Source organism: Arvicola amphibius, chromosome 14 (assembly GCF_903992535.2).
Source record: "Arvicola amphibius chromosome 14, mArvAmp1.2, whole genome shotgun sequence".
Lineage (NCBI taxonomy): Eukaryota > Metazoa > Chordata > Mammalia > Rodentia > Cricetidae > Arvicola > Arvicola amphibius.
Window position 1 is genome coordinate 9,774,100 of NC_052060.1, and position 255,343 is coordinate 10,029,442.

Sequence of the window (255,343 nt, forward strand, 5' to 3'; positions counted from 1 at the left end):
GATATGTGGCAATGTAACTGTCCATTTGATCAATATTTGCTGAACACTCTTCATACCCCAGGCAGTATGCCAGACTTTGGGCTAGGTACTGGCAATAGAAATAACAAACTATTTCCTGATTTCTCCCCTAGGGAAAGAATTAGAGATGTGACTTTCTTTGGCCCAGACCCGATGAGCACTGTGTGTGTGAAAAGCAGGCCTCTACGTGGATAGTAGGGTCAGGCTGGGACGGAACACCTCTGGAGGCCAGGAGTCTTCCTCGATTGCTTGCCACTGTATTCTTTAAGATAGAGAGAGCATCTTGCTGACTCTGAAGCTTGCTGATTCTGCTAGACTGACTGACTTGTAAACCCTGAGAAATTCCTGCCTCTGTTTCTCAAGGACTGGGATTACAGGTGGGCATCACGGCTCCGTTTTGTCCTGGACTTCTGGGCGTCAAACTGAGGTCCTCATATTTGCATAGTAACCACCAACTTGTGCTTATTTTCTATTCTCAACTTAGCACCATTTATGTCTGATAAATTATCTGTTTTGTGTTGGTTTATAAATATTTCCCTAGAAATGTAGTTGTGATTGGGGTGATGTAGAAACTTGATTTTCAGCCCTCAAAGTAACAGTGTATCAGTGTATCCAGACTGTTGGATTTAAGAAGCACATTTCAAATCGCTCAAGAGAGAAGCAGCAAGCAGCTGAAGGCAGAGATGGCCCATTGCTACATTTTCACATGGTCACTGTGGGGAAGCCGCTTTGCAACATGAGGACTCTGCACTATTGCCAGGGAGGGGGTCAGGAGGCAGCAGCGTCTGCAGGGGAGTCCCATCCCTGACCCTCTAAGATGCAATGCTTAGAAACCATCTACATCAAAGTGCATTTCCTTTCTAGGTCCGGGTGCGTGCCCCACTGGCCCAGCATAGGCAGGGCTGCAGGCTTACTTCTGTTCTCCCTGGTGAAAAGATTCCTCTCCATTACTGAAAGTGAATCTAGGAAGCAGAGCTGATGTAACCAACAGTCCTGAGCCCTTGCCTTCACTACATGGACCTGAGATGGAATCCTCTAAGGAGCGCTTGCCATTGGGAAATTGTTTTTCGTAGTAACAGCTCACAGTTGTTAAGCCAGTCAGATGCAGCCCTCTTCAGTGCCTTGAGGGTAACCCCGGTTATTCTAACTGAAACCATGTCCCTGTAGAAGAGTGGGAGAATGAATGGTACCTGGTGGGAGAAGAAAAATTCACCTTGAAACACATCCAAATTTGCCTACATGGTGACGAATATTGTTTCTCGTTAGAAAAATGTCAATTTCTGCCTTGCTGTGGCCCGTGGTTTCCAGGGGATGGAAGCTTTTAGGAGTCCCTTAGAAACTTCCCAGATCTGTCCCCTCCATTCAGGGTCAGTTCCGCACCCAGGAAGAATTCAGAGAATCTTGTTGCTACAAAGAATCTCAAAGCAGCGCCTGTGTGAGCCAGTGTCAACGCTTCGGAACTGCTTCCTGGACGCCATCTTTTTGTAATTCTTTTACACGCATTAACCCCTTCCGCGGCCAACCAAGTCCATGAAGCAGGTGTCGCCATTGTCTCTATTTTACAGGGGAGGAAACTGAGGACACGGATTGTCTAGGAACTGACAGGTAACCAGTGACAATCGGGCCGCACACCCGGGTGGTGAGACTCCGGAGCTCCGGCTTGTAGGCACTCCCTGCAGACTGAGCCCTGGCCTGGTGAGCTTGGTTTACATTCTCTCAGCAGATGGTTTACTATAAGAGCACTTAGGTCTGTTTACGTGTTTGGCACCCCTCTATTGGATGATTATGTATTGCCACTGGAAGTTGTTAGTTGTTATTTCTGAAGCTGACAAGTTTAGTTTTAACAATGATTTGTCTTCCTCGGCTCGCTTTCCCCCAGCTGTAGTTGTTTGGATAGTACCCTCTTCAGAACAAAAGCCAAGCAGAGATATGTTTCTAAGAGTAGATGGCAGAAGGCTCCTCATTCAAAAACTTGTTTTTTTTTTTAAATTAAAAATAGTTATATTTATTTGTGTGTCTATGTGTGTGTGTGTGTGTGTGTGTGTGTGTGTGTCTATGTACATCTTTGCATAGCTACTGGCTGAGCCCGGATAAGAACCCCAGATCCCCTGAAACTGGGGTTACAAGTGGCTATGAGTTGTCTGACATGGGTACTGGCTTAAAAACTTGGGTCCTCTTCAAGAGCTGTAAGTGCTCTTATCGGCTGATCCATCGCTCCAGCCTGCAGAACTCGTATTTAGCGAGTAAGATTTGTTATAGCGCAAAGGCAATGCACAGCTTCTGCCACTGGGAGTCCACACAGATGCGTAAGCACCAGACCCTTCTAAATACCAAAAAAGGCATCTTTCCTTTTCCTCTTCTGTTATTTTTTAACTCAGTACACAATTTCCTTTATTTCTCCAAGGATTGATAAAGCGGTGGCCCTTTCACAATCATTATCACTAGGGGGAGATCAGACAAGAGAAGCTGGCAAGAGGACATTAAGACTTTAGTGGACATGGTGGCACGTACCTACAATGCCAGCACTAGAGAGGGAGGAGGTAGAATAAGAAGTTCAAGACCAGCCTCTCTGTACAGCAGGTTTGGAGCCAAACTACATTACATAAGACCTTGTCTTAGATGTGCACACACACACACACACACACACACACACACACACACACAATCTCTTATTAACTAGTGTTGCTTCACAACCCTTCCTCTAGTGATTCTTTGGCTTTTTTTTACCCCCCCCCCCCTTTTTTTCGCTTCTGCTTGGTTTAGAAGTGGGAAGAGAAACTCATTTCATTGTTATTATTTTCCTACCGTGCTCCTTTTCTGTGAGGCTGGGGATCGCACCTGGGGTTTCCTGCTTGCTAGGCTCTTGTCAACAGAGCTCACCATCGGTCTTTGCGTACAGAAGACACGAATGCTTTCTTGTCATCTTTAGCCTTTAGTGATCAGGAGAGGAGCACTATGCATCAGCCGGTAGGTGGAGAATTTTCCTGGGCATATTATTTTGGTTTTCCTTGTGAGATCACAGAGAAGCTAGAAGATATTGGGTTAAGTTTCAGACAGCTGTGCCCCGTTAAAATTTTTGTCGTGAGTTTTAGAATGTATTATTTTACTGTAGTGTCTAGTTAGGAAACTCTTGATTCTTAATTATTGGTCTTTAAAATACATTTCATACATTTATTTTTATTTTATTTTTGTGTGAGTGGAGGTCGGGACAACTTGTGGGAGTTGGTTCTCTCCTTCTACCATGTAGGTTCCTGGAATAGAATTCAAGTGGTCAGGCTTGGCACTAGGGTCTTTTCTCCACCCCTCACCCCCAGACTCAGTGACCTTATATCCAGCATTTCTTTCATTTCTATTACTTTGTTTTGAAAGTCATAAGTAGGCCAGGATTCACTATGTAGCCAAGGATAACCTGGGACTCCTCCCATTTCTTCAGCCTGAACCTCCCAAGATCTGTGAATACAGGCTTGTGGCTTCCAGGCCTAAACCCACAGTTCTTGAATATGCAGTTTCGTAAGTGAACACTAGGTGCTCCGAGAGGGATTCGAGCTAATGGCATATTAACAGCTAGGACTCACCCTTTTCTCCAGACCAGGATGCTGGAAGGTGGCAAAGGGAGCTGTCTGTGTCCAAAGGACCTCTACACGACTCCTTGTTTATTGAGGTGATCCCCTATACTCTCCAAAGTGAGAGACTTCTCTTCTGACACAGAGCTGAGGACCAGCTAAATCAAAGGCCAAGGGGCCTGAGAGAAGGAGGGGTGTGGAGTGGGGGGAGTGGAGCGTGAGGGGTGGGGGTGACCTACTCCTCCAAAGAAGTAAACAGGCCTCTCTCCCTCTTGAGTTAAAGTGTCCAGATCACTGCGGCGGGTTTACAAGTCATTTTAGAGAATTATACCCTGGCACAAATTTAGCAGCTTTGTTTTTCAGTAAAAAGAAATCCAACAGCATAGTTTATTATGACAATATGGTCCAAATGAGACTTCCCTTCATGGGTTCTTGAGTAATTATAAATCTCATGTTAGGAAATGCGACAATTAGACACACAAGCTCATAGTGGTGTTTCTTGACAAAGAGCTAGCAAATCATGACGTGTTAAAAGTTGAAAATGTCAGATGGTAGTGGTGTCACGCGCCTTTAATCCCAGCACTCAGGACACAGAGGTAAGTGGATCTCTGTGAGTTCAAGGCCAGCCTGGTCTACAAGGTGAGTTCCAGGCCAGCCAAGGGTACATAACGAGATTGCCCCCACCCCATCTCCCTCCAAAAAAGGGAAAAATATTTTCTTTACTTTTGTGCTTGCACTGTGTGTGTGTGTGTGTGTGCGTGTTCATACACACCCAGTGCAAACACATGCATGCATGTGGCTATAACAACCAGAACAGATTGCCAGTTTTCTAGGTCCTGGTGTTACAGGCATCTATGAGCTACCCAACACGGGTACTAGGAACTAAATTCTGATCTTCTACAAGAGCAGCAATGGCTCTTAAACATGAAGCCATCTGGCTAGCCCCTTTTTTTAATTTTTTTAAGACAGGGTCTCACATAGCCTAAGCTACATAACTGAGGATGGCCTTAAGTTTCTGATCCTCCTGCCTCTGCTCTGACTTCTGTGATTACAGGTGTGTGGAGTCACAGCGGGCTTGTGTAGTGTGAGGGCACAAAGACAGGGCTGGCAAGCATTCTGCCAAGTGGGCTGCCCTATCTACAAAAAATGTTTCTCAGGGTGGGGAGGGCGGGGGGGGGAAGTGTCTCACTAATATAAAAAGCCAAATACCTCAAAGTTCAGCTCTAAGGTGGGATTTTTATGACGTGATGGCCAGGCCAGTAATACATCTGTGATAAAGAAATGTAAGAGCATATTTTCTCAATTATGTGGTTTGTGTGTGTGTGTGTGTGTGTGTGTGTGTGTGTGTGTGTGTTGGGGGAGAAACGCCTACGCACTTGCCAGAGCTTTATGTACTCCAGAGAGCTGGTAAAGACAGAAGTAAACTCAGGGGAACACAACCACTGGCTTTCTCTCAAGACCCTGGCTTTCTCAAAGGGCGTGGGCTTTATCACTCACAGCCACACAGCAACAGTAACCAACGTTTTATTTGTTTCCTTTAAAAAGGCAGGAGGAATCTTAGAGGGCAGAGCTCTTTACCCGACAGCAGAAAGACGCCATCCTTTGCTGTTTGATTAGCCAGGGTCGTTCGTTGCCTGGCATCCAGGAGACAGGTTTGTGCCCGTGGTTCTCCCCCTTCTGAACGCTGCGGCTGTTTAATACAGTTTCTCACGTTGTGGTGACCCCCAACTGTAGCATTACTTTTGTTGCTACTTCCTAACTGTAGTTTGCCACTGTAGTGAATTGTAATGTAAATATCTGTGTTTTTCCATGGTCTTAGGAGACCCCTGGAAGGGGTGGCGATCCACAGGTTGAGAACCACCTGTTTATGCGGTGTTTTTGTTAATCTGTGTTCCATGGTCCACTGATTTCTTGACACCTCTCGTAACGGTCATTTGTACTGCCAAATATTGACTGCAAACTTGAAAAAAAAAATAGGGAACCTTCCTATAACAATCACAAAATGTTACAGCAAAAGAGAACTGAAAGGTGACTTTCTACGGACCACCATTTTGTAGAAGAAACAGAAGCTCGGGGTCACACCCTGATGCTTCGTGGAGCAGGGGCGCAGCAAGCCGAGTGCTCTTGCCTCCCTCAGCCCCATGCTCAGCATCAGTAGAATAAGGACTGCCTCTCACTGACCGGAGAATGAGCTTGTGAGGAGCTGGGGAGCCAGAAATGAAAGTCACCCAGCACTTGACACCATACCAAAGAGCTCCGAGTCCAGAAGAGAAAGTAGATGTGAACACCGCCCTTCGAGTTGCTGTTCGTCTCTATCCAGCGCGGTAAAATGACTTCTGAAAAAACACGGATCGCCCTGTATCAGCACTGGCTTAAAACCCATCAGCGGCTCCATGAAGCCTATAAATCCAAACGTCCTCACCAGCTTCTTGTCTGTGCTGATGCCCAAGACCTAGCCATGGGTGGCTTTTTCTTGGCAGAGCACACTGTGTCATTCCCACCAGGCCTTCACTCACACTGTCCTCTGCCTATTATGGCCTCTTTGGTCACCCTCTAGAAAGGTCGTGTCCTTTGTAACAGACTGTCTCGTATCTCCTTGTTCCCTCTTGAAAGCTGAATGGATGTTCTCTCCCTTATTCTATTCTTCACTGTATTCTGCCCATGCTTCTTGAGCCAGCAATGGTGGAGTTTTTGTTACATTGACTGCTTCCAAATACATAAGTATATCTGTTATTTATTTAGACCTCCATCTTTCTCTATCAACTGAATGTAAGTAAGACTTTTTTGTTCACCACTAGACTCTGACTTACAGAATCTCTGTTGAATGATTTACGCCTGGAAGGCATTCGAAGGTTGCAAGAATATTCTGGATGAAGCAGCGGTCTGTGCTTGGAGTGCAGAAGTCATCCCAGAAGCATAATCATAGACATCAAGGAAATGAACAGTAGTAGAAGGTTGAGGGTAGGGACTGATTGCAACAAAGGAGTGTCACAAAGGTTTCGGCTGAGAAGTGGTGGCACGCTTGGGAAGTATTGAGGTACCCAAGAGGATGTGTTTCGGTAAATTTTACCATTGCTATTGTTAAACTGGAAGTGGTTATATATACCAGTCAGGTTCTGTATGCGAAAAGGCATGTTTTGTTTTTTATTTTATTATTTTATATTTATTTAATTATTTGGTTTTTCGAGACAGGGTTTCTCTGTAGCTTTAGAGCCGATCCTGGAACTAGCTCTGGTAGACCAGGCTGGCCTCGAACTCACAGAGATCTGCCTGCCTCTGCCTCCCGAGTGCTGGGATTAAAGGCGTGGTGCCACCACCATCCGAAGAGCCTGTTTTAAGAAAGAGAGTTGGGAGAGAGAAGGCGGGAGAGAGAGAGGGAGAGAGAGAGAGAGAGAGAGAGAGAGAGAGAGAGAGATTTTGAAGATCAGTATATCATCTCTGAATGCTAGGGTGTATTAGGAAATGGGCACGTCTGACTGGCAGCTGACTCCAGACATTGCTGTAGTAAGGACCAGAGAACCAAGAATGGTCCAGGAGAGAAAGGATAAAGGCCTGAACAGGACAGTGGGGATGGAGAAGGAGGAACAGTGGTGGTGGGACAGCGAGTGGCGACTGGCTGAAGATGACACACGGCGGGAAACGAGGGCCCAAGGGTGACTCCAAGAGTTGATCTTGAGTGTTTACATAAATAGTGTTGTCTTGATATGGCACGCATGAAGAAAATTCCATGTGGAGCTGTGGAAGCCACAGAAAGGGTTTGTCCAGAGAGGAGAGCTGGGTACTGGTGGTGAGGGCTGGCTGAGCTAACGTCCTGGGAGAGCTGTAATATACGCCCGTGATGGTACTCACTGAGGCCTGGAGGAAGTCCAGCACAGGGCAGCCCTGGAGTTAGCCAGTGAACCAGAAACAATGGCTCCTTTTCTCTCCTCGTCCATGCAGTACACAGCCCGAGGTTGAATTGAAACTATGATTTATGCTCAATAGCTTCATCTAATTAGGACTGGCAAAACCGAGATGGCCGGACTGGCTCTTTCAAAAGAATTTGATAAAGAATTGAGCATGTAAAAAAAAAAAAAAGAACCGAGAGTCTCACATTAATCTTAATCCTCATTTGTGTGAGTTGAGATGAGGATAAAGAAAGACGTGGTTGATGAAAGAAAAGGAAGAACAGGAAGTCGTCATTCTTTCAAAACAGATGATCTGTCAAGCATCCTTCTGCTCTGCACGTAGCCCGGGGGCTAGTTACAGGAACAATGTCAACTTACCAGGGCCAAGCCCCCAAATCCAGCTATCATGTAATGAGGCGCATAGATCCTCAATTTCCTTAAAACCATCCCGCTGAGAGAAGTGTGGGTGCTCAAAATGTGACCCGTGAGAGTTGCTTAAATTGAGAATAAACATTAAGAAATTTTAGAGCTTAAACCAAGATATTGTGTCAGACAAACACTAAGGACTTATGTCACTGAGCTGGGTGTGGACTAGTTTGAGCATTGTGAAATCCGCATGTGAGCCATGTGTGGTACGACCTGTGCGCAGGCGCTGTTCAGGAGGACGCTTACGGAGTTTGAAAAGATCAAAAATACATACACATTGTCAACTCAAGCCCCATAGCTAGTTGAAGCAATACTGCTTTAGTTCACACTTGTAACTCAAGAGTTCTTACTGCTAATCTGGGATGAGGAAGTGGACAGGGAGCCTGACGACACACCCAAAGCTGTACACACAAAGCGAAGAGAAACTGGACGTCGTTACAGAAAGATGTACACGCAAGATGGAGTGGCCCCACGGTACCCTGGACGGGCTACGTTGGATTTCGGCTGGTTTGTTTTTGCCATTGTTTTATTCTTTGCAATTGCTCGCTGACATCTCACAGATTGTACGCGCTAAATAAAATCTGTGAACACTGAGTGAGTTGTCCTGACTACAAGTAGAGACTGTGTCTAGGATGGGAAAGATGGGAAGTTTTCGCTGGCTAGGAGATTTAAAGGATGTCTAATCAAAGATGGGTGGGGTTGCTGTACCTAGTGACTAGAGAAATAGAGAAAAATAAGCATCCAGCTAACAATATTGGTGTTCACCAGGAATTCCAGCCCTGGGAAGCCCAATGCAGTGTCAGCATAAAGTTCTAGGCCAGTCCAAGCTAACATAGCAAGGTCCTTGTCACGAACAAGCAGACAAAGGAGCCCGAGAGGGACTTGGAGGAATCTCTGCTTTTCTCCACTCAGATAGATGGCAAGGCCATCCGAAGGTCCAACCAGAAATCTGGGGTCACATTTGACTCCTTTCTCTTTTTTTGCCCCTGTTATTCTGCCACTCTGTAGGCCCCAAGTCTCCTCATTCTGACCTTTCCTTTGCTCACATTGTCTCCCTTTCATAGGACTTTTGCAATAGCTTCCTAAATAGTCACCCCACCCCGGGCTCTTCCCCATTTCTCTGTCTTTCAAAATTGAAAAGTTAGTAGTCTTACTTTTTTGTTTGAGCCATAAAATGACTCTCAGTTTCACTTCCAAACTGAAGCAATACCTTAGCCGCGTATGCGGCGTGGCCGCTCCTGACAGCTCCTTACGCAGCTCCTGTATGGCCCAGGGTTTGCTTCCAGGCTAGTTTATTCCTTGCTGGGTGACTCTTGAATTCGGCAACGCTATAGGACTTCTGAAATCACCCCAGGGCTGGGCCGGGCGATCCCATGCCTCTGTGCCTTGGTTTCTGCTATTCTGTGTGCCCACAATGTCCTCCTCATGCCCACAATGTCCCTCCCCACTCTCACACCTGGCTGGCCTGGCCATCTGCATGAAATTTTTATTGCTGCTATTATGGATTGCCACAATCTCAGTGACTCAAAAGTAATTCTTATTCTTTGGTGATTAGAAACATGAAATGAGACTGACCAGGCTGAAGTCCCAATGTCAGCATGATTGCTTGCCTTTCAGGACTTGGAGAAAACCTACTGTTTGCCATTTTCTCCTTCAAGTGAGAGTTTGCCAACACCCCTCTTTAATGGTTGTATAATAACTCTACCCTGCTTCCACTTCTTGTCTCTTCCTCTCATGTTCCTTCTTTTTCTTCTTCTTCTTCTTCTTCTTCTTCTTCTTCTTCTTCTTCTTCTTCTTCTTCTTCTTCTTCTTCAAAGGTAGAAGAGTATGAGAGAAAGGGAAAGAGAGAAAGGCACACTCACACATACACACACACACACACACACACAGAGAGAGAGAGAGAGAGAGAGAGAGAGAGAGAGAGAGAGAGAGAGAGAGAGAGAGGAAGTGGGCAAGGCCCACCATTTTTTTTATTTATTATGCATGCAGTATTCTGTCTGTGTGTATGCTTGCTGGCCAGAAGAGGGCACCAGACCTCATTACAGATGGTTGTGAGACACCATTTGGTTGCTGGGAATTGAACTCAGGACCTTTGGAAGAGCAGGCAATGCTCTTAACCACTGAGCCATCTCTCCAGCCCCCTTCTTCTTCTTCTTCTTCTTCTTCTTCTTCTTCTTCTTCTTCTTCTTCTTCTTCTTCTTCTTCTTCTTCTTCTTCTTCTTCTTCTTCTTCTTCTTCTTCTTCTTCTTTTCCTCCTCCCCTCCTCTTCCTCCTCCACCTTTTTCTTCCTAGAAGGCCCCATCAGGCCCACATAAGTAATCTAAGCTTCACATCACATCTCCCTTGAATTTGCCATGTGTGAAATGTCCCCGCTTCCAGGTAACCTCACATTTACAGATTTAGAGAGGGGACATGTTTGGGAAGCCACTACCCAAGCATCCAACCCTGTGGAATGCTCTTTGGAGCCTCCTCTCGGAACTGTCACACACACATGTGCATACCACCATGGTCGACTTGCCAAGCGTGTGTGCTTTCAAAGCAGATCTTGTTTCTCTATTGTGCTTTGGCTTCCTAAGGGACAACATACTTGTTGCCACCCCCCACCGCATGCCTGGTTCACTACAGGGCATACACTATGTATGAGCTAATTTTATTTATCAAAAGCCAAAGTGCTGGGCACCATGATGATTCATTTTTATGTTACTTGGGCATGAAGATTTAATTAATGACTAAAGCTGTAATATGCCTTTATGTGGTAGTGCAGGCCTTTAATGAAGCATGCAGTGGTGGAGGCAGGTGCATTTCCGTGAGTTTAAGGCCATCCTGGTGTATATAGGGAGTTCTAGGCCAATCAAGGCTATACAGTAAGATAGCCTTCTCAAACAAAGAAACAAAATGTTTAAGAACTGCAGACAAGAATGTTTTTTTCTCTTACATAGCTTTTGTGATTTTTCTCAAGGCAGAATTAATCATTTCCTCATTTGAGTTGCAAAGGTATCACGTATGTTTCTACTTTTCATGCTTTATGCTGTGTTTTACTCTTACATCATATGTGTTCTTAGATTGATTATGCCAGTGCCGGGCATATGGCATGTGTGTAACATCATTTATTAAACAACACTGAGAGAGTATAAACAGAGCGTGGAGGGCAATGGAAGCCAAAGATGAAAAGGGCACCTTTGATGACCGGCAAGGAAGTGGAGAAACTGAGGGGACCCTGCACAGTGTTTAGAAGACTCTAGGACACAGTGTGACGCTGGCTGGAACTAGTCATTACCCTCTGGTCAGCTAGTGAACGGATCTAAACACACCGAGCTCTGGGCCTGGGCAATCAACAAGAAAGGACAGTGGAGCTGACCATTAAGCAATCGGAGGAAGCATATCCCTGTGAGGGTCCCCTCTGAGCCCTGGGTCTACTCCTGTTTTTAAAAAACAGTATTTGGCCGGGCGGCGGTGGCGCACGCCTTTAATCCCAGCACTCGGGAGGCAGAGGCAGGCAGATCTCTGTGAGTTCGAGACTAGCCTGGTCTACAAGAGCTAGTTCCAGGACAGGCTCCAAAGCTACAGAGAAACCCTGTCTCGAAAAAAAAAAAAAAAAAACTTAAAAAACAGTATTTAAGAAAAGGAAAACCCGAGCTCTCCTGGGATCATGCTGCTTGAGTGCCTGGCGACGATGACCCCAGCCAGATCTGTGTTGGGGTGGGAGTCTTGGTTCTCTTGGGTGGTACCAACAGAGGGGTTTCAGGTACTGGGTGGTAGGAATTACTCTTGGGGAACACAGTGTCCAACATGGCATGCTCCCCTTTTATTAAGAAGAGACTTCTTGTGGAGCACAATCTGACTGTCCCGGCTTTTTAGCATTAAAAAGTTTAATTTAAAAAGCATTAAAAGTGCCAAAATCTGGTTTCAGAACTAAGAGCAGTTTCTCTTCCATGGGACTTTTTAGGATGATAGTATTTGTTTGGGTAAGGCGGTCCTCCTCTGCTCGCCTTGAGCTTGGGTCTCCTGTCTTCCATCTACACTGCATTCAGCCACATATTTAACCTGTGATCTGCCTGGCCAAGCTGTGCAGCCAGCTGCCTGCCATGCCCCTCACAAAGTCTTACCTAGATAAACTCCTGTGTCTGCCACTCTCTTGGATTTTCGTCCCAAGAATTTTACCGATCATCTGTTTCTATCACTTTGCACACGTAGCTTCCTAGATCGGGTGACAGACATCAGATACGTGAGATGTTCCCAACAGGAGTAAGGATGGTTCTTAGGGAATAAAACAATTAATTAAAGATTGTATAAAGTTCATATATGCATGCAGTCATTTAGGCTGCCACCATATTACGTCTGTGGAAAGCTGATCTTTACGGTACAGTCTGCCTCAGAGGTCCAAGAACTAGGAACACTACCACCCGAGGGTGGGGTAAGATACGGGTTCCAGCTCCAGAGGAGAATATTTATCCTTCCCCCGCCTATGTATTTTACTGGAGTCTTTACTGGTTCTAATGACGCCCACCAAAATTGGTGGGTGTGAGCTGAGAGCACCAATAGTACTGCTATCGTGTCCCCAAAACACAGACACACCCGAAATCAGTGTGTTACCAGCTTTCTGGGCAATTCTTAGCCTAGCGCCATTGAAGTACAAAACCAAACACCACAAAATATTATTAAAATTTCATGGATTAGAGAAAAATAAATCTAAGAAGCCTCCTTGGAGGAGCAATAAAGAAAAGAAGACAGACACTGTGGAAGTGAAGAGGTTGCAACCCAAGCAAGAAGATGAGCACGGGAGGGAAGGGGGCGGCCATGTTGGACCACATGAGTGAGAAGCAGCTTGGGGAGAGATCCCAACCCAGCAAGTGACCATGAGCACCTAGGTGCTGTCAGCTGCTCCTTAGTTTAGCCTCCGTGTCTGTGGTGCAGAAAGAATGCAGTGTTTCCTCCTCCTTTCTTTCTTTTTCTTTTTTTTTTTTTTTTTTTTTTGGTTTTGGCAGTCTTAATCCAGGCTGGCTTCTGATCTTTGGTAATCCCCTTGCCTCAGGCTCCCAACTGTTGGGTAGCACGAAATCACCGTAGCTGCATTTTCTGTCCAGGCAGCTGCCCACTTTTCTCTCCTGCTTCAGCAGCTTTTCTGCTGATTACCCACCTGCAGCTAACTCCTCCTCCACATGTTGCAACACAAGACAAGACAAACACTGCCCAGATTGTGTTTGTGGAAGCTTCTTTCATGGCATCCTTTCAACGGGTTGGGCAATTTAAACGATGCCGTCGTCATCATGACTAACTCATTACCACGCTTGAGGGAAACCTGAACATCCTTAACCTACTTATGAAAAGGGAGGCAAGGAAATTATAGAAGTGGGAATAATCAGAGGGCAACATGCCATCTTTGAATGACAGACGCTAGAAGTTCCTTAGCTCAGGCTAGGACAGCGTAACAGACAGCTCCCAGGAAACCCAGCAATCTCTTGTGTCTGCTCATTCCTCGAGTCTGTGACATCTTTGACGATTGAATCCTTGTGTGTCAGCTCAGATAGCTCACCCGTGGCGTGGGTTCATCCTTCACACTCGACTCCTACTCTCCTGCCCTCCCATCCTGATGCCGAAGTCGGGATGATGCTGAGTTGGACAACTGAGGGAGGAAGACGAGCGACCCACAGTGTCCACTAAGAAACCATAGCCAAGTCTTGGCAACTTATCCATGGCAGATCGTGCTTACTTTAAGCTTTCTGTTGACTTTATCACCCACTCTTGTGTGCTTAACTCTGTGACGGATATGTTATCTTCAGCTCTGTGTACTCATAATGCCAAGACTAGAAGCCGAACAAAGAAATTCTCAAGAAAATCTACTTTTAGGTGCCATGTCAACTAGAAAAAAAAAAGGGTTGTTTTAGTGAATCTGACATCACTTTTAAAATGAGCAACATTTATATCTTACTAAAGTAGTTGGACATGTAGACACGATTTCTTTCTTCCTTTCTGGCCATACTTGACACTCTAGAGCGACAGGGAGGAAGATGAGATATTTTTATAGCACTGTTCTTAGGAAAGGTCCAAATCACACGTGAATGTTTGACTTTAGGAGTCAGGGAATTGTCTCCACCCAGAAAGATCCGATGACTGTAGGGTGTAGAGACAGGACAGTTGGTGAATCATTAGACAGTCCTTCCAATCCAGGTCATTTGCACATTATCACATCATTTTAAAGTCTTATAGATAATTACAACATTATACATACCCTTCCAATTCAATCATATTCTTTCAATACAGTGCGGATTTGTGAGATGCCCTGGAAACCGGGACACGTGGGTTTTAATCCTTGCTAACACATTGGTTCGTTTTGTAACTTTTAGTCTGTTCATTTTGCCAAGATGTTCTGAATATCAGAAAGGAAACAAGGTAGTTGTAGAATTTTTGCAATATAAGTTCAAGCCTCACCTCTAGTATGTTGGCGTGTAGACCTTGAATAAGCTATTTAACTTCGTAAGTCCCTGTGTCTTCATCTGTTGAAAGGAAAGGGATCTCTCTTTTAGAAAATTTGAAAGAACATGTAGAGATTATGCATTCGAAATATCTAGCACTTAGGAGTCGTTATGTAAATGTCTGCTCTGTAGGAAAGTCAGAAAACGTGAGGCAAGCTCGCTGGCTAATCATGCTTCTTAACCTCATGGTAGCACTAGAGAATGAGAATACAGGCCGGCCATGTAGTGACTGCATTCCTTTGGTCTCTGTAGCATCCAGGCACTACCGAAGTCAGCATAGGCAGGGGTAGGGCAGAGAGGGAAGTGAGGGGGAGGGAGGCTATGGAGAAGTCCATCCTCTGGGCAAAGAATCTCCTGGCCCTCCTTCAGTAATGGCTGCCTGCTGGAGTGTACAAACCAAGCCAGGCTACCAAGTGCTTCCCAGCCAGTCTCTGCGTGTGTTGCTCCTTAGCTCTGGGTAACTGCCCCTGCAAGTATTTTACCAAAGCAAGAAAGGCAGCTGCATGACCAGCTGTTTAGTCCACAGGACTGACAAGCCACAGTGTCATCAAAGAAAGGGAGAATCATAAGAAGCAAAAGGCGGTGGCTCCACCTTTCAATCAGGGAGTCGGGTGGCTATGAGGTGGCAGACTGACTCTTGTTCATAGCCAAGTTTCCCTTTATGGCCTCTTCCTCCCTTTGCCTGCCCATTGCTGGGATCCAGTAGATGGGCAGGGAGAAGCTACTCAAATCATTCTGTATTGGGTATGCACTAGGTTCTTATAGAAAGTCTTCTGCAAGAGTAGCAATGATAAGAAGGGAGAATGTAGACTTCTATGTAGGCACATTTTTTTGGGGGGGGGGCTACCAGCTCACGAAAAAAATGACATGGAGACTTATTATTAATTATGAAAGCTCGACCTCAGCTTAGACTTGTTTCTAACTAGCTCTTAAAACTTAAATTAACCCATATTTTTTAAATCTGTGTTCTCTACATGCTGGTAATCTCATCTCCATTGTGCCCATCCCGATTATTCAGCATCTGGATGGCGTCTCTGTCTCTCTCTGCCCAGAAGCCCCACTCTACCTCCTGCCTAGCTATTGGCCATTTAGCTTTTTATTAAACCCATCACAGAGACACATCTTCACACAACGTAATAAAATATTCCACAACACTTCTATAGCGGCCATGTTCTATAGCAGCAATGCTTCCATAGCAGTTCACGGTATACAGCATGTAGAAGCTAGCTGTGAAGGAGCTCAGGAAGGGAACCATGAGGCTAAGGAAGTCTTTGGAGGTCAGAGTAGGCCTTGAACTAGGACTCCACAGGTGAGGAAACAATGGGCAGGGAGAAGAAGGAGGAAAAACATTCTGGGCAAAGAAAGTACATATAGAGAGGTCAGGAAAAGGTCAGTCCACAGCCTGACTGGGGAGTGCCTGGTGATTTGACGGCACCAGAACACAGTTTGTGCAAGGCAGCAACAGGAAAGGCGTGAATGCGAGAGGCCCAGGGATTTCTGTCCATCCACACAGCTGAGGCATGAAACAGTTGGAGGGGTAGGTTTAAAGTTTGTAGTCATAAAAAATACACTGTGCTTTGGAAAGTCTTGTGGGATTAGTGTTATCAATAGATTGACCAAATGTGAGAATCAGAACCAGGGAGACTATGAGGTTCAGTGAGGTTGTTGGTGCTCTTACGTGGTGATGTCACAAACAGGCCAGGAAGGCTAAGGATAGAGAATCTGCCTGTTGCACTTGACAGCTGGAAGTCTGGTGACACTTAAAAGTAATTTCATTGAAACAGTGTCAACAGAATGGAGATAGCCAACGGTTCCAGACCAGCAACACCAGCAAACGTCAGTGAATCTGGTCAGTTTCAGGGACTTCCTGACATTACTTTGAGTTTACCTTCCTGCTTACTGAGCTTCCCTGCAGAATGGAATGCTTCGGTCTCGGAGGAAACTGTCACATAAGTCTGCCCCTTGATAGCTGGGTGCCCTCTGATCAGTGTCCATCCATGTCTACCTTTAAACATTGAGATCGTGTGATGTCACCCTCATAGAACTCCATTCATTCTGCTTTGGACTTTTTTTTTTTGGCATTTATTATGACATCCCATTTTGTTTTGTTGGGTTGATTTTGATGCACTGCCCATCCTCTTAACTAGAAGCTTCTGGGGAGTAGGAGCTGCCTCATCCATCTCTATTTCAAAATTACTTTTACCGGGTAGATGCTTGCTACGTGTAGGAAAGTGAAGTTGTCAGGGGTAAACTCTAGCAAGGGGTAAGTGCCCCCTCTTGAGAGTGTTGGGTTGAGTGTAGTTCAAGGCCGAGGAGAGAGGCTGGGAAGTTCTTAGCTGGCTGACTAGCATAGGCATGAGGGCTAGGGCAGACTTTACACAGGAAGTGATGGCTGAACTGGGACATGCCTTTGATGAAGTAGGAAGTGAAGCCTTTTGCTGGGAAGGAAACGAGGAACAGAAAGAAGGAAAGAACAGTATGGCAAAGCTAGTCTGCACCATGGAGTGGGCAGAAGAGTGTACTGGGGGAGAGGGTGGCTCTTCTCACTAGTTTGAGATGAGAAAGGCCCACCACTTCATTCTGCTGATGGGGGCAGTGAAAGCAGAGGGTAGGGTAGACACTGTCTTCAGGGTTTGTCCCTTCAGTAAGGTAGCCAGTTTTTAAATACTGATCCCAAACCAAAGAGAAAGTATTTAACGTTCACATATCAACTAACAGCAGAATATTTTGTAGATGTTAACATTGCTGCATATGGCATTTATGTAGCTACAAGGAGAAATAGAATCTATGGGTTATACCTAAGGAAGCAGGATGATGTGAGATGCTGTGAATATGTTTTATTACCATTGATTAATGAATAAAGCTGTTTCAGCCAATGGCTTAGCAGAGTGAAGCCAGGCAGGAAATCGGAACAGAGAGGGGGGGGGGGACAGAGTCAGGGAGGAGCCTTGTAGCTGCCAAAGGAGAAGGACACACGAGAACCTTAGGAAACTTACTGGTAGGCCACAGCCTCTTGGTGATACACAGATTGATAGAAATGGGTTAATTTAAGATGTAAGAGCTAGCTAGGAATATGCTGGAGGCATTGGCCAAGCAGTGTTGGAATTAATATAGTTTCGGTGTGATTATTCAGGTCTGGGCAGCCAGGAATGAATATGTAGTCTCCGTTTACAACAGGATAAAGACTAGAAAGTGTCTGGATTAGCACTCCATAGAAACACACATACAAGTAGGGTGTAGAGGTGACTCAGTGATCAAATACTTGCTGTACAGGCAGGAGGATCTGAGTACCGATCTCCAGTACTCGTGTGAAAAGCCAGGTAGAGTGACTGTGTACACCTGCCTTGCAGTGCTGGTAGGGGGAGCCTTGGGACTTCTGACCAGCTAGTCCACCTGAATCAGTGAGCTCCAGATCCAGTGAGAGGCTGCATCTCAAAAAATACAATGGAGAGAGATTGAGGAACACACTAGACATCATTCTAATCAATGCATGTCTGTGTGCACACGCATTCCCATTTGCACACACACACACACACACACACACACACACACACACACACACACACACACAGGATGGGATGCCTATGAAGATTAACTGGATAAACACCCCCGAACTATCAGTGGTAACATTATTATTATAGGACATTTTAAAATTGACATTTTTATGTCTATAATTAAAGTTATTGCAAGAAATAGAATTGATTCTTTATAGGATTTATTTCCTACTAGTCAGAAAATATAAAAGAGACTATTTCAAAATTCAAAGTTGTAGGATAGCATAGAACAAATCACTGAAGTTGTCTGGGCTTTCCTGTGGCAGACACAGTGGGGAAGATGGCCAAGGCTTGCTTCAGAATTGGAGATTGATGAACAGAGATTTGGCTGCCACACTTTAGAGGAGCGCAGAGGTAGGTCTGTGGTTCTCACAATGACCTTGGAAGACAGCAAACATATTTAGGGCTCAATTGGATCCTCTAAGGAGGGGTACTCTTAGTTAGGGTGAGTCGCCATGGTTATGGTGTCTCTTCATAGCAATAGAACACAGACTAAGACAGGTAGGTGGCTTTGGCTCTCTGAGGCAGAGACCTGTGGCCCTGTAGATGGGCAGGGCTCAAGCCTGTGTCATATAGACGCAGTATAATCCTCGGCCACTTCTCTATAAAGTGAGAACAACAACACACTTGAAAGCTGGTTGGGGCATTACACATGAGAACCAAAGAACTTAGTGTGGCACTCAACAAGTAGTAGATATGGCATCAACTAGCTGTCCATGTCATCAATATTGTTGGTGCTAAGATCTATGAATATTCACCATGCGGGGGACCAATTTGGACTGTGGGTACTTTGAATCCAGGGAGGGGGCCTGAGGCCTGCCTCTCTTGTTTCTGGGATGCTGCTGTGGTCCCCTTTGGGAGGGGTATGGGGATGTGTGAGGGGGAACTCCATGCTGGTTCTTCTTTTGCTCCTGTTCATGCTACTTCCCCACATCTGAGCAGGTGCATGCTGCCCCAGAACACCCTTTCGCCTTCCTGCTCTTCTGTGTTTCTTTTCTTCAACTTTTCTGACTTCCCTTTTCTCCTCAAAACCCAGACAGGATGGAGGACTAAGGAACAGTACTATCTTCTTCATGTTTGCCTTGGCATTAAGAAACTGGAAAGTTGGTTTCTTAATACCAATACTTGGATTTTGCCTAAGTACATCCACATCCACCTTACTATTTCTATTTCTTATCTTCCTTTAATGATCCTGTTTTCCATGAGACCTGAATTCCATCCCTAGGACTCACATGGACTCGTGTGTGTGTGGTGTGTGTGTGTGTGTGTGTGTGTTTCAAGGCAGGGTTCTCTGTGTAACAGCTCTGGCTGTCCTGGAACTTACTCTGTAAACCAGGCTGACCTTGGACTCAGAAGTGCTGGGATTAAAGGTGTGCATCACCACTGCCTGGCAACCCACATGGGCTCTTGAAGGTTGTTCCCCAACATACACACACACACACACACACACACACACCTGCTACTAAATAAATCAATAAACGTCTATTCTTTCAGGTGTGGTGGTGGTGGTGCATGCATTTAACCCCAACATTTTGGAGGCAGAGGCAGGCAGATGGCTGTGAGTTCAAGGCTAGCTTGGTCTACAGATTGAGTTCCAAAACAGCCAGGGGTACATAGAGAAGCCCTGTCTTGAAAAACAAAAAACAAAACAAAACAACAACAACAAAAAGTATGCCTATTATCCCAACCATTGTTTTCAGTAAATCTCACAAAAGGACAGCGACAGCCATCAGAACAGACACAAGGTTGGAGTCACTTCTGGTATCTCTGTTTTGCAGAGGTGTGGTTCACCCTCAGAGCTCTTCTGTGCTCTGGTTGCTCCTTCCTAAACACAGACATAGATCTTAAGGTGGGAAACATTCTCTGTCTGGCCACCATTTGCTTTTTGATGTGTGCTTCAACTTCCAGCACCTGTCACGAGAGGGAAAGATACACACGGGTCTAAAGGAAACACGATCGTGCTAGGGACCTCAGCAAGCTGAGAGGAGTCACACCTCAATGTCGCCAACAGAGCAAAATGATTAAAAGCAAAAGCAAGCTGATATTCAATTTCCGAGTGCAAACAGACCTCACCTGCCAAAATCCAATTGCATATTCCACCCCACATTCACCCAAAATACTGGTGCACCCATGGTCTATCTGAAATCCCATTTGCATGTCCACAAGCCCATTATCTTCAGTGGCAGATACCCATCTGGGCCCTGCAATTACCATCCCTGTCTCTTTGCATACATTAGCAGACATACACGCCACTGATTTGTACTTTCCTATAAAATTACTCTTTCCCTTTTTAATTAGGGTGTTTTCAGAGGTACCCCTATGGTTAGGGTTGTGTTCGCTTCCATTATAAATACCTGTTGCCAGCCAATAATTATCTCCTGATGAATTACTTACTCAGAGGGAGATTTTTAATGCTCACTTTTATAAAAAGGGATTCCCCTTCATCACTCCTGGTACCTCCACTACCACACTTCACTCACCATGCTGGAATTCTGTTTGTTTCAGAGGATGCAGATGCGAATCTGCATCTGGATGGCACAATGACGTTCCCCATTCGAGGCAGAAACTATCTGAGAGCCTGGACCTCACTATTCAAGAATTTCTTGGCTACCCATGAAGGTAAAATGGAAGAATATGGGCAGAGACAATAGAACCATTTCTGTGAACAAATGCCATAACCGTTTCATAAAGATTTGGAGTTGCGTAACCATTTTGGTGACTGAAGCCCCGAGACTCCTCCAATAATATTGTGGTTTGGTAATTACATAGTTGTGGGTTTACGATGCTCTTCAACTGGGGAGCCGTCTTGGCACATTCAGGTCAGCCATGTCTGTACATTTGTATTTTATATTTATGAAATGTGTGCACCTTCTTAGGAAGTGCGGTGCAGTATTTCTCAGTATAAAATAGGGAAGAGGAGTTTGAAAGCTGAGTGGCGCTCCTTTGCCAACATGTTCATCTTCCTCACCTCTTGAACAGCACAGGGTCCCTAGTTACAAAGTTAAAGGTCCAATTTGTTTGTCATATAGCTCATGGCTGTGAGGGAAAAGTTCCCTTAAAGTAGTGGTTCTCAACCTGTGGGTGGTGAACCCTTGAGGGGAGGTTCACAGGGGTCGCCCAAAACCAAAACCACCAGAAAACATGGATATTTACATTATGATTCACAACAGCCAGCAAAATTATGAAGTAGCAACGAAAATAATTGTATGGTTGGGGTCACCACAACGTGAAGAGTTGTATTCAAAAGTTCCCAGTGGTAGGAGGGTTGAGAACCACCGTCTTAAAGACAACTTCAAACTTCCTTTCTTTAGTATTGACAGAGAAACTCATGTTTGTAAAAGGGAAAAATACATCAAGATACCAAATTACATTATATTATTTATATGCTTCATTAAAGCAGGGCAGTTGGGTCTTTATTAAGAGCGGGGTCTGATTGATTGATTGGTGTGATTGACAGCTAGTTTGAATCTCGAGGTTAATTCTCACCTCCTGAACTACACAGAGTCTTCAGAGGGTGGAGTGTTTTTGTTTTGTTTTGCTTCATTTTTTTTAAAAAAATTATTTTTATTTTATGTGCATTGGTGTTTTTGCCTTCATGTTTGTCTGTGTGAGGGTGCCAGATCCCCTGGAATTGGAGTTACAGACAGGTGTAAGCTGCCATGTGGGGGCTGGGGATTGAACCTGGGTCCTCTGGAAGAGAAGCCTATTCTCTTAACTACTGAACCATCTCTCCCAGAGTCCTCATGTTTGTTTTTAAGACAAGGTTTTGCCTCATAATTTATGCCACAATTCCTTGCTCCTCCTTGCTTCAGCCTACTGAATGCTGGGATCACAGGCCCGGGGAATGACCGTCTTTGCTGAGAACTCCGCTGAGGGGGGAAAATCCGTTTCTGGGGAGCTACAAACCTGAAGAGATAAGTAAGAGATGGCCCCCGTCTTCAAACTGTTTTTAATTAGGTATGCCAGCCACCTTGATCACATCATTCAGGATGAGACCTTGAAATTAATCTCCACGCTGTCTCTGCTGGCAGGACCCCCCAGTCTATCTCTCTTGCAGTGGTGGTGTTGGCCTATGATCTCCAGGGAGCAGGAGGGGGCTGCAGCTAGTTATTGTTTGTATTGTCGCAGAGTCAAGGCCACGCTCTGCCGAGTGCAAGCTCTCGAAATGGCTTTAAAACAGGACAGCTCACGTACTTGGTTAGCTTTCTCAGTTGTGGTGGGTCAGCTTGCCCTGTACCCACACAGAGGGGTCAAGAAGTTGGTGCCCTGTGCCTGCAGGCCCCTGCACTGAGGAGCACCTTGAAAATACTTGCACTGTTGTGCCCCATGCAATGAGACTGAACAAGTGGTCAGAGACCAAGGGATTTTTGTCCTAGCTCTGTCGTTAATTACTTATTTAACCTTGGGCAAGTTACGTTATCTTCCTTTTTATTTTTCCCATCTCTGACATGGAGATGATAGTGACTGGCCTGTCTATTTCCCACGGCTGCTTTGAGGACTGAGAGAGATAATGAACCTTAAAGTGTTGGGGAAAGTATAAAGCACCTTCCAAATAGAAGGCATTATTAAAAGACATCTCACTTGTAATTCCTGCTTCCGCTAACATTTGCCCCGCCTCTTTAGATGCCTGTGTTAGGTGGTGGGATATGCAGTATAGGTCAGCTCAGGTTTGATCCCCGCTGAGACTCAAGTCCTTCAGTAGCTCCAACATCTGGCTGATTCTGCCTGGAATTCTCTGAGACACAGTCTCACGCCTGCTCTCAATTCAGGTGCCATTTAAACACATAGGGGCACACGCACATACCCACATGCTCATACACAAACACACACATACACACACATACTCCTTCACAAACATGCACCTGGGCTCAATGGCTTCTGGGGGAAAGAAAACGCCCGTGTTTAGCTGGCTGCGGTGGCACAATTGCAATCGCAGCACTGGGAAGGCAGAGGAAGGTAGGAGGACCAGGAGTTCAAAGTTCCCATCCTTGGTGACATAGCATGTTTATGACTATCTTGCTTCAGAAGAAAAACCCAAACCAAACCCAAACAAAACAAACAAAGTCAAAGCACAACAACCTCCCTATCATCCACTATTGAGCATTTCTGTATATACGTGCCCTAGAGCCTAGGACAAAATAGACACACAAGACAATCTCTGTCCTTGAGTGCTTTATGGCCTGTTGGTTCTGAGAGGACAGACCGGAGAACCAATAAGCACACCCTTCTGTTCTTTGGGACGAAATTTTATGTGTGGGTTTTAAATAATAAGCGCATATCCGTCTATTTTAAGTTCTGAGTAAAACCAAAGCCATTGGCAGCCCTTGTTCATATTTCTGAACCGAGGGACTATGAATTTTGATGGGGCCCAGGAGGGAGTGTGTTTTCAGATGAAAGCTTGTGGGATTCCATTTCTCTCTGTGCCAGTGATGCCCTGGATCATCATAGACTTGCAGTTGCTCTGATTGGCAACAGGACTCCCCCAAAGTGTCCCTGCCAATCTCTTCTATAAGAAGGATTTGCTTTAACTAGGAGCTGTGTCCTCAGGAGAAGAGCGATGCCCAGTCTAGCTACACCGCTCAGCATATTTGGGGCTGAGCTTTGCAGGCAGGTATGAGCCTTTCGCATCTTCAGGCTGTGGCTCAGGCTTTGGGATGCTATCGCAAGCCATCCTGGTTTCGGATAGGCAGGCAGCAGCACAACAGACGCATAGAAGGACATTTAGATTTCACCCAGAGAAGGGGCCAATGGCAAGAACTCAAGGCGGTGCTGGGAATCAGTCAGGCTGCCCCCAGCTCTCCCAAAGACAGACAACTGTTGCAACTCCTGAGCATAGCGTCCCTCTTCCGGCTACACTGATTTCTTGCCTACCTATCTCCTCTATCAAACCGCCTTTCTCTTCCTTTTGCTAGCCTTTATCTGGGGACGGCTCTTCCTGCCCCAAGGTGTTGAGGTCATGGCTGACTCTTGCTCTCTCATTCACGCCTGGTCACTAATCCCAGAGACCAAGCCCATCCTTCCGCATTCCCACAGCTCCTGCTTAGATTCTTGTCTCCCCGGTCCAGGGACAAACTGATTTCCCCTGCTTATCTGCTCTTACAGATGCTGTGCTGCGCCTGGGACAGGTGTAAGCCTCTAAATGTGAGAAGGCCCTGTTCACCTGATGGGTTATTTCTTGATCTGATTGATCACTCGATCCTCCGATTCTTAATTTATTTATTATTGACTTCTTGAAGCTTTCCCTGACTACTTCCAGGCTCTTGACAGGATTATATATATATATATTTTTTACTTGTCCCTTTTCAGTTCTTCTTTCATGTATACTATTTGAGCATTATTTATTTAGTGCTTACTAGGGGCTGGAGAGATGGCTCAGTGGTTATTTAGTGCTTACTAGAACGTATGCCATAAGTTTAACAGTCAACAATTCAACAGAAGTCATGTAATACTATTTATTTGTTTGTTTGTTTTATGAGACAGGGTTTCTTTGGGTAGCCCTGGCTGACTTTCCCCTCTTTTTAATGCATGCATGTGTGTGTGTGCGCGCGCGTGTGCACACGCACAGATGGGAATGCATGTATCTGCAGGCATGCATGAATATGTGTATAGAGGCCAGAAGGTAGTCTTGGGTATTATTATCATGAATGCCACCCCCTCTTTTGAGACAGGGTCTCTCATTGGCCTAGAACTCATCAATTGTGCTATATTGGCTCCCGGGACCTTCCTGCCTCTGCCTTCCTCATGCTGGGATTAGAAGCATGTGCCATCATGCTTGGTTTTTTTATTTTAAGATTTATTTTTAGTATATACACAATGGGGATTATGCACATATGTTTGGGTACCCAAGAGGCCAGAAGTATTAGTATTCCCTTGATACTGGAACTATATGGGATTGTGAGTCACTTGACATGGGTGCTGGGAACCAAACTCTGGTCCTCTGGAAAAGTAGACAGGGCTCTTAACCACGAAGCCATTTTCCACAACCCTTCTTCCTTTGAGGTAGGGGACATCAAACTCAGGTCCCTGTGCTTGTGAGGCAATCATTTAACATGCTGAACTGTTTCTCCAGCCCTGGGGGTTACTTTCTGTAAAGCTGTTACCATGAGGAACACATCTATTTTAATATTTGTCATAGCGACAGTCATTTCTGGAGCTGCCATTCAGGATGAGTATCTTGACTTTCTTTTGTGCATACTTTGGCTGTGGCCTGTGATCTCTGCAGGTCAATTTAACATTTATATGCAGCAACTCACTATTTACTCTCTTCGCTAGTAAAGTGGACGTTCAGACTGGTCAAACAGTGAGCCAACAAATGAAAGTTTATGTTGTTATTTCTCTTTAAACACACCGCACAATCAGAAGTTGTATAGTAGATTTTATAACTATGCTGTTTAAATTCAATTTAATTTATGTGTGTGGATGATTTGCCTGCCTGTATCTCTGTGCAGCATGTGGATATCTGGTGCCTGTGGACACAGGAGGAGGAACTGGATCCTCTGGAACAGGAGTTACTCACAATAGTGAGCCACTATATGGGTGTTGGGAATTGAACCTAGGTCCTTTGCAAGAGCAGCAACTGCTCTTAACCCTCTCTCTAGCCCTCAATTACGCTATTTTTAAAAGGAATTTCTAGGATCCCAATGTGACTGCAGTAAGTAGTAAATGCTTGCTTATCTCTCCTAAAGTAATATGCATGTGTATATGAATGCATGTATGTGGTGTAAGGTATATGTGCGTATAGTGTATTATAGGTGTGTGGTATATGGTGTGTGTGTGTGATATATGGTGTATGTGTGTATGGTGTATTATAGATGTGTGGTATATGGCGAGTGTGATATATATGTATGTGTGTATGGTGTATTTGCACTGTGTGTGCAGGCCAGAGGATGTCAGGTATATGGCTCTATATACCTGACTCTTCATCTTGTTTCTTTGAGAAGGGGTTTTCTTACTGAACCTGGAACTAGGCAGCAGGCCACAGAGAACCTCCTAACCCCTTCCCTATAGCTGTTTCAGGCACTTGCATAGTCAAACCTGGCTTTTAATGTGAGTGTTGGAATTTGAGCTCAGGTCCCACTGAGCCATTTCCCCAGCCACTATAGGTTTTCTTGTTTGTTTTGTTTTTTTTTTTTGCTTTCTTTTGTATTTTGAGACAGGGTTTTTCTGTATAATAGCCCTAGCTGTCCTAGAACTTGCTTTGTAAACTAGGCTGGTCTCAAACTCATAGAGATCCGCCTGCCTCTGCCTTCCGAGTGCTGGGATTAAAGGCATGTGCAACCATGCTCGGCTATATAGTACTTAAAATGCAGTTTCAACGTTCACACCGACTTGCAAATGTTGGGTGGTATTCTGCATTTTATAGTTCATTAACTACTGTGTGGTAGATACTGGTGATGATGACAGACATGGTCCCTGACTTTCCAGTGTAGCTAAGAAGACAGAAATACAAAGAGACCTGTGTGGTTCATGCAGTTTGGTGTAGTTGTTAATCTCATATGTTCTATAAACACATTTATACCCAGGTCGGATCACACCCTCTGCTCTCACTTTGAAAATAACCGCTTTTAGGGTAATAGCTTTTCCTTTCTTTTTAAAACTATGTACACAAACATCCATAAGAAATGAATAGCGTTGTTTTGAAAAATTTTACATATAAGTGGTATTTTTAGAGTCTCCCCCTGCAATTTGTGTTTTCATCATCATTTTGGTTTTAAGGTTGACGTATTTGAAGATGGTGTTTTCAATTGTTGTATTGCACTTCACTTATAATTATGTATTATTCATCTAGTCCCCAAGGGTGGGGCATTTAGGTTGCTCTCAACTCTCAGCTATTAATAGGTTACAGAGAGTATACCTCAAAACGTACTTACTATTTTCTACATCTTTAACTCGCCCTTTGAACTCCTGCTGCCATGATACCTGTCCATGGAAGCCTCCCCTAAATTCTCCTTGACCCCCCTCCCCCAGAGTGGATGATTCCAGTGTCCCAAGCACTTTGCTACAAGAAGTTCACTAAACGAACTAAAGACGGATAGATGGATAGATGGATGGGCGGACAGACTGATGGAGGAACGAACCAGACTGAGCATCTCCAGGAATGTCCTCTAAAGTGAACTTTGGCGCCTTTGCCCCCTGCCCTCCTTTGACAGCCCAGTCTCTGCTCCTCCTCATTCCTGTAACCAGACAAGGAGTGTGTAGGTGTGTGGAGCATGAAGTCTGCCTCTCCCTACAAGTTCAGGATCCCGGCAAACATCAGCATTTGATGTTGGGCGCTTCAGCCACCCCCTTCCCCGAACTCAGCCGGGCGGGCGGGGAGGACCGGGTGCCGAGTGCTGCTCGCGCAGATCCCTCCGCGAGCAGCCGGCCGGCGCTTCTTTCTGCGGGAAACCCCTGGGCGCGCGGCCGCGGCGGCGGCGGCGGCGGCGGCGACGGGGGCGGAGCCTCGCGGTGGGAGGAGGCCGAGGCGGAAGGACACGCGAGCCTCCCAGCCGCGCCGCGCAGCCAGAAACTTTCAGCCAAACTTCGGGCGGCGGCCTGGCTGCGCGGAGTGCAGGGGCGGCGCAGCGGGAGCTCGGGGACTTGGCGAGCCGCGGAGACAGGGTAGCGCACGCGAGAGCGGGACTCCTGGTCGGGACCCGCTCCCCATGCGGATCTGCGCGGGCGGCGGCCACGAAGATGCCCTCTCTGCGTCCCGTCGCGTTGCGGGCGCTGCTGTGGCTCTGGCTGTGCGGCGCGGGCCCCGCGCGCGGTGAGTACCGGGCTCCCGGGACACCATCCTTCTGCCTCCGCGCTCCACGGGCTGCGCCTTCTAAGCTGCCTCGTCCGGGCCTCGAATCTCGGCGTCGCGTAGCGTCTCCGGTTCCGCGTTTGCGGGGTCCCGGGCGATCAGCGAGCGGGCCGAGGTGCGAGTGTGGCCGGGAGGGCGGCAGGGGCTTTCGGCGCTCCCGGCTTTTGACACCCGGATCGGTCCGTCTGTCCCGAGGAGGAGTTGGGCGTGGGGCTCCGGTCTTGTAGAGGTGGAGGCAGCAGTGGGGGAACTGGTGTGGCAGCGTGCTGAGCCACATGATTGAAAATCTCAACTGCTGTTATTCTTTCCGAGGCGCGGAGCTCTTGCTGCGGTTCCAGTGTGCGTCCAGCCCCAGGAATGTGGTGTGACAATCCCCAACTCCTCCAACCTGGCAGCAGCTTGTTGCTCTTTTGGCACCGTTGGGGGTAGGGCAGGGGCAGGCGAGGAAAAGTGGAGACGTTGATCCAAAGTGCTTGCTTAGAAAGACTGGTTGTAGTTGGATATCCCATGCAGCCTCTCTAACACGGTGGGAGCCAGGAAAGGAAATCGAATCATACTTTACCCACCCCACCCACATCTTTAGATTTTACATTTCTTTGGAGTGTTGTATGGAAAGAACTTGGGCTTTGGAGCCCAGCTCTGTAATCCTGGATTCAAATGTGCTGAATTAACTCACCAATAAAATGGGGATGAAATTACCCAGCTAATAGGATTAATTAAAAGAATGTATATTAAACCTGTAGCACTTAAAAGATGTTCAGAAAGCCCTTTCGGGGCAGCGTGTTAGTCTTTCTGAATGAAGTCTGCACTTCCAGTACGTTTGCTGAACTGGAAGGGCCCGCTTTGCTCAAGAAGAGTTAACTTTTACCGAAAAAAAAAAAAAAAACCCAAAAAACAAAAAACCCTAGTACATCTTTTCAGAGAAAGGGCGAGTTTCAGAAAAATACGGTCTTTGTTCATTGTAACAGGCAGCTGACATGCCAATCGCAGATGTTTTGAGCAGGACTTGATTATTTATCACCTGCAAACAGTGCTGGGTTATTAGCACCAACCAGATACTTTTTGGGAAGTTCAAATGTCTTATATTGCTGGCTCCAGAGGTTTTCAGAAGCCGACCAGGAGGCTGTGTGAGGATGAACAGTTTCTGAGACTTTTGCTGGCTCCATCTCAGTGGTGGCATTTTTGCTTTGCCCTTTTCTTTGAATGACGCCGTTTGCCCTGAGTGTGGATTTAGGGCACAGAGGTGCCTAACTAGTGTGATTTTTCGCAGGATTATAATCCTCGGTGCACTATGACTTGTTTTACTTAGTAAATAACTTGAGTGTTTGTGATCTCTGTCTCTTCCCTTATGAAACAATATTAAAAGCATAACTTTTTTTTTCTATATAGTATTGCAGGGACTAAGAAATAGGACTGTAAAGTGGTCTGCAAATTTAAGTGCCAGGATCAATGGCAAGAATGGGATAATGCTGGGATGTGGGCTTTCCTACCTTGTTGAACCCAGGCACACTGAACTGATGTCCCCTACTTCTGCTCCTGTGAGCCTCTGCTATGACTGATTATCACTTAGTGGGGTCAAGTTGAGTGTTAGTCCAGTTGGCTCAAATGATAGGATTTAGGTATTTGGGATTTTAGGTGTTCTTTAGATGCTAAACTATTGTCATAGAAGAGATTAAAGAGCCCATTGTTGGTACAGATCTTAAATCTTCCCAGAGTCCAGCAGTGAGTCTTCCTGATCTATTATGGTCTGTTTTGCCAAAGTACCAATTATAACTCTCGCTCCTTAACTTTTGAGTGTTCCCATGTTTGGCTTGTGGCCAGTTGTTAATTTAATCATCACTGGTTCCTGCGGCAAGGAACTGTCAACCCATCTGTCTGATTGTCTGAACAGCTAGCTATCCTGGACCACCCCTTTGGTTTTCCTTCTGCTCTTCAGTGGGAGTGACTACTGGTTCTACTGTCACCTGGACATGTTCTCAGTTGACTCCCTACCACGAGAGAGCAAGGTTTTTCCTAAAGGGCGGAGGTGAAATTTACCCTGTAACTGTTTCCTGTCTTTTTCTCGTTGGGGGAGGGGAGATGGATTGGTTGCAGGATCTCTTGTTTAATGATGTTCAAAAAAATATTTACCAGTATTTTGCTGGCATCCTTTTTCCACCTTCTCTGTGGATTTGTTCTTTCTCAGAGAAGTAGCCTGGGCTCACCTGGGTTGTCATTGGTCTCAGGACTTTTAAAGAATGTCTAAACGCAGTGGGATATGCTTGGATGCTTGAGAGCAGCCTTACAATACATTTTAAAAATATCATACCCACAGAGATTTTATTTTGCCCACAGAATTTGCATTGATCTGGTTCCCACTCTCTGCCATTCCTGGTGACCCTCCTCCCTGCCCCTTCCATTGTGGTGGAACAGAGCCCCTTGTCCTGGCTGTAACAGACCCACTGGAGTGGTTTATACACTCAGCACCCTGGGATTCTGACACAGTAGGCCTGAGAATCTGTTTAAAAAAAAAAAAAAAACAAAAAAGAAAAAGAAAAAAAGAAAAAAGTTTACAGTTGATTCTGGCATAGTGACCCGGTGAGGCAATCACTGATTAATTCCACTTTATCTGCCTTCAGGATGTATATGGGATCTTGCCTTTTAGATTTTAATAATTTCCACATTGAACGTAGCTTTAGCCAGCCATTCCAGAGATTAACCCTTCTGACTCTTGAGGAATTTAGAAATTGCTAACGTGAAAACTGTAGACTATAATTCGTTCTTTCTTGGGCACAACTACCCGCCTCTTAAAAAGACTTCACGTGTTTGGATGCTGTCACACCCTGTCCCCCTTTCTGCCACAGATTCTTCTTAACATATCATACACCATATCATTTTTGAATCCTTTATAGATTTTTCCAGAAAATAATACCCCCTCTAAGGCACAGTTTGGATGAGAATGTATTATGTTGTATTTGCAATCCATATATAATTGTTTCCTTTCTTGTTAGCTCTTTCTGGATGTCTCAAATTAATCTGTCCCCTCTCCTGAATTTTCTGGATTCTCTTGCTCCTGTCTTCTCTTTTTTTTCCCAAACTACTTGAAACCAAAAGGTGCCCCGTCTCTCACTTTCTGGCTGCACCAGTCCACTGTACGTGTCTGTTTTAGTCAGGCCACTAAACCGGGAGCCAGGAGATCAGAAGGTTCCTCCAGGCCTGTTATTAATTGATTTGGTGCCCTTGCAGGGGAGCCCGTGTTTTGGTCATCCTCTTTCTCATGGACTTTGTCACTGATCACAGGGCTGGTTACAGAGCTGTGACTATGGTTCCTTCAGGGCTTCAGGTCTAGGGCCTTGTTCATCCTCCATTCTGCTTCCATCTCTTGCTCCATGAACTTTTACACACAGAAACACACCCCGAGCACTTACTTTAATTGTGTGCTCGAGGGGTAGAATTGTACCTTTGCATTTTGTATGTGTTCTAATGTCCACACCCCTGTCCTCTATGCCCCCATGTCCGCCTGTCATGATGCTTTGGCATCTCATTGGCAGCCAGTAAAGACTTGCTCATTTGAGCAAATAACTTTCAGTCTCTTTTTATTGTCAACCACTGCAATCCCCCTGGATGACTTTTAAGTGGCATTTGCAAGAGTCTTTGGTTACCTTACATCTGGGGAAAAACATCAAAGTTTTCACTTTCCCAGATGTTTTATTTAGCTTTCCATTCTCTCTCTTGTCTCTCTCTGTCTCTCTGTCTCTCTCTCTCTCTCTCTTTCTCTCTCTCTCTGTGTGTGTGTGTGTGTATGTGTGTAGCGTGAGTGAGTTTTTTTTCTTTTCTGATCATTTCTGCTTTTGAAAAGGTCATTTTGAGTTTGAAATCTCACTTGGCGGCTGTGACATCTACTCTTGTCTCAACCTCTCCTGGTCCCTGTATTGTGACCACCAACCAGCACTTGGTTTGGCTTTGTTCAGATTTACCTTCCAATAGAAGTCCTCCATTTTGGGGGATAGCTTGGGCTCGTTTTGGGGATAGTATATTTTTCTTTGGAGTTAGATTTGTTTTAATATTTTTGAGGCTTTCCATCCTAAACTTGATATTGCAATTCTGTACCATCCTGATAACATTATACTTTTAGTGGTACACACACATACATACACACACACACACACACACACACACACTTATGGAATGTCACTACCAAATCAAATCAAACCAGATAATAACAACAACAAAATAACCCACCCTCCAAGGATAAGACATAATGAATGAGGATTTTAGACAAGCACTGTGATTGGTCTCTGACACATCCTGCTCCTTGAGGGAGGAGGTACTCTGCCACACATAACCCTGTTCTGTCCTAGGAGACATTCACAGCATGTGCCCAGCCTGCAGAGGCACCTGAGCAGAATCTGGTCTTGGTTGAGCACTTGTGACTTGCTCGGCTTCTCTGGGGCTTTTGTGGGAGAGCAGCTGGTGAGTCCGAGTCGTCACGCCTTCTCCCTTGAAGACTGAGCATCACTTGAAAGACTTATACTACCTCCTGCCTTTTGACACAGGGCTGGCTTTGAAGTCTTGGTCATCCTGTGTCGGCCTCGGGAGTGCTGGGTTACAGTGTGCACCCTTATCCTATACCTGGCTTTGTGCTAACTCCTGTTTTTACTTAAGGGGTGGGTCAAGTTTTCCTCTTTGTTATATGTGCTGATGGGGACTTTAAAGCTCTCCACGCTCTGTTTATCCCCTGCTGGATCAGATCTCTTGTGACACCCTGGCAAAGGTGCAATACCCTTGTGTCTACTGTCAAGAGGCAGGGCGGTCATTCTCTGACCTCTCATTCCTATCCAACAGGTTGCTGCCCTTTTTTGATCTCCACTCAGTATTATCATCTCTGTAATTTATCCCTCTCAGTCCAGAGCTTTGTGTGGCTATGTGCCTTTCACTGAAGTGACACCTGCTTGTCCATAAAAGGACTGGGATCTGTGAAGAACATTAAATGGTCTGTGCAGGACAGCCATTCAGGTGAACTGCCTTAGCCCTATGTGTTCTATCCACTTCCCACATAGGCCCTTGGCAGAGGAAAGAGTTTGTCTAGCATTTTCTCTGGCTCCTCTTGTGAAACCAGCAACCATGGTTGTCTTTGGTAGTCTGACTCTGTGGGTCTAGGGTTATGTCTGGGAATGTGTATATCCAAGTAATTGCCAAGTTTGGGGCCAGGAGACGGCTCAGGGGGCAGAGCGTCCGCTGTACGTGTGAGAGGACCTGAGTTTGCACCCCCAGCCCTCACGTAGTAAGCAGTTGTGGCGATGTATATTTGCAGTTCAGAGCTGGGGGCAGAGACAGGAACATCCCGGGGTTTGGCCGGCCCATCGGTCCACCTGAAACAGTGAACTCTAGGTTTAGTGAGAGCTCCTTTCTCAAAGAGTAAGGTAGGTGGGGCTGCAGAGATGGATCGGAGATGAGGGTGCTTGCTGCTCTTCCAAAGGACGCAAGTTCGGTTCCCAGCATCTGTCATGACTGTCTGTCACTTCAGCTCCAGGGGGACCTGACACCCTTTGCCATGGGCACTGACACACACATGACATGTAGTCATACAAACATATAAACATTCCCATATCCTCCTCAATGATAGCTTCAAAGGGAGGGTACCCCTGTGCTATCACCATAAGGCTAATAAAGTTGCCCGGTTTCTTTTTTTAAAGTCAACCCGTCAAGTATCGTATGTCTTCAGACTGATGTATGTGTAATGTATGTCTTTGGTGGCAATTTCCCTCCCCCCCCCACATCAGTGATCCTTGGGTACCAGAATGCACAGAGGTTTCTCAGTCAGTACTCTCTTTAGCCCAGCGTGTGATTGATGCTTCCTTGGAGGCTCTCTGTTTTGTTAACCTGTGAACGCGTAGCTGGTGGCAGCAATTCCCCTTGAGTGTATCAGCACAGAGCGAGACAAAGACACTCATTTCAGGCCACCCTGATTTTTCTTTTTTGAGAGAGGGTCTTATTCTGTAGCTCAGATTGGCCTGGAACTCACTGTGTATTCCAGGCTGGCCTTGAACTTACAGTTCCTTGGGCTTAGTTTCCCAAGTGTGGGAGTTAGAGGAACAAGCCACCATCCTCTTGGAAGTACTGATCTGGGGCAGGTTGGGATATGCTAAACATGAGCGAGGAAGGAAACAATGGAAGAAGCAAAGGTCCTCAGACAGAGCGCTCTGCAGGAGGGGCCCAGGATTGTTCCCGTGGCACTTCATGTCACCACCTTCCATGGAAAGAAGAAAGTGACTTTAGCAGTAGAAGGTTGCCTTGGGCTCCAATAGGTCAGGCTGCACAGTGTTCCCTGGCAGTGGCAGGAGGTTTGCTCTGTCTCCCTCCTACTTTTTTGAAGGGATTGTTACCTATGTGGTGCCTAACATTGTGGCCTTCAGAGGAAGAGTGGAGAAACACAGGGGTTTTGAGAGCTACAGTGGGCAAGCAGTGAGGGTGTCCATTTTTATTATTGCGTTTGGCCACTGAATTCAAAGAACTCAGATTTACTGCTCAGTTGCCAACAGCCTGTAGGAAGAACTGACTTAGAGACCAGAAACTACCTTAGGAAGACCTCTGGGGAATTGGAAGAGGGACCCAGGCCCTCAACATCTGGCTGGAAGACTAAAGGCATCAATTCAACCATTGTAATTGGCCTGCGGTTCAAGGGGGCCAGGGACATTTGTATAAAGCCCTGATGACTGTGGGTGCTGAGATCGGTGCTATGTTAGGATTCGGGTGTGTTGTCAGGCTTAATTTGTGTTTCCCTTGGCGTCCTGGAGCAAGCAGTGCAGGAAAGTTAGTGGGAATGGCCTCCAAAGTGGAAGTTAGGATCGCGCCCCCAGGACTGATACTATCATGGGGATGAGATAAATGGGTACATGATGGTAGTGTGAAAGCCACCTAGCCATTCATCTGCCCTCTCTGAAAGCAGTTTTCTGCAGTCTGGGTGACTAAGAGCAGTGGGGTCCAGGGAAGTACACTTCAGGACCAGATACTTAACTAGAGAACAGCAGCCCCAGCTCCCTGCACCCCTTGGGGTGGGGTGGGGGAGGCTTCTCTGCTATTCTGCACCGTCTGCTGTTTTCCTTTCTCTGTTGTAACATGGGGGAAAAACCTTGGGGAGAAGACAAAGACCCCCTTGTCTGGTGGGGGGTGTGACTGAAATTGGCGCACGTTGTGGTGGCTGCTAGTGGGTTTGCGGTGAGAAAGCAGTATGTCCTCAGCCTTGCATGGCAGGCTCGCTACAGGACTCGTTAGGGCGGAAACTGTCTTCCTTGGAAGATCCAGTTCTCAGTGGCAGTGACTGAAAGAGTTTCCCATCACAGGCACGGGGAGTGTGTGGTGTGGACACACCCTGAGTCGCCGCTGCAGGTGGCATTGATTAATTACGCTGACATAGCCCTCACCCTGTTTTCCTTGTCTTGGCAAAACCCTGTTCTTCCAGCTCCGCAAACACTTATGTGGTATCAGAGGAGGTTGAACAAGGTCTTGGTAGTTACAGGTGGTCGGTTGTTTCACTGGCCTCTGGCACTGTAGACCTGGACTAGGTGGATGTGTTTGGATTTTCAGCCAGGCACGAAGGACCTGGGCCCATCTTCCAGGGGACTGAAGCCCAGTTCCCTGGAGGCCTGCTTAGGGAGGTTTCTGGTCTCAAAGTCAGTTCCTTCTACAGGTTGTTGGCAACGAGTAGTAACTCTGGGTTCTTTGACTATATCGGACAAACATCATGCCAGGATGGACTCATTGCCACACAAAGACAGGTTGGGTATGTGGTGTTGCAGAACCTGTTTCTGGGGTAAGAGTAACTCTCCCACTCATAGGCATGTTTATTCATATGAAGAAAGTATGTGTGTTTTGTGAGGCAAGGAAAACATGATGAGAGTATTTTGATTGGAGTCAGATATTGTCTCCTTAATGATATGTCTTCATTTAACAAATAGCACCCCCTTTAAATACAGTTTTGCTTGCCAGATAAGGTGTTGGACACACAGCTGTGGTTGTCTTCTAAAGTGTAAGGCCTTTTTCGGAGGCAGGTGTATTTTTAAATTGTGTGGTTTGCTTCCTTTTCATTTTGTGTTCTCCTCCCCCTCCCTTCTCTCTGTGAGAAGATTCTGGGTAGCATTTAGGTCACAAACATTTCCAGCCGTCTTTCTAGCAGGAGAACCCTTGTCTGTCAGTAGACTTGGTGTCCTGGTATTGAATGTTCTCTACTGTTGATGGTGTTGATGGGTCAACTTCTCTGAGGTGACCGTGCTTCAGGGAGCCTTGGATTTTTCTCTGCTTTCAGATACATTTGTTTGGAAAATACCAAGTCTCATTGAGGTTTCAAGATATGCTTTCTTGCTTATTAATTTTTATATGTTTTTCTTTGCAGTGAACATGGCTGTTCTTTTGCTAGCTCTTTCAGTGGGACACATGAAAGAGATTTACTTTCTTGTAACAGTTAAAACATTTCCAAATCTTTATGAAGATTTGAAGGAAAAAGACCATATCCTGTGCTCAGTCCAAGTTTTGGTCATGAAGTTACTATTTAAAGCAAGTGCCAGTTGAATATACTGGTGCTAATAAATCCTAGCGCTCTAGAGGCTGAGGCAGAAGCGTTGCCATGTGAACAGTGTATCACATAGGAAGACCCTGTCTAACTCCCTGTCCTCCCCCAATAAAGCAAGTAACCATTTAAAGTCCTTCCTTGTGACACACTTCCTAACTATTAAGGAAAATGGTTGTAACTAAAAACAAACATTGTAACAGTTTCATTCAGGTAGGTTTACATAGCAACAGAATTATTCCTTATGTTTACACATAATTAACTCATATTTATACTATGTTGATTTTCCCTGGCACCTTTACAAGATTTTGTGTGTGTATGTGATTTTAAAAGTAGTTACATTGAGAACTCTTTAGGTATGTTTGAGCAATCAGGAAAATACCGTCATCACATACTGTTATTTTGTGGGCATGCATACCATACATGTATTTTGTTACCCTTGGATTTCAGAAGCTACAATACATTTGAAAGTTACTAGACTTTATATTTTAAAAGTTATATACATTCACTATAAAAGCAGTTTCCTGTTCAAAGTGTTTTCACAAATTTGATTCTAATGGTTAAATAATAGGTTCATGTGTTTTGACCTTTTTCCTTTGCCTGCAAATTTGGCTGGATCCACCCTCTCCCATCTCACCTCATGTACAGGTAAAGATCATCTGCACGCAGGAGGCAGCTTTGCTCTGGGATTCCAGTGATTCTATATCTAAGAGAGTGGTATCTAAAATGTAAGGGGAAGTATCATTAAAAATTAGGGACACATGAGAAAATGAACATCATTAGTAATGCTACCATTCTAAGCCCAACTGTGGTTAACATTTGATGACTCACAGACACTTTTCTCATTTTTCAGTGTCTATTATAAAACTTTTAATTGCAGTTTTAACATGCATATAGTTTTATCATCGCCTGTACCGATAAAATTAATGTGAACATTTCTCCATGTTTATAAGTGTCCTTTAAGAAAATGGTTTCAAAGGCTACATACTGTACTGTCATAAGGGGCTACTATTCTTCATTCTTGTGAAAATCCATCGTTAGTTTCCAGGTACAGGTATCATAATTATCAAGAGTGTGTAATGAACATTCTTGTAGGGGCTGGGGATGACTCAGGGATTGAGAGCACTGGATGCTTTCCCAGAATTCGTGGGTCCGATTCCCAGCACCCACATCAAGTGGCTCTCAACCAACTATAGCTCTAGCTCCAAGGGGTTCAATACCTTCCTCTGACCCCTGTGGGCCCTGCACATACACACTGTATGTATATGGAGGTACAACACCCATACACATAAAATAAAAGCAAATCATAAAAAAACAGTTATTTTTTTACTGAAATCTAGAAGATTTTAAGACATGCTGCTGTTTGACCCAGTTATACTTTTCTTAGCTGAATATGAGGCTGCCAGTGTTCCCAGCCATTGCCAACACTAGGTTTTGCTTAAATAATTTTTTATTACCTGGTAATGGTGAATGCTCCCTTATTTCTTGTTGTGAATAGTGGAATTTCAAACAGTATCTTAGTGAACACGTGTAGTGTCTTTTTTTCCTTTCTATGTATTTGTTTATGAATGTTTTCCATATATCTGATCGGAAAAGCTCTTTAAGTATTAAGGGTGTTGGCCCTTCAGCTGCTTTAAAAATGTTAACAGTGTAACTAGCAATTCCCAGCACGTAAGGGCTGGGGCTGCAGTGTGGAACACATCCTTAGCTTGCTGGAGGCTCTGGCTTCCATGTTAGCACCAAAGCTGGTAAACCAAACCCAAACCTAACACGATCCAACTAAGTAGCAAAAACAAGAAAACAAGAAAAGTATACAGTATCACATTTGGAATAAGTAACTATCCTTTGATAAATTAGTTGTTTTTCATCTTCAGAATTCTAAAGGTCTTGGTCAAGCTTCTTACTGTGTAGCCCTGGCTGGCCTGGAATTCAGAGATCCTCTTGCCTCTGCTGGGATTAAAGGTGTGTGCGTGGCCTTAGCCAAGTTTTGAAATATGTATTTTCTATAGCTACTTTTTTAATTTTTGGTTTTTCGAGACAGGGTTTCTCTGTATAACAGTTCTGGCTGTTCTGGAACTTGCTCTGTAGACCAGAGTGGCCTCAACTCAGATCCGCCTGCCCTCTGCCTGATGGGACTGAAGGCCTCTGCCACCACACCTGGCTACTATAGCTACTTTAAAGTTCCATTTTTTGGTGATGTTGTTTAATTCTGATTATTGAGACAGTCTCATGCAGCCAGGCTGGCCTCAAACTCACTAGGTAGCTGAGGCTATCTTTGACCTCTCCATCCTCCTGCTACCATTTTCTTAGAGGTGGGGTTATAAGCATGCACTACCTGGTTGGTGTTTTAAATTCGGATCTGAGTTTATATAACAACATGTTGTTAATTATATGCAGCAAGGAAACATACATTTACTGTAATGTGTGATTAAACAAAAAACGATCTTGGAGGCAAATGGTATGTTCCCCGACTACTGTCCTGTCTTTCCAACTGTCCAACAATTTGAAGCATATAACACTCTGAAAGGCCTGGAGCTAGCATCATGTCTGCCACTCACTGCTAATTCTGATACTTTGACCTCACTGGTAAGCCTGGACAGTGGTCAGGGCAGTCAGTTCAGCCAGACAACAGGATGACTAAGATTCCCTCCCCTCCACCCTCACCAAATTGATTAGTTGTGCGACGGAATTGACTGAAGCAGCCTGTTGTTTTGGCTCCCCGTGGACACCACCTGTTTCTTCCATTCCTCCTTCCAGCCTCCCGCTGCCCTGGTGCAGAGCTATGTGCACAGCGGGTAAGCGGTCAGTGTTGTTGCTGAAGAATGTTGCAATAAAGAGGAGTAGATTGCTTTTTGCAAGCTTGTGTGTTCTCGAGACACCCCACTGCTTTTGACATGGAGTGCTGCAGTTGAACAGCTCTGTGCTGAAGCCTGGCAGGTCTCAAGTGCTTGCTTCAGAGTAATTCCAGGCCGTATGAATGCTTAAGTGTCACTGGAATTTAATTACCATATTTAGCATGAGGAGACCTGGGGAATGAGGACATTTCTGACCAACCGAAGAAGGAAACTGAAGGACTGCAACATTTTTCTTTCTTTTCTTTTCCTTTTTTCTTTTTTAATGAGATGGTTAGGAGAAGGCCGGCCAGGCTGGGACTCTTAATTTGTGACAACTGGTCTTTGTTTTTGTGCCCCTTCCACATAATTGATTTATGGATGGGCAAAGAGATTTCATAGTGAAATTCTTTCTCACCCTGAAGTTCAGTTCTGTCTTTGGGAGGAAGTAGAGAATTATCACGCCTGATTCCTCCCTGAAAGGCTCAGCCAGCAGGTGAGGCCGTGGACTGAACAGAATGGTGAATATGTGTTCCCACCTTTCTCCTTTAAGATGTGCTAGTTTTCAGCTTTGTCCTGGCCTGGATTTATTTTGGCCTAGCCCTTGTCTCCACCCTGTGTTTGGAACCGTCAGCCTTCCCGCTGTGGCTTCACATTACCCTGCCTCATGTTTTTCTCGTTTAAAGCATGAGGTAGTGATGGGATGACCAGCAAATATAATTGACATAAACATTATTTCTATAAAGGAAAACAACCTCTAATATCAATACAGACCCGTGTAGGTCAAAGGAGGTCTCATGGCAGTTGCTCCTTTAATCCCCACAAAACTTTGCTGGAGCTGAGACTCCCGGGGGTCAGGTGGCTTGCCCCATCCTGCTGAGTGCTCGTCGATGATAGAGAGCAGGGCAGGCACTGAAACACATGTCTTGATTGCTTTATTAATGTTAGTTTCCTTTCTGAAAAAAAGTTCAAGCTTTTCCTGTGTAAGCATCGCCCCTCATTGCGCTCAAATGGCTGTCCTCTGGGTGGACAGTATTTACTTGCATCGTGGGGTAAGGTGTTTGGAGCTCGGGATGCTGTTGAGAGCCAGAGTCAGCGAGGCATCAGGCTGCATCCAAAGCCCCATCAGGGCGGCCTTTGTGGCCACTGTTCTCTATGCACTTCATAGCTTCCAGAGAAGATAGAAGGATGGACGGGGAAACTGAGGCTCAGGGTGCTGCAGTTAGTAACTGACTTAGTTTAGATTCAGAAATAGGTCCGATCCCAATATTCTTCCACGTTCAAAGACATTGCACACACGTTTTATGATACATTCGTTACTAGACATTAACTCACAAAATACCTTTTTTTGAAGAGCCAACCGGGAACCTGTTGTGTCTTCTGTAAGAATCACATGGGTGTTGCAGCTGTGGCTCTGGCCTCTTCTAGGCTGCCTCCACCGCCAGGACAAGCAAATAGGATTCAGGGAGATTGGCAGGGGTTTCCATTAGGCCCACGTGGGCCTCAGCCCTGAGCTCTCTGGAGGGCCGGTCTTAGAAGTGCCCAGACTCTGGCTCTCCTTGAGACATTTCCTGTGTGTGTAGAGCCTTTGATAGGAAGTTGTCAGCTTTGTGGGGAGAAGGTGGGGATACTGATGCGTGGGGCTCTCACCTGCTAGCTCCTGTCTTTGCACAGGTTTCTTAAGTTTTTTGTGCCTTAGTCTTATGTCTGCAGCGAGGAGAGTAGCAGTGTGGGGGTTCTTGGGAGCGTTTAATAAGCCTGTGTTAGACTCACAGGTCAGCGTCTGCAACAAAGTGAGTGTGATAAGGGCCTGGCAGTGCTGTTGCTGTAGGTCACAGCGTGGTCTGCCCGCTCACTGCTGTGGAATGGAATGCGCCATCCATCTTCCGCAGTCAAGTGTGAAGGAGTGACTGTGGCCCTGGGTGGAGAACCAGGGCCTTCTTCAGCTTAGCAGGATGGGGGCTCTCCCCTGGCTACCTCTGACTTGGGGACTGTGGAAAACACTGCATTCAAATCTGTTCCCTTCATGCTGTGTAATTCCAAATTGGGGGACGTTTTGTGTACGGCTTGGTAGGTAGTAAATTATTTTGCTGTTACTTTTTAACCAGGCATTGTGGTTGTATGTACTGTGATTTTTTTTTTCCCCAAGGCATAGATCTGGGAATGGCTTTATGTTCAAAACTCTTTTTTACTTTTTTAAGTTTAACGTTTTATGGGTCTTTTTTTTTTGTGTGTGTATGTGTGTGTACATGCATGTGGGTGCCCTCAGAGGTCAGAAGAGGATGTCAGATCCTCTTGGACTTACACATGGTAATAAGCTACCTGAAGTGCATGCTGGGAACCGAACCTGCTCCTTCTGAAAGAGCAGTAAGTGCTCTTAAGCACTGAGCCATCTCTCCAGCTCCAAGCTTCGTGCTTACTCTAGACTTCCTTTGATAGGACAGATGTTCCTGTGAGGAACATCACTAAGGCCAGGATGCTCAATCCATTATCTCTGTTAGCCATTACAGAATAATACAAATATCCCACATCTCTCATTGCAACCCCAGAGGCCCTTAGAGACTTCGATATTTCAGGCTGGGGGCCACCTACCCACTCCACTCCTAGTTTAAAGATGGAGAAACTACAAAAGTCTATAGAGGTAGAGTGGCTGCCCAAGGGATGGGAGGCAGGCCAGGGTCAGCCCCAGAGCTCCTGCTCCTGATCACTGCTCCTCACATGTTTGTCACTGTGTTCTGAAGGTTAATTTCAGAGCCAGCAGCAGTGAAGGAATACGATGGGTATGGGGAGGGCAGAGGTGTAGCCATTTTGAAGCTGCCTCTGAAGCAGAGAATATACATCCCCAGGACCGCTGCTTGTCGCTTTGGACTTTGTCATGGTGAGGATAACCCAGTGGGCCCTGGTATCACTGGTGGTTCGGAGTTGGGTCAGCCAGGACTGGGGAGCTGCTGCCTCAGAGGTACTTAACGTTTGTTTCCCATGACAGCTTGTTTGTCTCAAGTCTTGGCAGCCTTGGACAAATGGTTGTCAGGTTTTTTGTTTTGTTTTGTTTTAAGACAAAATTCCAAATTCTACTTGGCAGATTTTGTAAGCCACCTTCTAGCTACCACTCCCTTCTGCTCCCTCTATAATTATTTTTAAGAGTTTTGTTTTTCCATTGTGGGAGTACTGTAAAGGTTTCCTTTTGTAGTCTGAGGTATTTATAATTATTGGTAAGCACACAGCTGACAGAAAATGCTGTGTGTTCTCGTTAACTCAGATATCTTAAAACACTTAAAATTGGTTTCCTATAATTTGGATCTTTCTGAAAAAACAGTTGAAGCTACTTATTAAGAAGGACTGTACTGAGGGAAGGGACATTTGGATCTATCATAGGTACATACGAACATAAGGGAGGGCATTTGGATGGAGATAGGCACATGCGAATCCACTCTGGAGAAACTGCAGAGCCTGTGTGGAAGCTGCTCCAACTCTTGTCTCCTTGTAATAAAGTAAACCCGACAGACAGAAACCTCCGTCCTCATGGAGCTTGTGTGACTTGCAGTAGCCTCCATGTACTGAGGGTTTATGAGGTGACAGATGCTTGGGAAGACCATACTCATTTCTTTCAGTCCTGAGAGTAAACATTATGATTTCCTGTCACAGAAAGGCCAGGGAATGGCCGTGCATGTGGCCCTCCTCGCCTGGGGGTCAGAGCAGCAACTGAGCCCGCTGGCCTGACTCCAGAGCTGACTCCTACCTCCAGGGCAGTCAGGTGGGATCCTGTATTCCCACTAACGACATAGAGTTGAGTTGCATAATTTGTGTACTGAGTTGACGCTTTATCCTTATTTGCAGTATCCTAACTCTGAATGAATATCTGTATAATATTATGGAAATTATGAAAACTACCCACTTTGATTTGGAAGAATTCCAGTTCCGTCTAAAACTTTTTCTAAGATGTATTTATTTAGATAAACAAAAATGAAAAAAATTGTTTAGTTGTCTTTTCCATGTTGTTTCTGGACCCCTTCCAAAGAAATCTTCAGTAGATTGAGATCAGGATTGAATATGTATTGCTTTTTTTTGGTAATGACAAGTTGAGAAACATTAAAAATGGTAACCTCGAGTTCTGTTTGTGCTCAGAATGTTTTCTGGCAGGCTCTTTGGTTCTAAATAGCTTTCTCCGGACTGTGCAGTTGTATCCTTCAAAAAGAGACGTGAGACACAGGGTAAAAGATTGGAATGCTTCAGTCTCTCAACGATGGACACAGCCTGCTATTAAAACAACCCAATTCTAACCCGCCTGACTAGATACTAAACTACCCAGTTCTAACCCGCCTGACTAGATACTAAACTACCCAGTTCTAACCCACCTAACCAGATACTAAACTACCCAGTTCTAACCCGCCTAACAAGTACTGAACTTCCCAGTTCTAACCCGCCTAACCAGATACTGAACTACCCAGTTCTAACCCACCTAACCAGATACTAAACTACCCAGTTCTAACCCGCCTAACCAGATACTGAACTACCCAGTTCTAACCCGCCTAACCAGATACTGAACTACCCAGTTCTAACCTACTAAACCAGGTACTGAACTACCCAGTTCTAACCCACCTAACCAGATACTAAATTACCCATTTTTAACCTACTAAACCAGATACTGAACTACCCAGTTCTAACCCACCTAACCAGATACTAAACTACCCAGTTCTAACCCGCCTAACCAGATACTAAACTACCCAGTTCTAACCCGCCTAACCAGATACTGAACTACCCAGTTCTAACCTACTAAACCAGGTACTGAACTACCCAGTTCTAACCCACCTAACCAGATACTAAATTACCCATTTTTAACCTACTAAACCAGATACTGAACTACCCAGTTCTAACCCACCTAACCAGATACTAAACTACCCAGTTCTAACCCGCCTAACCAGATACTAAACTACCCAGTTCTAACCTACTAAATCAGATACTGAACTACCCAGCTCCAACCCGCCTAAGAACTTTCCCCTTCTGGCCATCTCCTCTGACCCTGGAAACTGGTGTATGAGAAGGAATCCAGAGTGTGTATCTTCTCTGTTCTGCTGTCCCGGGCGCGCAAACATGGGAATCTTCTCAAACACACCTGATTTTCTTGCAAGGGTTGTTTACCACTGGTTGAACAGTAAGGGGGAGAATGGTTGAGAGTCACTTAATGAAAGGTAGGTGGGAGTCAACGCTGATTATGTCTAAGCACCCATCAGCGCGACTGCAGATACCCTTTCTGGGGCACACGGGTCGTCTTTGTAGCTAGACAGACTTGACTTTGGTTTTTATCAGCTGAGAACATCAGACAAGCCCTTAAAATCTTCAGACCTCAGTTCTCTCATCTATGTAATGGGAATAATAGTAATAACTAACCTGCAGCATGCTTTTAAAGACTAAAACAACATTTAATTATGCCTGCCTGGCTCTGGGCACAAAGGAGGCACTCATCTGTGGGGGTCCCTGAACTTTCCAAGGCAGTATGCTCATGGTAATTCCACAGTGGGAACTTTCTCCCCTGGACCCCAATGAAGCTCTGCTTCATCACCAAGGCAAGACTATGGATTGCCAGACATGCAGGCTGGAAGCCTCGCTGTTTGGTCCTCTCGCTTGTAGGTTAGTTCAGAGCTTACCGCTCATTTCCAGTTGCTTTCTTTGTAGCTTGCAGCCTCTTGCACCTCTCTCCTCAAAAGAGTTAATTCATAGAGATATACTGCTCAGGAAAAGCCAAGCTGAAGAACTCGTTCAGTGCGAAGCTACCTTGGTGGGATTGCTTCTTTTTTTTTTTTTTTTTTTTTTTTTTGGTTTTTCAAGACAGGGTTTCTCTGCAACTTTTTTAGAGCCTATCCTGGAGCTAGCTCTTGTAGACCAGGCTGGCCTCGAACTCACAGAGATCCGCCTGCCTCTGCCTCCCGAGTGCTGGGATTAAAGGCGTGCGCCACCGCCGCCTGGCCGATTGCTTCTGTTTTTAATCCCCAGGTCCGTGGAGATCAGGTTTGAGCTGCTAGGAAGCTGTTGGTATGTGAAGACACCTCCACTGAAGTTTGCTCCAGAGAAGACTGGGTGGCTTGGTGCCTGCTCCTGTGTCTGATTCCAGTGTGGCTGAGACAGTAGGGGACAGTGGGGAGGCCGCTTTCAGAAGTGGCTGATGTTTCATCGCCCAGTGCTGTCCACTCTCTGTGCCCTGTGACTGGGGAAGGGGCTTTCCTGATTGGAACTGTGCTGCCGTTCATCATTCTGCCCTTAGCTGAGTGAGGACTTTTTTATGCTGTGTAGAACTTCAGACTGGGAATTTTATTCTTATGAAATAATTACATTAGTGTTTCCCAGTTTATACTCAATTCCTATCTTATTTGAGCCTCAAATCAACTCTGCCAAGGAAAGAAGGCTAATTATGCCAGTTTTATAGATGAGAATAGTGAATCTCAAGTATCTTCAGGGAATTCTTCGAAGTCACATGGTTAGTATCTGACAGAGCCAGGCCTGGAGCCGGGGTTCTTACATGTATGGTAGCTCATTTCCTTATGCTGCATGCTTCCTCCATAGAACCCCTCAATCTGGATTCTGTTTCCCATGCTATGGAAGGCTTTCCTTGTGTTTGATCGACTCTGTTGATTAGAATGCAATGATTCTTCCCCCAGAAAGTGCCTAGCCTTCCCCAAAGCTGTGCTGTCCAAGTGTTGCTCTGGCCACTTGTCTCTGTCCTCCTAACGGGTGTGGACACAGAGCAGAGCTGGCAGGAAGCGTCGCTGACACAGCTGGAGCCCACATTGGGTCCGCATGCCCGCTCGCTCGCTTTCATTTTGTTTGTTCTCCTCATCCTCTTTCCTTGTTTATCATCCAGCCTTTATATGTCAGACTTTGTTTCTTTCCACGTGGGCCAGAGCGACTGTTCCTTAAAGCTCCCCGAGGTTAAACTGGGCAGGGTTGCTACCACCAGCAGACCCAGCACTCAGTAGGCCGAGGCAGGATGATCTCAGCTAGTTCAAGGCCAGCCTGGACTACATAGTGAGTTCCAAGTCAGCCTGGGCTAAGGGGAGACCCTGTCTCAAAAATCCAAGCCAACGATCCCTGAGCTGGCTCAGTAGATAAAGGTGCTTGCTGCTAAGCCTGGCAGCCTGAGTTTAATTTCTGGAAGCCTCTGACCTCCACATGTGTGCTATTGCACATGCATCATGCAAGTGCGCGCGCGCACACACACACGCGCACACACTTCACCCTCCCCACATAAAAATTATCTTAGGTTTGTCAAGAATACAGCACAGGGAGCCACTCCTTAATGCGATTTTAAGCTCTAGCTGGCGGCATGTCTTTCCTTAATGATTGTAGCAGTACATCTAAATAGAATACGTGTTGCATATGTGCATGGGTGTGTCCGTATTGCACTGTCACTTGTGCAAGCGCACTTCAAGTTTCTTCTTTTCATCAAAACGAGGAAACAGAACATGTTTTGTTAGTGGTAGTTTTACATGCACACCCACAAAGAAGTGTGACCCTAAGCTCTGTGGGAGTGCTAAGTGCTGGAGTTGATGGGAGAAAATGCTCGCTGGCTGAAATGTGAGCTGCTGGATATGTAGGAGAAAGGAAAACCCACACACTCGAGTGGTGTGTCCAGGTCGGTCTTGAGGTAATGGTGGAATGACAGCTCTTGTCTACATCCATAGTGCATGCACTTTTTATTCAAGGAAACCCTCTTAAAGTGCCCCAGTTGTCACATGTGTGCGGGGCTAGTTAAAAGTGTGACACCCACAGAACAGCAAAGGACCATCGTTTGACTCTCGCCGGACATTGGGCTTGGTCAGCAGAGCTCCTCTGTGACGGCTCCGTCACCCAGATGCACCAGGATGGTGCCGCACTCCGCTCTCCAGGAAGAAGGTGACAGCTGAGTCTCTGTTGCTGTAATCTCTAGAACTCTGACAGCAGGATTGCTCCTGTGGCCAAGAAGGCCCTCCAACATTTGTATAACCTTCGTGTAGGAACCTGGGAAACCGAGATGTGGTCGTGCATAGTCCTGGTACTCAGGAAGTCAAGGCGGGAGGATTGTGAGTTCAAGGCCCACCTAGGCTAGGTAACAGGCCTCAAAGGAAGAAGTGGGGGAGGTAAATTAGTAGGTAAATTTGTTATATTCTACACAGGGGTGAAGTTGTAAATTTGAGAATTTGGATATCTGAATTAGAAATTAGTCATGCCTAATAGGAAGATAGGTGTGTGTGTGTGTGTGTGTGTGCGCGCGTGTGCGTTGCATGTGTGTGTATATGTGTGTGTGTGTGTGTGTGTGTGTGTGTGTAGGGAGGAACAATGGAACTGTTTTTTTTTTATTTTTTCAGAAAAGATGTTTATCTCTGTGCCTCTTCTCAGTTGGCAGAGAATAGCTGTCCAGAGCACTACTCAGGCCTCATGAAAGATAGATTTAGGGAAGTTGTAACGAGCTTAATAACCATCTGTGGAGTGACATAGATTGACACACCCAATTACACAAGCCCAGAGTCTGAGAACAGGCGATGTGCAATAGTCTCATCCGAATCTGCTGGTCATTATCAACAGTGATAATAGCTCAGCTATTACTTCAGGGCCACATGAAGAGACGGCTGCCCTATCAAAGGCTGAGGCAGCCCTGCTGAAAAAAGCCTTTCCCACCCCCTTCTCCCCAAATTTCTGTTTACACACTTTCTTTTGAGAGATTTTGAAAGAATTCATTTTGTTTCTTGTTTTTCATTGACTTATTTTATTTTTAAACGGCGTGCCTTCCTAACCCAGCAGGATGGGCCAGTGTATTGTAGGCCACTGAAAATGAATCTCTTTGCTGTCTTGGAGCCTTCTGTAACACCATGCTGCTCTGTCTTTGTGACGGTATTCAGCACCCTTTCTAGTTTACGGTTTGGTCACAGCCGCTACTAAGTCACCTGTGGGCACTTTCTAATGCAGTGCATTTGGGTCGCCGTGAGTAGGCGGGAGGGAGAGGTCACAGGGACAGTTTGCATGTTAAGAACATGACCTGTACCAGTTTGTCACCACTTAGAGAGGAGCATCCATGCCTTCTATGGAGACCTGGCCATGCATTTGTAGATGCATGGACCTGTGAGACCTCAGACCAGCTTGCTCTACAGGTACCGGGGTGAGTTTGGGACAGCAAAGCCTGCTCCTCCGCCTGTCCCTCTGTGTAGAACTGGATGGTTACTTTATTGGCAGAAGTGTGGAAGCTTCTTATTTTTAAAAATGTCCCATCAACTTTAGGAAGGTCTTTAGACCCTTTCTGCTGTGGAGAGACTGCAGTCTGGCTTTTTGCAAACACCGCCATCGTCTGGGAGTCCTGGCTCCGACTGGAGTCTGCCCGTGCTGCGGGGCCTCTGACTGAGATGGAAATCTGGGCTTTCATGGAAATTCTTGAGCTTCTCCATGGTTTTCTGTGAGGGGAGGTTTGATGTCCTCTGATTTGTTCACACGTTGCCAACTGTAGGTTTGGGGTTTTAACGTGCGGGTGCCTTGTTTTCCGAACATGTGTCTTTGTACACCACAGATGAGGCCTGATTGTTTGACAAATGGTCACACATACGGTGAGTCTGGGGGAGCAGTGCCATCATAGCTGGGACCAAGAGTGTCATGCAGACAGTGGCTGTGTTTAAGAACTGTAGAATTTGAGGAAGCCCCCTGAGTATTTTCTAGAAGTTCAGGTAAGGACAGTATGAGCCCAGGTCATGTGCCAGATAAAAATCTGGCTTAACAAATGTGTTTGCTGTTTTATCGAGGAGTTTCTTACTCTGTTGAATAATGGGAGAAGTGGCTTATGCCTCTTCATAAGCATCCATTTCATGCATGCATGTATTCATTCAACAAATATTCAAGTGCCGCCAGGTGCTGGGCACTGGTAGAATTGCTGTGGAGTTTTGAGGAGAATGTTAGATACCTCCTTCAGGTCTGGGGCTGCGGTGAGCATAGGCCAGATTGACTTGTCCCTCCTGATTAGTGATGTGTACAGCTCTTTTCTCCATGCGGCGAGTAAGGCCTTACTACTCGTCAGCACAGCTTCATTGATTGTGTACTCTCTGCTAGACACAGTGCTGGCTGATGCATCTACTCCTTTGAAAAACCTCAGAATTTAAAAGATGATGAACTTTGAGAAGGTTGGTAACTTGGGGCTGGAGAGATATTTGGCAGTTAAGAGCACTGGCTGCTCTTCCAGAGGACCCAAGTTCGATTCCCAGCACCCTTATAACAGCTCACAACTGACTGTAACTCCAGTTCAAAGGGATCCAACGCCCTCTTCTGGATGCTGTGGTCATTGAATGCTTTGGTACAAAGACATGCATGTACGCAAAACACCCATACACTAAATATTAAAAAAAAGAAAGAAAAGAAAAAGTGGAGAACTTATCCAAGTCCACGTGGCTAGTTATTGGCCCTGCTACTCTTGACTGCGGCATCACACTCTCTACTCTCAGCTTCAGACTGGTGGCTTGAACCTGTGTGGAGCCAGTTTGATAGGTATCCGACAACACATTCTAGGGAAAGGAAAAAGTAAAAAGCATCCCATTTAGGATCGGTGTTGTTTGGGGCATGTACACATCTATGTGGCGGTTGAGTTCCAAAGTAAAGTGTCTTTCTTCCCTTGGTGACAATAAAATGCTTGCAAGTAAGGAAGCTCCAGCTTCTTTAGCTGTGGGCTCACAGGCTATGAGGATTCGTTTGAACAGACTGGAATCTTGGCCTTAGAAAAGCTAGCTCTTCAAGAGCATGAGAATAGTGGCCACACAACACCCAGCCCCCATTCCCTTCATCAAGCTGCTCCCTTAGCAGTGCCGGGAATGCCTGGGTGTTGAGTCTTACCTGCCACGTGCCGGGAAGTATGTCGTGGAAGCTGTAGAGATGTTGACAGAGACTGAAAAGGGAACTTGAACCTCAGCCCGCTCTGAGCAGGTGAAAATCCGGCCACAGAGCCCCACTGTTGCAGATAAAGACAGAATGTCTCTCCAGGGAGTTCTGGCATGCATGTTGGAATGGACGTGATAGCATTAATGAATGGCGCAGGTTGTGCAGAGTGTTTCTCTGTTGACTCGTGTAGCTGCTAATTATTTTGGCAGAGTGGCCATAGCTGTTTTGAGTGAGAACGGTGACCTACCAGCAAGTTCACATTTCTGTACATGGTCTTCGGTTCCTTCTTTGGTCTCTGCTGAGTTCAGGGCCATTTTCCTTATAACCTGGCTTCCCTGGCATGCGTTCAGCCTCATTTTTCTTTCGCTGCATTATATATCGCTTTGGTAGCAGGTAGTTTGGGTTCCTGTTACCCTCCCCCTGATGTTGGTCAGGAGCAGGGCTGTGGTGCGTTGGCTGGATCGGGTGACAGCTGTATTGGTTCTCCACACAGCCTGCCCCACAGTCATCAGAAGCACTCACAGTCTGTCCAGAAGTGTCCTGATGAGGACCTCCGAAGTTACTTGGGTGCTTACAGACCCTTCTGGCAAGTGCTCATTAGTGTCTTACAGTCTCCAGATGCTGAGAGATGCAGTCATGGCCTCACCCGGGAGGGTGGCAGGCAGCTGTAATGGGTGCTGAAGTATAACTAGGACACTGGTTAGAGTAACGTGCTGTGGTGTGAAACAGGAACATGATACCAGAGTAATAAGAAAACTAAGAGAAAAGTAAGAATGAAGCGACAGAGCCAAGCATGGAACCAAAGTCATCACTCCTTAACATTTCTGCCCAGACTCATTTTAACTGAGCACCTGATCACAGGGAAGCCTGACTGTCTTGCAGGTGCCTCTGTCCCCCAGCTCGTGTCTGAGAAAATGAGGTGCTGGGAAGGTGAGCCCAGTGTGTCCTCTGAAGGGCATACATTTCCTACTGTGTGGGATGTGGGGGTAAAGCAAGCAAGCACCTTCAGACTTTTAAATACTATGCCCTAAGAAAAATGCTGCTTTGACCATAGGCTTTTCTTAAGTAAATATTTATAAATTATATAAATGTACAGCCAGTAGCCTGCCCACACTCCTGTGTGTGTACACTCCTAGTGAAGCTTAATCATGGGTTTTTCGATGGTTCTGAAGTTCCCTCCAGCACCCCAGCGGAGGGTCTTGCACCTCCCCCGCTTCTAGGATACACAGACCTCATTTTGCAGACCACTGATCCAGAATGTAAATGGAAGAGTTTAATGCCAAAGCTATTGGCTCTTTCATCAAATAGATTATCTTTTACTCCCGTGTTTCTAATGCCCCTCTGCAAAGCAGCTTTTGTGAATTCTTGTTCAAATTAAAAGACTGTGCTTCTGGGGTGGAGAAGATGAGATGGGATGTGTGTGAATTAAGCCGAATCTGTCATTGAGAGAATGCTGGTTTTCATTTTGAAAAAAGGAGAACTAACAACCCGCCTTCGACCGGTCTGGCTGGTATTTGATGTGATTAAGTCTTCCCTTCTCATCATTATGGTGACTAGCCTGGTTCAGAATCCAGACTTAGGGCTTGGTAAATGTTTACTTTAAAAAAAAAATCAGCCTACTTGAGAGTAAGGTTAAAGTGACAGAGTAGGGTGATGTATCATGCGTGTGTGTGTGTGTGTGGGGTCCCGCTGAAGGTGACTAGCATCCTGTAAGTGTTGTGGATTTTTTTTTTTTTTTTTTTTTTTTGTGGACCATTTTGCAGGGCCAAGCTGAGCAGGACATATAGCCAAACATGAGACAAATAGATATCTAATTGCATTTCAGAGTTTGGAACCTCAGCCCTGTGTGGATTAGCTGAGGCAGCGGGGCACCGAGCAGATGCAGCAAAAGATTGCTTTGGCTAGTAGAAGAATTTCCATTTTGTGGTAAACCAGTAATAATACTGGATACCATTTGAGATATAAAAAGCAGAACAGAGCTGGCTAGCTGCAGCCTAGCAGACAGACTAATGGACATGGGTGGTGTGTGTGTAGACATTTCTAGACGTTTCTGCAGCTGTGGATTATGCCAGTCATTTCGGGGCTTGAGCTGTTCAGCTCGTTACTCTCACTGGAAAAACGAGTTGAACCAAGTGTCCTGCCGAGGGTGAGTCAGCAGTGTCCGGTTCGCCCAGGACAGTACACGGAGTGAGGTATTCCCAGTCCTGTGGTTTTCCTCCAGCTGAGTAAAGACAGCTGTTGTTCCACATGGGCTTGGATGCACAAGCAGATGCCTGTTTGCTCTTCCTATTCTTGTAGCCTTCCCCTGCTCTGATAGTTTTCAAAACTTAGTTTTGCTCTTCCTCAGATTTGTTTTGTCATTGGATGTCTTGAATTTGGTATAGTATTTAGTGCACACATACACGCACATGCATACATATCTATTTTTTTTTAACAAAGGTACTCTAGTCTAAAACTTTATTTTAATTAATCTACCAATCCAAAGCCCTGGGTTGCTGCATGGTGTCTGCTATCCTTAAAAATGTTGTAGCGATGGGCAGGAGAGATGGTTCAGTGGCTGTGAGCATGCACTGCTCTTAACAGAGAGCACAGTTTCTAGGTCTCACACCTGACTCTCACAACCACCTGTAACTCCAGATCCAGGGGATCCGATGCCCTTTTCTTGCCTACAAACCTACACTCAAACACATATACACAGGAGTGAGAAATCTCTAAAAACATGCCAGTAAGACCGCAGGGAAGTGATCTGTTTCTAAACATCTTTTTTTATTATATAAACTCTATATTATTGATGTTTTGCCTTCATGCATATCTATGAGCCATGTGTGTGCAGTGTGGTGCCCACAGAGCCCAAAAGATCTCCTAGGACTGGAGTTACAGATGGTTGTGAGCGGCCATATGGGTGCTGGGAATTGAACCTGTGTCTGTTGGAAGTACAGCCAGTTCTCTTAACCATTGAGCCATCTCTCCAGCCCCTTTTTGTTACAGTTTTTAAAATGACTTATTTTTTTATGGGTATGGATGTTTTGCTTGCATGTATGTCTATGCACCACATGCATGCTGTGCTATGCAGGCTCAAAAAGGATGTCATACAGATGGTTGTGAGCCACCATGTGGGTGCTGGGAATCAAACGTAGGTTCTCTGGAAGAGCAGCCAGTGCTCTTAATCCCTGAGCCACCTCCCCAGTCCCTGTTTTGTACAGTTTGTAAGTCGTGCAGACATGAAGCAGAGTGGCACTCTTGGGACAATGTGCCAAACTGCAGTAATGAAATTTATACTTTTTCTTTGGAAAACAAGAGTCTGGGTGTCTGGGCCTTGTGGAGAGAAATGAGCTAAGATTTTCTGGGATCCAGCAACGTTAAGGGCAAGTGTCAGAGTAGTTTACTTCTTATTTTAGGAAGGTAGACTTGTCTCTTTTCTGTCTTTGTTGATTCTTTTAACTGGACAGAAGCTGTCCAGCTGAGGAAAAATCCTCCGTCTCCTATGGCATTTCTGGTTTACCACATTAGTCAGTTCCCGCCTCCTCTGAGTAGCAGGCCACGCTTTTCCTGTTTAGTGGTTCAGTTTTCATTAGCTCAGTTGCAGATGTGTGTTTTATTTTGGAGGTATTTATGGTTAACTGTTTGAATTACAGATTCTTTGATCCAGTGATGGTGACTGCTTATTGATAATGGACTTGTCATTTGTCAGAGTAAAAATCTCATCACAGTGGGGTGCAGTCATTCCTGGGGTCTGGTTCTAGTGCTAACTCCTGCAGCTTCTCTTCCTTCCTTAGTGCTGATTTGTTATTGAGAAGAAACGGTGTTTAGTTGCAATGCTCTTTTTCTTTAAAGGAAAAACTCTCAACAGTCAAACGGTGTTTAGTTGCAATGCTCTTTTTCTTTAAAGGAAAAACTCTCAACAGTTTCAGCCTCTCCCTGCCCCTTTTAACCACATAAAGTAACTTATTTTGTTTCCCAGAGTTGCTCTACTCTCCAGAGTGGGATTCTCTATTGAGAAGGCAGGTGGTAGTAGTGAATGCAGGTCTTCTTAGGGCATGGGTGTCAAGGGTGGGTCTGGAATATAATATTAACAGCCACTCCTGTACTGGGAATTTAGTCCCGGCTTCCACAAGCATGTGGTCTTAGGCATAGCGTGGCTCATATGTACTTGGGTGTCTATTTGATGAGACCGTTTTTAGTCACAGGTATGAATTATACAAGTTTACAGGATTATTTTTTTCCTAATGCAGGATCAGTAGATCAACAACAACAACAACAAAACCAAACTGCATTTTCTGGGTGGTGGTGGTGCACACCTCTAATCCCAGAACTTGGAAGGCAGTGACAGGTGGATCTCTGTAAGTTCAAGGCCAGCCTGCTCTACAGAGTGAGTTCCATGACAGCTTGGGCTGCACTACACCAAAAAAACCCATCTCAAAAAAAACAAAAACAAAAAACCAACCAACCAAACAAACAAAAACAAAAACCCTGCGCATTCTAGCCCTGGCTTGGATCCTTCATCTGTATGGCTGTAGGCAAGTTTCTTAGTTTTTGAAATGTAGTTTCCTCTTTTGCAAAATGGTGCTAATGACAATTTGCATGCCTCACAGGGTCATGGGGATTACTGGAAATCATTTGTATGAAAACACCTGGTTGGCCTGTAAGTGTAGTAGTTTATTTTTATGTTGTCTTTGGCCAGTTGGGATGTGTACAGTTATGGGGACAGAGCTGAGCAGTTTTCTGGTTTACTTCCTGGTCACCAAATATTTATAGACCTGGGTGGAGGGGTGGAGGCAGAAATCAGGCGAGAGTCCCTGTCCATTAGGAGCAGGGGTGTCGGTCTTAAATACATACCGTTGAGCGCTCTCTGTGGTCTTTGGTGCTTAGTCAACAGCCGCTTCATCTGTGGTTGGCGTAGGTGCCTTTGACCCACTAGCTATATGGCTTGGGATGTGGCTAGCTAATTTCTGAAACTCACGTCCTCAGAGTTCCTCCGTGAGGTCACCAGTGGCAGGTTTGGGGTTCTCTGTGCAGACATGGGCCTGTGCTGGGGCTCACTGTGCTCAGAATCACAATCGTGCCCTAACTATAAGTGCAGCAGCTTGAACGTCAGATTGCATTGCAGTGGCAGGCTAGAGCTAAGTCCTTGGTTTGTTTGATTTGTTTGTTTGTGTTTTTAATTTAAGCTATAAAACCTAGAGTATTTGAGACTTTCCGTGGAGACATATTTGGGCCTATAGCCAAGGTGATTACAATGTCCTGGTTTTAATATTTTCGATGAGGTCATCGTGTTGGGGGAAGGGTGGGTGTTTACTCTCCAGCTCTGTACCATCAACCCTGTCACTGACTCCTTTCTCCCTCTGTTTGAACCCAGGCTCACTGGCACCAATACTGGTTGTTCCTAAGGACTTGACCCCGTAATGTGGTGAGGTGGTGGTGGGAAGGCCTTTCTCACTGGGCCCAGCGTGGTCTGACTGGTAAACTCCTCTGTAAATCCCTCTTGTTCAGAGGCCTCTCACTCCAGTGTCCCCCAGAGTGGCATGAACTGTTATCGAGGAGAGAATCTTAGTGTTAAACGAAGGGGATTAAGGTACCTCCTCTACCGGGTCTCTGTGTCCTTAGAAGGCTCTAATAAACTGTCATTTTGCGGGTTTTCCTTGTGCTTTGTGGGAAATTAAGGCCTTGTTTATCATCCTCTTGGTGGGAGATAGAAAATTACTGGTCTCCATCCCATGGGCAGTCCAGCTTGGCGATCATTGCCCAGGCATTGACCGTGGGCCTGCCCTGACAGCTGGGTTCACCTAGTGGAGCAGAAATGGCCGCATGCTTCCCTCTGGAACTCTTGGGCAGAGAGGGAACGGCAGAAAGGAAGAAGTGGGAGTAAGCCGTGCATTCACTCTTCCAGATCCTTCTGGATCAGGGAATTTGTTACTTGTTCATGAGTGGCAGAGGGAGGGGGCCGCACCTTGTACAGACATTACCCTCAAATTTTAATTTAGTATTTTAGAGTTTGCATTGTCCCTTGTGGCCTTTCCGAGACCACCGGACGGAAGGTGGCACAGAGCCATCTCTTGGTCTCTCTAGACCTGAGGAGAACTTTTCCATGGGCTTCATAACCCTGGGGTTTCTGAGTTGACTTAGTTGGGGGACTGGGGTTTGGCAGCGGTGCTCCCTGGTGTGCGATTCCACAGCTCTCATCAGCTCAGCTTCATGCGGCTGCCGCTTCTTCCTCACGCTGAGTTATCTTAAATTTCCGTGCGAGGAAATAAGTGGAGAAACTGAAAAGTAAGACTAAAGACTGAAGTGTAGCCTGTGTCCTGTGTGTCCTCTTCATGGGCACCATAGTGGGGATGCCGAACACCCTGCTGGCTCCCTCTGGTCCCGGGCCCTGGGTGTGTGATGTGTACCATGTGTTCCCTTCATGGGTACCATAGTGGGGATGCCGAACACCCTGCTGGCTCTGGGTGTGATATGCATCCACCATCTCCAATCTCAAGATTCACTTTTCTCACAGCGTGTTTCTGTGCTGATTTGGAGTATCAGATATAGACCAGGGATTTAGGCTCTTTTGAGGCTCTTGGGTTTAGGTGATTCTCAGTGACGTGTGCAGGAATGCAGGGGTTGAATGCCATGCATGGGTGAGTGGGGTTTGTTTGGGGCTGTGGTATAGAGTGTCTGTGACCCGGATGATCCTCTAGAAGCCACCCTCTGCAGACTTGTACACTTGGGAACACATGGCTGCATTCTGTGCCTAGTCACCATCTGCACATAGGCACGGTGTGATGGTGGCTCTTGTGAACAGCCTCCTTTCCCACTACACATGGGTATTTTTGAAAAAAACCACGAGGATGGACGCTGGTGAGGAAATCTGAGACTCATCTCTGGATTTTCCCTGCTTGGTTTTGGGAAGTAGCCACAATGTTTTGCGATAGCATTTAACAATCACAGGTTTTTTCTTTTTTAATATAACTTTGTGTCTAAGCGGTTTTTTGGTGAACTCTACCTCTGGATGAACAAACACTAGACATTGTCTTCTCCATTTAAAACTACTCTGAGCAATTTAAGCTAAAAGAACACTTTGCTGCTGTTTGGGGGAGGGGAGCAAGAAAATTATATATACTTATACATTTTTTTCCAGTAAAGGCACTTAAAAGCTTCTGTTTAAAATTATGGGGTTTTAAAAATATTAAGTTGTGCTTACCCAAATAGTTTTTTTTTTTTAAAAAAAAAAAAAAACAACCCTATAATAGGGAGGGCTACTAAAAGTGCAGGAAGTTGGTGGCAGGCAAGCTTTGTCTTGATCAGAGGACACAGATAGAGATGGTTCAGCAGATCAGGTAGAAGATGACAGTTCCAGCTCGGACTGGCCTCTAGTGCACTTTTTGTTTAGCCTCTGGGGATGGTGCGTCTCCCTTTCTGGAGACGTTAGTTAGTACAGTTGTGAGCTTTGTGGGCCTGTGAGCCTTGTGTCTGTTTTGGTTAGTGTCATTTCTTCCCTGGTTGGTATCTACGCTGAGGAAATACCCCAGGGCTTCTGGGACCGTGCTGGGGCATACTGATCAATGGACGTGCCAGGAGCAAAGGCACTCGTCACTGTGAAAGGATAACAGGCTTCCTCACTTGAGTTTCCTGTGTTTTTGTTGTTGAGGTGTGCTTTGTTTTGTTTTTTGTTTTATTTTTTTCTTATGTGTCAGTGAGTTGTAGATTCTGCTTCTGTTCAGCTTCTTCAGTCTGTGTCCCTTCCTCGGTACACATGTCTAAAAGTGTGGGGGTTAGGTCAGAGGGGACATCACCACTCATGCAGATCTTACTTTATTTTAAAGACTTATTTTAGTTATGCATATATTCATGTGTGTGTGCACGCACGCACACACATGAGTGCAGGTGCTCACCACAGCCAGAAGAGGGCATCCTCGGGTCCCCTGTTGCCCTCTCCAGGTGGCGGTGAGCCTTTCCATGTGGGTGCTGAGAAGAGCAGTATGTACCCTTAGCCACCATGGCATATCTCGAGCCTCCACTCGTGCATATTTAAGACAGGAACTTTGAAAAGTGTTTTAGTTTTGCTGAGATTAGAAATGTCTATTCTACTTTCTCAGCTTTTGCCTTGTTAAAGGCCCAGACGTTTCTGCCGTCTTCCTCCTTTTATTTTCCTTCTTATCCCGAAAAAAGTAAAATCTGTATCAGAGTCTCATTTGGGTGTTTCTGTGCTCATGGAACATTTTACATACATAGCTGGTCCCTGAGTCTGTTCACAGGGCTTTGTCTTAGATATAATGTCAAGTGAGTACTGCACGCCTCCCATGGGCCAGGCACTTGGAGCCATTGCCTTTCAGGAGCTTTCGGAGTCGTGTTGGTGAGACCGTGACGCAGCTGCCGGAGCTCTGGTGGAAGCAGCATCCAGGCCACACAGGAGGATGGTGCTGCCTGCTGAGGAAGCTAGCTTCCTGCTTCAGAATGCAAGTAGGGATTAGCAAGCAGGAGCGGGAGAAAGGGGATCCTCTTGTATGGTGCTGGCCCAAGGGAGGAGGTTGCAGAGAAGCTGTTAATAGACTGGGTGGGTTTTCAAATCGTGTGTCTCTTATAGTGTAATCTCCAAGACACAAGGACTGGAACTTAGCTAATTGATCTCATTTGCTTCGGTTCACATTTGAAGTTTTTAATTTTTTTCTATAGTCCTGATGAGCCAAAAGTAAAGGAAGAAGGAAAAAAAAAAACCGCATCACATAGTAAACACAGAGTGGAACACAGCACTTTGATGAGTTACATCTCCCCTGCCCTCCCCCCCCCCCCCCCCCCCCAACCAAAGGGTTCAGTATTATGAGTTAGGACAAAATTTCAGTTTTTAGAATCAAGAATTACTGTAGGCTTGTTAATTCATAGGGATGATTTTTTTTTCCTCACCTGAGAGATAGGCAAGAGGATTGTCCAGGAGTTGAAGGCTAGGCTGGATTCCATTGTTAGTGCCAGGCCAGCCTGGGCTAGGCCAAAATACTGTTGTTTCTTTTTCCAAACCACAGCAGGTTTCAGTCTCCAGCTGTCCTGTGTGGACCTGGAGTCAGCATATTTTAGGTAGGAAACAGTTCCTATTGGGTAATCTCTGTGAAGAGCCCAGAGATCCTTGACACATTATTGGGAAAATAAAAGTCAGTGTCTCCCTGCTGTGTTCCTCCTTTCCTTTTAATCAAGACTGACTCCAGGAGAAAGACGGATACTCTACTTTGCTTCTGTTTGAATGTGACACTTGGGACTTCCGCACTCTGTTTGTTTGCTCCCCCACCCCCATGGCTGACTCCCCTCACTCCTGCCAAAAAAATAAAGGATAGAAAAAATGTAGCGAAAGCTTTGTTGTTTGAAATTGAAGGGCTCTGTGGAAAGCACTGCAAATCCCTGGTGTCTCCCTGTCTGCCCTCCGTTCTCCTATTTTGGGTAGTAATGCAAGCAGTCATTTTAGAAAGCATCGCCGAGCGAGCTCACTTGACGGCGCTCGGTTCAGAGGCCCTGTGCCAGAAGCAACAGAGGGACACGGCCAAGTCCCAGCCAGCAACCCAGACTTCATCTCTCAGATTCTGCTACTTGAAATTTGCATAAACGTTGAAGGGGAAAAAAGAAGCGCCCTGTGCCACTGCTCTTCACATATTTCAGGATCTGCAGCCATTCAGGGCGTTGTTAGAATGTTGTCTGAGGGAGCAGTGGGCGTACTCGCTGCAGGCGGAGCAAGCAGGGAATGAGGAGAGTCATGTGAGGCAGACAACAGACAGAGGCTTATTTGAAGAGGCTACAAAGCAAGAAGTAATGCCAATTTAAAACATCCCTTGTCAGAGCAGCGAGTGAAACACACTGAAGGCTGCTCAGATTACACCGTCTGGGGTACCAGACTTAATTACTCATGTTAGAGATTCTTAAAACAAAGGGAGGCTTTTAGGCCTGTGGTACGGAGCTGGCATGGCCTGAAAAGCTCTGGAGAGCCTAGGAAATCGCGATGAGGAATCCACCAAGGCTGGACACCTGGCATTGGCCGTGGTGAAAATCGATGACACTGGCCTTGCTGATGGCAGGGTTTGTGTACAGTGGAGGCCGATAAACTTGAAGGAACTTGGAGCCTAGTCTGGACTGAACGGCACTGAGGGTCTGTGCTCTTTCTTAGTTTTTTTGTGGAGAGATTTTGATGTTGGGTATCAAGAGGGTATACCGAAGGCATCTAATAAAAGCAGGTTTTGCTGTGTTTGTATTTTTCTTAGAGTCATTTGGCTAGGTCACCTCCTCTCTGTTCTGTCTCTTGCTTCCCTGGGCTGCTAGGACAGTGTGGCCAGAGACTGTTCATGGTTGATCTGTCTCCCCGCAGTGCTGGTTGAGGGCCGTGCTCATAGGTGCTGTGGCCTTTTGGCTCATGTGTAGTGCTAGCTGTACATTTAGTGAGTCATTTCTCTTTATTGTCTTTTTAAAAGGAGAGCAGTCGGCTCTGCGTGGCTTGTCTGTTTTATTGGAGGCTGGTGCTGGCGACTGGGAGGAATTCACCCCGTTTATTGGTATCACACTCCGTGTTAAATTGTGTCGTTTTCCTTTGAAGTTCACGGGCTTGAAGTAGCAGCTGTGACCCTGACCAGACCTTGGTGATCTAGCCCATCCTGGCCTCCACGGCCTTTCTCCTGTGACCATTGTTTAATCCCTGTCTCAAGACTAAAATGTTCGTTTCCTCTGCCTGGGCGCTCTGCTCTGCTCAGGTTGGTCTTTCTTACCATCTGAGGACTTTGTGACTGGTTTGTGCCTCATTTCTGGATTTCGTTTCTTCTAAAACATACCACTGTCTAAAGTGGCTTTATTTACATATTTTTTGTCATCCATTTTCCCCTAAAAGAAACAGTGTTTGTGAGACAGGATCTCTTGTTTGTTGACCACAGTATCCCTGACATTGGGGTAGGGCCTGCATCTGCATACCCAGTAGATGCGCTGCTCTGAGTATGAAAAGCCTGTCTCAGCTGGGCATGAGGGGCACATCCTTGATCCCAGAACTCGGGAGGCAGAGGCAGGTGGATCTCTGAGTTCAAAGCCAGTTTGGTCTGGAGAGTGAGTTCCAGGACAGACAGGGCTACAGTGAGACCCTGCCTCAAAAAAACCTGAGGGGTTGGGAGAGAAAAGAGAAAAGAAAGCCTGAGCTTTGCATTGAAAACATGTGATACTGGAAGCTGCTTCTAAATTTGTGTCACATTGCTAAGTGGCTGAGTGATAAGTCCATCTTTTTGTTTGTTTTTGCTTTTTTTTTTTTTTTTTTTTTTAAGACAGAGTTCCTCTGTGTAACAGCTCTGACTGTCCTGAAACTCACCCAGTAGACCTGGCCTCGAACTCACAGATAGTTGGGACTCATAAGACATGCACCGCCACCACCTGGCACTTTTGCTTTTTTTGTGGTGTGCATGGACAAGAAGTATAGACAACAATATGAAAGACTGACCATGCTCTGCTTCTCTGTGCAATTTATGAAGAAAAGCTGGCCTGGAGTCCAAGGCCCCATCAGCTCTTTGATTTGATCAAACACGTCACCTTCTGACACGTGAGCTGCCTTCATATTTGCATTCAAGTTGCTAAACTGAAACAGTTGCCTGGAACGTAAGACCGTTGGATCTTTAGGTGTGGTCTCTCCCAGTCTCTGCTGTAGTGGTTTCGTTTACCAACGTTTTTATTTTTTATATGGCACGTAATTACAGTATTCACCAGAAATGGTCCTAGAATAAAGTCACGAGTCTCAAAGTTTATTTTTCTTTTGTTTATCCAAACTGCTACCACCTACATTTTCTAAATTCTTTGGTGGTTGAATTAAATAATTTAGGAGCCTTCTTGAGTTGGACACTCACGACTTCGTGCATTTGTTCTGCTCTCAAGGGTGGGGTCCCTTGGACCTGGAGCCTCCCTGGGGAGCTCACTGGGGCTGCGGAGTCGGTCTGGGTGCTGATGGACTAGCCGCTGCTGATGGAACTGCAGCTTGAACACTGCACCTTAGTAAGTGCTAGAGGTTCAAGGTAGCGGAATGCCACAGACCAGCCAAGTGGCATTAATTATTAACCCGGAAAGCCCACCTCTTTTTTTGGCCAGTGAATTGGATTGGTTCTCTAAGGCAAGGCTGTAAAGATATTTGCTAGATTGATTGCCACATATTGACTTTGGGTTGTTTGCATTCTATGAAGCTGTCACTGTAATGATTTGCCAGGGCACTTAATAGGAACAAGCTGTGATTTTTTTCCTTCCTGCCATGACTGAGTCATGGGTGGCTGGGTCTTTGATGCTATCCTGGATAAATTTCTTCATGTATACAGCATATATTTATGTACGTCTTAAAACTTGGTGTATTTCTTATATATTACTACCGTGTGTGTGGTGTGATGTTTATGTGTTTGTGTGTGGTACATGCACATGAGTGTGAAGGTGAGGGACCCTGTCTGCACATGTCAGGGTCAGAGGACTCCCTCACTGTCTTGAGACTAGAAACTTCCTTTGCGGGATTAGCCTGGCCATGCAGTGAGCTCTTAGGCGCTGCCTGTTTATGCCCTCTCTCCAAGTTGAGATCATAGGCATGCACACCTTGCCTGGCTTTGTGCTTACGTGCTGGGGATAAACTCAGGTCCTCATGGCTGCGCAGCAAGTGCTGCCACCAGCTGAGCCATCTCCCTAGCCCCTTTTATGTAGTGCCACTTACTGCTGGGTTACAGGAGACGCTTGGGGCATTTAGTTTACCAAAGATTGGTTCATAAGTAGGGAATTGAGCCCTCTGAGGTTGTGCCTTGCCTGCAGTTGTACAGCCAGGTTCAGGAGGCAGGAGGCAGGACTCATGATGGCGTTTACTCCTTCGGATTCTTGCAGGATGCAGAGCTGAAATTTGCTCCATGCTTTCAGGGTAGCCCTGTCCGGAGACAGTTTCCTTTTTATTTAAAGAGGGAGAGGAAAAAGCAATTAGAAAAAAGCCTGAAAGTCCTCACTGAAAATAATAAAAGTGTCTAAAGAGAATGAAAAAATCAGTTTGAGAACTGCGGTATGGAGGAAGTAACCTGACATTAACTGTTTTAATTATAGACGTTGCATGGAGCTTATCAGTGTGGGAAGAGGGAGCTCTCGAGCCTTACAGGGAAGTGGGATCGGGGAGAAGATCCCTCTTCCTGAGTCTGCTTGCTCAGTGCACAGCCCAGTGATTGCTCCCGTCATGCCAACAGCTGTTTCAGAGAAGGGCCGGGCTGAGTGAGAGGCCTAGATCACATAGGATGTGATTCCTCATGAGGAAGCCACTCCACCTCTCTGGCCCTCATTGCTCAACTCATGGTCATCATAACAGCCGCCTAGCCATGGTTGTGGGAAGTAGCCTATCTCTGTAGCTCAGAGCACAGTCTCTGGGTCTGCTCAGCCTAAGTCAGTTTTGTGTCTGGCTCTGCCTTGCTGCTTGTGATGATGGACAGGGCGCTTACCTACTCTGTTTCCTCAGCTGCGGAACATGTGTGATGAAATGAACCACCACCTCTCAAGGTTGTTGTCATCTGTGAACAGTGCTCGAGAAATACTTCCAAGAGATTTATGAGCCTGCTGACTGTTAGAGTGGGTTTTGTCTTGCCTTTCTAGTTGTCCTTAAGAGTTTGGCATATATTTGGTGTATATATCTAATCCTAGCCAGGTGGTGGTGACTCACGCATCTAGTCCCAGCACTTGGGAGGCAGAGGCGGGTGGATCTCTGTGAGTTCAAGGCCAGCCTGGTTTACATAGGGAGTTCCAGAACAGACAGTTCCAGAACTAAACAGTGAAACCCTGTCTCGAAAAACAAAACAAACAAACAAACAAAAAACCCAAAAATAACAGAGAGAGAGAGAGAGAGAGAGAGAGAGAGAGAGAGAAAACACTCGAGAGAGAAAGAAAATTCCAGTTCTAAAAGCTAAACTTCCAGGTGCTGTAAGTGTGGAGCTGGGTAGACTTCTTCCTCTGTTGGCTGAAATCAGTGAAGGTTGTGGAGCGTGGGTTTCCATAGATTAGTTTCTCCTTTATTCTGGGTCCCGTTGGTGGCAGGTGATACTTCTGACTTCTTACTAAAGTGGCCTGCCCTATGAAAACTTCATCTGAAGCTAAGCAATCCCTTAGCATGGTTAACCACGGTCCACTCAGACCTTAAGTAGTCAACGATGGGCTCTTACACACTTTTCTGAAGTGTGTCAATCCTGAAAGGCTCACGGCCTGTTATGGTCACTGCAGCTTTACTGTCCCTGAGACGTGTGACTGCCAGACATGATGAGTCACAGAGAGGCAGGAGGCTGTGGGATGCACATCTGTGCTTCCATACCTGGAGCGAACGGCGGCAAGTCAAAGTCTAAAGGGAATGCAGGGCAGAGGTGACACGGGAATGGTTTCTGATCCCGGTTTGTCTTTTATTTCAGCTTTGCAGTGTCGAGGTGGTCAAGAGCCCTGTGTGAATGAGGGGACCTGTGTCACCTACCACAACGGCACTGGCTACTGCAGGTGAGTTCTCCCTTTCTGTGTCTGTCAGCTATCTCTCTGTTGGTCATGCTTCTGTGAATGTTGGCTCTCACTCTTCTGGTGTAGTTCTGTGGGTGGCGAGGAGGGAAGGACACGGCTGTTAGGTAAATGGCTGGTGAGACCGTCTTACTATCCTGCCTTTCCCTTCGTCACTATGGGAGAGCTTTAGTGAGTGGCCAGTTGACATCTGTTCTACTTTCTCTTTTATTTTTCAGCTCGACACAGCTTTAGAATCTTATCGCTAAGATACTAGATATAATCATGCTTTTGAGTCCCACCAGGTAGATGTCTAATTCTGCCCTCTATAAGCGCATGTAAAATAGTCATTGGAAACTTTAAGTCCCTTGTTTCAAAAGCCCCGTTCTGAAGGCGAGACTGGAGCGAGGGGTGTAGGAGCTGTGGTGGGCGAGATGCAGGTCTGTGGGCAGATCTCACGGATTGGGAGGGACTGGACTAGAGCCTTTAGGTAGCACTTGATTCAAGAGGATTTTTCTGCTTTTTCCATTTTTGTTTGAGAAAAATCATGAGATAATTTTATAAATAGTTTCTTTTATGTATTTGTTTTCTTAATTTTGAAACTTTATAGCCGTGGCTGGCCTATAACTCCCTATGTAGACTAGGCTAAGATATGCCTGCCTCTGCTTTCCACAGCCCTCAGATTAAAGGTGTGCACCACCAAACCAAGCTGCATTTATATATATATATATTTATATATATATATATATTTATATATATATATATAATTTATTTATTTTCCTCACAAGCTTTAGTAGTAAGGTGTATCCATTCTCTTTCTACCCGAGAAAATAAGATCTGGTGATATGAAATTGCTGTTCCTTTTCTCATTTCATTGTGACATTCCTACCACCATAGAGTCGATTCTGAACCCGCCATCTAAATTCTTTAATGTCATAAGATTATTTCCCTCCGAGTCAGAAACAATTTTCTTCAACAAAGTGAAAATATTTTAAGCCATGAGGACAGTAAAATTCAACAGTAGTTTGTTTGGATTGAGACTAAGATAACATTGGAAATGAAAGATTTTATGTAACTGATTACAGCTACTAACTTGGTTTTCAGTTGGAAAAACAAAACCCACGTGGTACATTCTCCTCCTCATGGAAGATAATAAGGGAGGGAGTTCAGTACCTCACAATTGGCCGCCACAGTCTTGCCTCTACGGGCCCGCTGTTCTAATGTTCGGCTCTCCAGTGGTCTTATCGGGCACATGTAACCGTGTGCTGAGCCTTTGCTCAGCAGAGCCTGAAGCCCTGGCTTTGGGCATTTTTGCATAGCTAATACCTAGCGTGGTGCCTGGTAGCCAGCGGCTGGAGAGCAGTGAGTGCTGCTGTCTGCCTTCTGCTAGGGCAGTGGCTCTAACCTTTGCAGTGCTGTGGTGTTGGGCTTCAGTACAGCTCCTCATGCTGTGCTGACCCCCCATCCATTTACTTATTTTATTTTTACATTTACAGTTACTTTTGTTGCTACTTTGTAACTGTCATTTTGCTACTGTGATGAATCACAATGTATCTGGTCTTAGGTGGAAGTGAAGGACCCGTGAAAGGTCATTGGACCCCTAGGTTGAGAACTGATATTCTAGGCTACTCTAGGGAGGCATAAACAGACATCTGTTTACCTCAGGTAAGGCACTGAAAGTAGAAGCAAGAACTGATGCCACCCCAGCCTGCTTGGTGAGCCAGTGAGTTCATTAGTGTTCCTTACTGGAGCCCAGGTGGCTCAAAGGCAGCCACCCTGGTGAAAAGCCCACATGGGCATGGTGGCAAAATCCAGAAAGCTACATTCCAGCCGGTCCTGCACAGTTCACACAACTCTCAGGCAGCTCTACGGAGACAGCTTGCCCTCCCCACAGCTGATCCCTCTTTGGTGACCCTGGAGCAGGGCCTTGTAAATTTCACTACCTTGCTTCTTACCAGCCCTGTCCTGCCTTTGCAAGGAAGTGTTTCAATTGGGAGGAAGCAGCCACACACGCTCCTTGAATTAAGAGGTCCATACATACAGAGTTCAGCACATACCGTCATTTCCATGTCTCTTATCTGTTTATCTTAACAAGATTGATTTCCCCTCTGGGAATTTTATTTGCTTTGTGTAACGTTGGCCTGGTAGAGAGGCCAGCTAGTTGGATGTAATTGGACTTAGTGACTTACGCAGAGGAATTCCACAAAGGTTATAAATGCTTGCCCGTGTTGTGTTCTCACACGAGAGAGGAGGCTTCAGGGAGAACAGACTCTGAGTACTGGAGAGGACACCAAGTAAGGGTTGCTTTAGGGAGAGGCGGTTTCGACCATGGCTAGCCTCAGGCGTGAAGCATGACCAAAGAGGTAGTGTTGTCCTCAGCTGCAGAAGAAACCCCGCGTGAAGCTGTGCACGGTGGAAGGAGAGCAGCCTGGGGCTGGGGTGGTGGACGCTTTCAGTCCCAGCGCTTGGGAGGCAGAGCGGGCTGATCTTTGCTGGTTCAGGATCAGCGTGGTGTACCAGCCAGCAACACATAGTGAGACCTTGTCTGAAAAAGCAGTCTAATTTCCGTCCCCGAAAACCTGTTGGTTGTTGATAGAGTGGACTTATGGGGTATAGTTTTGGGGGTGTCCCTCAGATAATCTTTCAGTCCTGCTGCGAAGAAAGGAGTTTGGGTAAGGAGTAAGGGAAAAAAATTGGCAGAGCCACCCTTTGGAGACCAGCAAGAACAACTCGACTGGGAAAAGCGGGCTTACTTCACCAGCTGTGTACATGCGTGTCCTAGGGAGGGGGTGGTGGGCGTGAGTGAGCCCCGGAGAGAGAACAGTAGCACAGGGGCTGCACACGCTGCTCCACATGCTGTACTGACCTGCCTGGACTCCTAAGCATCGCTAAGTCAACCTGGTGTGTGCTCACACACTTCTCCGCAGCCCGTTACCGCCCCTCCACCCGGGACACACGGCAGTGAGTGAGTGTTCCAACACTTAAAGGGTTATGAAAATTACGCCAGGCATGCGGGGCATGTGATTGTCTTTTACTCCTGAGGTTGCTTAGTGGATTAAGAAAACAAAGTTGAAGCCAAGTTTCTTTTGTGGGGGGTAGGGTGGGAATTGGGAGAAAAATGTTTTAACATGGAAGGTATCCCAGAACCTGTTAAGGTGGCATTATGCTGCTGATTTCAGCTAAAACCTAATGATTGTTTATAGAAATCATAGAAACCCTTGATAAGAGCACATTGACAGATGAGGATAAGTGCTTTCAAAGATGGGTTTTGTGCATAGCTCACTGTTCTTTTTCCTTCTTCTCACTGTTAGGAGCCCAAGGACCCTGTCAGATTGTGGTGCCAGGCGAGGGGAACCTGTGCAATCTTGCATAAAACTCAATTACTGCTGCTAAATAGTTGCTGTCAGCCCTTAATAAAGTCCTCTCCCTCCGAACGTTAAGACATTTTATTCTCCCCCTGTCCTACTGGGAGGTGTAAATATATAATTAAGTTTGGATGTAATTAATCACTTTCGAGTTGTTTGTTCCAGGCTTTCAAGTATAAACCACCTCAAATCCCATTTTGATTAAAAATTATGGGCAACTCATGTTCCCTAGGATGCTGGGTGTCAGCGAGGTTCTGAATTACCCAGTCCACAAATATTTACTATAAGGACATATTTATTGGAACTAAAGTCCTCAGCTGTTGATTGGAATGTCTGGGTTGCCAGGGGCTAAGCTCTGTCTGCTGCTTCTTGTCTTGACTGTGGGTTCAGTTTTGCTCTCCTACACTTTGCTTTTAAAGGACTGATGGATACCATGGATGATGCATTTGGAGTGCTGCTCCCAGAGTTTTGTGGGAGCGAGTACGTTGTTGCTGATCAGGCTTGGTCTCAGGCTCTATGAGGTAGTCTGCTGGGATATGCCCACATTTCCAAGATGCGACCCTTTAGAGGACCACTGGGAAGTGTGAGGGACTGACCAAGCCTGGGATGTTTTTATAAAGTCCCTCTTTTTTTTTGGCAAGGCTTGAATTCTGAGGAGGAACTGCCCGTCCAGTCTTTGAAGTCAGCCGACTCTCTCTTGGGTCCTGTGTTCTCATCTTCTGATGTGGGAGGTCCTTCTGTATATGTGTTGTTTTTATGGGCTAATGAATAAAGCTGTTTTGGCCAATGACTTAACAGAGTGAAGCCAGGTGGGCAATTTGAGTGCATATATATATATATGTGTGTGTATATATATATATATGTGTGTGTATATATATATATGTATATATATATATACACACACACACACACGGAGAGAGAGAGAGAGAGAGAGAGAGAGAGAGAGAGAGAGAGAGAGAGAGAAGGTGGAGTCAAAGAGAGATCGTGAGCTGCCAAAGGAGACAAATGTCAGAAACTTACCGGTAGGCCACACCCTTGTGGTGATACATAGGTTAATAGAAATGGATTAATTTAAGATGTAAGGAATACGCCTAAGCTATTGACCAACTAATATAGTTTTGTGTGATTATTCAGGTCTGGGCGGCCAGGAAGCAATGTGCAGTACTTGTTTTCCGTCTTCTTCTGCACAATCAGAAGCCATTGAAGGACTGCACAGCTGTGCACAATCAGAAGCCATTGAAGGACTGCACAGCTGTGTTCATACTTTGAGTTCCTCCTCCCAGGAGTCCGTCTTTTCCAGAGTTTTGCCTTTCAGATTCCACTGACCTCCACAGGTCCTGATGCCCTCGCCTCGTTCTACACTAGAAGGACATCCACCACCTGCTTGCTTTTTTGTTTTTTTTTTTGTAGCACTACCTGAGCTGGAGAGCAGCTAGCAGAGTTAAATGTGGGTGTCCGCTGTTTGCTTCCTTCCCCTCTCCAGTCCTACTTCCCTTGTAGTTTCTGCTGGTGCCTTTTCTCTTTCATCCTGAGTTTATAATTGTTACAAACAGATAGTTCCTCTGATTCCATTATTGCCGTTTTTTCTTAAGAATGCAAATTGGAATCGTAAAGCGTTCTTCATTATCCCCTACCTTGGAGGAGGTGCCTAGCGCAGTGTGGAAAAAGAAGGGAATGCTAGTTATAAAGAGGTTCCTGTGCTTTCTCCTGGGAACCTCCAGTTTGTATTTAAAAACTACGTTTTAAAGTGCATTGTGATGGATGCAAAATGTTATAAAATACAAGCTTGTGTCACATTTTATCCAAACCTTGTCTGCTAGCTTTAATAAACATTAGCACATAAGTATTTTCTTTGCCAGGATTAGAGTGATGTTGGTGGTCCAGGCATCTGAAATCCATCCAAGAAAACTGGGCCGGTTGCCTTCATTGTCCTCTTAACAAATTTAGGTATCACAGCGGAGATCAGAGGCACTGGACTCCCTCAGAACTCAGCACACGATGGAGGCTGGGTCCCCAGTGCTTGCGCCTGTGCCGTGGTGGTTTCCAAAGGGTGTGTTCTGAAGTCATAGCTGACTCAGCATCAGCCCCTTTCATAGCCTTTGTTAGTGATTCACTGCTCTGAAGGGGACTGAAGATCAGAGCCCGGGAACAGGACTGTCCCCTGGCGAATCGCTTGCTCTCTTGCCAAGCGGGCCCTGCCAGCCTGGTTCCTTCGCGTTGGTTGCCCTAGTCAGCAGAGCATCGTGTATGTATACATTCTCTGGAAGGTGATCGCAGAGCCAGCTGTACTTCTAAAGTCTTTCCATTTTCCCTACAATCTCTTTAGCATCTTTTAAACATTAAATGAAGTGTGGTATCCTTGGCTTATTAAAATCCTTTCACAGGGGAGTATTTTTTTTTCCTTTCTCTTTGTCTTAGTGTGGTATTTAAGAATAATTAACTCAAGAGTTACTTATTGTGGGCTGGAGAGATGGCTCAGTGGTTAGGAGCACCGCTTCTCTTGCAGAGCAGCCAGGTTTGGTTCCCAGCACCCACATGGTGGCTCACAACCACCCTTCTCTGGCCTCTGAGGCCACCGGGCATGCAGGTGGTGCACAGACATACATAGAGGCAAAACACCCATACAGGTAGAGAGTAACATTGTAGTCTGCCTGTGGGTACCCTTGGTGGTACCACACAACACCCCAAGTCTTCTGTAGTAGTTGTAATTAATTGAAACTGTTACATTGCTTTATACTTCTTTGGAGTGTCCTCCAGCTGTTACCAGTTCACGGGGCTGGATGGCTTAAAGCGATCATTGTGGGCCCTGCAAGGCGCTTGTGAGTCGGGGGAATAACTGATTGCAGTGGGCTCTGTTCAGGGCTCAGCATGAGCAGCAGAGCTGGGGTGAGACGAGGGAGGCACGGCCTCAGGCACTAGAGCACTGCCTGGAAACCCAGTCATCGAGATCAGTGAGACCCTGGTGCGTGTTTCAGAGTATTACAATTAATGCGAAATGGTGAGAACTCTCAAAATTCTACGTAAAGAGATTAGCAATACTGATTACTACATCTGCCCCAGGCCCCAGTGTGGCTCAGCTTGGCACTTGTGAGTACATTAAGTCTTGGAAGAGTCCTCCCTAGTAACATGCTGTGAACATAGATTTCTATGCCAGATAGACTCAAGTTTGAGCCTCCTTCCTGCCAGCGATCAGATCTTTGGCAGTGTACCGACTGCGGTGATAGCAGACTCTTGTTCTAGACCAGGTTCTGACCTCACTGAAATACATGATGTGGAGTCCTTGCTTAATTAGTCAGTATGGACACTCAGAGAGTTTGAATAATTTCCCCAGGATCTTAAAACTTTTTTGAAATACTGACACTAGATGAACACTTGGAAAATGTGCTGTTGTTTTGTGTCTCAGCTTACCTATCAATAAAATGGGAGCAAATTTTACCTATCAATAAAATGGGAGCATATTAAAGTGAAAGATCAAGCAAGACCTCCCAAAAAGGAAGTGCAAAACATTGGAAGATATAGGACTACTGGAATATGATTAAAAATCTCTACTTCTGTTAATTAAAGTTTATTTATTTACTTATTATTGTGTGTGGGCACGTGTGCGCCATGGCATGCATGTTGAGGTCAGAGGTCAGCTGGAGTAAGTTCTCCCCGATCATGTGGATTCCAGGACTTAAACTCAGGTGGTCAGGCTCATCCACAAGCAACTTTATCTTCTGTGCCTTCTTGCCGGCCTCTTAGTTTCTGTTTTGAGAGTAGAAAAAGTGGTATTAGGTAGGCCTGGGCATCTCACCCGTATGCCACTGGCTTCTAGCTACCTGAGGTTACATAGGTCAGCCTTGGCCAAAGCCCTTCTGCCATTATGTAGATGAAGAGATGGGAGCTGGAAAATAGTGTTTGTGGATGTACTTTTCAATAGAGAAAATTAGATTAAAAACCTGAAACCTCTCCACTTCCTGATCTTCTGCAGCTGTGGCATTGAGATGGGTCAAATCCAGTGGCCGCTGAGATGTTGCCACCAGCACAAAGTCTCTGTGTTTGTGTAGTGACTTACCCACGTCCATGTGTCTAACAGTGCCATTGCGGACAGTCTTCCTCACACTGTCCTTTTAGACACCTTTAACGTGTGTGTGTGTGTGTGTGTGTGTGTGTGTGTGTAGTCTTGACCACCGGTTTCTCATCAGTGCACGGTAGCAGGCTCCCCGTGCTCTCTCCAAGTCCTCTTTATGCCTTAAGCTGGAGCCATAAGCGTCTCGTTGTTTGGTGAAGTAGAAGGCCATTCGTAGGCTCAGCCTGAATCCTTCTGCTTGCCTTGGATAGCTGCCAATAAATTAAATCAATTAATTTTGGCTCACAAAGCTGGCATTAATAGATTGGAGTTTAGCTCAGCTTCTTTGAACACAGTCTCCAGGTTAACCCTAATCCTGTGAGAAGCTGCTTATTGTTCAGTCATAGCTTGTCAGCACCACCAGTTCATGTAGGAATTCTTTATCCCCCACTTACCTTCCCCTGGAAGCAGAACGAGAAATATTTCTCTTTCTAGAGAAGCTTAATTAAAATTCTTCATTTTAGTTTTACCGATATCTGCCCTTAATCAAAATTCAGTGAAAATAGAATTATGTAGTGATTTCCAAGCTTTGATAAAATAGCATAAATATGTGGGCATGATAGAACCTTCTCCTTAGTGCTCAGGAGTTAGAATTCCCAGGAATGAAGCTGGAGTCTCCATCCCCCTTGTCGCATGCATGTCCATGTATGAGTGTGTGTGTGCGTGTGCACATGTATTAGGAGACTGTGTTTTTTCCATATTTGTGTAATTCGAGTTCTGTTTCACATCCATCTCAATGCAAGGGAAATTAAAATTTCTCTTAGATTTCCCTACATTTTCTAGATCTTATTTATTCACTGTTAGTGACCTTCCTGAAGACGCAGTCATCTGGGTCTAAGTTCCTCGGATGGGAAATCAGGCTTCCCTTTCTGTTCAGTACTTCTGTTTAATATGTTCCTCTCAGAAACAGTCCCCACGGTCTTTACGAAGGTCGTTAGGAAGGGGGAGAGGAGGCAAGGACAGTGGTGATGGTGGCGTTGCTCAGTGAAAACAGAATTACAACCTTCCATCCCATTTCCCCTACTGTATGAAGAGAAAGTTCATGAGAACATAGTCTGGCTTGGTATCTAAGCGGTGCACGAAGCCCTTAATTTCCATCTCCTGTTCCACAGAGGTGGTTGCTCTGCCTGACTCTCCAAACTTCTCGACATCTCTGTCTCCCCAGTAGGATGGCAAGGATTCAGGGGACTGCCACCAGCCATGCCCTAGGTGTAGACGTTGTGGATGAGGAAGCCAGAGGCAGCTTAGGCCTTCACTGTTGGGTATTTTGAATAGACCAGAAAGCCCCAAATTTGTCTCCATCTTGGTTGCTTTTTTTTTTTTTTTTCTGTCTGAATTGTAGTTCATGTAGCATTTTGCAAAACCAGTGTGTGGATCAGTCAGGTTTCTCGTGACAGCTAAGTGTTTGGACAAACACTCCATTAGCACGTGTTATCTTGAATGTGTGGGGATGGAATGCCTAGCTTGAGAGGCTTGAGGAAGGGTCCAGGCATGGGAAGAAAGGACAGCTGACACCTTTCTTCCCTTAGACTCTCTGGCTATGTGTTGACTCATCGTGTGGCCAGACAGAGTAGCCAGGTAGGCTTGTGGCCACATTATGCAAGAAACTCAAGAGTCCAAGAATCTCACAAGCCAAGAAAAAGAATGGGTTTGGATGAGGGAGTGGTACGAAAACAGAGACAGTGGCCGTGGGCGGTTTCCACAGCTGCGCAGTACAGACTTTCAGCTGAGGAGAATTCAGGTGTCTCACGGTGGTTTCTCTTCTGTCCAGCATCCCACTGGCCAGCTTCAACTCACTTTAGGGATCCGAGTAAGTGAGTATCTGTTAGCCGAGCTTTTGGTTACCCCAAATTAGCTCATGTTCTTTACTGCTTGTTTCCTCTAATTATACAGTACATATCCAAACCCTCAATTATCCAGAATAAACCAAGATGCCTGCTCCGTGTGGAAAAACATTTGATGGCGGTTATGATTTTCTTGCCTAGACCTTGGCAATGCCTTAGTCATTTACTCTCCTTGCCCTTTAAGATTTTGAAACTCGGGTGCTTGTGTAAGTCAGGCTTCTCTCCTTGAGGAATTTCTTCACTGGGCAGCTTGCCCTTTTGAAACCTTAGTCATTCTGAGCAGTACCCAAGGAGCCTCCTTGACTTTATTTTCTGCCATAGTACTATTTGTATATAATACTTGCGGTGTCTGACTCTCAGTCTCGTATTGCTGAAACTCATGTCTGTGAAGGCCTGGGTCACTCTTTAGGAACAGACAGCACTCGGTTACTAATGAGAAGGTGACTCATTTCCTCCCAGGCAAAGGCTGGCACTGCTGTCAGAGCTCATGCATGTCTCCACGGCACAGCTCAGTGGTGGGGTCTGCATACCCCATCTCAACTGCTGTTGCTTTGTTTATGAGACAGGGTCTCTCTACATAGCCCTGGCTGTCCCGGCACGCACAGAGAGCCACCTGCTTCTGCCTCCCTGGGATTAAAGGTGTGCGCCACCACACCTGCCTCCTCCTCAACTTTATAGGAATTAGTGGCAGTGTCATGAACGAGGGGAGTGAGCAGGAGCGGCCTTTAGACTGGGTCACAAGGGTGCCTGAAAAGGAGTTCTGGAGAAAGGCCCTACATAGATTTACGTAGTGGTCGATTCCCCGTGAGGTTCAATGCAGTGTTCTCTACCCCTCTCATACACATCAGTCATTTCAGCGCCCTGCATAATTTACCTGTAAGGCCTGAAGTGTCTGCTGTCATCTGTGCTGAAGAGAGCAGGCTGCTGTGCTGGCCTGGCTTGGGGAAGATGCTGACGCCTAGAAAGGGACAGAGGTCCTTTGGGCTCTGGATTTCTTCTTAGTGCCCTTAGTGTTTGAATACATTGTTTGTTAGTTCTCTTTTGCTTGATTTTGGCCTCCTATGCCCTCCTGTGAGGGCTTAGCTCCAAGTGAGACCTGAGCAAGAATTCATTTATACAAGCATGCTGGACCCATTGCCAAGATAGTTGGGCACCTGGAGGGGACTTGGAGTACTGTAGTAGCCTGGTTATAGTGGAGCAGCAGCCAAGACATACCCCACCCCACCCCTACCCCCAACACTGACACAGCAAGCAGCATCCCTGGGTATAAATGCTGAAGGAGTTAAGATGTCCGTACTGAGGTCATCGCTCTTGGGAGGAGGTTGACGGGACCTTAGGATGCACCTGGCTCCCCATGCACCGTGTTTTATATGTGAAGAGCCGAGGCAGACTGCAGTCGAGTGAGTTACTCTGTGTTGCACCACTGACTAGAATATACACAGGGTTGGGCTATTTCTCTTGACCCCATTCGGCAAACTGGATGTCCAGCCTGTTCTTTTTCTTCAGGGTAACAACCCTTTAAGACCCGATGTGGGCAGACATGTATTACCATGAGAAACAAGCAAAAACGAGAGGTTTTGTGGAGCAGTTTGAGAGAGTAAGAATGTTAAGTCTAGTACGGTTTAACGTTTTAAAGTTTGGTGAGTCCAAGCAACGTGGAGATCATTGGTAGCTGTCCTGTAGCTCCACGGTGTGGACATGACTGAGGAGACCGTGGACTTTCAGAATAAGATCTGTTTATTGCTGGTATTGTTGGGGTGTTTGCCCCGTGTATGCCCCACATGCGTGCTCGGGACTCCTAGAAGGCCAGAAGAGGGCATCAGGTCTCCCGGAGCCAGAGTTACAGATGGTAGTGAGCTGCCCCGTGGGTTCTGGGAACTGAATTCTGGTCCTCTGCAAGAGCAGCCAGTGCTTGTCACCTTTGAGCCCTCTGTCCAGAACCAAGCATCTATTTTAACATCCAGGAAGACTGAGGATCAGGAATGAAGAGATTTGTTCAGGATTCCATGTGTACTACCTGCAGAGCCAGGGCTGCTCTAGACGAATGGGCTGTGGGCAGCAGCTTTGCCAGAAAGATCTGTGGCTGTCTTGAAGCCTTAGGCAGGACATTTTAAAAACTATGTACTAATAACGCTTTGATATTCATTCAGATAGAGGACAAACTCCTAATTGTTGGACACACAGCATTGTACATTTATACTCATATTCATCTGTATGGCAGACTTGGATTGTGTGTGCATACATACATGCATGTCCTTGTGCATGTGCTCATGTCCTTAATGCCTCTCCTAGAAGAACCACCATGACCGCTAGCGGACAGTGTTTTCAGTGGAGCACTGAAGAGAATATGGGCAGCTCTGTAGTAGCCCTGCCCTGGCTCAGGCTAGTCAGTGAAGCAGCGAGATGTTGTGGGACCCGAGCTGTAGCATGTTGCTGTTTCTGCCGTACGTTGGCCTTGTCTGTGTTTGTATTTGCGCTCTTGTCTTGAAGCACAGATTCAGCCTGGGCCACTTCAGATTTTGGGGTCTGCTATGCTTGTTACCACCACCCCTGAAAATGTTTCCCCATGTGCTTTTACCTTTGCTTTGGGTAAAATGGAGTGCTTTTAGCATGTCTGTTTGATGGTTAGTTTCTGTAGTATGAAAGACCACAAGCCACTGTAAAATCTCAGATAGTTTTTACTCACAAGTATTGATCCCCCCGCCCCCAATTAGGCCACGGTCCTATTTTAAGAGGCGTAGTGGCAGAGAGATGCCACATTAGGGTTATAACACCATAATTATTTTTTTATTTTCTTCAGTTTTTACATTTTTGGTGTTGGCATCTAATCTGGAGTCTTGCTCTTGTCAAGTGCTCTACCCCAAAGCTATACTCCCAGCCTCCATCCTTGGTTTTATCTTGCAGAGGGTGTGGCAGCCCACAGCGGTGCTCCTCAGACACTGGAGGCTGTCCTTCTGAAATTAAACTACTTCAAAACTGGCCTGGTTTCTACAGCCCTGTTCTATTTTTCTCCTTCTCCCCCTTTTGCTCTGGCCTTGGGAATTAAACCCAGGGCTTCGCATACGGGAACTAAGTGCTCTACCAACTGAGTTTATCTCTATCAAAAATGGCCTTATTTGTAGAAAACAAGAGTTAACCCGAACTGTAAGCAAGTGTTTTGCCTTTATGATATCAGTGCTGTCCTGCCCTCAGAGCAAGTGCCCGCAGACTCCCTTAGAGTGCTAGATAGCACATGCTTTAGGCCCAGAGTCAAGCTGTGTCACTTTGTATAGCCCTTTAAAACGGCACCAATGTAGAGCCTGCACGGGATGATACAAACAGATAGTGGTTTCCCCCGAGGACAAGTGTGTGCCAACCCACTTTAGGGCATAAGAGCCACTCTTAAGTTCCTGTTTTCCCAAGAGAACTGGCAGATGCCAGAAGAGCCGTTTTTCTGATGTTTGGTTGTTTTAATGTGCAGATGAAGTTCTTGAAGCAGATGAGTTGAGATTACAACAGAAAGCATACTTGGTCCCTCTGGGCAGCTTTTGGTCGGTGCCAGTTTTCTAACTAGATGGTTTGCTCTGGGTTATGGCCAGGGTCAAAACAGAGACACTCCTAAAATAACAAGGGACACAATTCAAAGAAGTGAAGATCACACTTTTTTCTTTGACAAATAATTGTCCTCCTTACCATTAGAGTAACGAGTGTCAGCTGATGGAAACACCACGGAAGGTATCCTTTGTGTGGACAGGTTTGGGGATGGCTGCTGCGACAGTGATGATTTCAGTAATCAAAATTGCTCTTAAAAGTGTCTTGAGATGCTTACAGGTATGCCTGGCCCAACCCCAGAAGCAGAGCTGGTGCTGGCTGGTGCCTGCTTCTGATGCCCCGTGAGCTTCTCGTACAGGCACTGCCAGCATCAGCTGTGTGTGAAAGTCGGGTTTGTGTGCAGCACCCCTCTCCCTATGACTGCTGGGTAACTTCATATTTTTGAGGAAAATGTGATCTAAAGAAATCTACTCCATATGGGGTTGTGTGGCTTTGAATAGGCTTGGGTGTGTTAAGGTTAAGGGGTTGATACTCTATGTATCAAGAATTTTAATTAGTTTAAAAATCCTTTATGTAAATAGCTCAACCCAGTGGCTCCCAAACTTTCAGTGTTATTGAAATCTAGAGTCTTTAAGTTGTTAAGATTCTGTGGACCCTTGCGTTTTACCCTTTGGCATCTGTTAAGAATGTGAGCGCTAAACAGTTGAATGAGTTCCATATGCTGGTCACTGTGTTTGGCACATGGAGTACAGCAGAGAATAAGTCTTGTCTATTAGGGAAGGTAAATAATTATAGTAAAGGTTAATGCAATACGTCAGATTTATGGGAGCATAAAGTGGGGATGTCCCTTCCCACCCTTCCCTTCCCTTTTCTTTCCCCCTTCTTCCTTCTTCCCCTTCCTGTAGCATTTCCTCCTCCCTTCTTCTCTTCCTCCTTTTCTTCTTTTGGGGAGTAGGGACAGGGGCTGATTCCCTGAGCTGCCCAAGTGCAGTCATGGGCCGCACAGGCCACCCTGCCGGGCAGGAAATAACATTTAAGCTGGGGCTTGAAGCAGTGTTAGGGCATGGCTGTAACCAGAGTGTAGAGATAATGGGGCTGCGATGGTGTGTGCACAGGCCTGGCATGAGCAGTGGTGGACTGTAGCATGCTGTTTGAACTGGAAGAAGGCGAGTCCAGAGAAAGTACCGAGCATGAAGAGAAGCTGTCTTGAGGCAGTTGTTTGAAGACCATGCATCAGGAGTTCAGGAATATTCCCAGAGGTTGGGAATGATGCACCACGGTTGAGGCTGACTCCATCAGCAATCGCGCAGAAGTCACCCAGATAGACTGGTGTGACTCACGACAGCAACTTGGATACCCTCAAATGTGGACCAGATATGACTCAGTGGAGCAGAGTGTGCTTTGGCGGGGCGTCAGGGTCCCAGACCCTTGCATGCTTCGCAGCACAGAACTTCGAACTTAGCCCTCTTCTCTCGCTGGTCTTGTCTCTCACAGTGAAGGGCTCCTTCTGTAACTCTGTGAACAGAGTGTGCCGTGTTTTAATCACACACGGATATTTTCTCAGGGTCCAGGATGTATGGTAAAGGACTGATAGGTGCAGGAAGATAAAAGGAAAGCCACCTTCTGTTATAGCAGCGACACAAGCCTCAGCGCAGTTTGAATGTCCCCCGTCCCATCTTTCAGAAGGCTGTTGAAGAGCATGAACGCCCAGCTCGGCCTCAGCGCTCTGATAAATGAGCTTGGACTGTCAGCTGGAAGATAAGGGCACTCGCAGAGTTCCTCTGTAAATAAAGCATGGCTTCCCATTGCCTCGCTCCCTAGTCAGTCTGAAGGCAAAGAGTAGCAGCGCTGTGAATGAGCTCCTCTGAGGCCCTGCCTCTTCAGCCTCTTCAGTTTGGATTTATTAGAATCAGCCTGTTTATTGCTTTATTCAGATGAGGGGGTGGAAAAACCTGAACACATGTGAACCAGCGAGGTGGGGCTCCAGGAGACAGTCCCCAGCCTCCCAGCTCCCCTTCCAGGTTTTTTCCTGTGGGAAACTTTTTAATTTGGAAGCATTCAGCTAATGTGGGAATCAAGATTAACATTTTCTGAAATACTTGTACAAGAAAGGCAGAAATGTGCTGTCCAGGAAGCAGATTTACATAGCAGAAAAATGCCTGCCCTGCAGTGTTTGGTCGTCTTTGTGTATTAGATTCTCTCTCTCTCTCTCTCTCTCTCTCTCTCTCTCTCTCTCTCTCTCTCTCTCTCTCCCTCTCCCTCCCTCCCTCCCTCCCTCCCTCCCTCTCTCTCTCTCTCTCTCTCTCTCTCTCTCTCTCTCTCTCTCTCTCTGTGTGTGTGTGTGTGTGTGTGTGTGTATGTGTAGAGTTGATTATATACTCATCTTTGTTTCCTTTACCTCAAACTAAGAAGGCCCTGGAAAGCATGTTTTTCGCCCACACCAGTACCGCTCCCTTCCTCCTGAGTAAGGTGTATTGTTTCCCTTTCTTTTTTCTTCATTTCCCGTTCTCTTCTGGGGAGTAGCAGCAGGGGATGAGTGGGGGTGGGGATGGCGGGAAGACATGAACATGATAGGTGACTTCCATTTTCTCCTTTTTTTACCAGGAAGTTAACTGTAAGTCTGTGCTTTCAAACAAGTCAGCTCTGAGCACAATCTGGTTATTTACCTCTGCAGAGTCCCCAAATTAAGAGGTTGATGGTCTAGGGAGACATGGGGCCCAAGTTCTTGGAATGAGGGACACACCGCCGTTAGCCAGTGGCCCAGGCTCTTGAGTGCAGCTGAGATATTTAGACTCTATGCTTTGAGTCTGTATGCTTTGGGGCACCTACATGTTTTCAGCCTGGCTTTGGGAATTGAACGTTAAATAGAACTTTCACTGGTTACTGCCAATATCGGCTGTTAGCAATTATTTTTTATCTGTTTTAACAGGGGGAACGGGAACCGGGTAGGGGAGGGTGGTGGTGGCAGGGAACCTGGCTGGGGGAAGAGGCTTGGGGCGGGTGGTGGTGGTGGTGGTGGCAGGAAACCTGGCTGGCATCGTGGCCACAGGAAAGAACAGACTGACTTGGAGCCCTTCAAACTGTAGATCTTTGTTACTGACCAATGCTTAATTTAGTTTGTGGGTTCTCTTAGCCCCCCCCACCCCTTTTACCTTAACGACAGCCCCCCCCCCCCCAGCTCAGCAGAGGCAGGCTGCCACTGCAGAGTGGATGGCTGAGGGGCCCAGAGCAAGAAGAAAGTGGGTTGAAAGCTGAGTTCTGTTTAAAGAATTTGCTGCTGGAAACTCGCCCAGAGGGAGTCAAGAGGCGCTTTAATGGGGAACAGCTGCACTGCCATGGGCTCACAGGAGAACCCCCCCCACACACACACACACATTCTGTACAGTTCTTGAAAACTCATGATTTTGAAATTGCTGTTGTGTGTAGTACACCCCTCTTTCTTGTGTATGCTGGGATTTTGCTTTGTTGTTGCTTTTAATGACTAAATCCTCACCAAAAAATTAAAACCCCTCAAAACAAAACCAAAATGAGCTTCAGTAAAGCCTGGGTAGAATTTGGGCTCACCCTGCTGCTAGAACATTTTGTGGGGAAAATGGGGTGAGCGGACACTGGTGTTTAGTTGAAAAAGAGGTTTATTTCCTCCTCAGACTTCAGTCTTTTTGGTGCTGACAAAGCTGCACATTGCTTTTGGCTTTTTGCTGGACGGGTGGCTATTCACTTGGGAGACGTGGAAGGGGACATTTTTCTACCCTGTATTACTAGGGAGACAACCCGAGCTGCAGAGCCATTCATGTCCCTGCTCCATGTGAGAGGCAGGGTTCGGCTGGCTGTTTCAGGCAGGGCAGCTGTAAAGGTGACCTTTAACCTTTTGGATGGAGTCTTTTCCACTGCTTTTCTACACCCCACCCCCCCATTCACCATGGAGTAGACTCTTTGGTGTCATTAACAGCAGACTTTTAAGGAACAGGTGACAGATGTAGCGTGTGGACCAGGGAGCAAGCATCTGTAGTGTCTGTGGATTTACCTGGTGTGCACAATCTCATGAGGACAGAGTCATCCCTGTACCTGTGACTGTCCGGTTCCCGAGTCTCTTACACAGGCAGAGGGAGGATACGAAGGGACAGGGAATGAGTGGGATCAAGATGTATAATGTGAAAGACACAAAGAACAAATAAAAAGAAAGTTAAAAATCTTTCCATCTATGTTGTAGCATGCGTCAGGACTCCATTCCTTTACATGGTCAAATAGTATTTTATTGCATGGATATAATATATTTTATTTCTCTGCCCATCAGATGATGGGTATTTGGGCTGTTTCTACTTCTAGCTCTCCTTAATCATGCTGGTATGAACAGATGGACATATTTTTATCTGAATCATGCTGGTATGAGCATATGCTTTCTGCTACAACGCATGCGTGTGAGTGTAGCGTGTGTATGTTTGTTTGCATATATGTGTGGGTATGTGTGTGGTATGTATGTGGGTATGTGGGATGTGTGTATATGTGGCATGCGTTGTGAGTATTTGTGTGTGTGTGTGAGATATGTGTTGTGTGTGGTAAGTATATGTGAAGCGAAGTATGTGGTGTGTGTATGTGGCAAAATTTTAAAGGGAGATTTTTTTCTTACAACGGAAAAATGATTGAAGCAGCAAGCCAGTAATTTTACTTAACAAATACACAGCGTTCACCTTTTGCCGCACGGTGTTCGCAGTGCTGTGATGTTGTAGAGGTTCTGTGAGGGCAGGCAGACCCTGTACTGCATCTGTCTTAGAACAGAGAGGGCTCCTGCTGTGTCTGGGAGTCCATGGAGCCCGGGTGACAAAGCAGAGCTGCAGTTCAGGTGGGCTGGTTCTGGAGCAGAGGCTTTGGGGAGGGAGCAGCGACAGAGGAACACGTTCTTACGTCCTCCTGTTGCTACATGCTGTATTTAAGCAGAGACTGGCTATGGCGTCTCAGGACTATGTTAGAAGTGCTTAAGCCATTTGGTAGATATTACCTTATGGCGCTTTAAGGCTCTGTTATTCAAAGATGCGCAGAGGTGGGGAAACAACCAGCAACAAGATGTCTGGCCTGAGGCTTTAAAGATGATCAGAGCTCCTATCAAGAAGGAAACTGTGAACATGAATGATAAGCATTGCAGGAATTCAGTTAACAAGACTTGTCAGAACACAGCAATTATCTGTAACTTAAAGCTATGTATGTGGTGTGTGTATGTGGCAAATAGACGTGACTTCAGATTATGAATAGGATCCTTAGAAGATTGGAAGTGTTAAAGTTTTATGGGAAAATGATCTTTTCCCCGGTGTTTCGTTTTAAGCCGTTGGCAAGACATATCAAGGTAGGTAAAGGACTTAGAAAACTGATCCGGTAGCGTAGAGTGGTGTCCTTTGGAGTCTGTTATGTTTAGGTCATTGTAACAATGACAAACACTAAATATAGACAACAGAGAAGGGCAGGGCACCCAGACTTGAATTGAAAGTGGCCACGATGGGTGAGAAAAAAGGTAGACTAGCTTCACCAGTCTTTGTGAGAGACAGGGTCACATGCCAGGGTGCAGGAAAGTGGCCAACAGAGCCTCCAGTGAGAATGGGGGTTTCCTTATGGCGAAGGGTAAAATCTCAGCTGAGCCACACAACGTCCACACTCTCAGAAGGCAGTGGTGGTGGCATTAGGATGAGGTCTTCCCCCATAGTAGGTCTAGTTTCATAGAAAGAAGAGCGTGGTTCTGCCCACGGGCTTCAGCAGCTTAGCTCTGCCGTGTGTCATCCCCAAGTGCTGATGAGGGAACCCTGAACCTTTCACAGGACTAAAGACCCCCACATTCCTGTAGCCCCCCTCCCTCTCTGCTCCCTGCTTCCTTTGACAGCAACACAGGGTCCCATCCCCTTCCTTGAAGGCTGCTTCCCGCCTTAGGGCCTTTGTGCTCTGTGTCCCTCTCCCGTATACCCCTCCCCTCGGTCATCTGCTCCAGGTTTTCCTATTGAAAGTTGAAATGTCTCTCTTTTCCCAGCCTATGCCTCCTCTTCGTTTGTATTTTATGTGTATGAATGTTTGTCTGCATGTATGTGTGTGCATCATGTGCATGCCTGGGGTCCATGGAGGTCAGAAAAGGGTGTCGTGTCCTTGGACCAGGAGATGCGGTGGTTATGAGCCACCATGTGGGTACTTGGACAGAACCGGGTCCTCTACAAGGGCAGCCTGTGCGCTTCTTGACTGCTGAGCCATCTCCCCAGCCCCTCCATTCCTTCCTGATTTATGTTTTCTTCTGCCTGATGTATCTTTTACTTGTTTTGTTTTTGTTGCCTGCTGGGGTTTCCATCCTTGAACTCAGGTTTTCCTACACGGTTGTTCCTCTGTCAGTTGGGGGTGGACTCCAGGAACCCCATGGAGCCTTTATGTAAAGGACACACAGGATTTTTATGCAACCTGTGCATATCCTCCCATATGAAACCACCTGCTCATGACCTTTAATGCTTAATATAGTGTTAGTGCTGTAAATAGCTGTCATGCTGTCTATCTAGGGAATGGCATAGCAGCTGAACATGGCCAGTACGGACTCCATCCTGCCCCGACCCAGACATTTTTGACCCCTGCTTGGTTGAGCCCTTGGATGCTGAACCTGTGTGTATCCATGACTACTGGAAAAATGCTTGGCACATAGTCAGCACTTGCTATTTGTGTTTACTCTCACAGTTAATGAATGAGTTTAATATTTTTGTGTGTGGAAACTAGTAGAATATTCTTCATCATCATTAATGTCATGATTAATAAGCATATTGGATACTGTTAATAGACTTCATGTCTTCTCTATTGAAAACTTGGCAAACTTCTGCAAAGTTCCAGTGACTAAATGTCTTTGTGGGCCATGTGGTCTTACTGCAGATATTCCACTCTTGTTGTGGCAGCCATAGCCGTCTGCAAATGAGCAGGCATGGCGGGGCTCCAACGTGGTTATTTATGGCTGCGGAAATTTAAATTTATATGTCCTTCAAGTGCCACAAAATATTATTTTTTAAGGTTTTCAAGCATCTGGAAATGTAAAAACCATTCATGGTTTGTAGGCCATACAGAAATGGACCGCATCAGACCCCCGAGCCACTCCTTGCTCCTCTCCACTTCTGCTGGCTTCTTAAATATGATCTACTTAGTTGAAACTTATTTTCCGTACTTGGTAGGGAACAGCCATTTGGATTAAACCCTAAGCAGAATTCAGAAGAGCGTCTTTGAGGTCCCAAAACTTTCGTGTTGGTCCATTTATTTTTCCTGGGAGCCGTGTTTTCATTGTATGTTTGTGATGCTGACATTTCAATGAGTTTGCACTTTCTTAGCCGATGCCACATGGCCGCACCAGGGTGGTGTAACAGTTGAGGCACAGAGCTGGGCAGAGCCCACCCGGGTTTAGAGGCGTGCCATTATTCACAGGGTGCCTGGTTCCCACCCGGGAGGATCTCCCAGGCCTGATGCCCAGAGGCCTGTCGGTGTGAGTGGGAGGTGGGCGCAGTTTCTCAGCATCTTCCACAACACAGTTCTTGAATAAAATAAGCTGCAAATGCTTTTAATAATCCCTCTCAGGGTTAATTTTAGCCATGCCACATTGGTGTTCTCTGAAACCCAGCGAAGCTCCGCATTCTATTGTCAAATCAAGCTGTGATTTGGATAATGCATCATATTTTCCTCAGCAAGCATGGAGAGAAAAATGGTTTTCATTTGCTGAGCATTTTAATAGTCACAATATTCTCTTCTCCCACATAGTTGAGTTTGCCTGGTTCTCACACGGCCCCACAGTGTGAGTAGCCTTCTTAACTATTGAAGGTGTCAGTGGGGAGAAGCAATTGGCTCATAGTTACAGCACCTGGGCTCTTATAATGACCGGATTTATCTTTCATTGTATGTCTGTGTGTATCTGTGGGGGGGTGTGCATGTGAGTGCAGGGAGGCCCGGGGGCATCAAGTCCTCTAGAGGTGTGGTTACAGGTAATTGTGACCTGCCTGATATGGGTGCTGGGACCCAAACTTGGGGCTTTGCAAGAGCAGTGTACCCTTACCCACTGAGTCATCTCTCTAGCCCCACTGGGATCTTGAGGAGACCCCTACCCTGCTGAGGCACACTTACTGTCTCCAGCCAGTCATGGGCTTCACTGTGAACTCTGTTTCTGCTCCCTTCCTGTCTGGAGAGGAACGGACCTACTGATGAAGAAGCCCTGTCTGCTCCCACTCTGCCAGACTTTCCATGGTGACCTGAAGCACCGAAGCCATGCCAGGCTTTTGGGAAGGGGTAGGAGGCTGTGGCTGATTACATCACCACACTGTGCCTGTTTACCAGCTGCTTTCTTCCCAGTCATTATAGCTATTGCGCAGTTCTTCTGAGCCTGTTGTCTTAGTTCCCTTACATTTTGCCTTCCTCATTTTCTCAAAAACCTTGAACCCTAAGACCTCACCTGGTCAACCAGTAGCTATGCATGGCAAAAGCAGGAAGGAATTCAGCATGGTTTCAGTTCTTCAGGTCACCAGAGAAGACATGGCAGGAGCTGTGTGTGAGGGTGAAGGGTTAGTTGGTTTAAAGGTGTTATCTTTTAGGTAATAGTGGGGCAGGTTTCTAGATCACTCCCTTATCTTCCATAAAGTAAAATGAGCAGATGGGTAGAGTCAGGTTTCTGGAGCTGCAGCTAGGCAGCAAACTTGTTAGAGGCACAGTTCTTTGTGTTCGCTTTACATGGTTGTTGGTGGTCCCAGTTATCAGCTTTTCCATCGTGAAAGTAGGAGTCCCTGTCTGATGCTGTTCAGAGAACATTGTTATCAATGATATGCATAGTTTGGGGTGGCTGTGTGTCTTATGAATTAAGAGGTAGAATATAAAATGATTTCTCATGCTCTTAACATGGAAAATATGGGGAAAAAAAGTTATTTGAGGCCTGATCTCATTATGTAACCTTGTATGACCTTGAACCACTGACCTGCTTTCTTCTCCCAAGTCCTGGGATTGCAAGTGTGTACTCCCATGCCCAGCTAGAGTGTTATTCTTGAATTATTTCCCTGCTACACACAGTTGTTTATGTGGTACTTCAGAGAGTCTGTGTACTCTTAATCATACTCCATGTCTTTTCATTTGTTTATATACCAACATTTAAAAAGTCTTTTTGCACTATTCCTGAACCTTCTTTTCCTTCTTCGTCTCAGTCTCAGTTGTTCAGAGACAGAATGACTTCCCGTTTCTCAGCATTCAGGTGAGCAGGGGCACATGATGGTGTATGTGTGCTAACCTGGCTAGTCTAGAGGGTTGAGTCTACTTGTCAGGAGACTGTCTTAGTCTTGACAGCTGCCTCATCAGAATGAGAAAGTTAATGACACAGGAGACAGGTATGCAAATGCTCTACAGAGAGACCATCGCAGCCTGTGCCCGTGTGGACCTCTGAGGAAGGGCCATGCTAACTGGCTGTAGCAGACCCTGCTGGATCATGCACACACTATTCTGTTACCTGCCAGGACTCAAAAAGGCCTGGGAATGTAATAAGTTCTCTGAGCCCCACTTCTCCTGAAGTCAGGGATTTGCAGGCTGTACGTACCCCCAGATGTCTCTGTTCCTGAAGTCAGGGTTTGCAGGCTGTATGTACCCCCAGATGTCTCTGTTCCTGAAGTCAGGGTTTGCAGGCTGTATGTACCCCCAGATATCTCTGTTCCTGAAGTCAGGGTTTGCAGTCTGTATGTACCCCTAGATGTCTCTGTTCCTGAAGTTAGGGTTTGCAGGCTGTATGTACCCCCAGATGTCTCTGTTCACACCCGAATATTTTCTTGCATGCACAACAACTTCTGATCTGTGGACTCACAAGAAGTCAGGTGTTTTTCATAGATTTTTTTTTTTTTTAAATACAGATGTCCAGAGGGGTTCTTGGGAGAATATTGTCAACATCGAGACCCCTGTGAGAAGAACCGCTGTCAAAATGGTGGCACTTGTGTGACCCAGGCCATGTTGGGGAAAGCCACCTGCCTATGTGCTCCAGGGTTCACAGGAGAGGACTGCCAGTACTCGACCTCTCACCCCTGCTTTGTGTCACCACCCTGTCAGAATGGAGGTACCTGCCACATGCTCAGTCAGGACACCTACGAGTGCACCTGCCAAGTCGGCTTTACAGGTAATGGATTCAGCTTGAGCCTGTTCTTTCCCGTTCTCAGCAGCAACCCTCCTGTGCACATGTGGATCCCAGTGTGTGTTAGTTACCATTCACTGCTGGGGTAAGACACCGCAATCAAAGCCACTTACAGAAGAGTTTATTTGGGCCTATGGCTCCAGAGGGAGGATCCATAGTCGCTAGGAGGGCAAGGCAGGTAGCCAGACCAGGAAGTTGTCTGATTGTGGAAGCGAGGTGAGGTTGCCCGCCGTGACAGCCCGCCCTCCTCTGTGTACTTCCTCCAGCAGGGGCTCCTCTCCTTCCCAGCGCCTTCTCAGCACCGCCAGCTGAGGACCAAGTACTCAGATATTGAGCCTGTGAGGGACATGTCTGATTCAGACCACCACATCAGGCTCCCGAGCTCCAGCGTACACTTTAGCATTAGGATATAGGGTGGGATATGGGAAAGGCTCAGGGACATTTAAAACTCTGTTAATAGGTAAGGGTTAGCCGTTGCAAGCAAATAAAAGATACAAAATGTGATTAAGAAAACATAAAATGTATGTGAGGTACTTTATAAAGTATAGAAGGAAAATAATTCAAGAATAGCATTTTGCCATATTGAGGCATTGGGAATCTTTTTATATTCCACTTCTTAATTTGTAAGACGTGCAGTTAACATATCCTCTACCTTTTGAGAATTATTAAGGGGCAGAAGAGGAGAAAGAATGGGGTCAGATGCCTATAAGTATGGTTGTTTGCTTCCTAAAACCTCCCCTGATGCTCAGGGACTGGCTTTCTAGTCTCTCGAATTCCTCTTTCTCCCCTCAGCTTGGTGAAAAAAGAAGAATTGTCTGTCATTTTGGCTCCTGGCACAATGCTAAAGCACTAAAGCAACAGTTCTATAAATCTGTAGGCCAAAATTTAAAATTATTACTCAGAAAATTAGTCTGGATCTGTTGTGTTTAAAGACAAAAGTAGTGTTGACTTGTTTCTGTCACCTAAGAGCTCAATTTAATAACCACATAGTATGAAAATATGTTTTATTCAATCAGAAGACATGGTTGAGGGCCTGCTGTGGGCACCCAGCCTTGTGCTGTGGTGGTCGGCATGGTTGAAGGAGACAGCACACTTGGGGGGGCGGGCATTAAGGATGGTTTGACAGAGGTAGCAGCCACTGGGCGGTGTTGTCAGTAGAAGGGAGAGTCCACCAGGTAAATGAAGAGGCAGCTGGCATTCCCAGGCGAGGAGCAGCTTCAGCAAAGACTGGGAGGTAGGGCCCAGACCCTGTGCCACAGGATTACCGGAGTCCTGCAGGGCTGGCTTTATGTAGCCAGCACCCAATCCCCTCGTGTGCCTTACCCTCAGAGCCTTGAGTCTCCCCTAAGGGTCTCGGGGAGCATCTGGAGAACATTGTGAGTCTGAAGAGCTTGAGGTGACACCGATGTGCTCTGTAAGGTCTAAAGTCCAGGGGTCTCCCTGTAAGCCCCTGTGTTATTTGCCGTGTGGGAGAGGGCAGCTGAGTGTGATGGGCACTGAGCTCTGTTTTCCTTCCTTCAGGAAAGCAGTGCCAGTGGACAGACGCCTGTCTGTCTCATCCCTGTGCAAACGGGAGCACCTGTACCTCCGCAGCCAACCAGTTCTCCTGCATATGCCCAGCAGGCATCACAGGGCAGAAGTGTGAAACTGATATCAATGAATGTGACATTCCAGGACGCTGCCAACACGGAGGCACCTGCCTCAACGTTCCTGGTTCCTACCGATGCCAGTGTCCCCAGGGCTTCACAGGCCAGCACTGTGACAGCCCCTATGTGCCCTGTGCACCCTCACCTTGTGTTAACGGAGGCACCTGCCGTCAGACTGGTGACTTCACTTTTGAATGCAACTGTCTTCCAGGTAAGGAGCTCCCTAGGCCTTTGAGAATTGGGGGCAAACCCATCTCAGGATGGAGGTGGAGGGTGTGCCTGGCCTAGATCCTCCTTTAGGAAGTATCCTAAAACAGGGAAAAGGGGAAGTGAGAGCGTTGTGTGGGGTGGGTTGCTGGTAAGGGAGGGGTTTTATGGGCTTACTGGGGTCCATAAATAGAGCAGGGCGTAATTTAGCATGTCAGAGTTTATGATGATGAGTGCTTAGGAAATTGTTTATTGTTCCTTTTGGAGGAACAGCTCTGGGAAAGGGCCAGGCAGATCTGGAATAGGGAACACTGTGACAAACACATGTGGGGAAGTGTGTGTGTGTGTGTGTGTGTGTGTGTGTGTGTAAGTGTGTGTGTGTGTGAGAGAGAGAGAGAGAGAGACAGAGAGAGACAGAGAGACAGAGACAGAGTGTGTGCATGTTTAGTAAGCCAAAGTAACACCAAGACTTGAGGATCAGCTCTCCTTTATGTTCTGTTCCCAACTGAGTATTTACCTTTCCTGTGTCCCTTCCTTGACATAGGGGGTGGCCCTACCCATTTTGACATAGGGGGTGACCCCTCCCACCTTGACATAGGGGCTAACCCTTCCTACCATGACATGGGGGTGGCTCTTCCCATCTTGGTGTTGGGGTGGCCCTTCCCACCTTGACATAGGGGGTGACCCTTCCCATCTTGACGTGGGGATGGCCCTTCCCATTTTGATGTAGGATTGACTCGTGAGGATGACTCTCCTGCTGTCAAGCTGGAGACTTGTGAGAGAAACTCTTCTGTTAGCCAGTGAAGTTTTCTGATGAGCTCTGATCGGAGGTGTGGGAGAGACTAATCCAGATGCAGCCCTTTGCCTTACTCTTGGCTGTCCAGGGCCTAAGCTCACACAGCCCAAGGTTGAAGCACAGAGGAGTCGTGTCTGGGAGCCTAGCGCCTGGTGTTCCTTAGGGGGAGAAAGGAGCAAGGCTGGCCAGTTCACTTCACTCAGTGTACAAGTGATGAGGGGGCTGAAAACCAAGAATTTTGATTGGGAACAGAGCACAGGCAGCTGGAGCAGATGAATTACTAAGCAACAAAGATCCTGTTTTTATACAAATTCCCTCAGCACAAAAACAAAAGAAGGAAAACTGCGTGTGGGGTGTGTGTGTGTGTATAATGTGCTAACTAAGCAGGATTGCCTCAGAAAGAAGCTGCTCAGCCACTCTTGGAGTGGGAGCTTAGATTCTGGTATGGAGAATACAGCTCGCATATAATGGGCTTGTGTACTTCATCTTTAGGAGGTTAATGGTCATAGGTCAGTCCTTGATATAAAAGCAAATGGTAACTTATTTATTTAAACCGTATTTTTTGATTTATGTATTTTACATTATGTTTAAAAGTGTTTTGACTACATATATGTCTGTGTACCACATGTGTGCCTAGTTCCCAAGGAGGTCATAAGAGGCATTGTATCCCCTGGAACTGGAGTTAACAGGTAGTTAGTTATGAGCCACATGTGGGTTCTGAGAACCGAACCAGGTCCTCTCCGAGATCGGGAAGTGCTCTTAACTATTGAACTATCTCTTTAGAGCAGTGGTCTCAACCTAATGCTGTGGTCCCTAATGCTGTGACCCTTTAATACAGTTCCTCATGTCATGGTGACCCCCAAGCATAAAATTATGTTTGTTGCTACTTTATAACTGTAATTTTGCTACTGTTATGAATTGTAAATATCTGATGTGTAGGATATCTGATCTGTGGCCCAAGGTCATGACCCATAGGCTGAGAACCACTGCTCTAGACCCTTTGATTTGGTTGATTTTATTTGGTAAAACTTGATTGACTAACTGCTGTGTTCTAGATATCATTCCATGTCCTTGATACAGCAGCATGAGACACTGTCAGAACCCTAAATCAAACTAGCTACTTAACCAAGACACAAGGAAGTACGGATTGCTTTAGTTTCTCTTTCAATAAAGAATAGATAACACTATCATTCTAGATACTAAATGTTTATTAAGACTTGCTATCACCGTCATTATCTTGCAGAAGGAATAACTAAGATATCTTTCTTTGCTCTTGCATTTGCTTACATGTTAAGAGCTAAAAACAGAAATAGAAATATAAACAGCTTCCTTTGCGAATATTTTAATATTGCAAACATTCTAATAGTCTAATGTTGTAATCGCCGAAGTGACTCATAATTGGAATTAGTGTGATTTATGACTAGGGGCTATATGCCATTTTTAGTTTCAAGAAAATTGCTTCTAATAGTTGCCTAGAACAGGAGACTGACTTGGCAGCACAATATTGACAGGAAGTCAGAGAAGTCAATAAAGGAAGTCTTTAGCTGGGAGAGAGTGATTATCCACCCCATTGTTCTGCATTGTTATCCGCTAGGCTCCTAAGAACCTCGGGGGATTCTGAGTGTCCAGGAAAACCTCGTCAAATGAGAATAGCAGCTCCTCCTTGCGAACGGAAATAACCAGGGATTCCGCAGCCCGTGGGCTGCCAGGGCTGGAGTGGTGGAGTAAGGAGGTTTGCCTGGGTTTTGTGCTGTGCTTATCATGCATGTGTGGGCTTGTGTGCTCATGCATGTGTGCATGCGTGTGTGCTGTGTGTGTACATGCCCACACCTCTAACACTGCAGATAGGCTTTTTTTCCGAGTTTTCTCGGATGAAGTTAACTGAAGCCTGGCACAGTAAGTCATTTACTAAGCCTTGCGCAGCTAATACGTAGGTAGACGCAGGGCCCTGGAACTCACCAGGCAGATCATTTCCAAAGCCAGAGCCCTGTGTACTTGAGGGCTGTCACACTGTGGCCGCCACACTGCCATGCTCATCGGCTTCTTGGGGTGCTTTGGAGTGTGTGACGTCTCATTAAATGCTCTGAGCAGTGGGATTAAAATGAAAAGTTTGAGGAAAAGAAGACTCTCCCATCATAACCAAGCGGTGTTGTTGCGCAGTAGCCCAGCTCAGAGAGGAGAGCGCTGTTCACTAGACTAGCGCTTGCCTCTCAGATTGCGTGATCTGAGCTAGGTGACCAGCTTGGACGTGTGCATAGAGGATGGTGCATAGCCCGTGAGTAAGTAGCTCTTTCCAGAGTGCCAAAGACTTTCTCTCCCATCCCAGGCGAGGTCTGGAAAGTGTTCTCTCAAGCTTCACTGGGAGACAGTCTACCGAGACTTGATTTTTCTAAGTTCTTTCTTAATGTAGCTCCCTTCTCACCCCTGTCCCTTGCCCCTGCTCTGTCACAGTGGGGAGACCAAGTCAGCGGGACACAAAGCTGTTCGCCAAGCTCTTCCGACCTCCCCTGAATGACCATTTCCTGCCACACTGCCGTCTTTGCACTAATAATCGGACCCTGACCACTCGATTTCAAATTGTAACCATTCCCTGCAGCCCCTTACTTACTGGTCCTGGCCTACATTTTTGTTTTCTTTTCCTGTGACACTTGGCTCCCTACCGTATAATTTGTGCTCTATCATTTACTTCAGTGTTCCTGTTGTTTATCGTCTGTCGTTTCCAAGCTCGACTGCGGCTCCTCTGCTCTGTGACCGCTAGGGTCCTCGCTTTGCTTCACTGAGCACTGTCCCACACGGGGCCCACATGGGACAGGCCCGCAAACACTTTTTGACTGACCGAGTGTAATGTCATGTCGTATGGCGGCTGTAGCTGATCTCATTTCCTGTCTGGAATCCTGCATCTCAGGTTTGGCTGCTTTTATCCATGGACTCCAATTCTGGATAAAAATAATTTTGGAGTGTTTTCAGCTCTGTCAGTTGGAGGTAGCGCATAAATTAGTGATTACGTTTGTATGGTTAAGGTGTCTTTTTGTTTTGTTTTGTTTTGTTTTGATTCTTTACCCACGCAGAGCACTGTAGTTACAGTGTTGACTGCAGTGTGGCAGGACCCAGGAGGAAGGAATTCATACCACAAAAGTGATTCAGCGTGTGCAGCCTAGAGAGAAGTGTTCCTCTGCAGAGGGAGGAAAAGAAAGAGTATCAACAGGAAACTCTGAGAATGGGCCCAGAAGCCATAGTCCAGCTTCTAGGATCAGCAGCTGTCAATAACCCAGACACTTGGTGAGCTTCTGTCTCTTAGCCTTCTCAGCAGAAGCCCTGAGCGGAGCACCCAGCTGCAGTCCTTCCAACATGACAAATACGGCGTGAAGCACATGGCTCCCAGGACGTTTGGGCCCAAGCCAACCAACGTGGAAAATGAGTTAGGCAGTTTGGTGTGTGTAGCTATTTTTACAAACGACACAAGCAGTCAGAACAGTGTGGGCTCCTTCTCTGTGCATGCGGCAGTCCTGAGTTCACAGTTGGAATGAAAAGTCCTCAACAGACCAGCCTTTTTCCTTCTCTCTTGCATATCTCTATACCGCATCTCTTTCCGGCTCAGAAAACTCCATCTGGTCTGTCCACTGCTGTCAATAAAAACTCCTCCTTGTAAAGATACAAGGCCCCGCACACGGTGCAGGCTAATTATATGTTGTGTCCCTGACATTAAGTGGCGGTTGAACGCATGGTGTGGCTTCTCTGCTCTGTGTGTGCAGAGCTTAAGTACAACCAGCTGTCATTCTCTCTAGCATTTTCACACTCAGGATCACGTGCTGTTCTCTTGCATCTTGTTCTGATCATACCTGGCAGCTTTGCTCTTGTGAGACTTCAAAGATGGCGTCTCTTTTGCTCTTGTCCAGCTCCAGGTCCCCCACTTTCAATCCTTCCTGAAGACTCTCAGTCTGACCTGAATGCCGTCTCACTTACTCCTCCCCCGGCCCCACTGCTCTCCACCCCCATACAAAGGGCTTGAAGATGGGAAGACACCAGCTCTCCTGAGAGAGGCTGCTCTCTGTGTGGGAGGACGACTTCAAAGACTTTCCGCCTGCTCCTCACTGCAAGTGTTACTCAGCAGAGTGGCCCACGGTTTCATAAAGGCGCAGTCTTAAACTGGCCCTTCTAAGTTTAATTTTATCCTTTTGGCCTTTTAAGGATGTGAGTTGGCTTCTAGCAGTGGACTCTGTAGTGCAGCTGGCCGTGGGAGCCCTTCTGCTACTGTGGCACCCATCCACCCACTCCTCCATCTGATCAGTCTGTTACTCCTTCCCCCTGAAACATTTTTAAGAAATGATGGTTGAACTTACTGCCCCTCCCCCACTTTTGGATAGACAGTTTCTTCCAAGAATCTGTTAGCCCTTTCCAGAAGGAGTCCTAGATCTTTCATTATTTTAACGAAAGTATATGTCTCCGCATCTCTGTTTAAAAAGCAATAACCACGTCCTAGTTGTGGCAGGAATAACTGTGGCTTGAGTTTGCCCAGATCTGGGCACTTTCATCAGTTGGAGGGAAGCTCTGGAGTCTCATAAAACATCCTGACTAAAACCGGTAGCGCTCTGGGTTCTTTCCTGGCTGCTGCTTACTGCCACGCAATCCTGGACTAGTGAGCCCAGCCCAGTGGCCCTCAGCTTCCGCATTTGTAACATAAGAGGCTTAAAGGAGATGATCTCTAGTGGATGCTCTAATCTCCTTGGTGCAAAAATAGTATGAGCTCATATGTTTAAGAGCCTTCCCCTAGACTAACAGGTTTATTGAGATATAATACACGTCATGCAATTTCCTCCTGTAAAGGTGCAGTTCTGTGGGGCTCTTCCTTAGTAGACTTACAGATATGTGTCACCATCTCCACGATTAATTGTCTGTTTTCCTGCTCCAGAACCACATACCGGCTATTATATGCCACCCATGCTTCCTGGCTCCCTCCAGCACTTGGTGACTGCTGGTGGACTTTGTGGCTCTGTCCACCTACTGTGGACATGTCATATAGATAGACACCTTCCCTATGTGGGCAGCCGTAACTAGCCGCACTCACTCACCGTGACTCCATGTCCTACCACACGGTAGGAGGCACTGACTCTCCGTTCCTTTCCTTGCTGTCTAACTCTCGCTCCCTCAGTCTTGCCACATTGTATTTTTCAGGTGATTGGCATTTGACCCTCTGTTCTGTTGTGAATACTCTTGAATATGTTTTCTGTTCTGTCTGTGTTTTCGCTCTCCGTGGGTCTCTCTACCTGGGATGGAAGCTGCTGACCTTTTAGGGGTGGCTAAGGCTTTACCTTGCCTATGCCCCTCTTTCCACGCCCCTGCCGGCACTTGCCACCGTCTGATGACTGCAGTGCAGTGGATGTGAAGTTAGGCGTTTCCTTGTTTTGATTTGCACTTCCCCGATGGCTTACTGTGACAAGAAGTGGTCCTTGTACTTATTGTTTAAGCGTGTATTCGGGGAATGTCCACTGGAGCCGTCCTCATTTTGTGATCAGGTTATTTGTATTTTTTGTTAAGCTGTATAAGTTCTAAACAGTATGTCCTGGATACAGGTCCTGCTGTATGTACGACTTGCAGATACTTTCTCCCATTCTGTGGGCTCTTCTTTCTTTGTTGCTCAGATAATGAGGAAATCTATTATTCTTTTGCTGCCTATGCTTTTGACCATATTTAAGCAAGCTTTGCCTGGCTCAACTTAGAAAGACCCATTCCTATTTTCCCCAGTATTTTTTATAATAATTTTAGCACATTCATCTACTCTTAGATGTTGTCAGTTAATTTTTATGTGTATGTGGCCCAAGTGAATCCTTGCTCTTGTGAGCATGTGGTTGGTTTAGTTGAGTGTTCTTAAGTCCAGCTCATTTCAGCTGGAGCGTGGTCCTGCGAGTCCCTTTGGCCGGAGCGAAGGCAGAGGTGCTGTGCTGGGTCTCCTAGGTCACTGCTGCCAGACTGGGAGCTGGGTGTGGGCGCCTGACCTCAGAGCCTCTGCTTTAACAAACTGAACTCAAGATCTTCCACCCATCTCCTTCTCCTCTGCTTACCCGTTGATGATGAAGAAGTATCTTGAAAAATAATCAGCTATGAAAACATTGTCTTTCCTGCCTCCCCTGGTTTCATTGAAATGTTGCTGTTTCTTAATTTGCACCTGGTTGGTAAACTCAGTTAGTTGTAACACTAACTAAAGCAATGTCAAGGTCCCAGTGTCCGTTCCTTTCAGCAGAGCTCCTAGGGCATTGCCACTTGCCTGCTACCTTATTCATCAGCTTTAGTCTCAGTCATGAGAGACTCAGTCAGGGAGGTGATGATATCCTCAGGAGGGTCTCTGTTGCTGCGATGAGGCATCACCAGAAGCAAACTGGGGAGGAAGGGGTTTATTTGGCTTACACTCGCATCATAGTTCATCATCAAAGGAAGTCGGGGCAGGAACTTGAAGACAGGAACTGGAGCAGAGGCCACGGAGAAACGCTGGACGCTGGCTTGCTCTGTCTGTTTTTTGATACACCCCAGGATCACCTGTATAAGTGCGGCAGTCCCAACAGTGGCCTAGGCCCTCCTACATCAAATCATTATCCAAAAAAATGCCCCACAGGCTTGCTTACATGCCAAATTATGGAAACATTTTCTCATTTAAGAGTTCTGTTCCTAAATAGCTCCAGCTTGTAGCATATTGACAAAAAAAAAAAAAAAATCATCCAACTAGAACCATGACCTTCTAAAGCATCACCAGGCCACACAAGTTCTGCTAGTGGTGAACCAGCCCTGGCCTGCCATTCAAATCCTAACTTGAGCCTTTCTAGCAAATGACTTTCTGAAGAGCCCAAGTCAGGAACACAGACCTCAGCTCCCATCCAGCAGTGGCTGCATGGTAGAGCTGTAGTCAGGAGCCCCATTTTGTCATAGTTAGGGGTGCACTTAAGCAATTCGCGTACTAGTTCATTTGTAAGACTTTCATGTGATGGTCGTAATAGGAGTAATTTGGTAACTTTTTTTAAAAAAAAATATATGCTTTTTAATAAGGTGTATGTTTCCACAGTCTTTCCCACACTTGTTTTTAAGTATTCTTTCTTTCTTGCCTACTTGGTCTAAACCCATTTACACGACTGCCATGGTCCAGCACAGCAAAACGGTGTAGTGTTCATTGTAACTCGTGGTAAGGAAAGAACAGAGCAAGATGTGATTGAAGTCTGTGCCCCATAGACAGGGGTTCTGCCGCTCCCTCCACGATCCCCCCAGTGTCTGGTGTGAAGCACAGTGAGTGTTTTGAGCGAGGAGAGCTGTAAGAAATGTTTTGAGGAATCCAAATGTCCGCTTACACTCTGCTCCGAGTAGATGTCACCAGACACCTTTCTTGGAGCTGACAAGGCTTCTCTTCCTTAGCCCAGAGGTTTGGTCACACAAGGGAGGAAAGAAGCTGAGTAAAGATTACAGAGATCCACCCCTCAGGCAATTAACATGAGGTTTAGTATCCTAGATTTGTTTTTCAAAACAGGGAAACATCTGGAAGACAGAAGCAATGCTAGCATGTAGCATTTGTGTGGAGAAGAACGTGAAAAGTTTGGAATGCTGGGTTACAGTGCCTTCTCTCCCAGAGCGGGGACTGTCCGTGGCGGACCTTATTCTTGATGTGACACTTACCAATCCAGAAAGGCAGGCTGGGCAGGTGGCTTCAGCCTCCTTTGCCAGTTTCCTGAGGCTGATTCAGCATTTGTAACACTGTGCCCTGAGCAGCCCCAGGTGGAGACGTTGGCCCAGCTGCTCTCCAGACCCCATTCTCCGTGTCCTCCGTGTCCTCCCGCCCATCCGGCTTTGGAGCCCTCGGAGCTGTTGTCCAAGAAAAGAAATTAGAGACTTAAATTCTTGTTACAACTCTGTTTTCTCCTATTTATTTATTAAAATATTTTATTTTTGAGTTAGGTAGAATTTAAGTCTTTATAATATTTTCACTCCTTTATAAAAATCAGCATGTAAATAACAGGTTCCTTTTCATATTTCATTTGGTTGGTTTTCCTCCTCTGCCCCCTTCTGCCTTCCTCTCCCCACTTACATGCTTTTAGCCCCACTACACCCCTTTCTGCTTTCACAGAAATATCCAGTTCCTCTCTCCCCTTCTCCTTTCTTCTTGCTCTGGGCCTCCTCCCTACCTTCCCTCCACCCTATGTCCGTGTTTGTGGTACTGGGGTTGAACCTAGGGCCCCTGTAGCCTAGATAAGCACTCTACCATCAAGCTATATGTGCAGCCCCCAAAAACTCAAATTTTAATTAATTAGTTATTGATTGATTAGTGTGTTCTTCCTAGAAACCTAACATAGGAGCTGGGGAAACTCTAGTACCTTGGTTTTTGGAACCAGCTCATGACTGTCCCAAGTATACATTTGTCTTCTCCGGTTTTACTTCACACAAGTCAGTGTGAGGCAACCGTGAAGGCATGAGGCATAATGAGTCACCTTCATCATCTAGCTGTGTTTAAGGGCAAGGAATTTGGGACCAGGTGTTTCTTGTGCAGTATGTCTCCGCAGCACAGCTGCTGGAAGTGTACTGAAGCAGAGCTATCCTTTGACGGTGTCCTGAGAGCGGAAGCCGAACACTCGTGAGAGAAGTCCCATTTTCTTCTGTTCTTCTCTTGCCAGGTTTTGAAGGGAGCACCTGCGAGCGGAATATCGATGACTGCCCGAACCACAAATGTCAGAATGGAGGGGTTTGTGTGGACGGAGTCAATACTTACAACTGCCGCTGCCCCCCTCAGTGGACAGGTAGGTGCAGGGGTGAATCCTCAGGGTAGAGAGTGGGCATTGCGTACCTGTTGCTACAGGTGCTTAGCGGCCCGAGTGTGAATGGAGCATGGCCCTCAGTGCCAGGCCTTTGGGTGTGGTGCTTACCTCTCACTCTCCTTGCCCACTCTGGAATACGCTTTCACAGGCTCCACTGGGCAACAGCTCTGAACTCAGAGCCAGGACAGGTGCTGTGCCTGATCCGAGAGCAGAGCTTAGCATCCGGCAGCGTGTGATCCGGACACAGAACATGCGCAATAGGTATTTGACATGCACACACACACACACTTGAATGCACAATAAACTGTGTATACCTTAAAAACCCAGAGTTTATGGTTTGTCCCTTCTCATTGCTGGGGCAAGGGGCAGGGACTCTCGATGACATCGTTTCTACTCTGTCTTCCTCCTAACTTGTATCCCTTTCTACACAGAGGCTTAAAGCAATTTTTTTCCTACCACTGACATCACTACATCAGTTTTGCTTAAATCTGCAGCTTTTTTGAAGTTTCTTATGCTTGCTTAGGGTTTTAACTCATTTTTGAAAGGTGAGTGATCTTCCGCAGACATTCGTCTGTAGATCCTGTTCATGCTGGCTGACATGTCATCTATGACGGAATGTAGAGACAATTAGGAACTGGTTACAAAATGAAGAAGGGAGTCTTTAAAATATTAGTTATGTTAGGTGGGCATGGTGGTGCACACTTTAGTCCCAGCACTTAGGAGGCAGAGACAGGTGGATCTATGGAGAACACATAGCGTGTTCCAGGCATCCAGAGCTACACAGTAAGACTCTGACCTGCCCCTCTCCACCAAAAAAAAAAATCACATTTTTACATATATGTGCATGTGTGTGCGCATGCGTGTGTATGTGGGGATGCATATGCCATGGCACATCTGGAGTTTGGAGGGCACCTCCAGGTTGTTTCTTTTTCTTTCTTTCCACCATGTGAGTCCTGGGGGTTGAACTCCTGTCGTTAGGTTTGTGCACCAGGCACCTTTCTGCTCTATACTATTTCAGTGGTCTGAGCTGAGCCTTTTTGAGAGAAAGTGATTGATTAAATGTGGAAGAGGAAGGAGTGAGTTCCTGCAGGTTCTTTGGGTCTCTGAATTGCTTTCCCTTATCTGACGTACGTAATTATTTAGAGTGCCCCGGCGCTATAGACTGTGAGTAAGGAAAACCTAAAGAGGATTTAAAACTTAGTGGTGTGATTGTATTCTGGAAGATCCCGTAATTCTGCTTCTAATCCCCGTCCTTTTCAGTGCTTTCCCACAGGTCTAGAGTTGGCCTTCCGGAGAGTTTCTTCAAGGCACTCTGGTCCCGGGACTTAATTTGAAACCCATTGTATCAGGTTTTCTCTTCTCTCTAGCCTTCACCATTCCTGGGCTAGATTTTTCAGAAGCCATTTTTTTCCAGCTTAAAAATGATCAGGAAGTTAATAACGTGAGAAATAGTTACTGTTAAGATTGGAATCTTGGTCTTTCTGAAGACGTGATGGTGCAAGGTTGGGGTGTATACTTGTTGGTGCATGGCCCTAATCTAATCTCCCCTGTTCTGTGGGAGCGTGATTCATGCTGCATTTGGCTCCTGATGCCAGTACTTGTGGAACAGTGTTTAACTTCATAGCTGATTCTTCCCTGAGCCCACACCAGGCTGCCTGCTCTTACCTTGGTTCCAGAAGTGTGGTATTAGGGAAACAGTGCCACGCTCCAGGGTGTCCAATCAGAGCCTTCTTGCAGTGGGCTGTCATTTTCTGGTCTCCCTTGTCCCTGGAGAAGGGGCGGCAGAGGCGATGGGGAAGTTTTTACTTCTTCTGGTCACTGTCACCGAGTGACTCTCAGTCTCGGGTTTGCCTCCGCCTTCACTCACACCGAGTCTTTGATTTCCAGCAGTAAGGCTTTGTCCATCCTTGGGATGAAATCCGAGCTTTTCCTTGGCTCTTTGAAGCTGCCACGCCTCGTGTCTATTTGGTGTCCAGTCTTCTCCACGTGTGTCCATCAGCTCTTCTCATGCTAGCGGCTCTGCTCACAGTTCTGTCTGCATGAGTCTGCTGCACATCTGTCCTCAGGCGCACTGCCCGTCCCCGGTCTCCTCTGCTCCTCTCTCTGCCTGGCTCAGGTGCTCGCCTCCCAGGAATCCTTCCCTTCCATGTCCAGGCTGAGCCCATGTTCGCCTCTGGCTGCATTTCACTGTGATGTGTTCGGCATCCCTGCTGACCCTGTTAGGTACTTGCTGTGGTGGAGAGATGGAGGCACAGGCGGCTGAACCACGATGACAGCAGTTAGCACCTAACACACTTGGGTAACCGCACCCTTACTGTCTGGCTTCTGCCAATGTTGAGAGTGCAGAGGTAGGTTTGTGTTCCAGGAGTCCTGCTTTTATGCTGTCTGAGCTCTGGGTTCCTACATAAATGACAGGAATGAGCGGTACTTTGGCTCAGGAATTAGATATGTTCATATCCTAATGTGCTAATTGCAGCATTTTGTATCTTTTTCTATTAGTGGTATAACTTTGAATATTTTTCTTTCTAGATGATGATGCATACTTAAAAGAATTAAATTATTCATCCTTAGCAAATAAAGAGTGACTGGGTTAGTGTCTTAATCTAGACTTATTGAGTTTCAAATCTGTGGCCTTTTTTTTCCTGTATCAAGTTGGCTCTGTAAGGTGCCTTCTATTTTTTATCTTTTAAGGATAAAGACTATTAAAGTCTCTTTAATGATCGAAAGTTCAATTTGTAATTTCATTATTCTAGGATTTCATGACTTGCTGTTTTTGTTTTCCCTTCTTGGGAACTTCGCTGGTGACTGCGAGGTTAGAAGTTCACGCCATGTGAATGGTTCTCATGCAGGGTGCTGGCTCTCCGCCTGTAACTAAGAACCTGTTACAGCTATGGTTCTCTCTGTAGCTCCCAACGGTAGCGTGCAAGCGTGAGCTGCCTGGCTGGTGTGTGAGAGGCAAGGAGAGGTTACACCAGACTAGTGGAAAAGAGAACGAGGTTTCCAGCCGTCCCAAGAGAATGGGTGAGGTTATATGGAAAAAGCAACTAGGCATAGATATAAATATCACGGGGAATTGGGAGTTTGCTCCATTCTGGATGAGGCAGGCCTGATGGTATGGTTTTGTTCTGTAAGTGCACATGCATGGAACACTCCCTTTTGCAGTTCTGGACTTCAAGCTGAACAGAAATAAATATCTGTAGCTCCGTTCATGGTTGATGTGCAGTAAAGAAGTCATTTTCTTTTTCTTGGGCTTTATTTGTGGTCTGTAAAATCCATCCTGTGCTATTTACTCTCTGGGGGCTTTGGGGATCAATTACAGTCTTAGATTTTGGAGCCTTTGTATTTCTTCAGCAACAACGGTCATGATGGACACTTTGGAGAAGTTGCCATGGTAGCCACTAGTCGGGTGCCAGAGAGCATCTGAAATGTGACAAGTCTGAAGTCAGGTGTGTTGTTTGCTGCAAAACGCATGGTTTTGAGGACATTAGTATGAAAAAGTTAAAATATCCCCTTTGGGTATGTTTAGAGATTACGATTACATTTTTTTCAGATGTATTAAGTTTAAGAAAATATGGTGAGCATTAATTTCACATTTCTTTCTTTTTGTTAAGTGGCTCTCGGGAATTGTAGAATCACACCCATGCCTCTGCCGTCCTTGAGTGCCAGGTGTTGCAGGAGCTGCAGAGGTGTGTGTGGAGCTGCACTACTGTAGTGCCGAGCATCTCTGACCCCCGGGCAGCCATGCAGAACAAGCATGTTGGCTTGCTCTGGCCTTGTCCTCTGGTAGTTCCTCCTCAGGGTATGGGTGGGACTGTTGTAGCTCAGCCCAGAGCGTTTTCACCCGTGGTAGTCGCTGGATTTTCAGTCTGCAAGCCTCCAGGACTAGGCAGCTGTGCTCAGGTGTGCTGAAGGTGGGAATCCTACAGAGAGTGGATGTGCAGATACTCCTTAGGAGGGAGGAAGGGGAAGCCGAGGGCTGAGGCAGGCTGAGTGCAGAACCTCCATTATGCAGCCTTTGGCCTCGCGCCATCTTATCGGAGCAGCTCTGCTCTGGCAAATATCCACGCGCGGGAAGTGCCCGAAGAGGCCCCCAAATTTATTAGGGCAGTGTAGATTAATGTTTTGTCTACATAGATTGTTATTTGAATTTTCTTCTTAAAGGTTCATTTCCTTCAGAATTAAAGTTGACTCTAAGCTCAGCTCACAAATTCCTCCGTGTGGCTGCTTGGGTTTTGGGTTCATTCCCAGGGCAGATGTGATTGATTTTCCTGCTCTCGTTATTAATCCAGAAATGTAATTTCAGCTTGGGCTTGGAATAGCGAGCGCTTTGGGACAGGAAGTAGACGCGAACAGCAACAGTTAGATTTGCATGAGGTGAAACTGACCGCATCTTCTGCTAGCTCTCCTAAATGCTGTGAGCCTGGAGAGTGGGTATGATTCCTCTCGCTCCAGCTTGAGAAAGGTTACCTGGCCTGAGTTCACGAGTGCGTGTGCCAGGTGTGGGCCGTGAGCTCCTGGGTTTGGGAGTGGAGTCTGTGTGCTGGTGTTTGGATGCTGAATGAGGTGACTTTGCTTTGTCTAGCCTCCAGTTGGTGATAAGTTAACCTGGAAGACATGCCTCCAAACACTCTCAAGAATATGTGCATGTTCCTGTGTGTGTGTGTGTGTGTGTGTGTGTGTGTGTGTGTGTGTTTAATACTGTGGAATGGAATGGGAATGAATATCTTGAGCTGGGGTGTTCTCTATGAATAGATGGGAAAACACACCTCACAGTTCCGGTCTTCTGCTGTCCATCAGTTGTTAGAACCTGATCTTCAGCCCCTCGTCTGGAAGGCTGCCTTCCTGCTCCAGTTTTGGTTTCCTGTCAGGGTTGGACAGATCGTCAGGGTGGTCACCTAGAGAATCGTCATCGTCATCCTAGAGAATCTTTTAAAGCTGCTAGGAGGCCATGTGGGTGGAAACATCTGTGAAGGCATGGGCTAGCCCAGGAAGGCTCTTTCTGCCCCATGGCTTCTATGGAATGACAGAAATAATCTCAGTAGCAGATGCCTACTGAACAACTCACACAGCCAGGACACTGTGAGAGTCTGTAAGGGCACAAAGTAAAGGTAATTCCTATCACGTAAGATTTGTCAAGAAGAAGGATAAATTCTATGTATAATCATAAGACGAGATAGAAAATATGAATGAGATTCAGGAAGAGGCAGCGAGGATTGAGAAAAGCAAAAGAGCCTGTGCTTTGACTTTGGTGGGACAGTGTGGGGCTAATGGCAGAGAGAGCAGAATAGGACCTAGAGCCTCAGGTGGCGAGTCTTTGTGTGTGTGTGTGTTCCCATGGGAATCTGTTGAGTGTGTGACACAAACTGTGTCCATGAGCAAAGGCCTGAGCTGTGACAAGTCTTCACTTTTGGGAAAATGGGGGAAGAGGTCAGTGCAGAGAAGGAGACTGAGAAGGGCAAGGGAGAGGAGATTGAAACAGAGTTTTGCCGGAAGCACCACTGAGTCACAGCCTGCCCGGGCTTCACTCCGCCTGCCTCTGCTGCAGCGTCTGTGGGAGCATCTGTAGTACCCTGCTTACTCTTCCTGGTTTATAGGCTCAGCTTACCTGGTAGGTCGCTGCACTTACTGTATGTATACAGCATCCTTAGGACCATTTTTAGTAAGTGATAGCTGTCGAATGGGTGACAACCAGAAGACTCAAGAATGACAGGATCACCTTTTTAAAATAATTTAAAAAATTATCTTGAATTATATGACATGGCTTGTGTGTGGACATTTGCACATGAGTGTAGGTGCCTACAGAAGCCAAGGGTGTAGGGTGCCCTGTTGCTGGAGCTGTGGGTGGTTGTGAGCTCCGAATGTGAGTACTGGGAATTGAACTCTGGTCCTCGGGAAGAGCAATATGTGAGCTTAACAACTGACTTCTCTCCAGCCCTGCTCTCATATCTTCCTTATATGACTGAATCATAGTCCGTGATATGTACATACCATATTTTTGTGCCCATTTTCAGTTGATAGACACTGCTGTTGTCTCTATCTCTTGACCTTTGTGAACAGAACTTTGGTAAACTTGGAAATGCACCTGTTTCTATGATATACTGGTTTTATTTTCCTTTGTGGGATTGTTGAATCACTTAGTAGTTACATTTTTTCTTTACTAGTGTTTGAGTGTTTTGTTTGCATGTTTATGTATGTGCCATGTGCCTGCAGTACCCAGGGGGGCCAGGAGAAGGCATTGGATGCCCTGAAACTGGAGTTACAGATGGTTACGAGTTACCACACGGGTGTTGGGAACTGAATCCAGGTTCTCTGGAAGAGTAGCTGGTGCTCTTAACTGCCGGTCCATCTCCCCATAGTGCTGTTCTCAAACTCTGAGTAGCTTCCATTGCTAAACATCCCCACCAACAGGGAGCAGGGTTTCCCACTTGCCCTTTCTCCATGCTCTACTTAGCATTTGCTAGTCTTTTTGGTGAGAGCAGCTCTTCCAGGAGTGAGAGAGGGTCTCCTGGCTTTGATTCACCTTTCTCTTATACTTGTCCTCTGTGGATTTTGCATGTGTAATCTGGTTTTAAAAATCCATTGCACAATATTGCTAAGAATTTTGAAATCGCAACGCGTCTTCTTAAATAGCATCCTGGGCAGTGTCTGCAGCTTTGGTGCGACTAGTTGGTTATATGATAGCCATCTCACCTGCGAGTCTTCATTTTGGTCAAGTTTTCAGTCAGTTGAGTAACTGCATGCGCACATGATGTGACTTTTTCAAGAGATGCAGCAATGCACTCTGGGAGCCACCGGGCGCTGGAGACTTTCAGTTGTCTTCACTTTTCTAGTGTCGAATTCTCGGTTCACCAATTCATGTTGGGTTTTTAGGCATCTGTGCTTTGCTTCTGGCAGTGAGTCCTTTGTGGGGGTGTGTGCAGGGTCAGAACCGTGTTCCTTCTTCCTTGACGGTCAGCACTGCTGCCCTCGCTGTCTCCTTTGTAAGTCCTCAGTCTTCCTCCCTTCCTCCCACAGAGCTCCCCTCTTCCCTCTTGTTGTTTTGTATTTTATGGGAACGTCTCAAACTTTCCCCTTGGAACCCTGATTTATAGTTCCTCGTCTCCTGTTCCGTCCTTCGCAGCTTGTGATCCTTAGTTTTATTTGCCCTCCATTCCTGTTTTCATGTGACACACAATTATCTTCATCCTTTTTGTCTCTGCTGCTGATCAGCCCCTTCCAGACTCTGGTATTCTGTATTGGGGTTTTTTTTCCCCCTCATTTCTTTTTAAAACCTAAATTTGTCAGTGTCTTGAGAGCAGAGAACCAATTCTTTCTCGGTGTACTCGTTCTTGGCAGTGGATATTTTTACAGTGTGCTCTTTATCTAATCGTATGTGGCATACATCCATACTTTATATTGCAGGACCTTTTAATAGCCCCCATGTTGGATTTTTCCATATTACTCATTCTGCACAGAGTAACCGCTTGCCTGTAAATAGAGAAAGTCTGTGCTGTTTGGATTCCCTCACCCTGAACCTCCTTGTGAGGTGAGGTCTTTTCTGTGTCAATTGGCTTAGCAGTGAGGAGCCTAAAGAATTGGGGAGAGAGCCAAAGTGTGGGCCTTCCAGCAGGGGGTTGAGGCTTGGCACCACCTCTCTCCCTGGAGAAGCCTCTGTGCCAGGGGTCAGCTTCCTGAATGCCAGCTCTAGCCCAGCTCTGCACAGAGGCTGAGCCCGGCTGTGCTTTGGTGCTGCTGCATCCGGAGTTTGCCCCAGATGCACGGCAGCCTCTCCTGTTGATGCAGTGGCCACAGTGGCCTGCGACTCCTCCGTGCTTTGCGTTGCTGTTGACCTGGAGGGGTGAGGTGGAGCTCAGACCATTCTTCTGAGGCAGAGCACGCTTTCTGAAATACAAATCGCACGCGCTGTTTCTTTGCTTAAATGCTTTCCTGGAGCCTCCTTGGTTTGGGTTGGAGTTGCAGAGCCCTGCAAGGAACCAGCGCTCCCTGCATCTCTCCACTACCCACGCACGGCTTGTAATTCAACTGCACCCATCCCTTTCATCGCCTCAAATGAACCATGGTCCCTCTTCACTCAAACCTGCACACATAATGTCCTGCCCGAAATGTGCCCCCTCCTTCTTTCCACCCACGTGTATACTCTTACCCAGCCGGCTCTGCCCCTGTGTCCCTGGATTTCACTTCGCAGTTTTGTTCTCTAACTCTCTGTTCTCCCGAGGCTGCAGGTACTCATTAAAATACTCGACACCTTGTATTATCATTGTTTGTTTGGCATAACCACTGTTTGTTTAAGGTAGAAACCAGGGCTGCTTTGTTCATGGATAATCCCAGTACAAATAGTCCAGGCCTCACACAAGTGTAGGAGCGTTCGTGTGACTGTGTCTCTGTGTGTGTTTTTCTCTGTGTGTGTGTGTGTGTGTGTGTGTGTGTGTGTGTGTGTGTGTCTTTTGTGGCAATGAATAAAGGGAGTGTTAGATTTTCTCATTTCTGGTACCATTTCCCCCCCAGATTCTTTGTTTCCTTTTCCAGTATGGACTAGGTTTGAAAACTTTTGTAAATTGAGTTCATCACTTGTAAAGATGATGTTTGACAATAAATGGGGAGAGCTTATCAAGATGTCTGGCACCTAGAAATAATTTAGTGTATACATTTTTACTGTTGGAGGTCAGTAGTAGGTTGAAGTTGAGAGACTGGACCTTCTCTCCCTGGCCTCTAGGCACATGGAAACGTTCGTAGGAGGACTGCAGGAGCTCCACTGGAGGGCGCTATTGTGGATGTGTTTAGGGATAGGGTAGGCTTCAGTCAAGAAGGAAATAGACACCACAACATAGAGCGAAGGGTTAGGACAGAGGCCAGGGCCGTGACAATAAGATGTAGTTTAGCAGATAGGGCAGGGGCCTGGGCTGAGGAGTTGCTGAGCTAATTGGCAGGTGTAGATAAGGGAATAAGGAGACTCTGGGGGAACGAACAAAGTAGAGACACCCTCTGTTGGTTTTGGAAAAGTAAGGTTCTTATTCTGTTGAGATTATGATAATTTAATAAGACAGAAAGATACAAACACTTATTTGATAATTAAATATTGAGCATTCTTGGATATTAATGACTTTAATTGTGCTAACTATGGGGATTCAGTGATAAGGTAGACAGCTGCCATCAATTCTGTATGAAGTTTATAGTCCTGAAGTAAGCAGTAGTGAGAAACACAAATAATCCAATTATATGTAAAATCTGATTGGTAGTAAATGCCTTGCAGGATTAGTGGGGAATTTTTTTTTGCTTGTTTGTTTGTTTAGGCAGACAGGGTCTCTGGGGGGAATACGACATTTTAGATACACATTATGATTAAGAGTTATGGAGAGAAACTCACAACAATCCCACTGAAATCAGGAACAAGACAAGGTTGTCTACTCTCTCTGTATCTGTTCAATATAGTTCTTGAGGCAACTAGCTAGAGCAATAAGACACCAAAAGGAGATCAAGGGGATAAAAATAGGAAAAGAAGAAGTAAAACTCTCACTATTTGATGATATGATAGTTTACATAAGCTACCCCAAAAATTCTACCAAGGAACTTCTACAACTTATAAGCACTTTCAGTAATGTGTCAGGATACAAGAGTAACTCAAAAAAATCAGTAGCCCTCCTGTACACAGATGATAAAAGAGCGGGGAAGAAATCAGAGAATCACACCCTTCACAATAGCCACAAATAGCATAAAATATCTCAGAGTAGCTCTAACCAAACAAGTGGAAGACCTGCATGACAAGAACTTTAAATCTTTGAAGAAAGAAATTGAAGAAGACATCAGAAAATGGAAAGATCTCCATGCTCCTGGGTAGGCAGAATTAACATAGTAAAAATGGCAATCTTACCAAAACAATCTACAGATTCAATGCAATGCCCAACAAAAACCCAGCAAAATTCTTCAAAGACCTTGAAAGAATGGTAGTCAACTTCATTTGGAAAAGCAAAAAACTCAGGATAGTCAAAACAATCCTGTACAATAAAGGAACTTCTGGAGGCATCACAATCCCTGACTTCAAACTCTACTACAGAGCTACAGTACTGAAAACAGCCTGGTATTGGCATAAAAACAGACAGGAGGACCAATGGAACGGAATCGAAGATCCAGATATTAATCCACACACCTACGAATACCTGATTTTTGACAAAGAAGCAAAAAGTATCAAATGGAAAAAGAAAGCATATTTAACAAATGGTGCTGGCATAACTGGATATTAACATGTAGAAGAAAGAAAATAGACCCGTGTCTATCACCATGCACAAAACTTAAGTCCAAATGGATCAAAGACCTCAACATAAAGCCAGCCACACTGAACCTGATAGAAGAGAAAGTGGGAAGTACATTGAACGCATTGGCACAGGAGACCACTTCCTAAATATAACTCCAGCAGCACAGACACTGAGAGAAACAATTAATAAATGGGACCTCCTGAAACTGAGAATCCTCTGTAAAGCAAAGGACACAGTCAGCAAAACAAAACGACAGCCTATAGAATGAAAAAAGATCTTCACTAACCTCACATCAGAGAGAGGACTGATCTCCAAAATATACAAAGAACTCAAGAAATTGGTCATCAAAAGAACAAATAATCCAATAAAAACAAAAAACCCCCAAACTGAGTACAGACCTAAACAGAAAACTCTCAACAGAGGAATCTAAAATGGCTGAAAGACACTTAAGGAAATGCTCAACATCCTTAGTCATTAGAGAAATGCAAATTAAAACAACTCTGAGATTCCATCTTACACCTGTAAGACTGGCCAAGATCAAAAACACTGATGACAACTTATGCTGGAGAGGATGTGGGGTAAAGTGAACACTCCTGCATTGCAATCCCTTTGGATGTCAGTGTGGCGATTTCTCAGAAGGTTAGGAAACAACCTTCCTCAAGACCCAGCAATACCACTTTTGGGTATATATCCAAAGAATGCTCAGTTGTGACACAAGGACATGTGCTCAACTATGTTCATAGCAGCTTTGTTTGTCATAGCCAGAATCTGGAAACAACCTAAATGGCCCTAGACCAAAGAATGGATAAGAAAAATGTAGCACATTTACACAGTGGAGTATTATACAGCAGAAAAAAATAACGACATCTTGAAATTTGCAGACAAATGGATGGATCTAGAAAACATCATATTGAGTGAGGTAACCCAGACCCAGAAATGTACTCACTCATAAAGCAAAGAAAAACCAGCTCACAGTTCACAATCCCAGAGAACGTAGGCAACAATGAGGACCCTAAGAGAGACATACATGGATCTAATATACATGGGAAATAGAAAAAGACAAGATCTCTTGAGTAAATTGGGAGCATGGGGACTATGGGAGAGGGTAGAGGGGAGGGGAGAAGAGAAAAATGTATAACTCAATAAAAATAATAAAATCAATTTAAAAAAGAAAAGAAATAGTTCTGTGAGGAGGCTGGAGTGAGGCCGTCTCTAGGTACAGGGGACCACATGTCTTGAAGAGAAGGAATGCCACCGCTTGGAGAGGCGGACAAAGGCAGAAGTGGTGAAGCTGGTGGTGTTTTGAGGTGAGAGCAGGAAACATGAAAAGTGCTGGAATTTTATCCTGCAGAGAAGTCCTAAAGGGATTAAAGAAGCAGGTGGTACAATCCAGCTTGTATGTTAAGATCATCCTGAGAGTGCTTTAGAAAATAACATTGGACAGCCTGGCGGTGGTGGTGCACACCTTTGATCCCAGCACTCGGGAGGCAAAGACAGGCAGATCTCTTTGAGTTTGAGGCCATCCTGGTCTACAAGAGCTGGTTCCAGGTCAGATACCAAAGCTACACAGAGAAACCCTGTTTCGAAAAACAAAAACAAAAAAAAGGGCATTGGCTAGCATTGGTCATGAAGCAGGAAACGAGGTTTTTTTGAGAAGTCCTGAAGAAGACAACAGTATAGATTTAGTGCAGGAGTTCCTCAAGACTTTTGTATTTACCCTGTGTGCACTCCTCTCTTCCTCCCAGGGAACTTGTGCTTTGCTTTCATTAGGGTGCACACGCTCATTGCCCTGCAGACGAGGCTCTATAGTTTAGTTCACCAGCTAACATTGGTCACAGCTTGCCCAGCAGCCTGGCTCTTCCTCTGCTCTTTAACTCGAGAACCAAACTAGAGTGTGTGTGGGATGATGAGTCTGTAGATAAAGCTTGGGGAATATTCTCTGTGGCCTGAAGATAGAATCCCCAGAACATGGGTGCTTAGTGACTGCTAGCTGGAAGGATGTGTCCAAGATGACATTGTCGTGAGTTACCCATTGTAGGGAAGGGGACAGGGTCAGGGACAGTGAAGCTAAATTTTATGCTTCTCATGTGGGGATTGTTGTTGGAATAAGAGTTGACTCTTAGTGGGGCGACTAATGAGATCAGAGTATTTCTGTAGCCTTCACCTTTCACGGGTGAGTAGGGCAGCCCCTTCACAGAGCACAGGGCTCAGCAGAGTTCTCTGTTTTCTTGGCTGGCCTCCTCTTCCCTCATCCCAGTCACTTGCTACCCTATGTCAGACTGGTGTGGTGATACCCTGAGATGTATAATGAGCTCCTTGAACCCCGGCTTGTTACAGCTGCTAGATGTTGTCTGTGTTTTGCCTAGAGCGTTAAGATGGCCCAACTCCTGCAAACCAGTGTAGGATCTTATTTATGAATGGCAGGTTGGTGGTGTTGCCTTTGTCTGCAGCACCACTGCGCTCTCTTCCTCTTCCGAGTTTCTCAGTCTTCATGTCCCTCAGTAGCCAGCTCGGATTCCTTTCCCATTTTGGAAATTGACTTCTGTAGCAATCTCTTCCAACCTTTTAGCACTTATTTCTACTTTGGATTTATGTTTCTAGTTCTTCTATAACGAGCTTTGCACAGTTGGACAGGCTAGCAAACCTCTCTGCTCCTGCTGGCCTCACCTAGAAACGGAGCATTGGGTTGTCTAATGTCAGTTTTTCCACAGACCCCAACTGTATCTGGACCGCATTCTGAAGGGAATGGTCGATCCAGTAATGGGAGGAGAGAGAGCCGGTAGGATAAAGCTAAGCTGTGCCAGGTGCCGGGACAGCTGCAGTGGTGGGTCACTGTGGGAGATGGGAGGTGCATTGGAAGGTGTCTTTTGTCACAAGCAGGGTCTGAGGGACGGTGAGTTAGTCCTATGACTTGGATGGTGTAGAGAGCATAAGCTGTGCCGAGTCCTAGGACAGGAAAAACTCAGCATGTGAAAAGCTGTCAGGAGCCATCGTTGGCTGGAGAGTGTCTGAAGGAGAGGGCTAGACGTGTGGAGTGTATCTGCCAGGCCAGAGCAGCAATTCGGAAAGTTTTCCGTAGCTTCAGCTGGTGTTAGTGTCTAAAGCCCCCACCAGCTGCAGTCTGATGAGCGTGACATCTCAGATCAAACTAATCTGGACCCCTAGTAGCCTTAGAGAAGATGGCTTACAAAGACTAGCTAGTCTCTTTTCCTTTCGCCCAAGGGGGTTGGAGAGGGCCTGGCTAGCCCATTCCGTTGGTCCTAAGGTTAAATGGTAGCAGCCTGCAGCATCTCCAAGTAAAGGTTACCAAGAGGTGATTATTGTCCTCGGAAGACTTGCCTCACTGAACCGTGCAGTGTGTTTGGGAGTTCACAGCATGGCTGGTGTTGACCCAGACGATGGCGGCACTGCCAGGACTGGTCTGCACTGACGGTTTAGTAGCCCGGAGAGACACAGCCACACACAGGTCCCCTTTCTCACTGTGCACTTTTAATTGCTATGTAGCTCATAACTTAGTGTTTCCCCTCTTCCTGCTGGGAGTCACTTGTCACTGCGTCCACTGGTGTCTGCCCCCAGCTGTCCTTTGCTTGTTATGTCAGGCTCAGAACTCATATTAAAATGTAAAGCCTCAGACCACCTCCAGCCCTCCCAAACCCCAGCAGGGGGTCTTCCTTCTCAAGTAAGCACCCTCCCTCCCACACAGGCAAGGGCTTTCTTGCTATGGGAAGTGGGGAAGCCAAATGACCAGAGAGCGCACACCGAGTGCTCCTCTGAGTGCTGAAGAATTTCTCATCCTGACTGTCTCGTGACCTCCGCCTTGCTGCTTTCGCTGTGATGTCATCTTAGGCAGCTGGGCCTTCTCGCTGCAGTAAGGGGCACCTGGCTGGGGATGTAGCTGAGTGGTAGAGCTTTTGTTTAGTGTGTGCAAGGCCCTGGGTTCAATCCCCAATACTGCCAAAATGGGATGGGGTAGGGGTGGGGTTGTCAGGTCTGGAGTTAGCCTGATGGAGGTTTTGGTGGCAGCAGCCCCGGGACTTGGGAAGCCCCTTACCCGTCCGAGCCTCATTTTCCCTTGCGGCAGGCTTCTGCCCAGGTTTCCTCATGCTCAGAGTGGGTGTAGACATGACGTGGACCATCCTAGGAGACATTCCTTTGGATCTTTCAAAGCAAGGGGTTGCAGTGACTATCCCAGCCGTTGTCTTCCGCATCTTCAGTCATAGAGCTTGGTGACAGAACCGTACGAAGAAGGGCAGAAAGCTTACCAGAAATGAGTTGGAGCCTCTCGTTCTAGAATCTGAGAGAGAAATGATCTCTTTTGCAGGAGGTCATTCCCAAGCTGGCATGCCCTTAGCTGTCTAGATCTCCTGTCTAATGGCCATATAAGATGAATAGATAGTCTCACTGAAGAAGCAGTGAATGGCCCACCCTTGAGGCACAGTTCCTCCAGGCAGAGCTTTGCTCCTCTGCATTCCCTCTAATCCAGTGGAGTGATTCATAGTTGTGATCTCCCACCCTCTCTCTCCCCTCCCTCTCTTACCCCAATCCTCTCTCCCCTCCCTCCCCCTCAGCCCTTTCTCTCTACCTCCCCCTCCTTCTCTCCCCCAATCCTTTCTTCCTCTCCTCCCTCCCCCCTCAGTCCTCTCTTTCCACCTCTCCTCCTCTCTCTTCTTCCCTCTCCCTCCCCTCCCTCCCCATAGCCCTCTCTCCCCAACTCTCCCTGTGTACTGGGAAGATGCAGCTTGTACAAGTGATTACTAAGATGGGGTCGCACCAAGCCTGGGTTGAGGGTAGAGCAAGGTGGACAATTACAGTCTCAGTTCCCCTGTGCTCACTGCCGACCCAGGGACCTCTCCGAGCCTGTCGCCCAGTTATAAACGACATGGTTTTCATGACAGCTCACAATGTCTGCTTCATTGTAGACAAACTGGCTGTTAGTATGGTTTCCCAGGAGTGTCAGATTTCTTTTCCAAGGAAATATTATTTAACCTTCTTTTTCTTTTTCTTTTTTTTTTTTTTACCCAGTCTCCCTTACAACAGTACATAAGAAATATATGTGAAATATTTTTAAACATTCAGTGTCTTATACCCAGATTTATCTCGGGGCCTCACTAAAGCAGGATGACATGGAGCATGCTTGCATTCCACAAGTCAGTGTGGTCAGGGCAGCGCAGCTGTCTGAGTTAGTGTAACAGGCTAGACTCAGCAATTACCCGGTTTACAGCGCTCCTTACCTACTTCTTGGTCATGTGTTTATTTCTCAGCCCCGCCTGAATCCTAATAACACAGCTGTCATTCTTTGAAGTAGCTTTTTTTTGCTAGCAGCGTAAGGGAGCACGTTTTGCAATGAATGCTATCATCTGTCCTGGGGTGGATGTTTGCCACTCTGAGGTTGTCCTCCTTGCTCTGCTCCTCCTTTATTCTCCCCTTTACGCTCGTCCTCTCCTTCCCTCTATTCTGTACCCTTCCATCCTTACTGCTTCTCTCCTGCCCTCGTCTGCTCTCTCCCCCCGCTACCCCCTCCCTTTCCCTTTTCCTTTTCCTTTCTTCTTTTCGGTTTTTTAAGGCAGGGTTTCTCTGTTGCCTTGGCACACTGTAGACCAGGCTGGCCTCAAACTCACAGAGATCCACCTGCCTCTGCCTCCTGAGTTCTGGGATTAAAGGCGTGCACTGCTTCTGTCTGGCTGACCCCCTTCCCTTTTCTCTCCCTCCCTTCCTCCCTCCCTTACTCATTCGGTCTTTCATTACTTTGCCTACACCTCACTCCTTCCCTCCCTTCGTTGACCCATTCCTTTTCCCCTTCACTCATTGGCTCCCTTCCTCCTTTTCTCACTTAGTTTGGAGTCATTGATACTTCAAGCGAAATTGGTAGAAACACATCCTAAATCAGGAAACCTGCTGCACAGAGCTTGCCCAGGACTGTGCTGTGGGGGCGGGGCTCGCAGCCAGCTGACTTCAGGGCTTGACTGCCCCCGTGGTGCTCTGTTTTACTCTGCACTTCTGAGTCACCCTGACCACTTTCCCTGCAGACAGCTGCCTTACCCATTCTGTCCTGTGGCATAGTGTTCTTAATTCACTAGTGTGGAAGGAGACACAGTGATGTAACGTGGGTCCAATGCCCAGCCTGTATCCCACAGTGAGGAGAGCTCACCTACTCACAGGAACTCTCTCAGAGACCCTGCAGTGATGCAAGGGGAGGACATGAAGGTCTCTCAGCAGGGACCTCAAGCATCCACGCCCATCCTGTTAGACAAGGTTGTGACCTGTGCTGGGAACACACAGAAAGCCCCCACCAGAGGTGGCTTGCACCTAGGTAGCAGGAGAGCGGTATAGAACTAAGCAAGTGTGACAGTTCTGTCAGTTCTGTAGTAGGGGGCGAAGGCCAAACCGCTGAAGGGCAGGTGCTCAGCTGGGCTGGCTCACACTCACTCAGCACATAGCTGGGCCCAGAGTGGGCCTTCTGGGGTTATACGGCCATAGATATTCTGGGGACTGTGGGCAGCGCTAGTATTTTTTAAATTTAAGCATTCTGTGCTTTACTTCTTCATAAAGAGACTCCTAATGACGATTCCCCTTTCAGTTGATCATTGAGGGGTTTATTTGTTTATTTACAAAGGGAGACTGAATGGCATTTTTGTTTGGTTTCAGGATTTGTTATGATTTAGAGAATCCAGATCATCTTATTTTGGTTTCCTTTGAAGCAAACTGGTTTTAAACGGGTTCCAACCCGATGGGTTTATTCAGGTGGCCCGGCACCACGCTGCTCTGGTGGGCCGTGGGCTCACCCTTCCTGTACTCAGGAGCTCTCCAGCAGCCCGTCCTGTGGCAGCCGGGGCTCCTAACACATCTGTAGGAGCGCACACCACCAGCTCCCTTCCGTGCCCTCTGTGGGACAGCATGCTGGGCCTTGTTCCCCGCAGGCTGAGACTCTGCCTGTCTGACTGCTCTTGGCTTTCCCTTTCACATCTCCACTCTACTGGGCCTGTTTGAAATATTTTCTGTGTATTGCTCACTCTAACTTAAAAAAAAATGACCATTTTGATATATTTTGATATTGAGATAGATATATTTGTCTCTATTCTGAGATACTTGTGGCTTCACACACGGCTGTGAGCACGAGCGAGAGATAAGCAGGAGCCTTGCGGTGTAAACACCATGTGCGATTACTGCAGTGTACGCCAGCGTATTGACAAGGACGCCATCTAGACAGAGAAAAAAGCCCTTGCGCTTTGGTGTAGGGGTTCCTTCTCATTTTCTCGTATGTCTCTCCTGCACCGTTTACACTTTACTCTCCTTCTTTCAGTTTGTTTTCTTTCTTAAAATATTTTTTAATTTATTTTGATGTATCTCAGTGTTTTGCTCGCATGTATGTCTATGTACCACATGCAAGCCCTCATAGGCCAGAAGAAGGCATCAGATCCCCTGGAATTGGAGTAAGAAACAGTTGTGACGCTTCTGTGTGGTTCTGGGACTCAAACCCTGCTCTTTTGGAAGAGCAGCCAGTGCTCTTAATTGCTAAGCCATCTTTCCAGCTCAGCTTTTTATTTCTTGGCCCAAGAATTCAGCTAAGTCAAGAGATCGACAGAGTTTGTCTTTTGTTTGGCCAACTGGCCAAATTTTCATTGTATCGTAGCTTCTAGAAGGGCCATTTTTTTTTTTTCTGATGAGTGTCATTTGGATAACTCAAGGTCACTTTAAAATATGTAAGAGGACTTGAACCATCGTAGGCGCTACTTGCATCAGATTCCGGCAGCTCATACAGGGGCTGGTGTGGCAAGAATCATTGGTGACGTAAGGGTCCTAACCCAGTATCCTCCCCCCAAGGGCAATTCTGCACGGAAGATGTGGACGAGTGCCTGCTGCAGCCCAATGCCTGCCAGAACGGAGGCACCTGCACCAACCGCAACGGAGGCTACGGCTGCGTGTGCGTGAACGGCTGGAGCGGAGACGACTGCAGCGAGAACATCGACGACTGCGCCTTCGCTTCCTGCACTCCGGGCTCCACCTGCATCGACCGCGTGGCCTCCTTTTCCTGCTTGTGTCCAGAGGGGAAGGCAGGTAAGGCCAGCAGAGTGCCAGAGCTGCAGAGCCAGCCGTGGGGGGGCTGCGAACACTCCGACTCCAGCCTTCTCCTCCGTGTGGCCCTTCCGTCCTGTTTGCTGTAGTCTGAGGGGGCCATTCTGTATGCAGTCTGCTAGTGAAAACTTAGTTGTCTTTCTTAGACAGTCAGCTCAGTAGAATTCCTCAGGACCTTGGCCTGAAAAGCACTCAGAAGTCCAGACTAGATGACTAATCCACGAACTCATGGAGTCTTTTTAAGAAGAAATACCCATTCCTTGAGAAGAGTGTGCTTCCACCGTGGTGCTCCTGAGGAGTCTGTTAAGGGAGAACTGCAGTTAGCCTGCTTCTCTAGACTGCTCCTAGGTTTAGAAGTAGCAGCGTACAGTGGTGTCAGCCCGAAAACCTGCACCCCGCCTTTCCCAGAGCCGCACCTCCAGCTTTGTGGAAGAAGCCTTGGCCAATTGCAGACTGGAAAATCCAGTTCCCACCAGAACCTTGCAGAACAGGAAGCCTAGGAGTATCCCTCCTCCCTCTTCCACTTCCACCCAGCACTTGGCAGATCCCCCGCCCTGCCCTGCCCTGCCCTGCACCTGATCCGGGAATGCTGATGTGGTTAGTGGGGTGCCGGAGACTAGACAGATGAGGTTCGGTTCTGAAGCTAGTAAGATGCCAGTGAGCCCGTGGTCATTAGGTAACATGACATTGGAGAAGGAGGATACCAGATAAGATACAGAAAGCATGGAATACTTAACACATACTTATGTGAACACTTCTTACGTTTATTAGAAATTCAAATTCGACACATACTCACGTGAACACTTTTTATGTTTATCAGAAACTCAAATGTAATTGGACATCTGCTATTTTTTGTTGGCTAATTCCGGTACTCTCCACAGGAAATCTCCAGTTTCCTGTGTTCCTCCTCTAATGCTTTGGCCTGTCCTTGGACGAGCTCTCTAGCAGGGAGCTCTAGTCTAAGCCTAGGTTGTCTGCAGCAGCTGAGGGCTGTGGCTCATCCCTAATGGAGGAGCAAATGAAGGGAACAGTGCCTCCAGATCATGATGTTAAGAATTTGGTTCTCAAACTGGGTGATGGCGGCGCACACCTTTAATCCCAACACTCAGGAGGCAGAGGCAGGTGGATCTCTCTCTGAGTTTGAGGCCAGCCTGATCTATAAGAGCTAGTTCCAAGATAGTCTTCAAAGCTACAGCAAAACACCATTGATTAAACAAAACAAAACAAAAGCTCTTCTGTAAAAGATTTGTGTTTGTCTTCTCTATGCTCTGTCCTGACACAGGTCTCCTTTGTCATCTGGATGATGCCTGCATTAGCAACCCTTGCCACAAGGGGGCGCTGTGTGACACCAACCCCCTGAACGGGCAGTATATCTGCACCTGCCCCCAGGGCTACAAGGGGGCCGACTGCACAGAAGACGTGGATGAGTGTGCCATGGGTGAGTGCCTGGCCTCTTTTCTGGGCTTGGAGTTGTATCAGTGAGAGTTTCAGTGGAACTGCACTGTACTTTAGGCGTTGTTACACCCAAACCTTGACGTTTCCTGTTCTACACACACAGTTTACAGTCAGCCTTTCCTGTATGACCATAAATCTCCTTCTGGGAATTCAATAATAGGACTGACCTAGACCTGGTACTTAACAGAGGCTCTTGGGCTGGCATGGTGACTCTGCTGTTAATCATGTACTGTGCTTTCAGAGGGTCCAATTCAATTCCCAGCACCCACATCAGGCAGCTCACAGTTGCCTGCAACCCCAACTTTGGGGGATATGACCTCATCTTCCGGATTCACACACACATGCATGTATATACCTAATAATAAATAAAATAAATATAAAGTCCTACCTCAGTGAGAGGTTTAGAACAAGGAAGAGCATAGAAGATTGGAACTCACTCTGGTAATTTCTTTTTATAAACTAATGAATGAACCTGAAAAATAGAATGCTCTTGCTTGAAGCGTTGTAACTTTCAGACTGTCCCCTAATGTCCACATCTGGTTCTTATGCGTTACAGCCAACAGTAACCCTTGCGAGCACGCAGGGAAGTGTGTGAATACAGATGGAGCCTTCCACTGTGAGTGTCTGAAAGGCTACGCAGGGCCTCGCTGTGAGATGGACATCAACGAGTGTCATTCAGACCCCTGCCAGAATGATGCCACCTGCCTGGATAAGATTGGCGGCTTCACCTGTCTGTGCATGCCAGGTGAGTGGGGCCGGCTGTGCTGACAGAGCACACAGTGGTTCCCCGTGTGCTGTGCCAGCGTGGGACTGAGCAGGGCTGGGTCAGGACTGCCTTGCGAGCCCTTTAATTGCAGAGTAAGAGACATGCTGGGGTAGTTAGAGCAAAGCAGAGCAAATCCAACGACCACCGTGTCGAGCGCCACTTCACACACTGGCAAACCTCAGAAGCCGTTTCCCGCCTGAATCATCTAAACAGCACCTTTCCTGATCCTCCAATAAATTACGTGCACCACCGCATTTCACTCATAGAAATGCGACGTTAGACTCGGTTCTGCAGGCACTTGTCACTTACCCAGAAGGGGACACTAGCTCGTGTCCTGGGGCTGGCTCTTCTGCAGGGCTCATTCTTGACTCCTCAGAGGACAGAGAGGGGATGAGATGACAGTAGAGGCCAGCCGTGCTGTCTGATAAGGGATATTCTAGCCTTGGAAGGGGGCCCTCCTAATCCTGCCCTGCACCCCAATAGCACCAGTGCAGCTGGTCTTTAGGAAGAAAGAAGCTAGAAGTAGGTCAGAGATTGTGGGGAGTTTTTGTTGGATTGCTGTCTCACTGAGCGTCCTGGGGGTAACCCTGGCATGGTCACTTGTCACTCTGGGAAGTCCCTGACAGAGCCAGTTAAAGGCTCACAGGAAAGAGACGATGACGACGGGGAGGGCGTGTGGCCAATGGCTCCTCACATTTCTGGTAGATTGGGAAGCAGAGATAGATAATGGGGCCAGAAGCAAAGCTAAGTTGTTGTCTTAAAGTCCCATTGCCAGTCTACCATGTCGCATGCTCCAAAGGTTTCATAGCCTCCTTGCACAGCACCAGCTGGGGACCAGGTGTTCAGATACACCAGTCTGGGAGGGGTATCTCACGTCGTCGATACCGTAGCATCCTTGCCCCTTCCTCACGTTAGCAAAGATGTCTAACAGTGTCTACACTTGGCTGACTGTAGGGACTCTTTTTGGTAAAAGCGTAGCAGAGCCCCTCTCTTTGTGAAGTGGTTGTGCTCCTGGGGGTTGTAGCCGCCTCAGCACGTTCCTGCTTTCTTGGCTGGAATGCCCCTTTATCTGTGCCTGAACCACGTGTGTGGTCCATTTGTGCAGGTTTCAAAGGTGTGCATTGTGAACTGGAGGTGAATGAATGCCAGAGCAACCCGTGTGTAAACAACGGGCAGTGTGTGGACAAAGTCAATCGCTTCCAGTGTCTTTGCCCCCCTGGTAAGTGCCTGCCACCTGCCCCTGTGTTCTTCCAAAGCACCAAGCCAACTGACCACAGGAAGGGGGAGAGAGGGAATGTGTGTGGGCTGTGCATGAGGAAATCATTAAAAGTGAGTACTTGGGGAGAGACTTTGTGTGTGCTGAGGTGGGGAACTCTTTTAGCCAGTCTGTCTTCCAAGTCTTTTGTGGCCTGAAGTCCAAGTCTGTTCTTGAATGACCCCTGACCTCCCTGTCTGTGTCTACATTTCCAGAGTGCTCACACCTCACAGAAGCACAGGGTCTTAGTTTTTCCTAGTGAGTCATATTCCTAAATCCCAAGACATTTTACCCCACTAAGTTCAGGCAGGCAGCATGCAGCAGATTTTTTCCAAGTCCTCTGACTCCGCTGGTGTTGAAGGCATGCCAGCTGACTGCTGTGGACAGTGGCTTTTCCACTTCCTCTTCAGAGTGAAGATCCTTTCAGTCTGGGAACAAAGTTGCTAGCTGGAGACTCCATCTTTCCATAGTGTCTCAGTTCCTCTTCTGGCGAAGATCCCTATGCTCTGAAGAGGCAACAGTAGAAGCCCCAGGGCCTCTGACCTCTGAACTTTGCCCAGATGTTCCAGTCACCTGCCAGGGAGAGTCATCTGCTTGGTGACCCATTGGCATATGCTCTGCCAATGATTTAACCCACTCTTTTTAATAAAGGAAGATGGGTGAGTCATTGATTTGTGTCGCTCCTGTGCCCCTTCAAGGTTTCACGGGCCCCGTGTGCCAGATTGACATTGACGACTGCTCTAGTACGCCGTGTCTGAACGGGGCCAAGTGCATCGATCATCCGAACGGCTATGAGTGCCAGTGTGCCACAGGTGAGCCTCAGCCGACCCCCATCGCGTGGGAGGCCCTCTGCCAGGGGCACGACTGTCTTCCACTAGCCGCTCCTTGTCACTCTGCCAGCCGCCGTGGCTCGTGCTCGAGAGAGCTATTGCTGCAGACTTCTGCTGCTCTTCCGGTACCCGCCTCCCTGTCACTGCCACGGTGGTTCTGTCCACACGTGCAGTTGGTGTCTGTGTTTGTGGGAAGCTTCTAGCTGGTTTCACTGACTCCTTGGGAAAAGGAGAATTCTAGGAGAAAGCTGCCCCTCACTGAGACTCGCTGTAGGGCCTGGCTCTTGTCTCCTAAACCAGAAGAGCCAGGCCTTTATGCAGTTCAGAGGCCTCTGCTTCTAGGATGCAGGTGTTCTTGAGAGTTGGCTGTAACTAACTACAGAGAGCGCTGTCTAGGAAGGTTCAAACCAACGCATGATTTGTGTCTGTATTCCCAGGAGATTTGGTCAAAACAGATGTATATTTCTGGGTCTTGGACCATGTTTCTCCTTGGGAGTGGATTTCGTTAAGCCAGATGGCCACAGCACACTTGCTGTACAGAAGTGTCCCTCAATGTGGAGAAGGTCTAGAAATGATTAGAAAAGGAAACTTCTTCCCCTTTGACTGAGACAGAAATCACGAGAAGGGACTGGAGAGATGCTCAGTGGTTGAGAACACAGAGGGCCTTGGTCTGGTTCGCAGCAGCTCACAAGCATCTGTAGCTCCAGTTCCAGGGGATCTGACGCCCTCTTGTGGCCGCTGTGGACATCACACACACAGTGCATATGCATATATACAAGCAGGCAAATAAATACCCCATACATAAACAGAGTCATGAGTAGAGCCACACATGAATTAGCAAACAGGTTCTTAGTGTATAGACTTTGTGCATATGATTTCCCTCAGATTTCAGAAAAGCAAACTTAGCCCCCACAGTTGCGCAGAACACCAATGCTTCTGTTGTAGGTGAGGATACTCCACTGAGCTGCGTTTTCTTCGTAGAAACCGCTGCCTTTTGTTGGAGACATTCCAGGCTTTGTCTTCTAGCCAGCTTCTGTGGAGCATGACTTCACGGAAGTGAGGTTAAGCCCTAGATCTCATGTTTAAAAGGGATGAGAGGGCTGGCGAGGTGGCTAAAACGACAAAGGCACTTGCCCTACAAGCCTGAAAACGTGAATTTGACTCCCAGGTCCCATGGAGCAAGGAGGGAACCGACTCCAAAAAGCTGTGTCTTACCTCCACATAGCATGGTGGCATGTACACACCAAAGCAACCAATTAAAAATAATAAAAATAAAATTAAAAAATAAAAGGGAGGCAAATGTCCTAGAGCCTTCCAGAAAGAAGCGGGACATGGATCTCGTTATAGCTCAATTGTGGGAATTCTTATCTCGTTGTCTTTCAATGGCCAACAGCGGGTCACTCATCTTATTTAATGGGTATTTACTTAGAAGCCGGTAGCACAGCACTTTGGGGGGAGCTGTGGGACTCCATCTCTGCCCTCCAGCGTCAGAACTGGAAGACAGGATACCTCAGTCAGCCCCTGTGTGTTGGGAGGGAAGATGCTCAGACACAAGCGTGCAGGGAGGATGTGTGGGAAGCCCAGGGCCAGTAAGGCTGGGAAGGCAGCAGGGGACCCAGGGCTCAGGCAGGGCGGGGGCATTTCAGCTTTGCAAACTCCATCGAGATTCATTGAGCTTTAGCCCAGTCGAATTCTAAATCAAACAAGCAGTTCCCTCCGCCCAAGGCCACCTGTGGGGATTGTTCCAGAGGTGGGATATGCAGGGTAACTGCCTTTGGGTGTCCACACAGCCTGTTTGCTGGCTTGGAGACCCATCAGTAAACTTCCTTCTGCAGGCTTCACTGGTGTCTTGTGTGAGGAGAATATCGACAACTGTGACCCAGATCCTTGCCACCATGGCCAGTGCCAGGATGGGATTGATTCCTATACCTGCATCTGCAACCCTGGGTACATGGGGGCCATCTGCAGTGACCAAATCGATGAGTGTTACAGCAGCCCTTGCTTGAACGATGGACGCTGTATTGACCTGGTGAACGGCTACCAGTGCAACTGCCAACCGGGTACATCAGGTAGGACAGTCCCGCCCTCCTTCCCTGCCACCCTCTGGGGTCTTTGGCATCATCAGTCTGATGTGACAGCTCTCTCCCAGCCCTGTGTCTGGTGGAGCCTTAGGCATTCAGGCAAAGGTAGGAGAAGGAAATACTTTGTCTCACACCCTGGTCGTTGCAGAGTGGAACGCCAAGCTGCCAGCTCTATTTCCAGGGCTCCTGAACCTGGAGGGGTTCTGCTTGCTAGGTGAAGGCCAGCTCTCTCTTACCGGGAGTTTTGGAGTCATTTTGTCAGGCTGCGGTTTCGCAGGTTTCCCTAGATTCCATTTTACCTGTTAGGAACTATCCTGGGCACGGCTGTAGCTAGTAGACAGAGAAATATTGTGTTCAAGATCAAAGGAAAATGTATTAGTGGAAGATTAACCAGTGTGAGCCTTTTTGAGCAGGGGACCTGCCAATACACAGGGTGATTTGTTGGGGGCTCATCCTGGACTTAAGGAAGTTGACCTATGGAGGGGGCAGAGGTAGGGGAGTGGGTAACTGCCCTGATTTTATTGTGCTCCTTCAAATCCATTTCTTCAAACTTGTCAAAGGTCCTGGTCTCCATCCAGGGCCTCACACATGCCAAGTTTGAAAACAAAGTCCTTTTTGAATTGCTCAAGCATACGAAAAACATCCCATGCCTTCACAGCTGAGAACGCGGGCCCCCTCCCCACATTTAGATAACTCCCTCGAAGGGCTGAATAGAGCTTTGTGAGACCTTCCAAAAGCAATTTGCTTCCGGGCTGGTCCCCAGACATGAGAAATTGCAGTACGAGGGAAATGTGAGAGATTTACAAGCAGCTGAATGGATGCCTTTAGAATGGAGGGGCTATTTTAGGTTTGCCGTCTTCCCCATTGTAACACACATCACTGGAAACCTGGCGAGTGCTGGGTTGGCAGGAACTTACTTTCCTCCAGGGCTACATCCTTGTGCCAGACTGTATCAGGTAGACTTTCCTTCGGGGGACAGAGGCAAGAAGTTGATATTCATAGTCTGCCCCAGGCAGCGTGCAGAAGCCCAGACCCGTTGCTGCAGCTGTTCGAAGAAACAGCAAAGAGCTGCCGGCAGCAGTGCAGAACTACTGGTCTGTAGTGGAAAGGAGCCGGCGTGTGCTTGGTGGCGTGTGGTTGGAAAGTCCACTCAGGAGACATTCATGGAGTAGGAATTTCTGATTCAGCTGTCATGCAGTCTCTGTTTGTAGTTTGAAGTTTGGGAGGGATCATCATAGCTTGCTAACCATTCCTGTGGTTTTCACTGGTAGCTTAAAAGGAGATCGACTCTTCACTTTCGGGACCTTTCTCATCTGTGCTTTTATGACGATAAACTGTTGAAGTGATTAGTTCCTCTGGGTTTCAAGTGACCCAGAATGGCTTATCGTTAAGGAAGAAGAAAACAACCAAGGAGACAGTCCACCAGTCATATTGAAGCCACTTAGAGACCACAAGAAACTATGGAATTACAGACCTCAGGCGAGGACCGCACAAGCAGGGCAGCTGCAGACCTACGGTCTCAAAGGGCAGACGTATCAGTATGGATGTTTGAGGCCCAGCTTGATCAGGTGTCATTTTCAACTCAAGTGAACCATGAGCCCAGGGGCTAGAGCTGCCTTAGCATGCTGGGTCTTCGTGGGTTGAGGACTGAAGGCTAGGAGGGTCTCCTCGTGTGCAGGATTTTGGAAGCTGGTGAGGTTAGCCTCATCAGCACAGGAGGACTGCACAGTGTTCTGGAACGAGCGCAGAGGTGGTGACTATCGATGCATATTTGATCCATGCACAGACAATACTGCTTGTGAGTGAGTTGACACGGTGACATTGGTCTGGAACTTTCACCTGCTTATATTCTTCTATGAGCTTTTATTCTTATCGCCTTTATACCACGAGGTACTCTGTGGTACCCACAGAACTTTCTTAGATACATTAGTAACTAATGTAAGGTATTACCTTGTATTAACCATTATGTAACCATGACAACAATAATGCTTGGTGTATCCCTGCTATTTAGTTACTCTTGTCTACCAAACTCATGTAAATGTAGCTAAACCCTCACTCACCCAAAGAGCAGGCCAGAAGCCAAGCATCACAAGATGCTTTTTATCTCAACACCCACAGTAACCATCAAGCTTAAGGTGATAGATACAAGTTCTAAAATTTGATTTCAAGGCTTAAATTTTATTTTAGGTGTAAAATATTATTAGCTATTTTACTAAATATGATAGGTTTATTTTCTTCACCTAATATCTGCTAAGAAATTGCTAAGACTAATTAGCCTTGATTTATGTGTTAGGGTTTGTTTAAGTTGAGGTGGAATTCTGGGAAGAATTCTGCTGTCTCAGCTCACCCACTCCCGGCTGTGATGTTTTCTCCATCAGAGGGCTGAGAGTTAGCAAGTTTCAAAGTGACAAGTTTTAACCTCTTCACCAAAGCTATTCTTAGGTGAACCACAAACGGGTTTGTTTGGCTGTGGGTATGTAGATATGAGTATATAGTTGAGCCCCACTGCCTGGATCCTGGCTAAGATGCTGACAGTTCTCTCTATATTGCCTTTGTACCGTTACCATGACAACCGACTAGAAGGGACAAATCATGGCTGAGTATGAGTAGTCCAGTCCTCTTGGCTGCTCAGTCCTGGATTCTGTTTACTGTACTTGGCAAAGCGTTGCTTTGTTCCGTTAGGACTGTCTGGATTTTCCTCAGACTTCTGACCACGTAGCACCAACCGGGGACGGAAGTTCTGGCATTCCTGTGGTAATACAGAATCATTTCTCTGGGTCTCTTTTACAGGACTTAATTGTGAAATTAATTTTGATGACTGTGCCAGCAACCCTTGTGTGCACGGAGCCTGTGTGGACGGGATCAATCGCTATAGTTGCGTCTGCTCTCCGGGATTCACAGGTAATGCTCCTTGCATTCCGAGGGGCCTCCATTAGCCCCGAGTTAGAAAAGGGACCCTAAGTGAAAGTCACTTTTTTTTTTCCAACTGAAAAATCACCTTTTCACCTCTCTCCTGTTTCTCGGAGTCTCTGGAAGGTTTGTGACCTGCTTCTGTACTTCTGAGCCAGTTTTCTGTTTCCAGAGCTCTCCTAAACACAAACACAGAATTTCCTTTAGCGTTTTCAGGCCACATGTTTCTTGCTCCTTGAGAACTCCTGGCCGACTGTACCTCTCCGTCACTGTGCTTGGGTTAATACCTCCAGAGCTACCTTTGTCTCCCTCCAGACAGTGGCCAGTGTCTTCTGTAGAGCTGATCCAAGGTAAACATGCATGGAAACACTGGCTGCTTATCTCGGTCTCTTGCTTCCTCCAGGAGCCTGTTGTTAGAGGAGACCACCCATATTTGGCTAGAGTAAGCGAGCTCGTTTGGCCCATGAAAAGAAAGTAAATTAAAGCGAAACTGCATTGTCAGTGTTCCTTAGGGGCAAACACGCATGTGTGTCCCCAGGTGACATGCGGTCCACACATTTCTCTCTTCTTTTTCTTGTTACTAACTTTGTCAATTGTTGTTGGGGCCCTCACTGACACCTAAGTATGGGGAAAGCCTCATCGTGAGGGTGCACTGTGTGTTCTGCTCTTGTGGACAGTACCACACACGAGGAGGCACAGGGAATATTATCCTTCAGGAGTTGCCATGTGATCACGTACTCCCCAGGTGAGCAGAGATTTTGGCAGAGTGTAAGGGCAGCCAGAGCCAGGCGAAGAGAATGCCTGCCACTCACTAGCTGGGTGCTTCGTTTCTCTCTGCTAGGGTGTGACCACGACACTTGGATAGGAACATTTGTGGTCCCAGTGGACCTCAGGTCTTCCTGGTCACTGAGAGGCCAGTGTGGTGAAAGTTCGAAGCCTCCCACCCACTGAGGTGTCCTGAAGGCTCTTCTCCAAGGTCAAGTGGGAGCTGAGAACAATACACAGGCCAGCTGGAACGCAGTGGAGTTCCAACTGTAACAGGAAGAGAACACTCAGTTTGTACGAATGACTTACTCTGTCTGAGCGGGGGACCAAGTTGCTTGGCCATCTCACTCAAGTCACCAGAACAGCTACGGCTCCTCTGGTATTGAAGAGAGGCCAGAGAGTGGAGAGGCAGAGTCGCGTTCACAGTGCCCTGCAGCCAGGGTTTTGCCCCAGGCATCTGACCTCAGAGCCCAGGCTCATTCCCACTACGCGGCCAAGGAGGAGCCTATTATGGTTTCCTTTGGGATTTATGGAAGGTTTTTCACCAGACTTAGTTTTTTAAATGTCAGTGAATCATATTCTCTCTTGTTTTTAACATTCAGCAAATCAACAGGGTCAAAGAGGGAGCACATAGGCTAAAAATATTCTAAAATAAACATAAGGTGTAGCATGAAATTACATAACTAAGAGATGGAATGTTTTGCTTACTGGGTGGTGCCCTCTTCTTGGGAACTCTTTTCTGGTCCAAGGGGTTGTTTTGTAAATCTGTTGCTGGAAATGTCCAAGATTCATGAGCAATAACTGTGAGGTATTTGGGGTTTTTTCCTTCTATTTTATTTTAATAATTTCCCCTACCGTTTTCATAAGAGCTTTAAAAGATCTGAAGGAAGCCTTTGTCTCTTGACTTTTTAAGGCTGTTCTCTCTTCTCCCAGGAGTTCTTGATACTCTTCTTAGATGGGAGAAATCATGGGATTCCATAAACTCCTTTTCGTTTTCCAAAGCCCCTCATGATGTTTGGATTACAGGCCTGGTAGAAGATGCCCACAATCCCAGCTGTTCTGAAAGCTGATGCAGGATAGCCACAAGTCCAAGGCCTGACTGGACCACAGGCTGAATTCAAGGCAGCTGGGCAACTTAGTAAGACCATGTTTCAAATTGAAAAAAAATACCAAAAAAACAAACAAACAAAACAAAAACCAGGACTAACAGTCCAGTGGTGGGGTGCTGGCCTAGCGTGCATGAGGCACTGGGTTCAATCCCAAGTCAAAAAAGAAGCAGAAAAGGAAAACAGTCAAGACCCAACCCAGGAACTCTTCTCCGGAAAGCAGAACACCTCCAGCCTCCCTCAAATCTACTGCTTTCCTAAATTCTCCTAAGGATCCATAAAAAGAGCTGTTCTGCCCTCAGTTTGATAGGTCAGTGAGCTCCGGAGAGCACCCTCCTCCCCAAGAAGGGACTCTTCCGTCAGCAGTGGTTAGGACAGAAGATGTTCTCAGCACACACTGACAAATGACTGGAGCCCTTCTGCTCCCCAGCCTGGATCCCAGAGTCCGTAGGGTAGCCCTGTCAGTCATTACACTCCGATTGGCGTGGTGTAAACAGGAAGAAACAGACAGGAAGGAACATATAGCACATTTTCGTATTGCTCATTGCTGAGCCCCACAGGAGCATAGCCAGCAGTAGCCATTTCTGATACCCAGTGGACCCTACATGCGGGTAGAACATTTCAGAAGTAGCTGCCGATCTACATAGTAGAGTGCATGCGTAGGGACTTGTCACACATCAAAATGACTCAAAGCTTTATTCTGGAAATTGTTTAAAGGCAACTGAGGGGCTGGGGGTGTAGCTCAGTGGTTTAGTGCTTGCAAAGCCCAGGTTTTATCCCCAGCACCACACACACACACACACACAGTGGATTTAAAATTGAGGTGGCTCCTCTGACTACTTCGAAGACTGAGGCAAGACATGCGGAGGGAAATGGCAGCTGTCCCAGACTGTGGGTCTTTACCACAGGAGCCACCAATGATGGTCCAGAGTGCACTGGAGGCCGGAAGCTTGCTAATGCCTTACTTTAAGGGATGCATCGCTTTCCTTCAGGACTTCCTGAACTAAATAAATATAGTGTTATTATTTTCTTAAGTATGTTGAAAAAAAGCAAAAAATGAAAAAAAGCATACACTTTCAAACCCGAATCAGAGCACTGTATTCTTTGAAGTTGATACTTTCCTTCACAAGGGTTGCTAGATTTCACTCACTCACAGCATAAGGGAAAGTTAATTTCATACCATTTCGAACGTTGAATCTCAATGATTGGAAATGTAACTAGACATTGTATGCTCAGTCCGTAGTGTTTTATGCACCCTAAGGCAGTGATGATGAAGGCTACAGCAGCCAGGTCTCCTAAGTTCAGTGCCCACTTGGCTTTCATGGACTGCCGGCGCCTCTATTTCTAGAGGCTCTGATGTCTGACCACATAAACCACGTGAAATGCCGTTGTTAGGTCCAAGCCATCACAGTGTGGCAGTGGGGCCTAGGAATCCCTTGCTCTTTTTATTTATTTTTTGTGGGTGCCTATTGGAGGACAGACAAGGACATTGGATCCCCTGGAGCTAGAGTAACAGGCACTTGAGACCCTTCTAACAGAGTGCTAGGAATTGAACCCTGGTCCTCAGGGCGAGCAGTAGGCATTCTTGACCACTGAGCCTTTTCTCAGGCTTAGAAATCATTTTATTTATTTATTTGTTTGTTTATTTGTTTGTTTAGTTTTTTTCAAGACAGGGTTTCTCTGTAGCTTTGGAGCCTGTCCTGGAACTAGCTTTTGTAGACCAGGCTGGCCTCAAACTCACAGAGATCTGCCTTCCTCTGCCTCCCGAGTGCGGCGCCAACAGAGCCCAGCTAGAAATAATATCTTATTGAGATTTTTGTACATCGAAGGTTGAAAAGCATTGTTGTAGACTGGGAATCACTGACGCGCTTCCTCAAGCATTGGAGGACAGTAAATGCTTACCTACAAGCTACTTACAGAGGAAGAAAGTGGGTTAACCGTACTCTAAGAACAAAACCAAAATAGCTATTGTTTTTCATCAACTTAAATTAAGCTAAGCAGTACATTCATGTTCAGTTAGTTTACCATAGACAGACTTGTGAGCAGCTGACTGAGTGAAAACGAGAGAATACATGTCAGGCAGCATCAGCGTGTACACACAGCAGCGCCAGGAGGGGGAGCCGTCTTGGGTGATGTTCACTGCTCTCCGCGGTCCATGTGAAGTTCTGAATCTCTGAGGCAGAAGCAGCCCTGCTGAGAGGGCCACAGCACTGTGGTGTTGTCAGTAACTTTGCTTCCTTAATTAGCTGCAAATGCTCCCGGCGCCTTCCTCGCATGGCACGTTGTGCTTTTCAGGGTCAATAGCAATAGTGAGCCCGCCTGGCTGAAGAGTGTGTGCATGTGTGCCTCTTCCTGCTAACCCTATCCTCGAGGGTTTACATTTGAGTAACACTGTCCCCCCGCCCCACAGGGCAGAGATGCAACATTGACATCGATGAGTGTGCCTCCAATCCCTGTCGTAAGGGTGCAACGTGCATCAATGATGTGAATGGCTTCCGTTGCATATGCCCCGAGGGACCCCATCACCTCAGCTGCTACTTACAGGTGAATGAGTGCTTGAGCAGCCCCTGCATCCATGGAAACTGCACTGGAGGCCTCAGCGGGTGAGTAGCCCCCCCCCCCCCATGTTCTAGTAGTCGAGCCCATTAGCTGTTAAACCCTGCTGAAGGAAACAGCATAAAAGCCTGAAACTGTAAACTAGGAACTTGACCTGATAGTCTCAGGGGAAGGCTTTGGTGGTCTTTTGAAGTCTTCCAAATCACTGCTTTGCCCATTGAAGCTGGCCTGTCTTCTCACACTGAGACCTTTCTTGGGAAGTAAGGAGGGCTGTCTCCTTTACGTCGCAATCAGTGAGGACCCTGTGGCAAGGTCCAGGTAGTTAGAGGATTGAGATCCAAGGAATAGTCTAGATTGACACCCCCCTGCTCTTCCCCCACACACCTTAACACAGCCTGTCCCTGTTCTGTCGTGGCATCTGCAGACTCTGAGAGAGAAGCAGCTCCGCTGACTTTAGACATAGCTGTGACAAGGCCTTCGCAGCTTTCATGCCCTCGGAGTTGGGTGGCATGTTGATTGTTTTAGGTCCAGAGTGGTGAAGATGTCATGAGATGCCATAAACTCTTGGCATAAGACATGTTTGTCATAAAACAGCATGGGTATTGCCACTTCTCAAACCTTCAAAGCTAGAGAGAGAGAGAGAGAGAGAGAGAGAGAGGACTATGTATTATAAGTTGTTTTTTGTTTTAATGACTTAACTAGGATTTCTGATCCAGTATATGGCAACCTTCAAAACAGCCCTCCCCAGCTCCCCTTCTCCAACTGATCTGATACCACATTTAAGTGCTGATGGTGTTCAGATTGGATACTGTATGCATTTCAGGTATATTCGGGTTTTTGCCTTCTCTTGCTCAGTACCATGCTTTCTGAGGCAGAGCTTTGATCCGAGCAAAGCCTGGCTGGCCAGTAAGACTGCAGCCGGTCCTCAGCAAGCCTGAGTGGCTCTGCTCCTGGCCTGTTTCTGATGTCTGGTTTGCATGTCCTGTGCTTTGTTCGTGTTAGCGTTTCCTTCGGGTTGGCCCAGTGTGTTTGACAAACACTGCTTATGTTTGCAGTTCTCTGGTGTCCGGTGAGCCAGGGAGGTAGGGTCTCCCTGCTGAATATACTAGGTAGACTCATGACTCTCTGTGTGAAAAATGATAGGAAAATGGAAATGAGGTCGCTCCTGTAATCTTTGTACTAGGGAGGCTGAAGAAGGCGGATTACCGTGAGTTCCAAGCCAGCCTGGGCAACAGAGTGAGACCCTGTGCCCAGAATATCAGACAAAAAGAATTGGCGAGACTGACTTTCACCCATCTCTTATGTGTCTCTTACGACTCAGTGGCACCTCTGTACCCCAGAGTAAAACTCTTATCCTCTTGCAGCTATAAGTGCGTCTGTGATGCAGGCTGGGTTGGCGTCAACTGCGAAGTGGACAAAAACGAGTGTCTCTCTAACCCGTGCCAGAACGGAGGAACGTGCAACAACCTGGTGAACGGCTACAGGTGTACGTGCAAGAAGGGCTTCAAAGGTGAGCTGGAGGCTCTGCTCTTTATACCCATTTTCTGTCTCTACCCTGTCGCGTGCCTCTCGGGTTCCCCATCTTTGTTTCCATCTCCTCTTGTTGCTGTCGTTTACTTACACAGTAAACACACTGAGCAATTAGAGTTTCTGAGACACTAGGGGAATAAAAGCATGAATAGATATTCTGCCTTCAGCCTACCAGAGAGGTAAACTGTTAGGACAATGAGCTTAAAATGAACAGTTCAGACTCCACTTAGGGCCCAGCAAGATGGCTCTGGGGATAAAGGTGCATGCTGCCTGACAACCTAAGTTGGCGTGTCCAATCAAAAACTACTTGGCCAAGACTTGATTCTATTATAAGTCAAATAGCTTCTTGGAAGTGGAATAAAAATATTGTACTTACTGTCATTGGGTTCTGTGGTATGTTCAGAACTTTCCCAGCAAGTTCTTATACATGAGCTACTCCGGATACTTAGCTTCCTGTGGTCTTCTGGAAAAATACGTAGCAGAGGACTATATCTCAGAAATATTTTACTATCAGTTTTCTTTGCGTTGGGCTATTTGACATTGCACTGTGTTTTACAACTACTCAAGATTGAGTATCCTTAACTCCAAATGTGGAGTGTTCCAAAATCAGGAACTTTTTGAACATCAACCTGAAATAAAAGTTCATGAAGCTATATTTCATGTACAATATCACTCTTAACATATTGTATTAAATTACCCTCAGGTTATGTGTAAAAAGTGTATTGGAAACATGTAATGACATTATTATCTATCTGTAAGAAAGCAGGCTGAGCAAGTAAGGGGAAGCAAGGCAGTAAGCAGCGCTCCTAAAAATCCCCAGACATTTCTGATGTTGTCCCAGTTAGGGTTACTATTGCTTTGGTGAAACACCATGACCAAAAAGCAAGCTGGGGAGGAAAGGGTTTATGTGGCTGACACTTCCACAGCACTGTGCATCATTGAAGGAATTCAGGACAGGAACTCAGACAGGGTTGGCTCCTGAAGGCGGGAGCTAATTCATAGGCCATGGAAGGTGCTGCCTACTGGCTTGCTTCCCCTGACTTGCTCAGCCTGCTTTCTTATAGAACCCAGACCACCAGCACAGGGATGGTACCACCCACAATGGGCTGGGCCCTTCTCCATCCAATCCTTAATTAAGAAAATGCCCTATAGGTTTACATACAACCCAATCTTTTGGAAGCATTTTCTTAATCGAGGCTCATGTGTCTCAGATAACTTTAGCTTGTATTAAGTTGACATGAAACTATCCAGCACAGATACCAAGTATTTCAGAAAAAGCATACACAGATGGTACCAAAAATTTATAAGCATCTACTTCAGACATTAATGTTCTGGCATATTGTATTGCATTTGCCAAGACACTTGCAGATTCAAAAGCACTTTCATTTTTTTAACTCTCATTGGAACTTACTTATCAGTGATCAAGTGGAAAAAGAGAATATAAAATCGAAACTTGTTCAGTGAGCTGTAGACACCGCTGAGCACAGGCCTCTGTCTCCCTTCTCCCCTTTTCTCACGGTCCTCTGGCTTCTTCATTTCTAAGGGTCTGTGTGGGCCATGTTGGAGGTGCAAACGCGGGCAATATCTGGGGACTCCCGTATTCCCACTTATCGTTACATTATTTTTTTCCCATCTTTTAGTGGGAATAAATTTTCTGCCTTGAGTTAGGAGAAAACTATTTCTTAGGCTTCAGGACATAACTGATAGTAGAGATTATACAGGTGGAAGAGTGGATGCATTTCAGAGGATTATTATTATGAGTGGGTATCCCTCATAATAATTTCTGACCAGAAACTTCGTGTTAAACGAACGGCCCATGTTTAGGTAGACCAGCAAGCTTTGCAGCCATAATGCGTTCTTGGTCCATTATGGGGGATTCACTGTTTGGAGGAGCATTAGGCCTCCAGGCATTCCCTTCACAGTTCTGACCTACCACTGGCTGAATGGATATCAGAGGCTCAGAGCTGAAATGAACGAGTGGCTGTTCTGGTGACCCAAGGAAATGTGTGTCCTTTCTGTGACACCTGATCTTCACCAGCCACTAAGAGAACCGGTGGTACTTGGGGTAATAAGAGGCTGACAGTTTCAGTGTATACACATTTCCCCCTTCTCCCCAACAGGCTACAACTGTCAGGTGAATATTAATGAATGTGCCTCAAACCCGTGTCTGAACCAGGGAACCTGCTTTGACGACATTAGTGGCTACACTTGCCACTGTGCATTACCTTACACAGGTGAGTACTGCAGGCCAGCAGGCCAGAGGGGGGTGTCTGCCCTGTACGGGGCCGTGCTAGCACCTTCGTCTCAGTGGCTCAGGTCAGAAATGCCACTCTGAGGACTCAGTGCCTGGTGGCTCTTGGTCTCACGGGCTTTGCAGAAACATGATGGTGGTGAAACAGCTTCCTTTATGTATGCCTTTTGGTGTTTGTGGGCTTTTATCTATTTGTTTCTGTGGTGCTGGGAATCGATCCCCAGAACTTTTGTCTGCTAGGCAAGGGCTCTGTAACATCCTCAGCTCTGTGATTTAGTGATAAGTTATGTATGGCTAGAACCCGACACCAGTGCTAGCCCTCCTTTTGACACTGTGACATGATATTGTGAAGAAAATTCATGGTAATGTGCTTTTCTTTCTGAATACAAAGTTTTAGGATGACTGCTAAAGCTTATTTTGTTGTAAGTTGACTTCAGAAACGACTGTGGGCCTGTGTGATGACTCAGTGGGTAAAGGCACTTACCACCAATCCTGAGGTTTGAAAGACTGAGTCTACGATTCATCTTCTAAAAACTAATGAGATTGAAGAATGTAACTTGATCCCCTTTTAATGAAACAGTTTTTATTTCCTTTAATTTTCCTCTAAGTTTGTATTCAGTATACTAAGGCAGGAAGCATTCTTTGGTGGGCAGGTGTCAGCATCCCATTGATACGATTAGAGGTTGCCTGGCCATCAGCTACTGCCCTGTGAAATCACCTCTCTGAGTCTGAGCTGAGTCCTCTGTGGAGATGAAGACCCAGTCTGACTAGATTGATGCTGGTGTCCAAATCTATACAGCCAGCCCCAGTGGTGACAGTGGAGGTAGCAGCCCTGCAAAGAGTCGGGATCACTCTGTTTCTAATCAGCACTTACGGTGAATTTCTGCACATAATCCACAGGACTCCTCCGTGAGTCATCCTGCCCCAGTTTTCTTATTATTTATAAAGAAGGTTCAGAGAGAGAAATGATCTGCCCAAGGTCACCAGGTTAGCTGCGTTGGGCCAAGATTGGAAGGACCAGGTGTCTCTCAGATTCTGGAGTCTCTTATCTGCTGCAGTAGACTGGAATCCTGAGCAGATCTGGGCTGACAGTCTCAGGACACCCCCTTTCCTGGGCTGACAGTCTCAGGACACCCTCTTTTCCTGGGCTGACAGTCTCAGGACACCCTCTTTTCCTGGGCTGACAGTCTCAGGACACCCTCTTTCCTGGGCTGACTCTACATCACAGACTCTCATGTGCTTTCCAGGCAAAAATTGTCAAACAGTGTTGGCTCCCTGTTCTCCAAACCCTTGTGAGAATGCTGGTGTTTGTAAAGAGGCGCCCAATTTTGAGAGCTTCACCTGCTTGTGTGCTCCTGGCTGGCAAGGTAAGGATGCCAGATGCATTCTGCACTTTAAACAAGGCGATTGGATTCTCAGATGACATACGGGGTGACATGGGAGGCCCTAGGCTGTGAAGCATTCAATCTTGGCGCAGGAGCTGCCAGCTGGAAGCTCCTAACCCTTCCCCATTTTCATCTCTGCAGTCTTCAGCTAGTGGAGACACCCCAGCCCAAGAGTTTGAAGTTATGAATGGCAGTTGGCAGGAATTTCTCAGGGATATAGACTCCTCTCGGGGACCTCCTGCCTGTGTCAGGTGTCTGTTGGGAAGTTGCATCTGGCCCACCCTAAGCTCATACTGCACTGAAACTCTGACCTACGTAAGCTTAGCCCCTGCCACACTGCTGTGGGGATCATGTCCCAAAGATTGACTGTTCATCACCCTTGGTTTCTAGGTCAGCGATGTACTGTGGACATCGACGAGTGTGTCTCCAAGCCATGTATGAACCATGGCCTCTGCCATAATACTCAGGGCAGCTACATGTGCGAGTGTCTCCCAGGCTTCAGCGGTATGGACTGTGAGGAGGACATCAATGATTGCCTTGCCAGTGAGTACACCTGTCCCTGAGCCCCCCAGGGAGAGAACACTCACAGGGAGAGGAGAGAGGTGTACAGTGAAGGCACGCACCTCACGCTGACATCAGTATTTAAAAATCGACATTTTGAAGTTACTGTTTTTAGGAATTAAAGTAATAGAATTTGCTGGGAGGTGGCGGCACACACCTAAAGCACACCAGCACTCTGGAGACAGAGGTGGGCAGATCCAGATCTCTGTGATCTCAAAGCCAGCCTGGTCTATATAGTGCCTTCCAGGACAGCTGGGACTAGTATATGGAGAAACCCTGTCTCTGAGCCCCCAACCCCCCAAAAAAAAGAATCTGTTTTTCTCTACAACACTTTAAACACTGACAAAGTAAGGGCCATGCTGTGGTACCTTTGGGAGAGCACAGATTTTTGAAGGGCTGTAAACATTTAAAAAAAAAAAAAACTACAAGTATTTTAATTGTACAGTTCATCTAATTTTGGCAAAATAACCCAAATCATCAGCCACGGTGAGCATACTTGTTCCACCAAAAGTCTGTAACTTCACCTTTCATTTCACTTCCTTGTCCCATACAGCCAGAGGCCGGCTTCTTGCAGTCACTGTAGATAAACTAATGTTGTTAGCCACTTTCTGTGGATGCAGCTATATCAACACGCTCTGGTCAGGCCAGGGGCCGAGGCTGGTTCAGGTTTTCACTGCTGGTTCCTTCTGTTGGCCTGATGAGTGGTCTGCACGGTCGCTATGCAGAGAATGTGCTCAGGCCTCAGTGCTGAGCATCAGAGGTTCCCAGACCCCAGAAGTTTTTGGTTTTGACCCAAGTAGAAGCATGAAATGCATTCATGTTTCTATATATATCTTAACACGCACAGCCTGAAGACAGCTCGATGTAAGCGCTGTGCGAATTCTTTCAATGCATCTGCAGGTTGACTGTGGTTTATTTTGTTTGTACTTGTGGCGTGATGTTGAAACCCTCAGAGTATTTAAAGTTTTTTTGGATTATTTCTTACCTGTGCTATTTATTGTTTACTTGTTTGATTTTTCCAGTTTTTAGGTATTATAGGTAAAGGTGTTACGACAACAGTGTAGACATGTGGTTTCATTCTCTGAAATAAACCCCTGGGTATAGAATGAACCGTGTGCTACCTGCGTGTCCTACGGATACATCATGACAGTATTTTCTAAGGGGCTTGTACCATCTCATTCCCACTAGAGCTATGCAGAAGTGCTGGTTAAACACTATGTCCGGGAACACTTGAGGCAGTCAGTGGTTCCGGCTTTAGCTCCTGTCCTGTGTGTGCCCTGGCATCTTATTGGAATGGCCCTCCTGATGATGGTGCCAACCACCTTTGCCCATGTTCTTTGTCTGTGAGCAAATCTTTGATGAATTTCCACTTAAGTCTTTTACCTGTTTCCAAAATGTTTGTTGGGATGTTTATCTTATTATTTGGTTCATCGTAGTCTAGATTTTTTTTTAATTTCTATGTATGTATGTATGTATGTATGTATGTATGTATGTATGTATGTTTTGGTTTTTCGAGACTGGGTTTCTCTGTAGCTTTGGAGCCTGTCCTAGAGCTAGTTCTTGTAGACCAGCCTTGCCTCAAACTCACAGAGATCCACCTGCCTCTGCCTCCCGAGTGCTGGGATTAAAGGTGTGCACCGCCACTGCCCTGCCATAGTCTAGATTTAAATCCACTGTCGGGTGTTTACTTTACAACTATTTCCTCCAAACACGTTGGGTTTTTGTTTTTGTTTTGTTTTGAAGGGAAAGATTTTAATATTGATGGCACAGTGTTTGATCATTTTTGTAGTTTATGGTCCACATATCCAAAGCCCCTAAGGTTTGCCCCATTTCTTCAGAGCACCATCCTTTCCGCTCGTTCTTGAAGACATTGTGTACAACTGATGTGTACCTGTCCCAAACAGTGAAGCGTGGAATCTTTTTTTTTCCTTGACAGATCTTTAACCTTTTTAAAATTAGTCATTTTGAGCTTTTTAACTTCTAAAGTATTTTAGTTTGGTTTAGATTGAGTTTTGGTAAAATATGTTTCAAGGATTCCTTCTTAGCTGGGTTTCTGAAGCTCTGTGACAGGAAACGCCTTGGGGAAGGAAGGGTTTATCTCATCCTACTGCTTACGGTCCATCACTGTAAGTCAGGGCGGGAACATGGACACAGGAGCTGATGCAGAGGCCATGGAGGCATGCTGCTTACTGCCTTATTTCCCTAGCTGACTTAGCCTGCCTTCTTATAGAACCCAGGAACCGCAGTGGGCCGGGGTCCTTCCACATTCGTCATTAATAAAGACACAGAGTTGCTCCCAGGCCAGTCTGGTGGAGGAGTTTTCTTAACTTCGGTTCCTTCTTCCCAGAGGTGCGGTTTGTGTTGAGTTGAAGCAGGGCCAACCGACCTTTCAGTTCATGCTTACGTTTTCATTCCACATCTCTGTTGGTTGCTGCGATTCCAGCTTCATGTCCTGCCGGCCAGCAGCTCGAGCAGCCTCCTGCTCTAATCTCTGTGCCGTGAGACTGCACAGTGCCCCGGCGCGATTATAACTCAGTCTGTTGCCAGTACAGTGAGTGGAAGCACTCGAAGATTAAGTATGTGATTTTAAAAATAATTTAAGAACCTCTTTGTGCCCTGAGGCTACCTAGAAGTTAAATAAGAAGAAGAAGGTGAGAGAGAAGCATAGGAAGGTGACTGGTTCATACAGTGGTCTTGGAACAGACTGAATATATATTCTGCTCCCCAACATCCATGAACATATTTTAGAAAATATTAGTTAATAGTCCTGATAATGTATGTATTAAGCTACATAGTTGATTTACATATATGTAGAGGACCAATGCAAGTTTTATGACTATTAATTTTGTAAATTAATGTGTTCAAGTAGGTTAAATTGATCTTAATTAGCAAACAGATAAAATCTCAGGCAACTATTAACTGAATTTATTTTTCATAAATAAGGAGTCATGTCAAAATAAATGTAAAGAGGCCAACTATGAAAGTTGGGATTGTGCTCCTTAAGGGTATGGCTTGGTCCTGGTCATTTGCTTCACAAGTTTACAGTGAAGCTCCTGCTGCTGGTCTAAGTTCCGCTTCTCTTGTCGTGGCTCAGACCCCTGCCAGAACGGAGGCTCCTGTCTGGACGGAGTGAACGCATTCTCCTGCCTGTGCCTTCCCGGCTTCATTGGGGATAAGTGCCAGACAGACATGAACGAGTGTCTGAGTGAGCCCTGCAAAAACGGGGGGACCTGCTCTGACTACGTCAACAGTTACACCTGCAAGTGCCCTGCGGGGTTCCATGGCGTCCACTGTGAGAACAACATTGACGAGTGCACTGAGAGGTGAGTGGGCGTGAGCGGGGTGCGCGCAGCCTCCACAGTGTCCGGGAAGGGGCAGTAAGGAGGAGGCCTCACGGCACAAGGCTAGAATTGCAGAGCCAGGACTCGCTGGCCCCACAGTCCTCTCACACTGCTCAGTGTTTGAAAGACGTGTAATCAGAAGGTCAAAGGTCAGAGGTTCAACCGCTTAGTGGGACAGAACATCGCTTATTTCTTGCTATGGCGCAGAAGGGCTGTCAACTCTGTTCTCTTTTTTTTTTTTTTTTTTTTTTTTTTTTTTTTTGGTTTTTCGAGATAGGGTTTCCCTGTAGTTTCTAGAGCCTGTCCTGGAACTAGCTCTTGTAGGCCAGGCTGGCCTCGAACTCAGAGATCCGCCTGCCTCTGCCTCCCCAGTGCTGGGATTAAAGGCGTGCGCCACCACCGCCCGGCGGGCTCTGTTCTCTTCTTCCGTGGTCTCTTTGTTCCAATTGGCAGGTGACCTAAAGATTTCTCTTTCTTTGAAGATCTGTTACCACTGTTTAAGAGGTTTTTGGAAAGTTTGTTTGATTTTTTTTTTATATTATTTTAGCAATGCTTTTCTTCTCTTTCAAAGAGAAATCCAGAGTGAAGAGCTGTTTAGGAGTCTTCATGTGAAACAGGTCGATTTAATGCTGAAATACGCTATGTAGAAAACTGCAGAAGGGCTGAGTAAAACCTGGAAAACATCGTCCTCTTGAGGATTCTAGACAGCTCTGTCATTTGAATGCTCTTAGGAGGGGTGGCAGAGAGGAAGTTAGTACTCTCTGAACCTCAGACCCTTGGTCGAGTTTAGAAAGCTGTAAAACTTACTGAGCATAGGGATCGGAGTCTCAGAGGTGTTTGCCTCGCAACGCCCCGGAAGCCATCTTTGCAGTAGCAGGTCAGAGCTGCAGATGGCTCAGCTGATGTCGTCTCCCATTTGCTCCTCAGCTCCTGTTTCAATGGTGGCACGTGCGTTGACGGAATCAACTCCTTCTCTTGCTTGTGCCCTGTGGGTTTCACTGGTCCCTTCTGCCTCCATGACATCAACGAGTGCAGCTCTAACCCGTGCCTGAATGAGGGCACGTGTGTTGACGGCCTGGGTACCTACCGCTGCACCTGTCCCTTGGGCTACACCGGCAAACACTGTCAGGTACTCCACTTCTCTCACGCTTGCCCGGCTCCCCACAGTCACTGGGGACTCTGTCTACTCTCTAGGCAGGATGAACCATTCAGAATAGAGGACCGTGGATCTCAGGTGTTTCCTGAAATCAGTCTGGGCCACCTTGATAGCTAGAAGATTCCAGACTGGTGACACCAGCAAATGATATGGGTCAGCAAGCTTATGGCTTTTTTGAAGAGGCTTACCAAGAGCTAAAGGAAAATTTAGCTGACAGTGACCGCATACCTGTCTTTTACAGTAGAAGTCCTGGGAGGAAGATGTGTTAGGGCCTCGTTGCTGTTACAGATCCCTGAGGAAAACAACTTTAAAGGGGCTTTATTTGGTGCTTTTGTTTATGAGCCTGAGGCAAGGGTAAGTGTCATGGTCACAGGAGCTGATGTTGAAGTCTTCTCCTTTTGGTGGCCATGAAGCAGAGAGGGATAAGGAGAGGAGGATGGGGAAGGATAGGAAAAGGGAGAGAGGAAGGGAAGGAAGCAGGCAGATGGGGCAGGGAGGGGAAGCCAAGAACAAGATGTAGCCCCTCCCCAAACATGTACCCACGTTTCCAACTTTAAACTTCCTCTAGTTTTCAGAATTGTTCAAAAATAATATCACCTTTGGGAACCAAACCTCAATACATGAGCCTTTAAGGATCAGCTCATATTCAAATATTTACAGGACAGAACAATCAAAATAAAATCAGTAAATATCAGGTATAACTAACAGGATAATGCTTTGCAGTGCTAGAACATAGTCATAAAAAAGCTATCGATCTTTAAAATTCAAATATATAAATACAAATTTTTATATAATCTCAGGATGGAACGAGTCCTCATAGGAAACTAACTTTCAGTTCATAGATGAGAAACAGCCCTCTCCCTGACCCCCTAAAAGATAGTATATAACCTTTCCCAAGTCACATACCAAGTGTTAATTTATTCTGCTTTATGTCTTCCAACATTTATGCAGTTTTACCTCTTCAACTCCAAGAATAGCATAACTCGAAGAGCTCACAATTAAGTGACTAATTATAGAGTGCATTTGGTTACATTGGACACAGCAGCAGCTACCTCCACATCAAGCAGCATCCTCTGGCAGGTGGCTGCTTCTTCTAATAGCGTAGGTGGTGAGAGCTGGTCCTGTCCCCTTCCCAGCCTCCACTGACCTTCTTCCAGGTAGCAATCAATGTCAGAAATGCAGCTCCCCTCTCTGTCTCATGTTTTTCAGAAGCCTGGTCTTTCAGATAAGGTTTTGGACAGTTTAGGCTTGTGAATTAGACCATTCTACCCATCTTCCCCATAGGCAAGGATGGTCAAGATGCATGTGGATTTCCTATAGGGCTAGCATAGGAAGCATGAGCCCAGGCAGCAGCTGTAACTCTTCCCAGCCTTGCAGGGTGGCCATATATGCTCACAGAGGCATTTCTAATGCTCTAAGAATAACAACTTACTGAGTCTCTGGTGTTCCTAGTTTCCTAGGGTAAGGACTTTTCAAACGATGCTGGCCAGAGTCATGAGACAAGAGAAATGACAAGGTGCATCTGGGACAACTGGCCCAGTTTAAGGCTTGGACGAGGGCTTCCCTCTCTTTTGAAAACCAGTCCTTTTCTTTGGCACTTCCTGGCACACTGTAACTTAGCGACTTCATTTCTGGTATCTGGATTTTGACACCTGTGCACCCTTGCCTCTGCTTCAGACTCTGGTGAACCTCTGCAGCCGGTCTCCATGTAAAAACAAAGGAACTTGTGTTCAGGAAAAGGCGAGGCCCCACTGCCTGTGTCCGCCTGGATGGGACGGCGCATACTGTGATGTGCTCAATGTGTCCTGTAAGGCGGCAGCCTTGCAGAAAGGTGAGCTCCGCCCCTAAGCATCGGGTGCTGACTGACATCTGTGCTGGCCAGTGGCATCTGGGGACAGAGAGAACCGAAAGGACGAGGTTCTGGAGAAAGGCTAGAGGAACGTTTAGAGATCGCAAAGAGAAAGGCAGTTGAAATGAAATTAAGACAGACTGCACTTTGAGAACTTGTTTATTTTTTAATGCAAGTCAGTTGTGGAGGATTGGGAGGAGCTAGTCAAGAGTGAAGAAACTCTAAGCTAGCAGCCACTAACTGGGGCTCACTCGCTTGATGCCCTGAACCTGTTGTGTGTCACACTCTTTTGTCACCTGGTGTCCAGGAGTACCTGTTGAACACTTGTGCCAGCACTCGGGCGTCTGTATCAACGCTGGCAACACCCATCACTGCCAGTGCCCACTGGGCTACACGGGGAGCTACTGTGAGGAGCAGCTGGACGAGTGTGCGTCCAATCCGTGCCAACATGGTGCCACCTGCACTGACTTCATAGGAGGATACAGGTGTGAGGTGAGAAGATGAGCAGAGGCCAGAGGGCTCCCAAGGGATCGGGCCTGTGTTGAAAACATAGTTACTGAGTTCAGCCGTTTGTGTCTTACAGATTATAAATTTTCAACTGCCACTGTTGTAGTTTTTGCCAGCCATGATTTCACATAGCTCTGATAAGATGTTTTTATAGAGGCCTGGAACCATCCCCCCGCCCCCACTTAGCGGACCTGCTGTCTGTGTTGGCGTCCTGCAGGCTCACCTAGTACAGTTGTCCCTGATACTTCTTGAAGAGCAATTAGGTTCACCAGTCAATTAATAATTCTCTCAAATAAAAAAGTGTGGCCTCACCTGTTGTTTCATAGCCCCATGCTCAGTGTCACCATGTGTTGTGTTTAAGTAGGTGTCTTTTTTCAGTGTCTGAGCAGGAACTTGACACCCACTAGCCTACCAAGCAACAGTACAGTGTTCTCTCTGCTGCTGTCCCAGTGTTCTCTCCCGGCAGGCCGGGCTCGGGCAGTTCCAGAGCCTGTCGGGGCTGAACTCAAACTTTGACACCGATGTGTGTGTGTGTGTGTGTGTGTGTTTTTTTTTTTTTAACATAACCCAAATGAGCAGAATTCTATCATTTAATGCTGCCTGCCTAGCATAGCCTGCAAAATGGCCCACTGTGTACCACAGATAAGATCAACTCTGGAGTTCAAGGAGCCAGCACTGTCCTGGGGAGCTCACTCACCCGAGACTGCTGTCGCTGGGCCGCTGTCACCACCTAGAGCCTTATGCTCCCCTGTGGTGCCCCCTCTTTGGCAGTTTTCTCCTCCCCTTAGTCTGGGTTCTTGTCTGAGCTGGCATGGTGGTGCCTGAGCGAAGCTCCCCACAGCTTTCTTTCCCCTCATCAATTCTGAGTTTCTCCCAATCCCTCCAATCATCCACAGCCACTCAGCCTCACCTTTTTCTGCCCCTGCCACTCTACTCCTGTCCCACAAGCATACAGTGGGTCCAGTGTCTTACCCACATGCACAGTATGCAGCCATAGACGTTTGCTCCGGGGGGTGTCATGGAAATAACCCTCAGTACAGCCTTCCTTTACAGTGGCTGGAAGAGTAGTGGGTAAGCGTGGCCCGGTACAGGGGAGCCTCAGAGAGTGACGATTACAGAGAGAGAGCACAGCTGACAGAGAGGTGGGAAGCCAAGTCACCGACACTCCAGCCTGTTTCCAGCAGTGACCCCATTCATGTCCTCTCTCGCGGCAGTGTGTTCCCGGATATCAGGGTGTCAACTGCGAGTACGAAGTGGATGAGTGCCAGAACCAGCCGTGCCAGAACGGAGGCACCTGCATCGACCTTGTGAACCATTTCAAGTGCTCGTGCCCACCAGGCACTCGGGGTATGTCGTCAGGCATCACTCTTTCCACCAAGGCCTGGCCCTCAGTTTCCAGTCCGCTCTCGGTGTTGAAGCCTTGTAAAGATGGAGACAATAGGAAAAAAAACAACAGCGGCACCGGCAGCAAAAGTAGCCCAGCTTCATCGTAGCCCTCAGCTCCCATTCTCTCTCCTCCTCTCCCTCCTGCCAGCTGTGGTTTTGTCTCAGGTCTGTTTGGTTGTTTCGTAGCTTATGTTCCAGGGAAGAGAAAGCAGAGTGGACATAGCATCACAACAAAATTAGCCTGGCTAGCAGGTTCCTTGGTGAATCGACACGGGAATGCCACATAGGCCTGGTTTTTTAGGTTTTTTTAAACTAGCCAAGTCTTGTCTCCATAAGGTGAAGGAATCAATGAGATGGAAGTGTTTGGCTGCTGTCCCAAGGAGGCCGCCGACAGAAGGCTGTGTATACCTGTAGTAAGGCCTTGACGCGCACCCCTAGACTGTGGATGGCTCGCCCATCTCTCTGCTCTGGGTATTGCCACTTCCACTTCCTACACACTGTCTCCTGGAAAGGGCATAGCTTGTTTGAAGACGCGTGTGAACAGGTGGGCAACAGCAGCCGTAAGTTCAGGCAGCCTCAAACAGAGCATACTTTCAGAGAGGCTCTTTCGTGTCAGTGGGTTTGGATAACTTTTCTTCCTAGAGATAAAATTTGGCTAAATTAGCACAGAATACCCCACGAAGGGGTAGTTACTGTAGAGTGGGGCTAGGGGAGCAAGAGTCGGCCTGCAGCTCTCACAAATGTTACATGCAAAGGAGTTGTTCCCTGGTCTAGAAATAGGCAATTCCGTGTCTGCGCTGGCGCTGGTTCCAGTTCATTACTGGCTCACCCCGTCACAGTTACTCTCCATCTATCTGTCTGTTCATCCTTCCGCCCCTCTGTTCATCTGTCTGTCCGTCCATCCATCCATCCTTTTAGAAAGGGTATTTCTGTCATATTTTTGATTATCTGAAAAGCTAGATGCATGAGGTATGAACCAAGTTGATTCTCTGTCTTCTTTGGGAGGCTCATATCCATACTCCCTCTTCCGCTTTACCTTCTCTTCCTTTAACCTCTTCCTCCCCCCCCTTTGTCTCTGTCTTTTCCACTCCCCCCATCCTTTTCTCTTTTTCCTCTACATCTCCATCTCCTTTTCTCCCCCCAGTCCCTCTCCCCTTCTCACGCTCCCCTCCCTCTGTCCTTTTCCCTTCTCCTTCCCTCTCCCTTCTTCCTCCACCCACAGTTCCTCTCCCACTAAGATCCCCTCTCCCGCCAGCCCCTCTCCCCTTCCCCATCTCTCCCTCCCCTCTTTCCCTTCCTCTGCCCTTGTCTCTCACATGTTCCCTTCATTCTCCTCTCACATCCCTCTTCTCTCTCCCTCCCTCTTACCCTTCCTCTCTCCTTCTGTCCCAGAATCCCAGGTAGCCCCAGCCTCAGACTCACTGTAGGCATGCCTAGGTAGTCAATGCCTTTAAATAATGGCATTGGTTTGGACAAGCTACAATTCTGGTAGCTAATTAAATATATCATATCTCAGATAACACAACGGTGGTTTTGTTAGGGGATTTTTGTTTGCTGTTTGGCACTCAGACTCTAGGAGTGTTCTGTTTTCCGTCTGTAGTCTCCAAGGCTGCTGCAGGAAAGGTAGGGATGTACAGGGCGGGGGGGGGGGGTCACTCAGTCTGGAGGTGACACACATCACTTTCCTTAGAGGTGTGTGTCTAAACCACTCACTAGTGTTCTTCCGTGGTCTGTAGAGGCTGGGAACTTAGGACATGATGTGGGTTTTGTACTGTACCACAGACTCTGCTGGCTAGGCACATCAAGTCCCAGGATAAAACATTTTCTAAAACAGCAAGATTTTTATCTTTTCTAAATCAGTTTTTTCTTCCTTTCTCTTTCTCGTCCCTTCCTTCTTCCTTCCTTTTTCTCTCTCTTGCCCTCTTTCCTCTCTCCCTCCCTCCCTTCTTTCTTTACTTCTTCCTCTTCCTCCTCTTCCTCTTCTTTGTTTGTTTGTTTTGAGACAGAGTCTTTCTGTGTAGCCCTGACTGTCCTGGAACTCACTCTGTAGACCACGTTGGCCTCAAACTCAGAGATTCACTTTGCTTCTGCCTCCTGAGTGCTGGGATTAAAGGCATGTGCCCCCACACCTAGCTCCTAAATACTGTTTTGTTTGTTTGTTTTGTTTTTGTTTTTGTTTTTCAGACTGAGACAGGGTTTCTCTGTAGCTTTGAAGCCTGTCTTGGAACTAGCTCTTATAGACTAGGGTAGCCTCAGACTCACAGACATCCACCTGCCTCTGCCTCCTGAGTGCTGGGACCAAAGGTGTGTGCCATCACCTCCTGGCTAAGTACTTTTTAATGGCAGCTTAGAATAATAATTTAGTATATCTTGACTTTTTCTACCCCAGCCCCTCAAATGTGTCAGCTCATGGATTTTTGCTGCTGTAGTCTTCACTGAGAACTTAACTGTTATTCTTATTGATGATCTCTCACGATACATGACTTTCCTTTGCCATATTTCCGAGACTGCCTTTTCATGGTCTGTTACAGAGTGTGGGTCTCATTCAGTGTGTCTGACTTGACTGGTGTTTGGATTCTACCTCCTGTACTTGTGTAGGTGCCTGGGACAGTGCATATTTGTTCTGACTTCCTATCTGGCCTCTCTGTCTCTGCTCCTGGAGACTCTGGAGTTCTGTCACTCCATAGTGAGTCACCAAAGTGCTTTTTCATGGCTCTGTACTCCTGAGAGCTGGATGTTGGCCCGTGTACACTCCCGGTTCCCCAGTGCAGGGGCTAACTGGACACTGTCATTCCCCACTGGTTGCATCAGGCTAAGAACCTGGCCACTCTCACTGGAAGACAGATAGCAGAGCCACACGGGAGGGAAGGCTTTGTGCTTATTTTGCTCATAGCACCACATATCAAATACCCTACGGAACCATGAACACATTCTGGCTTTGTTTGCTTCCACTCTGGTTTCCAGTTTAATCTGTGAATAGATAAGGTCATGTCTGCATGCAGACCTGGATAAATACATCCACACATGCATAGAAAAACATGCAGTAAAAGACACACTCCTCCCACTGTAGTCCTCTTCCCCAACCCTGCGTTCTCCCTCTTCCACACACAATCAGCACTTTCAGTTTTTTGTGTGTCTCTCTAGAGGCTAAAAGGTTTTCCTTCAAATTTATTTTAAGTGTGTTGGAGCCAAATACAAAGATACTTCCTCCTCTTTCAACTCTGAAGATGTATTAACGACATTGTTCTTCTCTTGACCTCTTTACTTAATTGGAATGTTTTCATATCCAAATAGGGAACTTCTTTAGTCATTCTCATAGCCTTAGACTTCCCGGTTATGATACTATGTATTGTGTTTAAGTGGTCTTCCGGTGACAGACACTGGGGTGTCTGCATACATAGAGGTGGACTCTACAGAATATGCTTTCAGAAATAGAGTTGCTGCCTGAGCTATTACAGGGTTGTCATTTGAGTAGCAGGGCTAGTTGCAGCCTCTCAGCCTGCCCCCTTCCTCTCTATGCAGTGGAACAGCTCATCCAAAAGGTTTTGTTTGCTCTCTGAGATTTGCCCCTACCCTCTTTCCCTGCTGCATTATATATTTTTTTTTTTTACTTAAACACTGCCTGGCCCATTAGTTTCAGCCTCTTATTGGCTAATTCTCATATCTTGCTTTAACCCATATTTAGTAATCTATGTAGCACCACGAGGTGCATTATATTGTTGCGTCTTAATATTTTGCAGAAATTGTCTGTCTTTGGTATATGATACAGATATTTTCCCAGCGTATTCGGATCGTCATCCTTCAGATATCTTTTTGGTGATTTTTCTTCATGAAGATTATTTCTGATCATACTGAATTTATCTATGTTTTTAATGGCTGCTTGCATTTGAGTGGTAGTTGGTATCATCCTCCATGCTCAAGGATTTATAAAGGCAGTTTTCTGTCTTCTCAGTCTGTTCTAGAACCCTGAAGTACCTTTCCCGTGTGAGTGTGAAATGACTCCTTTTCTACAGTGATTTGCCTTGGAACTTTTTCTGTTTGGTTAGTTTTTGAGACAAGGTATCTCTGTAGCTCTCCTGGTACTCAATCCGTAAACCAGGTTGGCCTTACACTCACAGAAATCCACCTGCCTCCCTCCGAGTATTGGGATTAATGGTGTACACCATCAACTCCCAGCTGAGATGGAACTTTTTATCAAATTTAAGTTCCTGTGTGCATTTGGGTGCTGTCTTGTCCATTTCATGAGAAACTTTGTTTCAAATGTGGAGGAATTTTCTTCGTGCTTTCCTGGCTAGGTTTTGTTTTCTGTATAACTTTAGAATCAGCTTGTTATTTATTGCTGATACCTTTTTGAGATCACATTACGTTTATGGATCAATAGAGTAAATAACATCTTTGTCATGAGGAATCACATCATCAGATCATACATGTTTTACGTTTATTCAGGTCTCCTCTCTGTGTCCTTCAGATAACTTGCAGGGTAGCACATCGGTTAAGAATGCTCGTGGCCATTTTGCCTTTTGAAATTGCTGGTGACAACGAGGTGTATCTTAGATTTCTTCCCCTTTTTATATCTTGCTTCTTTTAAAGTATTCGAAAATACAAGTGGCTATCACACAGAAGTATTTTCTTTTTTAACCTTTTAGAATTATTTTGTGAAGTAGTCATTGGTTTTGCTCTTTCTAAATGTGTTCACGGATACTTTAACTATATCTTTACTACACTGTTTAGCTAGGGCGATCTTCACATTCTGAACAATTAGTACACGTATCCTCTTTTAAAGAAAAAAGTCAATGTTTATAAAACATAAAACACTATTGCTCAGGATTGAATTCCAGTATCATCTGTGTGTTGACTAGAGTGTCTTCCGTTTTGCACTGTTTGCACATTTTAATTGGAGTCGATAAATGATACAAAACTCAAGTAGCTTTAGTTCCCATGCCCTTGAGATGGGCCGTTCATTCTCACTGCTCTAGATCAATGGAGAGCTTGGGAGGCTCCGGCGCGCACCTTCTTCTCATGCTGCTCCCCAGGAAGGGGCGGCTGGCGTGGGCTAAGGGTATTTTCTGTCTTGCCCAATTTAAAAGGTCCCACTGGGACTGAGGAATATAACTAGTTAACTTCTAAAGCCCCACAAGGGCAGTTTTCCTTGCTAAAGGTGGGCCGAGAGGCTTTTATGACCCTGTGTCTCTCCCGCCCCCATAGGCCTTCTTTGTGAAGAGAACATCGACGACTGTGCTGGGGGCCCCCACTGTCTCAACGGTGGCCAGTGTGTAGACCGCATCGGAGGCTACAGTTGTCGCTGTTTGCCTGGCTTTGCTGGGGAGCGGTGTGAGGGGGACATCAACGAATGCCTGTCCAATCCCTGCAGCTCGGAGGGCAGCCTGGACTGCATTCAGCTCACCAATGACTACCTGTGTGTCTGCCGCAGTGCCTTCACCGGTGAGAACCTCTCAGCCCCCCAGTCTGATGGTCAGGAGGCTCGGGTGAGCAGACCCTTCCCTGTATGCCGCCCGCAGAAAGCCAAGACCAACTTAGGTCAAGACCCCAGGCCCCGGTTTGAATTAAGTCTGTCACTATGGGCGTTGTGACCAGGCTCACCTTTACCTATGCTTTTCCTGAGAACCTTTTGTGGTGTGTGGACTATAGCATGCTACGGCAAGAATATGAAAAAGAATATGTTGACGTGGTTGGATAAATTAATGTTTTTATGTGAGGTAAAACAATACATAAAATCTGCCATCTTCACCATATTAAGCCTGCTGTGAAGGAGCATTGAGTATCCTCACACCATGGTGACTATGGTAGCATTGAGCACACTCACACTGCGGTGACTGTGGTAACACTGAGCACACTCACACTGCGGTGACTGTGGTAACACTGAGCACACTCACACTGCAGTGACTGTGGTAACACTGAGCACACTCACTGCAGTGAGCGGTAACACTGAGCACACTCACACTGCGGTACCAGATCAGCAGTGATGGGCCCTTTGTGCTGAGGTTCACTGAGTATCCTCTTGCTACCCATCAGCTTAGAACTGGCCTGCCACTCCTGTTGCTGCATGTGAGGCTGGTTCTCATCCCAGTAGGGTGGTGTTTAGTGTCTCTGAGTTAATATTATTACTGTCACTTAAAACTGCTGCTTATTTTCCGTCCTAAGGCCGTCACTGTGAAACCTTCCTGGATGTGTGTCCCCAGAAGCCTTGCCTAAACGGAGGGACTTGTGCGGTGGCTAGCAACATGCCTGATGGCTTCATCTGCCGGTGTCCCCCAGTAAGTGGCTTGCTGCTAATGTAAGGGATGCACCCTCTTCCATATGCTCTGTGCAGCTGAGACTGAGCCCACGTTTCTGAGCCCCCCAGAAGGGTGCTAGGGGGTTAGTACCATGAAGATAGTCTGGGTCTCCCCTGGGTCCAGTTGTTCAGATACTCTCCAGAATCAAGCTTCCCAGTCATGTCTTTTAGCCTTCAGAGCATTAAGGGAAAGCCACAAGTTGTATGATGTCCCCATGAAATAGGGCCTGTGCCTCTGGCTCCCAGTCTTGCGGTGCTGCAGCCCCCCCTGCACATGCTCGGAGAAGCTCTCTTCGCTCCTATTCTTTAGCAGCGACTATTGGAGAGTGAACACCTTCTCAAACTAGAAGCTTAATTTTAACCTTCCACTGTGCGGACACCTTTGTCATTGCCAAAGGCTGGAAGTCCCCTACGCAGAGAGTGCTGAGTGAGGTGACACCTAGAGAACACCTGTCCAATAATGACCTTAAAGTGAGAGCATGACACGTTCGTCCTCACCTGTTGTTTTGGCGAGGTCATTCCTAGACCATCTTAACCACGTGTCCAGTCTATATCTCCCTGCGAGTAGAGGGGAGAGTGGGGCCAGCTCTTCAGTCTTATCTGCCACCTTCATTTACCTCTTCTTACAGGGGTTCTCTGGGGCAAGATGCCAGAGCAGCTGTGGACAAGTGAAGTGTCGGAGAGGGGAGCAGTGTGTGCACACTGCCTCCGGGCCCCGCTGCTTCTGCCCTAACCCCAAGGACTGTGACTCAGGTTGTGCCAGTAGCCCCTGTCAGCACGGAGGGACCTGCCACCCTCAGCGTCAGCCTCCTTATTATTCCTGCCGCTGTTCGCCCCCATTCTGGGGCAGCCACTGCGAGCTCTACACGGTCCCCACCAGCACCCCGCCCGCTACCTGTCTGAGCCAGTACTGCGCCGACAAGGCCCGGGATGGCATCTGTGATGAGCCCTGCAACAGCCACGCCTGCCAATGGGATGGAGGTGACTGTTCGCTCACGATGGAGGACCCCTGGGCCAACTGCACCTCCTCCCTCCGCTGCTGGGAATACATCAACAACCAGTGTGATGAACTGTGCAACACCGCAGAGTGCCTCTTCGACAACTTTGAGTGCCAGAGGAATAGCAAGACCTGCAAGTAAGAGCTCCGGACCGTCAGCAGCTGAGGGGAGCTATCACTAATACACTCAACCTCCTGTCCTTGCTCCTAACCCCTCTAGTGCCGCGGCCCCAGCCGCCCCTGCTTCTCAGATGCTGCCAATCCTGTCCCATCACACGCTGCCCTGTGTTTCCTTGCTGACAGAGGGCCGGGACTGCTCACTGCATAACCATCCCCTCTCTCTGCCTCTCTCTGCCTTCTCACATGCTGCCCTTGCGACCTCCTGGGGGAAATAACCTTGGCAATGGCATTGCCACTCTCAGGCAGCCTCCAGCCTAGCCTGCCGCAGGATGGACGGACAGGTCTGTACCTCTCGCCCTTTGCCCGTGCCTTTCTGTAAGACTAGGCTTTCCGTCTGATTAGGGAGCATGACGTCTTAGGTCTCCTGGTCATCAGTGTTGCAGGCATGGTCTGTATGGTAACTTTTCTATTAGTCATTGCTCTTAACAACCAGCGATTCGCAACAGCTTTGTGAGGCGTAGGTTTTGTTGGTGATCTTTTCTGGAAGGTTAAAGATCTTGCCAGAACATACATACGTAGCTGTTTGAGACGCCTATTCTCTTGAGGAGATGGCAAATTCTACCAAGTGGTACAAATAGCACAGGGCTAGGGTGGGTGAAGAAAGGAGTGTAGGGGACCAGTTACACTTCTTTTACCTTTGGAGTTTTGATCCCTTGGCCTTACATTTTGGTGGCAGTTATGTGTATGCATGCATACATGCGTGTGTGTGTTTTGAGCAGGGTCCCATGCAGTATAGGCTGGCTTTAAATTTCCGAATCTTGAACTCCTGATTATTCTATTTGTACCTTGCCAAGTGCTGGGATTACAGGCATGCACCACCAGCCTCCACACCCAGATTTTCCTTGGCATTTGAAGGAGGGTAGATGAGTTAGCGCTCATATCCTGTGTGCACATCTCCCTGCCCCCTACTCTCTGTAACTGCCTCACTCCTGAATGAGGAAGAACAGCCCACATTGGCACACTCCTCTCTAGAGCATTGAGATAGTTCAGGGTCTGGAACAAGCTGAGACATCTTCTACTTCTAGAACCCTTTGCTGCCTTACTGAGTTCATAAAGTAGAGGGAAGTCTGAGCCAGGCTGAGTTTCGCCTCAGATGTGCATTCTTAGTGAGAGTTCTGCTCATTGTATTGGCTGAGCAGGACCCACTAAGCACGTGCAGGATGATGAGAATCATATCACTCCTCACTCAGGAGGATCCTGTGGTGTCAGCATACATGATTCATGGAACGTTTCTCTGGGTATTGGGGTCTTGAAAATGAGCCAGAAAAGAGGGACAGGAAAGCCTAGAGTTGTCCCAGATGGAAAACTAAGTGGAGCCCCAGTGTGTTCTGAGCGCCCTTCCCTGTCCTTCTCTCCCCTGACCAGGTATGACAAGTACTGTGCTGACCACTTCAAAGACAATCGCTGTGACCAAGGCTGCAACAATGAGGAATGCGGCTGGGACGGGCTGGACTGCGCGGCGGACCAGCCCGAGAACCTGGCAGAGGGCACCCTGGTCATCGTGGTGCTCCTGCCCCCTGAGCAGCTGCTGCAGGATTCTCGCAGCTTCTTGAGGGCACTGGGCACCCTGCTCCACACCAACATACGCATTAAACGAGACTCTCAGGGTGCGCTCATGGTGTACCCCTACTATGGGGACAAGCCAGCTGCCTTGAAGAAGCAGAGGTTGTCACGCAGGTCCCTTCCGGAGGAGCAGGAGCAGGAGATGATAGGGTAGGTGTGAGTTTTTGAATTTAGAAATACCGAAAGGACCGCTGCTTCCAAGAGATTCACAACGCTGAGCACTTGGATCCATAGCGCAGGTAGCCCATCGAAACGAAAAGTTTAGACGGACTCCGCCTCCGTTAAGGCAAACATCTGTGCCACTTAGATATAAAGACAAATATCTGCCTTATTGAAGGATCCTAAGGATAAGCTAGAGCAAGTAGAAGGCAGGCGTTGGACTTTTTAAATGCTGGGATTCCTAGTCCTTTTCCCAGAGTTGCCTCAGAACCTTCGCTCATGATGTGTCATTTGAATTCATTATTGCCTCGCCTTCAAGACCCTTCATTTCTGTGCTCAATGAGCGCGGTACTCCGCAGCTGTCCTGACATTCGTATCCCACTGTTTGATGACATTCTATAAGTTTTAGTCCTTCTGCCTGCTCTGAGTACAGGCACCTAGAGAATGTGGGCCCACACTGTATCTAGAGAGGCATATTTTTAGTGAAGTGCTAAGTACCACTGTGCAGGTGGGCCGGGGGAGGGGGCGATGCCATCTAGAACCCGGAAGAAGGGAGCTCTGCAGACCAGCTATTCCCCATCAGAAGAGGGGAGCTCAGCAGACCAGCTATTTCCCATCAGCCAGATTACAGGATGTGAGCCTCCAGGGTGGGAATCCATGTTCAGCATCTAAAGGATCCTAGTTTCTGAGTCCTTCCCCAGGGTTGGAAACCTTGATTCAGGAGGGAGGGAAGGGGAGGGGGTCACATGAGCCTTGTTCACTGAGCCACCAGACCTGACCCTTCATCTCTTCCCGTCACCCCCCCCCCTTTTCCTCTCCTGTCTGTCATCCCAAAGCTCCAAGGTGTTTCTGGAAATTGACAACCGCCAGTGTGTCCAAGATTCAGACCAGTGCTTCAAGAACACGGATGCAGCCGCTGCTCTCCTGGCCTCTCATGCCATCCAAGGGACCTTGTCCTACCCTCTGGTGTCTGTTGTCAGTGAGTAGCCGTGCTGTCGAAGGGAAAAGACTGGGAAAGGACCTCACTGGGGCTCACCCTTGCTGGTAAAGTGCCCGTGTCTCTACAGCGCTGTCCCTGTCTCTGAACTTTCAGGTGAGTTAGATGCTCCCAGAAACGCCCCGCTTCTCTACCTGCTTGCGGTTGCTGTCGTCATCATCCTGTTCATCATCCTGCTGGGGGTGATCATGGCGAAACGCAAGCGCAAGCATGGCTTCCTCTGGCTGCCCGAGGGCTTCACCCTTCGCCGAGACGCCAGCAATCACAAGCGCCGCGAACCCGTGGGACAGGATGCTGTGGGGCTGAAGTAAGAGGGTTTGCCAATACGTCGCCATTCACAGGGATAGGCCCGGATGAGCAGAAAGGCATTGCTTTCTGAGTCATAATTTCACACTGTGCTCTGCCTTTCACCCTGACCACAGCCCCTCGTGGCTTGTCCAAGTCTCTGAGCACAGCTGCGACTTTACTGTGCACACATGTTACGATGGTGCTCGGAGTCTTAGCTAGAGAACACTGTTTGGTGGTGGTGAGCCAGAAATGTCACAGGGAATATTGCTCATCATGGCTCTAAGACGGTTCAGTCGGCGAAAGTGCCCTCCGCCAAGCCTGCTGACCTGAGTTTGGTCCCCAGTACCCACATGGTAGGAGAACAGAGCTGACTTCCAGTTGTTCTCTGTGTAATGTGATTGCAGGGACTGAAGAGTTACCTCAGGAGTCAAGAGCATGAACTGACCTGGGTTTGGTTCCCAGCAATCCTTGTGACTCCAGCTCCAGGGGAGCTGACCCCTTTGGCTTCTGCAAACTCCTGAACTCATATGCTCAGATGCACACACAGACACATACACATAAGTTTCTGAATGAGTGATGTAACTTTTAAAAAGTACTGCTCATCCTATCCTGTCAGGCCATGTCAGAGGGAAGTCTAGGAATATGCTGGTAAAATATTCAAAGCTACTACATTTGCTCAGCCATAACTTCTCTTGTTTTTCCCGGGAATAATCATCAGAAATCTCTCAGTGCAAGTGTCAGAGGCTAACCTGATTGACTCTGGGACAAGTGAACACTGGGTTGATGATGAAGGACCCCAGCCTAAGAAAGCCAAGGTAAGCTGTCCAGGCAAAGCCCTGTTGCTGGCCATCATGTAACCACATTCCAAGTGTATCTCTTGCCGGGACAGCGGCTCTCCTAGATCCGCATGAACAGCAGGGACCTTTGGAGGGTTGACGGCACTGATTGCCCATGCATATTCTTCAAGGAGACCATTTAAAACGGTAGCGCTAGCCTGCCTCTGGCAGTGTGTTTGCTGAGTCAGGACTAGGGGTGAGTGCTCACGGTTCTCTTTATGGAGACATCTCTAGCACTTCTATAGGTAGAGAGGAATTACACAATGAAGAAAGCCAAGGCCACTGACTTCTGGGGAGGTAGCTCAGCGTGCTGGCTGAGAACAATGCTTTAAAGCAGGTCTTGTGGTCCTAGCATTCTGGAGGCTGAGGCAGGGGAATCTCAAGTTTGAGGCCAGCCTGAGCTACCTTCAAAGCTAAACAAAACAAACAAATGAAAACATTGCTCTAGTCACACTAAAAACATGTACAAGTGACAGTTTACAGCCTGAGAAGGTTATGTTTAGAGATATATGTGCATTCAACAGCCGTTAGTGAAAAGGGAGCCTGAGTTTGAAAGACAGTAAGGAGGATTTGAGGGAGCAGAGAGAAGGGAGAAATGGTGTAATTATATTATAATCTCAAAAAAAGTGGAAGAAGTAACAAATAAAGACCCATTGCTCTGGTCAGTCAGAACTGAATTTAGATTCAGAAGCCTGCTACTTTATGGTGGTTACTTAAAACCTCTTTGTATTTAATATTCCTTGTCACAAAACAGTGGCAATAATAATGACAGCTCTTTCCTTTCTGAGCTGCTGTGATGAATCAATGCAGCAGTTTCTAGAATGCCCCTTGCCTATCTCCTATACAAAGAATTCAGTAAAGCACAGATGATTCTACATTCCCATGGTCATTTCTCCTCATCCTCCCTCAGTGCCTGCTCTTGATTGAGTACTCTGTTAGTGCAAGCTGGCAGCCTTGCACAGGTTCATTCTCTCTCTTCAAGAACCTTCCAGTTGAAAGAAAAGCAAACTGTTGCATGTTTTCGCTCACATGAACAATCTATATTTAACTGATACAGAGATAGGGCAGGAAAAATATATGCAAGGGGGTTGTTTGGAGGGAGGCAAGGAAAGGGGTGTAGAGTGACAGTACCAGCAAGGTATAATGATATGTTTGTAAAAACCCAATACTTTGCAAACTAAATTTTTTTTTTTTTTGGTTTTTTGAGACAGGGTTTCTCTGTGGCTTTGGAGCCTGTCCTGGAACTCACTCTTGTAGACCAGGCTGGTCTCGAACTCAAAGAGATCCGTCTGCCTCAGCCTCCCGAGTGCTGGGATTAAAGGCGTGCGCCACCACCGCCCGGCTCAAACTAAATTTTTTTAAAGGAAGATAACTTATATTTGCTGGTGTTAAATGCCATGTAACATGGTCAGCTGAGTAAAAGGGTCAGCTCTTTAAAGCCAACAAGAATTGAAATCTAATTCCATTTGAAGAGCAAGTAAGAGTCAAACAGAAAGTTGGAGGAGACTGTCGTAGACAGAGACCCAGAAATGAGAATATGATGCTTCAGGGATTTGAAAGTATTAGGGCTAGAGCCTAGAGTTTGAGGGAATTGCTGAGATGCACCGGCTTGACTGGGAACCATAGCGGAGAGCAGTGGGAAGCCGCAATGGTAGTGATGTGCACAGTTAGAGTGGGAGGAGAGGGAACACGGAGTGCAGGCTAAAAGAGATGGTGGGAGACAGCGCTCCTCAGCCCCTGTTCACAGCTTCAGTAGGGCTCGGGCTAATGAGGGAACTGTTTTCCCTATCCAGGCTGAAGACGAGGCTTTGCTCTCAGAAGATGACCCCATTGATCGACGCCCGTGGACTCAGCAACACCTTGAAGCTGCAGACATCCGCCGGACCCCATCACTGGCGCTCACTCCTCCGCAGGCAGAGCAGGAGGTGGCTGTGTTGGACGTGAATGTCCGAGGCCCGGGTCAGTACCGGGTCTTACCTCTTTAATTCTGCGTGGTTGTTCAGTCTTCTTCCCTCTACCCATGTGCCCCTGCCAACTCCACAGACGCCAACCGAGCTTGAGGACGTGGATGTGTGAGAAATACACATGTGGGGAAATTGTGAACCCGGGGATGATGAGGCTGATAGCCCAGTGAGTCAGCCTGACCTCCCGAGTGTAAGCCTCGGAATCCATGTAAAAGTCGGACAGAATGGTCCTCTGGCCTCCACAAGCATGTCATGGCATATGTGTTTGCGTGCATGTGTGCACACACACATACACCATTTTCATACAGTGATTTACGTGCTATGGCATGTGCATATGTACACATCATGCACATGTAGCAAGATGAATAAATATGTAAGTATTTTTAAATTTTGGGCTAAAACCCAGGGCTCAGTGGTTAAGAGCACTTGTTGCTCTTACAGAGAGCCTGGATTCAGTTTCCAGCACCCGTATGGTGGATGGATCACAACCATCTGGAACTCCAGTTCCAGAGGATCCAACACCATTTTCTGGCCTGCATGGGCACTATATACACGTGGTGCAGAGATACATGTAGGCAAAACACTCAACCATATTAAATAAATAAATCCTTAATTTTTTAAATTAAAAATGTAGATTTCAAAGAAAGGAAAGGACTTGTCATTCCTTCACATACAACATACATAAGAACAAGCAAGCTAATTAAATGAGTTAGATTTTAGGGGGACAGAAACATAGTATCTGTCGTAGTCACTGTTCTGTGGCTGTGAAAAGCCACATCCTGACGGGCAGGCAGGAAGAGAGAGACAGACACAAATCAGAGACAGAGAGAAAACCCAGCGTAGAGGGCTGGAACACGCTCAGCTGTAAGATCTCTTGCTGCACAGCCTGAGGACAAGTTCTGGTCTAAAGGGCCTGGCATGGGCTTTGGAACCTCAGTGACAGACCTCCTTCAACAAGAGCACATCCCTAGTCCTTCTGAAGTAGTGCCACCTCCTGGTAACTACGCATTCAAATATAGGAGTCTCATGGGGGTCATGCTTACTCAGTCACCACAGTATCCCACAGTAGAGCCTGGAGAACTAACGCAGTTCCTGTCTCAGGCATAGGGGTGGATTTACATTGTCTATTTAAGATGTTGTCTAGTTCCTGTCTCAGGCATAGAGGTGGATTTACATTGTCTATTTAAGATGTTGTCTAGTTCCTGTCTCAGGCATAGAGGTGTATTTACATTGTGTATTTAAGATGTTGTCTAGTTTAAGACATCATCATCCCACTTAAACTCAAGTAGAAAAGCTTGTTTAGCATAAGGAGGAGCCCCAAGATCCAAAGGCGGCTGCTGTCATCCCCGTCACATGACCAGCGTTGGCATGTACAACCTGTCACAGTTACTACAAGCACAGGGAACCCACTTCCCATGGCATGATGGTATTCAGCGGAATGGCTCCAGTAATGGGCTAACTTCCTTCTCTTTGGACACGCTTGGCACTTTTCCTTCCTACAGACGGGTGTACCCCGCTGATGCTGGCGTCTCTCAGAGGAGGCAGCTCAGATCTGAGCGATGAAGACGAAGATGCTGAGGACTCTTCTGCCAACATCATCACAGACCTGGTCTACCAGGGTGCCAGCCTTCAGGCGCAGACAGACCGGACCGGTGAGATGGCCCTGCACCTCGCAGCCCGTTATTCTCGGGCTGATGCTGCCAAACGCCTCCTGGATGCCGGTGCAGATGCCAATGCCCAGGACAACATGGGCCGCTGCCCTCTTCACGCTGCGGTTGCAGCGGATGCCCAAGGTGTCTTCCAGGTAAAGAGCTCAAGAGTTGGTTTGAATGTGAGGGATGAGGTGGCTTGGGGGACAAGCCTGTCGTGGTTCCTTTCTATGGCTTTGATAGAGCACCACAACTCCTAATTGGCTTTAATGGGGCTCTGCGACCCGAGGATTAACACAACGGTGGGGGAGGACGCATGGTGGTAGGAGCAGCAGAAGAGCTGACATCTTGAACCGCAGGCAGGAGGTAGAGAGCAGCTGTGAGTGGCACAAGTCTTTTTCAAGGCCTGCCCTATTCCATACTTCCTCCCGTGAGACTGTACCTCCTAATCCTTCCCAGATGGCCACTAACCAACGTCCAAATCATCAGATGTCCCTGGGACTTACTGGGGACATCTCATTCACACCACCACAGAGCTCTTGCCTCCAATCCTGAAAACCTGAGTTCAGTCCCCAGGACCTACAGAGTAAAATAAGGGAACTGATTTGATTCCTACAAGTTGTCCTCTGACCTCCATGTGTGTACCATAGCACAGACATGCCTGCACACACACTAAGATAACTTTCATAGGCCTGTAATGTTTTAGTTTTACTAAAACATTTGTTGTCTCACTAAATTCTTTCAGAAGTTTTTGAGAAATTAGTTATGCTTGACAGAAAAGGGAGGAAAGCCAGCTGACCTACTTTAAGTAGCCAGAGAGTGACTGGGGCAGCAGCAGGGTTCTGAATCTCTTTCAGCAGTATTTGGATGTACGAAGACGCCTCACAACGCACAGGTCAGATGGGAGCAGGAAGTGGTCCAAACCTTTTGGCCAGTGTTAGCTCTCTCTATAGCTCTGCCTGTCTGTGGGCCTCAGCTGATCACCGGCATGAATTAACAGTGTGTTTCCTGATACATATGATTGTATCCCGATGAGGAAACTGGAAATGTTCTGGATGACCGACCTCAAGCGACCTCAAGCTGTACACATGATTGAAGCTGTGATACCCACCCCAGCCCTGCCCACACAACACACACATTTCCCTTTTCTTAGAGACCAGAACAGCATCCTAATGGGCCAGTATGTCCCGATTGTTTATCAATGGATCACCCATTGATTCAGCAAATATATAACGATTTGCCATTGTGGTGTCTAGGGCAAGAAGATAATACAATTCTGCTGCCCTCTAGGGACCCCAGAGCAGCCTCTCTCGGGTGCTTTTCTTTCATGGTTTTCTTCATCTAAAAGACTCTTTTTCTGCTTCTCTCCCAGATTCTGATCCGCAACCGAGTGACTGACCTCGATGCCAGAATGAACGACGGTACTACACCCCTGATCCTGGCCGCCCGCCTGGCTGTAGAAGGGATGGTGGCAGAGCTGATCAATTGCCAAGCAGATGTGAATGCAGTGGATGATCATGGTAGGGACAAGGACTGGGGTTCAGGTTCTTGTCTGCAAAGCACATCTCTAAGCAAGAGAGTTGTTACATGCCCCTGAGAGAACTTCCTCGGGTCTGAATCCATTGGAGAGTCATCCCCCACCCCACTCCATTCTCCTATCCATACAATCTTCCTTCAATATTTTAGACTCAACGAGTCGAGACAGTAGGAGTCCCTAGATTAAGATGAGAAGTTTGGGGGTTTTTTGTTTGAGGGTTTGGGGACTGCAAAGAGTGTTCATGAAAAGTTTGCCTGAGTGGGTCCTTACTATAAGCACTCCTAATATGGGAGTGGGCTCACTAGGGGGCTGTGAGATGTCCTAAGTATATGTCTACTGGTTTTGGTGCATGAAGGCTGTGCTTGTGGAGGACATGCGTATTATACATCAGGGATCCTTTACACAGGGGCTTCCAGCCTGTTCTGGAATATTCAGACAACACAAGGAAAGCAAATACAACCCCCTGGCTTCCTGCTGCTCCTCAGGGAGTTCAGACTTTCCTTTAAACAAACAAACAAAAACCCAGAGTACTTAGTGCCAGCCTACTCTTCTGTGTGCTTATAAAACACTGTTCCTGCAGGAAAATCCGCCCTCCACTGGGCAGCTGCTGTCAACAACGTGGAGGCCACTCTCCTGCTGTTGAAGAATGGGGCCAACCGAGACATGCAGGACAATAAGGTGAGCACAGAGCCCAAGGATGCTCTTAGCATTGTTGCTCTCGGAGGCCACTTGTGGTGGCTTTTTGGTGTAGCCAGGTCCAGAGATCCTGAAGGAGAAGAGGGGGCTTACTGGGCGGAGCCCCTGCCTGTTGCGTGCTCAGTCATCAAGCTGTCCTGAAAATAACCTGGCATGACTGTCCTGCCTTCTCCCTCGGCAGTCTGTCTGCTCCGGGCGCGCTCCTTCGCGCTCACCACCACTCCTCTCCTCTCCTTTCCTTGCTCTCTGTGCAGTTCTCAGTTTTTCTGCCCTTGGATACCACAGTGCATTTCTGTGTGAGCTGCCTGCCTTGGTCCCCTCCTTTATTCCTCTTTCATTTACTTCTTTTCCTTTACTTTGGTTCTTTCTTGTCCCACCCCCTCTCTCTCCTGCGTTCAGAATTCTTTGCATACTTTGGTTTCTCCTGCTCTCTCTCTTATCTGTAGCCCGGTTTCCTCTCAGCACATCGATAAGCTGGTCTCTCTCAAAGGAATCCCTGGCTCGGCAGCCTGCTCTATTTCACTGATTCCTTTGTGCGAAGATGTTGCTCCTGAGAGTACAGTGAGTCCTTTGGGAGAAATGAGATCTCTGCGGAAATCAAAGATACGCATTCTGCATAGGAAGATGTCTGGATGTCACAGCATTGAAATTTCCTAGGGGAAGCACTTAGAAAACAAATACTAAAGAGATAAAAGGATAAAGGTTAGAAACCTTCTTATGTTCTCTAGGTATTAAAATGCGTTCTTGGGTCTTTCTTCAGGAGGAAACACCTTTGTTCCTTGCTGCCCGGGAGGGAAGTTATGAAGCAGCCAAGATCCTGTTAGACCATTTTGCCAATCGGGACATCACAGACCACATGGACCGCCTTCCCCGGGATGTAGCTCGGGATCGCATGCACCATGATATTGTTCGCCTCCTGGACGAGTATAATGTGACTCCGAGCCCTCCGGGGACCGTGCTGACATCTGCTCTGTCGCCTGTCCTTTGTGGGCCAAACAGATCTTTCCTCAGTCTGAAGCATACCCCAATGGGTAAGAAGGCCAGACGGCCCAACACCAAAAGCACCATGCCCACGAGCCTGCCTAACCTCGCCAAGGAGGCCAAGGATGGCAAGGGAAACAGGAGGAAGAAGTCTCTGAGCGAGAAGGTCCAGCTGTCGGAGAGCTCGGTGACTTTATCCCCTGTCGATTCTCTCGAGTCTCCCCACACATACGTTTCCGACGCCACATCCTCTCCCATGATCACATCCCCCGGAATCTTGCAGGCCTCACCCACCCCTCTGCTGGCTGCCGCTGCCCCAGCTGCACCAGTGCATGCACAACATGCACTGTCTTTCTCTAACCTTCATGAGATGCAGCCTCTGGCTCCCGGAGCCAGCACCGTACTTCCCTCGGTCAGCCAGCTGTTGTCCCACCACCACATCGTCCCCCCAGGCAGTGGCAGTGCAGGAAGCTTGGGCAGGTTGCATCCAGTTACTGTCCCAGCAGACTGGATGAACCGTGTGGAGATGAATGAGACCCAGTACAACGAAATGTTTGGCATGGTCCTGGCTCCTGCTGAGGGAGCCCACCCTGGCATAGCTCCCCAGAGCAGACCACCAGAAGGGAAGCACATCTCCACCCAGCGGGAGCCCTTGCCCCCCATCGTGACTTTCCAGCTCATCCCTAAAGGCGGCATCGCTCAAGCAGCTGGAGCTCCCCAGACGCAGTCCGCCTGCCCTCCAGCTGTCTCAGGCCCCTTGCCCCCTATGTATCAGATCCCAGAGATGGCCCGTTTGCCCAATGTCACTTTCCCGCCTACCATGATGCCCCAGCAGGAGGGACAGGTGGCTCAGACCATTGTCCCAACCTATCATCCATTCCCAGCCTCCGTGGGGAAGTACCCCACACCCCCTTCCCAGCACAGCTATGCCTCCTCAAATGCTGCTGAGCGAACCCCCAGTCACGGAGGTCACCTCCAGGGTGAGCATCCCTACCTGACACCATCCCCAGAGTCTCCTGACCAGTGGTCAAGCTCTTCCCCACACTCTGCTTCTGACTGGTCAGATGTGACCACCAGCCCTACTCCTGGAAGTGGTGGAGGAGGTCAGCGGGGACCTGGAACACATATGTCTGAGCCACCGCACAGCAACATGCAGGTTTATGCGTGAAGAGCCTGCCTCAGGCGTGGAGACAGAAGTGCCTATCATACGTGCTGCTGAGGAACAAATGAAGGTTATCCGAAGAGAAATGAAGAAACCTCTGTAACAGCTTTTGGAGGCAGGAGAGAAGACGCTTCACTTCCCGACAAGCGAGAGGAGCATTATTTTCATCTTCGATGAATTTCTGTGTGGTTTTAGGGGGAAGACTCCCTCCTACTAATCTTTGACCAGCAGGCAGGTTCGTGGAGATGCAAGATGAACACAAACCTCAAGGCCCACTCTTCTTTTTGGAAAATGCGATGGATGCCTTTTTTTTTTTTTTTTTTTTTTTAGCCCAGACACTCTTGCAGCTTGAACATCATTTTAAGCCCTGGGGCGTCTGTATCCGGGAGAAGATTCTGCTCTAGAATTGGATTGGGACTCATCCCTGGGGTTCTGCCTAGGTCAACCTGTCTTGTCTTCTCAACCCTGGAAAAAACCTTGACTTCTCTTGGTGCTTCCCTCTCTGCACCTGTCCGCGGTTGCTCCCCATCCGTGTGTAATGAGCAAGACTTTTGTGCTTTTAATCATTCCTGCCCTGGAAAACAACGGCAGCCTGTTGTTCCCACGTGCCCAGCGCCCCAGCGGAACCTCACAGGGTTTCCTCTGGGTATGGCTCTCTGCCTTGGCCTGTGAAGTATGCTTCTATGGCAAATGCACACGCTGCAGTCTTCATGTTTCATTCCCAAAGGAAGGAGAAAGTGAAATATCCAGGGGATAGGACACCCCTTCAGAACCTGCACCTTAATTCTCTCTCCCGCATGTGGGTGTGGGCCCCATATCCACTCACCAGGGGGAAAGGGTATAAGTTGTTCTTCAGTTTGTTGGCCTAGTCAGTTTCAAAGTGTACTCTAGGAGACCTGGGTACTATGATATTCCCATTTTGTTGTAAATCAGGAAAAGTGGGAGAATGTTGGAATGACCAAGAGATAAGCTAACTCGCTCAAGAAGCAATTGCCCACCTCCAGGCCCTCCATCGACTGCCACTGTGAAGCACATTTATCCCCCAATCTTAGAGCGCATTGACCAGCAGATGAAGGTACCCGTGGCTGCTGCACTGCTCCTCATAGATGCCCTTGCCACTTAGGGCCGAACTTGCCTGAGACTCAGGGGACCCAATGACCGTCACCTTCTTTCTGACCAGTTTTCTTTCTTTCACACCACACTGTGTGGTCTGAGTTATCGGTGCACATGGTGGGTTCTCAATAAAGACACGGGATCTGTGTTCACGTTGCGGGAGTGGAGAACGGACAGTCAGCCTCCTGGGCACACATGATGAAGCAGCCTCTGCTCGTCTTTGCTGCGTGTCCTTCCTCCCCTGGAGTCCCCTTCAGCTGACGATGGCTGAGACTTGCTTGCTTGTGTTCAGGTTAAAACTGTACCTCATCCAAACCTGCTTCCCGTGCTGTGGTCTCAGCGGCTTCCCGGACTCTCAAGAGCAGAAGCATTTTTTGTCAGCTGTAAAACTGGGATGGTAGTTTTCTCCTGCTCCCCCTTAGGCAGTTCCTAGGTGGCCCTGCGGCCACACCATCACTTCCCCCAGTGCCATGATGCCCATGACACAAGGAAAATGAGTTCTGCTGGAGCATTTGTGTATATTAGTAGGTGAATCACCTGGGGGTTCTTTGTTTTAGGGTTTTTGTTGTTGTTTTAATAATAGTCTTTATTCCTGCGGTAGTTGAAATAAGTGGCTTCCCCTCCACACTCATTTGTCCGTTTGTAATCCCCTATAGTAACTTTGTATCTGTTACCATGGTAGTCTATAAACAGGTGGGGATTTTTGCTCCCATCCAAGTTCATGCAATCAACAAAAACAATTTGTTCCATCCTGGTCTGTGGCAAATTAAGTTTGGTCATTCAGTTCTGTTCTCCTCCCAGCCCACTTGGTTTTATTGCCCTAAGTGGTGACTGTCTCCCCCGAGGACCATCAGTCCCAGACTAAGAGAACCCGTGTGTAGTGTGTGGACCTCTCCCTCCTCCCCAGCCCTAGTACCACTGCCTGGGACACCTCTAATCCAGCCACTGGGTCTGTGATACACTGTTCCTTCCCCAGACACAATGGAGAACAAACTTGCTGTCTCTCCTTCCAGGATCTCTCTGAGTGAATCCTTTGTTTAGGAGGAGGGATGTGAAAGCTGCCATTACAGACAACACTGCCAGTTAAGCATCCGGTCCATGCCATGGATGTCAGCACTCTTGACCTGTGTGATGTCTAGAAGGGAGAGGGATGGGTAACCCCTTTCTCACGGGATCTGAATCAGAGGCTAAATTCATATGGGACACAACCCTTCGTCCCTGTTTTGGATTTATTTTTATTTCTGTGAATTCTTCCTTTCCTTGACTTCCACCTGCCTTTGTGGATTTTTCTTTTATTTGTCCTTTTTTTGTTTTAAGCATCGTTTTCTGACTTATGCGATGGTGGGGGGATTGAAGGAAAGGGACTGAGTTAAAGATTTCAGTGAAAGGCTTCAACACAAGTCAGTCACATCACTTGGTTAATCGTGGACACTTGTAAGCCTTTTGTAAAAAAGAACCAAAGGAATAACGTCTGTTCGCATGTGGTTCCAGAACCCAGACTTTAACCAGCGTGCTGAATGTATGAGGACTGCTGGGAAGGACACGCGTCTATGTCCTGAGGCCCCCACCCATAACTGTTTTGGTACTATGGCAACCTCCTTTGTACATTTCCCTGAAAAGTGAAATTATATCTGTTTGTATGAGAAACTCAGTAACCAGAAAATGACTGCATGTTCCTGACAACATAGGAAGGAAAGTGCACAGTTTTTACCTTCAAGATTTTTTCATTCTAAACGTAGTTTACGATGAAATTTATATGAAACATTTTTATCACAAAATAAAAAAGGTTCCATGTCAAGGCTCAGTGGAGTCACACGCTGCCCTTTTTCTACTCTGTGCCCTTGTTCTGCAATGATCACCTCAGAGAGGCATAGTTGGTGGGAGAGACTTCATTTTTCTTCTTCCCAAATTCTAAAAAGCCTGGTGTTAGAGTTTTCTGATTTCCTTATCTAGTTTGATCTTAAATAAATGCTTCTGAGGGAAAGTTTCCATCCATTCAGAAGCATCTTAACACGGAGCCACTGTCCCACCCCCACCATAGCTAGTGACCAACAGACAGCTGCGGACCATGCGCCTCTCAGCGAAGTGAAGAATGTTTGCTGGAGCAAGATTTGAGAATTGGTATAGAAAAAAACCTACTGATGGGTTTACCCGAACACCGTTGGTTTGGATGGAATTTTGTGTAAGATATAACATAGGACTATAAAATACAAGTGCATTTATTGTTAGAGTCAGTCGGTGAGACATGCACACGCATGCGCTCTTGGTGCCTATGCAGTGTGGTGTTGGTGGGCTCATAGCAGCCCTCCCGTCTAGCGTATTTCCATATTCCCTTCCAAATCATGTGTGCATGTTTATAAATAGTAATAGGTTTTTTTTTTTTCTGAAGTGACTTGATTAAAAATCTTAGGAGATACTTTGGTTAAGAGACTTTTGATAGGTGTCAAGTCTTCACTCACAGTTGCTCCCTAAGTATTATAATTGTACATAAAACACTTTGGACTCCATGTGGGTTTTATATTGGGGTATGGAGAAAATTATTGAGCCTAAGGGCGATGGCCCCACGGGCTGCCTTCTCAGAGCTAGAGTTGCCTCTCGCAGACTTGTGTGGACTGGATCTTCCGCGGAGGACACTTTCTCCATCCCACGGATCTCATCCTACCCTTGCAGCCTTGTCCCCAATTGTGTGGGGCTCCAGACGATAGGACTGGATTCTGGTCTGTGATCATGGGAGGAAAGGAAGTGAGTTGTCCCCCTCAGTCAAGCGTCCAAAGAGCCTCGCAACCCAAGAGCCTGGACTGGTTCACGTCAGATTGAAGAATGAAGTAGGCAGCCTTCTGTAACACCAGCACGCTGTCCGGGATGTGGGATGTCAGGGATCTGCAAGCGGCTTCGTGCCTGCCTCTGCCCTGGAGAGGGAGAAGGCTAGAGAGAAACAGACTACAATGTTTCTTTTGGCATAGACTAGTAAACGACTTTCAAGTGCACACACATTCAGATTAGGATAATTTAAAGTTTATTTACAAGGGAATGAAACAGACAGATGACTGTATTCCCAGCACTTGGGAAATGAAGGCAGGAGGATTCCAAGATTTAAGATCATCCTCGACTGTATAGCGAGTTCAAGGCAAGCCAGGTTTACACAAGACCCTGTCTCAGTGAGGGAGGAGGTGTGCATGCATGAGTATTAGAAGTACAACCGTCAAGCGCAGAGACCCCCTGGTAGCATTAGCAAACCTATTAACCCTCTCGAGTACAAAGGACTAGAAGTCAAGGGGAGTTACTGGAAGCTGCGCAGCACAGATGCCAAGGCACACAAGGAGCCTTACGTACCTCTCAGAGGAAACCAAGGCATTAACCGGATCTCACTCCCTTTCCCACCCCACTCTGAGAGATTGATCCAAGTTGAGAGGAGATTGGACCTGAATGTGTAAGCCCTCCCTCAGTCATGAACTCCAATCACGTTTTTGGTATAAGCCCTACTTTAGTCATGTCCTCCAATCACATCTTTGGTGTAAGCCCTCCCTCAGTTATGTCTTCCAATCACATCTTTGGCGTAAGCCCTCCCTCAGGCATGTCCTCCAATCACATCTTTGGTTTTAGCCCTCCCGCAGGTATTGTCCTCCAATCGCATTTTTGATAGCCTTCCCTGCTGGCCTGTCACTGGTTATCAGTGCAGGAAACACAAAGCAAAAGGAATCTGGAGTCGACAATCCTGACGGAACTGCCTTACCTGGTCCACTACTGTGTTTCCTTACCATAGCCACTGGTTGCCCAACCTGGAGTCAGTCCAGCAGCAGGGTGGGTAATGGTAATTCTTCAAGTCCTACAGAAAAAGATGAAGTGGCTCAGTGGGTCAAGGTGCTTGCCACCACCGCTGACAACCTGAGTTCCGTTCCAGGGACCCCCGTGGTGGAGAAGAGAACCCAATGCCCTACAAGTTGTCCCCGGACCTCTACGTGGGCCGTAAAGGAAGACATGAAGAAAATTAGAGATTCGTCTTACTTATAGATTTAAAAAAATCTAGGTCAACCATTACCTAGCTAAACCTACAATAGTTTTCTGTTTTTGCTTTCTGTCGCTGTGGGAAAACACAGTCACCAAAAGCAGCTTGAGGAGAAAAGGGTGTATTTCTGCTTCCAGTTTATGATGGGAAGTCAAGGCAGGAAGCCGGGAGGTGGAACTGAAGCAGGGGTCGTGCTGCTAACTGACATAATCTTTGTGGCTTGCCTGGTTTGGTTTTCTTACACATCCCAGGACCACCTGCCCAGGGAGGCACCACACACAGTGAACTGGGTCCTCTTACATCAGTCAATAATCAAGAAAATGACCCAGAAACTTGTCTAGGACAATCTGAGGTTTCTTCTCAGATGACTCTAGCTTGTGCCAGGTGACAAAAGTAATCATCACAAATGGGTATTATAAAATCCATGATGACCAGGAACTCCCCCTCCCGCAAGGGAACGGCTGCTAAGAAGTATATCAATAGAGGGCTAGAGAGATGGCTCAGTGGTTAAGACCACTACTCTTCCAGAGGAACTGGATTCGAATCCCAGCATCCACAGGGTGGGTGGCTCACAACTGTCTGAAACTCCAGTTCCAAGGGATCCATTGCCCTCTTCCAGCCTCCGGGGATGCCACATGCACATGGTGCATAGACACACATGTAGACAAAGCACCCATAAACATAAAATAAAGATAAATAAGTGTATCAATAGATACCACCACATCAAGAAAACTCATAATCTCTGCTGTAAAATTACATCTTCATGAAAAAATTATGAAATACAACAGAATGCCAGGGAGCTTTACAAAGTTAATGTATCCACTACAATCTAAAACATGCCATGCTCAGCGGTGGAAGTTTAAATCTGAAAGTGAGATTAAATACGGGGGTCTAGCTGTCCCCCATGTCCTGTACTCGACATGATCTTGAAATGGTACCTGTGTCCAGAAAAATAGAATAGCTATTACTTAAGACCCTTTGATTATATACACTTAGGTAGAGAAAATCATCAAACCCCACCCTAGCTACCAGAATTTGTCCCCACCGCAGAGAATGAATACAAACGAATGTGAAGATATAGCTCTATGTGGGGTGACTTACTTGTGGAGGGGCAAGAATTCGGAGCTGTCTTAATCTGAAAAGAAAACATTGAGGATCATGAGTTCGAGGCTACTCTGGGCTACATAGCAAGACCCTGTTTCAAAGGCGGGGAGGGGTGGCTGGAGAGATGACTCAGTGGTTAAGAGTACTTGCTGCCCAATCATGAGGCTCAGATCTGGATCCCAGCACCTACATGCCAGCAGATGCCTATAACTCAGGTCTGAAAGGATAAAGACAGGAGCTCGGGGCTTGCTAGCCTTCTGGGTCTACCTGAGAAAACCAGCCTGGGGGTCAGGGAGAGACCTAGCTTCAAAGAAGTAAGTGGAGAGAGAGAGAGAGGCTATCCAATGCCACACGTGCACAGGCATGCACAGACACACATGCACACACACACACACACACACACACTTAGACACACACATAGAAATAAATGCTTTTAAAAGGCTCATTATTGTTATTATTTTGCTGGCACTCTGCTCGGCTTTATCAGTAGACTGAGTTGGAGAGACTCAGGAGTAAGGCATAAGACATTTCCCTTCTTGGTTCTAGTAGTTCCACAGACGCTTCCTGCACTATTTCGAGTGGATTCCATGTGTGTGGTTGTGTGTGTGTGTGTGTGTGTGGTATGTGTGTGTGTATATGTGTTGTGTGGTTGTGTGTGGTACGTGTGTGTGGTGTGTGATTGTGTATGTGTGTTTGTTGTGTGGTTGGGTATGTAATGTGTGTGCATGGTATATGTGTGTGTGGTGTGTGTGTGTATGGCTGTGTGTGTGTGTTGTCTGCGTAGTATATGGTTTTGTGTGTATGGTTGTATGTGTGGTGTGTGGTTGTGTCTGTGTGGTTTTGTGTGTGTGTGGTGTCTGTGTGGTATATGTGTGTAGTATATGGTTCTGTGTGTGTGTGGTTGTGTGGTTGTTTCTGTGTGGTTTGTGTGTGTGTGGTGTGGTTGAGTGTGTGGTGTCTGTGTGGTATATGTGTGCATATATGTATATGTGTGTGGTATATGGTTCTGTGTGTGGTGTATGGTTGTGTGAGTGTAGTATATGTGTGTGAGTACAAGCAGAGGTCAGAACAGGATATGGTCGTCTTTCTCTTTTCCTGCCACTTTATTGCCTTGAGGTAGGGTCTCTTACTGAAGGAGAAACTCACCATGTCTGATAGGCCGGCTGGCCTGCAAGTGCTTGGATCTCCCTGTCCCCACCCCTCAATTCTGGGGTTACAGGAATGCACAGCCATGCCCGGCTTTCGACATGGGTACTGGGGATTCAAACTCAGGTCCTGCAGCCTTGCAGGCTCACCCACTGAGCCATCTCCCTACCCCCTGAAGTGTTGATATTTTTGACAATTAAAAGCAGATGTTTCCAGTTACTAAACATACTCAACCTCACTAACAATCTAAAAATGCAAAATAATTATTGAGCTATATTCTTTTTCTAGTGAAAATCTTAGGTAATATGCTATTATTATATTGTATGGAAAATGGGTCTCAGGTTCCCACGCCCTCTCACATGACAGCTACTGGCATGTGCTGCTAGTTAGGTGTTCTTAATTCTACTACGTAAAATCCAAGTGCACAGTGTGGCTCTTCATTGGTAAAGAACATGATTTTTAAAGGTGAGTCAATAACATTAATTAATAGGAACACTTTTATTTTCTTTAATTCATTTACACTAACATAAGTTTTAGAAATCTAGCCCAACGGAAAGAGTTTCAAGGGGGAAAAGGTGTGTGTTCTTATACAAACACATGTATGAATTGTTGAAAGACCTACATATTTGTTCATATTTACTACATATTTACCATATTGTAGAAAGATTTTAAAGCAAGATAAATGCACAGTTTTTGAATGGCACCCCTGTGTCTATGGCATAGGAGGGAAAGGGTCAAGTCAGTAACTCATGCATGCTGCAGAAGACTACGCACCTGCTGGGGGCATTGAAGTAAATCTAGGAAATTATTTGCAGAATGTGTTATTCACTGGAAAAAGCAAATGTTGCAATAACATGAACTACATGTACTATTTTCTACATTTAAGTCATTTTCTAAAAGGGGCTTCAGGAGAAGGGCAAGAGAAAGCAGTAGCTCATGTGAGATGGGAAGGGAAGGGAGGGTTACTAAGAGCAGAAACATACAACGAAGAAGCAGTATAGGGAGTTGGGTTTGCAGATGGCATCTGAGCTGAACTGGGTCATTTTTGTCATTATTTCTCAACACTGTACTTAAATACCTCTTATATTAGACACTGCAAATTTAAAAATAAATGATAATTACCTTATTGAGATATGATCTGCAAATAAATTGCTGTGTAATATTTAATATGTTTGTATAAACCCATGTCTATAATACATGTACATACATCTGTTTGAGATACGCGTGTATCTATGAAACTGTCACACCACTGAGACCGTGAGCCTTGCCTCCCCAAAGCCCTTTCTGCCCCCTTTATGGTCATTGTTGTGGGAAAATGCTTGAGATAATCAACTCATAAAGAAAAGGGTTTATTTTGACTTACGGCTTTGGCAGTTTGGGGTCCTGGTCACTTGGTCTGTTATCTTTTAGGCCAATGCTTGGGCAAAAGATCATAGCAAGGAGGATGCCACATGGAAGCTGTCACCTCATGGCCAGGCAGCAAAAAGAGGAAGAGGCCAGGGTCCCAATATCCCCTAGAAGGGCACGCCCTGGGTGATGCAACTTCCTCCAAGTAGGCCCCGTTTCTCAAGAGTTCCAATGTCTTGTCAGATGTGGCAGCGTATGTTTGCAGGCCCCGAGGGCGGAGGGGCTCACAGATCTGAGGCCGCACCACAGTTTGAGCCTAGTGGGGAGTGATTGGGCGATGATATAGGCTTACGTCAGCTGCTCTGTTTCTGTTGGGGTTGTTTCCATTCCTCAGAGTTCAGCAGGACTTTCAAGACCTTCCAGTTTCTGGGGTTCCCTTCACCACCTCCTCAGTCTCATTCCCTGTGACTGAGCTTATAGAGTATACTAAGCCCTGCCCTGGTCCTCTCTCCTATTCTCACCTCCTCGTAGTGTGTACCACCTGGACCTCCCTCAGCAGTCTCCAGCGTCCTGTTGGGTGGTCCTGGGGGGAACTAATGGGGCACCTCCCACCTTGAGGGCTGGCTGACCCTGCATGGCTTCCCATCAGCAGATGAAAATAGTCAAGACCCTCTCCTCTGTCAACTCCCTTTCTGTCGTGGAGTCCCCACCAGTCCTTCCCATCCCTTCTCTGCCATGCCCATCTTCTTAAAGAGGCAGGCTAGTTTTGCCAGCTCACCTATCTAATCTCTAGTTTGTCTGCCTACCTCCTGGTATCTGGCTTAAATCGCAAGCCATTTCCGGAACCAGTTTGTACTGTTACCGTGACTTTTCCTTGGGCTGATTTCAGTGTTCCTGAAACTCTGCTCAGGTGCCCTTTAGCCTGTCCTTCCTCATATCCAAGCCCACTCTGCCGACCACCACAAACCTCTTCTGTTAGCCTGACCACACATCCTAGGCTGCCCAAGGTCTCTGAATTAGTCTCTGTCTGCTTTCCCCAACCTAGTTCCATGGAGCCCTATGCTGAGCACTCGCCATCAGCCTAGCCCAGGTTATGTTCCCCAAGGATGCCCACACACCTGACCACATTTAGAACTCTCATCTTCCAGCTGGGCGGTGGTGGCACTTGCCCTTAATCGCAGCACTCGGGAGGCAGAGGCAGGCGGATCTCTGCGAGTTCAAGGCCAATCTGGTCTACAAGAGCTAGTTCAGGACAGGCTCCAAAGCTACAGAGAAACCCTGTCTCGAAAATAAAATTAAAAAAAAAGCCCCCACTGCTGGTGCAGAGCAGAGGCTACAAGTATGCGGAGAGCTCAGCCACAAGAGTCATCTGTCATGCTCTGTCAGGCCCCCACACTGCCTCCCTACAAGGCTCAGGGGCCTTCCAAAAAGAGAGGGAGAAAAGACTTAGAGCCAGAGGTGGAGGAGGAACAAAATGAACCATGGCTGTAGTCAAGACCAGACCAATGAACTTAAGCCACTCAAGGTCTGGTCCGGCATGCAGGAGGAGGGGCTGGCAAGCCCCCACACCCAAGGGTCCAAAATCCTTTTGAACTTTCGCTCCTTTCATTCAGGGGATGCGCCCGACTGCCTTCATCTCCTTGTAAGGGCTCTCTCAACCCAGCACCATGACTTCTGCCCGCAGACGACATGTCTGGACTGTCAAGCGCTCCCTAACTTCGCACTGGGTCTACTGAAAATGCTTGCTTGCCTTCAGTCCTCATGTAGTGACTCTGGGATTGTCCGTGCGTGTTGAGTCCGTCTGTCCTCTGAGCTGAGGACGTTTTTCTTAAGGACTGTTTCATCACCTCTCACCTCTAATTCATACCACAGTCGTTAGACTGTCCTTTCTTAGACTGTCCCTGGACTTTCCCCTCTTCCCTCCCGCAGGGAGTGCTTACTGTGTGCTGCGCCGCCATCGTGTGAATATCTGACAGGCAGCAAAAGCGGTAAAAGAGACTTTGTGGTTTGGGTGCAGAGCGTCTCCGAAAAGGCTGCATCTAGGCCAGCGGGTGGGAATGAAGACTCTGGGCAGCTATTCTAAGACCGGGATGCGCCTTCAGCTTCTTAGAGAGACCCAGCAGAAAATGGGGCACATTTATCATTCATGTGCACCTTTGCCTCCATTTGGGGGGGGGGGGGGTTGGTTTTTCAAGACAAGGTTTCTCTGTGTAGCTTTGGTGCCTAGAACTAGCTCTTGTAGACCAGGCTGGCCTAGAATTTACTGAGATCCGCCTGCCTCTGCCTTCCGAGTGCTGGGATTAAAGGCGCGCGCCAGCACTGCCCGGTTTTGCCTCCATTCTTAAGCGCGAGCTTAATTCCCGCCCCCGCCCCCTCCCCCCCGCCTCCGCTCAGAAAAAAACAACAACGAACTGGAGCGTTGGGTAGGAGTGTGCCTGGGGAAACTGGACCAAGTAGGCCCCAAGAGTCCTGGCTTCCCAGGGGAGCCTGCCAAGGGAGCTAAGCGCTTGAGACTCCAGTGCTTTGTCAGTTTCAGGGACATCTGAGGCGCACGCCAGGGCTGGCGTTGCTCCTCCCGAGTCCAGGAAAACCAAGCAGGGAAACAAAACAGATCATGAGGTCAGTGTGGGCCTCCTTCTCCCAACACCGCTGTCTGCTTCTGACGATGCTCTTTCTTGAGGCATTGGGCGATGACCTACTATTTGACCCTGACTGGGGCTTTGAGTCCTATGAAATCACCGTTCCCAAAGAGCTAAGAGCTAGGAAAGGGGAGCAGGGTGGGGACAGTTCTTTGTCGTACCTCTTACAGATACAGGGCAAAAAACATACCATTCACCTGCGGCCCAAGAAGTTACTGTTGCCGAGACATCTGCCTGTTATCTCCTTCACTCAGGAGGACAGTCTAATGGAGGATTACCCACACATACCAAACGAGTGCAATTACATGGGCTTCGTGGAAGGCTTTCAGGAATCTGACGCTACCCTGAGTACATGCATGGGAGGTCTGCGAGGCATCTTGAACATAGACTCCAATTACTACCAAATCGAGCCCCTCAGGGCCTCTTCCACGTTTGAACACGTTGTGTATGTCCTAAAAAAGGACGAATTTAGCAATCAGACCTGTGGTGTGATTGATGAAGAAACAGATGGGCAAACCACCCAGCAAGAGGCTAGGATAAGTAGCTTTCATAAATCCTATATGCACCAAAAGTACTTGGAATTGGTCATGGTCTTTGATTGGACTAGATTTATGTATTTAGGTGGAAATTTTACTAAAATCATAGAAGATGCTATTCTTCTAACTGCAATTATGGACACCTACTTTCAGGATGTCAGGTTGCGGATCTGTCTAAAAGGACTTGAAATTTGGTCCAGCCACGACAGGATGAAAACTTTCTTTCCCACTTTAGCTGAAATTTTAGGTCAGTTTGTACTGTACAAAAGACTGGTATTGCATCATGTCCTTCCTGCGGACTGGTCACATTTATATCTTGGAAGAAGTTTTCCAGATGCTGTCGCATGGTCCTGGGGGCGAGCATGCGAGCTATACCACGCCGGAGCCACAAGTAGCTTCGTTGGTAAGAATATCCTTGGACCTGCTACTTGGTCCGCTCATGAAGTGGGCCACTGTGTGGGAATGCAACATGACGGGAAGTATTGCCAGTGCAGAGGTAGGACGAGCTGCATCATGGGTACAGGACGCACCGGGTTTAGTAACTGCAGTTATGATCAGTATTTCATACACGCCTCCTATAAAATGTCGTCTTGTCTATCTGACATCCCAGGACGAGGTTATGTGATTAAGAGATGCGGCAACAAGATTGTTGAAGGTGCGGAGGAATGTGACTGTGGTTCCAAAGAAGACTGTCAAAAAGACCCGTGCTGTGGGCCCAACTGCAAATGGAAGCAAGGCGTCAACTGTTCCACCGGGCTTTGTTGTCACAAATGTAACTTTCTCCCATCAGGATATGTGTGTAGGCAGGAAGAAAATGAATGTGATCTTGCTGAGTACTGCAACGGGCTCTCAGGTTTATGTCCAGAGGATTCTTACAAGCAAGATGGAACTCCCTGTAAATATGGAGGAGTTTGTTTCGGTAAGAGCTGCAGATCCAGGTACATGCAGTGTCAGGGTATTTTTGGACCTGCTGCCAGGGAGGCTCCTTACCAATGTTATGATGTCGTTAATAAGATGGGCGATCAGTATGGTAACTGTGGCATTAATACTAGTCAATATAATAGGTGCACCAGGGACAATGCAGTCTGTGGCAGACTACAGTGTATAAATGTTAGGGCCATCCCCAGTTTGCCGGATCACAGTACTCTATTGACCACCTATGTGAAGGCAGACAATCTCATATGCTGGGGCACAGGCTATCATGGAGAATTAATAGCCCATGGGATACCTGACATAGGTGTGATTAATGATGGCACCGCCTGTGGCTTTAAAAAGGTGTGCATTAAGGGAAGATGTGTTGACTCTGCCACCATCATGTTCGACTGCTTGCCTGGCAAGTGCAATAGCCGAGGTGTTTGCAACAATAAAAGGAACTGCCACTGCAAGTATGGCTGGGAACCCCCGTTCTGTGAAGAGGTAGGACTCGGTGGGAGCATTGACAGTGGACCCCCTGGACCAATGACCGAGGAAATGCCCTCATCATTTCAAGCTGTGTATATTATGATGATGCGTATTATTTTATTCATCATCTCAGTGATCGTCGTGTATTTTAGGCAGCTGATTAAAAATTGGTTATATAGTCAACAGAAGAAAGAAACAGTCAAAAAACCTAAGGATGACGAGTCAGTCACAAAACTTAAGGATGCCGAGTCAGAAATGTAACGAGGCAAGCCTGTCATCTGATACATTTGGCTATCTAACAAGCTTATCAGTTATTCACACAATTCTTCATTCTCTTCCCAGAATGATTCCACACAAATTTCCTGTGAGTTTAAAATCAACAAAAAATAATAAATGATATTCTTGTGTGGAAACAAATTGGTGCATTTTTCCCCCTTAGGATTCATTTTCCCTTCAGTTTGGGATCAAGTGTTGGATTACCTGGCCTATCCAAATATAGTTCGTGTCAGGGTTCAGAGTATAATCCTGTCTTAACATTCCGGGGACATGAGCCCTTCTCTCCCCTGTGTGTCTTTCAGCTTCTTCAGGGATAGGCATCTACACCTACACATATGCACCTGCTACGTGGTACCTGTGCCCCTGCTGCATGCACCTGGGTACCTGTTGCATGCACCTGTGTCCTACTGCATGCACCTGTGCACCTGATACATGCACCTGTGTCCTGCTGCATGCACCTGTGTCCTGCTGCATGCACCTGTGCACCTGCTACATGTACCTGTGCACCTGATACATGCACCTGCACACCTGTTGCATGTGCTTGTGTCCTGCTGCATGCACCTGTGAACCCGCTGTATGATACATGGAAATAGCACATTTTATGAATGAAACAAACAAACACGTGTTACAAAGGTTAATTCCTTCAGTGAGATTTTCTGTCAAGTCTCTCCTGGTGGATACAGCTCTGTCTATTGCCATGTTTTCTGACTTGGTGTTTGAGATGAGCTCCAATGAGCCCACTATCCTGAACTGTAATGACACCTGCATTCTGTACAGCCTATAGAAGATGACAGCCCTTAACAGTGTTGGTGGCATGGCCATTAACAACATTTAATGTTTGCTGCATGTATTTTTTTTTTTGGTAGTGTTTGTCAACTTGACACAAGCTAAAATCTGTAAAGAGGGAAGAAACCTCAATTGAGACAATGCCTCCCTCAGATTGAGCTGCAGGCAAGTCTGTGGAGCATTTTCTTGATTCATAGCTGTGTGGAGGACCCAGCCCATTGTGGGTGGTACCACCCCTGTGCAGGTGGCATAAAAAGCAAACTGAGGAGGAAACCAGTAAGCAGCATTTTGCATGGCCTCTGCTTCAGCTCCTGCCTCCAGGTTCCTATGTAACTCGATGTTTCTCTCCCACCCACCAGTTCCCAAATAACCATTCTGATGCTTAATATTAATTATAAATGTTTGGCCAATGGCTTAGGTTTATTGCTAGCTAGCTCTTACATTTAAATTAACCCATTTCTATTAATCTGTGTATCGCCACATGGCCTATGGCTTACCAGTGGTGCTCTGGCATGTTGCTCCTTGGGTGGCTGCTGGCATCTTCTTCCCCCTCATCATCTGAGTCCCCAGTTTGATTGTTCCACCTAGCCCTATCCTGCCTGGCTACTGGTCAAAAAGCTTTTAGTATTAACCAATGAGAACAACATATATTCACAGAGTACAGAAAGACACCCCACATCATTCCTGCCTTGAGTTCCTGCTGGCTTCCGTTCATGATGGACTGACTGTGAAGTGTAAGATGGAATAAACCCTTTGCTTCCCAAGCTGCTTTTTTTTGGTCATGGTATTTTCTCACAGCAGTGGAAAGTCAACTAGGATAATGTGTCTGCTTTCACTGGTAGGCCTTTTTGAGTGGCCCTAGGTCTGGAGAAAGTGAAGAATGAATGCCGTTTAGCCCCAACATCCTTCAATGCTCTGCCTCTAAATCCCCCCCCCCCATGCACAGTGTTGGCATGGGGTGGGGGGGAGAAGGAAAGCTGACTTCCCACAGGAGTCATTGCCACTTCCATGTGCAGCGAGCAGCCATCCCTCCTCCATACTTGCAGCATCCCAAGTTGTCGCATCCTGCTCAAGGCTGGGTCTTCCTGCTGTTCCAGTTGAGGCAGCTCTGTAGCCTCCTGTACCACGTCCCAGTGTGCTGTGCCTTAGCCACGAAGTTCTAATCAAAGGCAAAAGCAGGGCAGACACAGCGGAGGTTCACCATCCAGTCTGTCTAGACTACTTTGGGTTTGTTTTCACTGAGAGAAAAAATGTAAATAACTTTGGTTTTGTGATGATCATAACTCTAAACATTTATTAAGCTTGGCCGGCCATGCAATGTCCTAAGATATAAGGACACTGAGTCACGTCGGAGCACTAATAGTGATGGATATCATACCGAGAGCTCGCTATGTGCTGAAAGCGGTCTGAAGACTTTCATGTGTGTTATTGTGTATACTGTTAAAAAGGACTCTGCTGTGAGTGTTTTATTTTTAGGTTTTTAAATTTTATATGTACATGAGTGTTTGCTTTAACATATTTATGTATACTGCATGCATGCTTTGGTACTGGGAAGAGGACATGGGATGCCCTGTTACTGGGGTTATGCATAGTTATGAATCAAACTACCATACAGGTGCTGGGAACTAAACTAAGGTTCTCTGCAAAAGCCACAGTCCTTAACTGCCGAGTCACTTCTTAGCCCTGGTGTTTATTGTGCAATACAAACCAAGTCACAGCAATGTTAAAGGACCTATATAGGCTTCTAGAGTAAGAAAAACAACATTACTTGAGGGAAGAACTTTGAATAATAATAAAGATTAAGTTTAAAGACAATGACCTATTGAGAAATCTTAAAGTTATTAGTACATAGGATATGAGTTTTTAACTTTTCCGTGAATATATATTATATATAAATATTATATTATTTTATTATAGTATATATAAATATCATATATTATATATAACATATATAATAGTTCCCATTTTAACCAATTTGGTGGTAATTACTATTTAGTGATAGTACATTTCATTTTGTGCTGATGTTCTAGATAACTCTTTTTTTGAGGCAGGGTGTAGAAGGAACGGCGGGGCTGTGTCCCGCCACCCGGCTAGCTTTACCCAAAATAATTATACGGAAACTGTGTTCATTTAAATACTGCCTGGCCCATAGTTTCAGCCTCTTATTGGTTAATTCTCACATCTTCCTTTAACCCATATTTAGTAATCTGCGTAGCACCACAAGGTGTGGCTTACCAGGAGAGATCTTAACCTGCGTCCATCTCGGAGAGGAGAATCATGGAGACTGCCTATGGCCACTGCCTGAAGCATCTCCCCAACTCTGCTTCCTTTTTCCCACAATTCTGTTCTGTCTATTCTGCCTACCTAATTTTCTGTCTCTTAAAGGGCCAAGGCAGTTTTCTTTATTAACAATGAAAGTAACACATAGACACTCCTCCATCAGCAGGGTCTCACTATGTTGCCCCACCCCCACTCTGCATTGGCCAGGGACTCATTTTACTCTTTATGTAGAACAGGCTGGCCTCAAACTCACAGCAATCTGTCTGCCTTGGTCTCCTCACTGTTGGGATCAAAGAGATGCCAAGCCACGCCCATCAAGATTCTCTTCATCTTCCAAAACTAATATCATAGATCCATTAGAACACACCCCATTCTTTCTTCCCCATCTCATCATAGTCTGCTTTCCGTCTGTATGGATTAGTAAACTCAATCCCTTCTAGAAGCACGTCCATGCGGTATTTTTTTCCTGTTTGTGACTGGCTTCTCTTAACACAGTGTCTTCAAAGTCGGTCTGTACTACAGTGTGTTGTTAAGGGAAAGAGCCTGAAATGTTCTACATCTAATTACAAAGGCTGGAGGATGGAGTGGGAGAAAGCTAACCAGTTCACAGCTACAAGCCCCAGCAGCAGACCACTCTACATTTTTGTCTGTATGATAAAACCATGACTCAGACCCTCCCACATGATTGACTGACAGGTGCTCCTGCATCCTGTGACAATCTTAACGAAGCCAAATCAACAAAACTGCCTTGTCCCCAAACTTCTTTTTTTAAATCCCCTCTCCATATTACAAATTCATACATCGCATACACACACGCGACGACTGCAGAGCCATGCTGTACATGTGGAAGTTAGAGGACAACTTTAGGTGTTGGTCCTAGCCTTCCACCTTGCTTGAGAGAGTGTCTCTTTTTTACTGCTGCCTGTGCCAGGCTTGCTGGCCTGCAAGTTCCCCTACGGTCTCCTGTCTTTGCCTCCTGTCTTGCCACATGCTGGGATTACAGGTGCATGCCACCATGCCCAGCTTTAAGGTGGTATCTGAGGATCTAAATTCAAGTTCTGATGCTTGCCTGGCAAATGCTTGAGCTACTGGGGCATCTCCCCAAAGAGTCCAGTTTCTGCCCATTCTGCCCATTCTGCCCATCCTTAGTAATAGTAGTCTTGCAGTTTTGATTTTCATATCTCCAAATGATTAGGTACGTTAAGCATCTTTTCATAATTTATTGACTACTTATGTGTTTTCACTGGGGAGTATCTATTAAAATCTCTTGCCCATTTTTTTTTTATTGCTCATTTGGTTCTTTTAAATTGCTGTTTTCAAGAACCAATTACTGGCTTTATTGACTTTTCTCTGTTGCTTTTCTGTTTTCTACTATTGACAAATCTCTGCCCAAATCTTTATTGTGTCCTGTCATCTGCTATTGATTTAGTTCTTCTCGTTTCTATTACCCTACGGTGTAATTTATTTAAGATTTTTTTCATTTAGTGTGTTTAGAGATAAAACTTCCTGGTTAGGACTGTTTATGGTATATTAATAATTTGGGTTTTAAAAGGTGTTATATACATGGGTGTTCTGCCTGCATATATATCTGTGAACCACATGCATACCTGGTGCCCCTGGGTTGGGTGGGCAGAAGAGGGCATCAGAGCCCCTGGAACTAGAATCATAGATGGTTGTTAGCTGCCATGTGGGTATTTGGTATTGAACCTGGATCTTCTACAAAAGTAGCTTGTACTTTTGACCACTAAGCCATCCCTCTAGTACCTGTCATAATAAATTTGACATCTGATATTTACATTTTAATTTATTTCAATGTATTTTAATTGTCCTTGTAATTCAATATTTAGAACATTAGTTGCTTAACTTCTATAGATCTGTGAATTTTCCAGTTTCCATTATTATTATTATTATTATTATTATTATTATTATATATTTTTAGTTTCATTCCATTGTGATTGGAAAAGATATGTCATGAAATTTCTTTTTTTCCCTTTTATTGAAAATGGATTCTTTCCTCACATAATGCATCCTGATTACAGTTTCCCCTCCCTCTACTCCTGCCAGTCCTTCTCCATCTCCCCTCCCTCTGGATCCAGCCCTTTCTGTCTCATCAGAAAAGAACAGGCATCTAAGAGATAATGATAAAATAGAATAAAATAAAATATAATAAGATAAAACAAAAATTATCACATCGAGGTTGGCCAAGACAAACCTACAGAAGGAAAAGAGCCCAATATGGGGCAAGAATTAGAGATCCACTCGGGAATCCCATAAAATTATACTTTCAGGAATCACATAATATTGTACGCCCAAGAATCCCATGAAGCCGGGCGGTGGTGGCGCACGCCTTTAATCCCAGCACTCGGGAGGCAGAGGCAGGCGGATCTCTGTGAGTTCGAGGCCAGCCTGGTCTACAAGAGCTAGTTCCAGGACAGGCTCTAGAAACTACAGGGAAACCCTGTCTCAAAAAACAAAAACAAAAACAAAAAAAAAAAAAAAAAAAAAGAATCCCATGAAAACACTAAACTGGAAGCCATGATATATAAGCATAAGACCTGGGGGTGCAGGCCCATGCAGGCCCTGGCCTTGCTGCTTTCTTTAGTCCCGTGAGTTCACACGAGCTCTGTTTATCTTGATTTTGAAGATTTTGCTTTCATGGTACCCTCCCTCCCCTGTCATCCTTACACTCCACCTCCTCTTCTGTGGGATTTCCTGAGCTCTTAGGGGAGATATCTGATGGAGACATCCTATTTAGGGATGAGTATTCCAAGGTCTCTCACTCTCTGCATAATGTCTGGCTGTGGTCTCTGTATTTGTTCCCATCTGCTGCAGGAGGAGGCTTCTCTGGTGATGGCTGAGCAAGGCACTGACCTATGAGTATAGCAGAGCATCACTAGGGGTCATTTTACTGTTACTTTTTTTTTTGACCAGTAGTAGTTGGTTTTGCCCTGGGATATCTAGTCTCTGGTTCTCGGTACCCAAGCAGTGTTGGGTATGGGTTTCTTCTAGTGGAGTGGACTTTAAGTCAAATCAGATATTGGTTGGTTATGCCCTCAAGGTTTGTTTTTTTTTGTTTGTTTGTTTTTGTTTTTTTTGTTTTTGTTTTTTTTTGTTTTTTTTTTTTAACCAACAATGCTCTAGTGTACCTTGCAGGAAGAACAACCTTGTAGATTAAAAGGTTTGTGGCTGGCTTGGTGTTTACATTTCTCTGTGGGTAGCACACAGAGTACCTTCATGTACCATAGAAACTAGCAGATAGGGGAGCAGGCTCTATGTAGAAGCCAACCCAACTTCCCCATGTCCAATGAGTTGTGTGGGTGTTTTCTTCAGCAGGAGGACTTGATTTCAGTTTGTGGAGAGGAACCTATAGTTTCATGAGCAGCCTGAGTTGTTTGGGATTCCCAGGGGAACACTTTGGCCAACAACTCAATTATATGTAACCCAATCTCATTACAGGAAGCTGTGTTTGCTAGCAAGTGGTAGCTAACTGGGACTCTGCCCCTCTGACTTTCTAAGCACAACACTCACAGTGCAGGCACCAAGACCAACAATTAATAAATGGGCCTCATGAAACTGAGAAGCTTCTGCACAGCAAAGGGCACTATGGCGGCCTAGATATGGGAAAAGATTTCGCCAGCTCTACATTTGAAAGAGGGCTAATATCCAAAATATAGAAAGAACTCAAAAACCTAGTTATCAAGAAAAGAATCAAATTAAAAACGGTACATATCTAAACAGAGAATTCTCAGTAGAGGAATCTCACGTGGCTGAGAAAAACTTAAATGCTCGACATCCTTAGCCATCATGGAAATACAAATGAAAGCGACTCAGGTTTCATTTTACACCTGTCAGAATGGCTAAGATCCCCAGACGCCAGAGCAAGTGCCATGTGATTTCAATCATTTGTCTTCTGTTTTGTGACAATGTATGGTTTGTGCTAAAGAAGATTCATCGTCACTTCGTTTTCTAACCTTGTTGAATGGGGTATTCGGTGTGCATTTGTTGAGGCCAGTAAGTCCGTAGTGAGGCTGAAGTCCCGTGCTTGATTTTGGTATCCTGTCTGGGTGTTATATCTGTTGTGAAAGCACGGCACTGGAGCTCGTCATCATTGCTGTAAAGCTACTCCGTTTCTCCTTCTAATTCTGTCTGTTAGGTACATATGTACTCATCATTGTCTATTTTATTTTATGAATTAACTGATTTGTTTTTCTTCTCGTTTACTGCTGTTTTACTTAAGATACAATGTGGATGATGGATAAACGACGATGAAGTCTTCAAAGGCCATGTGCTCAGGCTGTACCGAGCACAGTTCTAATTGTGTCAAGGCAGATTCCATGCAGTATATTTTTGGAGCCCCATACAGTTAATGGTGCAGGATGATGTACCAGTAAAATATGCATTATGACTTCCTAAACCTGCAGGATGATGTACCAGTAAAATATGCATTATGACTTCCTAAATGGGAACCTACTTTATTGCCTATACAGTGCAATGATTTTTTTAAAAAAAGCATTTATTTGGAAATATGATGAATAATATTTTTTCCTCCTGTACTCTTAACAAAAGTCATAAATCACAAGGGTTGGCAACCTGGAAGTTACCCAAATACTGTGTCTGAAATGCACAAAACAAAGGAACCTGTCAAGACTCAGCATGAACATCTTTACGGTTGGAACTAACACTGGCTCAGTTAATGTCTTAACCTGGTGTGAGCTCATGTTTGAACCCGGGGGCCATGTAAGGGGAGAACAGAAGCCCCATGCTTCTGTGCAGCCCTGGGCTCCTTTGGAAAACAGAACGCTAAAAGCTGAGTCAAGAAGCGTCTCTTAGATGAGAGTGCTTTCTTGCCTCTAGCAAGCAGAGCAGACCCGAGAAATTGCTGCCACCAAGAAGCCATGCTTTATTCTTTCCCAAGCTTTCTTAGGCTTTTCATGGATGCAGTTATCCATGTTGGGTGCCATTCTGTAACATGAAGGGCCTACTTGTTGGGGTTTATGTCCTGCCCAGTTTTCCAGGCTACTTCCTGCTAGTTGGGGGTGCTGATAATCTTATGGGGACCTAAAGAAAATCTAGAATTATGATCAAGTCCTGACTGGAGTATCCTGTGAGTCTTGATCATCTCAGGAAGCAGTCTTGAATCTGTTCTGGAAGTAGAACTTAGACATCCGGGCCATCTGTTCCTACCGGAGATTTTTCACGTGGTCTTCCTTGATCAAACCTGAGTTAATCTGTGATGTCACCCACTGTCATAGTGCTGGGGTCACCCGTAGCCTCACATCTAGTACTAATTTTTTTTAAAATTGGATGCCTCTGTATACAGAGAGCATGTATATGTTTAGAATAATAATGTTCTCTTTGTAAAAAATCCTTATATACTTACTTGCTAATTTATTTACTGTGTGTGTGTATGTGTGTGTTGGTATATGTGTGTGTGTATGCCTGAGTGTGTGTGCCTGAGTGTATGTGTGTGCACTGCATGCATGCAGGGACCTGTAAAAGTCAATCCCTGAAACTGGAGCTACAGATACTTGTGAGATGCCAACTGGGTGTTGGTGATTGAACCTGGGTCTTCTGAAAGATTAGTCAGTTGTTCTAACTGTTGCACCACCTCTCCAGCCCCTAGTAATGTCTTCTTGGTGGATATTCCCTTAAGCAGTATGATGTGACCTTCTTCATGCTCTCTCAATAGTTTGGAATAAAGCATGGGGATTTAGAAAAAATTAGTAAAGAATATGAAGACTCGAATGAAAATAATAAAATGGAGAAATATTGGATAGTATCGGGAGGGAATTCCAGTGTGTACTGAAAATTTGCTCAAGTTTAATTTACAACTGCTTAAAATACCCTTGACCCCCAAAAGTAGAAGAAAAAAGACTGCATTAACATGATATAAGGAAATGAACATACCAATTGAAGGTCGCGGGCTACATCCATAGTTAAACATTTTGTTGCTAGAACAAAACAAGTCACCGTCACATCCTAGACCAAAACATTCTGTAGGCAAACCACTCCCTGGGTGGAATCCAACGTTATCTCCTTAAGGGAACTGGAACTTAGTTGGATCCTTGTTTGAGGTAGGAACAGGTCTACTTCTCTACTCTTGGAGGGCAAGGTCTGGCAATTACACACCTGTTAACAATTACCTTGAGAGAGCAGGACTCTATGCTCAACAACTAGGTGAGACCTTTGAGGCAGAAGCACAATAGCCTTGAAGGAACTAGAGGTGAGTTCCAACTCTCTGACCTTTGGTCAAGGTGGAAATAGGCTCACATTTTCGGGCCTCCACTTGCCTGCCCTGTGTTCTGTGTCCCTTGAATGGCATGTTCCCTTGGAAAGCGACCACAGATGTCTACACTACCACTGGGCAGCTGTAGTACTAGCCAGTTAATAACAGTGGCTCCCTGGATTTCAGAATCTGTTAGAGAATGCTGAAGAGTGACCGGGTGATGAAGAGCAGGTGCTGATCGTCCAGCACCCACATCAGGTGGCTCACAGCTGCCTATCACTGCAGCTCCTGGTGGGGGGCTGGCCTCTGTGGGCACCTACACTCATGTGCACACTACACACACACACACACACACATAAGCATGCATGTACGCACACATGCACGCATGGACACACACACCACATTAATAAGCACACAACACACACACATAGGTACGCATGCACACGCGCACACACACAATAATAAGCGCACACACACACTAATAAAAAAGAACTGTAGGAGAGTATATAAAACTAAGGATGGCGGGCGGTGGTGGCGCACGCCTTTAATCCCAGCACTCGGGAGGCAGAGGCAGACGGATCTCTGTGAGTTCGAGGCCAGCCTGGTCTACAAGAGCTAGTTCCAGGACAGGCTCCAAAGCCACAGAGAAACTCTGTCTCGAAAAACCAAAAAAAAAAAAAAAAAAAAAAAAAAAGAAAGAAAGAAAGAAAGAAAGAAAGAAAGAAAGTTGGATTAAAACTAAGGATGGTATAGAATATACTTGTATTTTAGTTACTAAGATTAGCAGTGGGAGTAGGGAGTCTAGTGGGTAAAGGATAAGGATTAAGTATTAGACAACTTTTTTTTTTTTTTTTTTGGTTTTTCGAGACAGGGTTTCTCTGTAGCTTTGGAGCCTGTCCTGGAACTAGCTCTTGTAGACCAGGCTGGTCTCGAACTCACAGAGATCCGCCTGCCTCTGCCTCCCGAGTGCTGGGATTAAAGGCGTGCGCCACCACCGCCCGGCTGTATTAGACAACTTTTAAGAAAAGAAAAAAATAAATAAAAATCAAGGTAGGTGAAGTAGCTGAAGGGGGAAAGGTGGGATGCTGTTAGGGATGCAGATTTTAGAGACTGTCAAAGCGATGAGAGGTTGTGATTAACAAGTAAAAGGAGAAGGGGATAAGGGTAAGAGAAAGAGGAAAAGACATGTGGAAGGGGGAATAAGAGAGGGAGGCGTGGCTAAAGAGAGTACTAAAGAACGCCTTATGTGGCACTGGGGAGAGAAATAGAAAAACCCAGCTGAGCAACATACAAACAAAAGCAGAACCATCTTGAGACACGTATGCAAGAGAAGAAGGTAAAACGTGGAAAATAAGAGAAGGAAAGATTATACATATGGACTAAATCGATGGCACAGGTGGGCTGAGTTGAGAGGTGACGTTCTCTGGTTGTTCTTGCTCTAATAGCCTCCATGTGGTGGCATGCAGCAGGCGAGAGAGTAGGAGCCATGGGTCTCTGCAGCCTCGCTCCTCTTCTTGGGAATCTCCTGGCTCTTGGAGTCAGAGAGCTGTTTACTCAGCATCCTCTGGCACCAAGCTGCTCCCTGGTCCCTCGGTGTTCTTTCTGTAACTGGTTTTGAAATTGGCCACCGGGAAATGTTGGCAGAGTGTGGGGGAACAAACTGGAAAAGACTCTCACAAGGGTAGAGCCCTGCAGGTAATTCCAGTGAGAACTCATGCTGTGAGGAATAAGGAAGTGGTTTCTACTGGAGAAAATGGCTCCCTTGTAATACCACTGCAGAGACTGTGTCCTGACACCTCGGTCGGAGCCTGGACTACAGTGAGGGACTCAAGTTTCTGCTGGCAGAAGCTGCAAAACAACGTTATGCAATGCGCCGTGTGGACGGTTTTGGCCGAATTTAGCATGGAGTTGAGAGCAAAGGGAAGCATAGCGGAAAGCTCTGGAAAAATCGCAGCCTAGCCAAGGAAAACAGAAAGAAAGAAATAAAAGCATGCACTAGAAAACAAAGCAAGGTGGCAGAGTGCCTGCCTGCTAAGGAGATTGGCGTGGACAAAGGGAACTGGTTGCTTTGTACCAGGACAGCAGGGAGGCGATCTGAGGGCATCTCAGAATCTTTGAGGTTGCCGCTCCCATGCCAAGCCCAGAATTCTGATAGGCTGGACTTGTTTCAAAGAAGGCACTAAAACTCACTACTCTGAGCTGCCTTGGCTCTCCTCTCTGTCTTCGGCAGGAAAGGGCTTTGTGGCCTTTCTCACCAGTGCTCATGTGGGCTGCAGGACAGCTCACGCGAGAGCAGATAGTGCTGTCCGGAATGCAAGAGTTAACGGGGGTTCATGGTGGCGTCCTCTGAGGCTTCAACCCAAAGACTGAGAGGGCAGGCAGAAGTGTTCTTCTGGGTCCAGATCCCTGCAGAGATCTCTTAGTGCTGAAGGAAGCTGTAAACATGGACCTTCATTGGATGGCCTGAGAAGGGAGAATGGCCAGCAGCATGCACGTGGGAAACCCACCGATGTTAGGATACAGCCAAAGAGAGAAACAGTGTAACCATTAAGGCGGTAGGCTGGCACTGCCTAAGGCATAGATAGGGTCCCCTCCATTCCCATGTACACAGAACACGGGGCTTCCGGCTTAAATTTTTAAACTTAAATTACGTTACTATATTTCTTACTATATATTTTTTTTTTTTTTTTTTTTTTTTTTTTTTTTTTTTTTTGGTTTTTCGAGACAGGGTTTCTCTGTAGCTTTGAAGCCTATCCTGGAACTAGCTCTTGTAGACCACTTACTATATATTTTATATTATATATTTTACTACGTAAAATCTATACAGCCATCTAGTTCGTTTTTTAAGCTGGTAATGGAAACGTTTTCAGCTCGGGAATTACATCTTATTCCTTTATTCATAATCTTTGCCTGTGTTTGTATGTTAGTCAGCTTTCTCTTACACTGAAATGCCTGACACAACCTAGAGACGCGGATAACTTTGCTTCTATTTCTGTAAGTCCCAGTCTGGATAAAGAAGCAAAGTCACTTTGGGTCTTCTGTGAGGATTCACGACAGCACCACTAGGGTATAGAGCAGCACAGGTAGTGAGTGAGAACCTCTCCCCTCCGAATCCTAGTCAGAATAACCATCTCGCAAAGATCTTCCAGTTCGGCTGGCCCTTCTCCGTGTTCTAACTGTATTTGAGGAGACCAGCTGGCCACAGTTAAAAGCAAGGTTGGACCGCATCTAAACCAACTCACCCAGTTTGGCGAGCCTAGTCGCTGCTGGTGTGTTACCAATAGGTGGCGCTCTAAGCCCAAATTCGCCTTAATTCTGCAGCTGCTCGCCTAACCAAATAGGCTTTTAGAAAGTAGGCAGGGTTGGTGATGCCAGATAGAAGGCAGCAGCCAGCCCTCCTCCCACTACTTTGAGTAACTCCAAATAAACTCCCTTACTCATAGAGTTGGACCTTTCGCAGTCATTTCTTTTTAGGCTTCAGTACTATTCCGAGAAGTCAGAAAATGGACGCGGTGGTAAACCACTCATCCCGAGCCGCAAACTCAGCGGCACGACGCAGCTTCCCATGGCCTGAGCACCCTGCCCCAGGTCCCACTCTCAGGGGTTCCACCCTTCACTGTGGCACTACCCTAGGGACCAAACACACAGACTTCGGGGGCGACACTGGATTTAAACCAAAGAATTTGTGTTCTCATGTGGTTAGCATGCTGTTTGCATTTATTTATTTGTGTGCAGTCTTTTAGCTTACATTTACAAGAAAACTGGAAATCTGTGTTTCTGTAGGGTTAATTTTCTGCAGCTTGATTTTGGTCCTTTGAATGGGGGCATTTCTTCCTCTTTTTTTGCGTGTCTTATGGTCTTTTTAAATTGAAAGTTGAGCACTAAAATAAACATCTACATGCGCTGGCTTTGGGAACTTGACTAACTAGCTCTCTAAAGTCTCATAGTCCCTTCAACACGTTTCTGGGAACAAGCGGTCCTTGTGAGAAGGGCATTTGATATCTTCATTTCCCTCAGCCTCGACCCTGCTGCTTCCGTTGTGATTAAGTGTCGGGTAGATTTCACGATGACACTGGATAGCTCTCTTCTGGGAAACACAGAGCACTGAAGTCGCTACCGGGAACTTTCCAGAAAACAGCAGCTCACAGGGTTGTCCTCAGAGAGTCACACCTCAGCGGGTGCTAATGTAAACATAGGCCCAGGACCACGTGGGAGGAGTGTAACCCACTGAGGGGGTGAGGCGGTGGGGCTGGGATTTATGCTCAAGAATGAATGGTTTTCAAAAGGAAGTTAATATCTCTCACTTATTTCTGTGTTTTAAAGATCCTGAGTTTTAAACCAGGCGGTGGTTTTGCACGCCTTTAATCCCAGCACTCGGAAGGCAGAGGCAGACGAATCTCCGTGAGTTCGAGGCCTGCCTGGTCTACAAGAGCTAGTTCCAGGACAACTAGGGCTGTTACACAGAAAAACCCTGTCTCGAAACACACACACACACACACGCAGATCCTGAGTTTTTATTACAATATAGAAATCTCCCATAATTTGAGATAGATTCAAGATATTAGTAATAATTTCTTAAAGGTTTTGGTATGATGGTTGATGAGAATGTAAGAGGAAAAAAGTTAAAATTACCTTGAGTTTCAGATTAGGACTCAGGAGGATAAGAGACATTTTATTTATTTATTTATTTATTTATTTATTTATTTATTTATTTATTTATTTATTTTGCCAGAGAAGCAACTAGTTTAAGGAGCTCAAACACTGCTGGTTCACCCTGGGTCATGGCCTGAACATTGGTGTAGGATTAGGTTCCAGGTCAGAAATTGTGTCAGAATCGAGGATGGGTCTCCAGTGAGCATTCAGGAATATGGACAAAGGACACACCCAGAGCATAGTCCATTCCAAAGGCAGTGTGGTCTTCCTTATGGATCTCAGTGGTGCTAACATCTACTGGTTCAGATCAATCAGTTTCCCTATAACATCTATTGATTCAGATTGATCAGCTTTATTAAGCCTGACTTTATTATAAAAAAAAGCTTTTTAAAAAAGCTTTATTTGTGTTTGTGTGTGCGCACGCACACGTGTATGCATGTGTGTGTCCCATTACAGAAGAGTGCCATTGGAGTCTCTGGAAACTGCTACAGGCAGTTGTGAGCTGCCGCGGGTGGGTGCCGGGAACTGAACTCAGGTCCTCTGGAAGAGCAACAAGTTCTCTTAAGTACTGAACCATCTCCACAGCCCAACTTCTCTTACAGGGTCTCCGTGAGAAGCAGCCAGTTACACAATGCCTGCTATAAAATTCTTTAGCGTCTCATAAATTGGGGCGGGGGTCGGGTCACAACATAAACACTTTGCCAGGTAGCGATGGTACTCAACACCCTGAGTCAGGCTGTTATAATTTTTCAAACAGCGTGAGAGAAGAACACCACGCAACAGGGTTCACATGGAGGGGCTTTTTTGGTGTGGGGGGGATAGGAAAAGGAGAGAGGGGGAGGGGAGACTGATTTCTGGTGACAGGTGCGGCAGAAGAGAAGAGAGGGAAAAAGAGAGAGATGGAGGCAGAGATGGAGAGAGGTGGAGAGATGGAGGGGGGAGGGAGGGAGAGAGAGATGGAAAGTGGGTAGGGCCCTTTTAAAAGGGAACATAGTGAATGTGCACGGGAGATGCTCTTAGTGGCTGCAGCTGAGGGTGTATCCTGTCAGGACCCCAAGGGCAGGCCAGTACAGATGCCTGAATACTAACACAGAGTCCTAATCATCTTCTTCCAGGCCCTGAAAAGACGTTTGACCCTAAGATTAAGCCTGGGCCCAGAGATCTTACCACTGCTTTAACAGAATTTGAACAAGAAACTTGTGTAGGTATCTGGGAGTTAGTCTGAGCACTTCTCAACCACCACCAAGAATGAGGGAAAGCGGTGAGCAGGAGGTTACGGCTGTGTGAAAGCCTGCACCCGAGGCTGTAGGAAGGGAGGCAGAGCACAGAAAACCTGCCTAATTTAAGTATGCACATGCTTTAGTTATTAGGGTTCCTGAGTGTGTTTTATGTAGTCCTGCTGACCTGGTGCTTGCTATGTAATCCAGGTTGGCTTAGAATTTATGGCAATCCTCCTGCCCATAAAATTCTGACAGAGAAATGATATATGGAGAGATAAACAGGAGGGGTTTTTTTTTGTCTTAGCAATCAGATTACATGTTTCCGCTAATTAATCCACTAATAATCTTGTTGAATGAATCATCACACCTGATAAAGAAATAAATATCCTCAAAAACTGCATTTTAACGATTTTACGTTTCTGCTCTGTGTTGTGCCGGCTTGTACTTGGTGTGCAGCAATGTCGAGTGGGCAGTGTCTGTACCTGAAGCAGATAGCTCCCTGTACAGGAAATTAATACCCAGAGTTTTCCTCTTCCCAAATTAAATAACCCAAAGCCATATCATCCAGTCAGTAAGTGTGTTAATGAATTGAAGACTCCTCTCATAGGAAAACATGTAGTCAACAAATATTTCCAAAAAAATGTTCAATGCTGTTTGTTTACTGCCAGGAAAAGTGACATTTAAAACTGCTTCAGTGTCCTATCTCATCCTGGTCACAATAGCTGTCGTCAGGACCATCCGGGGCGACAAAGGCCAGCGAGGATGAGGGGAGGGGGAAGAGCCTTCCTCGCCGCCAGAAATCCATGCCTTTGCAACCACTATGCACGCCCATGTGGGAGTTCTTAAAAACCTAAGATGCTAACTACCACGTGAAGCCCACTATAGTCTCCTGAGACTACTCCCGAAGGGCCCTAACCCAGTGTTCTACAGAGACACCTACACGTGTATCAGCGCTTGCTGTGCACCTGCTGACGGTAGCCAAGACGTGGAAGCAGCCCGGGGCGAACATGGAGTGAAGCATGGGTCAAGGAAGCGAGACATTCACCTGCAAAGAAAAACGAAACTATAACATTCACAGTAAATAGATAGAATTGGGGAAAAAAAATAAGCAAAAAGGAGCCAAACTGAAAAAGATACATTGCTGCTGGAAGGGACCAACCCTCAGCAGCTCAGGAATTGAGGGGGAGTCACTGAGCTGGCGAACTACCCACTCCTTAAACTTTTCTATCCAAAGGAGTAAAACTTAACCCTCTGGGGCTAACAGGAGGGTCAAACTTAATTCTCTAGGGCCTGCAATTAAAGGACACACACACACACCTCCAACATGTCAGGAACTCACCTAGGGCGCTGGTGAATGACAAGCCTTCAGCAGGTCAGAGACAGTGAAGAGGAGATGCAGAGCAGATGAACTACTGGACAGACAGACAGACAGACAGACAGACAGACAGACAGACAGACGAGGACTTTTCCAAGGGCCAAAGCTTAGTTCTCCATTTTATTATTCTTCCCATTGCTTGTTCTACTCTATTCTCTTTCTTCTACTGTTTCCCTTTTTTTGTGTCTTTATTTTTCCCTAACAGCTTATAGACTCCTGCAGAGTCTTTCAAGCCATGCAAAGATTACAATATGGTTACATTGTATTTTTAAGTGAACGATTATAGTGAATACAAGTAAAAAACAACATGTTTCCCATTTCTCTTCCATGGTTAAACATTTTATGTGTTACAGGCGAAAAACAAATTATTCCCTAGAACCCACACACAGTTGAACATTTATCTTTTAGCCATCATCTCATGGGTCAAGAGCCTTTTAGCCATGAGTGTTTACACGGGCGGTAGTTTTTATGATTGCCAGAAAAGCAGGTTGCTAGTTTTGCTCTTCATATTTTAGAGTCCTGCCCAATTCTTTGTTTTTGAGCTACATGAAGTCACTGTTTAAAACTTTGCTTTAACTATGACACGTGCTGAAACATGTGAACACATTTCCCAACATCAAAAAGAACTTGAACTAGCCTAACACCTGGGACCTGATTGTTTTTCTAATCATTAACCTAAACCACAGTCTATACGACTCTTCACGAGAAACTCATAAAGCCTAGCTGTGTGACACTTCCTTGTTCCGATTTTCTACCCTCTGCAGTCCCTGCTCTATCAGGGGTGAGAGCAACACCATATCCTACCTTTACCAATATTAATTTTCTCACTAAACTAACCTCTATCATAATCCCTTACTATATTTGTTAAAAACCCTTAATCACCATAATTCTATTTAAACTAACATTAGTATTGTATAAAATCATTGCCTCCGTTAAACAATACAGCTTAAGAGGAAATCCTCTTCATAATAATCCACAGGTAAAAATACCCAGTAGAATGGGATATTTTCATAATAATGATACTATGTTAGAGGTAGTGCGAATCCCCCACACCTATTCATACCATGCCAGATAACAGAGAAAAATGACAGTGGCAAGCTTGTAAAGGCAGAGCAGTAGCAAGAGACATTCTGTGGCTGAAGCCCTCGGGGTCTTGCCCATCAGAGACTGACCCAAGGGCGCCGTGCATTCTGCTGGGCCTCACTCACAAAGCTCAGTTGCCACTGCTGCTTCTCTGACATGGCCACCAGCAGTATCTATTTCCTGTTTTCCCTTAGAAGCGGAATCTAGACACCCTTTGGCTTGGGTATTAGTCACACTAAAGTGCATCACTAAGGTGTCTCTGGAGGTACTTACGCACAGAGGACATGAAAATAGAAAAGATAAGCAACTATGAATGGGGAGAGTGAGGCCTAAAGGGAGGGAGGGACAAGAGAAGGCAGCAGAGCCTAGTCATGTCATGAAAGAAGACAGGGGAAAGATGGGGTGAGCAAGAAGGGGAGGCAGGTGGAGAGAACAAAGAGAACATACTTATTTGTATGCTAACCAAAGAGATAGTTTTTAAAATGCTCTAAAATTAAAAGTGCAAGCCATGAGGAAAGCATAAACACCCTTATATTCTCTAATAGCAAAGGAAGAACAGAGTAACAGTACAAATATCAGATAAACAGGGCTTAGAAGTTGTCTCTCTGTGTGGCCGAAAAGAGGGCAACAAAGAACACAGTTTCTTCTACAGGAGTGGGTATAGCTCAGTGGGAGAATGTTTGCTTAGCGTGTGTGAGGTCATGGGTTGGATCCCCAGCACAACACGTGCATGTGTACACACACACATGCACACACACACACACACACACACACACACACACGCACGCACGCACATATGCACACACAGTGTCGGGGAGGGGAGGGTGGCTTAACAGCCTATGATCTATGTAGAGCTCAATAAAAAGATAATAACAAAAAGAGTCTATGACTCTATTTCCAAGAGAAAAATAGGAGAGTACAGAGAAGCTGTGCAGAGAAATGTAGCAAACAGCCTGCATCTCCACCCATGGCTTCCAGGGCACAGAGGAGAAGCCATGGCCATGTGCTAGACCAGATGGCGTTGGTTAAAACAGACCTAACCTTTATGGACAAGCTCACAGTGCTGGCACGCTTTAAATCAAGTGTGGGGACTCAGAGTGACAGGGCTCTTCCTGTGTGGCTGGCACCCCCCACATGTCAGGTAGGATCTATGGCTTGAGGCTGAGTTTCTCAGGGGACCTAACCACAGGAAACAGTCACAAGTCAGGGAACCTGGGGACATCCTGCCACAATATTTGGGTGGGAGGTGGGAGGCAGCCATGGTGGGGAGGCATGGGCATGCGGAGTTTAGTTAGCAAGAGGCTTGGGTTGTGAAGGAACACACTCCATCACCTGAGGATAATGAGAGAAAGTGATAGGCCATGGACCACTCACCTCTGCAGTTGCCGCCCTGCTGTGTGTTCTTGGCTGCCAGGGGAGCTGAGAGTTCAGAGGTTAGGCCCACTGGACTGCACACTTGGGCTGTGTCTGGAGGAACCTACAATCTGGCTAGCCTGCAGGCTACAGGGCTAAAAACAGCCAGCCGTGGCTCCTGGCATGCAAAGAAGGCAATCTCTGAAGAAGTAGCACAACTCTGGTTTTGTTTGTTTTTATTTATTTTTCTTAGTTTTTCAAAAAATTTATTTATTTATTTATTATGTATACAATACTCTGTTTGTGTCTGCAGACCAGAAGAGGGCAGCAGACCTCATTACAAATGGTTGTGAGCCACCATGTGGTTGCTGAGAATTGAACTCAGGACCTTTGGAAGAGCAGGCAATGCTCTTAACCCCTGAGCCATCTCTCCAGCCCCCAGAAGTAGCACAACTCTGATGGACAGTTGCTACTCAGCTGGCCTGGGACCAACACCAACCCGGATGGTTAGGAAGGCGGGGGCATAAGCATTGACTGATGCCTGCCCACACGGTCGAGTGTTAGAGGACCCAGAAAAAAAAAAAAAGCCGCTCTAAGGCTTTGTCATTCTTTAAACCTTCCCCCTTCTTTAATTATATTTTCATACCATTTTTCTTTGTTTTATTTTTTTAATTTAATTAATTTCTTTGTTTTTTGAGATAGGATTTTTACCGAGTAGCCCTGGCTCTCCTAAAACGCACATTGTAGACCAGGCTGGTCTCGAACTCACAGAGATCCGCCTGCCTCTGCCTCCCGAGTGCTGGGATTAAAGGCGTGCGCCACCACTGCCTGACTTGCTTTATTTATTTTTAAAGCTCCTTATTTTTTGTTTCTCTTCTTGCTTGTACCTTATTTGTATATTTTTCTTGGTGATATATTTTTCTTAGATCTTTTGCTCCTTTCTCTCTTTCATCCTCATATCCTTTGCCTCCTTCTCTTTCCTTCCTTTAGTTTATCCTTGGATCTTCTTCCCTCTCTCCCTTTCAGGGCCCCTTCCTTGATTTCACTCACTTAGTATTCTTCACTCAAATGATTTTTTAACTGTGTATCTTACTACACACCGTTTTCATTCCTATGGTCATTGGTTGTGTGGTACTTGGCCTTATTGCTTGTATTGCTTTTAATTGTATTTCTGTTTAGTTTGGTTTGGTGCTATTACCATTTCATCCATTTGTGTTCTCCTCTCTGTGTGGTGCTAGATTGAACCCTCTAGACAAAACTGCTCATTAATAAGTTATGCCAACAGATGCCCAAATTGCAGCTGAGAGAAACACGAAAAACAAGGTCGTGTGGGCCCTCCAAAAGATTATAACTCGTTAGTAATCGGATCCAAAAATATTGAAATGCCAGACAAAGAATTCAAAAATCTTGCTTTGAAAATGAGCATCAACTTCAAAGAGAATTCAAACAAACAGACGGTTCAGGACCTGGACAAGAAGCTTGGCAACATGGGTGTGAAATTCTCTGAAACATGACTGAGACAAAAACCTAAGAATCCATGAGCTGGCTATAAAGTAAAGGTGACTGATTTCATGAAATTACAGGTGAAATTTCCCCAGATCTAGGGAAAAGGCATGATGTCCAAGAATGGAAGCCATTCAGAACCTTTAAATAAACATGCCCAGATTTGAAGCCTGCCAGGTCACGTTATTGTTAGGAAATTCACATCACAAAGAAAAGAAACAATGTTAGTCACCAATTCACAGAGACAAAGCCATCAGGGTAGCATCAGATCTCTCAGCAGAAACCCTAAAAGCTAGGACAGACTGGAAAGATAGATTTGAAGAGCTGAGAGTAAGTGTCTGGTCACCAAGATGAGTCTACTTGGCAAAGTCATCTTTTAAAATTCATTGGGGAAAACAAACACCGTCCGAGCAAAGCAATGAATGAAAGCAGTGAATGAATGAATGAAAGCTACTCAACCAGCACCGCATGAAACAGCCAAAGGAATACCACAGCACTGGAGAAAGTCACAAAATTGAAAACCCAGGGAAGAATAAATTTCATGAAAGAAAGAGATGAATGAATGAGAATCAGGAAAGAAACAAACATATCCAACTCAGCAAGGTGACTAAGGAAGAAAAGGGCAAACAATATTCAAACCAGTGAGAAAAGGTAATGCATCTCAACAGTAATCCTGGATATAGACACCTTTAGCTCTTCAATTAAAAGACCCAACATAAGCCTGGCGGTGGTGGTCCATATCTTTGATCCCAGTACTTGGGAAGCAGAGGAAGACAGATCTCTGTGAGTTTGAGGCCAGCCTGGTCTACACAGCGAGTTCCAGGACAGCCAGGGCTACACAGAGAAACCCTGTCTCAAAAAAAATAAATGAACAACAGCAACAGCAAGATGCAGCAAAGCTGATTAGATTTAAAATAAAAACAAAAGAGCTGAGACTGAAGAGATGGCTCAGCATTTAAGAGTATCTGCGCTCTTGTAGGGGACCCAGGTTTAGTTCCCAGTACCCTTATGGCAGCTCACAACCGCCTGGAATTCTAGCCCCAGGGGAATCAATGCCCTCTTCTGACTCCTACAGGCACCAGGGACACACATGGTGCCCATACATACATGCAGGGAAAATACTCACATAACATAAAATAACACAAATTTTTAAAATAATTTTTTTTTTTTGGTTTTTCGAGACAAGGTTTCTCTGCAGCTTTAGAGCCTGTCCTGGAGCTAGCTCTTGTAGACCAGGCTGGTCTCAAACTCACAGAGATCCGCCTGCCTCTGCCTCCCGAGTGCTGGGATTAAAGGCGTGCGCCACCACCGCCCGGCCTTAAAATAATTTTTTATTGACTTTTATTGAGCTCTACATTTTTCTCTGCTCCCCTACCTGCCTCTTCCCTTCCCTTTACCCCTCCCCCAAGGTCCCCATGCTCCCAGTTTACTCAGGAGATCTTAACTTTTTTTTTTTTACTTCCCATGTAGATTAGATCTATGTATGTCTCTCTTAGTGTCCTCATTGTTGTCTAAATTCTCTGGGATTGTGGTTTGTGGGCTGGTTTTTTTTTTTCTTTATGTTTAAAAACCACCTATGAGTGAGTACATATAATAATTGTCTTTCTGTGTCTGGGTTACCTCACTCAAAATAATGTTTTCTAGCTCCATCCATTTTTCTCCAAAATTCAAGATGTCAGTTATTTTTCTACTGTGTAGTACTCCATTGTGTAAATGTACATTTTCTTTATCCATTCTTTAGTTGAGGGGCATTTAGGTTGTTTTCAGGTTCTGGCTATGACAAACAATGTTGCTATGAACATAGTTGAGCACATGTCCTTGTGGCACAATTGAACATCTTTTGGATATATACCCAAAAGTGGTATTGCTGGGTCGTGAGGAAGGCTGTTTACTAGTTTTCTAAGAAATCGCCATGCTGATATCCAAAGGGGCTGTATCAGCTTGCATTCCCACCAGCAATGCAGAAGTGTTCCCTTTTCCCCACAACCTCTCCAGTATAAGTTGTCATCAGTGCTTTTGATCTTGGCCATTCTTACAGGTGTAAAATGGAATCTCAGAGTTGTTTTTATTTGCATTTCTCTAATGACTAAGGATGTTGAGCATTTCCTTAAGTGTCTTTCAGCCATTTTAGATTCCTCTGTTGAGAGTTCTCTGTTTAGGTCTATACTCCGTTTTTTATTGGATTATTTGTTTTTTAGATGACCAATTTCTTGAGTTCTTTGTATGTTTTCAAGATCAGACCTCTGTCTGATGTGGAGTTGGTAAAGATTTTTTTTCCATTCTGTAGGCTGTCATTTTGTCTTGTTGACCATGTCCTTTACTTTACAGAAGCTTTTCAGTTTCAGGAGGTCCCATTTATTAATTGTTTCTCTCAATGTCTGTGCTGCTGGGGTTATATTTAGGAGGTTGTCTCCCGTGCCAAAGCTTTCAAGTGTACTTCCCACTTTTCTTTCTATGAGGTTCAGTGTGACTAGCTTTATGTTGAGGTCTTTGATCCATTTGGACTTGAGTTTTGTGCATGGTGATAGATATGGATCTATTTTCATTCTTCTACATGTTGATAACCAGATATGCCAGCACCATTTGTTAAATATGCTTTCTTTTTTCCATTTTATGTTTTTTTTTGTTCTTTGTCAAAAAATCAGGTGTTCGAAGGTGTGTGGCTTAATATCCAGGTCTTTGATTAGGTTCCATTGGTCCTCCTGTCTCTTTTTATGCGAATACCAGGCTGTTTTCAGTACTGTAGTTCTGTAGTAGAGTTTGCAGTCAGGGATTGTGATGCCTCCAGAAAATTTTTTTTTTTTTTTTTTTTTTTTTTGGTTTTTCGAGACAGGGTTTCTCTGTGGCTTTGGAGCCTGTCCTGGAACTAGCTCTTGTAGACCAGGCTGGTCTCGAACTCACAGAGATCCGCCTGCCTCTGCCTCCCGAGTGCTGGGATTAAAGGCGTGCGCCACCACCGCCCGGCCCCCAGAAAATCTTTTATTGTACAGGATTTTTGGCAATTCTGCTTTTTTGCTTTTCCATATGAACTTGAGTACTGTTCTTTCGAGGTCTGTGAAGAATTTTCTGGGCATTGCATTGAATCTGTAGATTGCTTTTGTTAAGATTGCCATTTTTACTATGTTAATTCTACCTACTCAAGAGCATAGGTGATCTTGCCACTTTCTGGTATCTTTTTGATTTCTTTCTTCAAAGATTTAAAGTTCTTGTCATACATGTCTTCCAGTTGTTTGGTTAGAGTTACTCTGAGATATTTTATGCTATTTGTGGCTATTATGAAGGGTGATGTTTCTTTGATTTCTTTCTCGGCCCATTTATCATCTGTGTAAAGGAGGGCTACTGATTTTTTTTCGAGTTAATCATGTATCCTGCTACTTTACTGAAAGTGTTTATGAGTTGTAGAAGTTCCTTGGTAGAATTTTTGGGGTTGTTTATGTAAACTATCATACCATCAGCAAATAGTTAGAGTTTGACTTCTTCTTTTCCAGTTTGTATCCCCTTGATCTCCTTTTGTTGTCTTATTGCTCTAGCTAGGACATCAAGAACTATATTGAATAAATATAGAGAGAGTGGACAACCTTGGCTTCTTCCTGATTTCAGTGGGATTGCTGTGAGTTTCTCTCCATTTAGTTTGATGTTGGCTGTTGGCTTGCTGTACATTGCCTTTATTATGTTTAGGCATGTTCCTTGTATCCCTGCTCTCTCCAAGACCTTTATCATGAAGAGATGCTGTATTTTGTCAAAAGGTTTTTAGCATCTAATGAGATGATCATGTGGTTTTTATTTTTCAGTTTGATTATATGTTGGATTATGTTGACAGAATTTTGTATGTTGAACCATCTCTGCATCTCTGGGATGAAGTCGACTTGATCATGGTGAATGATGGTTCTTATGTGTTCTTGGATTCAATTTGCCAGTATTTTATTTAGTATGTTTGCATCAATGTTCATGAGTGAGATTGGTCTGTAATTCTCTTTCTTAGTAATGTCCTTACATGGTTTTGATATCAGGGTAATTGTAGCCTTATAAAAAGAGTTTGGCAGTGTTCCTTCTATTTCTATTGTGTGGAACAATTTGAAGAGTATTGGTATTTCAAAGTTCTTCTTTGAAAGTCTTGTAGAATTCTGAGCTAAAACCATCTGGTCCTGGGCTTTTTTTTTTTTTTGATGACTGTTTCTATTTCTTTAGCAGTTATAGGTCTGTTTAATTTGCTTATCTGGTCTTGATTTAATTTTGGTAAGTGATATTTATCCAGAAAGCTATCCATTTCCTTTAAGTTTTCCAATTTTGTAGAGTACGGGTTTTTGAAATATGACCTGATGATGATTCTCTGTATTTCCTCTTTATCTGTTGTTATGTCCCCCTTTTCATTTCTGATTTTGTTAATTTGAATATTTTCTCTCTGCTTTTTGGTTAGATTGGATAAAGGTTTGTCTATTTTGTTAATTTTCTCAAAAGAACCAACTCTTTTTCTCATTGATTTTTTTGTATTGTATTCTTTGTTTCTATTTTGTTGATTTCAGCTCTCAATTTGATTGTTTCCTGCCATCTAGTTCTCTTGGGTGAATTTGCTTCTTTTTGTCCTAAAGTTTTCAAATGTTCTGTTAATTCATGAGTGTGGGATTTTTCCAGCTTCTTTATGTAGGCATTTAGTGCTATGAACGTTCTCTTAATAATGCTTTCATTGTGTCCCAAAAATTTGGGTATGTTGTGTGGTCATTTTCATTTAATTTTAGGAAGTCTTTAACTCATCTCTTTATTTCTTCCTTGACTCACTGATGATTCAGGTGAGCATTGTTTAATTTCCATGTGTTTGTGGGCTTTCTGGTATTAGTGTTGCTGTTGAATTCTAATTTTAAGCCATGGTGATCCAATAAGATACATGAAATTAATCCAATTTTTCTGTATTTGTTGAGGCTTGTTTTGTTATATAGTATGCGGTCAATTTTTTAGACGGTTCCATGAGGTGCTGAGAAGAAGGTATATTCTTTTATGTTTGGATGGATTAGTCTATAGATGTCTGTTAAGTCCAGTTGAGTCATAACATCTGTTAGTTCCCTTATTTCTCTTAATTTTTTGTCTGACTGACCTGTCCAGTGGTGAGAGTGGAGTGTTGAAGTCTCCCACTATTAGTGCGTGGGGTTTAATGTATGATTTAAGCTTTAGAAGTGTTTCTTGTACATAGGAGGGTGCCCTTGTATTTGGGGCAAAGATGTTCAGTATTGAGATTTCCTCTTGATGGATTTTTCCTGTGACTAATATGAAATGTCCTTCTTTGTCTCTTTTGATTGATTTTAGTTTGAAATTTATTTTGTTAGCTATTAGGATAGCTACGCCAGCTTGTTTCTTAGGTCCATTTGCTTGGAAACTTTTTTTCCCAACCCTTTACTCTGAGGTGATGTCTGTCTTTGAGGTTGAGGTGTGTTTCTTTTAGCCTGCATGTGTGTTGGGGCAGCTGGCCCAATCCCTGCGTTCAGGGGCGTGGCTGCACCAGGGGAGTAGGATACCCTTAAAAAGGATCGGGGAGCCGGAAGGAGCCCTGTTTTGCTATTCCCCGCGTTACCTTCTGCTCCGCTGGACCCTTGGTTCTGTAAGTTCCCTTATTTCCCCTTTTATTAAAACTGATTTATTATAAAAGGACTATTTTGGTTATTTCCAAACCCCTCCGACCGCCGGTACATGCCGGTACACATGTGTTTCTGTTTATCATGTGTAGTACATGTCTGGTGCTCAGAGAGGTCATACATGAGCATCAGATCCCCTAAGACTGGAGTTGAAGATAATTGTGAGCTGCCATGTGGGTGCTGGTACCCTGGTCCTCAGGAAGAACTACCAGCGCTCTTAACCTCTGAATTCTCTCTGTAGCCCCAGCTCCTTTTTCTAGAAGACAGCTCTGAAAATTTTTTCTAGTCTATATAATGATGAGTATCTTTTGTATGCTGCTCAGGTGACTGATGACCTAAGAAAACCTCAGGATAGGACAGGATCTGATCTGTTCTCCAAAGAGGTCAAAGCATGAACAGGCGACCTTATGCCCCACCTACAACACAGATACCTGATAAAAGACATGAGTGTGATATAAGAGGTAGAGGCTGGTTGATCACTAATAGTCACCTATTTAATCAGTTATGACTACATAATGAAGTCACCCCAAAGGGCAGTTTGTATGAACTTTTAGATAGTTGAACATGTAGAGTATCCTGGAGGGTGGTGGCCTAGAGGAGGAGGGGGCAGAAGCTCTCCCACCCACAGCCCTCTCCGTGCCTTTTCCTCTGCCTGCTTTCATCTGGCTGTGTATCTGTTTCCATTATCATATCCTTTATTAATAGGCCAATAAACTAATAAAAATAGAGTGTTTTCCCGAGTTCTCCTCCAGCAATTTAATCAAAGAGAAGGAGAAGGTGGTGGGATACCAGCTGTAACCGCAGGCCAGAAGTTGAACTCACAGCCTGGGTTGGTACTCAGCATTTGAAGTGTGTGTGTGGGGGGGGGGGGGGGGCGGAGCTTCACCAACCAAGCTTTCAAATTCTGAGCTTGATGCTCTCTCTAGGTAGTGTCAGAACCGAATCAAAATAGAGCACAACCTCTGGGTCCACTGGAGAACTGATTGGCTAAATGTGGGGGAAAGCCCCATACGTGATTTCAGAAACTAGGGGTAAAGCGTTCTGTGTTGACCACGAGGGAAGAGGAAAGGCGCTGGGTCCCCTGGGGGAATGTGTGTGATATACATACGTCATCTCATATCTTAAAGATGGCGACATTAATAAATGGTATCACCACCAGCTGATAATTCCTCAGTCATTGAAAATACCTAAAATGAAGATTTTTCAAACCTTGGTCGGCCTGCTCAGCCTCCCCTCTGACATGGTTTCGGGTTGCTTTGGGGGCTGTGGAAATGGCCTGGAACGGAACCACTGCCTTCCACAGTAATGTCTTTGTGTACATTTCCCTCAATGTCTTCCAAGTTTTTCGGCATTGCCTGCGCCTTTCATAAGTGATGACACCAACACACTTTAGTCCGTGATTCTTTTACTTCAAGACTCTCTTAAACCCTGCAGCCAGTCTGCGAGGACAGACAGGTTCCTGCTCTCTGCTTCTCAGCTCTCATCTCGCTACCATTTTTCATTCCTGCTTTAATTTAATTTAGGATTCCCCCTCTCCCTCCTGCCCTCCTTCCCTCCTCCCCATACTTTAAAATTATATATTTTCATCAAGATGTGCCTAAGGGTGTGTAGTTAGTTGTTTTTTTTACTTTTTAATCTTTGAGGGGCCTGCCACCCAGCTCCCAAATAAATACACAGAGGCTTATTCTTTCTTATAAACGCCCAACCTTACCTTGGCTTATTTCTGGCCAACTTTTCTTAACTTAATCATCCCACCTACCTTTTGCCTCTGTACATTATCTTTCTATATACCTTTCTTTACTTTTTTCTCCATGGCTTGTTGTGTAACTTTGTGGCTGCCCCTAATGTCTTCCTCTCCTCCTTTTTCTCCTCCTCCCTACCCTTCTCTCTGCCTGCCAGCTCCACTTATCCTTTCTCCTGCCTCGCTATTGGCCGTTCAGCGCTTTATTAGACCCATTAGGTGTTTTAGACAGGCAAAGTAACACAGCTTCACAGAGTTAAACAAATGCAATATAAAAGAATATAGCACATCTTTGCATCATTAAACAAATATTCTACAGCATAAGAGAATGTAACATGTCTTTAGCTAATATTCCACAACAGGTGTGTGTATGTGCGTGTGATTATTTTGACGGATTCTTTAATCTGTAGACAAACCAGATCATCTTTCTAATGTTTACATTAATGGTTTTAAATTTTCTGTCCTTCCTTTGTCTTTTCTTCTAGAGCTCACATCAGGAACCATGTGCTGCTGGCTTCCCCTTTCATCTTCTCATGGCGGAAGCTGTTATCCTTTCCTCCTGGGCTTAGACGAAGCCCCCGCTTGCTCTCTCGGGCTGTTGCTCTGTTGCTCAGACACTCCTGTGCTGCCAGCCAGGTCTCACCGTGGCTAGCTGTGTGATCTAGCGGCATTGTTTAGCGTGTTCATGCCTCAGTTTTGTCTTCTGAAAAAGGCGGGGGATGGCAATATATTTTTCTCAGATTATTGTGAAACGAAAAGGAGACAATCATTGTCAAGCATTGGGAAGAGAACATGGTAGGTGTTCGGCAGATGTTCTGATTGTTTGGACTTGGTTGCTCCATGTTCCTGTTGTTCTTTTTAACGTCCCTTACTTTTGTTGTGTGGAGGATTAAACCCAAGGGCTGTGCATGCTACAAAGGTGCTCAACCACCTATGCTACAGCCCCTCTCCCCCCCACCTTTATTAACAACTGTGTTTCAGGTTTGATTGTTTCTTTCCGCAGCAGCCTGCCCTTGTTGGGTTTAGAGGCATCACTCTTACGTCTCTATAAGGACCGAGGAGTTAAGCTAACTTGTAAATGACCCACTCTTCTCTGTATTAAATATAAAAACTGAAGGCGGAAAGATGGCTGTCTGCTTTGCAAGCATGGGGATCCGAGGTTGATGGCGGTAGTAGGGACAGATGGATTCCTGGTGCTTGGTGAACAGCCAGGCCATCCAAATCCGTCCAGATTCTGTGACAGACCCCATCACAAAAGAAGAGGAAGAGTGAGGAAGACGCCCAACCTTGACCCTGACGTGCAGACATGTATAAACAAATACATATAAAAGGCAAAGTTCTAAGTCCTAGGAGAAAAAAAAAACTATAAAGAAAACCTATATGTTGGGTGGTGATGTCCTGTGCGTCCCACACAACGCGATCGGTTAAGGGAAGACTGAGCAAGGACGAGTTAAGCAGCTGCAGAATTATACAGCTCCTGCTGTTTGCAATATCCTGTCTCCACAATGGGCAAGCCACCCACAGGATTTACAGTCTAGGTGTTATGACAAAGGACGCATGGCCACGTACAATCTTCTAGGGGTTACCGTGCAGATACGATAACTCTAAGACACAGCAAATATTTCAGTGCTGTGCAAATGAAGGTGTATCAGCACTCGCGCACTCCTGGCGTTAGTGCACGACAGAGGCTCAGAACCATCAGTTACGAGGAAGCTGAAGGTGAACAACGCCGTGAACTCTTGGGTCACATCTATTAATGGCCAAAATGAAATGGCGAGAACACCAAGTATGGAGAGAGTCCAGACCTGGTACATCTCCACCCGTTGTCGGGAGAGGGCTAAAAAAACTGCTCAGGTTGCATGCAGAGTAGTGTGACCTGTCAGGGATCCTGAAGAGACAGGAAAACAGACCTAAACCAGGACCCACACGAGAACTCAGAGCTGCAGTGCCCGGGGTAGATCTGTGCACAGCACTCAGCAATAAGCAGAATAAACACCTGGTACCACTAATAACAAAGCAGGCTCTCCTAGTGCCGCATGGAGCAAAAGGAGCCAGACAGCAAAACATATGTGACAAACGGTCCAATTTAGATGCCATTGGGAACGGATAAAGTTCATCTATAATTACAGAAGCCAGCTTAGGTGAAGAAGTATCTTGCATGGCCAAGGGAATTTTCTGGATGTTATAAATGTCTGGATCTTGACCATGTGGTAATTATGTCAGTACTTGGAAGGTGCGTCATACGGGACTGATTAGGAACAGTGGTATTTATGGTATTAGTGACATAGAGATAATGCATAGCAGAGTGTGCACGTGTGGGTGTGTAGGTGTATGCACACAAGTGCACATGTGTTCGCACAAGTGCCATGACTCATGTATCAGTCCTCTCCTCCTACCTTGTTTGAGACTGGGTTTTGCTGCTTTGCCACTGCATCCATCAGGCTAGCTGGCCTGAAAGCTGCTTGGGACTTGTTTGGCTCAGCCACTCAGCTCTCCATAGGAGCTCTGGGATTACAGACATGGAATAGTCTGCCTGGCCTTTGATGGGGTGGGGGGATCTGAACACTGGGCCTCACAGTGGCACAGCAAGTGATTTACCCCTGAGCCATCTTCCCAGTCTATAAATGGATGTTTGCTTATTCATTTGTTATATTAAAAATATAATTGCAGGCTGGAGAGGTGGCTCTGTGGTTAAGAGGACTTTTTCTTACAAAAGAGATTTAAGAAAATAGTGGCTTTAGTGTTGTGAGGAGCACGGGGTCCCTTTGTTCCGTCCCGCCTGACTAACTTAGAATTTGTATTAATTAAATTACTGCCTGGCCCATTAGCTCTAGCCTCTTATTGGCTAACTATCACATCTTGATTAACCTATTTCTATTAAATCTGTGTATCACCACGTGACTGTGGCTTACCGGCAAGATTCTAACCTACGTCCATTTCAGGCTGGAGATTCATGGCATCTGCCACACTGCCCTTCTTCCTCCCAGAATTCAGATCTGTCTTACCCACATATCTAAGTTCTGCTCTATCAAAAGGCCAAGGCAGTTTCTTTATTCAACTAATGAAAGCAACACAAATACAGAAGGACCTCCTACACCACTTTAGAATTGTGATTTTTCTGCATGTCATGGCTTACTGTATTGAGACTTTCTGGTTTTGTTCATTGACTTTGAATACTGTGACTCTCCCAAAATTACATATTAGAAGTGATAATTAGACAATTCCTTGGGATTTTATAATGCACGCATTTTTAAAATTTTTTAAAAATATTTCATATGTGTGAGTATTTTCCTTTCATGTACATATATGTATCCTGGTGCCTGCAGAGGTCAGAAGAGGGCATTGGATCCCCGGGATCTGGACTCACAGACTGTTGTGAGCCACCAGGTGGGTGGTGGATGCAGGGAACAAAATCCCAGGCCTTTGTAGAGCAGCAAGGACTCTTCACTGCTGTGCCAGCTCTGCAGCCCATGTTTCCCTTTGAAGAGTTGCACATCTCAGTTCGTTCCCTTTGTCTTTCTTTTTCCTTGCTGTGTTGGAGAAGACTTCTAGAACAGTACTAGTCAATTTGATAAGAGAAGATGGCCTCCCTCTGCTCCTTTTTACGTGGGGAATACTCAGGGTTTCATTACTAACCACGAGCTCAGCCATAGTGCGCGCGTGTGTGTGCGTGTGTGTGTATGTTCATACATGTGGTTTATGTGTATGTGAGCGTGTGTACAGGTGTGTATTACATATGAAAATCAGAAGACATCCAATGTCTTCCTCTGTCATTTTCCAGGTTAGTTTTTAAGTCACTAACCCGGAGCTCACAGATTCAATAAGACTAGCTGTCCAGAGAGCTGTAAGGATCCTTCTGCCATCCGCTCCACAGTGCGAGAGAGTTACAGACACACTCCACCACACCTGGCTCTAAAAACCGGGCTGCTAAAGGAGAGCGAACTCACCAAGAGATTTGGCCATTTCACCTAACATCACATTGATGGGTGTAAAGTTATTGGTTAGACTTTCATTAGATTGTTTTCACTGAATGCAGTATCTGCAGATGTTACATTTTACATTTTGATTGAGAAGATAGCTCAGATAAAGGCTTTGATCCATGGGACCCACATAAGAGCTTTTGAAAAGAGAGAGCCAACTCTGCAAAGTTGTCCTCTGACCCCACATGTGCACGATGGCATTGGTGCACCCACACTCACATGCGTCCCCCCCGCCCGCTCTCTCTCAATATAATAAAGAATAAAACTTTGATGTTTAAATTTCCTCTCACTTTTCTCAACTACCCTTTCTATATGTCAATTTTATTGATTTTATAAAACAGATTTGACTTGGATTTTCCATTATTGTTCTGACTTTTGCCCCTTGGGATTTCCTTTGTTCTAGTGCCGTTAGATTTAAGCCACTTGTCTAAGTTAGAAACTAAGAAGGGATGCACAACCCACCTGATACCACATGGCTCAGGTGGGTGCTAGGGACCCACAGGCCAATCTGGGTCCTCGAGGCCTGGGCTGTTGAGAAGACATCCACAGGCTCACCCAACACTTCGGGTGCCATGATGAGGAGCAACTATGTGATGGGGAAATGGGAGAGAAAGAGAAGCAGAGTGGGAAGAGTCAGAAGGGAAGAAGTGAGCGCGGAGAGGAGCACGCTAATGTTGGAGGCCTGCTTGCCACCCAGGGCCATGGTAATGTCTCGGCCCTGGACTGCTGCCAAGAGTCATGTCTGTCCATGGTTTTACCACAACCAGGGGCTGTGCTGACAACCGTGGCCCACGTTGCCACCAAAGGTCATAAGGATACCCAGAGTCTGGTCCGCTACCTGTGGTCATGAAGGTGTCTGATGGCCATGCTACTGCAGGAACCATACCGATCTGATGGCCTGAGCTGCTGTCCAGTGCTGTGGTGATGTCCAGGCCAGAGTTGAAGGTGTGGGCTATGTATCATCTGTGGCCCTACAGCAGCCAGGGTCTGAGTTGATGTTCACGGCTCCTGTTTCCACTGAGGGCTATGTTAACGCCTAGGGTCTGGTCAGCCACCTGAGACTTTGTTGGTGTTCAAGGGCAGCTGGAGCCATACAGATCTGAGTGGCCCTGTCCCACTGCCTGGTGCCATGGTGAGGTCTAGGCCAGAGCTCCTGCTGAGGTCCATGGTCCTGCTGCATCTGGGGTCTGTGTTGATGTCTGTCACCATGTTACCACAGAGGGACATAGAAACCATGCATGATGAAATCAGAGGGCTGTGACGAGCCAGCCCTGATCTTCACTGGCCCAGGACCCTCATGGATAAGGTCCTTCCCCCACACACACTTGAGAGAGATGGCCCTACCCCTCAGCACAACTATGGGAAAGCTGTCCTCGATGGGAGGAGTGTAGGAGAGCTGGCTCCACCCCTCGCCTGGGTGGGGTGGCCCAAGTGGCCAAGACTGACCAGCTCAGCTACCACCCAGGCATCTACCCCATCTATGACCAGCTGGAACACGTGAAGGGACTGGTCCTGTGGAATGAGACAGGATCTCCTTGACTCAGGGTGGCCGTAGGATATCCAAAAGAAGTGGAGAGACAGGAAAGACAGCGGAGTAGGACTTGTTTGTTGGTTTGTTTGTAACTTTTTTTTAAAAATGCTCTTGTTGGGGATATTGCAAGGTGGATGTGGGAATACTGAGAGGGGATCAGACTCGGGAAACATGATTTGATGGCCCCAAAGAGCCAATGAAGAAATTATGTTAAAATATGAAAAATAGAAATTAATATGGTTATTTTAAAGATTCCCTTCTCTAGTCTAATCATAGCAAGTTGTGCATTTCCCTCTGACTATTGCCTATTTAGCTGTACAGCCTGCCAGCTTCACCATGCGGTATTGTGAGTGTCCTTACGTTTGAAACATTTTCCAGGGTTTTTTGGTTTTTTTTTTTTATCTTTTCTACTTTGACTCTTATTTAACAGGATATTATTTAAGTTTCAAATATTTGGTTATTTTGCAGATGTCTTACTGTTATTAATTCTAATACAGTTCTATGGTCAACAAACATAATTAGTAATTAAACATTTTATTGGGACTTATGGCTCATCAAATGTGGCCTATCTTGATGAGTACTCTATATGTGTTTGAAGAATGTGCAAGTCCTGGTAGAACATCTTAGTTCTTTGTAGTTAGGTTAATGTATCATCATCAAACTTACAAACTGATTTTGTTCTAGTGGACAACTGAGTTCCTCTACGGCCACGTTGGAGTTGTGTTTGCTTCAATAGGGTGACTGAGAGAGAAGTCCACAGTTTTTCTAAGTACCCTCTAATTGGCTAGGACTCAATCACAATCCATCTCCCCTGTGGAATTTGCCAATATTGCTTTTAGGCTTTCATAGGGCTGGACTAGAGACAGTCTTGTTATAAAACCTGGCACTGGTCCCTAAAACACCCTTCTGCTATCTCGGCTGGGTCTGTGGGGGCTCATGCAGCATCCCTGAGGTCTGCCAACCTGGATAACTCCATTATCCATTTTCCAATGTGATGGAGGTGTGTCTATGTGTTAATTTCATTGGTTAATAAAGAAACTGCCTCGGCCCTTTTAATAGGACAGAAAATTAGGTAGGCGGAGTAGACAGAACAGGATGCTGGGATAGAGAAAGCAGACGCTTCAGGCAGTCGTCATGCTTCTCCTCTCTGAGATGGATGCAGGTTAAGATCTCTCCTGGTAAGCGACCACCTCGTGGTGCCATACAGATTACTAAATATGGGTTAAAGCAAGATGTGAGAATTAGATAATAAGAAACAAATGGGCTAGGCAGTGTTTAAATGAATACAGTTTCCGTGTAATTATTTCAGGTGTAAAGCTAGCCAGGTGGCAGGACACTGCCCCGCCGCTCCATCTACACCAATGTTTCTTTCTCGAACTCAAGCATCTCTGGCCCATGCTCAACCCTTTGGTATCGACTCTCTGCTCAATCTGCTTTTCCTTATGCAGGTGTGACCCAGTCTAAAGACTCCCACAAGGCTTTCTGGAGCCACCCATCTACATAGCTGGCTCTTTGGTGCTGGGGATCTTCCCTGGATCATTCAGTCGCTTCAGTGGTCTCGAGTCAGATTCCTGCCTGCTCGGTTAAGCGAAACTGCTACACTCAACATGAGCTATAGCTCATTGTGCAGTTGACAAGACACTGTCTGCAAGAAAAATCTCGGGCTTCTCAGGCCCCTCCCTTACAGTTTCTCTCTCCGCGAGCAAACTGAAGCCTTATAGAGCTTTCCTCCACTGTCTGAAAATAGCGCTGTAATTGTTATAGAAGGAGGATTAATTTGATATTATGTATTCTGAAAGAGCAGAGGTCTGTCATCCTTTTAAAAAAGAACTTAAACTGGGGTTTGGGCCAAAAGGTTTATTTTTATTAGTTTTAATTACATGGAGGTCTGTGTATCTGCGTGTTGGAATGTGCATGCGAGTGAAGGTACCCGTGTAGGACAGAGGGATCAGGTTCTCTGGAGCTGGAGTTATAGACTACTGTGAGCCACCTGATGTAGGTGCTGGGGTTCGAACCTGGGTCCTCCAGAAGAACAGCAAGTACTCTTAGCTAAAGAAACGTCTCTCCAGCCTCCACATGTTTTGATAACATCATGGTAGGCAGAACCCTAAAATGACCCTATAATCCTTAACCTTATATAATGTCCTTGAGTGGGAGCAAAACCAGCGATGAGTTCTCATGCCTGGGATCATTCTAAATTTTGTAGAAAACAAGATTTCATGTCTGTGATAGGATCCCCAGGTCAACGAACCTGACGAAGGTGCCTGTTAAGAGGGACAGAACTCTCCCTGAAGAAAGGCGTGAAACAGGGTTTTTGTGTTGGGAGGGTCGCCTCTGTGGGACAGAGAAGGCATACATGTAGCAAAGAGTCAGAGACCAGGAGGAGCTGATAGCAGCCCACAACAGACAGACAGACAGACAGACAGACAGACAGACAGAAAGAAAGAAAGAAAGAAAGAAAAGGGCAATCTCAGTCCCACAGTCACAAAGGTCTGAATGCAATTGACAGCCTAAACAGACTGGGAGTGAATTCTTCTCTCAGACTCATCGGGAGTGAATTCTTCTCTCAGACTCATCGGGAGTGAATTCTTCTCTCAGACTCATCAGGAGGAAACACAGCTTGCTGATGCCTGATTTCAGCTTGTAATGCCTTGATGAGAAGACCCAGCTAATGGTTGCCTGACCTTCTGGTCTGGGAGCTGGAGGAGGGTGAGTGGGTTTACTTTAAACCTCTGCAATTTGTGGCTCTTAGTGTGCAGGAAGAGAAAACTAGGTGATTCACACTGGATTGTGGTCCCTGGATCATACCCCAGGGTTCAGGGAAAGACAGATGAGTGGGAAGACAGAGTGGAACTACGAGGGGGTTCATTCTCTCTTTTGCATAAATGAATTTCCATTCCGAAAGAAAACAAACTGTGGAGAAAGAAGAACGGGGAGCCTCAGCAAGAAAACAGCCATTCTGCCTAGCTCAGCATGGTGTCCTGTGGGGAAGAATTAATGAGGCTTTCCTGAGAGCCAGAACAGAACCTGGGAAAATGACAGACGAGCAGCTTTCTGTTTTGTTTTATTCCGTTTTGTTTTCCTAACAGTTCTGGGGATGGAATCCAGGGCCCTGCACAGTCTAAGCAAACAGTGCTGCTGAGTTCCAGCACCAGCCCGTGGAGGAAAGATCAGGAAATGCTGGATCCAGAGCAGAGCAGTTGTTGGCTTGTCCGGCTTCCTATGGCAGGAGATGCCAGTGGAGCGTTACCATGGCGACCTCAGATATCCATATGTCGCTCAGAGTCGGAACCTCACGAGTCCCAGAAGGGCTGAGTGTTTCTCAAATATTTGGTCACCCAGTACATGGCTCACAGTCCCTCTGGGAAAAGCCTGGAAGAAAATTCGTGGTGCACTCATGATAGTTTGGAAGGGCTGGATCTTCCCGAGATCTTCCTCAGTCTCCACTAAGAGAGCCACTCGGAAAGCTGAAGGAAAACACCACAAAACCAGAGTCTTTGTAATGAGTATCCTTCTCTCCTATTTCACCCACCACCATTAGTATCCCTTCTCGGTGTCAGCAGCCACCTCTGTCTGTCCTCTCCTCCAGCAGTGCAGCCACCAGGAAACGCAAACCTGCATCTCCATCCACTCTCTCCCGCCCTTGCTTCCCGCCACACCAGGCAGGCACAGCAGAGACTTTTCATGTGCAGGTATCCCCTCCCTCCCTCTCCTCCTCTCCCTTCTTCTCTCTTTTCTTCCTTTCTCCCTCCCTCTCTCCTTCCATTTCTTCTTCCCTCCTTTCCTTTTATTTATCCTTTGAGAACTTTATACGTAGATAATAAATCTTAGTCATCTCTCCCCATTACTCTCTCGTCTCTGTGCCCCCTCCCTTAGAAACCCTTTCTTCCTAAGCCCCTCCTACTTCCCTGTCACTTTTGTTTGTGACCCACTGAGTTTGAGTGGGGTTGTTTGTTTACATGAACCTGAGTAGGGATTTAATCACTGGATAAACCCCAACTTTTCAGTGGCTCTCACTCTGAAGAAAAAGACACCACCTTTCCCAGCAACTGTTAATTGCCTGTAGTCCCCCAAGGAGTGTGGGACCCGCAAGAGTTCCTCCTCCATCCACGAGGAAACGTTGATAGGGCCCAGTCTTGTGTAGGTGACCACAGCTGCAGGTATTCCACGCCTGCAATGGCCATGTCTGATCCAGAAGATGATAAGGATATCTCGACAGCTTCCAGCACTTAACACTCTTTCCAACCACTCTCCTGTGCTGTTCCCTCAGCCCCCACCCCTCTTCGGCAATTCCCTAAGCCTTAGGCGTGGTGTGTTTTGTCTATGTTCTGGTCGGGACTGGGCTCCACAGCTCAGCAGCAGTGCATTTCTTAACGTCGAGGTGAAGAGAATGTTTCTGGACCTCCCTAAGTCAGATCCAAAGAAACAAAATCAGAAACGGTGATAAGGAGACTCGATGGGAACCACGGACTGTGCGAGAGGGGCCGCTGAAGCCGTGGAAGGTTTTGGCTACTGCGGGGGATCCACGAGGGTGAAGTATCAGGATGGATCCTGGAGAAGGAGGGATTGCATGGATTAGACACGTCAAGTAGCATTGCGGTCAGAGCAATCAGGCTCAAGTGCGTGTCGAATGCCCAGAGAATGCTGAGCTAAGGGAGGAATCAAGAGAAGAAATGTTTGATTGGAACCACAGGCCTGAGGCCCAGAACTGTGGGATGCATCAGTCACACATGGCTGCTCATTTCCTCAGCTAGAGCCCACAAGCCCCAGTCATGCTGTGTTCCCATAGGCCCACAGGGGGTGGTTCTTCTTCTTCTTCTTCTTCTTCTTCTTCTTCTTCTTCTTCGTCTTCGTCTTCGTCTTCGTCTTCGTCTTCGTCTTCGTCTTCGTCTTCGTCTTCGTCTTCTCCTTCTCCTTCTCCTCCTCCTCCTCCTCCTTTTCCTCCTTCTCCTTCTCCTTCTCCTTCTCCTTTTCTCCTTCATAAAATCCTCATTTAAAAATATATTTAGCTTGATTGGCTCAGACATTTAATGATGCACAAATTTATCAAACCATTATATTATATAATACCCCACTAGTAGGTACAGTTAAAATTGGTTTATATGGTAGTTCTAAAAATCAGTTAAGCAAAGGGGCAAAGGATTAGGCTAAGAGAAACTAGCACTTTCGTTGTAAGTACATGTTGTGTGGCAAATCAATCTCTATTACCTTTACATTTTGTTATTTTGTTACAGAGTCACTGAACAAGCTGAGAGAGCATGTTTTTATTTTACATAGATGAAATAAAACCTTGTTCAAATCGATGAGGCAATGCTTCTTCTTAGGCCTCTGTTATGCTGTGAGACTTTTCTTCCCACATTTTCTGGTCCGATTGGCATGTGAGTCTCGAGTAGGCAGGGCTGAACATTGCAGGGAACACAGTGAAAAGCTCTGCTGTGTTCAGACAGTGATGATCCCCTTTGACAGACCCTGTATGAAGCAGTTCTTTTAGACAGATTTAAACATTTAGTCTCTGCCTTGGTAGAGGGGAGTCTGCACAAGAGACCCAAAGGCAATCTTTCTCAGCCACCAGAGGATCTGGGTCAGCGGCATGACTCAACAAGGAAGCCAACCAAAACAGTGACAGGTGGCCATCCTCACAATACAGGCCTTATTTAATTTTCCTAGGCTGGCCACGAGGCCTTGGGAACTGTGACATTTTCTTGTGTTGTATTCTGATAATAAGTTTTCCTTTCAGAATATATGGGTTCTTGTGGGTTTGGTATTTGTAAGTCACTTTTGTGTGTTTGTTTTTCACTAATTCCCCAAGCATATTTATTTGTAAGACAACCATTGTACTTTGATACAGAAGGAGCCTTTTTAATTGAAAGTAGTTTCTTTGAGAATACATTATATCCTGATTACAGTTTTCCCTTCTTCTACTCCTCCCTCCCCTCTGAATCCACTCCCTTTCTGTCTCTCATTAGAAAAGGACAAGTTTCTAAGAGATAACAACCAAGCATGACAAAATAAAATTTAAAATGAAGCAAAAACTTTCATATTGAGGTTGGACATGGCAACCCAGCAGGAGCAAAAGCGCCAGAGACCTACTTGTTCTCATGGTTCTGAGTCCCATAAAAATACTAAGCCAATAGCTATAATATGTACTCAGAGGACCTGGTGCAGAACCATGTAGGCCTTGTGCTTGCTGCTCCAGTCTCTGTGAGCTCATATGCTCCTCACTTAGCTCATTTGGAGGGCCGTGTTCTTGTGGTGCCCCTCTTCCACAGGACTCCCTGAGCCCTGACGAAAGGGATTTGATGGAGACCTCCAGTTTAGACGCTCTGCCTCACACCTGGCTGTGGGTCTCTGCATCTGTTCCTGTCTGCTGCCTGAAGGAAACTCTCTGAAGATGACTGGATAAAGCACTGAGTATAATAGAATATCATTAAGAAATCCGCCCCCACGCCATTCTCTGGGCTATCTAGAATCTAGAAGTGGGCCTTTAGTCAAATGACAGTGGTTAGCTGTCTCCATTGCCCTAGTGTATTTTGCAGGAAGGACAGATTGTAGGGCAAAGGTTTGGTGACTGGGTTGGTGTCCATGTTTCTATTTGGGTAGCTTGCAGAGTACCTTCTTAACGAAAGAGACTAGAATGTCGGGGTGAAGACTCCACGTGGGCACCAGCCCAGCTTCTTTATGTTCAATGAGCTGTGTGGATGTCATCCTGGCAATGGGGCTCCGCTGTCAGTTGGTGTCTGTGCATCTGGGTTTGGGGTGATTATAGGTCTAGGTGCTAATTTCTCGGTTTGTCTTTGTTGAATGGGTGCTTTGTTCCTTGGTTTCTGTTTCCTCTCTGGACTTTCAGTGTGATGGTTGTGTGTTGCCTGGTTTACTGCCTGCTCAACTGGTATGTTCACAGGGAGTGTGTGCTGGTGTTGGAGACTGGGATGCAGCGATGAATGGGGGGAGGGAGGTGAGGAGAGGATGCTCTGTGGGATCCAGAGGACATCTGTTGGGAGGAGGCTACAACTAGTGTTCTGTTGCCACACTGGGGAAGAGACTGGGAGATTGAATCTGAGGGAACAGAAAGCAGTTCTTCCTCTCTTCAGTTAAGTCACTTGAGTTCGACCTGGTTCAAGTGTATTTCTCCCTCATTACAATGAAACTAGCTATAACAACCTGTCAGAAACTGGGGGTACTACAGTCACACCCACCTGGGATTCAGCTCTACCCTCTCCCTGTGAGAAGGTACTGGATTACTTACCTCCAAGTTATTCTCCGGCTAGGACATCCTGTAACTCTGCTTTCCTTTAAACTAGTTTGCTTATAGAAACACATTCCCGAAAGCAGCCAATTGCACCACCTCTCTCTACCATCTCCTGCATTCTTAGGGCTATTTCAGATAAGAAATTCTTGGGTTGCTACACTCATAAACACCGGACCAATTCTGAGGCCATCTGTTTCCTGGCCAAATGTTTGCCCATGTGGTATGTACATAAAGGGAGGGTACAGGCAACAAACGTGTGTTTTATAAACGGTGCGGTCATAAAGAGAACACGGAGGACGCAAGACTTTGTAACAACGCCATAAGACGGATTAGCTGTAAGCCTAACCCAGTAAAGGATGACAATAAATCCTTATCTAGAAGCTGCTTCAAAGCTTGGCATGGTGGCACATGCCTGGAGTCCTAGCCAGTCAGAAGACTAAGGCAGAAGGATTCCTTAAGCCCAGGGGTTTGAGACCAGCCTGAGCAACATATTGAAACTGATGAGATCTTCTGAGGTGAGGACACTTGCTGCCAAATCTGATGGCCTGAGTTCGATCCCCGCAGTCCACATGGCGGAAGGAGAGAAGTGACCCCTGCAAGCTATCTGATTCTTGCATGTGTGCAGTTCACATGCTTGCACCAGTTCATACACACACACACATTCAAAGCGAAAAAATGGTTGCTTTCTGAAAAGGTGAGACATCATCATTCTAAAAGATAAGTGGACATGTTAAAATATATATATTTGACTCCACACTTTGGCCTCAAATTTGATGCCTACTTTCTTCTTTAGGGCATTCTCTCCCCATTTCTAACTATTAACTCTGAGCAGGGCTTGTGTTCTCCAGATATGATATTTGGTTTGGCTACCCGTAGCTTCAAAGGTAAAGACAGAAGGATTTGTTTGCCGCCAAGGCAAAGGTGTCATGATTCACCAACCAAGCACATCCCCCTGTCCCTGTGGGTAACAGCTATGGCCTACATCTCTCTCATCCCTACACACTCAGATCCTTTCAGAATCCTGAGGTTGTAGCAGTGGTGGCAGGGAGAGGGTCCCCGTATCACATGCCCATGTTTCTAAATTCACCAACCTCTCCAGTAAGAAAAAATGCACACACGCAGAAAGGCCCTTTAGAAACAGCGAAAACACCTCTTCCTTCATGCAGTCACGGTGGGAGCATACAATGCTATGAATGCTTTGGGAAAACACAGGGCTGATTTTTATAACACAAACTACTATCCTTTGTATGACCCCTTGATTCCAAAGTATTAATCCAACAGAAATGAAAATAGATATCTACAGAATAATTTGTGGAAAATTGGAAAGCCTTCAAATATTTCTCAATGAAAGAAGGGGCTAATAATCTTTGATATACTTGTTCAGTAGGGTAAAAAGTAGCAACATCTGGTACATAAAGGAACATTGGAGTAAGCAGATGTCTCAGCAGTTAAAAGCACTTCTTGTTCTTGTAAAGGACTCAAGTATATTTCCCACCACGTTGGGCAGCTCACTGCCTGTAACTGAAGCTGCGGCAGAATCCAACACCACACACACACACACACACACACACACACACACACACACAGGAGTAGCTCTTAGAAACCCCAAACCATTTTTATTTGCTCTGGGTGACCCTCAAGACTATCCCATAAGTGAACTGAGCTGTGCTTTCTCCTTAACATACTCTTTATTTACATTGACAGAATTCCTGAACTAAATAAAATAAAACTACACTGAAAACTCAGAAGGGCAGTCGCGATGGTGATGTACCGTATCTTCATAATACCTGGCCCATGGGCATTTATGCATTTGTCGAGTCTCAACTAGTGAATACAAAAGATTTATGCATTTCCTTGTGTGTGAAGTTTGCCTCAAAAAGCCTAGAAATCGTGGCTTGGTAGAGGATGAGAATGCTGGAGCATTTAGAAGGAACATTGCTTCAGTTCTTAGTATGTCTGTAACTTATTTTTGAAACACATCAACAAACTCAATTGGATTGCTGGATGGATTGGCAGATGGCTCACTGCCAACTGTGACGAACAAGGAGAGTCAGGGTTTGGGTACGCAGATAAAACCACCCCACTCCTGGAAGGCTTCAGTTTTCCTTTGGCGTTGGAAAAGGCAGGTAACGAGGAGACACCACAAACACCCGGAGAGCCTACATCATTGTCGTCTGCAAGGTCTACCGACCACGTCAGGAAGGTTTCCCTGGAACCGCTCAGCCAGAATAAAACCGCCCTTGATCATCGATTTGCAAATGACTTGCCTAAGCGATTGAGACCTTTTCTGGCCTCCATCTCTGTCACCGGGATGGGGCAGGACAGAAGCATCAGTGGTGTTACCCAAATCACAGTGCCCGATTTTTACATAAAATTGATCCAACCCACGTGGGCCATTACTCGAAAGACAGTTCTGGGTCTTTCGGGGTGTCTCTGAAAGCTGGGCATGGTGGTACGTACCTTTAATCTAATTGGGAGACCAATACAGGAAGAGTGGAGGTGCGAGGACATCAGGACTCCCCAGAAAGACTCGGCCTTGGAGTGTGGGGCGAGGAGGTGTGTGTATGTGCGGTGCCACGCGTGATTCTAGGAAAGTTCATTTGTAAACACATCAGTCCTCACCCGCTTGCCCTGGTGTGTTCAGCAAACACAGATCAAACCTTTTTCCCACGACAGGTGTTGGGACTGAACAAGAAGCTTCCCTGTCCTTGGGCTCGCAATGCCAGCGTTTCTGCTCCTGCTGCCACGTCTTCGTGGAGGCCTTCGCTCGGGTTTGACTTTCCAGCTCTGCATAAGTGCACCCTTTAGGACAGCGAAAGTCTACAAGAGCTATGACAACTGACAGATATATAGGACCCCTCTCTCACAAAAGACTGCACTTCTGCAGCCTCTGATCAAGGGTCATAGCTGTTGCTGCTGGGAAGTCATGCCCCAGGAACCCCTCCTTCCAGCCTGGCCCTATCCTTCCCTATTCTAGCTTCCACGCCCAGCACTACATAAAGCAGGTGAATGGTACTTAGCTTGGAGTCCCAGTACTGAGCAGGGGTGAGGGGGCAGGGGTGAGGGGGCAAGCGTGAGGGGGCAAGGGTGAGGGGGCAGGAGTGAGGGGGCAGGGGTGAGGGGGCCTGTGAGGAAGGAAGATCAGGAGTCTAAGGGCGTCATTCACTATTTAATGAGTTCCAGGCCAGCCTGGGATACATGAGACCCTGTCTCAGACAAACCAAAAAAGTCTATTCATGGGTTGACCTTTCCTTTTAATATTTAGAGATGTTTGAATGCAAAAAAAAATCCTATAAATCCATCTCTTAAAATAAATGGCTAATGTTCATTTCCCATTTTAAAATAAAATTTATCTACTATTTATTCAAGAGATAAGATATGTTTTGAACTTCAAAATTAAAAGGCCTGGGAGCATTGAAGGACATAAATATCTCCCAGACTTGAAGGCAAGTGATAACAATCTTTTCTTATCTTTACTGTTTGTCTTGAAAAAGTTAGGGAGCAGAACAAACTGGATGCTTCAGTGGAGACTCGGGGGCAAAAGGTTTGCTCATAAATCAGAGGGCGGTGAAGGTACTGAAGGCTTACAGTTTACCCAAACCTTTCTGTTATTCTAAGTATAACCTCTGCATGGAAATTTCCTTCGTGTTCCATCCAAGCAGGGCTTTGACTAGACTCTAGGGAGTAAAGCTCTTTCACTCTGTCCCCAGCTTGTGTGGGCGCAGAAGGAAACATGATGCTTCCGAAAGCATCCGCTTATTAAAAACCTAATATTTAGACAGTCATCAAGAAAGTATTAACAAATGATGGCGAGGGTGTGGACCAAAAGGAGCCCTTATACACTACTGGCAGGGTTACTGCCACTGCATACAACCAAAGTTATGGCCATCACATGAATTAAGCCAATCTCAAGACAAATATCTTATGTTCTCTCTCATGTGTGGTTCCTAGATTTTTCTGTAGATACATGAAGTCATGCGTAGATTTATATGGTGTCATGCGTGTGTATGTGGCATGGGAAGAGAAGTGAAACAGTTTGGGGATGCACAATGGGTGCCTGATTTTATCAGGTGAATGTTGGAGGGCCCATATCAGAAGCGGTGGGAAGAACCCATCTCCTGCGCCACGAACCACAAATCCTCCCTCATCTGCTTCCCTCAAAGTTCACTGAGTGGGAAGCCATCTCAGAAGTCAACCACTCCTGCCCCATTCTTCTAGAGATGAGGAAACTGAGGCCCAGCAGAGGATGTTAGTTATCGGGCTTCCCAGGAAGCTCTGGGAATTTTAATTTGAGTAATTTCCCCCAAATTAAAAAAATAGACATATGCACAAAATTTGCCATATTAATTGTTTAAGCATGCAATTTGGTTATATTAAACACACACACACAGACACAGACACAGACACACACACACACACACACACACACACACATATCCTTCATCCTGTAAAACAGAAACACTATCCTTAAACGTTAGCTTCCTCCAACTGCCCACTGCTCCAAACTACCAACTTTATCTTCCGTCTCTAGATTGCCTTGAACAAGGGAAACCACACAGTTTTATCTGTGGGTCATTTATTTCATTCACATTTATTTTCCCCAGACTCATCCCTGCTGTGTTTTGCAGAGGGCTATTCCTTTGGAAGGCAGAATAGTATCCCGATGTATGGATACACTGTATCGTGTTTAACCATTCATCTGTTGGTAGATACTTGAATCTGTTACAAAATAATTTTAGCTATTGTGACTAATGAGCTATGAGCATGGATGAACAAATATCTCTTCAATATGTTGCTTTTAATTTTGTTGGGTTTTGAGCTACTACTTCTTAGTTAAGTCTGTCTGGAACTCAGTATGTAGCCAAGGCAATTGACCCTCCGGCTTAGCCTTCTGAGTACTGGGATGATGTACATGAGCCACCAGGCTTAGCTTCTGCTCGATTGTCTATCTATCTACTGAGAAGTAAACTGCTAGATTCTATGATATTAAGGTTTGGATACTAATTCCCCCTCTCCCAAAGACCCATATCTACAGACCTGTTCCCCTGCTGCTAGGTGATTAGGAGCTCGTGGCTCTTTCCTGAGGGAAAGAATGTTAAGTCGCTGGGAGCATGGCCTTGAGGGGGTTCTGAGACTGACAGTCCTCTCATGAGGTGAGCACACCCCCTCTGCCATGTGTCCTCATCACCCCACTGTCCTGTGTGGCCACAGACCTGAGAGACCAGGCCAATAAGCCATTGGCTGAAAGCTCTGCTAACAGGAGCCTAACTAAACTGTTTTTTTTTTTTAAAGTTATTTATCTCAGATACTTTATCACATGATGGGAAGCTGACCCACAATTACAGCAGTTCTATTTTTAACTTTCTGAGGAACTGTCATATTGTTTTGCACAGTGACTATGGCATTTGGCAGTCCCACCAAGGGTGCACAAGATCTGGGGTGGAGCCCTGGAGGGAAAGCCCTGGAAATACCGAGAGACACTGTAGCTCATTAATTAATAACCGCATTCCCTTTACCTTTTTTGTTCGTGAATGGGCTCTTGGCTTGATTCCAAATCTTATCTGCAGCGAATGGTGCCAAAGATGAAGCTATCCCTTCCATGTGGCGTGCTTATATCACAAGGGTGAAGATATCCCTTCCACATGGGGGTGTGTTTTGTTGACTTTTAGGACTTATCTAGCAATGTATGACAAATATTAATCTCTCGTCAGACCTATGATCTTCAAATATTTCATCCCGTTTCGGAAGTTACCTCTGTTGAAACTTGGACGGTTTTCAATCTCCACTTTCATGAGGGTGCCCTGCCCCCTCCAGCCACACTGGCACGGGCACTCTCAGTTCTCTTGCATTGCTGGTGGGTGTGGACAACAGTTAAAATGTTCTAGAATGCAAGTAGGTCATTTTCTAAAATATCTAAATGTACCTGTGTTCCATAGGAAAGTAAGTCTTACTATACGTGAAAGAAAAAATGTTCACCGAAAAGATTGTCCAAGATAGTTCATAACAATGTCAGTCAGAAACTAGAGGTAGCTGAACTGTTACATCTCAAAACCAAGACAAACCTCTGAGACGCCTACTCAATATCTAAGGAGACTCTGGTCACCAGGCTCTCCCAGCATCCCTCTGTCCATATCTGTTACAGGGTCCTCCTGGCTGGCAATCTCGCCTCCTACCCTGAACTCTCCAGCACGGGCTGGGCTGCCCTTCCTCCGAGGTTCTTCTCCATATAGTCCAACCATTTTGGCTTCATGGTCCTATTTACCCTTTTTGGTTCTTTTTGGCCCCTTTTGGTCTCTCTCCTGGCTTCTTGGTCTCCTGGCTCCTCCTCTCCCTCCACCTCGTCCCTCACATGTCCTTGCTCAGTTTGGCTGTGCTCACTCTGGTCTCCCCCAAATGTCTCTGTCCCTGCCTCAGGCTGTTTGCTCAATAAACCTTATCATCTCAATAAACCTTCTCCTCCACCATGAACCTAGGAGTAGTCATGTCCTCCTTTCCAATAGACTACTGGCTATCTCCTAAGAACACAGAACTAATTACACATGTAAAGAGCAGGAGTTCTTCCCGTCTTGCACTGGCTGGGAATAGTGAATATGAGATTCGTGTATTTAACGTGCACTAAGCAGCCACATACAGAATGTGATCCGTGTGGCTAACGTGCCCTGAACAGCCAGCCACACTTAGAGATCTGGATGTGACTGCTTCCTCTCACAACAGAGGAACGGCACTCTCTCTCTCTCTCTCTGTCATCCCTCCCTCCCTCCCTCCCTCCCTCCCTCCCTCCCTCCCTCCCTCCCTCCCTGTTTCAAGCGTACCACTAAGTAAGAGTAAGCATTAATTGCATTACATTCTCCAGTTTTAGGATCTTTTCCCTCCGGTTTTATTATTTAAAAACACTTTGCAATGCATTATGATTCCTTCCTTTTTGACAACCTTTTACACCTGTTTATATGCAAACATAAAGTGTACATTAGTAAGACAGAAGTAGTTTAGATAAACATACAGAAACAGAGAGCTAATGGGCTTTGTGGGCCCTCTAAGTGTTGTGCATTATCCCAGGCATCTCAATAAATTGAGGTTGGTTCACCATATGCTTATGGACCACCACCTAAGAGCCAGCCAGCCAGATAAAGACAGACTTGAGAAGAGATACCTTGTTCGTGGCCACAGGTCTGTAAATAGTAATTCACATCTTTCCTGAGAAATGTTTTTAGAGAGAAAGGGCTTAATTTAGGAGGTAATAAGGCCGGAGCTGATGAAGACTTGCCGCTTCCATCACGGCGACGGGTTTTCTGCTGTGCCTCTCTGTACGATCCACCTGATACTTCCTAACTTGGTAGAGCTTCCCATGAGTATAGGCAGCAGATTGCCCGTGAAGTGGAGGGGAAATGGGGATGGCACTATGCTACCTGATCCTTTGGGAGCTGAATGAGTGGGTAGGACTCCTGTGGCTCCCCGGCTTCTTCAGGCTGGCTGTAAAAGTTAATGAACACGTTCGTGATGATTCATTTCCTCTCTGATGATGGTAGGGTTTGCTTTCATATCAACATAGATGAATGTTGTACATCTTGCTTGTCTCAATGTTCATGGTCAATATTTCTGTCAAGTACCAAAGAACAAAGTCTAAGGCCATAAAAATATGCACCCTATAAAGGCAGGGATGGGGATTGTTTTATTTTGTTCTGAGATGGGGTCTCATGGAGCCCAGGTGGGCCTCAAACCCTCCATGTATCCAAAGTTAACCTTGAACTTCTGGCCTTCCTGTTTCTACCTCCCAGAGCTGGGAGTTTTCACCATGCACCACCATGACCCCTTTACAGCCACACCATGCTGAGCATTAAACCCAGGACTCTGTGCACACGAGACAAGCATTCTATGGAAGAAGCTATAACTCCAGCCTGAGTGTGATAGCTGTTTAAAAAGTAACGAGTAAGGCAGGCAGTGGTCATGCACGCCTTTAATCCCAGCACTTGGGAGGCAGGGGTAGGTGGCTTTCAGAGGTCGTGGCCAACCTGGTCTACACAGTGAGTTCCAGGACAGCCAGGGCTACACAGAGAAACCCAGACTTGAAAAATGAAAACGAAAACAAAGCTCATGCTGTTTGCTTAGGATTTAGAATCAGAAAACAATTAAGACCCCCCCTCCCTTCACACAGTCACTTCCACACTTCAGATCTACAAATCTCTCCCCACCCCCGTTTCATTTTTTTGTTATTCTCCTAAAACACAACATTCTTTGTTCTTTTTCTCTCTTTAGCTGCTCCATCACGCACTGCCTTGCAGCTCTGCTTCTGTCTGGCTAAGGTTCTTGCTGATGTAATATTTACACATAAACCATGATAGCAACAATACTCCCGAAAGGCTTCTAGCAGGATCAGACAGTCAAGTAGAAACTGTTCGGTAGTTAAAGTTGGTCCCAAGTGAGTCCCCGGCACTCCAAAGCTGGGGTGCAGTTTGTCCTTGATTTCGAATGAAGAAACAAGTACTGTGGGACAATGGATTGACCCTGTAAAGATTCCTTTCTGTACTGGTTTAATAAAATACTGATTGGCCAGTAGCCAGGCAGGAAGTATAGGTGGAACAACCAGGCAGGAAGTAGAGGTGGGGCAATGAGAACAGGAGAATTCTGGGAAGAGGAAAGATTCAGTCTGCAGTCGTCACCCAATGTAGAAAAGGCAGATGAGAATGCCTCGCTGATGAAGGTACCAAGCCTCGTGGCTAACACAGTCAAGAATAATGGGTTAATATGTGGGATGTAAGAATTAGTTAATAATAAGCCTGAGCTACTAGGCCAACCAGTTTATAGTTAATGTAGACCTCTGTGTATTTATTTGGGACTGAACTGTTGCAGTACTGGGCAGGACAAAAATCTCAGTCAACAAACAAGAGCCACTACTCATCTCAAAATGGGAGTTTGTTGGTCATGCAAGTTGAAGATGAGGAGGTCACTGCCATTCAAACATCAGCCAGGAAAATGGAGTCAGAAAATCATGCTGTAGAAATGACAAGACAGCCCCCAGATGACAGCCTTCTTACCACAGTGTACCCCAGCTGTTAGCGGAGATTGCTGCCTGAAGATTTAAGTAAACTCAGCTCAAATCCAAGCTCAACAGCTTTACCCCAAACCCCTGCATGGTTCCGGTGAGTCCTCTGGACTTACCTGAGTAGTGTATCTGCCTCCAATCCTCCCATGAACAGAAACACTCTCTTTGCTCTGTAGAAAACTTCCTCCCACCTTCTTGGTCTGTGCTGTTTGGCATAGTAGCCCCTAGAGACATATAGCTATTAAATATAAAAATTTGTGGGATGGGGATGTGGCTTAGTTGGTAGAGTACTTGCCTACATGAGGCTCTGGGTTCAATCTCCAGAACTGCATAAAACCAGACATGGTGTTGAATGCACTTGGGAGACAGAGACAGAAGAATCAAAAGTTCAAGGTCATCCTCAGCTACAAATTGAGTTTGATGCCAGCTTGGGATATATGAGATCCTGCTCAAAAAAAAAAAAAAAGGAAATTTCACTATTTTCAAAGTTTAATATTCACTTTCTTATCGATCACTTTCCAGTTTGATTGATAATCACCTGTGGTCAATGGCTCCCCACGAAAAACACAGGTTGAAGTGGGCCCATGAGCATAGCAAAGTCTGTCCGGTAGTCAGATTGATATATCATGAATTGAAGAGAGTTCACCTAGTGTTTGGGTCAAAGGGGGAAAGATATTGTTTCGTCACAAATGCACTGTGAACCAGTCCGTTTTCTTTCTCTTCTTTTGGTGTTGCAATTGACCCAGGCTTTTACATGGTGTTGATGATGGACCTGGGCTTTTACATGGTATTGGTGATTGACTTGGTCTCTTACATTGTGTTGATTGACTCTGGCTCTTACATATGTGTTGGTGATTGATCCAGGCTTTTACATGGTGTTGGTGACTGAACCAGGCCCTCACACAGTCTTGGGAATTGAACCAACAAACTCAGCAAGTGTTCTGCCACCGAGCTAGCCTGATCTAAGCACAGTTGATCACATGCCTCTTTTCAGAAGTGTGTCCGTCATGATCGTGATGTAGCAACGAATGCGTTACTATTTGGGAGAGACTTTCTAGAGGCCCAATTGAATCACCACCCTGACAAGGCAAGAGGCTTCCAGTGGGCTTCAAGGGTAAGATCTCCCAACAGAGGAAACAAACATCTCTTGTTAGAAAGTAAATGTTTCCAAAAGGAATTGTTAAGTGAAGCTTTTCTCTGTGGGGCTAAAAAAAAGGTATGGGGTTGGCCTTGTGGCAAAGGCTCTTTTGGGAGTGACTGACTGGTCACACTAGTGAATACACTTTAATGAGAGTGGGCTCACACACACAAGAGATGTTATGAGTCCCCATGGGAGTGGGCCTGAAATGCATCAAGAAAATAGACAGAAAGAGACACTTTAAACAAGCACACAGGAGCTGATCAGGAGGTGCGGCCCCTGTCAGAGGCAAGAATAGGAACACTGTCCAGCAGGAAGCTGTGGAAGGGGCAGGGAGATAGCTCGGTTGTAAAGACCTTGCTTGCTCTGCAAGCACAAAGACCTGCATTTGACCCCAGATCCCAAGTCAGAAGCCAGATGTGGGGAGGGCAGACAGATCCTAAGAAATGACACCTGAGCTTGACCTCCGGTCTCTGTATCTGCATCCGCACACACATGAGTGTCTTCCTGGACCCTTTCACCTGGTTCCTACACACCCAGGTCTTTGTGTTTGATCGCGTTCCGTGTTTATTGAATTCGCTGAGTTGTTCGTCTATAAACATGACCAAATAAGGAGAGAGAAAGAGAGGTGTTGCGAGCAGGAGTGGCCTCAAAGCTGGTACGGCGGCTTGCGGGCAAACAGGCATGAGGTGGTGGTGGAGCGGTGTACCCGTGCAGGAGGCAGGAATGCCAGGGAGGCTGAGAGATGGAGAGTTTGAGCAGTCATCCCGGAAGTCTGGGGAAATATGGGGCTCCATGGCAATTCTCTTTTTCCTGAAATGTTTTTTACTCTTTAAAATTTTTAATTTTACATATGAGTGTTTTGCCTGCTGATATGTATGTGTGTGCACCACGGGTGTGCTTGCCGCTTGTGGCGGTCAGAAGTGGGGTGTCAGATCCCCTAGGAATGGAGTCTTAGGCAGTTGGGAACCATGTGGGTGCTGGGAATCAAACCTGGGTCCTCTACAAGAGCAGCCAGTGCTCCTAACGGCTGAGCCGCCTCTTGAGCTCCATCAACTGTCATACTCATCCGGGTTATAGTATCAGGAATTCTGAGAATACATACCCTCAAATATTTGTGTGTATGTGATGGGGGTGGTGGGGGTAGGGGGAGGTGCTAATGTGGAGGCCAGAGGTCCACGTCAGCTCTTCTTCTCAATGGCTCGCCTCCTGATTTCCTCAGTTGGGCTCTCTCTTTGAGCCCTAGCTGACCAGGGAAGCCCTGAGATCCACCTGTCTTCACCCCCTTCTGAAATCACAGGCGCCTGGCACTGCACCCAGCCTGTGGGGTGAACTGAGCTTGGGTTCTTATGCTATGCAGCCCACACTTTACCCATTAAACTATTGCCATGACCTTCAAATGGCTATTCTCTAATAAAGCCTAAATTTAATTAACACTGGACCTTGGCAGGCTCAGCCTCAGATCAACTCTCCTAAACTTGGTGGATATTGTCTGCTACATTGGCTCCTATTCATATTGAAAATAAAGTACTGCTAATCTTTCCAAACATAATTGTAATTACTCATTACACTCAACACTTATTCCTCTCTGTCCAATAGCATATAAAATTCTTTGCTTCTGGAATCTTCCCCCTACCCAAAGACAAACTTTAACAGTAATTTCAATGATTCTATTGATTTCTTTAAGTTCTTATAATTTAAATTTCATTATTTTGTATTTACCCCTAAATAATGTCTTCTATGGAAAGCCAATGCCCTGCATCTACAAATAAATTTGAAATTCATTTCCTAAAGCTGTCTTCACCATCATGGTGCCATTTGGACTCTTGTATTCTTTGCTTTTTGTGTTATTTTCTTCTTTCATTTTTAAAATTCAAATAGAATTACATAATTTCCCCCATCCCTTTCCATCCACCAACCACTCCCATGTACCCTCCCCTTATGTCCTCTTGAAACAGTGGCTTCTTTTTCTTTTTTCTTCCATCTTTATTTCCCACCACCCTTGCACTCCCCTGTCTCTTTTTCTTTAGTTGAGGTTTCGCGCGCATGCGCGCACGCGTGAGTGTGTATGTGTGTGTGTGTATGTGTGTACAACCTGCTTGGTCTATCTAGTGTTATCTGTATGTATTTATACTGGTAATCATGGCTGACTATTTGGTATTGGATAACCAATTAGCAGCCTCATCCCTGCGAAAGACTATTTCTCCTTCTCTCAGTAATAGACTTTTATTTTGCGTTATACGTGGGTGTTTTGCCTGTATGTATGTTTATGTACTACATGTGTGAAGCACATATAGGTCCACAGAAGGTGTCAGATCATCTGAAACTGAAGTTTCAGGTTGTGGGACTCTATGTGAGTGCTGGGACTTGAACCCAGGTCCTTGGCAGTGCAACCAGAGCTTTTAATAGCTGAGCCCTCTCTCAAGTGCTCCATTCTGATTTGTGATTCTTGATAAGTAATTTGTGCACTTGGGTTCTCACCTTCTAGATGTTACGTATGGTGTGTTTGTAAGCGAAGTTTCTTTTAGATCACTCCTTCTTCGTAGTCAAAGGAACTTTTAAATTCCAACGTCTTTCTGATCCCTTATATTCTCTGAAAAACAGAGTCTCATCCAGCGCAAACTGGTCTAGAATCCAGCTATGGAGCTGAGGGTGGCCTTGAGCTTCTGACCTGTCTGCCTTCATCTCCTTGGTGTTGGGACTACAAATCCGTGATACCACTTCTGCTTTTATGTGTTTCTGGGGATCAAATTCAGGCCTTGGTGTCTGCTAGACAAGAATTCTATCGACTGAACTTCATCCCTCACCAAACTGCCACGTAGCTCAGGCTGACCTGGGACTCATTATGGAGCCCGGCCTATCTGCAAACTACAGCCCTACCTCAGCCTCCGAGTTCTGGGATTGAGTGTGTACCAGCCTCCATGTCAGGCCATGTTCCCTTTTATTCTTATGTCTTAAAGTTAGATGTGGGCTCTATTGGTGCCTTCATTTGGTGCTGACCAACGGGAACTCTGGTGAGAGACTGGTCGCTCATGGGAACTCACAAGTTCTGACGCTCCGTTTGTCATCTGGGCAAGAGTCAAGGGGGTGGAGTCAAGAGTCTGGCGTGGAGAATATCTACCTACCCACAATATTTTCCAAAACCTGTCTGTGTTTCTTCTGCATTGGGTTTTTGTGACTAGCAAGCCTTGGAGTTGACATCTGTGCTCTCTATTGTACAGTATGGCAGTGCCTTCCCTATCCAGCTTTCTAAAGAGGAAAAGCTCACCCAATAGTACCCTCCTCCATATTCAGATTAGGAGATCATGGCTCCCAGAGATTCAATACATGACCAGTGCTTTATTTATTTATTTTTTCCAAGTAGTCCTGGCTATCCTTGAACTCAATATGTAGACCAGGATATCCTCAAACTCACAGAGATCCACCTGTCTCTGCTGGGATTAAAGGCGTGCACTACCCCCGCCCAGCTAATGACGGTGCTGTATAGTGAGAGGGGAACAGAACTCCACCTGAACCAGCCAAACCCATGCCTTCTTCCTTGAGCATCTTCAGAGGGCTTGCTTTCTCAGGCCCTAGCATGAATTTACACACAGGTTGGAAAAGCCCAATGACAGAGTAGCATGCAGAGTAGCATCTAGAAAGCAGCCTAGGCTTGGAGCAGAGAGCCCTGGCTTCCCTACAATTCCCAGTCAGTTACATTAGCCAAGGCATGCCTCTGCAGTAAGATCTGAGTATCACTGTGGCCCTTTTCAGACACAATGGTCCTTACAGAGCTAACTCTGTAATTTGAGATGAGCAATCTCTGGCACCCACAACTCAAATCAATCCCTTACCCTCTTGACAGAAAAGCAAACCTAATATCCTTTCTAAATAGCTCATCTTTTCCAAAAACGATTGGGAATTCAGCAAAGAAATCTAGATTGGAGTGAGGAAGCCAGAGTTCTCCACACACCATAGACAAGTCTTGAGAACCCTCAGGTCACTGCTTTCTTGGTATTAGGTTTTTAAATTTTTTCTAAAGATTACTTTTATTATTGTTAATTGTATACAGGTATGTGGGTATGTGCATAGGAGTGCAGCTGCCTGTGGAGACCAGAAGCCTTGGGTCCCCTGGAACTGTAGTTACAGATGGGTGTAAGCTGCCTGACACCAATGCTAAGAACTGATCCAGGTCTCTGGGAAAACAGCAGGTGCTCTCTGGGCCCCCACAACTGGGCTTCTTAACTGTGCATGGGAGAAGCCTGTCCTACAATGCTCATAGGGCATTTGATGACATAGGAAAGAATTTGCTATAAGATATTCTACCAGTGTAAGCTATTTTGACATTATTTGCCTGCATCCAAACAAGATTTCAGTGCCTTCAATTCCACAGGAGAAAGGCAAACAGGAACCTGAGGACCTTGATGCATGCTGGGAGGTGAGAATGGTTTGGAGGAGAAGAGCCTATGTGGTCTTCAGTCGGAACCTAAAGCCAAATCTTTTCTGCAAGGATAGAAATCTAACTCTTCAGAGTGGAAGACAGAGGTCACCTCCAATACGAAGAGTCAAAAAGGAGAGAAAAAAAAAAAAGAACCAAGCACAATTAACTGAAGAAATGCAAGAGGAAAATGGCCGTTCTCAGACTACAGGATACTGTTAATTTTAATAGCGCGGACATAAAAGATTTTGTTTGCTCACAGGGAGAGGTCCTGCTCTCGGCTAGACAAAGCCCATGTGTGTCCACTCTACAGCGATCACGCAAACAGTCCATTTTTTTTTTTACTCTAGATAAGGGTAATTATTCGTAAACAACGCTATTGCCTCATGACTTCAACAGGTCATCACATCCTGAGGCAAGAGGTATAAAGACACAGGAACCTGGGACCACTCACGCTGAAGAAGACAGAGTTCCCAGAGTGTGGTGGCAACCAGGTAATCCTCCCGGCCGTGGGGACAGAGGGCTTTCTGTGAACACCTGTTTTTCTCTGCCAGCTACCCTGTGGATCAGTAATGACAGGATATATCTCTGTTGCTTCTGCTGGGGTATTTGTTATTAGCGCTGTTTCGATTTAAATTGCTCATTTTTAACACTGTCATCAATATTAACTGCAGTGTGGGTGTTTGCACATGCGCTCAAGGCGAGCAGACATTAGGGAACAACTCTGGAGTTCTCTCCTTCTATCTTTACGTGGGCCCAGGGATGGGACTCAGGTTGGCTTTGGTGGCCAGCAGTGTTGGGTTCTGCGGTGGCTCTGTGGACAGGTAGCTGTGAAACTCAGGGAAAGTTCCAGAATACAGTGAATGGCAGTTGGATTATCAGCAACATTGCTGACACTCACAGTACAGTATAGTTATGGAGGTCAAAGGAGACGACAGGGTTTCACCAGGTGCCTCAAATCCTGGCCTCCATCTCTCCAGCCCATCAGCCTGACCGTTGAGTTCCAGCTAGCTGCTTTTCAAAGAGTTGAAATCCCACCCTACTTTAGAAAGTAAAGTGCAGCAAAGAAGTAAAAACTTTATGTGATAATTTTAAAAACTAAAAGCAAATAGAACATGAGCGGTGCCCCCTCTGTTACTGCCAGACCCAAGTGCTCATGGGGGCCTGTGGATTAGAGTTTCCAGACATCTCCAGTTTAGATGCCCTATTGCACTGGCCCCCAAGCCATCAATTGTTTGAGATTTTGTTATTTGGGTTTTGATCAGAAAGCATGGTTAAATAATAATTCAATGAATTCTTCATTTTCATAGTTTTTTTCTGAAAAACTACTAGGGCTTAGAATTGACATAAAGTGTAGATAAGATTAGAAGGGGCTGTGGGTGCCCATTTTAACCTTACACCACTACGGTGGCTACTGTTTCTTGTAGACGTTCCAAAGATTATAAAGAAGACTGTCCGTATAACAAAGGCATTTTTAAAACTTGAACATTATTGCTGTTAAGAGGCTGCCGAAAGATCCGGTGAAGCTCATGCCTCGGCACTTGTTGCATGAGCTAAGTGCAGGGGCAGGAGCTACTGCAAGGAAGCAAAAGGAAGTGGAGTTTTTGGGCCTCCTGTTGGCCCCTACAGTTGAAGTATGAACTGAGAAATACTTTTAGGACCCCAATGAGAAGCAAAAAAATATATTTAAAAAGTCTTGTCAATCATCAAAAAAAGAACAACAAAATAGAAAAGTATACAAAGCTATAAGCTGATAATCCACATAAGAAATTTAAAAAGTCATATATAAAAAGATGCTGCATTTCACTGCCAGCCTTTAGGTACGAGCAAACATATTTTTTTTTAAACATCAAAACTTAGTAAGCAGCACTTTTGGACAAACTTAAGTGTTTTTCATGAGATTCGAGGGCAACGGTCTTGAATTCTACCAATAGGATGATGGGTAGGCGAGCCTTCCAGAAGAGAGGGGGCTTCAAAGTGAATACGGACTTACTCTGGGTGCAGCAGAGCGTGAGTTTATGCCAAACAGAGAAGAGAAACCGAACAAAGAACCATGGCTGCAGGAACGTCCTCTGTGGCTGGTCTGCGTCTGAGAAGCAGCCAGCTTACGAGGCAGTGTGATTTGATTTATGCGAACCTATACATGGGGGCCTAGGACGATGTCTGGAAGCCCTTCACTGAACTGCTTATCTCTGGGAGATGGGCTCACTTCCTAGTCCTTGGTCTGTGTTTATATTCTAATGATTTGTGGGTTTTTTGATAATGAAAGAGGAGACTAGCAAAGCTTTTTTCTTTCTTTCTTTTTTTTAACATGATGTCAGCAGGGTTCAAGAGTCCAATCTAGTTACAGTTGCTGGTGACACAGAGCAAGTAGCCCAGTCCTTGTAAACCCAGGCTTTCTTATCTGTGACTGTATTTGGGCCATCTGTTTACTTTATCTTCAACATTATAAAAAACTCTCAGTATTAGAACCCCTTTATTACATTTCCCGGACTTCGAAAGGCCTAGTACCCCTGTGAAGAAGTGTGCCTATGTCGCCCTCTGCTGACTATCCCTGAAATAACAGTACAGGGACTCTGGGTGATTCACAAACTCTCAGACTGCTAACCACTTCTTCCTGCTGTAATTAGGGCTCTGACATTGGTCCATAGGGGCTTAAAGGTAAGACTAAATCCTCATCAACTAAATGCTCCTTATCTCTATGTCAACCTTGGATTATCTTCATTGTAAAATTGGGAATATTTTGATGTGGTATCTAAACTCCAGCATCCTTTTTCTCACTGGTCCACTGCAGGTCTAGGAGACACCAGAGTCTTCCAGAGAAAACTGGCAAGAGTTCTGAGGGCTTTGAAATCAAAACATCGAAGTATTGTCCTCAGCAAAAGAGGAAGATGGCTCCTAAATGCGTTTGGCTGCTCCTGCTGCTGAGCTTTGTAACCGGCCCCGAAGTCATGAGTGGTAAGTTCAGTCACGTATTGAAAGACAGTCACAGCCAGCAGGCACACAGTGCACACATCACACCATCCGCTCACACCCCCAGGCGCTTCAGGAAAGAAGTATCTCGAAGAGGAAAAACTAATGAGACCCGTCAATGGCTCTACAGTCAAACAAGGGTGCCCACAGTGGTTGTAAGCCATACTTCATTCGCGGGTTGCTGAATAAATTTTGAAAGTTTGTGGTGAGTGATGGAGAGCCTGTCTAAAGAACCCGACACGTATCCGACTGTCTGTAACTGACAGCTCTAATCACAGCATCCAAACCCGTGTGTGCTGTTCTCCGATTTGATTTGAGCCTATTGCAAGGTCCAGTTTACCAGGGACCTGCAAGCCTAGTTGTGGAGATGGCTATTGTATACTCATAGACCAATCATCAAGGACAGGGAGTGTGCCAGTGACTGTACAGGATCTCCAGTAGAGAAAATAGGACAGGGAAAGTTTACGCGTGCTGAGAAAAAAAATACCATGGGAAATCTGGACTGTAACGAGATAAAATGCGGGCTCATCTGATATAACAGCTTTGCTGAATCTATGAGTAAAATGAGAGCAGAGATTTGTCAAAAGTCACAGTGCCAGACTGTGTGGTGCTCTGGCCAGCTCCTCTTCTTGGATGTCTCCCACAGTCCTCCATAGGCTCAGTGGGATTTGGAGGTGGCAGTGTAAGAACTGCTTGCTCGAGCATCACCTCTGTTGAGAAAAGAGACTGCTAAACGATCCAGTGATGCCTAAAACTCCTTGAATGGGCATGCTCAGGGGGGAGGAACTAAAACAAGGTAGTATCCAGAGAAACAGTGTTTTTGAGTATTCAGCTGAGGGTTGTGGTCCTGGCCATAGCCTACCCTTGACATGGCTGTGTATGGTACTCGCTGCCCCCAACCCCACACCTGCCTCCAGCCATCAATTCTCTCACCATTTATGGCTGCTCAGGACCCAGCCACTCAACCACCATTCTGCACCCTTGTAAGAATGTTCAGAATGCCGGGAGCTGCCCCCAGCCACTGCTGAGCTGCCTTCTAGCCATTTCTATACGCGGTTTCAGGACTGCCCTAACCTCTGGCTTCCCTTAAGGACTTGACATTTACCTTGACTGCATTCTGGAGAATAAGATAAGACTCTCCAATTCGTTTCCCAGGACTTCCCTAATCTCTTTGGTTCTCTCCCCAGGAGTAGATAAAGCCAAAGCATATACCATGGGTTCTTCCATGGCTTTTTTCCAGACAGATCTTCCTCTCAGCTGTAGAAAAACTTGGCGTCTATTGTTACATTCCTGAGAACCGTGCTTAAGACAGATCCCATATATTCTGTGCACAGCAGCGTATGGGAAAGTCTAACCTTGCTTGCATTTAAAGGTGATGTGGAGAACTTAGAAATTGATTTTCTCTTCCAGCAGAGGCTGATGGCCAAGATTATAGCTCTGTTGTCCCCACAAGGGTCCCTTGCCCTGGCCTGTGGCTCAGTGAGGAGAAACAGAAACACTTAAAGACAATGGGAACTGCATCTGGTTAACGTTTTCAGTAATGTTCCACCTCGTTATCGTAATAATGGTGATGGTTTTTAAAAGCTATAATTCTAGCTGAGTCTGGTGATGCGTGCCTGGAATTCTGGTTACTCAGAAGAACAGTGCAGAGTGACCTCAGAGCCCTGGACTGCCTCGGCTACACAGAGTTCAAGGCCAGTCTTGGGAGGTTAAGCAGACCCTGTCTCGGGTTTTTTTTTTTTTTTTTAAAAAAAAAAAAAAAAAAAAAAAACAGAAAAGGCCAGGGTTAGGGTGTAGCTCTACACACCCATCCGGTACCATGTAAGAGAGCTACAGTTCTAACCAGCTGTCGTTTATTCAACCACTGCTGTATGCTAGGCAGCATGCTAACCCGTGTGTGTGCATTATCCCACTAACCCTCCAGGCAACCCTGTGGGGAAGTATGTGTTGTTAGTTCATTGTACGGGCAAGAGACCAGAGTTATAAGAGGCTTAAGAGATGTGGAACCTGGGTGCTAGGACCTGCTCCTGCTGATCACCCCATGGCACTCGTGAAGGGTCCTGGGCTGCTGAGAAAACAGTGGCTCGCCCAGGTTCCACCACACGCCTGGCTGGTAGCCATTGCCATCTCTCCAGGAGAGTCTGGCTGTTAAACAAGGCAGCCTGCACAAATGTGAGTGGCTTGCATGGTTTGTTTGTTTTTGTTTGTTTATTTTAACGTAGCTTGAGCTTGACTAAAGACGGCTGGAGCCTCAACTCAGAGCCATCTAGGGCACATCTTCACTCTGTTCGCTGTGGGAATGTGAGGCGCAGCTACTTCCTTCTGCCTTTGTTTCCTCATCTGAGACATGGTGGTGGTGATGTCAGAAACTACTTAGCGGGGGCGGGGTGGGTTGTAGAATATTAATAAGACTGCCCAAAGCAAGACTTGGTACCAAGGAATGCTGGGTAAATGTGTGGTACTGTGGAAGGCCCTACAGCGCAGGCCTCGGAAGCATTTTTTTTTTTTTTTTTTTAGCAACTGAGATGTTCCCACCAGGGGGCGCATTTGGTAGCTGCAAGAAGGCTGGGCTACCGTGAGAAAGAAAGAAAGAAGAGCAGAGGGGAGGGGAGAATGCGAGACAGGGGCAGAGTGGCATGCGCAAAGGCACGGAGAAAAGCAAGAGAGATGAATCGAAAAGACTGAATCGATGGACACACAGACACAGAGAAGCAGAGAATCCGGTGGGAGAGGCAGAGCGTTGAGTGCCTGGCTGGAGGCATCCTGATCTTAGGTTTCTATGTTCTGACGCCCCGCTGGATCCTCTGCTTATGCCCCAATATGGCTGTTCTCTTGAGCTCAAGTCCGAGGAAGTGAGTGTCATGGTGGAGGAGGACCTTTCCCGTGTGTTTGCCCACAGAATATCAACCCGATTCCCTCCAGGTCACGTGAGAGTACACAGTGACCTGTACTGGAGCACAGTGTCTTGCCGGGCTCTGGTTCTTACGCTCCGCTGCAGGTGCCGTTACACGGCTATCCAGGTGACCAGTCCCCAGGTCCTCACACTTACGGCCGGAGAGTTTTGCCTTCTGCTGCCTCTCTTCCTGAACATTCTCACCAGCCTTAGGTCAGAAGGTCCGCTTCCTGTATTAGTCACTTTTCTCATTGCCGCGATCAAACGCCCGAGAAGAAGCAGCTCTGGGAAGGAAGCGTTTCTTTTGGAGTGCAGTTTGAAAGAGACCGTCCACAGCCATGGGGAAGGTGTGGTGGCAGGGGAAGAAGAGAGCAGACAAGAAATGGGCTGGGCCACACTAGGGATCTGCTTCCTTGGTGAGGCTGCACCTGCTAATGCCACCAGCAGGGGGAGCAAGCACTCAGACATATCCGCCTAAGGGAAGGGAAGGGAAGGAAAGGAGAGGGAAGGGCAGGACTCTGGAGTTACAGGCAGTAGATGAAACAGTACAGAAGTAAAGTAGGGACATATAGTCATCTGACTGACAAGGGAAAGACTTTGCACTGGGCTGGAGTGGAGGTGTGCAGTCACATTGTCACAGTGCCCAGACTCTAGCCTGAACATCCCCTCGGTCTCCGGTCCCTCTGCTGTTCCACTCCCCTCCTCTTTAGCAGTTACCAGCTCCAGTCCAGAGGCACTTGCCAGCTGAGTAGCAGGAAAGGCTCCGGCCTTCCTGCATCACAGCCTCCTTGGCCGCAGGCCTCTCCTGTCCCTGTTGGTCATGTTGTCTTACAGAGCCCCACACTCAAGCCAAACTTAGCGGCTTGCCATTTCTACACCCTCCAGACACATTCCTGCCTCCGTGCCTCTACCCAGCTCATTCTTTTTCTCTGAAACATAGTCCCCTCTCCTTGCTATTGAGACAAAGCCTACCCACGACCTCGTTTCAGCCCGGTTGCCTTTTATCCCACCCCTTTCCAAAGGGGCTCCATCTCCTAACAATGTCTCCAATTCCCAGTTTATGTCTCTGTCTACTCTATGAGCCCCTACCGTGTCCTTCAGCCAGTGTCTCAAGCATGTCTGCTGCGGTGACACATGCAGAGCTAGGGAGATTGCGGTGGCTGATTGGCTTCAGAGCACACATTGTGGGCCAAAACTCCAGTGGATCCACGACCTCCTTAGTTCCTTCTCTGACAGCAGAGCCGCGGTGATATGGGGGTTTCTAGAATTACCGTTGGTTCAGAATATGTGTTCAGTACTTCCAGAAAGCTTCGTTCCCCCTTCCATGTAGATTGTCCCCTGGTAAAAGCTCCTTTGATGAAGGCTAGGAGAAGAATAAGAGCAACAACCAAAATGTTGTGTTTAATTTTGTTTGTCCCCTCTTTCCTTCTCTTCCCTCTCTGTTTTTCTGTCTCTGTCTTTGTATCTCTCTCTGTCTCTGTCTCTCTTCCCCCCCACTGTGTGTGTTTGTGTGTGTGTGTGTGTGCGTGTGCATGTTGAGATGAGTCTCGTGTCCTCTGCCTGTCCTCAGATTCACTATGTAGCTCAGTATGGCTTTGAATTCCTGATTCTTCTCCATCATCTGAGTTCTGAGTGTGAGGATTACAGATGTGCACACCACACCTGGTATATTCGGTGTTGGGAATCAAAACCCCAGGGCTTTGTGCAGCAGAGCCAGCATTCTGGCAGTTTACCTAGATCCCCAGCCCCATACAGTTAATATACATTTTTTGGTTTTTGATTTTTTTTTTTAATGTGGATGTTTCTGTTTTTTGAGACAGGGTTTTTCTGTAGCTTTGGAGCCTGTCCTGGAACTAGCTCTTATAGGCCAGGCTGGCCTTGAACTCACAGAGATCTGCCTGCCTCTGCCTCTCAAATGCACACACCACCACCGCCGGACACAGTATACATTTTTAGTAGTGCAGCAGGGTCTCTTCCTTTCACTTAAGGTGTTCCAAACCCAAAAACTGTCTCGTCATCATACTGAGTTTTGACATCACAATCTATAACTGTCTTTGGTTTCTGTACAGCTGTCTGGAGACCCAGCTGTGCTGCAGGATTCTTTTACTACAACTCCCACTGCTATGGATACTTCCGGAAGATGAAAAACTGGTCTCAGGCTGAGGTGAGAAGTGTGAGCTGTTGATTTCTTGGAGAACAAGGGACCAGCTAGAACTGCAGACCATATTTGACTTAAAGTCAAGGGTTCTTCCTGGGTCCCCAGGAGACGCCTCATGGTTAAAACAAAGAGGGATGTGCTCAACTCCTTCAATTTTGTGAACATTGATGATGTAGATACTATGTGCTAAGACCCTCAATGGGCTGCATGGAGTTAAGAAGCAGCCATGACCCTCAGAAAGCTAGAAATACACAGCTCAAAGGAGCATCAAGGTTCAAGGAGCTTGTGCAAAGAGTAACTGAATTCCTCTATGAGCCTTACCAGAGAGAGTGATACAGAAATGCCTGAAACAGGTCTCAGGGACACCAGGCAGAAAGCCAAGAATCAGAAATGGGGGGTGTCCTCACTTGACACAACCCACACATGCCTGGATTTTGTCTTTCCAGCTATGTGTAAGGCATTTGCAAATATCCAAGTAGCCAGTCCAAGTAAGTGGAGAATTACTATTGTCGTCTCTCCAGCTTGTGGCTGATTGGCACAAATAGAAGTGATGTGGCATGACCCAGCCCTTGGTCTCAAGTGCCCTTCCTGTGTGTGACTCAGTAAAGAAAGGAAGAAGGGTGGCGTCCCCACCATGTGACAGCTGCTGAGGATCAAGCAGTTTTCTCTGACTTCTGAAACTGAGAGAAGGGACCATGGTGGAACATACCTACAACCCCAGCTCTTGGGAGCTGAGACAGGAAGTCAAGAGTAGTTTGAGGCCAGCCTTGGCTACAGAGGGAGATCTTCCCTCAACAGAAAGATGACGTGTGAAATCAATGTGTGGTTGTGACGTTTAAACAGAAATTTTCTTTGCAGTGTAAACAAAAATGATTTCCTTTTGATTAGGCCAAGAGAAGTAGCAATGCAAATTCAGGGAATGAAATGTCTTATTGAGTGGAGTCCTGAATAATGGGGGGTGGGTATAGAGAGAGTGAGGGGAAAGATGGAGCGAGCAAGAGGTGGGGGAGGTGAGAGAGCGAGACAACCCAAGATTCTGTAACTATAAGGAAATTGTGCCTCAGAGAGGTGAAGTGACTTATGAAGGCCACTGGGACCCCAGGTACTTCTCTGGTGCTTGTAGTAGGAGGAGCAGAGGGCTGCATCCAGCCGCCCGGCTTGCTCAGCCCCCGAAATAACCACATAGAAACTGTATTATTTAAATTACTGGCCCATTAGCTCTAACTTATTATTGGCTAGCTCTTACATATTAATTTAACCCATCTCCATTAATGTGTATCACCACTTGACTGTGGCTTACCGGCATGAGTCTAACCAGCGTCTGTCTCAGGCAGGAGAACCATGGTGTCTGCCACACTGCCCTTCTTCCCAACATTCTGTCCTGTCTACTCTGTTCACCTAAGTGCTGCCCTATCAAAAGGCCAAGGCAGTTTCTTTATTCAACTCATGAAAGCAACACATAGACAGAAAAACCTCCTACATCAGGTGGTAAATCTCTTGCCAGGGGCCTTGAGCTTTTGCTTCTGTCTTCTATAGTGACAGAAATCACCCATGGGCTTTAGGTCTCAGTGCCAGGGGAAGGGAACCATCCTTCTTGGTACACTAGGGCTCCAAGGAAAGGGTTGTGCGCTTGTGGCATCTTTAATGGGACCTCTCCTTGCAGGAGGAGTGTCAGAAGTATGGAACTGGATCCCATCTGGCAACTGTCTCGAATCTAAAGGAAGCTGGAGTCATAGCAAAGTACATACTTGGCTATCAGAGAAACCTGCCTGTGTGGATTGGCCTGCATGATCCACAGAAGGTAAGCCCATGTTTGGCTCACAGAGCCTCTTTGGAAACCCAGGATGGCAATTCTTCCGTGAGAAGAGGCCTACAAATAGGACTCATGTAGTAGCCCTGTGGCCAAGCGCCTCCAGTGGTTCAGGCTGAGGCCCGAAGGTCAGGGACCCCTTCTTTCCCTCAGTGGGAGAAATAATTCAAATAGTTCCATTCTGTAGAACTTTTAATTAAGGTCCTTCTGGATCTTCAGATGCAAAAGTATCAATTTTACAGAGCCTTCCAAAGGGGGAGGGGGAGCATGCAAGCCAATCTAGAAGATTCAGAGTAATTTATTTGCCTTTGGTCTTAATTAAAGGTAAAAACTTTCAACTAACCTTTTTTCTGAGATTCTGTCACTTTTTAAAAAATCATTCTTCTCTCCTCTGAACCCCTTTTGACTTCTCCATCAGTACTTGACTATAAGAAGTACCACAGGGTATCTGTATTTTTAGATTTGGGATGGGTATCAATACCCAACTGAAATAGGAGCATAGGCAGAAAAACCCTGCTTTCTGTTTCTGATGACATAGCTGGAGACACCAGTGCTCATAGACCTTATTCCGTGAACACGGAGTCACTCTCTGGCACTGGCCTATGACTCATGGTGTGCTTTGTCTTTTGAGTATTGCAGAAAAACAAGTGTTTTTCTGTGTGCTATAACTGTTATACAGTTATTTGCTTTAAATGGTGTTTATTTGAGTTGCACAATTTTAAAACTTTTAAATTTTTTTTATTTTTACTTTTTATGTGTGAGCATGTATCTACATGTTTGTATGTTCCTGGTGCCTGGGGAAGCCAGAAGAAGATAATGGGGTACCCTGGAACTGGGGTAATACAGTTGTAACGGCCATGGAGGTGCTGAGATAAAAGCAACAAGCACTTTTAACAGCTGAACTTCTCCACTCTTTGAGACAGAGTCTCACTATGTAGCCTTGGCTGACCTGGCACTCGCTACATAGAGCAGGCCGGCCCCAATTTCACAGAGATCTTCTTGCCTCTGCATCCCCAGTGCTAGGATTAAAGGCATAGGCTACAACACCTGGCCAAATTTTTCATTTTTTATGTATTTACTTTGTTGTCAATTAGAACTCTGCTTTCAGAGACAAGCTATATATTTACATCTATATCTGTAAGATTTTTATAGTTTGATCTTTTTACATGTGTGAATGTGAGACACAAATGTTCTAAAATTGTTCTCTATCTCTAATAATCAAGAAAATACAAATGATATAATCTCACTTCAATTATCAACATTTTTCTTTGTAGTATGACTACTATTTTGAGGATGTAGAGAAATGGTCCTGGTGCCCAGTCAGTGAGCATGGAAATCTGTACAAGTGGGCAGTTTGGGAAAATACTGTGTCGATGGGTATTGATAACCTCAAAACAGTCACATTATTTGACCCATTAGTTCTGCTTCTGGAATAGATTATAAGGAAATAATTTTGAGAACACAGAGTGAGTCTCAACAAAATTAGCCGTATTTTTCATAGTAATTGGAAACAATACACTCAGTAGTCAACACAAGATTGTTAAGGTAGACTATTGTACATCCTTGTGTTGAATGGGGGGTTTGGAAAGCAACAGCAAAGACTCAAATAAATGTTTTAAAGAGGACAGTATTTTTTTAGTACACTGATAACCATGTTTCTATCAGCAGTAAACACGCTAAAATATTAGTGATGTTTTCCTTTGTCATTAAACAGAGTGACATTCATAATTTTGGTTCTTCATATATTTCTATCCTTTCCCCCATGAAACCCCATCTCACCGGGCTGAGGGCCTGCTGTGTCTGTGGGAGTGGGAACTGGCTGGGTTGCACACTCCCTCTGTTTCCTGTCATTGCAGAAGCAGTTATGGCAATGGATTGACGGGTCTATAGACCTGTACTCACCCTGGAATTACAGGACAAAGAGCGAAGCCAGGCACTGTGCTGCGCTGAACCCCAAGGACAGTAAGTTCCCTGCACCCCTTCCCTTTCTCCACGCTGCCACTCCGCCCCTGAACCTGTGAGGAGCGAAAGGGGCGTGCTTGCCCTCCTCCTATCTTCCCTTTCACTCAGCAACACTGCCTCACAGGACAGTGGCCTCGACAAGCAGTCTATGAGCCTTGACTCGTCTGTACCCACTCTGCAGTCTTTGCTAAAGCCAGTGAAGGACATTTTTTTTTAACATAAATGGAAGGGGCCATAAGGTGACAGACTATGACAAAGACATCAGAGGTAAAAGCTGGAGAAGGGAATCTCTTAGGCCGGCAGAGCCCACATTGCTGCTACAAAAGACAAGTTGCCAGAACACAGGCAAAATCATAGGGAAGAGCTACTAAAACAAGGTTGCCCACCCAGACTGACGGAACGCTGTGGCGAGTTAACACCACCCAAACCCACCACGGCGCTACCCCAGGAAGCAGCGAGAAGCCCCCCACTAGAGTCAACCAAACAAAAGCTAGACATTTTCTTTTCATTGTAGTAGAAACTGTGTTAGAAGAGAGACTCGGAGTCACAAGGATCAACCGAAGGACATTCCAAGAGAACATATTTCAGGGGCTCTCAGACCTATCGTATGAGGCCCTCCATGTCTGCCTTTTAGCCAGACCAGTTTTGGGGAAGCAGTTGACCAGATGTTTTCCGAGACCCTTTGCGTCCCCACTGGATAAAGTGGTTCTGGGTTTCTCACTGGACAACGTTCTTAGGGTCTTTCCTGTCGGTAGAGTCCCACCCTGAAGGAGCCTGTGGCATAGCTAAAAGGAGGGGGAGCCTGGGTCTTTTGATCCCATCCACCCATCTGGTTTCACTTCAGTTCACAGCAATCAGAACACAGGCTTCAGACACAAGGAAAGCCAAAGGAGGGGGCTGAGGAGGGGGCTGGGGCAGGGGGAGGAGGGGGAGGAGAGGCAGTATGCTTGCTTGCTGCGCGGGTGTGAAGACCTGAGTTTGAATCTCCAGAACCCACATAAGCTGGACAAGGTAGTGTGCACATGTAATCTCAGCACTTGGACAGGAAGACGGGGGAGGGGCAGGGGTGGAGACAGGAGAGTTCCCCGGAAGCTCACAGGTCAGTCACAGGTGGAGGTGGGGGTCAGGGGAGGACATAAAACTGGGTCACTAATTAAAAACCCAGGGAAAAGAGCAGGGCCAGTGAAAAGCTGGTGAAGGGTAGACCTTAGAGGGGAAATCTTCATGAGACCCCGCCCTCGTGCTATTTATGTCTGTAGAACGGACTTTACCTATGTGCAGTCAGGCACGGACTCTGCTCTCTGTGGCAGTGCTCGTTCTTGCTTCCTTTCTGCATAGGAAGAGCTTCTAGGTGTTTTGTCCCCTCTGTCCCTTTGCCGTTTCCTTGGGACTCTCCACTCTGCACCAGAACTGTTTTTGTGACCCCACTGTTTCACTTTGGGACTCCAAACTAGAATAGGCCTGCAATCCCAGTACTTGGAAGGCTGAGGCAGGAGGCTCATCAAGTTCAAGACCAGCCTGGACTACAGAGTAAATGCAAGGCCAGCCTGGGCAACGTAGTGAGACCCTGCGCTGTAACAGAAAGCAAGAGGAGAGCTGCCAGTATGGCCATCGAGAGCAATTGGTAGTGTATTGGACAGCCTGGGCTCAGGCGTCAGCGCTGCAAGGGAAAAGAAGGAAAAAAAAAAGACAAGTTATGTTCAGTCTGCCCTGGGGTCAAGAGCAGGAGCTCTGTGTTCTGGATGACCCTGTAGAAATATAGCATCTTTATCTTACTGAACTGCCTATCCTGGCACGGATTTCTTCCTTCCCTGCACCCCAAATGTCTCCTTATGAAAGGGAGAGAGTCGTCTTAATAGTCATTCAGTGCCTTCATGTATAGGCTGGGCTCACTGTCCAGATTTGGTGTGACCACCCCCCCATTCCCAGCATGTCCCCTTTAATGTTGTGGGAGGGAGGCAGGCAGGAGGAGATTAGAATGGGTACCGATCTAGGTGGGCACCACGGGTAAGCTGCTCTTGGTCACCTCACGCTTCAATTCCATCTCTTCTCTGGGCTCAGTGGATGTCAAACAATAGGACCCTACACAGCCACATATGCAGTCAGCCAACCTGAGTTTCACAGGGCAGATTCCAGGCTAGCAGGCTTGTGCGCACACTCTTAGTTCCGAACTTGAAATCCCTCACAGGCTTGTAGTCCCCGTGTCATGTTCTGGTGCTCCAACTACAGGCCTGTTGATTTAGGACATAGGCACAACTACCCTCTGTGTCTCAAGTATGGGAAGCACACGCAGGTGACAGGGTCAGACCTGCAGGTCAAGACCCAAGCCGACATCAGCTAGGGGGAAATTCAACATCCTGCCACATTCTCTCCGGGACGTCAAGGACTGAGGGATTCTATTTTGAGGACAAAAATAGTTGGGCCTCTCCTAGAAATATATATTTCAGTCCCCGCAAAGGTCCCCAGGATCTGGCCCAGTCCTTCTTTCTAAGTGAGTAACCTGTTGGGATGTGATTGGTTACAATGGCTTACGAGTCTTTGAGGTTCACCCTGGAGCATCTCAGAGCTTGGCTGTGGAGTCTCCCAGGTCTTTGGCACAATCATTTCTAACACAAAGGAGGGGCTGGAGGGATGGCTCAGCTGTTGTCTTAGCTAGGGTTTCTCCTACTCTGGTGAAGCACCATGGGCAATAGCACGCTGGAGAGGGAAGGGTTATACATGTTTATGCTTCCACGGCACGGTTCATCATCAAGGGAAGTCAGGACAGGAACTCAAGCAGAGCAAGAACCCAGAGCTAGAGGTCGATGCAGAGGCCACGGAGGGATGCTATTTACTGACTTGTTCTGCATGACTTGCTCATCCTATTCTCTTATAGAAGGACCACCAGCCCAGGGATGGTCCCACCCACAGTGGGCGGACCCTTTCTCATGAATCACTAGGAAAATGTATTACAGGCTTGTTTATGGAGACATTTTTTTTCAGTTGGGGCTCCCTCTTCTCTGATGACTCTCGCATGTGTCAAGTTGACATAAACCAGTGAGTACAGCTGTTGAAAACAGCTGCTGCTCTTCTGGACTAAGGGAGTTGGGGTCCCAGCACTCACACTGGGCAGGTCACAGCCTCTTGTAACTCCAGCTCCAGGGGACCGGATGCCCTTCTGTGGCCTCTGCAGGCACATACACACGCACACACGCACACACGCGCACACACACACAAATAAAATGATAAATCTTTTTTTTTAAAAAGTTCTGCTGGGCAGTGATGGTGCACGCCTTTAATCCCAGCACTCGAGAGGCAGAGGCAGGTGGATCTCTGTGAGTTAGAGGTCAGCCTGGTCTACAAGAGCTAGTTCCAGGATAGCTAGGGTTGTTACACAGAGAAACCCTCTCTCAAAAAACCAACACAAACAAAAACCCCACCACCACCAACAACAACCAATAAACCAAGCCCACATAAAGGGAGCCTTCCCCGGGTCTGTGCCAGGTGCTGCTTCCTCCATAGTGCCGGAGTAGAGCTTGTACAACCTGCAGTGATCTGAGAAAGTGGGTGTTTGCCTAAGTCAGGGATCCCCAGAGAACCAGTAATGGGAGATGGAGATTCCTGGGGGTAGAGTGGGTGCCAGGAAATTACTGCAAGAGTTGATGTTGAAAAACTGAGTCCAAAATAATTAAAGGGAAAAAGCTTCTGCTCCAAGAAGCGCTTGGTCTGGGCTCCTTTACTCAATGTCTTTTGACTTGAGTGTCAACAATATCTATGAAATACCTGCAGAGCAATATCTACATGGCTAGGGGGCTAGCACTTGCTGGATGTCTGGTTGAAACAATACCTTACTCTACCTGTGTTGGCACCTGAAATAACCACTACTGGCCCTTGTCCAGGGCTCCAAGAAGAACACACAGACAATGCTGGCACATTCGGTGCTGAGCTAGCTTGGTTTAAACGTCTGTTTATTTTCTTACAGGATTTTTAAGCTGGAACAAAAATGGATGCAGCGAGCGCCAACACTTCCTATGCAAGTACAGGCCATAGAGCAAGAATCAAGCGCCTGCCAGCCGTGCGCAAGCTCCTTCTTCCTCCCTCTCACCTGGCGGCTGATATAATCCTTATCCCCCAGAGGAAACACAGCAGCGAACACTGATGAGGCCTCCAGTACACTGACTATCAGGCTCAGACAGCTTAGCATGGTGGGACAGGGGCTTCCAGTATCAGAGATCTTAGCATAGTGGGACAGTGGCTTCCAGCCTCAGAGCTTAGTCTGGTGGGACAGTGGCTTCCAGTCTCAGGGATTGGCAAGGTGGGTACAGTGGCTTCTGGTCTCAGTGTTCACTCTGCAATCCTTTCTAAATACTCCTCTTCCCTTTGGCTGTCTCAAACCAATCGAAATGTACTTGGTGACTACTGGGTCTCTGTCATACCAGTAAAGTTTGGAGCCAAAAAAAACAAATGGTCAAGAGTGAGCTTTCTGTCCCCTTCAGCCCCTGTAACCTCCAACCTCCCTCTGTCACCCATACATGTCCCTGTACTTCCCTGCTGTCCATCCTCTTGCCGTGGAATGTTCATCAGTGGAGTCCCTGCCAGTCTGAAGTGGACCACGAATTATTCATTGAGTAGTGGTGTGTGTAGGAGTCTGCTGAGTTCCACTATAGTGGTAACGGAGATGGAAAGGTGAACTAAGACTCAGAAACACTCCTGCGTGGTTTTCCATCTTCCTCCTCCTCGCCCTGCCTCCTGCGTCCCCAGCAGCACTTGGTTTGAGTAGAGAGGTAAGCAGTGTACCTGCAAGGCTCAGAGTGAGTGGAGCAATGCTTAATTGAGAGTTCTTCTAGGCCTATGATGGGAGGTGACAGTCATAAGTGGTGCGGTGGTCTGACTTGGAGGCCCTGGAACTCACCTCTTCTCTGCCGCTAACAAACTCCGTGGCCTTACTCACTTCTCTGTGCTCCTAGTTTAAGATTCCTTACTGCATGCCTGCTCCAATAATAAGGAGGTAACCAAACTATAGAACATATACGTCCTCATCCCCCAGGTCATGAGTCTGCATGGCAGTACAAGAACATGGGATTTGTTGGCCGTTGAGAAGATCACTCACTTTGGTATGATCCTGAGCTTGTCTAGTAGAAGGAAAAGTGTCCAGGAAGAAAGTCTATGTGACACGGCCGGGCAGTCAGGTGGATAGCTGCTTGCTTTAACCTTGTGATATGGCCAAGCAGTGGACACAGTTTGCTGCGCTGTTCTGAGAATGGCCCTTTATCCCCAGAGCCATCTGGGGCTGACTGCAGGAAAACTGAAGGAAGGTTTAGTGAGGAAAGAGGTAACCAATAGACCCCTTCTTTCTGAGGCCCAAGAGGAAAACAGCAGTCCTGTCTTACTCTAATGGGGCCTGTCAACCTGTAAATAAGTCATACTAGTGAGATTTCAGAGGCGGTGATAGGCAGGTACAGAAGGGCCATTTTCACTGAAAGGGCAGCCACCCACTCCAAAGAGGGATCCAGACAGATCTCTGCCCAGGAAGTGAAAGCATCAGATTCCTGGATAGAGATGATCGATGAACTGAGGGTGCAGGCTGAGGGGTGCCACATAGAACCCTGCAGTGCTGCGGTGAGAACTAGAACATGGAGACGTCACAGGGAGACTCCCCTCAAGAGGCAAGGCCTCGTTGTTTATGGAATAAGGCATAGGAGAAAGGAAATAACCTGGGTCTGCTTTCTCTCCTAGTTCATTTACGTCACCACCACAGCAACGGAGAGATAAAATAACAACCCAGACAGTAACTGATGAAAGTATATTCTATAAGCACTTGGAAAATGCTTAAAATGGGCTTGAAGTGGTTCTATATGGGGCTCACTGCCGTTTTGGGGCAGTCTTTGTGGATGACAAAGCCCCCGTCCTGAAATTGCTGCGATGCTGGGAACAGGTGTGCCCTCATGAGCACATAGTAGGCATCCTTCCACATGGATGGATGGCTTCCACCTTGTTAGAAGGGAGGCTGGTCCACAGTTTACTCTAGAGCTCTGCTGCCCTTCCCTTATGCACACAAAATGTCAGCAGTCCTTAGAAATTCAGCTGCGGGTGGCATACCACAAATCTCCAAGAGTATATTCTGGGTACCAGGAGTCGATGCTTGGAGGCTGGGAAGCCATCAATAAGCAAAGTTGATGATCGTCTTGCCGTTATGGATCGTGCCTTTCAGCAAGGCTGGGCGGTGCAAGGAGACAGAAAAATAGACCATATAAAAGAAACGGTCTTGAAGTGATGGCAAGTGCTGTGGGGGAGGGGAAGACTGACCAGGAGGGGTGGGGTGGGGTGGGAAGGGTGGGACGGGTGGGGTAGTGGGAGGGAGGGATGGCTCAGGGTGTAGGGCATCATGTATTTCTTATCCATTGCAACTGATAGCCAGACTTTCCCAAATAAAAATAAGAATTTATTGATTTTTGATATGTAATAATACATAAAAGATTGAATTGAGGTATAACTGGACCAGTGGCTAAAGGTAGTCCCGGGATGGGGTTTCCTCTTCATTTTATGGCTGGGAACTAGTCTCGTTATTAGACTTCATCTCATAGGATAGATACAGTGACTCCAGTTTTGACCCACACAGGAACAGGTTCACAGTCCTCACACAAAAGCCTCCAACGGAAGCCTTATTGGCCCAAAATAGCCTGGTTTGAGTTAACCAGCCACTATAGCCAAAGGACAGAAGGTGATGATTAGCCTGGCGAAGTCATACTACATGTCGTTCTCCTAGAGACAGGAACCAGGCTTGGAGAGGACCTTTGCTACCATATATGGTGCCTTCATAGAAACTGAACAAGATTGCCCCTTTATCGTGGGAGGCACAGCCTCAAGACTCCCTAAAACAAAGCAGCCTGGATGTCAGTCTGTCGCCTTAGTGATATACTCTTTGGCCAGGCACAAACTACACGACTCTGCTCTGTAGCCTTATGGGGACTGGGGGAGGGGCAGATCACTCCTCCACCCAGGTGGCCAAGAGGCATCCTTAGAATAATTCTGTCCGAAGTCCCCACTTGTAAGACCTTAGAGTCAGGAGTCTGAGCTGAGACTGAGAAGCACAAGATGAAAGAAAGAAAACATTCAATATGGCATCATTTCGTGAGATGCACCCATGGTTTACAAGTTTGGCCATAGCTATGGTAGTTTATTCCAGAGAGGAAAATGGCTACGGAATCATGTTGCCCTGGAGCTGACTGACTTCTCCGGCTTAGCTGTCATCTTTTCTCAGGGATCTGAGGATTAAGTTAAGATGCATAAAGTGTTTGGAATGGGGTCTGGACAATTCTTAACAAATGCTCTCACCATTGATGGAAGTCACATGCGTCGTCATAATTAGCTGCTCAAATCCCATGGCAACTTAGGATCCACAGGCTCTCCAGAGCATGGGAAGACAGAAGCAGAGAAATCTTGGTCTGCAGAGAGCCCTGGACATGAGCCTGCCTAGCTTGTAGGAGAAAATGCAGCCCCAAGACAACGACAGAGATGCTGTGTGCTAGTGCTTTATTGCAGCGATAAAAAAACCCTGGGAAAATCAGCTTCAAATACAGAAAGATTTAATCTGGATCATGGCTTTGGCTCATTGTCACTTGGCCCCATTGCTGTGGGCCTGCCACAAGGCAGAACATCATGTCAAAAGCATGTGGCAAAGTAAAGCTGCTACCTCATGCTGGCTGGAGAGGGCTTGCTTTTTATAACAACGCTTGAGACCCATGTGCTCTTTTCTGTGCTTTTGATATGAAAAGTCTCACCAAAGGATCACGTGCTGAAAGCCTGGCTCCCACTAGCAGACTTAATAACTGAGAGGCAATTCAATCAGGGTGATTCCTTGACATTTGACAGCAATGTGGGGGAAGTAAGAGTTAGCTGCAAGTAGGCCCCTGGAGGAAGGCTTTGGAGTGTCTTGTCCCTTGTCCCCACCCTCTGCTTCCTGCACCATGAAGCGAGCATCCTGCTTCTCCCTCACATCCCACCATGATGCTCTGGCCCACCTTGGCTCAGAAGCAGAGAGCCGGGCAACCCCACACAGATGCTTCTTTGTCAGGAGCGGCAGGAAACCCTTTAAGATGATTTTTGTTAGGTTTTTGTTTCAGTGATCTGAAGACAAAGAACTGACTAACACACTACGAACCCTTAAATGGAGTGGCTCCTTCATGAAGTCGGAGCCCTCACAGCCCACATCCCAAAGGCCCCATTTCAGAACACAGCTGGCGTCAGAACAAAGCCTTCAACAGCATGCGTGAGTGCTGTGGACAGGATTCAAGTCCATACAGGTACAGCTGAGCATTCATTCAGAAACACCAGTGTGTGCCTAGTGTCTGAGAGGTGTTTGTAATTGCTGAGTTAAAATGTGCAGTGGAGACTGAGATAAGCCCGAGGACTCTCCCAGAAGCCCTGCATGTCCAGGTTAAATGTGGACGAATATCACATTTCGATTTCTCCATAGTCAGAAAGCACAAGCCGTCTAAGCGAAAGAGAAACATTGATTAATTTGGCTTCAACTTTTAATATCTTTGTTTGTAGGTGTGTAGGTGTGTGCACTCATGAGTATGCAGATACCTTTATGTAGGTTCACACGGCACACACGTGCATACATAGATGTGGATGGCTTTGGTTGTCATTCCTCAAGAACTGTCCGCCTTGTATAATTGTTGCTATTGTTTTTTTTGTTTGTTTGTTCTGTTTTGTTTTTGAGACAGAATCTCATGATGTAGCCTTGACTGACCTGGAACTCACTATGTAGACCAGGCTGGACTTAAACTGATAGAGATCCACCTGCTTTGTGTCCCAAGTCCTAGGATGCAAAGGATGTGTCTGTCAATATGCCATGCCTCTGTTTTTATGACAGACTTTCTCACTGGGACCTGCAGCTCGCTGATTAAGCTAGGGTGACCTGCTGCCATGCTCCGGGGACCCATCTCTCTCTGCCTTCCCACAAGTTTACACCCACCACACCCTTTCTTCAAGTGGATGGCAAGCATCAAATTTAGCTTCTTACATTTGCACAGCAGGCATTTTATTGACCGAACAGTTGCAATCAAATTTAATACTTTGCTCTTAAATATATACTGTTGAAGATCGAGAAGAGATGCTGAAGAATGGGAAAATAGGTGAATTTCAAGCCCGTCACATTTGTGTGCAGCATCCCTCAGCTTTACCCGTACCAGAAGGCATTCCCATTCCCTCCCCATCCATATCCACTGGCTCTTCTTTTTATAATGATAAACACTCATTTTAGACAAACTACGAAGGCACTTAACCCTTTTGGTGCTTCAAACCTCCCCAAAATAAATAAAGTCGCCCTACCTATCCTCAAACTCATCATGGCTTCTAACATAAATTCCTAGAAAAACAGTTTCAAAGTTTATTTTTTATTTATTTTATTTTTTTAAGGTTTATTTATTATGTATAGTGTTCTGCCTACATGTACGCTTGCAGACCAGAAGGCACCAGATCACATGAGCTTGTGCACCTGTAGCTGCATATGCCAGCAGAATCCAGCAGAGGGCGTCAGATCCTCCGGAGCTAGACTGAAAGGCAGTGGTCAGCAGCCTGACTTGGGTGTTAGGAGACAGACCTGGGTCTTCTTCAAGAGCAGTATGTACTCTTGACTACTGAGCCATCTCTCCGGAACCCTCCAGAACTCTCTTGCTTGTCGTAGAAGAGTTCCGGTTAGGTGGCTATCCTTCCCCCAGGGGCCTGTCCTGTATCTACTAGCCTCTTTTCTTCTAACTTCTAGAGCACATGGCCTCTGCCCAGTCTCGTTACCATGTTAAATATGTGTTACCTCAGTGCCTGTTTGTCTTCCGGACTTCATTTTCTCTACTAGTTTGATATGGATAGTGTAGTGATTCGATATAAGGCAGTAAAGACTTTACCACTCAGACCCATTCCTTTCAGCTAAGGACAGCCAAACAGCTAAGTCTGCTGGCCTTTGCCCGTGGGGACAAGCTGATAACCCTGGAACAAGCGACTCATTCTTTTGTCCAACTTGTGTCTGAACCGCGTAGTTCTCTAAGTCAGGGTCAGCCTCTGAGGGCACTGGGACTTCTACAAAGAATAACAGGGAACGCAAAAATAAAAGAGTGTGCATAGCAATGGTGGGTCAGGGTATCCTCCTGGAGGGTAGACCCAAGTCTGCTGCAATCAGGGGACAGGCAGCACTGGCGTATGAGCGAGCCTCAAAAGTAGAGTTTATGACCAAGATCAATACCTGTCCTGCCGCCAGAGGGCTCCATGAAAGCAGCTAGAAAGGAGTCTGCAGGTGGAAGCCTAAATTTGTGAGTTAAAACTAAAGCCTCTTTGGGTTCTAGAACCTATCTCCGCAGAACAGCAAATATCTTAGTGTCTGATTGCTCCAAGCCCAGTGTCAAATATTTTATCACATTGTGTCTATTTCTTTTGTAAGTATGCGCATGCGTATGCAGGTGCGTGGAGGTCAGAGGTCAAGGTTGGATACATTCTTCAGTTACTTTTTTTGATGCAGGGTCTCCCACTGAGCGCACAGCTTGCCGACTTGTAGAGAGGCTGGCCAACGAGCCCTAGCTCTTGCTTCTGCCTCCTCCGTGCTGGCACACTCAGCCATGCTTGGGGTCTGAACTC

General features: G+C 46.2%; 3 protein-coding genes across 6 annotated transcripts; all 3 read left to right on the top strand.

The window, feature by feature from the left end:
- Nucleotides 1-27,440: 27,440 nt before the first annotated feature.
- Notch2 (notch receptor 2) lies at nt 27,441-167,086 on the top strand. Of its 4 annotated transcripts, XM_038311057.1 has the most exons (34): nt 27,441-27,669; nt 64,350-64,431; nt 87,143-87,402; nt 88,939-89,274; nt 98,712-98,834; nt 116,924-117,157; nt 118,458-118,613; nt 119,187-119,375; nt 120,502-120,615; nt 121,350-121,463; nt 123,317-123,550; nt 126,353-126,463; nt 130,754-130,946; nt 132,264-132,409; nt 134,550-134,663; nt 135,928-136,047; nt 136,456-136,608; nt 139,721-139,949; nt 140,895-141,096; nt 142,801-142,954; nt 143,280-143,464; nt 144,694-144,826; nt 150,071-150,307; nt 151,028-151,140; nt 151,790-152,295; nt 153,703-154,050; nt 154,896-155,038; nt 155,153-155,363; nt 156,063-156,159; nt 157,974-158,139; nt 159,647-159,948; nt 161,166-161,313; nt 161,911-162,008; nt 162,787-167,086. In XM_038311057.1, the coding sequence occupies exons 1-34, from the start codon at nt 27,597-27,599 to the stop codon at nt 164,173-164,175; spliced, it is 7,413 nt and encodes a 2,470-aa protein (XP_038166985.1). In that variant the 5' UTR covers nt 27,441-27,596; the 3' UTR covers nt 164,176-167,086. The 4 variants fall into 4 exon arrangements, with proteins under 4 accessions (XP_038166985.1, XP_038166988.1, XP_038166986.1 ...); XM_038311060.1 differs by lacking the exons at nt 27,441-27,669; nt 64,350-64,431 and adding an exon at nt 66,691-66,719; XM_038311058.1 differs by lacking the exons at nt 27,441-27,669; nt 64,350-64,431 and adding an exon at nt 66,767-66,788.
- An 8,413-nt stretch (nt 167,087-175,499) lies between these two features.
- Nucleotides 175,500-177,722, top strand: Adam30 (ADAM metallopeptidase domain 30). Its single transcript, XM_038311717.1, has one exon. The coding sequence runs from the start codon at nt 175,500-175,502 to the stop codon at nt 177,720-177,722; it is 2,223 nt and encodes a 740-aa protein (XP_038167645.1).
- Nucleotides 177,723-238,523: 60,801 nt separating this feature from the next.
- On the top strand, nt 238,524-248,825 carry Reg4 (regenerating family member 4). Its single transcript, XM_038311987.1, has 5 exons — nt 238,524-239,218; nt 240,872-240,966; nt 242,624-242,761; nt 244,627-244,732; nt 248,694-248,825. Exons 1-5 carry the CDS (start codon nt 238,720-238,722, stop codon nt 248,759-248,761), a joined length of 906 nt encoding a protein of 301 aa, XP_038167915.1. The 5' UTR covers nt 238,524-238,719; the 3' UTR covers nt 248,762-248,825.
- The last annotated feature ends 6,518 nt before the right edge of the window (nt 248,826-255,343 follow it).

What these genes read in the sequence shown, in the direction of transcription:
- Notch2 (XM_038311057.1), top strand. Translation starts at nt 27,597, where the DNA reads ATGCCCTCTCTGCGTCCCGTCGCGTTGCGGGCGCTGCTGTGGCTCTGG. An exon ending in AACGGCACTGGCTACTGCAG is followed by an intron (nt 64,432 to 87,142) that starts GTGAGTTCTCCC and finishes TTTTAAATACAG; the next exon opens with ATGTCCAGAGGGGTTCTTGG. An exon ending in CCAGTGTCTTTGCCCCCCTG is followed by an intron (nt 120,616 to 121,349) that starts GTAAGTGCCTGC and finishes TGCCCCTTCAAG; the next exon opens with GTTTCACGGGCCCCGTGTGC.
- Adam30 (XM_038311717.1), top strand. Translation starts at nt 175,500, where the DNA reads ATGAGGTCAGTGTGGGCCTCCTTCTCCCAACACCGCTGTCTGCTTCTG.
- Reg4 (XM_038311987.1), top strand. Translation starts at nt 238,720, where the DNA reads ATGCCCCAATATGGCTGTTCTCTTGAGCTCAAGTCCGAGGAAGTGAGT. An exon ending in GCCTGCATGATCCACAGAAG is followed by an intron (nt 242,762 to 244,626) that starts GTAAGCCCATGT and finishes CTGTCATTGCAG; the next exon opens with AAGCAGTTATGGCAATGGAT. An exon ending in TGCGCTGAACCCCAAGGACA is followed by an intron (nt 244,733 to 248,693) that starts GTAAGTTCCCTG and finishes ATTTTCTTACAG; the next exon opens with GATTTTTAAGCTGGAACAAA.